At 45.6% G+C, this 255,742-nt stretch overlaps 1 long non-coding RNA gene across 2 annotated transcripts; it reads right to left on the bottom strand.

Moving 5' to 3' along the window:
- Positions 1-20,726: 20,726 nt before the first annotated feature.
- On the bottom strand, positions 20,727-241,794 carry LOC142082334 (uncharacterized). 2 transcript variants are annotated; one of them, XR_012673672.1, is made up of 4 exons: positions 240,967-241,794; positions 240,116-240,256; positions 117,528-117,648; positions 20,727-20,863 (listed from the first exon to the last, which is right to left on the bottom strand). It is a non-coding gene; the product is annotated as an uncharacterized LOC142082334 (long non-coding RNA). The 2 variants fall into 2 exon arrangements; XR_012673673.1 differs by lacking the exons at positions 20,727-20,863; positions 117,528-117,648 and adding an exon at positions 196,548-196,574.
- Between the last annotated feature and the right edge of the window lie 13,948 nt (positions 241,795-255,742).

Below are 255,742 nucleotides of genomic sequence, written 5' to 3'. Positions count from 1 at the left end.
TACGCATACTTAACATCAGCTGGTATTTACGCTAGACAAACTGATCACTTTTCACTGGGATTCCCCAACATCGCCAAGTACTGTACAGCGGTCCTCTCTATTTCTCCAGAGGGACTGGCGGCACTTCTATTTTGCCGCCCTGCTGACATACACGTAGAAGAAATTTTTTCTGCCTAGAGCAGGAACAAGACAGCAGAGTAAAACATTTCACACTACAGAACCTGAAAGACTGCAAGTCTTTTCTCCAGCTTCCCCTTTATAAAGATTTTATCTAACCAATTTCTTCCCTTAAGTAGATTTGGATATCAAAATAAATAAAATAAACGCAGCTCTGCTGTAGGCTTTGAAAGATTCCCTGATAACTGTGGCAACTGACGTACAGTTGGTATTCCTCTTAAGAAAAAAACAAACCATTTTTAATTTCTCCTTACATGATTAGGTCCTGAAGCACAGATACATTCAATCACAATTTTGGAGTACATCGTAAATCTCTGCTCAGTATTAGAGTAATAACAACGGAAAAGAACCTAAAAGGCTTTAGGCAGGATATTCCCATTTGCTGAGATTTGAGTAAGATTTGTCTTCCTACAGAGAGTGTGTTGGTTTACCTGTGGTTGCAGGAACAGCAAAACTGGGCTGTGACTTAGTACCTGTCAGCTACGTTGGATTGGGCGCCCGGGTACCCTGCAACATCCCCCTTCACGGGCTGTCACCTCCGGACTCCTCAGGCACCGCAGGTCTCTCCTCTTCCCCAACTCCTCCAGCTTTCCTTGAGATCCCATGCCCTAAAATCACCTTCAAAATTGAGCTAGTTAAATTGCTGCAAGTTTCTGTGTGGGTGAATGGAAATCAATTCCACTCCAGTTTATGTCAAATATAGCTTAAATCACCAAGGGATCAGATTTAGTTACATCAGTACGAGACAGGTTTAAAATAAGTGTCCAGGAGAGTTTCTCTACTAGTGCAGCAGAATTGATTAAAACAAGTTTCCACCAGCGCTACTTTGTCTGAATCGCACACTGCTGCCACCGATGCTCGTACTCCTTCTGCAAGCTTATGACCAAGAACAAGAACTGGGGAGGAAGCCGAGGGTTTGGCTCCGTTAACCCCACAGAGAGGTAACGGTGCCATGGGCGCTGCCCTGTACCAGAGATCCGCACAGTCCTCTTTCCTCAACCCCGTAGTCCCAGTTGCAAGTTTAGGCCACAATTCCCACTCCTACCCTCCGCCCCGACCCACACAGCCTGTGCTACCAGACCTGTGCAGACAACCGCCCGAAAAGGTGGCCCAAGCCCTAAACACGAGTCATGTCCCCACTGAATTGCTGACCTCTCGGTCTTTGCGGCTCCAGGTTCTTTGTTACAGGACACAAAACTTCGTCCTCTGGGGCTGGGAAGCTCAAAATTTATTCACACTAGAAAATGCCTAAGCAAATACAACCGATGCTTAGGTGAAGCGCTGGAGGCTTACCGCACGCGAAGGACAACATTTGTGCACCACGTGCCCAGCTCGCAGACAAAGACGCAAATGCAGTAGGTGGCGAGTTAGTGAAATACCGTTCTCCCACTTCTTTTAAAATCGAATTATGATCATAGCAGGGGAAATGGTTTTAAACTAAAAGAGGGGAGATTCAGACTAGATCTAAGGAAGAAATTTTTTACAATAAGGGTGGTGAGGCACGGGCACAGGTTGCCCAGGGAGCTGGAAGATGCCCCATCCCTGGGAACATTCAAGGTCAGGTTGGACGGGGCTCTGAGCAACCTGCTCGAGTTGAAGATGTCCCTGCCCACGGCAGGGGGGTGGGGTTGGACTAGATGACCGTTAAAGGTCCCTTCCAACCCAAACTATTTTATGATTCTATGATCACCTGGTAAAAGTACAAATCCAAATTATATATTGCACTGACTAAATAATACCGTGACTGCTCCTTAAGCTCAGCTTAATCCTGTGGTCAGGCAAAGAAATTACACAGCTTTGAAACTGCTCTACAGCTGTAAATGCCAACTCCTGCTTACACGGGCCAATGCTGTACAAAAAGGAGCTACATGCAATAGCTTACTCCAACCAGAAACTACACGGCAAACGTAGCAATGCAAGTGTAAGAAGAAAAGGCTTTAAAGAAAAGGATTTAAGTATAGAATCTTCCCATGTTGAGAGGAGTATAGGGCATTCATCGGACAGTTTTGCAGGTAATGAAAAGGTAAGTGGTTTGGAGGGGCTCTGGGGACCGCGCACTTGGATGGTGGTTTTGAATAGAAGCTGTCGGGTAGGATGCCTGCTGGCCCATGAAAAATTGTTTGACTTGACAGAGGGCCTTCTCCTGAAATGCTTGGGAGGTGTTACATGAAGCAGAAGAAACACTGGGCAAAAATACACCGTGTATTTGTTTGACTCTGAACGTAATTTGCGGTTTGGCCACATTAAAAGATCTTGCACGTTTGCTCATTGTGAAAACGCAGATGTGCAGACTTGCTTAGAGAAAATACTGAATGCTAGCCTTAAATGTTCACCAAAATCAAACTTCCAAATGATAAACGAACATTTAACACTCATAAATTAAGTCAGCAATGGAACCAAGGGATTCATTAAGAACAACAGAAACGCAAACCTTGCCTCAAATAATTATCAACCTAAACATAACTATTTAAAAATTTCTTTATACGATTTGTTGCATTATGATTAAGCACTGTGCTGGAAGCAGCCTTTACTAAGTAGGGCCCATTATCCTCTCTTCTTGTCCATACCCCATGTTTCTTCCACCACAGCTGCCTTGTACCTGTTCCCAACTGAAAATACTCATTTCAAGCAAATTTCGTAACACTGCTGCACAGTGTGTTCTCACAAGATACAGAGAGCAGTGAGGTGCAGCTTTTATGAGGGCAATATAGCACTGGATGCATTCCTGGCTGGTTGGTTTATAAGCTCATTTCTTTTTCTTCCAGGTGACAAGAAGGTGTTTTGAATGGTGCGAACAAAATGTTTTTTCTCCAAATAAACACTTATCTGTTCCCAGCCTCACTTCTATTCCTATGCGTGTATCACCAAGAAAATACATATTTACAATACCGTTATAGCAGAGTGCGCCTGGGGATGGCATTACCCCAGCGCTAAAACCACTTTTTTCTTAGCTCATGACCAAGCTTTTTGCTGTTTCAAGATGAACTTTGACTCTGTGTTTCCTAATACAGTGCCTTTGGGGGAGCTGTGGCGGCAGCAGCAAGTCCCGTTTCTGCTCAGCCGTTCTACCTGGACTCCATTTTTGAAACTGCGCTGCTCACGGAGAAGCAGGCCTCGATGTCCGAGAGTAAGAGCGGCACCAACTGTGAGCGGCTCTGATGCAGGGCTAGCTTGCCAAGCATAAATGGCACACGAGCGCACTAGGAAAACACCCACGGAAAGAAGCCGATCCCAGCGAGCTCAGCGTCTTCTCACGCCCCGCTCCGCACCACTGGTTTTCTCTTGTGTTTTGATGCAGATGCGACTGTGCCTCTTGACAACTCGGGCTCAGCAGATACCGAGACGCACGGGGACCGTGTGACTGACGGCGGGTGAACGTGGATGCGGTATTTACTTTGGTGCGGTTAGAAGCTGAGCCCAAGCCCAGTAAGGGAAACAAGATGTCACTGGAGCTTGTCTGAAGCCTCTGATGGATGAAGTGAAGAAAGCAGTAGCACAGTAACGTGAAGCTAATGAAAACGAAAGAACTGGGGAGAGCGGTCACCTATACAATGTCCAGTCAAAAGACTCTTCAGCACAGACAACTGCCTGGAAAACCCAAGTCCGCTAGGCTATATGATGCTATAAGCAGGCATATCTGCAGGAGAAGGGCCTAACCTCCTGCCAAAATTGCTTTCATGAACCCAAACTGGTTTCCAGTTTCGCACTGCAGCTTTAGCTACGTTGTCATAATAAGGTATCTCATCCTTATGTTTCTCTCTAATCTATTATTGACCAGGCAACTCAGTTTCACACAGTAGTTGCTCTACAGTCATTTAACAATGACACTCTCCCCCTCAAAGACAAGACTAGAAACACTCTACAAAAACCCCTGCAGCACGGGAGAGGGCCATCGGGGAAACAGTGAGGAAAGCTCCTCTTTTATATTCTCTTGGAAGATTCACTATGATAAGCTGCTGCAGAGATTTTATTTTTCACTATTAATTGGACAGTTAAGTGGAACGCCGCATTTTCAAGCTTGCTTTTACACTACGCTACTAACAAGCGCACACTTGCTACAATATGTGCGTAACAGCACAAAGAAAGTAGGTTAAAGGTAGGAGAAGACGATGACAAGAGAGTTATCTAAGTATTTGATTCTTCTCTGCTTTAAGTTCAGGAACAGTCGCAGACGCACAACCGGGTGAAAAAACACCCCAAAACCTCCAGCCAGAAAGTCAATGCTGACCTCTTCTCTATCATACTCCCAGATCACAGCACTTAGCACCCTGCAAAACCCAGTTTAGTGCCCATGAACTACGACGCTCATTTACTTGCAGTTACTGGTAACGTGAGAATGAAGGAATATGCAAAAGAGGAACAGACTGGACAGTAAAAATTGCGCCCTGTGCTTTGAAGCTAGCAAGACCTGAGTTTATACTGATACCCTACAGCAGAGAATTGAGTGGCTGAGAGCTTTCTTGTTGAGCAATCCTGCCCCATTCGGGTTCCTGCTCAACAAGAGGGCTAAGCTTTATCCGTTCGAGACAAGAAGCGGCATTTCCTAAGGTAGCCATGCCTGACCACCACTATTCTGAGATGTCTTCAGCCTTGTGCCTAACACCCAAAATCAGCTGGTGCTGAAAATTAGGTACCTGCCTTTGCTGAATTTGCACAGAAAGCAGGGGAAACTGGCTTCAAGAGCAGCGTCTGCGACGAGGCTGTTTAAGCCCACCCCGCTGATCTGGCTCCCTCTGTGCGACAGCTGAGCTCTGCTGGCCCGTGCATATCACCAATGCATCCACAGAAGCACAAGCACCCCTCGCAGCGCCGTCAGTCACGTCCGAGGTGTGATGAGCAGAAGCGAGAGTCCTGCAGAGAATCACAGGTTTTTCAAGTGGTACTTCACACCCCAACAAATGCAAATGCTTGCAACTTTGGGGCTCAGGAGGTGTACGTGTAGGAGACGGAGTCAGGACACCACGACGACTACATTCGTACTCGCTCCTTATGACTTCTGGAGAGCACGCTGAAACAGGCTGGTGCCCTTGTATCACCAACTGTCCTGTTACCACCCCTGAATGATAAACGTAGCAGGACTGTGACATTGACGGCTCTCCTTTGGCTGCAAGTCCCCTTCAAGGAGGAAGCCGTGTGAAACGGCGGGAGATGCTGACAGCATGGTGTTTGAGCCAGCCAAGACGCCTGGGCTGCGGGAGATGGAGTTGGAAGGAGGGCAGACGAAGGCCCAGGCGCCGCGCACGCATGACCGGTGATCTGTGGGGTTCAGGCTGTCAGCTCCTGAAGGTCCGCGGACTTGGCAGGCACCGCTCCCTGCCCCTTCTGTGCAGACAGTAAGGTAGGTGCCAAAAATGCTCCCCATCCTGGATGCATTTCAGATGGTGAGGGGAAGGTAAGGAGCTGGGCGGCACCACAGCTCACGAGCCACCGTGATTTTCTTCCGAGAATTCGGTCTGATAGCAGCTTACCCTATACGAAGGAACTTGCTTATTAAGGTAGCATCAAGTTTATAACCTCTTTTCAGCCATTTTACTCTGATTGTTTCCACTAGGAGTTAGTAACAGCATAAAATAAGGGGTTTCTAAAGTGCCCTCCTCTTCACTCATTCTCTGGGCAATTGTGAGCTTATGCAAAATCTGTCTTTTGCTTTGTTTGCTGTGGGAAGGGGACCAGGGCAGACGTGTGTGGATTCTGCAGAAGCAGCAGCATTACATTAGGATAGTCATAGTTACAGACTTTTTTCTTCCCCCTTCTTTTAAACTTTTCAAATTTTGAATGTAAAAAAAACCCAAAGAAACCTCCAAGTACCTTAACCAAAAACCGTATTTTCCCGCAACTCAATGTTTTAGTAATGAGAGAGGTAGCTGAGCTTTTCTCCCCCCAAAGACTGCAATTTCCAATTTAGAAGTGATGATGCTTACCCTCTTTTAATGGTTCTCCCTCAATGGGACAGCTCTAAATATAAACAAAAATTATCAACAAGCTAGGCTTTCATTTATAAATATTATTCCAAGACACTTAGGCTTTGGTAGTCTGAGAAGTCATTCGAAGGTCATCTATAATTCCTAAATAAATATAAACAAATAAAAACTTACATGTAATTCCACTTTTTGAAGTGGAGTTCAAAAGGCAAGTATTACCTGTGTACTGATGAAATACACATCCATCCGTTAATTATATATCATCCATCTCATAAGCTTTGTTGACAGGCTTGCAAGTTTGCGTCTTTGGCATTTTTTCACTCACCTCATTCGGTCTAATAAAAGGTTTTATCTCTACACACAGCTTCACAAGGCTTGCATTTGGCTCTGCCCTAACAGTAAGATACATTTTCACATTTTTGACATACCTCTCATAAAAACTATTCTATGTATTTTCCGAAGGTGACAAAACCATTACCTCTGTCTGACAAAAAACAGCCGCAGGGCTCCTCAGTGAATAAATCTAGAATCCAACAGCGTGAGCTACACGGTACATCACTGCATTTCCTACCACCTTCCCCTGCTCTGGCCGGGGAAAGGAGAAGAGCCCTGGGGGTGCACAACCAACCCGCAGGCCAGTACCCTCCCCGCTTCTGAGGATGTGCCAGCGCTCGGGGGACAGGACCAGAAACGGCTGGGATGGGGCCGGTACGATCCACTGCGCGCGTCGGACTAGCCGGTTTCAATTCTAAATATCCACCATTATTTCCACACAGAATGAAAGCCAGCAGTTTCCGTGAAGCTGCAACCTCTGTCCGCGGCTAGGCAATTCCCTTCTATTTGGTGGAGAACAAGCGCAAAGCTCAGCTACGAGCTAAAAAGCTCGTGAAGAGAAACTACTCAAACTTTATACAGACCGGTCCTACACGCCGGACAGAAGCTAGCAGTGAAGAACCAGAAAGGTTTCAGCAGTCTCCTGACTGCCTAAGAGAGGCCTAGAGGAAAGGGCGAGACGAGAGATACCCAGAATCGCAGCCTATAATAAAGTCAAAAAGTAAACAACAACGAGCTACGCAGTCAGGCACAGACAGACTTACATCTCTGAGGTATGTAGGCTAAAAGATGGCAAATGCTAGAAATCAAGACAGGTAAATGGAGAACACTGAATCGTGAGCAAAGAATAAGAAGAATTAATATCTGCTAGAGTGAATAAAGGCAGCAAGACACCGACAAGGAAGAGGTTTGGGAAGCATGGAGAAAACTTCCCCAAGCACGACACAAACAGCACCTCTGCAGCGACGTCAACAAACAAGCGAAGTGCTATAACGAGCTGTTAGTCTAAACCAAAAGACAAGGGGAGTTACGGTTACGCACGGCACACCTCCCTTACTGCTCTCCAGCAATATTAACCGTACTACGAGGCATGGCTAACAGACGTACCTGAGAACAGGAAGGCAGCAGAACTATTACAAGTGTGGTTTATTAGAACTATAGGGCACAACTGTCTTCCTCATCACCCGAAAGCACGGGCGTTTACTTTTTGTACCGTACAGTGTCTTTCACTTTTAATTGTATTTTTTCCTGGCTCTGGCATCACCAACTGCTACTCCATTTGACAGCTTTGCCTAACAATAGGCTGTACACAAATGTGCTAATTTCACGGAGTTTTAAGAAAAAAAATAATCAAATCCCCACTTACTATAAATGTGGTTCTCAGCTCAAACAGACCTGAATCCAGCATCCTTTCCCCCACGGCCATGGCAAACACACTTGGACGTTTCGGCAGTAACCAACCAGTCATATATTTCAGCAATCCTCCTCTCGGAAATTGCAGGAGACACATTGTTCTCCCGAGGGGAATGTAAGGCTCTTAAAGATCCTATATCCTAATTAAGTGGATTGCTAGTATAACGCCCGAGAGGGGACAAGGCACTCTTGTCGCTTCTTGCCAGTTTAAGCAACACACTTCATGACAAAGAGTATTTTTCATTACAAACGTCGAGATCGGGGAAGCTGTCTCCGTCATTAGAAACTCTATTTTAAACCCCTTCGCATGCAGGATGAGGGTCGCTGGCACCGGGAAGCAAGCTGGGCTCCTTAAAACAACATGGATCGCTCAGTGAACGTTATTGCCAATGTTATTGCCGTCCAGATATAAATATGTACATGGACTATCATTTTCTCGTAACAAATGGTAAAAGCTATCCTGGTGACAGTGAGGCAGTGATGGAGAAAGGAGGACTTTATCACCTACGTATGACTATGTTTCCCAAGCAACCTTCTCACCAATCCGGAGCCCTGTGTGATCATTAGTTCCTGCACATGGCAGCAATGAAATTGTCCCTTAAAGTAAATCATTCAAGGATTTTTATAATCCGAAATAAAATTTTCTAATATTTTTTTCCTAAGTTTTCCAGGTTTAAGGTTTTAATCTTTTATTATTTATTGTACAGCAGTTGCGAAGGGCATGATGAGAAGCCCTGCGTAAATAGTTGTCGTCGGAGGATCAGTGCGTGACAATACTGTGTTTAAGAAACTAATGATTTCTTTTCTTTTTCTTATTACTGCCATGTTCTGCCTGAGGATGTTCAAATACAACAACAACAACAAAAAAGAGTAAAACAAAACAAACCAAAGCTGCACTGTGGCTTCTGTGTGTTTTCCTACCTTGTGGCTGAAGCTGCTGATAAATATTCTTTAGAAATGGTACTGAAGGAGGAGAACGGCATATATATTTTCTTTTCTTCCTTCACACTCAGAGCATCAAATTCGGAAGACGACAATTTTCTACAGTTTGAGATGCAGAGCATTCCTCTATTTTGTGCTCTCTAGGATTCATGGCTCTTTTGAAGTACTGGAAACACAATTTAACCTTTGCTATCTTTACCTCTGGTAATTTTTTTTATCCCACCAGAGCCTGAACTACATGCTAATCACAGTAAAATACTGGACATTCTCTTAACTGTGGGCTTAAAAATAATCCCCTTTTCAGTAGAAAAAGACATAAAATATATCATTAGACCAATAGCACTACCAGGCACAATCCATCCTAGAGTATAAAAAAAATTTATGCTACGCATCACTTCTTTCTACCTAAATTCTCTGACACCCGGAACTCAGAGATGGAATATTTTGGTGTGAGTCCATCGCTGAATTGACAGTCACATAGCTCCAGTGCTTACTTTCAGGGCTTCATCCTGCTCAAATCAACAACAAGGCCTGGGTAGGAGTAAGGTCAAAGCTCCATACGGAGGTCTTCTCCTAAGCTACTGAAGCACCTGACTGTTGTATTAAGGCTATGATCAAAACGTACCGAATCAGGCCCTTGATGTCTATGGATCACGTTTTATTCTTCACCTACCCCTACTTGTCCAATGTTTCACATGAGATGCATAAAATCAGTAAGGTATGTGTGGGGATGGATTTCAGCAGAGCCTCCGCAAACCCTTCACTCAGCGTGCGGGACCAGCATCTACCCAGGCAGCCACAGAGCAGAACCCGCCGGGCGAGCGCACGCCGCAGCAGCACCGCATCGCCCGGGGGTCACCAGGCACCGCCCTCTTTCTGACCGCAAACTCGTTTCTCATATTCCACAGCCATCGCTTATGGTCGGTAGGATGAGAAATGCTGGTGTGGAAAGGAAGTGGGAGCAGACTGCCTGCTTTTCGCAAAGAAAACTTAAGGAAGGGAAGCCATGGAAACTACACAGCCATCGACAGGGTAAGCGCTTAGAGATACGGGAGGTTGTGGAGAACAAATCCCAGCCCCACAGATGTTGCTTACTCACCCAACACCGTGGAGGACAGAGGCTCTCCTTATTAGATCTGTCACTCAACGCCATATAGGACGGAGGCTCCCCTTACTAGACCTACTTGTACTTGATTTTAAAAAGCAACTATAATACAATCACGTAAAAAAAATTACATGAGTAACCTGCTTCATAGGAGCAGCTCACAAGACTAAGTACTTGCAGGATCCAGCCCACAGTGGCTTTTAAATCCTTTTGAACAAACCCCCGTCCTCAAACGAAGGCAGCTGAGGCTCCTCCTCACGCTTCTCTGTTCTACGTCCTTCACATCTTTTTTATCTGCTTGACTGTATGTCCTACATCAGGACCAAATCCATACAGTAGTAAGGACATATAATTCATCCCAAATGATCAAGGATAATTATATGCTTAAAGAGCAATATGCAGAGGTTCTCCTACAGATAATTAAGGAGAAAACTCACAGTTCACCCATGTGGGAAGTTAGCCAGGAAGTGCAGACATACTTTGGGAATTCATCCATTATTTATAATCTGCAGTGTCTTGTCAAAAACCCTAAATGAAAAGTTAAAGCTTTAACACATTCTCTAGCATACTGCTGGGCCATCACCTCCCATTAGTTTTTAAGTAACACTCCCATTGGGCCAGATTCATCAGAAGGTTTCCTGGAACCTGCTTAAACTCGCTGGACCTCAGGGCAGTCTCGGCTCAAGGAAGCTCAAAATCGGCCACCGGCACTGCCCCCACCCTGGGATTCTGCCAGACACGTGCGAAGGCGGCTCCGCGTCCCGGCGTGAGCCAGGAGGTCAGCCCCGAGCCAGCACACCTCTGACATCCCAGCGGGGCTTTCCCCACCGGCTATGAGGTGGGCTTACACCAGTCCTCCAGGTCGCACCCGTGCAAGGAGTTTACCCCTGCTGGGCGTGGACGATGTCCGAGGTGGGAGCAGTCGATGGCAAGACAGCTGCTTAGGGGCCAGAACTGACTTGCAGTCTTACGCACCCGTCTGAATGGGCGACTCTCCAACCCATATGCTGCAGGTGACAAAATAATGCCGTGTATTGTTGGTACCGTAACGCTACCATTTGCTTCCTCTTGGAAACAACCTCCCATTCGATTTTCCCTTTGCACTAAAAACGTGAAGTAACAGCAGGGTACCATTTCCACTGTACAAGGATCCTACAGTATTTCAATTAAAATAGCTCATCTCTAGACCCATTTTTTTTCCTGGACACCCCTACACTTCCATTCACAGCTGAGGCACAAAACCCAATTAGTTATTAATTGAGGCACGTTAAAATTCATTAACTCTGCTTGTGAAGCTTAAGCTATAATTAACTGTCTTGCCAGGCTTTTGTTCTTTAATCTCCAGGTAGAAGGTCCCATTGTCAATAAGAAAGATAACGCATAATCCTACCATCTCTCTTGTGGGTAGAGCGCTTAGTCCTGGTGGCGGCAATGTGACTTTAACCCCAGCGGGGACTTCGCACGTTAATGCTGTCCTGTCAGCTATTGACTATCCTGGGCCATGTGTGAATTGGAGCATATTTTGAAAGAATGGGAGCATACAAAAACCTGATGAACATGTTTTGAAAAAGGTCATTTTCAACAAGCTCTATGTCCTGCCACAGGACATGTATAGCAGTCTCATTACTACACGCAGATCTTGCCTTCCAGCTTCGCCTCTGCAAGCATTTTCATTTTAAAGAGCTACTAAAAAAGAAGCTCAAGGCAAATTCTTGTTTCACATATGGAACAGCATGAAGCCAACCTTTATTTTAAGGCAAAATGAACGCAGAAATCAACTTACATGTCAAGTTCCAAGGCTTAACGTGGCAGCGCTCGCTCTGACATTTACATACATTTTTGCTACATCTCTACTCGCTATGTGGATGCCCAGGCTTGTGAAGAAAGCAGCTGCAATCTAACCTACATAAAAACTGGCTCTTCCCAAATGGAGCTGCTTTTGGGGTGGAATTTCAAGAACGGTTCAGTGGAAGCGACTTCCCACTTCTAATATGAACCGCCTTCGGCGGAACAGAAATATTTTGGCTTTAAACCTAGAGATGGTGGATTCTGTATCAATCAGTAACACCAATAAGAAAAGACCATGAGGAAATGGAGGAACCGAAAAGGAAAAGGGGATGTCTTGTGCTCGATGTTTTGTTGAGGCGCTGACCTACGAGTCATGGTATCGAGGTGCTATGAATAAGTAAATAATAAAGTAACGGCAAAGGGGAAAGCAGAAGAGAGAGAAAACAAGCTGCTTTTTGGGGTGGGTATTTTTTCCAACCTCAGCCACCAGTCATTTATTCCATGCGCTCTTTTTGCAGTACTAACTGAGATGCTCTGTGCTTCGGCAGGACAGTTCACACCAGGCGTAACAAGCAGGTAGAGGCAGTGCCTGTACTCAGGGAGAGGTGGGAGGCTCTGCCGCGAGTTTCGGGCCTGTAGCGATTCTCCAGGTCTGTGAGGGCAGCTGTAAATTTATTTTCTAAACGTTTCAAGGTGCAGTTCAGAAAGGCCGTGACTTGCACAGCATCAATGCACTCCCCCTCCCCGGCAACGTCTGCAGTACCTGCTGCGGCAAACTGGGGCGGGGGGAAGACGTGGCGGCAAGGCTGCCCTGAATTTATCAAGTGCTGCACTCCTGTCCCAAGTGCCGCCTGCTCCAGAGCCCCGTGGCTTCCCTGGGGTGAGGAAGGGGACAGCCGTAAGGTCCCCATCCTTCCTCGGAGACTCGTGCTGCCCACTGATGCCGACAGCTGATCTGCCTCACCACGAAGAGAGGTTCCCACGGAGCCAGGGACGGCCAGGGGACGGGGCAGGTCAGAACAGGAGGCGACGGAGCCAGGACTCTGTTTCCACTCCTTCCCCCGCCCCCCCTCATTTCTGCAATGTGCCAGCCTACACATTGGAGCTGGCACGGAGGGAAGGCAGTCGGTGCCAGAAAACAAGTCTGGTGCAGATTATTTCCCTGCTGGAGCAATGAGGAAGCCATAGAGACTCTGGGAGTCGCAATATGGTTGCTAACCCCATTCCTGCTGCAACACAATCACGCGCTGCTGCTGACGGGGGCTGGACTGTCTGTAGGCCCTCATCAGCCCACGGCGCCGAGAGCGGCAAGAGCAGCACCGCTGCAGCGGTACAACTGATTTTGTCAGGCTCTAGCAAAGCTTTTAGGGTGGTGTGAAGATCTGAACGTGCTGCATGAGCCCATCCAGCGGCAAGTGCATTCCAGGTACCCATCTGGAGACTTCTGGGGGAAGAACCCTTTTCTGCTTCCACAGCCAGCAGCAGCAGCAAAGGAAAACGAAACTGGAAATCAGAGAACAGTCGGTGTTTGCAGTACCCTGTGCGTGTGCTATGATTTGGCATACTATTCCGCTTCACAGAACACGTGGACACTGTGTGTCTATCCACACAGACGGGCCTTTAAACAGGTGATCTGCACCTCTACCTTCGTACGGCATCAACCACTGCAAATCTGCATTTGAGGTCTTGCATCTCTAAGTGCGTTAGTCCACGGAGCCAGCTCCGTCAGACATACGGGCTTATCGGCACGCTCCTCCTTTCCTCTCCCTCTGCAGGGCTGACTCGTCTGTGGCGTGGATCTGTGGATCCACGGGAAGACATTTTGCCCAGAGGTTGACTCCGGAGGGCAAAAGCTCCAGCAACAGCCTCAGAGCCCGTGGAAGCGCTGTCTGAAAGCACCGTTTGGGCCGAGACTTATCTGTCAGGCAGGCAGAGCCAGCGTGGTGTGCTGCTTACTCATCTTGCCAACCGACTTAGCAGCAGCACTGATGAATTCATTCCTCTGCGTTGAGGAGACAGGGAAGCAAACAGGGCTTTTGTGAAAGCCCAGGAAAAAAATTGCAGTGACCTTGCACAATTTTTCACATGCCTCCATATCAATCACGCACGTCCTGTCCTCATAAGCTGGAAAAGTAGCTCTAATACCAATATTGATGATGCTGTCAAGCCTTCACAATAGGTGCCTGACAGCACCATGTAAGCCAGAGATACGGATAGTTCAGGCAATCAATAGCTTGGGAAACGTCTCATGTGGAAACCGCCACTCAGTACGAGCACAGAAGAGACTGCGAAAAGCTTCCTCCTTCCCTGTCTAATCTTGTAAGGATTAATGCTTAAGGGAGTCACCTGCCTCACACTCTGCTATAAAGACGCTTATTTTCACAAGAGAAGACCAAAACAATTAAACCCTGTTTCTGCCAAGGAGCACCTGGGGTCGAGAATTCGCAGCGCTCTGTTGTGCGAAGCAGCCGAACAGAGAGCAGAGGACGGTAACAATCGTGTTACGCTTCCACCTTCCAGTATGGGAACACTGTGGTGAATTTGCTTGCCGTGGCTGGGTTTTCCTCGTATGGGTCTGTAACCTGACAGATCATCTCATCAAGAAGCCTGTCTCTGCTCTAAATCCAGGTGGCTTCATTACTCTATCAAAATATTAATAGCCATGTTATAAGATCAACATTTGTTTTGCCAAAAGCAATGAATAATGCAAACAGCACCGCCTAAAATCATTATTATTTTATTTAGATCAGAGGCTGAGAGCCACCCTCTGATCCTGTGCCAAAACTGAGAGAAAATGAAGTGCATTTAGAGCTGGTGAAAGGTAATGGATACAAAGGCACAGAGGACAAACCGCTTCATTTATCAACAAAACACAGGAAGTCAACAGCAGCACCACATTCCCCAAACGACACCTGCCAAATACACCATTTTTATCTTTCATGTCACCTTTGGAGCCTGTGTACCGCAGAAGCTGAAGAATGCTTCTTTCTAGAAGAAAGAAGTTTTCTGGTTTGCTTCTTTCTGAAAGCAGTGACCCAAAAACTCTATCATTAGTAACAATAATTAAAAGGTGCCATAAGAGGGAGTGTATGGATGATTGCCACTAAAAGGAACATTCTCATTAATTTATTACAGATTTTTAACTTGGCTTCATTAGGACATGTCTGTTGAAGGCCATTTAGGACTCTGGGGATATTCCTGTGCTTCAGGCTCCCTCCGTGCCGTCGGGAAGAAGGAAGGCAAGAAAGATCTGTTGGCTAGCATACAGTTTTGCCCGTGTAGCCAGGGAAGTTATCATTTTGTCAGCCTTCCAGCCAAGAAAAAGCACCCTCTTGAAATCAGGGTCCCGACCGACTGTGCAGCCATTCCAGCGAAGTCCTTCTCACACTTCCAGTCTCACAAACACACCAGCACGGCCCCGAAGAGGAGCAACACGTCAGGGCATCTCAATAGCGACCTTCTTCCCGCGGCAGTTGGGCACCTCACTCCTTTAAACGTTTTTGGAGAAACAGGCTTCGCTGGATGTTTTTCATGAAAACACCCAGAGTTGGCTCTTAAACGTAGCTTTTTCACTGGGACACAGAGGAGAGACAGCAGCCCTACGAATAAACGATAACTAATGATGAGCACTTGGGAGAAGTTCCCTTGTTAGACAATACCCATAAAGCAGAGTTAACTAATAATTAACAAACCTAGCAGATACTAAGTATGCAGCCCTCTCTAATGGAGCAGAAGACAGGGAAATATTAAAGAAGTACTAACAGCTGGCTTGTTACTACTCTGAGAGCCAATTTCTTGCCTAAGACACAAATGGGAAGGCAGAATTGTAATTAAAGTCTACGTTAAGATAAACAGAAGAAACCCGTCATGAATCATATCTTTTATTATACATGTATTTTGCAACTATTGGTCTACCCAATTCCCCTGGTTGCCCCCTGCCCTTGCCCAGGACAGATCCAACAGCACACTGAGAAAAGAAACACCCCGGGCATGCTGCTCAGCTCCTGTAACGGTGTTTCAGCCGAATCTCGTATTAAGTTAAGAGGAAAAGGCCCTCAGAAGGCAGCTGTGCACAGGGAAGCTTTTCAACAGCTGGGGGCTCTGGAGTCACCACGCCAAGCAGACCAGGTAACACTCGCGTTCCTCCACCATCTTCACAGAGACCATTAGCTGAGACCATCAACCGCTTGATTCTTCACAGCTACGGCGTAGCTGGAGTGACTTCCAGCCTCCTGCAGTCACCGGAGGAATGGGCTTTAGGAAACGACGTCTTCGTACTTTTTTATTATTTTAGGGTTTTAATCTGATGGACTCACGCCAGTTGCTGCATGAAATACACATTTCTTCAGCAGATACTCCTATACGCAGGGATTTTCTTGAAGGGAGGATTACAGTAATACTGCTAACCCAACTCTAAATTCCGTTAGATGCCCAGTAGGAGGACAAAGACTTCTCAGCCCCACGCACAACGTGGTCAACTAACACATATTTGCGCGTCCATTGTGGCATAACTTTTCTTTGCACGCCTTTCTAAGTATTTTATAATCCTACTACTATCGCGTTAGACAAAATGCTTCCATAAAAGCACAGTTTTCAACTAAGTTGTTCTTACTTACAGTGAATTACTTTCTGGAATGCTTTGAGGCATGTGCCTCGAAGGAAGCAGCCTGTGATTTTCTTTTATTTCACAAAACACATAATCTGTGAATTGCCTCTGCTTTCATTTTTACGAGCAGCAGGCTTTGTTCCTATGTACACTTTTCTTCTAATTGCAGTCAGAAAGAAAAGGCTCAGGTCTTTCATCAGATACCATCCGGAGTGAGTTATCAGGGTTAAATCCACCCTGGATGGTAAAAGCAAATTAATCTAGGCTGATAAAGCGTGAGTCTTCAGTTGCCAGGAATCCGCTAAAGCCCCAATCTGCAGAGATTTATTCCTGCACTTCATTTCAAGAACACAGCCAGCCTGCCTCCCTCCAACCCAGCACAACTTCACTACATGCGTGTATATACTTATTTTCTCAACTGAAACGTAAATAAAGAATTTGCTACCTGCTGCTAACACTTACCATGCACCCCAGAAGTTTATGCAGTAAGGAATCTTTAATTAAAGTAACATCTAATCCATGCATTCGTGTTTCACCAAAGTAAAAGTGAAAGCGCTACCGATCTTTCAAGTGAGTGCAAATCACCAATGTTTTCAAGAGCAAAGCACACAGAGCGAAGAATCACATGTTCTAGATTATTGCATGTCTAGAATATTCTGCTTCACCCAGAAACTATTTTTATTGCATGATTCTTTTCATACCCAAGTATTTTTTCATTATCAGACCAAAAATGTTGGGTTAGTCAGAAAGGTAGGACAAAACTTTGAGGAACGACAGATGATTTCCTCAGCCATGGTTTAACTGAGTGTCCTGTGCACTCACTAGCAGCCGCACGTGGCAAGTCCTTGCTACGTTACTGAAGTGTTTATGGAAGCGCGTTCAGATGAGCTCATTTAAAGCTCTGGGGTGCAATATCTACCTACTCGCAGACCTGATGCTAGCAAAGAACATGGGACCCAGGACATCCGATTTGAAGCACAGGCTAAATATAGTTGTGGAAGTAAGCGCGGTCCCGATATTGTTAGTTTCCGCAGAGAGCAAAGAAAGAAATATCACATCCCTCCTGAAATGCTCATCTCTCCCTTGCTAAAGAAAAGACTTGAAGCAAGAGAAAAAGTTTCGAGAAGCGCCCTATACGCAAACACCGGGATGACAGACATCCTAAGATACGTACATCGGATTGAAGAGCGCTCCTGCTCCCTAAGAAAATATAAGCCTAGTATTTCTGCCTTAGGCAAGGGAAGGTTATCAGCGTCCGGATGAGGATTCCTCAACTCATTCGTGCCTTAAAAGGCTAACCCCCTAATTGACGGCACAACAGTTTTTCCTTCCACCACCACCACCTCTTTGGCACGCCGAACCTCCTTACTGACGTGAGCCCAGCTGCAGGTTGGGTGCGACAGCGGGGATTCGCCAAGGAGCGAGGCAACCCACCGCAGTCCGGCCCTGCCCGAGGCAGCTGCCAGCTGAGGGAGGAAGCCAACGCTGCCGGCCCGGGCTTGCGGCAAACAGCTCTGGCAATTGGACACCTGTAGCTCCAGGACCAGAGAAGGTAATTCATGTTTTATGACTAGGATCTAAAGCAAATTTTATTGGAAGCTTTTATGTTTGTAGCTTTGAGTAGTTTTTATAGAGAGGAGTTCTGAAAACTGCCATAAAATTTTGCCTTGGGGGTTATGATTACATTTGTATCCTTCCCAAACTTATATAAATAAAGACGACAGTTTTTACTGTAGAAGCTTAAAAGGTTAGACTGGTATTTGGTCTGTGATGAACCTTTTATGGATATGATGTTGTAAGAATTGATTCTTAAATATCAGTAAAAAAAATACACCTTTACATTTCTTGATAAAGCAATGGTGATTAGAAAAAGAGCTGTCGAAGGGGTGGTGGCATTGCTCATGGCTTCCCTCCTGCTAAAATAATGCCTTATTACATTTTTGTTCACTGGAAACTATTAACTAATTTCCATTCTATCAGAGGAGAAACATTCTTTCTAAGGACAATGCTTTGTGGTGCCCTAAATAATCGACGCGAGATTCACCTCACACATAATTTTGGTAGTGAGTTGATACAACCCCCCTTCGTGAGGGACTGGCACCTCATACAATTATACCTTTATAATTATGCTTTATGCTTCTGTAGAGAGGAAATGAGAAACGATACCTGGTTTTCATGTAGCACATACCATGCTAAAAACATGGAAGGACTCCATGCCTTTGGCCCCATTACGGTTTTTTAAGAGATCGGTTTACCAAAACCCTCTAAACACCGCCCGTGTCCTCCCAGCCCACCTCCCGGGCCACCCTCCAGCCCAGACCCCTCGCAGCTCCGGGGAGGGCCAGCCCAATCTCCTTTATCGCCCGACCTCCCATTTCATGCTCGAGTATTTCGAACCAGGCTTTCCGCTCAAGAACTGTGGGCCACAAGCTACGCCTTCCCCAAGGCTCTGTACCTGTCCCTTCCCAGCTCCGGCCTCGTTGCTTGCGGAGCACCCACCTCCCAGCAGCAGCAGAGCCAAGGTACAGGCAGGCACCCTGCAGTACCGTGCACCGACACCCAGTGCTGCTCCCAGAGCTCCCAGCAAGGCACCAGAGCTGGAGAGTCAACGCCTTCCCAGGCGCTCTGAGAGGGGCAGCATTTTTGTGCACTGTGCGAAGCCTGCGCCTCTTGGCTCCTCACCTGCTGGGCTGCTTCTCCTTCAGAGAAAATCCCATTTACAGGCACAGCTCTCGCCTCGTTAGCAGAGGGGGAGCAGCAGAGCCCAGGAACCAGGCTCATGTGGAGCCTATCCTGCCCGTAGCACCCGCCCTGCTTTTCCTTTGGAGAACAAAGATACAGCAGCATGCTGACAGGCTGCATCTCCTGCGGAGCGTGGCTGCTGGCGTCGCAGCCTGGCCGGCGCGCCCAGGGGACAGGCATGCCCCGCCAACAGAAGTGACTTTCCTGCGCTCTGCACAGCACAGCTCTGAAGTCTCAGTAGCAAGCGTTGCGGTTGCTCGGGTGCCCGTAGCCCTGGTTTCTTACCGATGCTTTTTAACAGCCTGTCATCAGGTTGCATGTCTGCCCTATGCCTGCCCTTTGCCCAGTGTTGCGTTTAGTTTAAGCCCTCACCTATACAATAACCCTGCGTGACTCAGGTGACCATTTAAGAATTAGCACCTCTGAAACAGCAACAAGTCTTTCCAAAGAGACATTTTAAAAGATTTCTTTTTCTAGACACCGTACGCACACAAAATTTTCAGAAACTGTAACAGCGGATCAGGGTGCGGGCTCCAAGTTTCTCCCGTACCACAAGGACGCTCCGCTCCTCACAGGAGAGGGTAGTCTTTTTGAAAGGGAAGAAGTCAGGAGCTGCAGAGCTTGATGCCTCCCTGGTCCCTCTGAAGAGCCACCAGGCTCTGCGCTCCTGCTGGTTCCTGGCGTATATTGTCCCCCAATCCTCCTCCCTTTCTCTCGTCCCCCTCTCCCCACACATACAAGCACGCCCATAACCAATTCCTCTCCGAAGTTCAGCAGTTCCAGGAGCACTCTGTACTCCTGGGCACTGCATCTGTCTCAGGGGAGCAAGGCAAACTACAGTGGCGGGGCTCTTCACCAGGATTAATACACTTACGTTGCGAAAATGGAACAGATTGTTTGTAAAGTGAACACTTGAACGCTGGAAGTGAGGACTATTGAACGCGCTCTCTTTCCTCGAGCACAACCACTTTAGGATTTTCAATTCCAGTAAAACCCGGTGACAATTTTAGTTGTTGCAAATAGGATGACTAATTAGTGAGGAAAACTCCCTCAAAGCGTTCCGCGTAAGCGGTTCTCAGTCCGAGCGCAGTGTGTGGCACAGCAGGGCTCCGAGCGCTGCACTAGCACAGGCACACCCTACTCATCCGAGCACCGCGTGAGCGTGTTCCAGAGAAAGCATGCCGATTAAACCCTGCTCAAGGCCATTATGAAGTTATGTGGTCTTGACCACGCATCTGAATGAAGCCTTCTGCCCACAAATATGTTAACAAAAAACAAATTGGACACCTTCATTTAAAAATGAAACATATTAAGGCAAGTATTCACAATGAATTAGTGCTCTGCATAATTGGCAATAAACACAAAGTAGAATGAAAATTAGAGTATCCAAAAGGAAACAGAACATCAAAAGCCCATGGTGGGGCAGGAAAAAAAGCCGCTTTTTGTTTGTTTGTTTGTTTTGTTTTAAAAATCTCCCTCTCTCTTACCTTAGTTTCCTCAGTCGAATGCTGCTCACAACAGCATCGCATGCATGTTCCGGCCGTCGGAAAAACACGGATTTCACAGAACGCCATTTAGAATCACAATATTTGCATCTGTTTGCAGTACTTTATTCAGGGTTAATGTGTTTTTTAATAATTACCCTTTCAGCTGACACAAAGTTCCCTGGTAAGAAAGATTTGAGTATCTCTTACCTTACAGTCTTCATCTCCGATCTTGCCTCACGACTGTATACCTGAGCGGTCATTTCACAGCCGTGCTGGTCACTGGAAATGCAGCTGTAGGGCAGCTTCCAACGCAGAGAAGACAGCGGGTCCACGAGGCACTACGATAGCCCTGCAAAATAAATGTGCGAGGTTGAACCAAGCCTCAGTAAAATGCTCAAACATTTCATGATCAGAAATCTGCCTTTCTATGACAAACATAACGGTACTTTAGCCTTTTGTACGAATTAGAATAATAAATTTTGAGCCATTACGGGCAGCATAGAAGCTCTCTTTTCACAATTCCAGCAGCGTCCCTCCTTTTGCCACCACCTCTCCATCCCTTATGCCATGTCTTCTCAGAACGGAAGCCCTTGAAAAGCGAGCCCCTCCACCGCTGTGTATTTGCAGAGTGCCTGCTCTCAGTGGGCCTCCAGGCGCTACGCTAATACAACTAATAAATAACAGGACACGCTATGACCGGTGCCTGGCTTTCAAGTAATTAATTAACATTCACATTCTATAAAACACTTCAACATATGCCCAAGCCCCACTGATACCCAAGTTAAACATTTGCTGAAGCACTTGGTCAAATAATAAAGATTCCCCGAAAGCTTGATTTTAGTTGCATCCATAAGTGGGCTTCATAGAGAAAAATGGTGGACAGGTACCCTTTAAATGCTATCGCACAGCCACCTGAAAATCAGTTACTTGACAGCAATTCAAAATTAAGAGACTTCATAATAGCAAATTCATTATTTTTTTTTCCCCTATTTCCCTCCGCAGGAACCCAGGCCCTGCTAAAGCTGGGACACCCATATGTAGTTAAAATGCTGTTGCCTGGTGCAAGTAAGAAGCTACAGGCACCTGTTACGGCTTTCTCCTTACAGCGGTTTCTTTCCTCTCCTTCCGATGCCAGGATTTACCTCACCCAGAACATTCTTCTTGTTTTTAAACCTTATGTTTATCCAATCAGCAAACAGCCGTACTAGCATGGGCATTTAGGTTGACAATCACCACACACATAGCAAGTGATGCAATGCAAATGTTGGCATCTAAAAGCTCATGAGGAATAATATGACTGAAAATTATTCGCATCAAGTATTAGCTGGGGAGTTAGAGATATATTTTTGTTTAGAACTTCATCTGTCTTCAGTATTTCTGGGTGAAGAAAAAGAAATTTAAATCATCACGTAATTTATTGGTTATGAATTGTCTCTTTAGGTCTTGCTACAGCTATTAATACCTAATTGTTTTAATCTAAATGCTTAAAAACGTCACTGACAATGACAAAGTTTCATCCCAGGTCAAAATAACAAGAAAAAGAAACTTAGTCCTTGCAATTCACGTTTGTTTTGCGGTGGTGTTTTAATCAAGAGTTGGTTGGTATAACTTCGGTTATAAGAAATCCAGTTTTAATGAAGTGTTTGTGGGATCTTCCTGACGAAGAAGGATTTTGTTGGGATTGCCTTTGCAGTCCACTATTGTCTAACCATCTCTAAGGAGAGGCGGGCATTTGGAGAAGACAGGAAGAGAGCGAGCACTTAACTGAAAACCTCAGCCTCTGGATCTGAAAACATTCCTTTCAAAAGAAAGGATGAAATGAAGCATCACTCACGGAAAACCCAGTGGGCGTGATTTCATTTTCCTTCCACAACAAAGCCAAATCAAATCTTGAAAACGGCAAGAAAACACACTTGCTCTCCTCCCATTCAATTCAGACTATTCCAAGCCGGCTCCAAACAAGGGTCTCCGTCTCATCTGCTGCCGTTCCCTTGCGCTCTCTGCGGAGCAGAGGCACGGAGGTGCCTGCAGATGAGGCAGTGGAACAACCTATGCCTCATCTTGGAGTGCTCCTGCTCGGGTGCAATCTCTAACCTGAGCAGCCCCACTGACCAAGCCTTCAGAGATGGTGAATAAAGAGAATTTGGGCCATGGTCCCCGGGGTTGGAAATGGCCACCACGAACTGTGGCGTTTTGCCAAGCAAATGTCGGTGGCAGGAGAAGTCATTTCAGCTCGTCCCCACCCGAGGACTCCTATTCAGTAGTGCAGTCTTCGCCTGTACGACTGGTGGAAATGCTGCCTTGCCCTTGACACCAAAACTCAAGACTCAAGGCTTTACTGAAGGCTGATAATCAGCTATTGCAATAAAGTCCTGTAGGGACCCTAAACAGCATTTTACATATATTGACTGGGCTCAAAGGACTATAGCAGGTAAATATTGCCCAAGGGTAAACAGAGTTTCAGAGACAGTGGAGTATCGCCGGCAGCTGGAGGCTGAAGGCAATATGCACGATCGAAGGAGCTATTGTTACCTTAGGCCATTTTACTGCTGCTGTCTCCAGGGACAGCCACTGTTTGTTTATCGTCCTTAAAGTGTGACTCTGGATGCTGAAGACTTTCTGTGCACAAGGGCTTTGTATATAAACACATCTGCAAGGAAAGTTTTCAACGTGGCAGCCTTTTGGGATGGCACAGCGATGGGCTCCAGTAGCTGCCCTGGGATTTGGTACCAGAACTTCAACCCACGGAGGTCCAGACCACACTGCAAGGCTGAATCGTCTGTCAGAGACCGAGCCACGCCACCCGCCAGGCCACCGAACGAGCAGGGTGCAGCAGGGTGCGCAAGGTTTGTATTCGGGGTCCGGATTAAATCGGTAACACGGCACACCACCGCACAGCGACACGTCTGCGCCTTTACGCCGCTGTTCTGCCCTGGCTGAGGGAAGGGCTTCCGTCCCAGGCCGGGGAGGCGAGGAAGGCAGCTGGCTGGCTCCCCTCGCGAGGGCCGGAGGCAGGGATCCCCGTGGAGGCCGGCTGCCCGGCGTCCTGGCCTGCTGCGAACACGCCTCCGGGGCTCCAGCGACAGAAAGAGCTTTCCAAGGACAGGAATACTGTGGCCGCTGGGCTTTTTTTAAAGCACTCGAGACACCTCCCACTCCCCAAAACAGGACTTTCACAGTGCACACCAGTGCAGTTATTTCATGTCATAATTTCTAACTGATCCCATACAGAATTTTTCCTTATCACATAGGCCAAAAGGTCTTCTAGGAAGGCCGACCAACTCTTCCCAGTTTGGAAGTACGTAGGCCACATACTGCTGAGGCACCGGCCTGTTTCTCTTCCTGCAATGACCACACTGAGAGCAGAGGAACCCACGGAGTCCTAAAAGGGTAAATCGTGATGCTGGCAGGCAAACGTTAATACTGACGGTGTATTCTCTCAGTTTATTGCACATTTTAATAAAGCCTGACCCCTAAACGGTCGGTAACCTTCATAACCCAGCTGTACGTGAAACCCAGCAAGCATTTTCCATTGTGTTGCCTGCAAACACCAAACCTCCACATACGCTCTTAATGGCAGAAAACCGATTCACATTTTGGTGCGGATGCGTTATAGGCACTGCGTCCTCCAGCTAGCAAAAGGGCTGTTTTAGTTAACCTTTAGGTTTTCCTCATTAAACTGAGTAGCTGTCACTTAGTCTTCCCCCCCCCCCCCCCCCCCCCCCGCAATTCCTGCCTTTGAACTGATAGTTTGATGTCGAAGAGCTAAAAGCAGATTTACTACGTGGCACAGAAACCCTAGCCCAAAAAGTGTCAATTTTTACAGGCGCACTTGTTTTTCATTAGGTCAGTCTTGCTCAGCGTTGTCACTTAAAACCATCCAAAATAAGCAGGATAATGACGGAAAGTCACACTCTGTCTCTATCCCAGAGGTCTTCGCAAGTGACACGTAAGAGACAGGCGGACAAACGCCCCTGGAAGAGGCTGACCCACCGCGCGGCTGGCAGCTACCTGCGGTGGCAGCTGGGGAGCCGGAGCAGCGAGGGAGGGAGGACACGGCCTTCCCCAGCTGAGGGCACGTGGGGGAAGAGGAGGCCAAGGGAGTATCATGCTCCCGCTGGGGACGTGCCCAGAAACGAGAATTAGGAAATGCCAAACGAGACAAACGCAGCCGAAACAGAAAGCCTTCAGAACATCTTCACTCAGTTTTGAGTTGTTTCCCTTTTTTTTTTTTTAAAAAAAGAAAAAAAATAAATGCACTGTTTGACCCAGGCTCGCTTAAAATATTTGTCTCGTGCGGCGTGGGCAGCATCCCAAGCCCAAGAAGTCGGCCAGCAGAACGGGGCGAGACGCGCAGGTTTCCAGATCTGCCCTGGGAGAGCACGGGCTCCGCACGGAAGGCCGCGGCCGCGCCCTCAGCGCCGGCCACCTTGAGTGGCCGTTTCCAGGACAGCTTCAGAGGCCCAAAACGGAGACACGCAGTCTCAAGGTACCAACAGAGGCATTTGGAAAACATCAGCCTTGTTTCTGGCTATTCCAGCAGAAGTGTCCGTGCTCCACGTGGGAAGGAGATAAGAGAATGTCCCGGAGGACTTCAGGGGTTCAAGGAGCCCCAAACCCCGTTGCTCCTTACCACCATCCCTGCTTCACGTCAGAGTTATTCTCCTCCTCGTAATCCGGCACTCGAAGCGCGTGCCGAGGGTATAACGTGGCTACGGGGCACAAGCGGGCGGCAGAGACCACTCCGTACGCAGGAAACGGTTAGCATCCCGCCAGTCCGTGCGGGGCCCGCGCAGCCATGCCGGTGCCTCCAGCCATTCTCCTCCAGGCGCGGCTGCTGGACCCTCCTGGTCTCCTGCTCTCACACAGGGCGTTGCAGGCAAGATGATGAGAGCTTCAGGGAGGAATGTTTGCCAGCGTGTATCTTTTTACTATTGTTACAGGTTGGCATCTCCAAAGAGCAAGGAGAGGGTGCCAAGTTTATTACTACCCAAGTTTTATAATTTACAACCTGCACAACTGAAGGCTGAAAACACAGCAATTTTGCAGGGTAATTCTGGGAAGTAACCATCCTGCAGCACCAATTATTAAAACCACTTGCACACATTAAAGCTATAAAGATTAAAAATATAGCACACTTGTCATTAAATATGAATGAAATCATGTAATATGTATTATATGCCAGTGCAACGGCCAGCCGCGTCTGCTTCAGCACAACCCTACGGAAGAACGGCAAACCCCAAGTCCCAAACCAGCGTGCATTTTGTCAAAGCCGAGGAACAAGCTTGTCATGCAAAATAAACACAGATGTTCCAAGCACTGACTGTAGCTTTCGGGCGACGGCTAGGAAAAGAAAGCGCTTTAGGAAAATATGCCTCTCTGTGCAAGTCTACCGGCTCTGCACATACTGTACTTCAGCATCAGCTGAGGCTGGATGAGTCATCTAAAGGACATATCCTGTTGTTGTTTTTAATTTGGTTTGCTGTTCATTGTATTTTTTCCTCAATACTCTGTCTTGAAACATATTCAAATGGCTCCCCGTGCTGATGTGCCTGGCACGCTTTGGTGACACAGGCACTCTTTTGCATGTTGCTTGCTAAATCTGCTTCACGTTTCAGAAAGGCTAGACTTTATTAGCACCTCAGGCCTTGCTTTGCTTTTTTATTGCAATTGTTTTTCCTCTTTTCCCTCATTCTGTTCCCCTGAGAAATGAATCATTTTCTATCGTGCCACACACTGGAACATCTTTCAGTTTCTCTAACTACCACATGCAGTTCCCTGCAACGTTGTTTAGGTACACGTACACCTGTACAAACGTCTGTGCCCGTGCAACATGGGCACACACCCACAGACAATGGTATCTCTCAGCTTTAAGCCCAGTTTTAAGATTTTTCTAGGTAAAAGTCTAGTCAGTGTTTCCTGACGGAGCTAATATTTATCTTGGCCAGGAAAAAAGATCAACTCGAGCTATCAAAAAAAAAAGTTAGGATTCTGCCTTTAAATTGTATTTTTAAAATAAGCCTCCGCAGCTGTTACTAGCAATAAAATTGGCTGACTTAGACTTTGAACATGAAATTATTTATCCTTATCGAAGAAAGGTGGTCAGGCTATGAAAAACTCTAAGCGCAGATCCCGTTTCTCAGCTTGGCCACAGGCTCCTATGGGACTGATCGGCTTCTTTCTTCTCTGCCTTAGTTCCTTAGCATGGCAATAACACTCAAACATGGTGTTTCTGTAACATACTATGAAAACGGGACAGGGGAAATGGAGAGGCTTTTGGACAGTCCAGTAACAAGGACCCTCCTCCCAGCAAGGATTCTTTTGATCTGCTTTCTGTAATCCCACAGAAGAAGCTTTTCAGCTCAATAACCCAGTAAACTACAAATTTCAGTCTTCACAGCATGACTTTGGGCTGCGTCCCTGAGAAGTCATACGGATTTTATGCATTCAAACATGTGACATTGCCATCTCTGTGGCAGCTCAAACGCTGGTACTTAGCTCTTGCATGCCACTTTGTATTGCAGGCCGCCTCTTCCAGCCCACGAAGGGCACCGCTCTACGCGCACCAACAGAACAAAGCTCGAGCGTAACTCCATACACAGTTATCATGGAAACTACCATTGCTCAGAAGCACGTTTAAATTTTTCTGAACCATGAAGTCACTCCGGATTCTCATGCACCAGAAGGTGAAGGCACAGGCACAAGTCCCACCCGCTGGCCATTTCTCCTCCCCGAGCCCAGGGCAGGCTTTTTCCTCCAAAATGCAAAACACACCGAAACCAGTTCAAGGCCAAGGGGTTGATTCTGCTGGAGGATGAAGGAGATGATACTCCTCCACAAAACCTTCCCTTACTGTTTACAGCCCTGCTGAGATCCGTCCCTTGACAAGGAGGAATCGGGTTATGGACTGCATGCCAAGTGCATCTCTATACCTCTTGAAAAGCTCATCAAATACTTTGTGTAGACCAAACACAGCTGCTAAGAGGGAAAACCACAGCTGTTCCCTCCACAGCAGTTCACACCTCTAAGTTTTGCAACGTGCTTTGCTTGTGGCCATTCTGTCCCCTCGGATTCTGCCCTTCGCAAAAATTAACATTCCCCCTCGTCACCGTGTGCAGTACAGCACTTCACTTCATGGCATACATTCTCTCAGAGCCTTTTTTCTTTTCTGTATCAGTACTTGAAATATTGAAGTCAATATTCAGGATACGCCATGCTTAACCCTCTAACCCCTCCTCTCACTAAGAATTCAAGCAGATATTCATTACTACATTATCGTTTTAAACTTGGGAAAGTATCTCCTGAAGACTCTCAGTTATTCACCTCTAACAGCCTAACGCTCTTCCGACCTTTTCCCTCCTTTGACTTCAGTTTAGTGGGGAGTGCTGGGAACCTCACTGACCAAAAGTGTTCTTCAGGGATTAGGATCAAAGCATGAAGTTCAAAAACCAATCGAGAAAACCCACAACCCTACTGAACTCCAAAGAACCTTTCAGCAGCTGCCCAGGCTCCGATGGAATTACAGTCTTCAGTCCTGATAAGGGTCCCGAATCGCTAACGCGTCAGGCAAACGACGAGCTCACGTATATGCTAAGCTCAAGACCTTCATAAACATCCTCATGCTGAAAGGCCCAACAGCACAACTACGGCAGCGAGCAATGCTATTGTCACAGCGTAGCAATGCCTCTGACAGCTCTCGCAGGGCTGCTACGCTGGTCAGGGGCATGTTCCATCAATGTAATTTAATTCAGTTCCCTGCCCTGAATAAGCTTTTCTGGCACATGCCAGGGTATGCTGGTAAAACTGTCTGCACAGGGGCGGTTTTTCCTCCTGTTGAAATTATGCCACAGCTTCAGCCTCGACAAGGACCAACAAGCCTGCAGAAGGGAAACAAACCACCTACCGTAGATCTCACCTGACTAAGCTCAACTAAGCAACAGAGCTTCCATTTCCAGTATACTGAGTAGCCAATTTGCCTGGAAATTTGCATAAAATCAGCCATAGATGAGTGAAGGAGAAACAAAGAAAAGTTCATTGAGTAACTTAACATAAATGGGTGCAGGAAACCTGGGATACTTGCAAAGATTTACTATGAATAGAACAAGAGGTTAAATTTGTCAAGTAAATTACTCGCAGAACATTCTTCTCCCAGCCCTAGTTAGCAGTAGTGAGCCTGAGACAATGGATAATTCATTACCCACGCATCTCTCTCTGAACAGGGCAACACAAGTCATTTGGCGTCTGTAGACCTAATTAGGTGTCATTAAACAGACCGATGCTCGTTTTCCTGCTGCATGACTCAGAAGGCCATTTGTTTGTGTGATGCAGTTGCAAAGGTGGGGGAAGCATTAAAATCTGCTTCAACTTTGCACAATGTGACTGCAGCTGCAACTGCAGCAAACCTGGGGTGGGAGTAAGGGGGGTACAACGTGGGACGGGTCTTTGGCCCCCCTACACCGCTCGTGTGAAGCGTGCAAGCGTGCACAGCTGCCGATGTTCAGTTTGCTACTGAAAGCAGCAGGCCCCACACAAAATACACTGAAGCAGTGGTAATCTGCAGGGGAGGAAGCATAAAATCCCAACATCTGGAAAAAAACCTCTTTAATGAGGTATTTTACACGTTTTTGTGTTTTATGCACTGCTTCTCATTACAAGAGAAGAGCCTAAGCCAGAGCCCACTGAGGTCAAGGTAGCGTTTCCTAGAGCATCATTCAACATAGGTGTTCAGCACCTCTCCGCACAGCCTAGAGGCATCCAGGTGGACCTGGATGCTCCACACCTACCTTTAGGCACATGAATTACTCCCAGAGTGGTTTCAGCGGGCTCCGGCTGTAGCTCCCCATTGCCTCTGCAGTTAATAGAAAGTCTGCTGCCAGAGCAAATTACCTGAGACGCTCGCAACACCTCCTGCTTCTGTTTGCAGGTAACTACTTTTTTTTACCGAACCTTTCAAGTGGAGCCCTAGAGCTGAAACAACCCCGTGTTTTGAAGCTCTGGATTCTGCTCTGTTAAGTATATCCTGCTAAATCCAAGGCCTGTTTGCGGTTTGGGGATGTACCCTAAAAAGCATACAACCAAATATTTTTGCTATATCCGAACCCATATCCTTGGTTTGGTTTTCTTTGCACTTTAAACTGAATATTTACCGGACTATCTGATGCACCAGAATAACTGATGTTGTCTCAAGCAGGTACTGCTTTTTCCGTGGGGTGATGTAAATGTTTTAGATATCATGTAAGGACATTTACCAGGCAGACTCGGTTTTGAATCGGGGTGAAGGAACGTCACGTGAAGATGCTTCGATAAACTGCTAAAGGCAGAGAGCAATTAAAGTCGGCAGAATCACCACTAGCTAAAGCACCGTACCAGATCCACAGATACACTCAGTGATCACACTGAACCTAACCAGGTATGTCTTAGAAAAAGTTCCTCTCCTGTGGCTGAGCTAATGCCCACCCAGGGATTACAGATCGTATCCATACTGTTATTTCATTAAGGTAGCAGCCTCCAAACGCTGTCTTTCAATAACAGGTTTGTGGTGACAGCATTTCTAGTCTGGAAGGCAGCCACGCTTTGTTAAACTGAAGGTAGATACCAGTACAAAAATTGAAAGTTTTATCTACCTCACTCCACAACTAGAGAAGAACCTCAGCCTTGCTCGGCAACTCGTTGGTTGAAGCCAGCCCTGGTGCGTCGTGCTGCAGGGCCTTGCTGTCAATCCATCAAAAATGACAAAACTCGGGTCTCTCCTTAAAGCCTCCCTCCCTGTTCACAGACCAGAGCCGCACTTACTGGGCCAGGTCGGGAGCTAAGCAAAATCACACGCGTCGAGCATTTGGCCCACACCATTTAGACACAGAAATTCAGCCAGGTCATTCACACGGCGAGGAACCCAGCTCACCACAAACTATCTGCAGCGAACTCGGGCAGCTCACCAAGTAGCAAACCAAGTAAGGCCCAGTTTCTTCTCCCAAGTTCTACGAGCTCAAGGGACACTTCTGTCTGGGACTCCAACAGAACCTAAGACAGTTTAAAACCAACAGCGCATTGAAACGCGGTAGGACGTGCATACTTGCGTCCTACAAGCATGCTTTTAATATGCTACTGCAGGCAAAGAGCACTTTCCTCAAGACCGTTCTTGTTTTGCTGCCTTCACCTTACTCCTGAACTACTAAGAGCCTGGGAGAACATGAGAGAGAGCTAGCTACAAAGTCACTTAAGACTTGGAGGAGAAGCCCGAGGAGAGACTACTTGCCGTTTCTCACATCAAGGGAATATAGCAATATTCACTGAAATGATCGGGTGTAAGGTGTAAGCCAGAAAGATGACCTCGACAGAGCAAGTTGGGAATGCCAAAAAGTAAACGGATTCAGAATGCAACTGGGCAAAACCATAGAAGAAAGGTATACGGGGTTAAAAGGACACAGGTGCGACTGCCAGCCCACGGACACCGCAGAGGTCAAAGAAAGCTTAATCACCCACATCAGCTCGGGAAAGCAGGCCGTGACACAGGGAGCGGGTGCTATCACAGTAGCAGAGGAGTCCCATATTTAAGTCCATAAACTTTTAACTCAGCCAAGCTACGACGGTCTTTTCTGAGGATGCTGCCAAGTGAAATATTGTCTGTACTGTTTTGACTGAAGTCAGCAGTGAAATTGTTACTGGTATAGTTTCATTTACCAATAAAAGAAAAAGTAAACCCAAACATTTTCTTACAGAAAACCTAACTGTGTTTATATTTATGTTTTCATCAAGAGACTACTTCAAACATGACCTTGATAGAAATAGTAACCAACAGCCCTTAAAATATACTTAGGGCGAAATCTAAGGGGGTGGAAAGACAAGGAAAGGAATTCAGTTTGCACGTCTGCAAAGGAAACAACATTAACTTCTTACACGAAATCTTTCCTTTTTTAATTTACCTCATTACTGAGCCACATAAAGCGAGATGCCTTCTCTCAGTTCCCTTATCAGACAGGAAGGTACAAAGTATCTTACGGACTGCCTCATCAGTAACGGCAGATATACTTCTACTACGCTTTCTTACAAGCTACAACACTTTTCTCCTGAACCAAAACTGCACCAGATGATGCTACTACGTGAACAGCACGTATAGAGGCTGCAGATGGCATTCGCCCTACCTACCTCCTGGTTACTTGCCCATGTCATGGTGGTGGTGGTGGCGATCATTCCTTAAATATTCATGGGTTCAGGCAAAGCTCTGTAAACGTATTCAAAAAAAGACGGTTCTTGCCATGAAGAACTTTTGGTCTGACGTGAGATACAACCGCTCTGGCTACTCTACACCTGTACTACCCTCCAAACAGTATCACCGCTGCTAGCACAAGCGTCTTTTGCCATTTGCTACTCACGCTGACACCGTTGCCAATATAAACACGGTAAAACCACTAAGCATGTCTCCATTCGTCTGCTTTCTGCCAATATACTACTGGACACAACACCCTCCTTGTATTTTCCTTATGTTCCTGCCTCACCCAGGACTGCAGGACAGAACTGCTCATTGCTTTCCAGTATCTTGTTTCAGACTCTGTGTTTGGTGCATTGCGGCTTCCTTTATTTACTGAACCTTTTCTTAAAGCCTCTCAGGATTTGCAATGTCAAGCTTTCCAAGATGCTCTCTGCGGTCGTGCCTCCCAAACAAAAACACGTCTCACCTACTTCCTCCACCGGAACGGTATGGGTTCTTATTAGGCCCGTTCCTCAAGAGAGGGGGATCTGAAGCAAAGAGCTGTTATAATGAAGAGGCCCATTACTTCTAAGTACCCAATCTGAGATGCCAAAAACTCTCGATGTTTTATACAGCACACCCCAAATTCCGAGCCCAGCTCCCCTTGAATTTAGACAGACTGTAAGCGTTCCGCATTCCTGCGGAGCACACCCAGGGAACGAAGGGTGTGCTAACAACCCCCTGCAGGGAGATGGTCACGACGGCACTTGCACGAACACGGTACCACGCGCAGGAACTGAATCCGGCTCACGGGGAACCCTTCCTTCCCCACGGGACAGTCCCCTGACATACCCCCTCCGCAGCTTTCACTGCCACGGTCCCTCTCACAGATCCCTTCATGCCACTGCCCCGAACAAGCTGCTCCTGTGCACGCACGAGAAGGGTCTGCAGAACAGCATTTTGTCAGCGTGATACGCAAGATCAAATTCCAGCAGTTTGGGCAGCCTCCTTTCTGGTAATTTTTACTTATTTAACTTCGCAGGTAAAACCCTTCCAATATGCAGAGGACCACGACTTACAAAAAATGTGAAATATAGATATATTGTTAAATGATACTCAGTTATCATTGCTGTCTCTCCTTTCTTTATTAGGATTAGTATTATTTAGCTGAGAAGAAAAATCTCCCTATACCAGCATCTTCTAGGCTATTCCAAAGGCTGAAGCAACTCTCACTTTATTAATTAACTAATAATTACAAGGCACTACGTAATACGTGGACTACGAACTACCCCCTCCAGCTCTTCTCAGACACCAGGATGGATCGGGCTTATGCTGTTGTCACAAGGATGCGAGATGGTTTTTGTGAAGTTCTGGCCTTTGTGGTCAGGAAAATCTTGGCTTTCGTCTTTCAGAGCGGGTACTAACTTTTGGGATCACAGAGAAGAGCTGCAAAACCCACCAGAAGTAAGGATAGTTTTTGTTTCGGTCCTGTGAATCTTCGAGCCAAACTCCTGCGGCCGAGGGGGACCGGGGCCAGCTCACCGTTCGGGGCTGGGGGGTAGCAGCGCCGCGACACGCAGTCGCCCGAGTTAAGTACAGACCCGGGGACGGCTGCGTCCTCTCCTCTTGTGCAATTAAGGCTCTGCCATAAAAATCCTGCGGTGTTTGATTATCTACCATTTTCTGCTAAAAGCATGCATTGGTCATGCTCTGCACTTGCTTGCAGAGGCAATAAGCTTTACCAGGCCAGATTCTCAGCTGGGGCGTTCCTCCGTTAATAAACTGAGCTCTGTCGAGCTGTTTTACACCAGCTGCTGATGTGGCTTCTGGGTCTTTCTTTTTAATTGCCAGCTAAACATAATCCTACAGATGTGTACTTTGGACTTGCTTCTACTAATCCCTTGAGCTTTGAAATGGCCAATGAAAGGAGAAAAGGCAAGAGCCAGTTTACGTGTCCTGCCCGTGGACGTACGCCGCTCGTGTCCCACCGACTCACTCGCGGCACAAGGTGAGGCAAAGTGGGGGGACCTCGCCTGCCCCTTGGGAAAGCCAGCCACAAAGTCCAAACAACTGTTACTGATTTCAGGAGGCATAAGACAGCTTCTATTTTCTCCTCGCAGAGAAAATTGCAGCCAGCAGCTTGGTTTTTAGCCAGAACCGTACATATGGATAAAATGGGGTCACCTCCCGTTCTCAGGAATTCAACATTCATGCACAGCTGTTTCAGCTGGACTGGTACCAGTGCACAATGTACCAGCGAGAGTGGTACTGGATCTTTTAAGCTATGGAAGAAACAGAAAGGGTAAAGGGAAAAAAAAGAATGGGATCAGAATAATATTTCTGGTCTTTTGCAGCATTGTCAAGCAGAGAAATTTGGAAGCCACAGCGTTAACACGTATAAGCTGCTTCGACAAGGGAATATATACTGTTAAATCTTGGGAGTTATTTAAAATGCCAGTGAGTATAATAGCAGTGCTCTGAAATAACCATTTCATCTGCCTACATTACTCTAAAATTAATGAATAATGAAGCGATGCCCTTCACATTCTCTTCCCTTTCCATTCCAAGATATATTGATCAGATGACATTTATTTAAGTTTGGGATAATGTATTAATTTCAAGATAATTATTCAATATACTTTTGTCACTGTTGATATGCTTCAATGTCATACAGGGGCCAGGGGATGAATAAACTGTTATCTGACATTGCTGGACAGGGTGCTAGAAATAAATGCAATTTTTCTCCTTGAGAATCACAGTCTTAGTTTTTCCTTTTCTTTTTTCCCCCTTCGGTGGGGAGGGAGCGTTGAGGAAGGCGTTTTGATGGAGCCGAGCCAGGCGAGACGGATAAGGGGGGGTGGAGGGAGGGCTAGTACTGCGGGATGAACCGCTCTTTCCTTGTCACTGGGGTCAGCCTGATGCTTAGCAAAGCTGACAGAGCCCATCCTTAGTGGATGCCACTGCAATATTAACACTCATTTGGAGCAGATGTGGCTAAAAGCATGAAACATTGAACAAACAGCTGCCACAGATCCAGTGCCGCTGCATGAGCACTTATGTTCTATTAATGCAGTGTGTTCCCGAGGCCGGGAGGGCAGCCTTTATTCCCCTCAGTTCTTTGGCAGATGGGTCAAGCGCCGGCATCGCGGTGATGCAGGACTCATCCTTTTGCGGCACGTCAGGCTGCACCGCTCAACGCCCACCTGGCCCCTTCACACCGCACCGCTCCAACCGCTCATTTTACATAGCAACATCATTTTTGCTCCAGATTTATTCGTACAGAGAAATAACTTTTTTTTTTTTTAATCTTCAGGCTTTATGTGGTCCTCACATATCACCACAGGAGACAGACAGCAAAATGGGACAGTAAAGATTCAAAAATTCCGGCTCAGCTTTGGGAGGTGTCCAGTGTAAATCTGGAGTAAATCTGTTGACCCACGCGGACTTATTTCTGGTGTGACTGCGAGCCAAAATCTTAGCTGTCGTGTGTGCGGAGGAGAAGACTAACAATATGAAAACCTGCCTGCACAAGTAACAGGAGAAAGAAGAAACGCGTAGCAAGGAAGGCATAGACGGGGTACTCTGTTACGTTAGATTTTAGCCAAATGCTAAAAATTGACACAGTAAGCCTGCAACCACAGCTCTGGATCCCAAATACAAGTAGACCATTGACAGAGCTCTCAGTCAGTGCAAGTTCTTTGAAGCCAGCAGGCATGCAGGTAAGAATATATTTGCAGGTTATGAAAAAGAGATGTTTCTTAAAAATTCACCTCCTTGACAGTAAAAAGCCCACCAAACGTGCAAAGTCTGTGGCCAAGCGCTGCAAAGTCTGTGGGCAAGCAAGATGCCACTTGGTTCAACTCACACACACACACGGTGAACCCCGCGTTGTAACACCCCTCCGAGCTCACAACTCTGCCAGTGTAGAAATAAACCTTTCTATCCGTTACTCCAGCTCTTTTTCAGAGGACCCTGCAGGGGCTGAGAGTAGCTGGTTCCAGAAGCGGAATCACTGGGAAGATAATCAATTCAGTATCTCTACAGGAGAGAAACAGGACTGTATTTGCCCCCTACCTTGCTAAGCAGTCAGGAATGGGTTGGAGAAAATTTTCTACAGCATTCCTTGTGGCATTGGAGCTGCTCAGGACTTCAGCCTTCACCTCTCTTGGGCCAAGACGCCACACTGCTTGCTAGGAAATCACAGACCATGAGTGCCACCAATTTCACTTCCCAGAGCCAGTGGCTGGTCAGGGGGAGATGCATGATTCCACCCGACAAGGGGAAGGGATGCTGCGTACACTGAGGACGAGGTTGCTTACGCTGGGTCGGACTACAAGGCTCGCAGAAGTGATGTGGGTCCAATGTCGGTTCTCCAGCAGGCTCTGCTGGACTAAAGAACAAGCATGCCTGGTGTCAAAGGAGAACAGCCACAACGCTCCTCTCAAATAGAAGGTCTGGTTATTCCACCCTACAAGTCATGGGAGCGTTAGGAGAGACTTCTGCTACAAACAGTTAACTCTCCTCTGGGCTTAACAGTACAAGGAGAAGAGCCTGCTGGCAGCGCCAGCCCTGCCCTGCTAGCTCTTGCTCTCTCCTCTCCCGGCTCACCTCGAGGCAGTACCGTGGCTCCCTGCAACGCAACCAGCCGTCAGCTGCAGGCTGGGAGGAAGCGTGGCACCTGCTGCACCCTTCAGTGCCCACGTGCAGCTGGGTCCCTGGGAGGGGCGCGCACATCCGCACGCTAACACAGGCCCCAGTGTTACGTACGGGGGCACCAGCGGATAACCACGGGGACTCTGACAGGGGTTTCCTAGGCACGACGACGACGATACGGGTGGTCCCATTTGCTCTGGGACTTCGCTCTGAAACAATTTTGATGCAACCAATCTACTGCTATTTCAGGATCTACCTCATGTGCCACTTCTCAGAAAGAAAATGCTTCAACAGTGGGAGCACAACTCACAGGAAAGCTTAGCTGAAGGACAGCGAGTGGACTCGCTGACTGAGCGGTCTTCTGTTGAACAGTGGCAGGGAGTTACGCTCACAACCAAGAAAAACTGCTGGGGGGAAAAAAAAAGTAGCGCGGCCAACTAAAGGCAATGGGACTATGCCAGCATCCCTGAGGACTGAAGGAGACTACTAACAGCGGCAACTTGAGACTTGTGTATCCGTAACCAGCTCTTATCTAGGTAAATATCTTGTAATCGATGGGACTAGTCCACTTACACAACAGTGAGTCTCTGAAGGACACGTGGGTAAGGGACTTGGACTTCAACTCGGACCTCTGAGCAGCACTGGGCAGCATCCCCAGGGAGCTGAGTGACTTCCCAGGAGAACGCTCCATAGCAGCTGTAGGCATTCACGTCCTGCACCTCCAGAGCTGCAATAGCCCTCTTCCTTCTCTCGGACAGAAGTGAAAAAAAAAATTTAGGGAATAAACATCACTTCGGGATTTGGGGGTTAATACCTTGTGACTTTTACGTTATCAAATCTATGTGACAAATTTCAGGGGGGTGAGCTCACTGCCTTTAATAAAGTTCTACTGGTGACAGATCTGAAGCTGCGAAAATAAGAACCCAAGTATATACAACCTGTCAGGCAAGCCAAGTTGTCTAACATACCGGAATTGGAGAATTTTCTCTGCAGATCTCCAAGGTTGACTTGAACAAGAACTACGCAGGTAAGACGACACGAGTCACTCCTGAGAAACACCCCAGCTCTCGCAACGAGAGATGGGGGGACACTTCTTACCCTGTAATATCCTTTAGCCAGCAAAGAAGCTAGTGCCATTTTTCCCAGAGGCTCCAAGAGGACAGTGAACGCTAACAGCCTCCCCAGCCCTGCTGCTGAAGCCTGTGTGAGGACAGGGGACAACACTGAGTAGGAGTTCACTAGACAGGAGGTGCATCAGGCTCCTCTAGATTACAGCCACCTCCTCACATGTACGCCATTTTAGGATTTGAGGTTTTTCTGAACGATTTTTTTCTGCATTTTAAGATAGCCATCTCTTCACATGTTACTTATGTAAGCCCTCCTACGAAAAAATAACTTCAGGTAGTAAAAAAAAGCTGAGCCTGCTGAGCTAAACATTATTAATTTACCATTAATTACCACGAAGCACCATTAACCAGGAGACCTATTTGAAAAGCAAAAAAAAAAATCTGGTTCTGTTCTATTTAAGAACTAACTCCTGAAGAGGGCCAAAAGCAAAGAGAGCAAAGTGAGCAAAAAGAGAAAGAGGCAGGGGTCAATCTGTAACTTAAATACTATTTCAAATAGAGCATGTCACCAAGAGGGCAGAAAACAAAAGGACGCTGATAGCTAGGACCCTCATCACCTCTTTGTTTCCGTTTCCTCCACCTTGCTCGTGGTCACCAACAAGACATTAACTCTGCCATTGCTGTACAACCGGATCGCGTTTTGATACCTGTGGAAAGGACGTTTCTGGTGCCTGCATATTTCTAGCAGCTTAACTGAGACACATTCGTCATCGTTATTATTTTGCAAGGAAGTCAGCTGTCATATTTCCCCACCCGGAGCCAGGTATTAGCTGTTCAGGTTTTCAAAAGCAAAAGCAGCCCCTGCGACTTGTGAGACAAGCTGCGAAGGGGGACACGACTCGGGTTTCTGACACGGCGTGCTGCGATGCCATGCAAATTCTCCCTTAGGTGCACTAAATCACGCTTGGCTTTGCAGTCTGTGCTGTTTACCAACTGACAGGGAGTCCGATTTTCCTCTCGCTTGCCCTAGTTCATCGAGGGTACTTTCAGTTGTGCCGATCCCTGCCTTTTATTTTTATTACCCTTTGATACCTGCATTTGCATAAGCCAAAGTGGTAGAAGATAAAAACCGGTTAAGAAAGGATCAATAACACAGGGAAGATCTTCTATTCTCGAGCGAAGCGAGATGCCACGGAAGCAGAGACGACACCGTGGCACAGCAGGTTACACTGACACAATAAAAGAACATCTCCTCCCTCCCTCAGCATCAACCACAGGGTACAACAGCAGCATAATGAAGTGTCATTGCCATCATTAGTGACATGACAGACTGTCCTCCATTAATTCACCTGATGGTCAGGTCTGCCCTCTGTTCACCTCCTTCCACCTTTCAAGCGTGCTCCTAATCCTCAGACTTCAAGTAGCACAGCCTATAAATCAAACTGTCAGCAGTTCCTCTTCAAAATGGGCGAAATCGAGTACTTAACTTCCCTTTCCTGTGTCTGTCATCGTTCTGCCTAGTAAATCAGAAGCTGCTATATATTTGTTATCTCCCTGACAGAATGGAGATGAGTCAGCGTCAGCAACTCCCCAAGGATCTGAAATTCTCACCAGTGACCACTCTTGTCTTTTCTGTTGCCTTTTCATTCATTTGCGTAATTCAGAAAGCTGTATTCCCCCACTCCTGTACGTGTTCCTTAGTTCTTACATGTTCAAAGCTGATAAATAACAGCCGGGCAAGGAAGAGGCTAAAAAGTTTCCCAAGGTCTCTCCGACTCTTCATGCTGTACAGTAAGACCTGAACCACCCTAGCACACTACAAAAACAGCATCTCTAAAAGATACTGCTGAATCACATGACAGCTCATAACCAGGCTGAATTTGGAATTAAACGTTGTGTGCCTAACATGAATAAGCCACAACCTATTCCCCGGATGCACATTAGCCTATATTCCTTGCAAGAGATGCTTTGAAATTATTTTGGCAGGTATTTGCAAAAGTCAATGAGAGTCGTATTTTTAATTCACAAAAAGCTTTCGCAAGTGTCACTATACATATATATGGCGAATTTCAAAATATATTGGACTGCCACAGAAATACAGATGTGTTCTACGCCTATGATTCACAAGCCATCCCAAGGAAAAGGCCAGGAAACTTGCATCCAGGTTATGCCACATTTCCATAGGAAACAGACACCTGCTCCTCAAGACTTCTGCCGACATTGCTGCATTTGTTTCTAGTGCCAACGACCCATATCGACACTACAAGGAAGTCAGCAGCCCAAACTAGCCCCTGTGCCAAGCTCTGTGTCCAATAATGCTCCTGCTCTAATCAGGCTTAAGTGAATGCTGTGCCTTTTATTATATGGTGCGAGATATCAAAATTAACACACAAATAGTTAAGCTACCAGGCCCTTTTGGATCTCAAGACACTGGGTCAAGGCTTGAATTGATGGGAAGCATGTAAACATAGCAGTTCCTCTTCACCCCACGCTCCTCTTCCTCTTAAATTAATATACTAATCTCTTTATCCACCCATGCAAGGTAATACAGAGACTGCAGAGCCACACTGATTCGAGTCCTCCCATCCGCACAGAGGAGCTCCATCCCGGCAGCTGCGAGAAGGGGAAGGGCTCCACGGCCCCCCCGGCAGCAGACCGGACGGGTGGGGTGGGACATCCGACCGACAAGGGTGCTCCAAGCTCCCGGCAGAGCCCTGGCTGGGCAAGCCTCAATGCTGCCCTCTCTTCCAGAGCCAGGAGGGGGCCAGGACCACCCCGTGAGACACCTTGCACGAACAGCCCTAGACAACAGCACAACCCAGCTGGCTTCCACTGCACTTACACGAGCCCCCGGGCCCTTTTTAGGTACCTGTTTTCAAACTAACCAAAAATAATGAAAGCGGTTTGGTATCTAGTGATGAAAAACGCAACACCTTAGCAAGACTGTAAGAACGAAGGCCAGGACTGACTTGTCCTGTGCATCTTCCAGAGACACTCTGGAGCACCAAGAAGTATTTTAGTGGCAGATATCCATCTCTTGCCACGAGTTCTAAACCAGAGCCCTCCTTCCTTCCTTTCAAATCCCACAGGGAACCTGTACAAACTCTTTTGCAGTTGGCTTCAGGTTAAACAGATAAGATTCTTTCATGCATTTCCTTTCAGTGTTTCCTTACACAATAGGAAGAAAAAAAAAACACCCCAAAACAATAACACCATAACCAAAGCTTGCAGTCAAGAGCACGGTTTTCATATTCATTTCTTTCAAGGGTTCGTCTTTAGCCTTTGAATAAAGGGAAGAAAATTTGTATGATAAGCAAGGTTATTCTGATTGCATTTGACAGCTTTGAAGTGCACCCCTTTCTCCTCAAGAGACTTTGATCCTCTGGCTAACAGGACTTGCAGTTGCAGAAAATTACCTTGTCATCTGCACCACAGTGTTACGGGCTGGTATTGACAGTGCAAAGTGTCAGTAACCGATGCACAGACCAGCAAGGCTCAATAATTAATAACGCAAACTGGCTCCCCCTTCCCCCTCTCACCAAGCAGATGCAGTCCAAGCTGACTGTGAAGGCAGCTTCCCTGCCTCACCCTGGCTCAGCCGCCTCAACACTGACTGAGAAGACGTACCAGGACAAAACCAAGTCCATCAATAAAGAGCAGAGATCCAAAAAAGGGAGCATGGAAACTCTGCAGAAATTTGCCAGCTACTGTATTCACCGGTGGGGCACAAAAGGAGCGTCTGTACTTCCACTTGGAGCAAAGGCTACATCAAAGAGAATCCCCCAAGTGAAAGGTCAATGTGACTAATCCACTGAGCTGCAGCACAGTGTATCACTTACTCCGCCTTGTAATAACACATGGAGGCCCAGGGGAAAAAAAGACAGAAAATCTATCCCGGTAGAAATAACACCTCTGGCTACTGGCTACGAAAAGTGCATTTCTAAAAGCCATTTCACGATTGAGATGAAGCAGGGAAGGCAGTGAAAAGCTGAACCATCTGAAGGGTGAAGATACTAGGTGAAGTAGACAGGTGAGGGGAAAAGTATCACATTTCTCTACTCCGTTGCTTGCGGCTCTACAGCAATGCCCAACTCCCTTTAACGCCCAATGGAGCGTCTCCACTGAGCGGCTCAGACTCTCCAACTGTTGGAAATGTCTAGCAGGATGGAAAAAGGATGTAGACGAAATGAAACGGCAAATTTTTTAGCAAATGATTTTCCCAGCTTCCCCCCACTCCTTAGAAGTTCTTAGGACTTACAGGCTGGCTGGCTCCTGTCTCTCTGTGTACCATAACTGGAATAAGCAATCTGGTTTGCCTAGTTTGCTCAAATTCACCTGAAATTTTCTGCTCAAGAAATGGCACTGTAAATCCTAGATGACCCTACCGTCTTTTGATTTCCTATTTGTATTACAAAGCATACAGTCTACGCTCACTTCCTTAGGTCAGCGCTGATCAACCCGTGGTCGCGCTTTGCTCCTTCTGCCTTTATCAGAAGTTTATTCTAGTCTATCCTTAGAACAAGCCCTGAACACTCTTAACACATTTCAGATCAAACACAAATATCAAAGCCAAAGCAATTTGCATCTATCAACTGTAATCAAGATCACTGGCAACGCTGCTGTGGCATTCCGGGCTTCACCTGCCCCGCAAGTTCAAAGGCTACAGCAATAACCATTAGCATATTTCCGCAGACAGGGCAAGCAAATGAGTGAATATTTAAACAGTGCCAAAATATCACAACGCTCCTCCTCCGCCTCAGAATTGGATTTGTCAGTTCTTAAATTGTGTGCATTTTCAAGCAACGCAGCTTACTGTCTGAAAAGCCATCATGTAGTCCCCATTTCTATAGCAAATTGCTTCATAAATGTTAAGTTAAAGGATCACGTTACATTTCCCATTGCAATTAGGCAGTGCCTCCTGACAGACAGGAATAATGTGTTCCGTATACAGTTCGTTATTTACCAGGGAGGAAGCTGGAAAGATTTGTGCTTTCACAAGCGATTGGATACAAATAAAATCTGGGGGCCAACTGCAGAATGCGTTCACCTCTTCCATTTACGGGGAAGCTCTTCACTGATACCACATTTCACTGGTAACGAAGTAAGAAGGACCAAGACTATTTTTACTGATCAAGCGAGTACAGGTACATCCTCTACGTGCCCTCTCAGATAAAAAGGAACAGCAGAATGACGACAAGTAAATCAATTCTCTCAGGAGTCACCGACACGTGTCGCACGCGGGAGTCACTTTTGATGCGCTGAGACGTCACGTAGTGAGGGTCGGGGTAACCTGTGCCCATGACGCACCGTTCAGACGGCTCTGGGCTGCCGCATTCTCCAGGAGATAGCAGTTGCTGGTTAAGGAGTAAGACAAGGCTGGAAGCAAGCCAGCCTGGAAGTTTCCTTATAATTGCGGGTTTACCCGAAGTCACTTCTTTAATAAATAGTATGTAAGTAGAAAGCCACGACAAAGTTCTAGCACAACTTTTGGGAGCCCTGCATTCCTGAAACGGGTCATGCTGTGGTACCTGAAGTTGAAGACAACACGGTAAAGATAAGGGAGAACATCATGCTTCTAACTCGGAACATATTAAAGAGCAAGAACACACCCAAGTAGTGAAAAAGACACCACCGAAAGAGTGCTCAGGTTGGTGCCTTCACTTCCACACCTGATCAGCTGTGACAAACTTGAAACTTAGCAAGTTTTGGGGTGCACAGCCAACGAGTTAACGACCAGTACCATCCACCTACCGAGACACACTCACTGAAAGGTTCAAAAATCTTCAGTATTATGGAGAGACTTCAAACAGCTGTAAGTGTCTTACAGATTGTTTCCCCTACACATACCCAGGGAGGTACTCTTCTGAGCCGCGTACCGACAGCTGCGGGCACCCCAGAAAGCAGCCCAGGGTGCCCCGAGAAGAGCTCAGAAACGGATCCAAGGGGTGGCTGGCAGCTGGCGTCGGAGGCCAGAGGACTGGAAGAGAGGGGGACGATAACAGGCTAGGACCATTTGTGAACTGGAAGATGGGGAGGAATTCATTATGCTGTTACACTGGGATATAACTGAAAACTATTTCAAGGAAAAATCTAGGTGATAATAGCTAAGTTCCTGGTCCATGCTGGAAACTCTGTGTTTTGTTTTTTCTTTCACAGAGGTCAGGAAGAGACGGATCACTTACAGTTACAAGATTCCATCCCCAGTTTGCATTATTTTGTCTGGTTTTTAACCTTTTTTTTTTTTAACTTTTCTTGCTCTGTTCTCTTGACAAGGCACCGAAGCACTTAACTCCAGAATAACAAAGTTTTCAACAGAAGAGTTTCCAAGTTTCAGGACTACCTAAACTACCTCTGCCCCCACAGAAAATGTTCCCTCACAACTCATTAGAAAGAAAGTAAGCTTTCAGCTTATTTCAGCCCTGCTTTTAATTGCAAGGACTGGGAAGTAACAGATGGCAGAGCGAAGAAGAAAAGCACCTACCGACCCAGCAGGGCTCAGTCTGCTGCTCAGGGGATCTGACTGCACAGCACGGAGCGTGCGCCGAGGTCGTTCGCAGGACATCAGCAGCCAGGACCGGGTTTTAGGCCTGTTTTTGCAAGGGCTGCAGTTGAGATAGCCAGGTTCAGTTTTCCCACTGGAAAAGATGTCTCCTGTTTCCTCTGTCTGAAGCTTGTTTTTGCTGTTTCCAAGATGATAACGATGAGGGGATTTGCTCCCAGGTTCTCTCAGCTTGGCTCACTGCTAAGGCTCTTACGCTCTGCGTGCTTGGCTTGGAAAACAGCAGGTAGCGTCAGAGGCACTGGCGAGGCCAGACCAACTCCTCCGCCAGCCGGACTGCTTCGCTCCAGACACCTGAAGCCGTCTGACCGTGCTGATCTTCAAGGCCATTACATCCCAGGGCCTGGCCGCCTCAGCCATTTTTCTCAGAGCACGTATGTTTTACACCAGCTGCTGTTCTGTGTTCAGAGAGAAAACTAAGCAAACCAGACACACCTGAGACAGCGTAAGTGACTTCCCACAAAAACAAGCGGACTAACTTCAGCTCTTCTTCCCACCCTCGTTCACCAACTGCCCCTGGTAGACATTAACGTAACATATTCAAGGTGATTCAAAAACCTCATCCTGACCGTTTTCCAATCCAATTCAGGCTTCTAACCTGTTCGTACGTTTTTTTTTCCCCTGAAAAGGTGAAGTGATGACTTCTGCTTTTGCCATTTTAACAGGAATTATTTAGTAGAGACTTTCCAAGACTGATCGTTCAGCCACGGCTTGCATACTGAAGGAACTGACTCTACACTAACTCCAAACAGTAGCAAATATCCCGTCAACCCCATGATACAGGATCATACCCTCATTTACAATTCACCACGAGAAGGGAAGGTACGTAAGCCTTGCACATGCCGACTTCTAAGTTTTTAAGTGAGGTAACCCTGATTAGATCTGACCGAGATCCAACTTCATTTCTCAACCAGGCTGTGATCTTTATTTACCTAGATGCTGTGCTGCTCCTGTCTGGTGGAATAATTCTGCACTGAGCTTTTCCGAGTCATCCAGTAGAGGAATAACTGTAAGGGGAGATCTGGTGAGAGAACTGATAGCCATGAGGAGTAGCTCCATCAATTGGTCTAGCACTAAGCAGGGGCATTTTACCACTGTGCATCCTAGAACTGCATTTGGTTACAGTCTCTATACACAAATTATTGAGGGGTGAAGTAGGTTTCAGATTAGACCAGCACCCTACCCGCAAACTCATTTTGAGGGTCAACAAGAATAACTGACCGAAACATGGGTTCACCTGTGGTGTGCCAGATGCTTGCGTTCACCTCCTGCTCCAGTCAAAAACTCTATCACAGACACGAAGCTCATCATGCAGCGCATGAGGTTTCCCCGCAAAGGGTGGGTCTAACAAGCCATCCTCTCTTCCCACACAGTGTGTTTTCTTTTGAGATGGCAAATCTCCTCAGCCAAGCAATGCACTCGTTCAGTATTTATAGACGGCGCAACTCTGCCATTCAGGATATTACTCAGAACATCAAGCACTGCTACAGCAATAAAAAGTACAAAACGGCAAGTCAGAGGAACGCAAGAAAGGTGTCTTCCACGCTCTCGGTCTAGTTCTGCTTGAGATAGTATTACAAATAATGTAAACCCTCCGGATTATAAAAAGCAACCATAACGATTTTTGTTGGGAAGAGAGATAGGACAAGAGAGGAGGAACTGGAATGTTAGACTTCAAGTTTAGGGACCTTTCTTTTCCTTCTAGCCATTTTTACATATGAAATCGTTTCCCAGCAATATAAACTTGCATTTAGTTCACGAAATAAAACCCACAACTTACTACGTTTATGTAGAAGGAACGACATCCGATGATTTAAAGGAGATCAGGCCTTACTGTAAGGAAGAAGTCAACAAGCTCACTATCTTGACGGCACAGCAAAAAAACGCAAACATACTGCTGAGTATTTAACGGAGTAAGAGCCTTCCACTTAATTTACGGAGGACGGAAAGAGCCAGGTCCCCCAACAACATTAGCCTAGGCGGAACTGCTTGCTCCCTGCCTGGCTACGGAAGCAGCAGATGCCTGTTCTTTCAACAGCAGTACACGTGCCCCAGAGCCACCGATCCTCTGATCACGCCGGCCAACGGTTCAGCACTGCCATCCGCCAGCTGCTGCAACAGGAGACAAAAGGCCAAGAGCAGAAACCCAATCAGAGGGCGAAACTTCGGGAAACGCCACTGTGCGGGAGTCGATGGCACACGGCACTGATGACTGTACTAGCCGAAGGCTCCTATTAGAGTACCCAACAGAAGGTGTCATTGACTGGACCAAGGCAGAGGTGCTCATGACACCGCTACAGCCACAACGCTTGCCTCGGTGACTATGCTGGGACTTCAAGTTCACCATTTAAAACCTCCCCAACCTCCACGGTGACAAAAAGAGGCGCGGTAGAAGCCACAAACGACCGATAGAGCTGCAGGGGGAAGCGCTGAAGGCTGTTAAGCTTGTGCTCAAGGCAGCACTGTTTTTATCCCCAGATCTACTGTTCCAGCTTTGCCAGTTCAAGACGGTATGGGGCAAAGGGAGAGCCGGCCTGGGGCCCGGCACGGTGCCGCCGAGACTCTGGCTCAGTGCTGGGCAAAGCCATCTGGTCACACCTGCCTCTCCAGGGGCAAACGCATGCCCCGCTCAGTGCCCGAGGCCAGGGCAGAGAGGCCGCTGCCCGTGCGGATTCTGGTCAAGACGCACCCCGAGTATGGGGTCTTGGGATACGGTGCTTGACCACCACACTCAGACGTAAAAGCAGTAGTACGTGCTCCAAATGAGCTTCATTCAAAATGAATGATAAACACGCTTGCTTCCCTTCAGCTCTGGGAATGGAGGAGACCCTTCCCCAGCACCTTCAGTTGGAGGAGGGCCCCACATATTGTGTGCTCGGGGGCTGGGCAGACTCCCCGGGGCAGGGCTGTCTCTGCACTGAGCTCTGAGCTGTCTCCTATAACCCCACAACCACCTCCAAAACGACTCCACCGCCCGTTGCCTTACTCCATAAACACTCCCAGTAAGTGTCAGGGGAGCCACTCGCAAGAGGAACGGGCTCCACGGTGCCAGGTCTAGCATTTAAACTCTCCTTTGCATTATGTGCTGCCAGTCGTTGGGCTCCTTTGGATTAAAAAAAACCCAGGAATCTCCACAACAATAGCTAATCCAAACTAGTGGAACTTCCGGACACCCTTTACATCCCTAAATGTCCTATCTGCTATAATAAAAGGCAATTCATCAGAGTTCATTTAAAGCTGAGATGCAGGAATACCTCTAACTGCTCCAAAGGGGGCCAGGGACGAGTATTTTATTCATAAACCAAGGCTGCTGATTTTAATTACCGGAGCATATAGATTATTCAATAAGGTTCACGAAGGACTTCCTTTAGCCGTCCCCATGCCCCAGAAGACAGAGCTGGTAGTTGGGTGAACTGTTCTTCGACAGAAAGAGAAAACGTCACTAACATAACGCAAAATGGGAATGGCTCTGAGGGAGGCTGCTAATGGTTGGGCTTGAAGGACAGGGCAGAAGCTGTCTAGCAGTAGTTTACGTACTGCACCCACACCCCAGCACAGAAATGCCTCTTGAAGCACATCGGCAGAAGCTACCTGGCCTCATTTACGCAAAGGAGCCATGGCAGCCGAGCGTCCGGATCGCTCTGGTCTGTACTAGCACAAGAGTATTTTTCTACATCAACAGTCTCCCTGTTGATACAGTAAGTCATGTGAAAACGCTCCTGAAATCCTAAGTCCCAGCTAAAAACTCCTTGGTACTGCTGCTACTGTTCCCTTTTTCAAAACCCTATGAAACTGGGAAAGAGATGCCCTGGAGGTTTTCCCTGCTGCTCTGTGCATCTTTGTGAAATCTAACACAGCAGCCAAAACCAAGGGAACAGCTTAACTTTGCCACCAGCTCAGAACCTACATTATCAGGACAAAGTCCTCAGCTGGTGCCCACGGATCCAACTTCCGAGACGCTACCGGGGCTGACCTTGCCTGTGCTGGCTGGGGACTGGAGTTCAGACAGTAGATACGGGTGGAAGGAGTCACAGGCTTCCTACAAACACATCTCATTCTGTGTGGTGCAAAGGGCAGAAGGGAGGCACTTGGCAGAAATGCTTGTCAGTGCTGGATTCAGAGGAAATTTAATGAACAAAAGGTCAAGTCACTCTAGCATCCCATCACAGTCAGACACGTGCAAAGGCAGGGAAAATAACGATGGAGACATTCAATTTGGCTGTGCATAAAGGACCGATTCCTATTTTCTTTCCGCATCACATTCTAATCAGGCTAAACATCCCTCCCGTCTGCTTCTGCTAGCCAATTTTTAAGGAAGTGTTCATCTCTTCACGGTTATTTCTGTGGGTTTTTTTCCCCAGAGTTTTTCCTACTTCAAGGGAGAGATCGAGCAAAGTGCGTTAAGAAGTGTTGAAGTGTTGCCTGAACAAAGGTAAAGTCAAAGCAAGAAAGAAAAAGGCCAGGCACTTGCCAAAGTAATTTGCCCAGGTGGCAGAGATGAATTCAATGATCCTTAGCAAGGGCATAAGCGAAACTGAGAGTGCACGGCTTGGTTTTTCTTTCTCCTTTTTTAAGGACCCCCCTTAAAAAACAGAAAAGCAAGACTGTTAGGCCCATCTCCAGCCCCATTAAGCCAGTGCAAAGACCACCTCCAGCTTCCGCGGAAAGAGCATACGCATGCTGAACAGGGCTGGAAGCTTCAGGCGTTTTCACGGGGAAGAGAGAGCTCCGTCCGGACAAGCAGCAGCAAAGGCCCTGTCACCACTGCAAGCACACAGGAAGCCACGTCAGGCCCAGAAGTATACATTCGTCTTCGACTTTACACCGTGCCGCTTAGCGGGATGGATGGGATCTCTTCTCGCATAAGCAGAGCGCATTCAGCCCCTACCCAGATGGACACTGAAAAAGCCATTCTCCCACGTCAGACGAGCGTCCAGGCCGAGGCATCCCCCCTCAGGTACAGTTTTCCATGTCGCAACAGGAGTAATTTCCCAAGCTTGACCGCCCCCGCCTCCCCAGCTTGGGGAAGCTCTGAATGCCTTTGCAGCCACAGGCAGCCCGAGTCTGCTCCTCCTCTGACCCGCCACTCAACCCGAGGAGCTCCGTGCAACAGGGCTTGTTCTCAACACCCTTTCTCTCACACGAGCACGGGTGAAGAGCACGCTGTACACAGAGGAACAGGCCCCCGTTCCCCAGACTGGCATATTCCCTTCTCTGGCCTATTGCCAAGCTTATACAACCACTGTAAAAATTCCTACCAAAAACCAGGGTGCGTGTGTGGCACCTGGACAAAGGAAGCAGAGTGAACGGGAGATGAATCCCCCCACACAGAGCATACCTTTTAGCTGCCCTTTTGCTGTTGTCATTGTGCCCAAAACTCATGGCACGTACAATCCAGTAACGAACAGCAAGGTGGGCCAGAACCTCGCTCAATGACCCTCAGGACTGCTCTACACGTGGACAAATATCCTGTGGGGCTCAAACGCCGCCCTGGCTATTTCCTCCCTCTCCTGACACGCCCTGCTCCACCCCACTACCTCCGAAATCCTCCTTATTTTGGGGAGGCCAAAGGAAAAAAATCTGCTACCTGCCAAGGTACCCTTCTACAGCCAGGAGGTCCTCCTAGGAGCTAAAAGGATCCATCTTGGGGAGACAGGACCAGATGCACCTTTCACAGGGAAGAAGCAAGACTAACTGAGGATTTGATCCCTCGTTCTTCACGGTAACCCAGACGCCAAGATACCTGTGTGGAGCAGAAGACTGGGAACAGGCACATAGGAAACGTCGTCTGGCACCGTGTATCCCATGACCGTCAGCAGCAGATGCCCAAGGAAGACTACAGGAACGGCGCGAACGCAGAGCAATACCCCCTCATGAATATTCCCGCACGCACCGCAAAAAAATGCTCTAACGGGCCCAGTTCACAGAACTGGGGCCCCTGGAGTGCAGCTGCAGACAACCTATTTCCCTAGCTGGGGGTGGCTACAATGATAGCCAGCTGAAAGGCAGTAGCCATGCTTCGTTTTTGTCTTACCCCACCTGGCCGCCTACAGGCCTGCGAGGAGTCGGGCCTCATCATTATGCTGCCCTGTACTATGAAGGTTTTAGAGCCCAACTTCAAAAGGAGGTCTTTTCCCTGGGTGACCCAGGGCGGGTGAGCATGGGCGAGAGCCAGGCAGGCACGTTTTCATGTGATAAATAATCAGTTGCACGCTCAGTGTGTGATTCTTGTTAAAATCCAGCGTTGGAACAGCTCCCGAATCGCACTGCTACAACCTCCACCAATCTCTTTTGCATCTCATTGGCATTTGAGAACGTTAATTGACTCATTATTTCAATTCATATTCAGGGAAGGAAGTTGATTAAGGAAGGCAGATGCAGAATCTCCAGACACATTTGTGGCTGCCTTGTTGTCCCGGCAGTTTACCCGAGTTATTAGAATACTTAGGAGGTAATAGCCAGGAGAACAGGGAACGAGTCCTGGGAAGGGGGGTCCTTGCAGAATTTGTCTTTTAACCCACAACGACACAGCCTTGCCCTTCATCCCTGCCGAAGCTCCACCGGAACAGCGACTCTGCCTGAGCACCCAGGGCTAAACGCACGCTGCCCCAACGCCGAGAGACTCCCAGGAAAGTACTTGTTAGCGCGTTTCTTTGGGTTTGATTCCTCGTGGAGAGCTTTCCACAGATACTCTCGACCAGCATCTCATGAACTAATATCTCATCCACACCCTTTTTTTAAAAGCGCGGGCACGGTTACTTTCAAGACAATAGCTCTGTGTCCATGGAAAACAGGGCACAAAATTGCCTCCTACATTGTTGCAGATGTTGCCAGCAGAACTGCATGAAACGCACAGTGAAGAATAAAGAACAAAGATCTTCTCTGGACGTTGCCAAGTATCTACATATTGTGCAGGCTAGATTATTTCCGGCTGTTGTCCAAAAAACAAACAAAAAAACCCCAACCAACCCCCAAACCCAACAACCCACCACCCAAACCCAGCCAACTCGACGGCTTGCAGGCCTGTTCTCACGGTGCCCCAAACCACGCTCGCCAGGCGGGTGGCTAGAGGCAGTCGTGAGCGACGGCCCGAGGCGGGCAGCGGCCCTCTCCGCAGGCAGGCTGCAGCGCCCGCAGACCCCGGCCAACAGCGCCCTTCCCAGCGCTTCTGCCGTTCAAATCATCGCAGCGTTCCTTATGGATGTGGCCTTTTCGGTCCCGGCCACGACACCCCAAAGGTTTTGTGCGAGTGTTTTACAGCACTTGCTGAACGCCAAGCTGCAGGCCGTGCTTAATCACAGCTGGCTGGAGTGGAATGGCTGGGTTTAAAATGCGTGGGGCTCTTCCTGGTCCCACAAGCAGCTGCACCTACTCACCGTCCATCAAAAAGCTGAAATCATTTTGTCCCTTCTTCCAGAAGGGAGCTGCGCTTTCCTGAAAGGTCTGACCCAGCAAAAGGGGGGGAGGGAGGCGGGGAAAAATACAGCAGCCAGTTTTCATCTGATCTTAATCTACTGAAGTCTTTCAGTAGGGTCTGGTAGTGGCCACATTGGAAGTTATATTGTGCCACCACCACAACCCAAACAATCTCAAACTAAATCAAACAGCAGGACCTGTTTAAAGTAAACTCCTGTTGATACGCAACAGTTTCACACAAGTAAGGACAGGAGGATGAGCCGCTTCCCTCCTCTGCTGTGGTGCGGTATTATTGCTTTTACGAAGAGCCCCGCTTGTCACTACTAGTCTCTTTACCTTCAGATGCACAAACACCAACTTGAAAAAGGGAAATATCCCTTACGGAAGCCTATTAGGAGCGACACGGCAGACAATAACGGCTCCTTCGGAGCTGTTATGATCTGTCATGTAAATACATAATTAAGGACTTGTTAAAATGCAGATTATGTAAATATATATTAAGGGTCTTGTAAAAATGCAGATTATTGACCCACTGGAACCGAATGACTCCTCTGGAGCTGTTCAGAAATACATATTTACATTTCGAAGCACAGATTCCCAACCCAAAAGTCTAGTAGTTTCTCCTTCGCTGACTTTCAAGACTGCCTGTAAAAACGTATCTGGGTGGAGAAGAGACACTTACAGAAAATTTTCTGGACAATTGCCATCTATGTAAAAGAGAGACTCCTCAGCAGAGAGGGTCTTTTTTTAAAATCACAAAAGAGTTGCTCAGTGCCTCTCTGCAGCTGATGGTTCTTCAAGTCAGGAAACTCTGGACACGCAAACACACGCTCTTCCCCCTACCGTACCTGAAAGCAGCAGCTCAGCAGTACGGACTCAGGCCAACCTCTTGTGCTTTAAAAGGTAGCTAGCCGATAAAGTCATGTGATGCTAACAAGGACGAAGACCAAGTAAAATTAAGAACAGTCTCTAAACCAAACCAGCAACAACCAACATCTCTTACCAAGCTCCACACACATTTCTGTATCGGGGATATTTTTGCTGTTTTCACAGAAGCGCATCCTCCGAACCGGAGCGGCTGGAGCTGTAATGTTAAGTCGTTCTACTGCAAGTTCACAATTCACACAGGCATCGCACGTGTATCTCTATGTACGTTAGCCTGTACCAATCAGTACGTCAAACCTCGATCTAGCTACATCAGAGAGCTTGGTGGAAGTAAAGTCAAAACACTGGCCTCAAAGCTCTTCAAAGCAGTCCCGTGTTCCTCAGCTGAGTAGTGGCAGATGTCTGGGGTCATGCAGCAGACCCGACTGCTAACAGAGGAGAAATCAGAAGCATCCAGTTGTTTGGACACACCGACCGGTCCTGGAACAGAGATACCAACCGGTACTAGACAGGGCAATTCCTTCTCCAGGGAACTGTACTCAAAACTAACTCCCTTGCCTCATTGCTCAGCTCGGCTTTGTCCAAGGGATAGCTCACAACTTCCTCCACAACGAAAATACAATGGGCTAACAAAGCTAACAACATCTTACTCCTCTCCAAGTCTTGACATTTGTTCACAACCCGTGAATTTGGAAGAATATGGTAGCTACTGGGTAGAACTATGAAACAAGACACTGGGAACAACCTGTTCCGTTTTTGGTTTTGTTGGTTCCCCGCCTCCCCCCAGGTTCCTGTGAGGAACACAGACCCATCACATAAATAGAGCTACGTCACCTTATACCAGCGGAGGTTCCGGCTTATTGAATACATCAGCAGAAGCATTCTTAGGTATGCATTACTCTATGCTCCAGGCGGATTAGACAAGTCCACCAAGGAGCCTGCTTGCTAAAAAAACTACTCTTCCTTGACTTATAAAGAGAACAGGCTAATTCTATCAAAAGGTAGCATTAAAAAAAAAAAAAATTACAAGCTAACCATTATTCTAAAATCCAGACTGCACGTGGAGCCATTTCAGAACCTGATAGATGCACAGAATTTCCATGGAAACTTAACCACTCGAAATGTAACACACGCTTGTTAAACCAGAAAAAGTCAGAATCTGCCAAGGTAGATTTTGCCCACCAGAAGGGAGTTAAGCACTGAAAGAAACTACTACTTTTTTTTTTCCCCCCTCTATGGTCCAGATAATGCATTAACCCATAGGGTTGGTTGATCTTTTATAGCTCAGTTGCTCTCCCTCAGTCCAATCACGTCCCTAAACGTTCACCAATAATACAAAGGACACAAGCTGGATTTGAACGGATATCACTGTTGAAAGTAGCGTGTGCTAACAACATCCCTTCAGAGAATACACACTCAGAGCTCTGTTTTCAAATAATCACTTCTCAACTGTATTTAACGGAAAGCTTAGATACTTGCGGGGAGCTGGGGAGAGAGACGGGGCAGACAACAAAAGCCAGGATTTGCGCTGAAGAGCTTATACGCTAGATCAGATCTTGATCGCTGCCCTGGCAGAGAATAGCTCTTCTGACATCAAATACGTAGGACCGCTTAACAAGTGTGATCATGCGTGCTTTCGAAAAGGGGACAGGCATCCGGCCTAAAACGGTAAGAAACAAGAAATCTACGTGATTCTGCTCAATATTTTGGAGGTGCTCAACTTGTAATATCTTTCACTGTTTATAGCTTGAGAGCTGTGTCACACCCCGTCTTGTTCCACTACTGGTAACAAACTGTGCGGCTGACTTGCATATTCACACCCGCTTCTCGTATCTCCTCTCTTCTTTTCCCCCCAAATTGTCTGATTGTATAGATCATAAAGAGCTCACAACACTGAGTGTACAAGGCCACAGGGCCCACACATTTCCATTCAGCTTGCTCGGAGTCTCAGTTTGTAAGCCACAACATTTGCTGTTAATACCACCAGGTTTCAAATCCAAAGAGTTAAGGGGATCGTATTACAACACACTTTTAAATAACGTTTTAGATTACTCGGGAAGCAAAACCATCCGTTCTCTGTGCCAAATGAAGCCGGGGAAACATCTCCAGGATGTTCGAACTCTGCCGAGACACTTCAATGTATTTCACAGCTACGCAGATGTGGTTTAAATCAATTCTTTACTGAAGTAATTGGACACCAGGAGACAGAACTATCAGAGTCACCTGCCATTCAGGTTGTTTAAATTACCTCTGCGAACGAGCTCCTGTACCACAATACACTCGGCATTTCACAGTTTGCTTTACCTTCTGTGTTGCAGCACCTGTTCCAAACATCATGTCACAGTGTGAAACTCAGAAACAGTCTTGGATATCCCTGCTCCTATCCGCCCTCGATCCACAGCCCTGTGAAGTCAGTGCCACGCTGTCCCTTTGATCAGTGTCACCAGATTCAGAGCCCACCGTCAGCCTTTGTCAGGAGGTACCACAGAGAGCACTGGAAGGACACAGCCGTATTGGGAGCCAACCTGAATCCACGCCAAATTGGACTAAACGGAACATCATTAACGTTAAGGCAAGATAAACATACGTGACAGATGACACAGCTATAACTGATCCTGCTGTGGCGTGGCGGGTGAACGAGATGACGTCTGGCAACCTCTGACTCCAGCATCCTCAGTGAGAAGGCTGTCGAGTCCGTCATCTTTCCTAGAAGCCTTTTAGGGAGTAAGAAAGGTTGTTAAGGGGAGAAACACTGCGAACTCCAGAAGGGTAATTTTACTCTTGAGAAGAAGCTAGAAATAGAAGAGGAGAGGCAGAGAGTGTTGTAAAAAATATACATAAAAGAGGCAGCAGGGGGGAGAATAAAGTCAAGATGATACTTGGAAGATTCAGATAAATTTCATCTGGTAGATAAACTTTTTTCCCCAAAAAAGCTAGTAACACTACATTAAACAAACAGAGGAACGAGCTACTCTTATGACTAAGAGACACGGTATTTGGTGCTGACCGGTTGAAAAACCTGACCTCGGCTTTTGGGAAAAAGCGGTTTGCAGAAATTATTCAGACCTTCTCAGATTTGCCCAGTGCTATTTCAGGATGTCGGTCTAGCTGGTCAGAAAAATTCTGACGGAACAGTTTCCTGACACCCAGCGACAACTCGTCAAAATTGAAATATTTAGCATGTTTTGACAATATATCACTTTTCAAAACGACAAAGGAACTTCTGAAAAAGTGAATTCACTTCCTTGCGACTTTCATTTTGATTTTCCCTGTTAAAATGAGTTTTTCGTTTGAACGTTTTGTATTTCCGTATGAAAACAGTGCAAAGAGAACACAGCATTTTGATTGACGGGGTTTTTTTTGCAGACAAGAGAACAATAGAGGTTGTAGTAACGGTTTTGGTAGGCCCCATTTCAGAAATGAAAGGTCACGTTTTTCTCTATGATGTTTAGAATACCATCTAGGCTTGATTCCAAATATTAGTTACAGTAGGGGAGACTCTGGAAACCCCATGCTGCTGGTGATCATCTTCTTTAGAGGCGCAGGCGCCTTTTTCAGATGGTCTCTCTTCGACACCAAAGCCTGACTCTTCAGCCTGCCCTACCCAGTACCTCCGCCCCTGCTAGAGGAACGACTGCCGTACGCACAACGCCAAATTCGGACCCCGGACGGGAGGATGTGCCGAGGCACTCACTGGAGCCTGTACTGCTTTTGTCTCACACAACTGCCGCCACAGCGGCACCACTGGCCGCCTCGGGGGTCTCTCCACGGCGGCTGCTCCCTGCCCCGAGCCCCCCGCGCGCGGCCGGAGCTCCCGAGCAGACTCGGCGCGTCCCTGCTGCGGGGTCGGCCCCGACAGCTGCCGCAGCCCCCCCGGCTGGGACAGAGGCGTCCCTCCTCCGGAGCGGAGCGGCTGCTCCCGAGGGGGCTCCGAGGCCTGACCCGGCGGTCAGCGCTCGGTGTTACCTGGCGCCTCGGGCCGGGGCTGGGTCACGCCAGGAGGCTCGCTTCAGGGGGAACAGGCGCCGTGACGGAGAGGCCGGAACAGCACGAGTTAAACAGAAGTAGCTGCCACACCAAGTGCTCCAGGGAGAGTAAAAGCCATCCTAAAAGAAAAGCTGGCTTCCTGACAAACACGTTCCAGCAAATATGATTATCTTTAAGGTCTGCTGCTTTACCAGTAGTAACTAATAATAACAGACCGCCCTGCATGCGATACTGGGTGTCTGAAGAATGAATATTCACTGTAAAAACTCTTATTTACTTGCTCTCTCTAATTGCCAGTTTAATGCATAATTAGTCAAGTGCTGCCATGTGTCTGGTGTCGCATGAATCGGAGGATGGACAGTTCCTTACAGTCTAACGATGGCGTCGTCCTTTGTCATCTGCATCTCGTAGGTGCTACAAGGGGGCAAAAGACTGGCTTCGCGCTGCATATTTTTACACCCCTGTTTGCAACTGAGCGCAGAGGACCAAGCGCCGCCTGCTCCCTGTTCTGCCCAGGACTGATGCGGATGAGCTGGGCAATCGCTTCCTGGGCTCCAGTCCCACGCGCACCGGTCCATCGGAGCCGCGCCAGCCCGGAGCCATCGGCTGCTGCTGCTGAAGGCCAGAGGCAGAGCAGGGAGGGCGCTGCACCGTGGCACTCTTCAGTTCACAGGCAGAACGAAGAAAACAAGTATTTTGCTTCAGACCATGACAAAGACGGATTGCGCAATTCAAAACACGGCAGAACTAAGAAAATGCAGAGAAAAATTCTCCAATTATCTTTTCCCCATTTATTGTCCAGTTACACCGCTATAGAGTCTTCCAAAAAAGGGGACTTCGCAAAACAAAAAACCCACCAAACCCCAACCTTCTCCATCCACGTTTGTCAAAATTACTTGGAACCAAAGGAAGAGCAAGTGCATTATTAAGGAAACAAAGCAAGTCCAGGTCTTCCAAGCATCTTAGTCTCTAGCAGACCATAGCTGTTTCCAAACTGGGGGGACCAAAATGCCTTGCTATTACGTATTGCTGCTGCTACTGTTTCTATCCGTCTAGGCTGATTTGCACTACCTATAATGGTTAATACGTACTTTCACGCAGGTGACTTGCTCTGAGAAAGCCCAACATGTAGTGCCGGCACGGAGGGAAGCAGGCAATGGCACCACCTGTAAATCGGTGCTGGGGTCAAGTCTCCGTGTTCCTGGGGTGAATCTCTTCCTTTCAGTTCGCCAGGATTCCGTCACGGGATCTCGCAGAGCCGACAAGACCCAAAAGGACACGCGCTTCGGTTATTTGCTGCTTATATTGCAGAGTGTCCTCGCAACTGTAGCTGGTTTGTTTATGGGAAACCAACAAGCCGACAGCATTATTTGGACCCACTTCTCTGCTCGTGCTGTGAAAAGACATTTCTTTCAAAGGCTCCTTTTAACGATAAAGTCAGACGTTGGCCGTCGTTACCGCTTTTGATTGCCAGTGTCCAGAGTCTAAGATTCCCTCCCTCTTTTCCATGGAGCTGGTGATATTAGTGTAGGTTTTCCTTCTGTTTTCAATTCTTTGTCCGTGACAGATTTCACAGCAGGAAACAGTTCTGTGGCATATGGCCACTAAATTACAGAAACTTCAGAAACTTCTGTCCATGAGTTAATTTTAAAACTGTAGAAACAGAAAATTGTTTTAAAAAACTAAACTAGACCGCATAAAATCCTTTCCCACTTTGCTTATCCTTAAACATATCTCCATCCTGGTTTGCAGAAACAACTCCACCGTGGCTGTCGGATCACCCTTTTTCCGATCAGAAGGATAGCTAGGACTTCACGTGAAGGATCTCGAAGAGCACCTACCAGCACTAATGCACGACATCAGCCATTGGCAGGCTGGGTAGGCACTGCAACAGATTACGGTGTACAGAAACTATTTCTCAACTTCCTCAGCGGCTGCGCTATTGAACAGTTGACCAGATCCTAGAGCACACGTGGGGAGAAACCCAGCCTCCACTTGGCCCCGAGCAGTTACAAGCTGAGAGGTAAAACGCCGTCACAAAGGCAAAACTGGCTGCGAGGACAACGCGCACAACCAGCGAGCCGTTTTCAACAGGCAAAAGGTGGAATCAAACTTTTGTAGGGGTTTGTAGGTGACAAAATGCTCCGTAAAAGAGCGTGAAGTGTTTATAGATGGCACAAAATTCTGTAGATGCATCAAGACTAGGAAGCAACTGAAAAAACCAACAGAAAAGGAAACTCACAAGAATTTACAATCCAAACCCACCAGAATCTCGTGGAAAACCAGACAAACTAAAACCACACGTGTCTTTTGCGCATCTTCAGTTCTCTCTTTGCGCTGTGCCGGGATAGATTCTCCTCACCTAAGACTGAACGTGCTCCTTCTGGAGTACGTGAAATAACTCCGTGGAAGCACGTGGTACAAGTGAATTGTGTCTTACGGCGCTAGCCAAAAGAGTGTGCAACGATTAGCTGTATTGTATTTTAAAATTTTACAAGGGAAGAATTAGGCATACCTAACGATTAAAAATGAAGGCCTTTATGTACGATTTCTTGTGAGAACGCACAATTATTGTTGCAAAGGCTCCACCGTGCAGGGTACTGGTGAAAGCAGGAAAGCATCTTCGTAAACATACCAGCCAGCACACGGGCAGCGCTGCTGGGAACACGGAGCAATAAAAATGGACTTGAGCACTGAGCCTCTAACAACCACAGCTGAGAGCAGAGAAAGAGAGAACACCAAGCCGACACAAGCTATACAGCCAAGCGAAAAATACATCCACAGCTTTGAAAAATGCACGCCGAGTTAGAATTATCCGGATTTTCAGCGGAGAGGCAAGATGACACCCGTCGCTTTCCTACACTGCGTTCGTGAAAGCAAGCAGCTCCCACCGAAGGCAATGACACGTCAGTCATTTGAGGGAATGTCACTGCACGATACTTTGTGTATCATGGAACCAGGAAACTAAAAATATTTTCCACAAACGCTGCGTCAGCTACATTGCTCAAACTGCGTGTGTTATCAGCCGTGGGAGACCCCCAGAAGCCGACGCTGCCCCACCGCTAACCATCTGACGTGATCAGCCGCGCTCCAGCAGCGGGGCGCCGGCGGAAGAGCAGGCGTTTACCACGTGCGGGCCTGCTGCCGCTCCTTCCGAGCACGGCACCGAGGGGCGGCAGGCCTGCGGCTCGCTCCGTCTTGCTTTGCCGGGGCTCGAGCTGCGCGTTGCGTGTTTGTGTTGCGCGCGTCTGCGGCGCTACACCTTGGCAGGCAGCGGTCACGGGGCGGCCGGCAGCTGCTCCCGTCTGCCTGCCCCTGCAGGGATCTCTGAGGACAAAGCGTACTCTGGAGGTCCTTAGAGCAAGAAATCGCAAAGCGTGACACACCTTCCTTTCCGTCTCGGTTTCGCAAACAATGAAGGCAACGCATTTGCTACAAGCAAATACAAAGCAGCCCTTATGCACTGGTGCACACCTACCAAAGCAGAACTCAGCCTCTCTTTTTATGATGGTATCCCTATAATCTTGGTGAGTTATTATTCTGTAAACCGAGAAGATTAATGCTGCCGTACAAACAGCCTGATTGGATCTGGCACAATCAAGGTTTCTTAGTGAGAAAATGTACAGTTTCCTAATGCGGCTGACAGAAAGCCACACTCAGACCTTTTCAAAGGCTTTCAGGAGTTATTATCACAGATGAACTGTGGCGTGAGCAAAAAGGTTTAAAGTCTTGTTTATAGTTAGCCCGTGGCTCTAAATTAGCAACTTACCTCTTAAATGATCAATTGAGTCATAGGCGTTAATGAGTCAGTTTAGCCAGAAGGGGTGAGGAAGAGGGGAGAAACAACTCAAGCCACTGCTTTGCAAAAAGGCAGTATGAAAATCTCAATAATATCTAAAGTCAAATTGTATTTTAATCAATGCCTCCCAAATAAGATGAAGAAGCCACACTGTGACTTTCCCAGCTGTAAAAAATGGAAGTCTGGTTTCACATTTGCATGATTTTGAAGGTCAAATGCCTGCTATCCAAGTCTTACTGATCCATATGGACTAGAAATGCCACAATATGCAATCATCATGAAGGCAGATTGTCTCCTGTAAATCTGTCCTTTTTGTAACACGTTCAAAATGTACCGTATTGGATGGATTATAAATCCATTCAGGAAATACAAGCAATATTGTACCGAGCGTCTCGGGTTTGTGAAAACCCATGCGTACGGGTGAATATGCACGTATGTGCGTGTGTGTCCGTGTGTGTATCCGTGAGAGAGAAGCAGAGACAGATGGCTCAGTCCTGCCCTCACTGAAGTCAACGGGAGTTTTGCCATCCACTTCACAAGACGGAAGCTTGGATTTGGGCAGAAAGGGACTTTTATTAGCACAATGCTTATTCTATCTGCGTTTAGAAACAAAAACCACTGACTCGTCCTGGAAAGGAAAATGCGCAGGGCTGTTGGGAAACTTTCCCTGAAGGGAGCATGCTGCTGTTTGTCTAGTACCTCCTTCTTCTTGAAATGGTCTGGGCGATGCGAGGGGCTGTGAAGCAGACAACTGCAATGCTTTGTCTCCTGCATTCCTCGGTCCAGGAAAAAACATGGGAACTCTGCTTCACATCAAACCATTATTCATTATTCTCATGTTAGGGACTTTCAAACACACAGGTTTTAAAAATATTTCAGTATTTCTTTTGCGGGAAGGGCTGGAAGGTCACTGCTCTCTATTGCAGCCTAAGAGCCCACAGCGTTTTCATTTCTCAATTTTAACGAATCACTTTACACATTGCCATTTTTTTCTTCCAGCACATGTAATTGAAAAGAGACATATGGAGACCAGCATGCAAACCCTGCAAACATTTCAGCATAGCTTCAAAACTAATGCTAATCAATTTTTTGGAACTTCTTTCCCCCCCTCCCCCCTTCTGTTAAATGAAAAGCAAGTTCTCACGAACCCAAGGTGGTTTTTTTAAGACAGCGAGCATAACAATCCTCAGCGAGTGACACAGTGCCTCCCCCCCAAACCTCCTTCCTCTTGTCTTTTTCTTTCATCACATGCACACACAGGGTCACCCACACTATTCACACAAAAGCCTTTGAGCTGCTGGCTCCGAGAGATCGGATCAAAACATCTGGGAAACCACAGACTGACAACTATGCAGCGGTAGTTGCATCAGACACCAGTTCCCCTCTTTTTTTCCCATGTCCTTGTCAAGGAAAAAACCCCGTAATACAAGCTATCAAAAATCTCCTCCTGCATGACTGTGCTGAACATTACCTGAGAACAAGGAAGGCACAAGATGAACAGACCTTTACAACAGAATGTGCATCTGCCAAGACAAAAATACCCAGCGAGCTTCTGGTGCTGGCACAGTGACAGTATAAGCAAGCTGTCTTTGCAATGATTTTGCAAATGATCCATTTCAAGACTTGAGTATGAATTCTGCAAAGGCCGTAAGGCCCCAAGGGCAACGCATTCTATATACCGCCACCTAAGCATTCACCAGATACACGGGGCTATGGGCGAAAAAGAAATCCTTCCAAGACTTCTCGTACAAATGCTTTGCAACAGACTCGTGAGTTGTTTTTTTCTCTCTCTGCCTCTCTCTCTCTTTTTGTTCAGTTGCCTGGCATTTGCTAACCCACAAGCTGCTGTTTCCCTTTCCAAAGAAGCTCTGATGGGTGGAGGGCCAGGAAAAATTAGCCCAACTGATGAATGCAATCTCGACAGAAAATATGTTTTTTATCAGAGACCACATGTTGCCAACAGCAATTAAAGTAAAACTGGGAGATGTCATCGGATATAAGCCTGCATAAAAAACCCACAGACTCGCTTACCAGGTATCTGTCAGCTCGAGCGGGTTACTCGTGTGCTCTGGAGACGGCCAGCAGCCAGGGAAGGGGCAGCCGCAGAGTCGCAGGAGGTGCCAGAGCCCCTCCAGCAGCGGCGCCGGGGGCCGGGCAGCACGCTCGGTGCGCAGGAGGGCGGCAGGTAAGAGCCCAGCCTCACGGCTTTGCAGGCTGAGCGCGCCGTCTGCTTTGGAAGCGCTGGTTTATTAACGGGCGTGGGCGATCGCACCGAAGACGACAAAGGATATCCCTGGGCCGAAGGGGCAGAAATACTAATAGGCGCGCGCACGCTTGCTGGGACTCTGCTTTCCACCCTAGCAGCGCAAGCGTGAAGCACGTTCACTGGCCTCAGAGGGAAGCTATCTTTGATTCACAGCCGCGATAGACCAGAACCTGGCTTGACATTCAAACGAAGGACCTCGGAGTCGTATTTTTATTTACAGGGCCGTGCCAGGCATTTCGAGTAAAAAGTAAACGTGACCAGACAGAGCACTGAAACTCCAGCTGACAAGAACTCTCCCTCGTTAGTGCTATTGGTGTAATATACGTTCCATTCATGAACTGGCTGAGGCTAGGAACCTTAGCCATTAGGGGAGCTGAATCAATCACGACAATTGGCATTTTAGTACTGAAGAATGACAGAAATTTCCGTAAGGGCTGTGAATCATTTTCCCAGCTATCCATCTTAGGCCAAGAATTTCCCAGGATTATTTTCCCGTAATTGAAAATACCTGGTAAATGTTACTCAACCTTGCCTATTACCCTTGATTTCAAATGACTACAGTACAACGATGTACTTAAAAACTCACGGTGACAGAGAACATGACTTAGCATCCTCTCTCTATTATCCATCAGGTCATCGCAAACTAAATAGAGTAACAACAGTTCCAAGAGCTACGGTATTCATCTAAGTGTACGCAGCGTATGAAGCAGGCAACCCTCCAGAACCTCCTTCGGCTATCCATCTAGAGCGAGGGACTGCATCCTGACGAGTATACTCTGTGCTATCGCAAACCACGCAAAATATAGCTATCCTGCCTGAGGTCTGCTAAGGAAGGCTTCAGCCTTCCATCCAGGTTCACAGTGCCTGATCAAATTCCTACCGAGGCAAAAAAAGCATCGGGTCACCTTACTTAGCAGTACTCACAGGATTTATTCCCAAATTTGTGTCCTTCGGCTTTGCTGAATTGCGCACCATGGACAAAGATTGGGCAAGTTCCTTCATTTTCTTCTTGACTGCCTTCAGAAATGTGAATACACGCGCTGTGAGAAGCTGTGTGGGTAAGAAAACAGGGTATACTCACGGAGGACAGAAGGGCAGCACTGAGAACGGATCCAGAAAGGAGAGGGCAGTGTCGAGAAAAAAGGATACGGGAATGATCGAGCTGGCAAAGGACGAAGTACGGCAGGGAGACTGGGACAACGCAACCCTTTGACAGCTACGAGAAAGCAGCAACACAACAGGAGGCCAGGTCTGACCGCGGTCCTTTGTGCAGATCTCCGTGCACTGCCACTCTGAGGAGCCCACAGTGCCGGGTCCACAATGTAAGCAGTTAGGAAGCGAAAAGCCATTTTCCATCTATCACACATGCTGACTCGTAGAGCGATTGCTTGTGTTAATAAATAAAAAGAGACACTTCTCAAACAAAATAACCCTAACACACTCACAAGTCAAATATTTCCAAAGGTTTAGTAGCTAATGCAGGAACTTTGAAAGGCATGACAGAAGGTAAATGTAATCCTACCGTTAAAAAAACCAACCTCACAGACTTGAATAAATGAACTTCAAACAGAAAGACAGCAAGCGAACACAAACATGTTTTTTTATGAGGAAAAAAAAGCTTGTGGTCCAAGGCCGCACCAGCCAACCCCTCGTGCACCCAAATCAACCTGTGTACCTCTGTACAGCACAGACAGCCCAGCCAAGTCTCCTCCTTTCACACAACCTGTTACTTACAACCCATCCAACAGCGTAATTTATAGGGGAGGGAGGTAGATTTCCCCCCTAAATATATAGTACTAAGCAACATCTACTGTTTACAAAACATTGTTGTCCACAGACTAAGTAGAGGTAAAAGTCCATTCCTTCCCACCCTTCCAAAAATGTTTACTATCTCCAAAACTATTTCCTTGAGGGAAGAGGATTCCATCCCAATTTGCTAACTACTCATAATGAACACAACTTGGAAATTGAAGTGAAGGGCATGCTTCAGACATACAGCACAAACAGCCTTTTTTGTTTTTTTTTTTTTTAAAGCACGTGTGGGGGTTTTTTTAAAAACAAACAAACCCCCCAAACCCCACTGAAGTTCCCAGTACCATTAGACTGAATTTTCAAGTAGTAACATCTCAGAGAGAAGGAAATTGGTAATATGGTTTTTAGGCACCATTCCTTAAGTCAGAGGAGAAAACCAAGCTCCTCACCCAGGCAACTGGGCCACAACATGTCAGCTGTGCTCGATGCCAGAGACTTGCACTAGCAAGTCTGTACTTGGGCTTTGGTTATTATGTCCCATGGGATACAGGCCTCCCAATTAACTCTGTCATGAGCCTGAATTCCCAGGCCAAACGTGTCCTAAAACACAGAGCTACGTTTGGTTTCTCTTCTTAAGTGGAAACCAAGAGAGTTTTTTTTTTGGACTAAGTGAACCAGAGAACAGGTCCTGTGACCTATCTACAAATTATTTTTCAAGCATCTGTAAAAACAATTATCATTAGTACCTAACAACCCATTAAAACTGCATACGTCTGCGTTACACGATCAAACTGAAACAAATACAGAGGTTTAGAGCACATATCCAGCTTTCTATTTCTACAAATCAGGTATTTATTTTAGTCCCGGAACTGAAGATTTTGTAATAACCCAGAGAGAGACAAACCAGGATTCCAGGCCAATATCCTGGGCTACACGGGGAACCACTTTCAACAGTACTAAGATCTCAGCCTAGAAGCCTTTATTGACCGCATTGAGGTTTTACAGCTAACCAGCAGTATCTACGAAAGAAGCTAGAAGAGAGTATTCTTCCAGACTTAAATACGCAGATCATGTTCTTAGAAATTTATGTCACTCTTCACATATATTCATATATGCAGAGATATCTCTACTCATATACACGCAGATATACACAAAACTCAACCAGCTAGGGGCTGCAGCAACCTCAGATGTTTTGGATGCAGACACCATCTGGAAAGGTTTCTACAAAAAGCACATCCACTGGTGCAGTGACAGGTCCTTGTGCAAAGGCACACTGTGTTTACCAGCTCCAAACCTCTGCAAAGCCGCTGTTCCTGAAGATCAGCATCCCTCAGTATCAGCACTGCCTCCATCTCACAGGTTCAGAGCTGCAGCAGCAGCAAGGTAATGCACCGTGAAGCAACTGCTGCCGTAGTTTTTCTTCCTCTACAAATACTCCTCCGTGATGAGCAAGTTGAAGCTGGCATAATTCCACCACCTGCAGCAGCCTGTGCGTTGATGTACACCTTAAAAGCATCGAGCCTGTTTTACTGGAAGGCTCGAGAGTCCTTAGCCAGACCTGCCTAACCTGACGCAGCTGAATGTCAGATAACCCTAGCTGAAACAAAGACAAGGCTCAGCTCAAGTCCCTCGGTCAGCCTGAACTGAAGGAAAGCTGACAGAGAAGATCCTTTAGCAAAAGCTGCTGAAGAAAATGCTGAAAGAGCAACGAGAAATGGGAGAGCCCCTGCCTCTGTGGGGTTAAGAATATTAAGGAGGGTATAGGGAGATATATTTCAATGGTTGTCTTTATATTTTTAAGTCCCTATGTATGCTCAACTTAATAATTCTAAATCGCAGGCTTTGCGAAATCACACACACACTTAAAATAAAATCACGGGTCTGGTTTGCACTTAAGGCTTCCATACCTTCTTGTGCTTGACCTTTCGCTGCAGGGTCCACCTACCCTGCACAGCCAACTTCCTTCTCTCTTGGGCACCTTGACAAGTCTTTTAGTTTTTTGGGTTTTTTTTTTTTCCTCCTTCTTGCCTTTTCCTCTTCTGTGCTTGCCTCCTCTCTTTTCATGCGAGTGTCGGAAGGCGTCTTAATCCTTTCTCTGAGCTCACGCCACACTATTCCAGGTACCAACAACACAGAATTTTTTCAAAGCATAGATCTTTTTCAAGCTCTGTCTTAAGGCCAGTTGGGTTTAGGTTTTGGTGGTGTGTTTGGGTTTTTTTTGTCTTCCCGGCCATTGCCAGAGCCTGAACATTACTGACAGATAATCATCCTCCGTTAATCTCTAGACTAAGTCTATTTGCTGTCATTGGTGCCCCTGTCCCCACCTTCTCTATAGCGGCTGCCTCCGTGTAGGATTTACAAGCAGAAGACACAGGAGCAACGTTATTGCATTTGCTTGTGTTCTCGGGTCTTTCTTTTTCCCATTTGAGAGGAAAACTCAAAACTTGGTTTCCAGTCAACTTAATCACGTTGCTGGAAGAGAAGGGGCTGTTCGTTATTTAGGTTTTTTGTTTTGTTCTGACCAGTGAATTACATAAAGCCTAACAACCCTCACAGAACCAACCCAAAGGCAGACAAACACAAGCTGCTCACAACTGTTACTGCTGCTCTCCTGAACACCAGTAGCTATGCTGATGAAAGGGCACAAGTCTCTATACCACAAATTTGGCCCCGGCTCTGTTCAGAGACTCGGACTCTCGGTCCTGAAAGGCATTCACTCGTCCCAGCAGAAGCACCTATCCACTGACGTGCTCACGGCGAGACAAGACAGAAAAATCTGGAGAGAAGCAAAACTGTCTAACGCTACACGTATTCACCTTTTTACCAACCGAAAATCATATTATGTTGCAAGCTAAGTAAAAGCAATTCCGTTGACTTCACTGGTGTTCTCCTGCTTGTGTCATTTGAACTTTATCTGCTCCCTCATCTAGAAGTATACCGTCTTGATATAACGCACCTTTAGTGGCTCATTCGATAACCTCCAGAAATTGAATATATAAAGTAAATAATTGATGTTAAGCCCTCAAATACAGAAAGAGGGGAGTCAGCCTCTGCAAGGCTTCCAAACCTCCAGCTCTTTGTACTGGATGGGCACATACACTTACTTGTGCATCTGCTGCCCCAGACAGCCATCTACTGCTAAGGAAGACAGCCAGTCGTAGAATACGCTTTTATTTATTACGTGTCATACCCACACGCATAGCTAGCTTCATCAAATTTTGAGTTTTGTATCAATGCTCTACTAGTTCTATGAGCAAAGTAGTTTTGGAAGCTCGCGATAGCTGATTTTCTCATATTGAGGAATAACCTGGCACGAACTGGTCCATGGGATCACTTCCCAAAAGGGCTTACGTGAAAAAGTTGGAGGCATCCTCAAACATCACTGGGATTGAGACTAGGTCACGGAGCAGCGTGACCACACCAAGTCATTTTGCACCGGCCGCGTCGAGTTTACATGACTGGTTCTGGTCTGGGCAGTGGGAAATTGCTCTGGACTCTTCACGCACATCGCTGTTTTCTCCTGTGACTCTTTCAGGCACTTCCCGGCACGGCCCTTCCAAAGCCTGCCACATGGCCTAGCACATACCTGGCTCCAACAGCCGGCTCGGGTACGCAGTGCTTGCTCGGGCAGCTCTCTGCGGTGGCATCAGCCTCCTCTCTATCCAGCTGCTTTCCTTACGTGCAGATGCGTCTGAGCAAGTCAAACGGCCGCTCACCCAAACACAAAATAGCTTTTTCGCGAGGCTTTCTTTCAAGCAATGGGAAAACCCTTAAGCCCAGGACGGGGAATAAAGCACTGAACAGGGCCACCCGGGAAGAGCCAGTTTCCTCTTGTTCTCATTTGTTCTTGTTCCTCTTGTTCTCACTTAGTGGAATATTTATTAAAAAAAAAAAACAATTAAAAAGGTGTTCTACATCAGCAAACCAGCCTTGGTGATTGCAACGCGGTAATTCGAGAGCCAGGCTGGGGCTGCCACCAACCCTGCACAGCTGACAAGAAACTTGCAATGCTCCTACCAACGCAGAGTGCCACCAGTGCTGGGAGTCCCTTAACCTTCGAGAGCACAGTTGGATTTTTACATACAACAAAAAAACCCCCATGTTTCTGTCTCTCAGTCTTGCTGATCCGCGAGCATTTCTGTCGCAAGCAATGATTTCCACCACTGCTAGCAGATTATGCTTTCCAAGGCGCACGGATAAACCTGCGCTATAAGCAAGTAATGCTCTCACAACAGCCCCATTTGTTCCCTTGTAACAATCACTTCAAGTGACATTTGCATTTGGGCCGTAAGCAGAGGACTTCACCTGACGCAGGGTGGCCCAATTAACGCTAAAGACCTTGTCTCTCTGATCCCGAGATGACGCTGGATTCCAATACAGCTCCCATTTAAGAATATCACGGAGGAATCAATCACTTGCCCAAAGGGAGCAGCACACGGAGCTTCGCTGTCGGGAGAGGTTGCTCCTCACAAGCGGCACGTCAGGCTCTGCCCGAGAGACTCGAACTGACAAAGAGCCCGCCTCTGCCGGCCATCAATTACTCCTAGCAAGAACGGCAGAGGGAGCGCCGTGGCGGGCCGCTGGCCGGCGGAGCCGGGAAGGCAGGAAGGGGCCGACGTGCAGCCCGCTGGGCTACGGGCCAGCTGAGTGGGCCGGCGGGGCCGCCACTGCCGACCGCACCGGCAGCGAGCCCTGCTTCCCCAGCAGAACGCGAGGCGCAAGGTGCGTACGGAAAGAAAGACTGCTCCTCCCGCTTGTTCTGCGGCTAACGCCACGCCGCCCTAGCCCGTTCAGATTGCAGGGGCAGAACCGGGGTCACGGAGAGAAAGGGGCAGAAAACGCCACCGTAATTCAGAGGTTCACTTTCACATCCGCTTAGGAAAAAAAAGAAAGAAGAGAACAGGGAACCATCTCCTTTGTCCTCCAGTAACATTAGATTCTGGATAGGAAGTGACTGTTACTTGCAACTAAAGAGGAGCACAACGTTGTCAAGCGTATGGATTATTTTTTCTTTAACACATAAAGGCAACAAGAAGAGGAGTCATAGCGGCACTGGTTTATATAACATTGCTGCCTTGTTTCTTTTAAAACAGCCAAAAACCAGGCGAACGCAGGGCAGAAACAGCACTGGTTTATATTTGTGGAGACAAAAGATAGCAAAAGGGTTAACAAAGAAGATCTCGCTATGGTCAGATCTAATTTAGCATCCTGACTGCTGATCTAGAAGGGCAACTGTAAAGCAAATTAATAGCATTTCTTAAAAAAAAAAAAAAAGGCAACAACAAAAAACCCAAAACAAATATCACCATTTAGGGATCGTCCGTAAGAATGGGAATGGGGTACCAATACTCTGATTGGAAATATCAGAACGATTTTCAACACAGGAAAAAATAAAGCGGCAGAGAGAAAGTATTTAGTAGTTATTATACCATCAATGAATGGAAACCCCAGCTAACGTCAGGCCCACAGTAGTAGGTGCTCCAAGAGAGAGACTACCTGGCCAAGCTCTTACAGCCTACACAGACATGGGGACCGCTGTCTGCTCACCTCACCTGAAAACCAGGACTCAACGGCAGATCAAGGCAGCACGTCGCTGCCTGCACCACCTCCCTCCTCGCATCACCACCGTGGCGCATGCTGCCGCCGGGAAGGGGACCTGCAGCAGGACCAGAGCTGCACGGGCGGCCGCTCAGTTGAGAGCAAGGCGACGGCAGCTACAGCAACGTCTGACTCGTACCAAAGGGAAGCTTTAGGCAGCTTTCTGTCACCAGCAAACGACACTCATTTCTGACACGCTTTTAGACGACATTCACTCAAAAAAGCACAGGGAAGGAAAACAGAGATGAGCACCAAATAGCAGCAGTGGCTTCAACTACTTCCTTTTATTTTAAGAAGTTAGAATTTTGGTCCCGATGAGCATAACATAGCCCTCAGGGACCCAAACATCTGGAAAAAATTTCAGGGGAGACAGTGGCACAACTCCCAATTCCGATGCGGTCAGGATCTCACCGCCTGTGTTCACATTCCCAGGTTTGTGACCCTCAGAGACGCATCCCCTGCGTACACACGCATCCATGAATGCCAGCTGCACAACATTACAGCCGAAGATGGGAACAGGACAGGAGGTCCTGCATTAAGGAGTAACTTGAGGAGTAAGTCCGTCCTCTATGTCAGGAAATAATTTCTTGTAATAGACGGCTCTTTAGTCTAGCAAGCCATAATGCAAGCCAGTGTTTGGAACCAAAAGGTAGACAACTTGAGATTAAATTTCGAGCCCTTATTTTTAAATGCGAGAGAGCGAAACCAATGGAAGACATTGCATAGGGGCAGGGATGTTCTCCCTCCAACTCAGGGTTGGACTCTTCCCTCAAAGTAACAATTTTTTCCCGGAGAGACTTCTCAGGAGTAGGGGGTCCTACATGCCACTCTTTCCGCACCCAGGCATAGAAAGTAACTGCCACCTACCCTGGGTAAGGGATGCACGCACCCCATCACCTCTTCACAGCCCAGGAGGCATAAAATGGCCTGGCTGGCCATCAGGCGGCGTGCGAACTCCTACCGTTTGTTACGCTGCGCAGAGACTGCCACAGGTCTCCTGTGGAAAAAGATTTAGGAATAAGACAAAGTCCCGGGGAACAAAACTCTTCTGGGAGTTAACTTGTGTCTCCAGTGTGAGAATAGAATGCACAGCAGGCTGGATCATTAGCACCGAGATCAATACAGCTAGGTCGATGTATACGTAAATATCATTTGGGCTACATTTTCTGCATGGCCTTAGGACAACTTGTAGTGCAAATATTTTTCCAAGGAAAGAACTAATGTGGAAACAGTCACCATCCACGATGCTTTCTTCCCTAAGAGGAGCGACGCCATTGGACATCAGTCCAAAGAGCGACATCCAAATGCACACAAAGAAACGTTTCTGAATAAATAGATTAGGAATACCCTCGGTCATGTCCTAAAACGCGCTGCTAGACCACAAATACCGTGAACTTTGGTGAGGAAAGACAGCATCTTTCACTAAACCAGTGCAGCTGCTAAGAAGAGAGTAGACAGGTTTTCAGACACATGTGCCCCTCTTATTTACCTGAAAGTTTCCCTTTTCCTCCGGTTAAATCTGTTATTCTCATGAAGTATGTATTTCACATGCTGGAGTACCAGCTTCTGTTGTCATCTGGAGTATCAAGTTTCATTTGATTTTTTTCATTAAGTTTGTCGGTGCTCTGTTCAGTACAGCTTTGAGTTGAGTCCAATTTTAAGCATATGAGATAAAACTAAACATCTTTAAGATGAACTGGGGGTTGCTACGTTACCCTGACAGTAGGTTTGTGTTGTAGCTGGTGATGGTTTGTGCTTGCTCGGATGGTAATTACTGTCAAAATGCAAAGGGTTAGTGAACAGGGCCCATGGGAAAGGGCAGGATGACAGTCTATGCAAGACATCCCGCTAATAGGTCTGAGAGCAATTACTGAATGGTTTATGATCACAATACTTAACCCTCTGCCTCTCAAATAGCCAAATGCCTTTGCTTTCTGCGTTTGTGCCGCACTGGAAACCAGGCTCACTACAGCCCTAGAGGATGGCCGCTGCCTCTGCCAAGCCACAGAGCTCTTCAGTGCAATTCTTCCAAGCCTAAGTCGCCCCTCCTCAGCGCAAAGCTGCGCGCTGCGTCTGCGGACATCCTGCAACGAACACTGGAAATTTTTTAATAGAATTTGTTTAGTTAGCTCTAAAAACTATAATTAACGTGTAATTTATTTTTGAACTATAGAAGCGCTGCCCAAACACAACAGGCACCACCATCTAATGGTCTCATTCCATAACGTCCAGCCATGGGAAATCAGGAAAAAAAAAATCCAGAACCAGCTTATAACAGAATACACCTCGGCTTTCATTGTAATCTCTAATTTGACCATGCCCTGGCTCCACTCCGGCAATACGATGCAGAGCAGGCCAGATCCTCTGTCAGTATGAGGAAAGGGACAGAAATCAAGGGCACTACTTGAGAAATCGGCACGTTCATTAAGTGCGAACCGGTTTTCGGTCCTAGCCAGGTCTCAACTGCTGCAAGGACAAATATCCCTTTGAACTTTCTGTGCACAGACTTTCTTGGGAATTGATACCTGTGCCCCTGAATGTCCACAAAACGGATCTGCTTGCACATATACTCACGAGCATTTCTCTTCAGAGAAATGTGATGTAATTAAAGGTGCCGTGAATACTTGCAAGGCTCCCTCTGCAAGGGTTATGGATACTTTCTGCCTCATTTACACAGCTCCAGTCTAAGGACACAGGTGGGGAAATGCAGGGAAGCTCACAGTGATGCTGCCTGTGATGTACCTGCTCGCTACCTTACCGGGGAGCTATTTTTGGTTAAGCTGTAGGCATTTTATGGGACTTCCAGTCACAGGAGGACACCTGATCCCCGCTCTAGGCCTGTCAATTCAGCATCCTTCCCTACAGAAATAAAATCTGAAATCCAACCCAAAACGTTTACCAATCAGAATTTCTGCCTATCAGAGGAACCTATTTCCCTGATCTGTAACCAGCCTCCTGACTTACAATTCATATCGAATTTGAAAAAACAAATCGACAGCTTGGAATACCGATTTTCTTATTTCCAGTAGTATTTACTTTACAGCTAGACGAATGATTTTTAAACAAAAGCACCTGCAACAGACCCTGCCCTCTTCGGTCCAAAACCTAGCCAAAGGATGAGAGAGCAACCCACCCGCATGGCTTGGCTAGGGCAGGACCACCTAATTCCAGCGGGTCAGTCCATCTGCAAGCGTCCACCACCTTTCTCAAAAGGGTGTCGTTTGCATAGCAAGGCTAAGGTCATCGCATCCCTCTCCTCAGCAGCTGAAAGGGCCACACCAGCACCGCTCTCTGGCCCCGGTGACTCGATGGAAGATCCAAGTGTTCTCGCGTGTTATGGCAACGCTCCGTAGGCAGAGACTGAAGCGCAGGGCCAAGACTGCCCGTCGTCCCTGGGCAGGGCTCTGCCAACCTCTGCCGCGCAGACCCCTTCCCTGCGCAGCACAACTCCAATTACCATCTCATTCCGATTAACCGTGCCTTGATGGCAATTTCATTACTCAAAAAGTAACATTTATTAGTCTATTGTAACGTGTTGTGATTCTAACTCCAATGCTAATAGGAAGAAGTTCAACCTCATTTCATTTCAGTACGCTTAAAAACCTTGTAACAATGTTCATAAATCAGGGTTTCAAATGTCATAAAGGCAAAGTTGCCACTCTACACTATGCGTGTCTTTTTTTTAGTTTTTGTATTTCATATTAATCTCAGATCCGGTCTTTCAGAACTCCACTTAAAATCCACATTTTATTTAGATTATCATTATGATAGCAGAAAAAATCCTCGCCCTGCATATAATTTGCATGATTTAGGTAGATTGTGTTTTCAATTACATTAATAACCTAAAATGAGGCATACTGATTAGAGCCCTTTCCCTCACTTAAAACGAACATTTTCATTAGTGATTTCTTTAGAGATGCCCCTCCTTCCTCCGGCACTCCACACACCTACCGTGATAGATGTTATAAAGAAAATGCTCCCTAACTTTGATCTCAAGGTATCCCGTTCCTACTGGAAGCCACGGACGAAATGAAAAGACCCCACAGAAAACAGTGCAGGTAGACTGGAATTCTTCACCTCATCTCTTGATTTTATGGGCAGATCGTTTTAATTTTTTCCTCAAATATTTTCAGAAACGTTTCTTAGAAAAGAATTGGTTTTGTACTTAAGACATTTTAATGAAAACGCAAGAGCGATGGATCCAGAGTTCCTTCACTGTGCCTTGGGTTCGCTTCTCTCCAGGTAACCCAGAGATTTTAACAATTCCACCTTCCAAAGACAAGAAAGCACATATGCTAATTATGCCACGCGCTTTAGGTTTTATCTGAGACAAGAGGAACCTCAACTTCGGTCTACACAGGAATTCACTTGAAGCGCTAAGGAATTTAGTCCGCTCACTACCGTGCCAGCAGGCCTTACTTTTCAAGACAAACAGCAAAGCCGCTACCGCTGTCACCGCTGTCGCCGCCCAGGCTACAAGATGGATGTTTAAGCTTATCTACCACTGCAGGAATGACAGGTATGAAGTCATGCCAAGAAAAAAAAACAAAAAAAAATAGGGGGATTGCCTCTGAAACCTTTTCAGATTGGTCTTGTCACTGGATCTCAAGATGACAAGATGAACTGGAAGGTAGATAAGCTGGCACACAGTAAACACCTGTTAGTCACAATATTCTTTTTCCCTCTGTTCAAAGCCTATGCAACTCTCCAAGGCAGACACCGAGAAGGGCAGATCCCCGGTCCTTCGCTCCCGAAGTCGCTCCGCTTTCCAGAGCAGCCGGGCTCTGCGTAGTGCCTACTCACAACCTCTGCCGCCCCAGAGGCGAATGCAGCTCCTTCCACCGCGCCAGCCTCGCGCTGCGGTTGAGATCCTCTTCCCTAGAGCGGCTGTGACCAGCCGTTCATCTGTTCAGTACGTGCACTGCCCCTTCCACAAGGTCTCACTTGGGAGGACTCAGTCCTTCCTGCAGGACCTGCTATCTGGAGGAGGAGAACGCTTCTCCTGGACGCGACTAGAGGGGAGAGAAAATGGGCTCGTTTCTCCTAATGAAGCCACCCTGCGGGCTGGAGAATTCAGGCTAGAGGCAGAAATGGATGCTCTTTTTGGAAGGCTTTTCAAAAGCCTTATCTCCTGCGGTCCTCTCATTTCGTAAGGCTTCTCTTCCACACCTGGATAACGAGCGACGGATCTGTCAAAGCCACAGGCGGAAAGCCATGCTCTGGTCTTGGCCTCCCAAGCTGCTGCGTGGCAGCGGTCAGACCCAGAGGCCCCGAGCTGAGCAACTGGTACGCGAGGCCACGGGTCTGGAGAGCCGCGTTCGGTTCCTGGCACCGCCACTGCCCACAAACCCATCATTTCCTTCCCATCCTGTTCAGCGAGGGTGACGCTGCTCTTTAAATATTTTAAGTCTAGGGGGAGCGGAGAGGTACAGCGAAGGCGGCAGAGTGCCTCAGACCTGCAGCCTTGTCAGATGCGGATACTGGCACGCTCTCCCACAAAATGCCTGATGGGTCCAAGCCTGAGGCAAAAATCTATGCCCAGCCCCCACGGCAGCTGTTTATCTACTCCATAGACATTGGAGGATTTCTGTTCCTTCCTACAGAATCCTCTCCTCCATCGCCAAAGGGAGCCTTGACTGGGAATTGCACTCAAAAACGCATGCACCGGAAACCCAACGGCATCTGTCTGTGCTCTGGGAAGAAAGGGATTTAAGAGAGCAGGGACCTCCCAGCCCTCCTGTCCAACTCAGACACCACGTCTCCGTTGCGCGTCCCCTCCCTCCACAGGAAGCGCCCCCGAGGCTCCATCCTGCCTCCGCGATGCACAGGCAGAGGTGTTGCAACAAGGGGATGGAATAACAGAGGTGATTTATGAAGCCAGTTCTGCTTGCTTCCCCCCAGCCCCTGGCCCCTCTTCACGAGATTTCAACTGAGGCAGAGGAAGCATCTGATTTCTAAACAGACTGTCTTTGCTCAGAGTCTAAGGGTTTACCAAACTTCTCGGATCATCTGTTCTACATCCCTTACCAGACCCAGAAGATTACATATACAACGAAAGAGAAGAAACCTCCCTCCCTCCCCCGGCCTAATTTCTCCTCGCAGCTTCAGCTTGATCGGCATTCACTCCTTACCCCTCGCTGTTCTCATCCGAAATCCCCACCCACCTCCAGCAATGTGCATGCCCAACTTGCCCCTCAGCCCCTTCCACCTCCTACGTTACCTCCCAGGGTCCAAGTCCCTCTCCTGTTCATAAAAGTAGTTAAGAACACAGCAAAAAAAAAGACTACTAATAGTTTCTTGCAGCTGGTGTTTTTCCACGTGCAATTACAGCCGGGCCCGGGTCAGTGCTTTCTCAGGACAGACAGCTGCCGAACACCAAGCACAGCCACCGATTTTGCTCTTCACTCACAACCCCTTTCAGAGTCTCACACGAACAACATTTTCCCTTCTTTATATTTGGAAGCTCTGAATCTTTCCCTGTAAAAGTTATGCTGGATGTAGCCTATCGACGAACGGGCGGGCATCAGCGTGAGTGGAGGAGTCCTGCCTGGGAGAACGCCGCAGTGGCAGAGGTGGACCGACTGCAGAACTTGGGAGGCTAAGCTGAGGTACCAACCTGCCTCAGAGGCCCGTCTCGCTGCTGCTGCGTGCGTACCGATTGATAGATACATAGACACTACTGGGTTAGATGTACGCCTGTATAGTATTCATTGTTGGTATCACAGATAGCTCTCTACGGCCCCATTACGTATGACTCCTGCCATGGGAGTCCCAAACGTATATCAAGAAACGGGGTTATGGTCTCAGAGGGAAAAGCAGAACAAGAAGAAACAGATGCAGGGACTGACTTGCATCCAAGGCCAGTCACAGAGTCAGGTTTCTTGAAAACAGCATCTCAGTGCCCCGAAACCGATTATCACTACCTCTCTACGGCACACACCTCAAGAACGCGTTTGCTTGTTTGGTATCTCCAGACAGAAGATTCCGATTAACTGCACTATAAATCAGCTGGCCTGTCACAGCAGCTGCCAGACCTTCAAATGAGTTCCCCTTTTACCTGATCTTGCTGACCATCTTGGGAAATGCAAAGCATTCAAAAGCATTTAATCTCTGTCCTTGCAGGTAACTGTTCCTGAAGCAAGACCTCACAGCTGGACTACCACAGAGCGGTAACACCGGGGGGCAAACACCTACCTCATCCTGCATCGCTGGGTGAACTCTGTGCAGAGATCGATGGTGTGTTTGTACTCGGAAACAGCTGGCAAATCCCCTCTTGTCTAAAATAGTCACCCTTCAAAGCACACAAAAATAAAACGGGGACAGAAACCGCCAGTCTGACTCACTGGCTAGAATAAAAGCTAGTGACCTTCATGTGACCTGATACATTATTGATGAAAAAATGCGCTGTTTGCAAGGAGATGGGCTGTGTGAGTTGGGAGGCGGGGGTAGGAGGGGAGGGATGGGAAAGAAAGACGACCGAAGATTTCACTTGAATTGCTGGTTATTTGGCACACGAGCAGCTTCCCCTACCTTCTTACGGTCAAGCGGACGCTTTGCAGCAGAGAACACAGACCAAGCTGGTAGCTTGCTGAAAAGGAACAACAACTGAGGAGGCCTCGTCTCCTGAAGCTGCAAGGTTGCTACCAATACTCCTGCCTTGGCTGCACTGAAAGAGGTAACGGTTTCTTCGGAAGATTATTTTTCTAGCTGCACAGCCTTTGTGGCCGAGCTGAAGTTCCACTCTAATTATTACCCCTCAAGTTCCAACAAGCGCTGGAGGAAGGTGAGCCTTCTGAAGGAACTGCTTTTTTGGGAAGGAAAAACTGTGACGTGGGTTCTTCTTTATCAGAGGAAATGATGCGCAAGTCTCAAAGATGACATAAAAGCTATGCAAATGCTTTGGGAGCGACTATGTGTACTTGTTCCCTAGGTATCAATACAGCACAAGAAGTTTCCCACACCCGCCATTTTTTTCTTTTCCATTCCCTTGCAACAACGTACAAAGCACCTGCGTAAATGCCAAGCTTTCTCCTTGCAGACAAGTTCAAGTTATACTGCTGCTGTTCGTGGCTCAGGGAAGGCTATGATATTCTTGCAGGCTTTCCTGTACTTGCTAGGTATAGTTATACTTCGTACCCAACTGGAAACTGAGCACAGCTCCAAACACAGGCACTCAGCTCTACTCTAAACCTACATCTGTGTGGTGTTTTTTTAATCCTTACTCACGGGGAACCCTCCCACACCGTAAAGCAATTGCTAGTGCACCAATAGTTCTATCTGTTGAGCACTGAAATAGAGTTTCCATCCTTTAGTTGTGGAAGAGCAGCAATAGCGTCCGTCGTCTCACTGCCCCGTGCGCGAGTGGCAAGAAGCTATAGGTTTTAAAGGCATCGGATGCTGCTTTGTGAGGAATACTGGCGTGAATTGACAATACTGGCGCAAGTCACACGCCTTCTGCTATAAAATAAATCAGTTTCTGGGCAAAGTTATTGTGCATGAGTACCACAAATTATTCAGCTAGACTTGCATAATTTCCCTTTCTCAATGAAGCCTAAGCATAGGCAAAGCTTTTTCCGTCGCTGCCCTGCTGTGGAGGACATGCATTGACTGGCAACTGCGTATGAAAAACGGAATCAGCTGCTCCGTGAGGAGAAAGGTGCAGCAGGGTACTTACAAAGTACTTACAAAGAGAATATATTGTTTCCTGACTACAGTGGGAAGTGGCCGTTCTGGAAAGATGGAAATCTTCTAAACCAGCACAGGAAAAGCGTGGTCCCGACTGAGGGAATCAGCAGAAATCCAACTCTGTTGTCAACAGGCAGTCCGTCTAAATCCTCCTGGGCTTTCACCAGCTGTGACCTGGTTTTGCCTTTCTAGTGAAAGGGTATTTGGAGTCTTGCCTCCAGTCTTTTTCTCAAAGGTTCCCCCCCCCGCACGCTATACCAGCACAGTCCTGCAAAGCCAGTATAAAGCGCAGAGCACAATTCTAGCTATACAGAAGTAAGACACAGTTTTGAAATCTTCTTTGACAGCAGTCACCTCAGACAGATTTGCCAGCAAGTGTTGGTTTTGTCATAATAATGCAAATAAATATTGTGGTGCATGGAAAAAAAACAAGAACTCTGTTCCATATCTGCTGAATAAACATCTTCTCCCACATTAGACAGAGCGGACATGGGAAATGCGTTGAGACATCAGCCTACGTTTATTTTTGAGATGTCAAACACAGAGGTGCTGATTTCTTCCCACAGTGAGCACAACTTCAGAGACACTACACAACCATGAAATTGGCTTACAGAGCTACTCTTACTAAGACACCATAGCTACCTTTCTTCACAGGCACTACGTGTAGAGGGAATTTATCTCAAAATTTTACTTCCCCTTCAGAAACAGAATAAACTTTTCCATCTTCTTCAGGAAGAGCCCTCTAGGAAAGCTAACACAGCTAAAGCCGCTCTTTCCCTCACTGAAAATAGTCCCGCAACATTCTCCCCTCTGTCCTTCCCCTCAATAATCTCATCACGGGAATTCGATTTATTCTGCTCTGAAAGCACCTTCGTCGGAAACGGGCGTAGCGCAAGGCTGGGTTGACTTTTATCATGGACCAGTGTTTCAGCTTAAACTCAGCTTACTGCATTCATCTGTCTATCAGCATTCCTAACAATCTCTCTCTCCTAGACTTTTCGGGGGGAGGGCAGGGAAAAGCAGGAGAAGGCTCCCTGGGGACCGTTCAGACTCTCCGGCGGTGGCGGGGCCGGGGAGCACCCGCACCCGAGGCGCGCCGGCAGCGCGGCACCAGTGCGGGGTCTCAGCAGCAGAGGGCCCCCTCGCCCGCGCCAGCCGTGGCCGTTCCTTCCCCGCCCGCCCCTGCTCACGCACGCTGGCGCTCACCGAAGATCCAGATGCCTGACGCTGTCGCTTCTCGTTGTTCTCAAATCAACCCTAATATCGGATGACACAAAACCACATGGGCTTGGAGGATTTAAACCCACTCAGTAGAAAAATTGGTGTCCAAACGCAGCATGTTTAGGAGTATCGCACACCTAGGACTATCGCAGCTGCCTCGAAGATTTCTCTTCCTTGTACAGCTGTTTTGCACATCTTGGACTTTGTTTACCTTCACCCAAGGCTGCTCTTCATTCACAGTTACATAGTGGCTACTTCTAACTAATACCAGATGTAATGAAAAGCACGAATCAAAGTTCAGCAGACACCTGAACCAGGCCCTAGAAACAGCGACAATTCAGATCAAGGTAAGCAGTAAGCAATAGATCTCCTCGCCACAAACGCACGCCAGCGAGTCTGGTCAGATTCTAATTAAAGACAGAGGGTAAGGGAATGCGGTACAACACTGTTGATGGTAATAAATACACCCCAAAGTAGCTATTGCAGCACCCTGGCATAGCTAAAAGGGTAACGCTATCCTTAACACAGCTCTTAACTGGCCCATTTAAGAGATTCAGCTGAAAATCTGCAAGTACGAGAGCACAATGAGGATCAGGACGCTTCTACCTGTGCGATAAAGCAGGTAAGGTGGGTTACTCCAAGCACACCCAAGAGAGGCCATTCCCACGATCGCGGCCATCGGCCAAACACTTGCATTTACACCAGAAGATGAGCAGTGTCAGCACAGATCCTGCCCCAGGAAACGCTACGTCCCTCTTCGACCCTCATTCAAATCTTCTTCGTTGCATGAGTTCTCTTCCATTCTGCTCATCTCAAGTCAAAAATACTGTTGCTCTTACCTGCTGGCAGCAGACCTAAGCGTGCACCTCGATAAACGCATTCCGCAAGGCGAATGAAGGTCACAGTAGCTCTTTCTCAGCTGCACTCAGCAAGTAGGCTTTGAGAGCTAACGCAATGGAGTCAGGGTAGAAGGACATGCGTTCCTACCTGTATCCGCCTGCTGCAAGGCCCACCCAGATCAACAGAACACCACCACACATTAGCATCACTGAACCAAAATCCAGCGCAGTTCCTTGGCTCTTGCTGTCAAACAACAAGCAAGCGCCCTCATTGGGAAACAGCACTTGTAAAAACTAAAAAAAACGAAGGGTGCCAGTTATTCCTGCTTTTGGATCCGAGATCAGCCCCAGCAAATACCTATACTAACCACCAAAATAAAAGGTAAGTTCATCATTTCCTTTTCAAATACTGACAAACCCGGACACTTTTTTCCTCCATTGCTTCTGGGGCTCTTTCCCCTTCAACCCAGAGGTATTCCGCTGGTTTGCCTTCCTTCCCTACAGGCATCGACAGCTTCAGTTGCTAGCCAGCCATAGCATTATCTCCTTGATAGACTGCCATCAATTACTGCGAGCTAGGCGGAAGAGAAAGCAAACCCAATTTCAAAAAAGACCCTTTAGACATTTCAAATCAGGACACCTACTGCCTGGAATAAGATGGTATAAGGAAGCCCATTGAATCCAAAGTAAAAAAGGGCAAAACAATAAACAGAGTGCTGTCCTTCACCACCTCCAGTCTCATAAATAGATCTTTCTGTCGTAGATAACCATCTATTATCCTCTCAAATAAGGGTAACAAATAGAACATATGCAAAGACTGAGACCCTGTCGTAAGACATTGTTTCTTTCTCCTCGACCAGCCTGCTATAAGATTGACACTGGATGCATTTAATTCTTAAAAAGACAGCTGCTTCCATTGACTGCCAGCAGCACAACCATGTACAAGTTTTATCAGTTCAGATCAAGTTACTTACCTACCACAATTGAAAAGGAAAAAACAAAAAAGTAAAAAAAAAAATCAATCCTCAGCCAGCACAGATCAAAATAGCATGAGGAAAACAGCTTATCAATAGCCGTGATGTTCACCATCAGCTTGGCTTTCCTTTCTAGCCAGAGGTTTTTGGTGCATGTCCTTCCCCACTTATGAAAGGCTACAGTCAAGAAGTTTATGGCTAACATTAAAAGCTCAAGTTTTTAACTCAACTAGTTTCTACGCAATTTATTAGAATTTACTATATTTTCACTGGACTACAGATAGCTACCTCTCCTCAAGCTCTGAATCTGCAAAAAGGATTTACCACCACCCACGCTTTCTCACTACGAGAGATGTCCGGCATTTCAGACCCATTGTCGTCTTACTCCAGATGGGCATGTCTGGGATCTACCCGAGAACTACCGATTCAGAAACAAGATGTCTGAGCAAGATGGTTTTTCTTCAAAAGGAAGATCTCGGGTCTGCCTGAGAACTACCGATTCAGAAACAAGATGTTTGAGCAAGATAGTCTTTCTTTAAAACGAAGATCCTACGCCTGGCCGCTCCCTGCCGAAGTAATGACATCTTTCATTTGGGTAGTCGGCTTGCATTTGAGGCTGTCTTTGGATCACGTGAGGCAACTTAAAGCTAGAGCGTCTGTCCACATTCGACGCAACAGTCTGGCCGGGGCCAGCAAGACCCCCTGCACAATCTGGAAAAGAGTTTGAGTGAGGAAACCCAAGAGGGGCACAAGAGCCTGACATAAGAACAATACTGCTTCAGTCCAAAAGTCCACTTCCCCTAAAAATCTGCTCTCCAACCATAGCTATGGCAGATGCCTCTGCCAAGGGGAAGCCTATGTCACCGTTCCTTCTCGTACACTACCAGAGCCTACCTGATTTTAGCACAGGTGATTTCCCAAGCCTGACCTTGCTTGTCCCTCTAGCAATGTTTCCCTTGCCAATACTTGTCCAGCTCCTGTAGAGAAGAAAGGTATATAAACACTTCCTCTTGTTTGTTTACCGACAGTTTTCAGGGAATGTTATATAAACACCAATAAATATAAAATACAAATATATACAATAGATATACCAATAGATCTACAGCTGCTTCATCGTAACACCATCTTAAAGGCACTTTCTTTGCAGAAATAGCTATCTCTTGGTATTGAAAATCCAAGCGGGACAATACTTCTGGATTTTCCCATGCTTACTTTCCTTTTCTCTTCTTTCTTTTCCTGCTACCTCTGCTGCAAAGGAGAAAGGAAAAAAACTGCAAAACTACTTTTTATGAATACCATTAAGTAGCAGATTTTGAATAAAATGAGGTTTTCACCCATGCCAAACGAAGGGGGAGCAGGCAGAGCGTGTGTTACTGCGTCGGTCAGCGTCACCGTTTCCAACAGTGCTCCAGCGATGGCGAAATCGCCACGCTGGTTAAAAACAGGTCTCTGAAATTATTAACTCGCACATCGTTCTTCTCTCCGCGTTACCGTACAGGACTCAGAAATAGCAAGAACTAGAAGACAAAAAGAAAAATGAAGCCCCTAACTCAGCCCTTGTGATAACCATGTCTTGAACTCCCAAACGAATGAAAACATGCTTTAACCAGCAACTTTCTGGTTTTGCACGAACGTTTCTTTAACCAGCCTCTGCACTGTTAACATGTCCAACGCAACTGGATGTCAGCAAACATCAGAACCCATTAGCTGTTACATGCAGGACACATCTCTCAGCTCTTAATATTATCTGACCTTGTCAACTCACAGAGTCACTGCTGGAAAAAAAAACAAACGTACGCTTTACCCACTGAAAAGGAGAAGCAGTAAAACTTGCCACAGGTCCCCCCGAGTTTCACGCAGACTAAAAAACTTACATGAGGGCTGAAACTCCAGTTGGAAGTTTTCTACTGAAAGCACACAATATTTTAACATACCCATCAGAAGAAAACTGTACACCGCTCTAAAGCAAGAGCGGCTAAGTCCATTCCCATTTCCGAGTAGGACTTCATGTAGGAAGAGAGGAAAGAAGTGAAATCCTGATCTAAAGCATCATGTGAAGTCTCAGGGCATACACGAGTTTAATGAAAACTCCAAACAGGTCCCCATCTGCTGAACAAACTTCTCCCCCTCATCGCTTCTCTAGAGACATGATCCTCACTTTCGAGTGTCAGTTCCTCAGGTCTTCTGGGGAGTTATTCCAGGAGCAGTATTTACAGGCACTACAAATGAGGCACTGCCCTCCGTGTCAGAAAGACTTTAGGAGGAGGACCGGGGAGCGTTACCGAGGCCGGAGGGTAAGCAATCACGAGTTCCACAGGAACCTGAGGGTGAAGTTGCTGAACTGCTCACCGGGAAGATGAAAATCATCTACTGCGCAAAATAGCTGCCGGGTAGCCAATACCCTACCCAGTACTGTAAGTTCAGTAGGGGTAAGGCCAACGAACCTTATCCTAGTGACTGGTAAATCAGGAGGAATTATTAAACTCATTTTCTCGAGCATTCTGACCACTAAGAGAGAGGCTTTGTACAGACACCACTGTTTTCTTTCCCTCATTTCTTTCCGAAGACAAACGATCTCTCTGACTTACTAGGTTTATATGAGGGAAGTCAACAAGTTAGAGCAGGAGAGCAACGAACAAGCAACCAAAGAAAAGATACATCAAACCAATGTCATTAAATTTAACGTGTCTCTTGGAAATCCGTAACTCACTGGTGAGATTAAACTGTATTGATCTTCATTTAGTTACGAGTGTTCAACTTAGTTGCTTGTGTAAATCTCAGGCCTTTGCTTGCTGGAAGCTCCTTAACACAGAGAATGGATTTTTGTAAGATCATAAAATCACAGACAGACTTTTTTTTCCATCAGCCAGAAATCCTTTTTTCCCCCCTTTTTAGAACAAAGACTATGAAAGGGGACTGAAGATATCAACCGATCTTCATAATGTGAAGGCACAAAATACGTTCATCGCATTGCTCAAAGTAGTACTGAACTCCGGGATGTAATCAATCCCTTGAGGACGTTGAAGAAAACTTAACTGTGGTCTCACTGAAATATGCAAAGGGAGTTGCTCAAAATCCTATTAACAGTTTATAATTTTGGCTTTTGAAAACCGCATTGCTCCCCAATGCTTTGTGGTGACCAGGTACAAAGCTGCTTTTCACAAGGCGTCTGACATCAAGAAGAATCTACCCTCAGGAACGCAATTAACAGGCAAAAAGATCTTGGAGGTTTTTGTGTTTTGTGGTGTATGGTTGTTTTTGTTGTTTGTTTGTTTTTTTCCCCTTAAAGTCCTTAAGTGTATCAAAAATAAAGACAGTGAAAAGGTAACCTTGCAAGAAGAAATCAAGATTTTTCTCTTAATGCGCAAGTGACAACACGAATGGGAAGCTGAAGGCAGACGAGACAAGTCAGCCCCAGCAGCTGCTTCTCCTGCAATCCTGAAGGGACCGCACGTCCCCCGGCAGACCTCCACGTGCCATAGGGGAGCTCAGCGCTTCCCAACGTACCATGAGTACCGCACGTGCCACCGAGACTGAGGACGTTGCTGTTGGCAGACAGACTCCCTGCAACTTCCGCGGCCAGCCGCCCCGCTCCTTCACACAGCAGTACTTAGGTGCCCGAATGCTAAAATGTTACTTCGTCAGCGTTCAGAAGGACCAATTTGCTCGCTGAGCCTCACATTCCTGGAATGGAAGAGCACTTTGCTGTGCCTTCTCTTTCTGTTGCCATGTCTTGCACTCTCTTTTACTGAGGCCAGATCCGATACTTACAAAAAGCCGCAAGTAGCAATAAAAAAACGGGGGGTGGGGTGGGGGGGATAACCTTTTCAAGCATCATGTGGCAAGCTGCTCTTTCACCTCAGGCATTCCAGTCTGGACTTGTTTTTACTTCATTTCACCTGGCAGAGATTCTTCACTACCCCGAGGTCAGTCACAGCACAGGCATTTTCCTTCCCGTGGCTGATGACCCGAGGCCTTTCTCGCACCTCGTCATTCAGTAGTGCCTTACGTATCCAAACTCCCTCGGCACCAGAGTAACATTTCCTTTACTTGCCCATGGCTGCAAAGTCGGAGAGGCAACGTTTTTCAGACTTGCCAAGTCACTCTTCATTTTGCTACGAAAGGATGTGACAGCCTGATAGCAAACATGATCTCTGCGTAGGCTGAGAATGTCAGCTCCGGGACACGCTCTGGAGTATCTGGACACCATTCATTTAGCTACTCAGCTGCTTATCGACACCGAAACCTTTCATATGGGAATTAAGAGCTGCTACCACCTACGTTCGACTGCTCCAACCTAAAACTCGGAGAATTCATCAGGCTTTCATCTCACTATCTTAGTTCCGGTTAATTTTTGATGCACGCTGAGTAACTGCTGTACAAAAGGTCATTTTGCAACCCAGTATTTTAAACTGAAGGTAAAAATACCTTTCAGTAGGCTATTACCAAAGAAACAAATCATTTATTAGAACGCAAACTTTTGCTCAAAAACAAAGAAAGGAAAGCGACCCAGCGTAGTTTCTGTGGAGCCCTGCTGGTGCCGACCGTGCAACCGACCGTCCAGCTCTTCTGACAGGCGCCCGTGACTTCAGAGCAGTCCTCAGCCACCCTGCTGACTAGGGGAAACCTCAGGAAGGTGTCAATCCGAGACCAATACCTCGTTACGGAACAGGAACGCAAAACAAGTTGATGTCCACAGAAAATACTGATCTTTGCAAACGAACATAGAGAAGAGTTCAAAAGAAACGAAGCCAGCCTGGTATTTCCGACTGGCTATGAGCCTGGCCCTCTACGTTACTCATCAGGCAAAATAATCTGAAGGTCGCACAAGCTGCATTAGATACAACTCCACGTACGCTGAAGTTTGAGGAAAATCCTTCCACATGAAATGTTAGTCAATAACTACCTGCTTTTTTTTTTTCCAAGTAATAGTAGTACTAAATTCTACAGTGATCACTTCAACTACTTCTGCCTGTCCAGCCGCAGGCTGAAGCCTCATACAGTGACCTATTGGAGAGCGCTGGATCGTTGAGCCTAGCAGAAGGGATAAGGGGAGCAACTGCCTTGACGTTTTCTTCCACTAGCAGGGGAGTCGGCTCCTTGCCACTTGGGCTGCCATCTTTTACAGTGCTGAAATAAAGGCCAGAACCCCACTCGCTATTTTGGGCCAGGTTCTCAAGTGACATCAACTGGTACCAGCTCTTCCGATCCCAAGTGAAGCACACCAGTTTGTATCAGCTCAGGTTCTGGCTCCATCACCTCTTCCACGTCCTGGTTTTTATTTACCTTTCTACTGTCGAGCACTCAATGGAGGCAGCCATATCCCTTATCTCTCCCATCAGACTCCCCCCAAATCCCAGCATTTCCCCACAAGGCTCCAGTCAGGCCTCCGAGGGCTGCAGGACTGGGGCACAACATGTGCATGCAGAAGTAACGAAGCGTCAAAAATTCTGGTACTGTAAAAGAGGTGGTGAAAATACCATCAACTATAATGTGAAGCAGATGAGAAGCACGAAGAACCTGCTCAAAGTATAACCGCTTGACTATTGGTTTTAATTTCATTTTCTCCTTCCTCACAAAGGAGTGCCAGTAAATTCACTACATCTCTTCGACCTTGAAGGCGAACATCAGAAGTGCAGAAATCTTCAAAGAGAAGTTATTCCCCAAGTTCACAGTTAATATTTCTTTCCTATTTGTGGCAGTCTTTGGGGACAGGACTGTACCAAAGGAACCAGGGTAGGAGGAAGTAAAGGTGTGGCCTTCTGCTCCCAATTACCATATTTTGGTCCGGGGCCATGGGAACCAACGGGCTTTGTCCTAATTAAGTAAGTAAGTGTGTCGACTCCAACACAGACAAGCGAACATCAACTAGGGAAGATATAAAGGTCCTCACCATCTTGACACCCACTAAATGGGAGAAACGTAGTTAGCAGCACTAGAGGAATGTTTCCTATTTGATTTTATTAACTGATTGACATGAATTAATGCATTGGGATATTTGATTGTGTCATAAAATGTGTATATGAACATCATGATTCAATTTAATGTACCCATTACTGCTTGATGTGCCATTATATTAGACTAAATTAAAAGAATTTTATGGAAAAAAAATTGCAATTAAAGACTCAAAATTGATTACATTCATAACTTAGAGGATATTCACTTCTATTCATGTTTTGAATAATGACAATAAAAGAACCAGAAAACAACACAGACTATGTAAAGACGGACAAAATAAAGCATGGCAGAGAGAAACAGTACAAACTAAATGAGGGGTCCATAAAACCCCACCTTCCCACAAACCGGGAAACAGCTGAGAAGAAATGATCAACAGAACACCAGCGTCCGCTACAACAGAATTTATTTTTTTAGAGAGCCCCACTGCAGCATAGTTAAAGAAACAGGCAAGGCATTTCTCCTGAGCTGCATATCTATTGGTCTATTGGGGGCATCTTTGTTGGGGGTTTGTGTGTGTGATGGGTTGGGGTTTTTTTAAGTGGTGTCCATCGCGGTTATTTCTACCTCGGGCCATAGCCAAAATTTTTAATCGTATATCACAACTTAGGTTCTAGGTGTCTGTTCAGCTACTGCTTTTGTAAGGGTGAATATTGCTCTGTAACCACCCAAATCAGCACCTGTGGATCTGGGCTGCTGCTCATTCAAAACTTTCTCATGAAAAACCGGTCAGTTAGACTGTGACAATCCATGGCAGGACCTACTGCTGGTTCATACTGCTGGGGAGAGATGGTGCTTGCTCATTTCCATAATTACCAATCTCTGCCATGCAAGCGACGTGTCACAATCAAGTGGGGGAAACCACGTCGGGGGGAAGGGAGAAAGGGGACTGAAACCTGACTATCTTAGCATATACATTAAGCACACCTTAGCATTTTTAGTGGAAAAAAGAGCAAATGGGAGAGCGTGCACAGGCATGCACTTCAAGGTACTTAAAGATCACGCACAACACATCCAAGAGACTACCTCCCCCACCCACCCAAAGACTCCCACGGCCACTTACAAGTTACTTTAGCTTTATCGAGCGCTCAACCATCTTTAGAGTTGAAGTGTTTTCCAATTTTTCACCTGAATCTTTGGTGCCAATTAAACCCTTATATTCTGTATTTCCTTTCTCTAAACTGATCACATTGATGCTGTAAAATGAAAACAGCAAATACTGAGTAGACCTGGGCCCGTTAGAGGCTCCTTTCACCTGCCACCGAAGACACCTACCGACAAGACAGGCCACCAGCGATACGGGACTGCAAGTTTTCAAGAAGTAGTCAGCACGAGCGTATTTCCTAGGCTTCTTACAAGACTTCCTCTTGTCTTTGCATTTTCTAGACAATAGATAATCTTTCACAGACGATTTCATGTCAATATTTGGGAAAACTTCACCATGTTCTACGGACTTGAATACACCTACACGTATACAAAATCTGTAACTTCTCTTCTGTTGTGGCATGCACATTTACTCCTTTCTCATCAATACTTCAATCAATTATCTGTTCATCATCACTACTGTTTGGGAATTTACGAGACCCAAGAGAGCGACGTCATCTTCATCCCTTCTAGTGTCATCTGTTACGCGAGTTTCCTCCCCACAGAAGTACACCTACACTTTCCTTTCTTTCTTCCACATCTGACACATTAACAAATGCAATTTCTTCTTACTTACTCAATGAAGATAACGGTTCAAATAAACAACTATTTTGAGCATGAAAAATCTGTCACCTGGAAAGTAATTAAAATATAGCTAAAACCGAACTACCTCAGCGTGGCTTTTGATACCTATTTTTATGGGCTTACTGACACCTCCATTCCCTAAAAATAATACAAAATATTGCTCCACCGAGTCTGTCATGTGGAGCTGTTCTACAAGAGTGAATCATCCGATTCTCCAAGTGCGGTGAGAAAGCAGCTTTGTTTCCACAAAAGTTGTCTCAGTTAGGTCCTTTTAAGAATACTGGTAACGTGGCCCCTTAACTAGGTTAAGCGTTTTCCTGAAGTTTCTAGGCAACAGCGTCTCATCCTAATGGCTTCATTAGCAAGCAAGATTTGCCAACATAGGCTGCGATGCTTCATCTACGTTCGGATGACTTCAAGTAGCCCTGACTCGGTGAAAGATTTGGTCTCATGTTGAAAGAACTGTTACTTATTTCCTAGAAGCATTTCGTAGACGAGACCATCTTTTGCAGGTATGTCCTTTTGCTTATGTGGTGGTTTTCCTTAAAAATGTTATTTGGTACAAATATCCCACGTGCTCTTTCAAGTTAAGATCCATGGCATCGAGGAGCCTCCTCAACTGTAACTAAAGCGTTATCTTTTAGAGAAAAAAAGGTTTCCTCTGTTCAGTTTAGATCTGAAAGTTTAGTTGCGATCCCTAGATTACAACTTATTTTTCATGTCCTGATAATTAAGTATTTCTCAGCCTCAAGTGTGGTCACGCCCCATACAATTTTGATGTCAGGTTAAAAAAGAGATTTTTCACCAATATTTGCCAGAAACTAAGAACTTGCACCAATGCTACAGAAATGAGAACTGTAAAGGAATCACAGGTCACTAAGTTCCTACCCACGTACCGTGATCCTTACCGCTTTTGGTCTGTTGTTGCCCATCACACCATTGCCCGGTGTCTGCCAGGTAGAACAAGACGTAAGTACACATCACGAATTGGCAAAACCTACCATATTTCCTTGCTAGTAGCTTAGGGCTTTTCTCCGAAAGGATCAAGAGTCTGAACCTTAGCGTAGGAAACACCAATCATCCGTACTAACCTGTTGGGGGATATTCATTCTGAGATCACATCCTGGGTCTCAAAGAAGTCAAACAAGGTGAGAGAAGGCATCACGCTACCCTCTCACAGTTGTTCTCATGTCCAGTCAAGCCGCAGGGTCACCACTAGGTGACTTTACAGGCTAAAAGCAACCCAGTGAAATCACAAAACCCTTTCCGGAGTCAGAACAGGCAGACTCAAGGAGGCACGCCGCTCAACCAGCGGCTCTAAACCTGCGCTGCAAGGAATAGCTCCGAGCCCTGGCACGTTCTCAGCTACCACCTGCTTCTGCCCCTGACGTCTACACGATCTGCTAGGCAGCGCGGTGCCCTTGTTCAAACCCGAGACTGTGACCCAGCTGGGCTAAGGGGGTCACTGAAAGCTGTAAGCTTTCACTGGAACATGCTGATAACCTACTCATCCAGGCAGGAGGCACCTTGGCAGCGCACAGCTCACGTGCTCCCTCTTCTCCTCCATCAGCAGGCCCGGCACCGGCAGCTAGCGGAGCAGAGCAATGCCTTGATCCTGCACAGAAGCGTTCTACCTGCCCTGCCTGCCGCCAAGCCCATTGACCCAGCTCGCACAACCTACTCCGCTTCCATCACAGCGCTAAGCCAGGGTCAAACCTTTCAGTTCAGTAACGGAACACGACCCTGTGGACCTGAAGGAAGCGAAAAAGGGACAGGAATTCCCAAAGGCAGGCCCAGAAAGAAAATCGGGAAGGAAAATATCAAAATGCACTACCAAGTAGGAAGAAGATCCATGAAAAACACAGGTGTAAAAACAAAACAGAAGAGGTAGCAGAAAATGACCATAAAGTCAGCATTTCCAGGACTCTCGGCCCCAAATGTTTCTCCACATCTCAAGGCAGAACCTGGGGCGTGTTGTTAGTCCATCCACATGATCTGGCATGCTATTACCGTCAGAGCACTGCAGACGTCTTGCACACAGTTTTTAGGTACCAAACGAGCCAGCCGAAATTCCAAAACTACTGAATCATAGTAACATCTAAAGGGGTTGGCTTCAGGGGTTAGACTCTAAATCCAGAGTAAAGGACCCTGCTAGAGGACTAATCCCAGCCATGGGTAACACTGGCTGGTTGGTATTATCTAAACTCGACTTTTTTCCTGAGAAATGAACATGTTACTAAGAAATCCTGAAGGATTTTCTCAGCATATACAGATGCAACTCTTGAGTAGGAATTTTGGATACCATCCAAACAAAAATTTCTGATTTAACCAGTATAACCCAAGTGTGGCCTGATACATGCCCCACCTTCTGCAAACAGGGGATAACGAGCAAGAACTAGGCACGTTCCTCCGTAGTAAGAAGGTAAAAAAAACCCAAACAGACGTGCTGCCAAGCAACTTGTGCTTGTCTCCTAAGCACAAATCCCTCTGTCTCCCAAGTGTTAGTCTCTGGCCCAAGCACAGCACTTACAGTTTCTCCCGACGCACTCCAGGTCCCCATTTTCCATCCGACACTCAAGGAAGATGACAAGACTCCTATAAAGAAAATGAGTCTGATTTACGGGTTCTTCCGGTTATTTACGGAGCTGAATATCTTACTCTGCTTACAGGTGTACTTGAGCTTTCTCTCCATCTCTGACATGTAGAAGCTGCTACAGGAACAGAGAAGCAGAGGAGAGAACTTGGCACCTGCTCCTTGACTTCGTTTCATGGAGGGCCTGGTAGCTCTCCTGCCTCACAGGAGAGCAGACCATTAATGCTCTCCACGACATGACCCTGATGTACATAAAACTCAGTACACCCTGGTAGGCAACAGTCTCTCTAAAACACACTGAAAATATCTGACAACATGAACGAAAAGCCTTACATGAACACGGACGGAGGTTATTCACACCACTGTCTGTAGTCAGACTGCATATACCTAACAACACAGGCAACTGGACAATAAAAACAGCGTTTGGAGACTATAAAGACATATACTCCATTGAAAAGGTACAAGAGAAGAGCTGGCACTCTAAAGTCTGTTTTCAGATGGCCGAGAAGAACAAACATAAAGGCATGGTTTTACTCTCTCGCTTCGCAGGCCTGCCTGCGTCTGTTCTGTCTCACCCGAGTGTTTCAGCCGAGATCCGCGATTCGATATCGCAATGAAACAGTTTCCAAAAAGCAATCATCTAATTCTGCTAACATCCAGCTCAGATTCAGTTCAATAGCTGCACTTTGCAGACAGGATTTATGCGCTTACAAGTTAAGGCGTGGCTTTTTTCACCCAATGCAAACAGCATTTCTAAGATGCTGTTACTTCCCATTTTAAATAACACTGTTATTCTTCACAAGGTATTCTTTGTTATTGCACATTTTGGTACACGGGTGAACAGCGAATAGGGTACTGAAGTGACAAACAGTACAAACCCAGACAGGGCTGGGAGCTGAAGTAAGAGCAGGACTCATGAAGGTAGCAATCAAAGTATCTACTCACGAGCCTCACAAGTCACCAATAATTTTGGTACTACCATTTTTAGCGTGCTTTCTTTCTAGGAACCTTTCAAAAGCATCTGATTTTCCAGTAAATCAATACCCAAAAATACCCACAACATAAGCAACAGTTTTAGAACCACGGGTATTTCTCTTCTGGGAAACGAGGGGCCGACCACCAGGATTTGCTAGCCAACCACTTCAGCCGAGGCATCGGAAACGGGCTGATTTCTGAAAGGCAGCAGTTGGGCTTGGCGAGCTATCTGAAGGAGGAAGTGGTAAGGGCCTTGTGGAATACCCCCTTGAAGAGATGCCAACAAGTAAATTGTTGAAGAAAAAAGGTACAATGCATGTCAGATTTTTAATTACATGTCTATTTTCCCAACAAAGAAGTGCAATTAAGGCTAATCATTTCTATTATATTACACAATGCCTCCATTACTAATGGAATCAGGAATGCATGAAGGAAATGCACATTAATACATAAACACTCTTTTCATACAGATGAATATTTTGTACTCCGAACACATTCGAATATAGCACTGCTCAATTATGCATCACCCATTTTAGCACGTCACTACGTCAAATGCCTTTGGGGGGTGGGGGAAGAAGAGAGAGCGAGGCTGACTTACAAACTTCAGCGTCCCTAAAGATGTTCGTTTGCCCACACGTCCTAAAAGCATCCAGGAAAGCATCCCCCAGCTGCCTCTGACAGCTGTCACCCCAGTACACTTATGCACACACCAGCGTGCCTTTCCACCTTCCTCTGAGCCCGAGAGCAGCACCGCACATCAGATCGACAGGACTTCCAGTATGTCGTGCAAATAAGACACAGCCTGAATAACAACGGAAGAGATCCCAGCCTTCTATAGTTTATACAATCCAGAGCAATCTAATGGAATTTGAGGTACACCCAGCTATTAGCGTAAATTTTGCTCTCTGGTGTCAATCCAGCGCAGTGCAATTGAATATGGGGGATTTAAGCCCTATTTACAGCAAATCTAATAAAAGTAACATTTGACTTTTTTTTCAGCAATTACAGATACAATATTTTTATGCTTTAGTCTATTATTATAGATGACTATGGCTCCTGCAATCACTGTCAAATTCTACCGTTACATACACCTGGTACCTAAGACAAGAACTTGCCAGTTCGGACAAAAGAAGTAGCTCTCAAAATCTACAGAGACGAGACTGGTGCCTATCTAGCTTTGTATTTGTAGCAGGGGCTGTTCTTAGGAAGATCCAAGGGCAGCCTCCACATCTGCAACGCGTGACCTCAGCCCATCGAGGCCGAGGGGGGGGGGGGGGTGTGAGCGAGCGGCTGCGTGGTATTTGGCTGCCTGCCAGGTTCAACCACAACACCGGGGCAGACGCAGATGCCTCTGCAGCCGGTGCTATTGCCCATGTCGCACGTTATTTGAGTGAAAAGAATATTGATGGCAGTGCTCAATCACACTGTCAGCTCTACTGCGGAAAACGACACTGAGATTTCACGCGTGCCCTGCTCCTTGGGCTGCACCTCTGAGGATTTCGCCTCCTATCAGATCTTAAAAGCGGAAGAGGTACATAAGCACGAGAAATTTCCATGCCTATTCCAAGTACTTGCTGCTTTAGTTCCTCTCCCACCCACCCCCTAGCCCTCGGTGAGCGAGTGTAGAAGTTCACATGAACATTTGGGGCAAAAGGAAAAATTTATGACAATTGGTAGCACATTTCTCTGCGGTTTCCACGTACTTTTGTAAAAACCCCAACTGAACCAGTTCTGCCAACTTCCATGATTGTCCTCAGACGCTACAGAGCACAGTGTCTGCATTTCTTCTAGCATCAATCCAGCCGCAAGACATAGGCTGAGTTTAAAAATACACTCAGCAAGCAACAAAACGCCCGCAAAACACTGCTGCCACACGATTCACCGAGTCACACGGCTTATCCCAAAGACAACTGAGGCCCAAGACGACTAACGTAGTTGTAATAAAATTACTTATCGAGCCCCAAGAAAGAAAATAATTAAGACATAACAGCACAGTCTTTACAGCCGGCCTAGTGTAAATTCTAATTAAACCATCAGCAGAAATAATAACAACATCAATGCTCTGCGCTTTGGGGAACGTGTGTGTCCATAGCACCACTTGGAAATGGCTGAGTTGCCAACCTAGAGAGAAGTGACACCTGACAGGCACCGAAAAGGAGACAAAGACCTGCTCCGAAGCGTAAGGGACAGGCTGGAATTATTAACGTATTTGCACTCTTGCCTTGCTCGCTAGGGAGTTCAGCTCCACAGTGACATTAGGGCTTACCCTGACCATCAGTAACACTCACGTTCTAAGAGGGATCGCATGCAAACGATCTCCTGCCTTTAATGCCACTAGGTATAAAGAGCTATTAATTTTTACACTTTATATATGGAATCACGAATACACACATCCTCATTTTGCAATACCGATATTAACACCCTCCCCGCCTTAGCCCGTTACCCAGGGACGGGCTATGCCTATGGACAGCCCAGCATCTGTCAGACATCCCCTGTAAGCTGGGACAACCTATAGCGCTGGGTCAGAGAGCCGCACCGTTAGCCACGCAGGCAGCTACCGACAGCTTCCACGCACTGTGGCACTGCTGAAAGGCCCCCGCCGTGAAAACTTCTGGACCCTGGACAGCTCTGCTTTCTTCGGTAGAGGTTCTGAACTACATTCTCCAGTAGGCCACCTGCCTCAGAGCATCCGGAGTCTTCCTACAGCAGCCATACAGCAGTCCAGGACTCCCAAATAATCAGTACACGCAGCCACAAATACAAATTCGTTCTTTCTTCCAGGTACCATACGCTTGAGAAGAAACACTGCCTAAGTAGCAGCAAAGGACTCCTGTTTTTTTTTTTTTTCCCCCCCAATTCTGTTTTCCACTACAGATTTACGTATGACCACAGACAATGATCTAGGTCTAGCTCCCCAGAGATATTTAGGTGCTCAGCTCCTACTGAAGTGAACAGCCCGTGCTCCAGAAAGGGAGCACGCAGCTGAGACAGTTTGTTCTACCTGGAGCGCGGTCTGTTCCTCGACTCGTCCTGAAAACGCAGACAGAAAGGAACCTCTGGACCAGTACTATGGCATGATATAGGTGCTCAGATAGCGAGGACTAAATTAAAAGGGTGGTTTTATAAATATGCACATCATACAAACACAATTTCAAGCAAAGGAAATACACAGTCATTTCGCTTCCATGTGCAATGACGGAGCAGAAACCCGATAAAAGCTAACTCGGCTAACTCTCTGCGTATGAAGCACGTTAAATCAGGCCAAAGGAGTCACACAGAAACCAACGTGTTAAAGGTATAGTTTTGCAAAGCCCAGCAGCTTGCTTCAAAGTTTCTAGCGATTGACTAGTTCAAATAACTTTTCCTAAGTTTTCCCTTTAATTTGACTTTCTGCCAGTACAGACAATTAACAGGAAACTTTATGTCCTGGCTGCATTTTTCTTTAAGGCTGGTAAAACCGGGTACATTCAAATGGAGCACTGACAGCTTTAACTGCTTTTACTGTGGTGATGAACCATCCTGGAAAAAAACCCTGAAGAAGCAAATAATTCGCCGAGAAAATATATTGTTTTAATTTCAGCAAAGCCGACGCAAGCCAATAACCAATGCAGGACATCATTATCGAAGCTGTCTGACCTTAATTTACTCTTCTTTTCGAAATAGCAAATCCTAAAAAAGTACGTTGTACCAAGGCAGAGAGGAGGGGAAGAAGGCATGAACCTGAAATCAGTCATCTTTTTTTGTGAACACTTCCATTAGTAACCGCTGTCCCTCTCGCTCAACCCAAAACATACTTTTAGACTTTTGTGTATTTAATTTTCTAAAATTCAAAGTAAACACAGAACAACTCAAAAAAACCATTCACTTACAACAAAGCTAAACCATTCCAGCCCTTAACTGCTTTCTACATGTTTCCCTCGGCCACTGAAGACCTACCACGGGCTCTTCTCCTCAACAACGTTCAAGCCATCTGTTCTTCTGAGCTCTCTCAAGGCGCTTCCACCAGGCCTGTCTGTTCCCAGGACAGACTCCTTTCTCTCCGCGGCGAGTGACAGTGCATCAACTCAACCATAACCATATCTGGCAACACTGACCTGTTGGCCAAGCATCTGCTAACTTCTCCATGACCCCAATTTTACACCTCTCAGCCTTAAATGACCCTTCAGATGCTCCAACACAATACCACTCCCGTGACGTCTCTGCGGGGCACTGGGCTGGGCTGGCTTCCCCAGCCAAATTCTGCCCAACCCACAACTCCGCTTTCCGTCGTGCTTCACGGTAGGAGTTCGACTGTTGGCTGCTGAGGGATGCCTTTGGTTAACCATTTCTACTTAAAATATCAACTGAAGATCTTGCGTGACAGGCGAGCCTACCCAGAGACAGTCTAATAAACACATCGTCTTTATTAGCAACCAAGGTGAAACGGGCAGATGTTTGGGGGCTGCAAAACCAGTAGCTCAACGGTATGAGAATTTAAGATGGTTAATTTCTTCATTTTAAATAGAGGCTCCATAGCTGGCAGTAAAGAGCATGTACGTGATGGGAAGCGTCTATGTGAAGAAGGATTTGCCAGTAAGGGAGAGGAAATTCAGCAGACAAGCTTGGGAGTGGAGCTGAACGTAAGCACTGGTTATTAGAATCAAATATTCAAACTCTTCAGAAGCCTGCTTCATCATATTAAAATATACACGCTTACGTGAAAACGTAACTTCAAATTCAAGATGCAGAATGCTAAGTGTTACTGAAAAAGAAACGAAGTGTTTTTTGAGATGACTTTCAAAAAATCAGAAGACCATGAAAGAGAAGACATACAACAGGACTTTCCAGTTAGCAACTGTTATCAAAAAGCAGTATTCAAAGAAAAAATAAAAATTTAAACCATCACTTAATGGTTATAGTACGGTCTGTTACATACATTTGGGCTTACTGAAATCAATTATTTTCAGCTACACAACCTGATCTACATATAAAATCCCTCCACAAAGCGCACAGTATCAAGCTAAATTGCTAGCATTAGGCAGATGAGTCGTCTTTTGCATAATTCCACAAGAACATCAATTAGCCTGGGTTTCTGAATAGGCAGATAGTAACTGAAACTAATAGCCAAATTATGTCCCGATTGGTTTAAATTACGTCGGAAAAATAAATGTACAAATCTAAAACCCTCCAGAATCTAAGAACTTCCAATGAATGCAGAAGGGAGCAGCAGTGCACACGATTTTCCTGATGATCTTATCTAACTGGTAAGCTTATTTGCTGAAGACATTACAGAACACCTACCGACGTCTTTCAAGAACACAAAACCCAAGCAGTGGCATTCTCTGGCAGAGACAGTTCTGTTCATTGCAATTGGCGCTTCTGATGTTGCAAGAATATAAAAGCAGATTATTTTGACAATCTTAGCTATAGCTATTTGAAATCCTTCCAAAGACCTCTAGGTATTTGTAAGTGTTTAAATCATCTTGTGTCCTGGTTTCGGCTGGGATAGAGTTAATTTTCTTCCCAGTAGCTGATATAGCGCTGTGTTTTGGATTTAGCGTGAGAATGATGTGATAACAGACTGATGCGTCAGTTGTTGCTAAGCAGTGTTTATACTAAGTCAAGGACTTTTCCGCTTCCCGTGCTCCGCAAGCGAGGAGGTGCACAAGGAGTTGGGTGGGGACGCAGCCGAGACAGCTGACCCCGACTGACCAAAGGGATGTTCCAGACCATATGACGTCACGCTCAGCATATCAAGCTGGGGGAAGAAGGAGGAAGGGGGGAATATTCGGAGTGACGGCGTTTGTCTTCCCAAGTCACCGTTAGGCGTGATGGAGCCCTGCTGTCCTGGAGATGGCTGAACACCGGCCTGCCGACGGGAAGCGGTGAATGAATTCCTTGCTTTGCTTGCGTGCGCGGCTTTTGCTTTCCCTATTAAACTGTCTTTATCTCAACCCGCGAGTCTTCTCACTTATACTCTTCCGATTCTCTCCCCCATCCTCCTGTGGGGGGGCGAGCGAGCGGCTGGGTGGGGCTGAGCTGCCAGCTGGGGTTAAACCACGACATCTTGAAATGACAGTTTGCGTTCAGCGCTAAGTTACACACTGCTCCTAATCCACATAAACCATGATGTTTAGGACTAACATATCTTATTTGCTTCCAGACTGTTAAAATTCAACATACATGAACATTAAACAAACCTTCTTTTAGGTCAGTGTCCAGGCAAAAAGATTTGAGATAAAACCAAAGATAGTAAAAGGATAAACAAGACAACACCAAAGATACTACAGTTTCCCAAAAAAGGATTGATTTTCCTGGTTTACTGAGCCACCTTAAGCAAGATCAACCTGCAAGAAGTTGCCTTTATGGTACAGCACTTACTAGCACTCACTCACAGGGTGAGGGCAGGTGCTTCGGGCTGCATTAGGTCAGAGAGGGATGAGCTAGGGCGAAAACAGCTGAACTCCAATCTTGCCAGAAACAGGAGCTTGGGACTCACCTAAGTATTTACTTGGCTTCTCGGGAGGGGTCATCCGCTCAGGCTGACAGCTCCCTGCTCCCGCCGCTCAACTGCTAGCTGTCTTTGACTCGTCGATTTAAGTTTCTATCAGGTAGGTCTCCAAGAAATGCCATCACCACAGCATAGACACCGCTGTGCCTTCACAGCCTGCTGGAAAACTGTAGGCTCGCTGGAATCAGACACTCTTCTTCTCTCCTCTGTCCTTGCTCAGCTCAATTTAGCTGTTGTTTAAATTCATTTGTTTTCTAACTGCCTCTGGGCTTTTAATTACGATTACTGCAAACGCAACCCTGACAATGTTTATGGGTCTGAAGTAATGATTCACCAAGAATTATTTGTTTCCAGTGTAGGTGTATAGCACGCTGCTTTCTCACAGCCAGTGGAGAAAGAGGCACAGCTCCAAAAAGCTGCGCCACTGGACTGCTGGCCACAGAACGACGCCCTGCTTGAAGCGTGCCTTGCACTATCAGCAGCTGAAGCCACAAGGATGAACTTCCCAGCCCAGACTGTGATACTAGTTCAAGTCCTCCAACGCTTACAGCTATTTAAGACTTACGAAAACAGTAAGCGGCAGTTTCACCAGATGACAGTATGGGTGCTCTTCTCCCGTTGCCATGCTCCCATGCCAGGCCTGAAGGTTTGAGTCTTCTTTGAAGGCAGTCAATGTACATGACCCATATGGAAATGAGGTATTGGACTCTTAATCCAGCAGAGCTCTATCCTGCTGCCTTCGGTGTTCCTTCTCTTCCCGCCACCGACACAGAGCCACAAGGATTTTGCCAGCAGCTGCAGAAACGCTGCCTTTAATTCGGCTGCCATCATTACACCAGCAGTGAATGCACAACTCTGGCCCACGAGCTGCCCCAGCTGCTTACGCTTAGGATGCTTTTAGTCTGGGAAAATTGTCCCCTTGGCCATCCTCCCTCTGCCAGTTCAGCTGCTGTTCAGTCTCCCCATTCTCCTCTCTCAAACACTTCATAATACTTAAAAAATCCCAGGCAAGAGAAGAGGGCAACCAGCCTTCTGAGCAGTCTTAATGGCATTTTAGTGTCCTGGATTTATTAGCCCCAGCCCTCCCCACTGCTGCAAATGCAAAACCTTTGACGTTTTCAATGTGGAAAGCACAACGCCCCTCAGTTCTCTTTGCCAGCTTGCCTTGTTACACTGAGAGAGGAAGAAATACTGTTAACAACTTCATGCCAATAGTTGGATGACTTCAGTGCTACACCTCACAGACAATACAGAAAATAAAGTGATTTATAATTCACCATTTGCCACATGTAATTAAGGTCAAGGCTTCAACTGATACCATCAGAAACAACAACTTGTAAAGGATGGACAGCTGCTCTCAAAGGAGGAAAACGAAACCTTGCTGGAAGCATAAGCCCCACGGCCACCCTTTCGTCTCCGTGCCACTGGTCCTGCCCTAGGAAACTCCGAGGGGCATGCCCGACTGCCCAAACAGAAAGGGCTACAAGTGACCCCTCTCGCCAGCCGCGCCCTCAGAGCGGTCAAGGATGAGGTTAGGCTGTCGGGACGGCACCACACGGCTTACAGCCACCCAGTTCCAGACTGCAGGGAGCTCTCTTCGTGTCCTTCCTCCCACTGGTTCCCTAGTCAATTTATTACAGATTCATCAATAAGCAGCAAAAGCTTCTTGCCAATAAGTACATATTTAAGGAATTAATATAGCTTCACTTAGGAAGGTCTTGTAGGACCCAACACAATGGAGCAGCTAAACAGCCCCCCCCCAAAATACTAAACCGTAACATGCGTGCCGAAAGCCTAACAGGCGGCTCTGTAAAACCTTCAGTGAGCTGGACCCGTCAGCTTGTTTGTAAGAAGACCAGGGGAGGCCCGTTATGTGAAGAAATCGATCTGACCTTTCCTTCCACTTGGTTGTCCCACAAGTTTCACGTCTTCCATTATACTCTTGTGGCTACTTTTAATAATATTTGTGAAAGTATTTTCACAAATAAGGAAACAAACCTTTTCCTCCCCTACTTTGAGTTTGATATAAGCTGAGCTATCAAACAGCATGTGTTGTAGACAAAAAAAATCTTCAGAAAACTTAAGGAACTTCCATGTGGGCTCCTACGATATCCTGAGATAAGTTCAGGCTCACTAGACTTAAGTTCCTGAGTATACGATAATCTTTTTCTCAGCAGACTCACAAAAGCAACAGAAACTGTGGTCAACCAGAAGTGAAAGCAGTGACACGAACATAAAGAGCTGTTCAAAGCTTACTGAGCGGAATGACAGAATAGAAGAAAATATTTAAAACACTCAACAAAATAAAAAGAAGTTTTTAAACTGTGCTTTTTTATGTTTTGGGGTTATTTGCTGGAAACGAAGAGTTGAAGAAGAGACTAGGTGTTTGCCAGCCACTGAAAAGTTGTAGAATTTCAGAACATGTATCTTATTAGTTTCTTTAAAATCCTCTCTGAAGTTAAACAAACAAAAAACCCCCAAAATCAAAACAAACTGTTTTGCAGGTGAGTTTAAAACTAGTAATATAACAGGGCTGGGGGAAGGGGGGGGGGGGGGGGTTGTAAAAAAATCACAAACCACCCAAGCACGTGTTTTGAAGTGTAAAAGGTACGCAGCATTTCAGACAACACAGAAATCATGGACCATGGTCCAGAACACATGACGTCCAACCTACGAAGTGAAGAAGAGAGATTTCTGAAAAGTAAAAAGAACAATTGTGAAAAGGAAATGAGACTAAAAGGGAGTCCTGGACACGTGTAAATTGAGGATAAGGCAGCGATAGAAAGTCCCTGTCCAATGCCCCTGCCTTCTGTCAGATTCTCTACCATTCACCCAACCAACTGCCAAGCTACCCATCCTAACATTTATTGAAGTCCTGGCAATTTTTACTATTAATTGGCAATAACTGGGTACCTAATAGCTTTCCTACCCAATATCGTTCGTGTTTTTTTCTCCAAATTCCTTAAGTACACCAGATGTAAGTAGGTGGGCCTTCAAAGCCAAGTGAAGGTACTAACTCATCTCGTAGAGCCGTCGCACCTGGGGTGCCCAACCTCTGAACGCTTCAGAATCCTACCGCATCACAACCAAAAGCGGCTACGAAACACTGGTTGTGTCGTTATTTACATAAGCAGATTACAACATCACGGTCTCATCAGTTCAGCTATTGTGTCTTGTTAGCTTAACTAAATTTCAAACTCCATGAGGAGCGGCATTTCCCCCTGAAGTTATTAAAGGGTAGATTTCTTTTAATTAAACTAATTTACATGACTAAATTAGATTTAATTACTCCCATTCATTTCACTAATACCTCTCTTTGATTGGAGAAAGGCAACTTTTCTAATTGCTTAAAACAGGACTCAGTGGGTCTTTCCTAGTACAAGCCGGCGAGAGGAAACAACAGCTCTACCACTGAAGGAAGAGAGACTAGTGCAGATTTTTGGGTGTTAAACATGCTGGACAACTTCTTGCTACCAGCCTTGTGTTGTGCACGGTGCAAACTGAGAGCCCAACAGATAAGCAGAATTATTTTCTTTATATCCGTGAGATCTAACATGTATAGCACGATTTAAAGCAAGTGAAAATTCACTACAAATGCTTTTCAAGTACCTCATACCCGATCAAGAGACACACTAGGAGACAAATGGCAATTAAACTTGCTTCCCTTGTTTTTACTTTTGAAGTTTGGACCGCAAACTTTGAAATTGAAGGCTCAATACATTTTTACCGAAGAACAGTTCTTCAACCTCTTAGCCTGTCAGCCAGAAAGCTCACTGCTTTAATTCTGATTTTTCATAATTGTAACTTTTGACATTTTTTCATTTTCAATATTTCAAACTTAGAAGTTTTCAGGGGCCTGGTGTGCCTTTGTTCCCCACTTTTTTTGCCAAACCTGAGTGGGATCCAACCCAGCCTCCACACTGACCCGCCCCTGTACCACCAAGAAAACTAAGAGCAGACGCGTGAAGACTTCCCTTTCAAGTTCTCTACAGAAATGGCAAATACGACAAATGCTAGTAGGAAAAGGACACACTGGAGTCTCTTGATACAACAGCCGTTGCCCAACGACACGAGCGTGCCACGCGCTGCCCCAGCGACGCGAATACTCCCAGCCCTTCTCAGGGCATCCTACCTCCCAGGAAGTACAGCGAGCAAGTGGCTTCGCCAGCCGCTCCTCTCAGGCAGCCTTCGGCACAGCCATTCACGTTTTCCGTGACTGCTGTCGGTCACTGAAAGAATACCCGGCACGCTGCCACAGAAGCACAGGGACATTTGTAGGTCTCAAGAAAAGGGGCACCATTGCCTATACCACAAAACTTTAAGCCACAGAGCTACTACCACCCCTAAAAATCCCCGAACTGGAGTTGCAGAGTTATTCAAAAAAAAAAAAAAAAAGTAAGAAAAAAAAGGCCATTGTTTGCTTTTTGATCCAGTACCCCATTTTTTCATGGCCTTTCTGACAATCACGTAAGTACAAGCAAAGGGAGAAAAGGCTGAAATTTCTATTGACATATTTAATAAAAGCAGTATTGCACAAGTTATCATGTTGGGAGTGCTAGCTATTCAAAGCATAAAGGGGAAACCCACCGCAATAAGCTGCAGACAAATATTTAAGCGAAGACAACGCCCATCCATAACATACCAAGTTACCTCAGGACGAAGTTTTGCTGTTTCCAACACTGAACAGAAAAATACGGTGCAGAGCGTGGAAGTGAGACCAGCCTTCTAGGGTCTCGCACACACCGTCTCACACATAATACTTGCATCCTTTTAAACCAGATATCAACTCGCTATCTGAATTATCCACGGAGCCGAAGGGTCAAAGACAAAGTTCCCACTAGGCTAAAATAAGTTATCATGTTAAACTCAGGGGAGCGTTTGGCACAAACCCCCCCCCCAGTTTCATTCCACTAGTCATTACTTTGTGTTGTTCTATCTCCGTAACACGCAAGCAGAAGAAATAACAGGCAGAATTCACAATACAGGGAATTTCTAGACAACTCCACACACGGCATCAGTGATTTCACTCATGATAATTGGAATTTTGCCATCGGTGTCACTGGGAACCGGGCTGGACATAACTTTCTGAATGCAAAAAAAAAAAAACCCACCCCAAAACCATATAGGTCATGGCAGGGACAACGCCATGGCATGGCCATGTTTTCTCCCATGTTCCTCTTCGTTCCTACTAAAAATTTCCCATATTTACTCACAGCAAAAATTGATACGTATAGCTGATTTGCGCTTTCTGTCCTCTAGTGCTCCATGCACTTAAAAATACTATTTATGGCCAATTCAGTAAACTATACCTTGCTGAAATAACACAGCCTACAGAAGACATCAGCAGGAAATTTTAGGCAAATTTCTACGGCTTGAAATGTAACAAGTACTCTAATTCCAGGCCATGCCAACGCTGTTGCGTATTAGCTCAGTAGATCAAACACAACCCCCCTAACGTGCTTACTTTTTTTTTTTTTTTAAATTAACCAAAACCTCAATTCACCATAGTGGCATTATGCCAATATTTGCCTGACTTGAACCCACCGCTAAGAACAGCATACGTGATCTTTGTACAAAATACAGAAATTTAACAGCTCTATGTAAAGACTAGTAAAGGTACTGGTTGCAAAACACAGTCTTTGTGCTTCACAGAGTAGAGATAATGACATATGTGCAAATTCAAGAATCACCTTGATCTTTTTTCAGATCTACGCGGATGCAGAATGCAACCGTGCTTCTAGGAGCGCATTTTGAGATATCCTAGTTCAGCTGAGGTGAATGAATTTGATTGCTGTAAGACAAACACAAATCTCTACTACTTGGCACCCGTTCCTTTCATTAGATACAATTCTTCTGCCCCCTTTCTCAATATGTAAATAGTATTTATCCAACCACACATGATATGTGGCCTAATTATCACTCTAATATTTTTCAGGAAAAAAAAAATCAGTATAATTAACAAGGAAATAAGAAACAAGGCCCCCTGCCCTGCTTTTTTTTTTTAAAAAAAAAAATCAGGTTCAGTAGTAATCACAGTGGTTGGAATAAAATGTGGTATTTTGATTCTTTGCCAGCACTTAATCTTAATAGATTTTGAAATCCATGAAATCTTTCAAAATAAAAACCTGACCACTTTTCTGGTTACTTTTTCTCCTCACCCCCCAAGTAATCTTCGAATCTTCACAGTTTCTTCATCAAAGAAGATTTTGAGTAAACAATGTCATCAAAAATCAAGCCAAAAATATATACGTTTCATAGGATAAATTATCTAAAATAAGCACATGGCAAATCTAATCCAGGCCCATGGAAAATGGAATTTTTGATGGGCACAGAAGATGAAGCAGACCTTCGGGGATGCTCAGCTAGAAAGAAAGGCAGCAGAAGGCAGTGAAGAGACAGGCTAGCTTCGGGAGATTAAGGATCAATCCAAGAGCATACATTACTATTGTACGCGTACACACTCCGCGGGCTTGAAGCTACGCGTACTCCTTAGGGTGCATTTCCCAACATCCGTGCAAAACAACTTCTTCCCATTCATATGCATTTCTAGTCAATGATTTCACTTTCCGTTTCAGGTTAAATGATTTCCAAGTTGAATTGTAACTGCAGTAGCAATAAATTATGAGCTTCTCCTGAAGATAATGCATCGCAAGCAGACCGAATGACTGAAGTTACAGACTTTGCCAGTTCTGCTCAAAATTGGCTCCAGGTTTGTCCATTGTTCTTTAGTCCATTTTTTCTCCAGTTTTGCGTTTATTGCAAAATCTGTAAACTGTTGTGGATTGAGATTCCATTGCAACCGATCTTCATTGCACAAGTTTCCATCTGCTCAGGACTTCAGTTCGGTCTATCACGTGTTCGTTTGCACAACAAACAGCACACAACCAGAGGAGGAAGAACATGCTTTTTCATGTCTACAATTACGCAGATTCAAAGCCAAAAATTACCACCATGACTCCTACTTCTGTTAGCTTTTGCCCTGTTCCAGTAGCTCCTTTATCAAATTTTAAGATTTGAGGAGATATTTCAATGGCAAGAGATTTGTCCTCAGCACTACAGAAACCCTCAGCGTTTTCAACTGGGCAAAACTTACGCTGTTTTTGAGCTGGTACGCCTGGATTCCTGTCTCAAAGGTGGTCCGTGAACCTAACCGAGCTCCCAGGTCTAGTGCACACCTCCCCACCCCCGCCGCAAGCTTATTCAGCATTTTGTAATTAATTTTTAAGCACCAGTCCTCTTTTGTACCCTTCCTTCCCTCCAGTACAAAACCACAGCACCGACAGCATCTGGGCGAGAGCCTCCTACTGCTCATCGATTACTAGGCAACATTCTTCATTTGCATTTCGTAGCCCCGTTGTGGCATTCATCAGTGGAAAGAACGGACGTCGGACATCGTGTTGACCGCTTCCGACAGGTTTTTGAAATGGTAAAGGGCTGCCTGGCCCACCCCGAGTATCACCGTTTCTTCGACACGTGACGTTCATTGTTATGCTCGCAGTAATGCCCGATACAATTCAGGAACATTAATATATAGGGAAGGAAAAGAAGTCTGGAGTAAAAAAAGCCGTAACTCCTGCCATTAACAACCATTCACCTGTTACAAGGAATAGTAGCCGACCGCTCCCTCCCTTTGGGGCCACTGGGGATTTGCTAAGTATTTCTGAAGCCATTTCCTTCCTTTCATCAGATACCACCACTCAACTCTGATTTCAGGGGTTTCCGGACAAGAATAAGGCTGTAATTATATGCTTATGCAAGTTTCGCTGTCACATTTAGGAAATCACTTGAGAACACGGTTAATTTCAGGAATACCGTGCCATTATTATTCAAATCCTACGTGGGAGAAACAGCTTGCTTGGTTCTGTCTTCATATGAAAAATTTTGCACGTCCATCTCACAACCAGGTTTCCCCTGTTTTTACAAGGATAAAGGTTGGTTGCGTTCATCCGTCTGAAGGTCTGAGTCTATGCTCACTTCAACCAATCTACCGTAATTCCCCCAAACTTAACTGAAAATTCGAGTAAGCATCAGAGCGCTGAATCACCAGAAAAAAAAGTTTGGGGGGTGGGGGTCTTAACATCAAGGACATGTCTCAGCATCACTTGTCAAGAAATACCTGAATGACTTAGGGTCATTTGTGTCGTACACTACATAGGCAAGCTTTGTCTTTCGCAACAGGGAGAAGGTTTGGAAAACGTAGATGTCTGTATGAGATGGGAGTATGTCTTGAAAACTTTGATCTAATCATGCCCCCTAACAAATGCTTTTGCTGTCGAGCAAGGAAAAAAGAAAAAAGTGCTGTTTAGAATGTTTGATAATCTGACAAGGCCATAAGGCTTAATGGAATCAATGATTACACACAGATGGATGATTAACTCTCGAGGTTTAATGTTAAAAAAAGAGTGCTGGATTGCTACTTAATGGAATTACACTGCCCATATGGAAAAGAACTATACCCTGACTATACCCAGAATTATGGAACAGGTGGTAGATCTGGGCAGGACTGCTTGGAATGCACAAAAGCATTCTGAACTTGTAAGTGCCAGAAAAAAAGAAAAAAGAAGTCTTCCAAACTGTGTTAACTTTTCACGTCTGAGAATTGTAAATAGCAAAAATTAACAAAACGATCCTTAAAGTCCCTTGTTTCGAGAAACAATCGTGGCAGTCATATTTGCCTGCATGCTGCAGCCTCGCAAATGTTAAAAATACCCACGTGTGATTAAGCAATGTTGTTGAACTTGCACGTGACAGCAGGTCTCCATTTACAATTTCACAGGAATGCTGTAATCTGCTATATCGAGCCTATACGTACACTAGCTCCACCGCTTCCCTGAAGACCTCCAAAAAGCTAACCAGCTCCCCGGCAGAGGATCCCAAAAGGACAGTCTTTTGCCGTTTGAGCACATCCTACTCTCCCCCGCCACGTCTTGCTTAAAAATAAAGAATCCCAAGGCCACTGCTATAGGACAGCACGCTTGGTTTTACTGTGGTGTCGCATTAAGGAATTGCCTCTTTTTCTGCCCAGAATGCTATCCGATTCCATTCTCACTAACAGCTGTGACCCCTCGTTCACCATCCTGAATGTAATTTGCAGCAAACTATCTCATAGCCTTTGCTTCTTTTGTCTGATGGCTCGTAAGCTTGCCAAACACCTTACTGCAGCACCTCTAAGGAAACCCATTTTAGACAATACATCAAGCACTCAAAAACTGTTCGTGGGATACAGTCATGGGCAATGTTAAAGCAAGCCTCTAACACATGCCGCACCTCAAATCACCATCCGTGAAAACACGATCTGTATCCCAGCCTCCACAGCAAGTCATGTACATACAGTCACCCTTCCTTTCGTTTTCTTGCCTGCAAGCACCGACCAGTTCTTTTGTCTTCTATTGTTTTCCCTGTACAAACTAGTCCACTGGGATGTTAATCTGGTGGCTCATCTACAGACCTTCCAGAGTCTCTCTGATAGTTCTTCTGCGACCGATGTGGGAAACTGGCACTTTGAAGACCTTTCTTCCATTCCTGGCTTTGCCACAGACCCACCGTAAACTCTCTTCTCTGTACCTTGGATGAAAGCGTTTTGTACAAGCAAAGTAGTATCGCCAAAAGCTTCTGTCCGCAAGACTCGGAAGGCAATCCAGCTAGAAATCAGGCCTGGCTTTGTAGTGGAATAGCTGCAGTAGCCTTTAAAATGGAGACAGGACTGGGGATTGCGAGAAGACACGGGTAACAGATTGTAAGACCCATTTCAAAAGCAAATTTGGTACCTAGACATCCATAATTTTGCTGGATTGAATGAGCATCACTGGTACATTTATATAATAAACACACACAATTAAAATGGCATATCCAGAAGGATCTGCTTATTCTACACTAAGAATAGCTTCCTTGTTTCCTTCAAACCATTTCCAGAATGACATCAACTAGATTGGAAAGGAAATATTTTTGAGTAAAAATACAGTAGTCCACAAAATAATGTTCCTAAAGAGGAGGAACTTTAAATTCACACCTCATACTGGTAAAACAGCTCCATATGGAAATACCCAAAGTCACACTTAGGCTTTGCAAGCCCAGTTAGTAGAAAATCAGGCTCCGCAGATTTCTACATGAGGCTTCAGACCTAAACGCATTTACATTTTGAGACTGTCATAAGCAGGGGGTCAGCTTAACGCATAGCTGAGGTGTGACGGGGGACCCCACAACCGCTCTTCCCTTCCCCGAGCCCTGTGCCAGCAGCAGGCGTCCGTTATCAGTCACCACACAGCTCCAGCACAGCCCCAGCCCGAACGCTGAACTTGCCCTGAGTCTGGCCACCATTTCTGGCTGCCATGGGCTTTCAAGCCTTTTACACAGGTGATAGGGGCCCTTTTCAGAGAAGATGAGCTCTTCATCATTCCTCCCAGTGTAAGCACTTAAAGGACCAGTTGTCACAAATGACCACTTGGAAAATACTGAGGGCTTTTTTTTTTCCCCCATATAATTTATTCATCTTCTTCTGTAACCAAGGAAACAGAAGTGATTTTACTCTCTCATCCAACGTTTGCTCTTAAGGGTTGGTTTTTTTCATCCGTAGGGTCTAATAGTCGTTGAAAACTGAACACCAAAGGCGGCAGCATTTTAGACACAGAATCAGGACCCAAGTCTCATTGCTTTCATTACCTCTATCCCTAGGGCTCCCAGCGGCTGTGACTGCCCTCTCCTATCTTTCCTATCTGGAGTATTTGAAAAAACAAGCTTTTCCAGCAAGGACTGTCTTTCATTACCTGTCGGTCCCAAGCATAACAGAGCACCTGTCTCAAACGATAAGAAAACTGTTGGAGTCACTCAGGATAACCTGAACATGGAATTGCTCGTGCACTTCCATTAACGAGATATCTGGTAGTCATCGACTTGGATACTGCCCTGCATCAAGTCAAGAGAAGAGCTCTCTCCCTTTAAATGCATTTCTACAAGGCAGTAACAACGGGCTTACAGCAAATCCAGAGAGAATAGCAAAGGAGTCCTGCTACATTGTCTCAGCCTGGCTTTTCTCTTCATGCCAAGCAATTTAACTTGACTGACCTATAACACCACCTATGCCATTTCTTCACGGTGCCCTTCTCTTTTTTAGCACTCTCCAAGTCCTAGATGGGGCCGATCTCCTGGACAGTAACTCTTCCTCTCCTTCCCTCCCTCTCCTGTTCTCCGGGACCTTCGCTAACTTGACGTGACACTTCATACACCATCATCACTTCTGGTGTGAAGAACAACCCGTCTGCAGTTCCCGTCATGCACCAAACTTCCTAGTTCTGCCTCAGACAGCATGCTACCTCCTTTCTTGTCTTCTTGAAGACCATATCACGTTATCATGTCATCACATCCATCTCACTTTCTCGAAACCCCCTTCCTTTATCTCGCCGTAAAGCAATTCAGAGTCTGCAATATCTAACCCCACTGTTGGTATTTCAGGCAATGAGCCCATGGACTCGAGAGGCCTCATGGGCGGCATGCCGTACACAGACAAAGCCTCCCGGCCCAGAAAAACAAGGCAGAGGCGTGACGGAGGGGAGGGAGTGCTCTGTTACAGAGGGGGAAAACTGAGCAGTCCATGGGGACCAAGGCTGGGAGCTGAAGCAACCCTAATAAAAAGACACGGCATTCTCTCATTCGTACAGCTAACGGGATGGCTTTTTCAGTGCAAGGTAATTCAACAGAGCGAGTCTTTCGCTGGGCAGGTAAGATTGACCTGCTTCTGTAACTCACCGGGCAGCCAGGAACACCCAGTACTGGCTCCCATTCATTAGCCCCGCCTCACGCTGGAACAAAATGAAAATAATTGCGCATTCCGTTCCCCTAAGTGCTAAGCAGCACCACTTTACCACGATCTGAGGCCACGTGTGCTCCGTAGAAGCCCCGAGAGAGGCTGTGACTGTCCAAGAGGTCTCCTGCTGCAAGTCTTCGCTCATGAATGAAAAACACGTAACACCCATATCTCTATGGCCAGCCACTTCCACCTCCTGCAGCAGAGCGGGAAATAATCATAGCTCTGGCTAGTCTTCCTACTTCTGCACCTTGGCTCCCGGGACTGAGTCTTTTTGTAAGACGAGGAACCCAACAGAGGCAGCCCCAGCGATAGAACTGAAAGTCTTCATTCTCTCGTCTCTAATATTCAGCCTCACAGTATCTAGCGCAACACAACCCCAGCAGCCAGCGCCCTGTCTGACGGCTTCTACCGACTTACACATCCGCTGAACTATTTGCGAGGCTTGCTTACTCTACCACCACGAGAAACGAAGTTAAAAAACAACACGGCTTCAGAGACATGCCAGGGGAGAGGCAAGAAGTCATAAGCAGAAATTAAACTTAAAATACCAGGGAGCTGTAAATGTGCAAAATAGAGACCATTCGAGGCAGTAACTCATGTGGTTCTTACTATTCAGCAATTCTGACGGCAGTAACTGGCAGTAGAATTACTGCACAATGTCATCCTTACAGAACATAGGGTACTCTCAAATTAAATTGGTACTACTTCTGTGCTGCCATTAAGATGACTTATTTGTTTCTGATTAATTACGTTTCAGCTTCTTTCTTTTTGGCATTACATTTTCCTCCTGTTCAGTCTATCTGGACAGTCTAGGCCTGTGTTGGCACAAATCAGTCACTGTAATTCTGGATCAGAAATCTGTGGCTTTGATGAACCTGGCTTCTGGTTCCCGTCAATCTCTTCCGCGGAGTATCACGAGACACACAGACATACAGACTCACACGCACGCAGACAATGCGAAATCTCTGCAAAGGGAAAAAAAAACAAACCGAGGCAGCCGTGACAAGGTTGGCTTTTTTGGAACCACAGATAGGTGCCAACTAAAGGTCCTAGCAGCTTGTCTGCCAAAGCTTAAAAAGCTACGACAAACACTTGTCTCCTTGCTCATTTGAAGGCCTCGTCATCCCTGGAGTGCTGGATCGCTGCAGGAAAAGGCTGGGAGGGAGGACAGAGCTTCACCGGCGTAAACTGTTGCTACACCTCTGAAGCCAGTGCAGCTACAGCAGTCAAGGATCCAGCCATCGGTATTTTTGGCAGACAAACTCAGCTGAGCTTGCATTGCTGCTAACTTGTCAGTCTGACACTGCTTTTACACAGCAGGAAGCAGCCATGAATGAGGAATTAAAACTAACGTAGTCGTAACAATTTCAGGGAGAGAAGAAGCTGAGGTATTTCACGTCGTTCCATGTGAAATTATGTACCGCTTGGTAATTGTGCTTTTTTTGGCAAACAATATACGGGGTCTCCAACGCGCAGATGGAAGAGCAGCTTATATTTAATAAACTAAAATTTGACATTCATGGCACGTTATCATATACAGTCATAGATTATGTACGATATAGACTTGGTATAGTTTACACACAGTCTAAACGTTTATCCTACAGATGGACAGGGAATTAGAGGGATAATAGTCTACGTTATAGAAACGTTCCAAATGTGCACATTTCCAAACACAAGTCAGTGGAGAACCAGTGAGAAGTAGAGGCCAAACCGTAGCATTTTTGCAACTTCCATTTTCCTGCGCTCCCACCACCCTTTCGAAATGATCCCAGCAAATTAAGGTACTTGTAGACAAAATCTAAGTCACGAACTTTTCAAGTTTTGGGAGGACAAAAGGGATCTACTTGCAAATAGTCTTTTCCACCAACCCTCTTGCTTTTTACTCATCTTGGTAAACAAACAAGAGAAGCCAGTCACCACTGACTGTTGTTCATTGCAAATTTCATAAGCAAGCATACACAGCAGCTAAGACCTAACTGCACACTGCTCCAAGCTACTGCCGGCATCGTAAATACCACTGCCCGCTTCAACCCTCGTGCATATTTTCAAAGAGTTCCTCCTGAAGAGTGCGAAGAATACGTACCTGAAATGCCTGTTAGTCATTGGCCAGGAAAGCTAAGCAGTACCACACGCTGCCCAAATACAAAGGTAAGTTATTCATTCCCCATAATAGTTTTTAACAAAAAACCCAAAGCATTTTGAAATACAAGTTCTACTGTTAAAGATACCTTAATTGAGTCAAGGCAGAAACACGCATCAATGCACAGAAGCAGAACACACCAGATTCTCTGGTTCCTTAAGCCACACATGTCTGCCTGTAGCACTGTTGAGAATGTTAAAAACGAAAAATATACCTACGAATTCTTTTAATGAAGCTGCCTATCTTAAACTTTTACAGATACTAATTAGTATGTCTACACAAGCTTTTTTTTTTTTAACAATGTACACGTTCATCCTAAAATGCCACCTATTGCGCAGAACTTCATCCAAATGTCGCGTGAAGTAAAGCTTTCCATCCAAGTTCTACTTAAAAACTTGCCCTGTGTTTTTCAGTAGAAAACACGGTCACGTTTTTAAATGCTTAAGCAAGTCACAGCATCAACTGCGTGATACCAGGGCTTTCTGTCAATCTCTCTTTTCCCACTGCCTGAACTTTGTCCAGTAGTCCTGTGTCAAAGCATTGAACCGAGTTAAGCGTCATGTAGTTAAATACGTCCTCCTCGTGGACTCAGACTCGCTGCCCCATCTTTTCATTAAATGCAACCTATGACTTTTGTTTCCCATCTTTTCCCTTGTGCCGTACTTTCCCCTCTGCTGTGCACAACAGCCCCTTAGAACTCATTTCCCCACTGCTAAGATACTTACAAACTAAACCCACGTCACTTCCCCCCCGACGCTGTAGAACAAAACGGACGGATTGGAGTTCCAAGTCTCTCCATCTCTGGCCTCTCGTCAGTTCTCCAACTCCTGCCTGAATTTTCTGCAGTTGGGGATAAAGCCCTTCTCACACACACAGCCTTATTTCAGGTTCACTTTGCACACCAGCAAAGTGCTTAGAGGGACGCAAGTGCTAAGTCCACCGGTCCCAGTGTAGCTATGTCACAGTACCCCATGTTTCTTATGTCAATAGCGTCCCTTAAATCCCAGTCCCAAGACTGCTAAAATGAACTCCGTAATAAAAGAGACATAGTTCCAGCATATTACTAGTCTTTAACAGCAATATTCAAGGTAATAGCTCTCTCCATAAGCATTTGTCATGCAATTTTAGACTCAAAGCTCAAAATTAATTACAAACACGAAACAAATCATGCTGTTAAAACATATATTATAAACAAATTATGCTCTCAAAATAGGTAACTTACAGCCTGGAAAAGTAATTGATAAACCTAAAGTGCTCACAAATAATTGCAAAAATGACAGTTCAAGTGATCACTGACTGACCAACGTATAAGACTAACCAGCACAAGACATAAAACATATAAACTGGGCCTGCCACTCAGTTTATCGCAAACTGTAAATAAACCATATGGGCTCTTTTTTTTTTTTTTTAAGTTTCAATATTGATGTTCCTGGACAGAATTTCTAAACCAGACTCTTTTATGTGTTAAAAGGCATTCTCAACCTTCAGTACGATCCAGTCACTCTGACATAGGATTAACGTTTTTGTTCAGTAACCGCTTAAAAAAAAAAAAAAAAAAAAAATCAAGGCTGTAACAAGATCCTGCTTCATTCCAGTCCCAAATTTTGTCATCAAGCCTGTGTACGACCAGTTATCTTGAGAGCTTAAAACGCCGTAGCCTCCCGCGCCTTCCAGAATAGGCTACACGCAACTACGTCACATCGGCAATCGCATCACAGCATTCTATCTACCTTCCAAAGCTCCAGGTACCTATCGCAAAGTTACTGGCTTTCTGAGGTATCATCTGCTTCCCTGTGGACATGCAGACCTCAGATAGCTATCGCACTCGTTTCAGGGGACACCTAGTTGTCCTACTGGCCTGTTCGGAACAGTCCGCTATCAGCTGATGGCCAGCTTAGCTCACAGCCACTCTGGCTGAAGGACAACAGCATTCTCCAGCTGTCTGTTACTGACAACCCTCTAGAAAGTCCGGCCGCCTCCCCACGGCTCTGTTGGTAAAAGGGTTGGTAAGAGCGCTTCCTCATCCGCTTCAGGCTAAGTCAACAATCACTGCAGCCATGCTGGTGCATCCCTCCTCGGATGATCAAGAGAAAGCACTAAGAACAACCATATCTTCAGACACGAGAAGATCACAGCCTAAATCCAGAAGAGGACATCTCTTCCCACGGGGATTGCACATTCTAAGTCACTCCCCGCACTCCTGAGGAGCAGTGGTGTTTTTCCTGAATTTCAACACCATTTTCAAAGCCAATTAGTCAAGAACGTAACAGTATCTAATAGCTATTGTTGTCCACTGTCTACCATTTGGCCAAATATCATCTAACAGATACCATGCCAGAAAAATGCTCACTTATTCAAGCAAGCACAGCAGCCTTCTTCAACGACACCAAATAGGCACTTACATACCCTTAGCCCTGTCAAGGTAACAAGTGTCTTGCATTCCACGTCAGCCGATACCGAGAGACTTGCATAGCACAGCTTACATTGTACCTGATGTTAACGCCACAGTACTTAATAAAACCCAAGAGAAATAATGCAATTGAAACCAGACAGAGTAAGACAATAATACTGTGCATTTTAATCAAAGTGAGAGATATAATTATTATCTCTATGTAACCAGAAAAGCTGAAAGATTCTAATGGGAAAAAATAAAACCATCTGTTTACTCTAAATCATTAAATGAGTGCTTTAGGACAATGTCATCCCCCCTAAAGCCTATAACAATTTGGGTCTTAAGCAGACATGCAGATTGATTAAATCCAGGCATATTTTGCCACAAACGGCTAAATCAAAATATCGTTGAACAAACAGTGACTTCTGCCACGCATCATAAAGACAAGCGGAAGATCTTTTCCAATTCCTGAATTTGCAGACAGAAACACGATTACTGGCTTTCTTCTAATCCAGGTTTAAAAAACCTACTCTATTCTTTATTTTAGAAATTCCCAACCCCAGCTCATGTACCTACATCCCAATTTGGGAAAATGAGGCCGAGCATCCCTTGTCTGCACTCTTACAGTGCTAAGGAAGCCCAGTTCTCCGTGCCTTGCAGCTCTGCTCACCATGCCTTTAACAGTTGTTAACACTCCCTCGGAGCAGACAATTCACCAGGTGCTTTAACGTGGCTATTAAAACAGTGCCTTCGAGATTTTTTTTTAAAACAGTGCCTTTGCCTTCAAGATTATATTTCAGTCGCCTGACATCACTAGCACTGACCCGAACTATTCTGCCTCTTCTTCCTCCCTTGCAATGTTTTTCCCAGCAGTATATGCTTAAGCCCTAGGTCAACAAGGGAGTTCAGTTCTTGACACAACTGCAGTCGCCAGACAGGATCTGCCTAAACTTCCTGACAAGAAGCTAGGAGGAGAACGGTACTGGTTATGATTTGCTTTCCTCAGGGATTTAGATATTGACTCCAGGCAGCCCAGCTTTGAATACCCTTCTGTAGATTAAGCTTACCTTTCCAAATTTATAAAAGAGTTTTTTTTGTTTAAATATACCTTGAGGCAAAGAAAATACTGCTCGCCTCCCCCAAACACGCATACATCCAGCGCATCACTCGCTTCAACACTCTCCAAATGAGGACTCGGAAACAATACCCTACTCCCGTGGGTGACAGGGTAAAACACAAGCCCTAGTTCACAGGCAGTTGTTGGCCTACCCATCTCCCATGTGAAAACAGGTTTTCTCCAGTTGTGTTTTCTACGGGTTTAGAGATAGCCAATGCACTGATAGCCAGTGCAGCTCTGGAACATACAGACGCCGAGGCTCAGCACGTAGGGGTTCAGTATACGTGCCTACAGTGATAGGTACAAGGGATGCGTCGACAAGCACCCGAACGTTACCATCTTACCGACGGTAATATCGGGGTACCTGCATCGTCTCATTTAAGTCTAGGCTTGGTTCTCTCTACACGAGAAGTGTTTTTTCATACCGTATTAGTACTTCTGTTGAACTTGAAAGAGGAAGTTCACCTCACCCAACAAAGACCCGCTGGAACACAGCATGGATATAAGCAGCTTCAAAGAGACATACCAAGTTTCTTTGCTAACAGAAACGATGTAGATTTCCCATTTAAGTGATACGCCGTGAAGACACTAATCAAGACACAGCCTTGTAATTACGGTACAGGACTTCAGTTTCATTGCCAATCAGCCCTTTGTCACCAAATTCCCCTGTGTCTCATTTCCTCACCTGTATAAAACAGGCTAAGACTTACCTCCTTACCCGGTTTGCCCATCTTGTCCAGGTTAAAAAGCATGGATTTCAGGTGGGGTTTTTTTTATACAGTTTCAGCAGAGACAAGCCCTTACTGATGTTTTGCCTTCACAGGTTATTAAGTGTGTAAACAGAGATACCTATACTGAAAAGCTTTTAAACTACAGGAGCATGACCTATGAAGAGGTGGAAAGGAATCTGACCAAAACCGAAGTGACTCACCTTAGAGCAGACAGCAGGCCAGCTAGGAATGCAGTGCAGATCCCGCGGTGTTAGGTCAAGCGCTACGTCTAACATTCCACAACTGCCTTTTTGAGGAACTTCTTGGACTACTGGTGTTTTTCTGAAACGATTAACAATAATCCAAAAGTTAACACAGGTTTTTAAATTTCCAAGCGCTCCCTCCTAGCATTCCTCACGAGTAGTACTCAAAACCTTAAACAACATAGCACGTGAGTTGTAGTGACCGAAACATACAAACCTCTTTTTCTCCATAGCTAGCACGGCTGGATTTTCCTCTCCATCTCCTAACTAATAGCTACGCGCAGCTATTTTATTAACATTCGACATATACTTCGTGTACCATTCGTTACGAACCAAACGCTTTAATAGGTTTGTCTTTACTCTGAAGGGCTTACAGCTGAAAGACAGACAGCAGGAGAGGCAACGCTGTGAGGAAATCCGGAGAGAAATATATATGATACACCCAGATCAAGTTGCTACCACCATATCATGTTAGCAATTACGTCAAGCATAACACACAGCTGGGTCCAGCTGCAGAACACAGCCCTGTTGTTCACGTACTGGGCCTACACGGACCGCTCGCGTGAACGGCGGCTCCAACAGCTGAGCGTAACCCTAGCGAGCAACCCTACTCACGTAGGTCGTGTTACATTGCTCCAATGAACACCCCTTGAAGGGCATCGGGAAGGCAAAGCAGGGAAGCAGGAACACGGCTGGAAGCAGAGAGGCACTCCGACTGGCCCACGATGGGCTTCCTCATACAAAATAGCGGAATTCCACCAATTCCAGCAGTATTATGCCATTTCATAGTAGCAACGGATCCGAACCAGTATCTATCATGTGATATCAGGTTCAGATGTCTTTTACACCTGAAGGCTTTGCCATGACCTAAATGACCTCAGGGAAATAAAGCGTCCCGTTCAGATGCCGCTGTTAGCCCTCAGGCATTACTCCTCCTCAAGGCAGGAGAGGATCAGACCCCCCGACAGAACAGCCCTTAAGCCCAGTCATTCGAACTGCTTTTCCCTGGCTGCCAGAAGCCACCAAGGCTGTGCAGCAGGACTTCTTCTTCCGTCCCCCTTCTGAACAGTAAGGCTCCTGACTTACAGGAGGTCAGACCTTACTCCTCAGTCTTTTCCCACCTCGTTCACCTGACAACCTCCTCCACAACAGACATCTTATCAGACGTGACTGATTGCTGTAATCTGTACTCTGGGCAGCCATTAAGCAAATTACCTGAATCATTGCAAGGATTAGTCTCATTAACACATGATTAGCATCAAATTAAAATAATGAGTGTTTAACTTCTGATGTCTTCCAGTTGTTTGAACAGCTTGATCAGCCACACCAGGCTGGCAGGGAGGTGGTGGGTGTCAAAGAGTCAGTGAGAAAAAAAAATAAAAATAAATAAAAAGGTAGGCTGTACCACACAAGACCGACGGCAGCTGACTGGCAGAACAAAGCAGTCGCTCCCAGAGCAAGCTCTGTGCAAAGTTCACCGCCAGCGAAGAGCAGAGGGAACGGGCCAACCCCAAACCTACGCCCTGCTTAACACCGAACGCTGCCTCCGCTCCCGGGGAGCAAGGTTTCACACGCCAGCAGCGGCACCGCCGGCCTTCTCCACGCATGGCTGCCACTTCCTCGAGGCAGTTACAGTGACAGCTAGACATACTCAACAGCCGGGGAGCCGACGCCTCCGATTTCACCGCAGGCACTAAAAATGACAGGCTGAGGCCAGTCGATACCTTCATTCTCGCTTGCCTCCTGGCTGCTAATGCCTGCTGTCTTTTCAAACTGAAACCAAAGCGGGCCCTAAGTTCAGCCAGGCTTGCAGCTGGAGCAGCCTTCGCGCTTGCCGACAGCTACAGCCTTTTTCCTAGGCACGCTCCAAGCTCCCCTCCGATCCGCCTCGGTAGCAGCAGCTCGCCACGCGGGGCCCTTCGGCGGGAGCGGCCAAGACGGACTGCTCTCGGCGCACGCCGCGGATGCCACCAGGCAGCCTCAGGCTCTCACCCGGCTTCAGTTTAACGGCGGTAGCCACCTGCTGCTGTCCTGTGCCCCCAACCCAGGGGCAAGGCGCCTCTCCAAAGCTCAGGTCCCCTCTTTGGGGACCAGGGTGTGCTTTGACAGCACCGACCGGTGTCCCTCGGAGCAGTGCTGAGAAGCCTCTGAACGCACCTCCTCCCTGGCAGCTCATTTTCCCTTTTTCCTGCCTTGCAAAGCCTTGGTACAAGTGGGTACGGTCCCTCACACCACAGAGCTTTATCTGTGTCTCAGCCTCAAGCAGCTGCAAATGTTCACAACCGGGGGGTGAAAAAAAAAGCTTCATCTCCATTAGAGCTCTAGTGCAAAATAAAAACGTTTTCAAGTAAATTTTGCAGCGTCACCGCTTGCTGCACATTGGTTCAATTCGCAGAGCGGTTTTGGTACAGACTAACTAGCAACATTTTGGAGGGAACTAACCCAAAAATTCTGTTCTATGCGTGCACTAAATATGCAATCCAGCTTGTACAAGGGGAAAAAAAAATTAAAGAGGAGGAGCTTGGACCGGTGGCTGGTTTTTCAGGCGCAACGCGAGGCAACACGAGGCGAGAACTCTCCGTCCAAGGGCCCCGACTAAGGGAAGCCAGAAGCAGGACCCAGCCAGCGCAGTGTCCATGTAGAGGCCTCTGCACCAGCTGCTCTCACCTGCCCCCACCTGCACCACATCACTTGCTAATGGAGGGAGAATGGAGTTAAACAGCCCCTTGCTTAATCGCAGCCTGATTACATTATGGTCCTTTCTTCTGTGTTTAAAAATGGACTTGGGGGGGGGAGGGAAATCAAACCTGTCTCAAATGCAGCAAAGACCTATTACGGTCACTGTTTCTACCTACGGAGGCTGAACAGCCATTTGCTGCTGTTGGTTCCTTCTCTTCAGTTGCCCAAGCCCCCCCGCCTGGACGCCGCATGAGTTGCCCAGCGGCCCGCCGCCACCGCCCGGAGCCCCACCCTCGCAGAGCCACCGGCAGGGTGCAACCAGCAGCACGCAACTTCACAAACCACTCCTCTTCCCTACCCATCCAGATGAGCTCTGAAAATCATGTTTCACTGCTCGATATTTTCAAGGTGACGTGCAAGCTTGCCCAGGAAGCGCCATTCTTCCTGTACGAGCTTTACGTAAGTAAATGTTTTGACGAAGTTGAACGCTTGCCTTAAGCGTTCAGTGCTTAGCATACCAGTACTCAATGCCCCGATTCAGGTTATTTTACCCACACTAAATCTCGAGCCCCTAAGTTCGACGTCAGCGCTATCACTGGAAAGGTCCTCCCTCCTGCAAGCCCATCAAGTCCCCAAGTCCTTCCCTTCTCAATGCGCGGAAACAATTCTCCATACCCCACGGTGACACAGGAGGCATCTGATGGCTGTTCCTCTTCATCCCATGCAGGCAGCCCTCAGCATTCAACAGAAAACAACCTGTCTACGGATAGTGGTGTTGAGGCTTGTCCCCAGAAGGTGCTAACAAGATTCTGAACAGCAATTAGTTACCGTGGATTAGCTACCACGTTATGAACAAGGAGTATGCAACTTTTTTTCTTCCTTCTCTGGACGATGAAAACGGTGGCACAAACTTGTCCGCGTTATACCCGCGATGAAAACCTTTTTTCCAGAATACCTACGTTGGTCAGAATTTGCTAAAGTGGCAGAAGTCTTGGTATAGAAATACCTTAAGTCCAGCTGCTCTCCTACCTCACAAGAAAGCCTCTGGTCATCTACTCTTTCTCAAGTCTGCTCTACAGTCTAAGAAGAAAGTGAAGCACTTCCATTTAATTGCTTGTTTTGACAGCGCTTTTCCAAACTTCCCGATTTTCACCAATGCCAGCTCACAACTGCCAGGCAAAGTTCACCAGTGCAATCCATCCATGAATATACTGGCAAGGAAGGATTTACTCAGTCAAGTTCTGTCTATAAGTGAAAACTGCACCACCGAGCCTTATGATGACTTCACAATTCGAGTGAGTACTGGCTGTTCCACAAGCACAGAATTCACTGGATTCCTCTTGGTCAATGTTCACATTCTACAGGTTTATAGCTACTGATGCCAAACTCGATATCAAGACCTGTTTGCCATTTGACAGTGGGACTTGGCTTTTGAGGTTGAGTGACTAAGTTTGAATGAGGCCCACTGATTAAGCACATTGGGGGTTTTTTTGTTTGGTTGGGTTTTTTTGTTTGGGGTTTTTGGGGGGGTTTTGTTTGTTCGTTTGTTTGTTTTTAACACAAGGCTTTTGCTGTTACTTTTACTGAGAAGAAGAACAAGAGGCTGTTGGATATTTTCAGGAAGCTTACGTTGCATTTCAGTTACATCTTGCACGTAAAATTTGGCGGTTCAAAAGGTTAAGTGATTTATGAAAAGCTCAAAATCATATTAAGGTATGCTCTGACCGTTTTAAAACAACAGATTCACTGTTTTAAGTATTTTCTTCAGGCTTCTATCTCCATTTTTGAGTCACCTCCAATGCTAAAGAAGGCAAAGCCAAAATCACATCACCGTGAATAATCCTGGAAGCATTTTGCTTCAAAACCTCTCCTTTTTGAGCCGGTAACTTGTTAACAGATCAGCTCTTCGATTTTTTTACTCACAAATCAACTACTTTCTCTTCTCCCTGCAGCTGCTGTGTCGTTGGGACTGAAGCAAAGTCCCTCCGAAGTCTCAATTCTTTCTAACCTGCTGCGGCTTATTTGCTTTTATACGCGTATGAATTTAACTAGTTTCCTGCTGTCTCTGATTCTCCTGCAAGTCTGCAGAGCTGAAATCAAAGCCTTGCTTCTCCTTGCCTTACAAAACTACGGTTGACTTCTTCAGAGACTTCCTGGGCTGCTTCCAGTTCAGTTCATTCACCATGTCAATGACAGGCATCTTCCCCTACCTCGGAAGGTGGCGTGCGATCTGAATATGAAGGATCTTGTGGATCTGGACCTAAACCCACACTGTAAGAAACATTTCTCTCCCAACGAACGAATTGACAGCACATGTGCAGCAGCCAATGTTTAAGCCTCAACATCTTGGTTATTTATTCTTTGAAATGCCACAAACCATAAGTACGTATTATAGACAAATCACTTGTCAAAGCTCTTTCTTAATTTAATTAAAGCCATTTTTTATTCATAGAAGTGCAAAGAAGCAACTTAAACAGATAACATTTTTCACACTTGCATAAAATGAAAATAGCCAAACTAAATTTTGGCAAAGTATGTAGCAACAAAAGATCCAAGCTACGACTATATATGTGCCAACTTTCATCTCTGCTAAGACGTTATGCATTGAGTTACACGCACAAAGCCTCCTACTTAAATTTCTTGCGGACTCCTGACCCTTCACGCGCTACGAACACACCGGTGATTCTTACGCTGTGGCCCGACAGTCTCCTCCGACAGCCACGCCGTTGGGCAGCTGGTCCGTGTTCCTCCACATTAGCGTGACTTCCTGCGAGTCACTAACAGAACAGGCAGCAAAATGCTGCTCCAGTTAAAATACTGTACCCCAGAAGCACCCTCCTCTTTTCCAGTGTGAAGCTGAATAGCATATTGGCAATAGCATACGTCGAGTGTCTATAAGCACCACGAGGAACGTGCTGCCCTCCCAGTGTTAGTAGGCAGACTGTGTACAAGTTTTTGCTGCAGACCCTGATGATTAATTTGGGAGGGAACCCCGATACAGCCACTAAAGCACCACTCGGCACAAATCAGAACCAGAATCACTAGTTCAAGGAAGATAAACCATACCATCTTACAGTTAAGGTGCCCGGTGCTAATTCAGAACAGCTTTTCCTTTTGCAGCGTAAATACATTTGTGACTTCTATGTGCCTTAGCAAATCTGTAGTCAAGGCTGACAAATAATAATAAAGGCCTAGATCCGACAGCTTACTAACTTGTTAGGTATCCTGAAAACGTCTTGGGAACGTTTTTTCACTATGGCCTTAGTCAAAGACTCTTAAAAGACACACTCAAGTTGGCCTTTTTTAGAAATACTGTGTTCTGTGCTCCCAGACTCCGTAGCCTGTAATATTGAACAACACTCCAACAGTAAGCTTATGGAGTAGTCATTTGCATATACGCAGGTTACAGCCAGTCTCCAGAATCCTACCTCCCAGCCATGCCCCGTAAGGACAAAAGAACCATGCAAACCCAGGTGACGCCGCAGGCCAGTCCTGAAAACAAGCACCTTCAAGCTGAGCAAAGCTCATTTGGGATCAATAATACCAAGGCACAGGGTTTTGCTCTAACGGAAGTTGACAAAAATTGACTGGGAGATAAAGGGACAGAAGAACTCCCTTCCATCCAAATATATCTACAAACGCCACTTTTGTCCATTAAAAAAACCACAACAACTCGCGTCTAGAGGCAGCGTAAGGAATTCTGCAGACCGGGTCACGCGCACCAGCCAACTAGACTGTTTTTTCACATCAGCGTTTCCCAACATGAGCGATTTCATTCTCATTAGTAGCCATCACTACTGTCCAGAGTAAAGATAACCTCCTAATTCCACTGGTTTTGTTCACACCTGCTATACGAAATAGAAAATCATTGATCACTTTACCTTCAAAGTTGAAGTTTGCTGTTGTGCAATCCCTTACAGCGTTCAGAAATTTCATGATTCAAGCGATACATTCAGACTCCATCTGCTGCATATTATTGACCGTATTATGTAAACTACGTTTTCGCAATTCACACTCGCTTGAGTCTGCAGTACCTGTGGGTGCCAAACATATGTTTCCTAGGCTACTTGCCTCTCCTGGGCCATATGCAATCCACTCAAACCATCAGCTTTCTTCTACACGCAACTTGCTGCTTGGTAGGCTTTTTTAACATATAAATCGTATCAACCATGCCAAACACGGTAATTGTAAACCAATTTGTGCAGAAGACTTTGTGGTATTCAAAAAGCTTTTCTGAGTTCACGAGCATGGATGACAAGAGGTACAGGCGCCGGGCAGCAAAGCGGGTTACTGCTTGCAAAGCACCCCCCTTTACAGCAGGGCTCAAGTCACTGGAGGGCCATCTTCCCCGAGGCACTGGGGGACAGCTGGCGGGTCCGACGGCTCAGAAGGCAGCACGAGCCGTCGCCCCGTACCTGGGGCGACCTTCTGGGCTGCCCTGCCTCCCTTCGCCCCGTTCAGTACAGAAGCCAAACTGGAAAGTCAGCATGCCAGAACAACAGGACCTGAAGAATCTGGTTTTCAGAAACGAGGTATTGCTCTGTTGCTAGGCAAAACGTAAGCGTTTTTTTCCTCATCTTTTCGGAGAAGCCTCCGCTCTCTTCTTGAGGGGCAGAGCTGAATTTCATATTGTCACTAATGCAAAATTAAAATGACAGCGTACAGACCTGCTTCTTATTCCAAGGCATGTCTCCAGCCTGTTCCCTTTTGGAAATAACATCATGTACTCACTAAGTATTTCACAAGGAAAAAAAAAAAAAAATCACCCCACTGCTGCAGTAGGATGATGTCAGGGGCTCTGCATTTGTTTTTTACAGTTTGCACTGGAGGAAGGAACAAAAAGATGGAAACTTCAGCAGATTCCATGAACAAAACAAACAGCTTTAGGCGAACAAAAAAATGGGCCCAGTCCATTCACAGAAGAAGGGAACGGCTGTCTAGAAGCCCATCAGTTTGTTGGTCTTCCACTCGTATATCTGTCACTTTTAAGAGCGTTGAACATACACTGGGATATGTTGCTCTTTTGTTCAAAACTCTCGACTGATATATTTTATAGCAAAGGAGGGAGTTCAAGCACTTGAATGCATCAACAGGAATTTCCCAATAGTGCCAAAGCTTCAAATAACACATATCTGTCACTAGTCTGCAAAAGAGGGCACAGCGTGGCCATTTACCACAGAATATATCAAATGTCTTGTACACAGTGATTTCAAATTGGCATCACCCTCCAAAATAAACCTCCTACATCTGCGGTAGGAGTTAAGTCATTTGCTTTGCTCCTACTGCTGTCAACCCATGTAATGCTGCTGCTTCAGTTACAAAGCACAGTAGGGGCTACGTGTCCATCTTAAACCTAGAGATGAGCGAGCCATCTGCCACGTCACTGAAAAGCTGGTGTTCTCAACTGTCTTGTTTGTTTACAGGAGAGAACTACAGGGGAGGACTTGCAGTTGGTTTCCACTCCCGTTTATGAACCCTGGATTCTGACAAAACTCCTCTCCCAACCATAAACACCAGGCCTGCACCTTCTCACCATCTCGCCAGGCCATTTCTCTACATAGGAGCTGCCCGTCCCAAAACCCCAAGCCTAGAGCCATCGTTTGCGCACTTCTTGCGGGAACAAACGAACGGCAGAATGATTACACTCAGCACATCCTCCTTTCCTTGCCACAAGTTCTCCATCTTTCCCCTCCATCTTTTCTTGAAAAGGACAACAACAGCATTTGTGAACAGGCACCTGGGTTACTCCCTGGGAATACCCGTCCCACTCGTTGCTTTCCACTCGCAGAGCAAGGAACCGATGCTTGAAGACAGTCAAAAGGGTGACGCTACACCAAGGAATGGCGTTCCTCAGGTCCTAAGCGCTGTAGGAACAACATTTGTCAAGACTGACGTTCTGGCAAAACCAGAGGGATATTAAAAAGCTGCCCCATTGGCCTGCTCGACGAGCTCATCACCTTCAGAGGAGTGCGGTACTTGCCCGAAGGCTGCCACACGCTAACGTCTGGATTAGCTAAGAAACCTGCGCCGCACGACAGGTTACAATCCAAAAGCACTCTTCTCAATCACCCTTCTATCCAGTTGCTTCCACTTGCTTCGAAGCAGCGGCACTGTATTGCTGGCTGATACTAAGCGAATTACGACATCCCAGACGTCTGGCGCATCTGTGCTAGCTGACGTATCAATAGAGATAGGAACACTGGCTTCCCAGTAAGAATAATTTCCCCCCTATTTCTGTTCACCTGGCTTAAGGTGCAGGGAATCAAATAAGAAGAAAGGGTGGGTTTACTGCACAGCTCTAGTTACAATCTCAGTAATTAAACAGATAACTCAGTCTAAGTATTTGCAATTTCCTAAAACAGCATTTGTTAGTGATGCATCTGGATCTCCATAACTATTACCTTCTGCTACCTACAGGTAGAGATAATTATCCACGAGTAAACGATTACCTATGCTATAAATTACCTACAAAAATTTGGGCTGGGTTTTTGCCAATCACCATTCCAATTAATTAACCAAAATTGACTAGCTGGCTTTAGACCAAATATTTCCTCATCAGTATTCAATGCCAGTGCCTACACGATGAAGGAAATAAACCAGAGAGGAGAGACAGAGAGAAATCCTACAAAGGTTAGAAAGAGCTTAAAGCAACAGAGAGACAAGAAGAAATGGTTTCTAAGCGTTTGCGGAGAACGCTTTCTTTTTTTGCAGCGAGGCTGCCCACGGGCAGGGCTGCGCGTGGTCTGCGGGCAGATCACTACCAGCAGCGCACACACAGCCATCTCCGTCAAGGAAGGCAGTCACGGCCATCGCGGGCACCGGAAGGCTCAGAGTCCGACTCTTCCTCCGGATCGGGGCTGCCGGCAGATTTCCAAGGGCTGTTACAGCGAGCAGGGGACACAGTCGCACTTGGATTATAACGGCTGGGGGAGGAATAATCACCACGCTTGAGCAATATGTTTCCGAAGGAAGTCCTGGTTTCTCAGCTCCTCCATTTTGAAGGAGCTACTCAGACCCTCACAGAACATTTTGTTTGCTATAGTCAAGGTGACAGAAAAATTTCATCCGAATGCGAACGAGGCTTTAAACATGCAGCATTACAGATCTGCAGAATGGCCATTTAGACAACATGCGCTCAATTTTTGTGACTCTACGCACTGAATATTAAACAAATTCCTGTCATTCCCAGCTGAATGACCACTGCATGCCGCCACATGCAGAGACTTTTTAGATGTCCGCGTGCTCCACCAACATTCATAACAGCATTAGTAACCATTACGAATGGTGAAGTTAACTCTTTGAACAGGCACCACCTCCAGCTCAGCACCGCAGGGATACCTAATAACCGCTTCCGACAGAACGCCGCACAGGCAAAGCAGCCATCAGCCCAAAGCACGCTACAATTAATAGCAAGCTTCCCACTCAATACGAGTTTTGTATCAGCACTCATTAAACCCACTCTAATGTACAACTGGTTCCGTAAATATAGAAGCAAGCATACACTGTAGCGCAAATAAACATTTAAGACCGATCTTAACATTTAAGCCAAGCTAAGCTGGATCAAGTGCATCTCTCCACACAACCGGTTATTCGTTCTGTACCTTTTCTGAGGGATACGGCTCATGACATAAATTTGAGAACAAACAAACCAGTACCCTGGACCTAGCTCACCACACTTGGCCTACCAACACTTACTCAGCTTCCTAGAGAAGCCAGAGAACCAGTAGATGTGACTCAGTGCTGCCCACCCGGACCGAAGTTAGCGCACGGCAGGGAGGGAAGGCCGCCAGCCGCTGAAGGAGAACCGCGTGGACGCGGGGTTTCCGAACCGCTATGCTCTGGGGTTCTTCGTTTTACCGTTCCGGGGGCTGCCATTGCAGCCTTACAGCTACAGGCATTTTGAGAGCGCCTTGGTTTTTGTGCAGAGTATCAACTGTTCACTAATACAAGACTCAAACGTGTATTTTGTACGACATCTCTTAAACGCTATCAAAGGCTACGTGCACAGGAGTGCCGGCACCCCGGTAACGCTGTCCAGAGAAAGAACGCTTTAAGAGTGCAGAATCGAAGTCAGAAATCCAAGCTATTTCTTCTCAATTCAGAACAACTCTCCTCCTCTGTCATAAATAGAAGCGTGCAGTGAGTTGAAATGGGACTAGAATATTTATTTGGTAGTGATTTTTAGTACTAGTTCTTGAAAAAGTAAGGCACCTCATGCACTGTAAGACAGATATAAAGCTGTACATGCTGACAAAAACAGTGATTAGCAGTCATTCTAGACTGTTCTAGAGAACTCGTCAGGAAACTTGTTTCAAACCAAACAATCTGCAAAGAAAATCACTCATAAGGATAATCGAGTGCCCTCCACACCACCTCAAAATTCGTTTTCAAGACACTTCTCTCATGTCACCTCCCGTTATTGATTTATTAAAAAGCAACAAGATACTCACTGCATAAACTAAGATTTTCATTTTTTTATGCAGGCCTGTCAGTGTCGACAAAATACTGTGGGTGCTAGATACTATTTGCACTTCATATAATTAAGGGAAAGGCCAGACCTTTGTGGAAGTGCTCTACAGCATTCTCATCCCGACCAGGCAGAAGGGGTGAAGGGAGAGACGGAGAGGTGCTCCCGAGGGCAGCAGAGCCCTGTCCCCCTGCTACTGCCCGGGAACGCCCCCCATGGCTCCCCAAAGCTTCGTGGTATTTCAGGTCAGGGTCGATCTCCGGGGTGCCAGACAAAAGACGCAAGGGGAAAAACCTACCACCAACCAACAGCTCGCCAAGGTCAGAGAAAAAAAGCCAAAACTAACAAAAAAACAACCAACACAAAGGGCATCAGAGAGAAAGTCAGACGTTCCACTAAACTCACCAAGCTACTAATAGGGCTTCAAACCAAGCGATGCACGTGCAAAACATTTCCCAACCGGCTGTACACGTTGCGTAGCGCTACATCAAAGCGGAAGGTACTAGCGTCTGGAAAAAAAAAAAATCTCCGTTTTGAACTATATTTATGTACCTGTTACAATGAAGTCATCATTCCTGCTTCTCCTGGGTTATTCTCATTTAAAGTTCATTCAAACATTTGTTAATGAACAGTAAATCTTTCTAAGTAGATTTAGAAATCTAAGTAGTGCGTAGAATTGCTCTGTTTAATAAACTGTGTGCATTTCATCAACATTATTCAAAACTCAAACTCATTTACGAAAAAAACCACATCAGTCTGACAGAAAAATGTATTCTACTCCTATGAAGATCTCGGCAGCAAAACACAGGTTCAGACTGACTGAAACATTTAGGACCGTAAGCAGAGGCAGAGAGTCAAGAGCTTCATTTTAGAACCTTAAAATGTAACACATGGATTTCTGAAAGCACTCTATACTAAAACGGTAATGAGGGCACTTTAGGCGCCTGAAGTGCTAGAGGGATGCTAGATACCAAGCACTTCTGAGGTGCATCGAAGTGCCATGAGGTGTTCGGAGGTAGAAGACCGAGGGCAGCTTCAGCTCGCGCAGATGTTACTCAGGAATGACTCCAGACAACATGATTTTCCACAGGATTGTAGCATGCGTGCGCCACAAGTCCCTCTTTACCACTTAAAGACTTGATCTTTCTCTGCTCGTGCTTCACGCTGTCGCTTCTGCTTGTGTAACGGTATGTGGAATTTCACATCCGGGCCACGTTTCAGACTCACTGGGCTGCAGAAGTGTTCCTGGCTAGCTACAGTACTGAGCCAAGTCAGGGACTCTCTGAAGACGAGAGTAGATGACAGGCCAGATGAAATAAGATAAGTAAATAAATAAAATAATAATCAGGGAATAACTATATCGATCTGGCAGGTTTTGGAATAACTGAGAAAAAGCATGGAAGACATCTGTTGAGCACAGACCATCACATGGCAATTCCAAGAGGGTCACACAGACCTCTGGGTACCATCCTCTGATGTTGCTGAGGTTAGCCCGTGTTGCTAATGCCACACTTGCCTCTTGCCAATGATACAGAGAATTCTTTTTGATAAGCAGAGTGCAGATTAATCCCAATTAAAAAGCCTAGCAGATTTAAGAAAATGAAGCAGAAAAAAAGCATTCTTCTTAAGGTCAGAGCACTCTAGCAGTCCATTTTAAACTGGTAGTCTGGATTTTGCACTTCAAAACGATCTCTTTTCTAACAATAAAGCCAAAATAAAGGTAAAGCGCTTTCATTAGTTGGATTTTATTTTTTATTTCCCCAAAACTGTGATAACAGGTGCTTCGGAAACTACAGCTTTGGTCTATTTTAGAATAACAGAAACTTGATCGAATCCCCCTTTTGATCCGTCACGTTCCCAGTGCAGCCTGGTTCCCGCTCCATAGCCTCACATCCCAGCGCCCGCTGTGACAGGGCTCAGGATTTCTGAGTGCTACAATCCTTACACAGTGCTTGGACCCCCTCCAAAAAAAAAACCAAACCAAACACCAAAACATGAAGGAAAAGCTGCAGCTGAGGGCCCTGCCTTGCTGTAAGAGTCTCCACGCTACCAGACCGGCTGGGCGGAGCCCAACCCAAGTCACACGGGGACGTGCCCAGGTGCCGTCTCAGCACGTGTACCCCGCTGCCTCGCTGGGACCCACCTCAGCGTTTTGCTAACTTCATTCTTCCTTTATTCTCAAGGTCACTTCTTGTTTATTTAATCATCCATGGTGCTTGCAGTCTGATGGGTCTCTTAGTCCCCGGGCTGGTTTCTTAACTTTAAATTAGTTTCCAGTAAAGCAGGGCTTGTACCTCACAGGAGAAAAAGCTTTGTTTTTAACACACTTGTAACTAACGCTGCCGGTCCTTGGGGAGGTTCGAAGGACCTCAAAGGCAATAGTTCTCTGCCCAGGAGCAAAGAAGCCATTACAGCTTGTACTAGAAGATTTAATAGGTGTCATAATTTATCATGTAAACCGAAAAGTGTTTCTTAATTAAGTGCGTACGTTAATGAATTTTTTAATTTGATCCCTGTAAGTACCTTGCTATACTAATTGCAATATTCTACACATTAGTCATCCGCTGTTGCCCTTGGCTATTTTCTACCCTGAGAGGGAGAGATAGAGCTTTTCAGTTAAAGTTCATTTAACTCTTTCCACCCAACAAATTAAAATTTCCTGTTATTCACACTGTAGAGCGACAGCTGCATTTCAGTCCTCGAGCACTTGAAGGATAGCGTTTTGCATACACATCAGCTTGGGTCTCGGCACGGTCTCCCACGTAGAAGGGACGAGAGAGGAACGCGGGAGGTCACACAATGGATCCACAGAGGAAAAACATCACCTCGCATCGCAGACGACTAGGAGTTTGCTCCTGGCACTGGGAATAGACGCAGTACAGGAAGATTATGAGCGATGGACACTTCCTAGCGTGGTTTCAAATGCAGTGATTGGGGTTCATTTCATTACCTTGATTATACACAGCACTAAGAGAACTCTTCCAACCCTCAGATGGTTCCAGGTTTCAACGTGTGCTTGAGTGAGGTGTCAGCTTTTCTGATTCTTTCCACACACCCCCAAAATTCAAGAGCAAGAGGGTGGGAAACTTGCCCCTGAACATCCGGGGAGCGGAAGGAAAGACGCAGCAGCTGAAGGTATGGCACACGGCTGATCCGCTTCACCCACCACTACAGGAATTTGTTCTCTGGTTGGTAGAGACGAACGGTCGAGACATGAAGTAATACTGAGGTAGCTGACAAAGCTGACAAGCGTCTCTGACGATTTTATGCTGGAGCTAATTTCTGGTACCTGAATAGCTTAGAGGGGGGCTTCGAAAGCCTCTTAAACATCACAGACTACAAACCCATTTTTCTTTCTGCAGGGATAATACTCTCGTGGCTGTGTATGTCAATTAGAAGAGCCACTACAAATTGAGAACTGCTCACCTCCAGTAAGGATACTTTGCAAACACAGTAACTAAAGTAGTCGGACCCCTCCAGGCTCAATACTAAGACAAGACAAAGCAGAAGGGTTATACCCACGACCAGCCAAGAAGTTGGTGCAACTGAAGACATACAACTTCCTTCTTAGCCATATCCTTCACATTTTAATTTGTTTCTGCTTCTGGAGCGTACACAAAGGAATTCAGAATTTCAACTCAACAATGACTCCATAAGGGAGAATTGTAAATTTTCAAAGAAAACCTTCGCTGCTCTTTGGGAATTAAAAACCAACAAAAAAACCCCAACCAACCAACCAAACGAATAAACCAAAAAAACCCAACCCAAACCAACCAAACAAAATCAATCTTACTTTCCATCCTGTCTGCCAACACAAAGGTGTACTACGTGGGTAATACAAAACCTCCCATTCCCAGTGTTTCTAGGTGAAACAATTAATAGTAGCAGGTCATCATCTGCTGAAGCACGTTAGTCCTCACGAACTGCATCTCCAAGGTGATTAAAAGGAACGCAAGGCTTCCCCCTGAACACTTCTTAGCTTGCATGCCAGGTAGGTATTTACAACGAAGCCTTTGTCGTGTATAAACTGATGCTCTCCAGAACGGAGGGAGATGAACTCTGCCAGGTTCTGGACTAGAAACGAGCAAGCGCGGCACTTACAACTTCCCTTCTATGTTACACGAGCGTTTCCTTCCTGCTTTGGATGTCATCGTGCATTCCCAAGCGTGACCCAAATTACATACCGGTCCAACGAACTCTAATAAGGTACAGGAAAAACATTCTATATCTATCATACCTGAACTTTCCTCTACCCATTTTCTTAATTTAGCCTGTGCCACACAATATTAGCCCATCGTGCATCTGAATAAGAATTCTTTACAAGTAATTGAAAAAAACAATTTCAACTTTGTAAAAGCTGGTGTCGGCGGTCAATTCGCAGATTCATCTTTTGAACGTAACTGTTCAAATGCCCTGCTGTATTTAACGTGGGCAAACACAGTATTCTAAAAGAAAGGGCTTCTCAAAGCCCAGCGAAATCTAATGTGAATTAGGAGCTGAGCTTCGTTAGGCTTCTCAGAGTCCCGGCGACAGTCCTTTCTGAAGCCTGTTGAGTAACAGTCGCTACGCTTAGCCCGCAAGAGAAGGGCTGACATACCACAGAGCATCTGCCCCATTCCACACGGTTTTGTGAACAGATGTGCGATCATCCTGCTAAGATATCGACCGGGAGGCAATGCCTGTGCACATGATTTACGTAAGGCGCAGTTCTTGACAGGATCAGGACCTAAGCAGTACTACTAATTTCGCCTGTGCTTTACATCCCTCTCAGAGTTACAAATAAAAAACCCAAACAAAGAAGAAATCAGTTGCATGCCTGATGATCTCTAAATCTGAATTACTTCAGTGCCTAACTGCAAAACCCATCGCTCTGCTACCTTCTCCATCGAAACCCCGATCTCTGCAGCGAAGCGCGGTAAGCAGCGTGTCCATACTGGCTCCTGCTCACGTGTTTTCCCCCACCCACCAGACACACAAACGATTCCGAATTCAGGTAGCACCGAGCAGGACCTGTCCCAAGCGTGGACAGTTGCGACGCGAGTTCCCTCAGCGGAACCCCGACCAGATCCAGCAGCGAGGCTGTCAAGCCTGTGTTATCTCAGGCATTACGCTACCCTCCAGCTCATCATCCCAGCTGAAAGCTTTCTGCTACACCTGCTGTCAGCCTTACACAGTAGCCACACCTGACTCGTTCTACATTAAGCTCCTGCAGCAACTGCTCTAATTATTGACTTGGAATTAAATCTGCCTCTGAACTCGGCAAGACAGTAACGCGCTATAGTAATTCAGCATTCGGTTTGCTTCCCCCCACCACTTCTGAGCGCATTATGGGTTTGCTTCTGCTGGAAGTTCTCCTGACAAGCTTACAGGTACAATTAAGTGGATTGCACGGAGCATGTTTAAACAGCCTAGGAACTTCTGAAGCCAAGGCAGCTTTGTATAGCAGTACTGCATCGCTCATTCACTTCCCCGCTTGCAAGCAGAGCTTGTGAAATTAATAGCAGCAACACAGCGTAACACACTTCAGGGAAGTGAGACTCTTGACATGGGTGGCTGTCACCTGCTTTTCAACAAATTTCAAACAGTATTGCCTACAGCATCCTGTTGTATTAGATAAAATGCATCCTGACACCTTTCTTACTGTATTACACTCGACTGCTAAAATACTGAGATGCAAGCCTCCCTTTTAATTTAAAAAAAAAAAAAAAAGAAACCGCTGTCCAGTAATTGCCAAAGGTTACATATTGTTGGTTGATAGCAAACCCTGTCTGCACAGTCCTACGCGTGCCCAAGGTTGCTGATCACAACCAGTTCTCAAAAGCCCTTCTCAGGCGTCTTGACAACTAATGCAGTTATTTCTGATGAGTTGAGGAGGTGCTGCCTGCTATCGACTATTTTAAAGTCAGTTCTCTGGCTACTGTACACCCACACAGCTCCACGTGAGCTATGCTGGCATCAGTCAACCTGGCCCTTATCGTCAAATGACATCTTCTAAACTTCCAGCCCAACATTGAAGTTGTCATGATCAAATTAAGTCAAAAGTGCTTTTCCCTGATTGTAATGAATCCTATCCTCAGCTGACCAGTATTCATCTAGTTCCAACCACCTCAGCAGAACTATCACAAGGAATTTCATCAGGGGAGGACTGGGCTAACCACAGGTATATTGCTAATGACAAAATCATCTCATCCCTCTAGTTCCGCAATCTGAATAAGGCAAGAGTTAGAGAAACGGTATTTATCTTTTAGAGAGTTCTGAAGAGAGTAAAAGCAAGTATTTTTCGATGACTTTCAACAAGGCACTACTGAAGCACACCGCAGGTAGACCTGTCAAAAACTTACCTTCGTCACTACACTTACCATATGTTGATGAAGACAGAAGTTACAGAAATTTTATCCTAGCGTGGGATCTGATGCAACAGTGTCAAACAAAGCTCACTAATTATGTCCCTCACGCAATCGCATTCTCTTGATATTGATACTTAACCACTCCTGCTAATGCTATTTTCATTACAAATTACCTTCTCCTTTTGTAAGGAAGATGCTTTCACTGTAATTATCCAAAGATAGACAGATAAATAATACACAAAACTGTGAACTCATGCTTCAACTCAAACACCCCAGGAATCTATTTTTCCACTGCGCGGCTACCTCTGGGCAAAAGAGATGGGCTTCTCTCTCAAGTGCCTTGCACTTTTTTTGTGTACGTACATCTGTATGAATCCCCATTATGATCTCGTACCAAATTTTCACAGGTGTGAAATCATTACATAAAGCGCAACGCAAGAGAAGGCACCAGGCTCACGATACTTCTCTCTCATGAAGACCATCTGGACCGTATTTTCCACCGACGTAAACTAGCCTAACACCACTGACATCAGTGGCAAGATGCCAGATTTACACCAGTTAAGAACTTGGCCCTCTTTTTGCTCGCACGATCCACTGTGCTTGCTGTCGTACCACAGCGCCGACTGAACACGCGAGACTTGATGCGAGTGAGGCTATTTTCCAGTTACCTTTCCCTTTGGAAAGGAAAATTGGGTACTCGTTTTCTCAGTTTTCTGAGCAAGCTTTGGGAAAGCTTAAGGCCGCTCCAGTACAACAACAGTACAAGTACAGCTGCCCAGATTTTGACCAATTTCTGCAGGGCATCTCCTGCCTCCAGCTGGCCGTCGTCCTTCCAGGCCTCCTCCATTCTGCCGTGGCTGCCCCCGTCTGCAGCGATCCCGAAAGCGCTTCTACAAAAAGTGGGAATAGTGGCTCTAGGTTAAGCAAGCACTACGTATCTGTCTGCAGTTGTTCTCCTCATCATCCTTCTGATAAAATAATCCGTGTGCTATTCTATATAAATTGTTCCTGTGTCAAAATAAAATACCTACCGATCCTTTGTAGAGCTACAGGCAGATACCCAGGGCTCACATGTGCTTTCTTAAGGCCACATGCCAGCCTAACTGCAATCCCTAAGAATTACCTAAATGAAAATCAATCACCTAAAAGACGAGCCGAGAAACACCTTTCTCACTTGCGCATTTATTTTTGCCGATTCTCTTGACATTTTTCACTGGTAACAGTGAAAAAATACTGCAGGGAGAAACGGTTACTAAAAATCATAAAGGTGAGTAAAAAACAAAAAATTGAACCGCATGCTTTTCTGTAACATCAACGCAAATCAAACGCCAATACACATTAATCCCACAAACACCCTGATTTCTCTCTAAGTCATTGGTGCCCATTTTATTTATCGTTTGTTCAAGGCTAACCCTCCTCATTTATCAGTCCCTTGGATACTCATTACGACACAGGGACTACAGTTTTAGGGACCTAAGTCCAGCCCTGAATCTTGTAGCCTCCTGACGCGGCTGCTTCTTGACTTCTGGATACGTGTAAAGAAGAGGCAGAGGCCCACCAGCACAGGTAACACCGTACCCTGAGGCCCCCTGGTAGGTTTTGTCTCTTAGACAAAAGCTGTTCCCTGGGAATTCCCCGTCGCCCGGCAGAAGACAAAAACTTGAAGCTCACTGACATCTGGTCAACGCCCTAGAAATGCCCTTTCACGGAACAAAAAATCAAACTCAGTGTCTGAAGTAAATCCGGGGAAGTTTTTATATGCAGTCGTTAATTGTATACCCAGCATCCCCATAGGGCAGATGACAGGTGCCCTAGACGCTTCTTGGTCTTGCTGAATGGCCTTTAATGCAAAAGACATCTGATCTGCACGGAAAGCAGCATTAAGTGGTTTGATCAGAAATGACATCTGAGCCAAATGAGCTAATTAGTTTACAGGATTTCCCCTTCCTCCCCCCAACGACGGCAAAAGTCGATCTGTGTTTTCCCCTCAGCTTCAGGTCTCACTATAGGGTGCCATCCTATTGTTGAAACTATAGCCCGACATTTATAAAAAAGATCAAACGCGTGTGGTGGCAATTCCGTCAAAGCAGGCACATCTGCTGCTGATAAACACTGTCAGTTCTTTGTCAGGAGAAACACGGTATCCCCGATTTAAAAAATAGTAATAATAAATAAAAAACCCAAGCAGCATCCACCCAGGTAGGAAACTAGCACCAGCAAACGGGGACAGGGCAGGTCTGAGGCTTTGAAACTACCAGGTTCATTAACAAGGTCTGAGGGCTTCCTTGAATTCATGTCTATTTACATTGCGCTGGTGACTGGAAGCTCCAATGTAACCAGGGATGTCATATTCACCGTGTGAAGTAAACGCACCACATCCAACCTCAAAGCCACCTCGGATGCCTGGAGGGAATCCCCACATAAGCACAGCAAAGAGAAAACATCCACTCTCCTCCCAGTTCTTCAGGCCACGGACCTGAGAGGAGACGCAGCTGGACAACAGGCGCCCTCCCTTCAGGCTGCCGACAGCTGGGAGAGCGGCCGGAGAGGCGAGGCTGGCAGCGGGCACGCGCTTCTCGCCTCCCATCGCTTGTCGGCTGTAGGTCTTAGAGGCACAACGCTGGTTCGGCCTAACGGCTCAAACGCGTCCTCAGCTATACCCTGTGCCGCTTTTAGAGCCGCCACCTCACCCCTGCTTAAGTGCAGCATGGAGACAAGTGAGAAGTAAAATGGGAGCGGTGAACGAAGGGTGCCTGTGTCACCCTCACCGGCTCCAACTCGGTTCGCAGGGAGAGCGGCAGCGGCGTGCCATGGGTCCATTGCTTCGGCCAGCCCTTTGAACGCTGAACACCACTCTTACTGCTATTTCTTCCAGTCTACAGGAAAACACAAATCTTGTGGTGCAGCAGTGACACCATCGGCAAAATAAAAGAAGTGCAGTGGCTGCTAGTTTCAGAGAGATTATGATATTTATACTCGCAAAACCAAGGTGGGACAGTTTCAGTGAAAGACCGGTGAACTACGAAGCAGCAGTGAAGCACTCTGTGGCTTGACGACTGAATGGTGCAACTATTTCCATATCACAGGTAACGGTTCCAGACACGTCGAGCCAGCGAAGCCACTCATGCCAGTCTTTGCCAGAACCTACGTCACATAGACACGCCATTAATTTTAAGCCAAGTTGGAGACCGGACTGTAAATAATTCTCCTGAACACAGTATCAAAGCTGCAGTTGGCTTAACACCGATTTATGAGAGGTTTATGCTGAAGCCGGACAGAAATACTCCTTACCCTACTCTGTAACACCACAGCGGCCTGAAGTACCGGCCCCGAGTCAGCCCAGCAACAGCTCTTTCCAACTCACTCACCAAGCAGAAGATTCAGTCCCCTGTGGTACGAGGCAGTGGTGCCACTTGTGCACCGTGACTCCACACCATCACACGCAGCAAGATGAGAAGGCCAAGATGTGACAGCCGCAAGAACAACCCTAAATTCTATTACTGACTTTGTTTAACATCAGAGAGCTACATTTTGTCATACACACGCTGTCCAGCCGTTGGGACGCTCTGGAGCGTTTTCCATGCCGAGTTCGGTTTGCTTTTTCCAGCAGACCCATCGGCACATCAGCTGAGCTGTTTGAAAGCATTCAGGCAGGCTCTACAATGACTTTTAAGGACTGCTGCACTATAGTGGCTTTGAGGGGCAGATCTTCATTACAGCAACAGTTTTAACTAATTAGAACTGGTTTATGCAATTTTAATACCAAATATTAAACCACTTACTATGTGATTTATCTAAGTACAAGTTTTAATAGGTCTTAAAAGAGCCGTTAACCTGAACAGGACAAAAGAGAGTTATGCACCCTTTCCAACAAAATAAGAGCAGACTTGCGTCTGACTTGCTGATGCCACATTAAAACTTTTAAAAATCAAGAGCAGAACAGCATGTGGACATAGCTGGATCATGACAGTAAAGCTACTTGGGGATGCGTACGAATATAAAAAACAAGTTATCTCGCGCTGCAAACAGCTTATCAAAAGGTTCGTGTGGTCTTTTCACACAAGTTAACTGTCAGAATTTCTCACGGCCTCTCCCCCGCTATTTTACATGTAGCGGAGAAGGGGGGGAACAGGCCAATACCCTGCGTTTGGGCTCTGAGCACGTGAGGTTCAGCTCTCGGCCGCACTATCGGTACGTCAGGCGGCTTTGAATGATTCTCTGCATACCCTGTGCCTCCGTTTGCTGCATAAAATGGCTATCGTGATATTTGTATCCCCTGTAAAATACTTCAGGAGCATTGATGAAAACATTTATATGACAGCAAGGACTATTAATAGGTATTACTAGTTTTAACACTAATATTAGAGTGAGCAGCACTTGAGAATAAGGTGCGTCTTGTGGAGAAACTAATTTACTACAGCACACCAAAAGCAGGAAAAAGCAAGCCACAAAATTCTACCGTTTTTAACTGGCTGAAGCAAGGGAACACGCACCGTTCCTCAGTTTCAATATCACAGTCATTTTCCACAGGTCTTGATGGGAAGGGCTCCTGAAGTCATCTTGCTCGCCGACATGGTTCTCACTGCCGCACGCCTGTCAATAACACACCCGCCTGTGTCAGCAGAGATGATTTCCTGACACTGGGCATCTCCTCCAGCCTCCCGCTCCTAAACAGGGCACTGTTCCCCTCTATTACTATCACCACATTAGGCTGCTCTGACTTAAAAGGATATGCAGCGTGGGGCCTACTTCTTGCCCAAACTTTTCCATCTCCTTCACAGGTTCCGTACATAAGACTGAGCGGAGCACTCTGCGTATGGAAGCATTTTGTCCGCAGCAGTCAACTGCTTCTCTGTGACTGCGCGCAATATGAAATACGTCCTCCTTTATGAAAGGGAGGGTGAATTTACACATGCAAAGTAATCACTGAAGCAGGAGCAATCCAATGAAAAAGGTCACCTTTTCGTCTGCAGGAAAGACACATCTTCATTAAAATTAGAGGTAGGAAGGAACATTAGAGCTCCTCTCGGCAGGCTCTACCTGTTCTACCCTCGTACCCTGGGGTGACCAGGGCAGAGATTCAGAACAGTGGCACAGACAGCTTTCTTTAAGCAGCTGCTACCTGCTCGCCACTAACCTGCTTTTAAGTTCACTTCGCTTCTAACCTCACTTTCCATAAGCATCCAGGCTGCGATGCCCTTACTTTTTTCAGTTGCGATGTTTTTGGCGGAAGACCGAGACAGCCCAGCGAGACGGATGGTGACAAGGTACGTTTTGCAATGGCTTCACATCCACCCAGTCCATTAGTGTAAGCACAAAGGCTGGAAGGCGGAAGGAGGTTCAGACTGGTTGCTTTCCGTCTAAAACACAGGTAAGGCTGAGGAGATTTTGTGTCTCATTATCCCCAAGAGGAAGGGGGGGAACCAGGCATACAAGAGACAGAAGGGATCCCAATGTACCCTTAATCTATAAATATTTAAGTAGTCCCTCCTCCCTCTCTCCTCAACAACATATGCCAGTGTCTCCTTCAGCTCATAAAAGCCAATTCCCTCCTGCTGTTTCTGAGCACCAGAAGTCTCAGAGTGGTGATTAGTGGATTACGTGCATCACAGGGACAGACTCCAATCACTTTCCCCTTGCAAATTGCTCAACTTCAATGCAGCAGCACAGAGCAGAGTGGGCTTTGTCACTGGGGCCTGGTCCTCATTATGACCAGGAGACTTCCAGAGTTTGTTTACATGGCTGGAACACCATCCTCCTGGGCAGCTAATCAGCCTTTCCCCAGGGTTTCTGCTCTTTGAATACTTACGAGTAACCGCCACCAGCTACCTACACCAAGAGTAGCATCTAAGCAATTTCGCCAAGTCAACTGACAACAGCTTGAGGCAATATTAGGCCTCCTTATATGAAGACAAGTGCTCTCCACACAAGGATGCTGGAGCTTAGCACCACTCAATAAATCAGAGCAACATCCTGGAAAGCTTGCCATTAGTTCTGAGCCATTAATTTTTGCTGGGTCTTTGACACAACTGTTTGAGAGCACTATAACCTGCTCTCTGAAAGTTAAATGATCAAGAGCAACTTCCCTGAAGGTGCTAGTCTACTAACCCATTTAAGTCCTTGGCTAAACACCTAAAATAAATCACCGGAGAGCTGCAAGGCAGAAGGTTTCCTACCGTGCAATATGTGACAATAAGCCATTCCCTCTCAAAACAAACCCCAGCTGGGAAACCTTTGGCCCTAAGCAATACCTTTACAAGATATTCCACATAGTACCGTACCGGCCAACCGCAACGAGACATTTTACCATATGTAGTTCCACATAACATCTTCCTTTAAAGACCTTTCCCGTACGTTTTCTTTCCAATGTTTAAATGCTAAAGAGATTAAAAAATACTGGAAAGCAAGTAAGCCCAAAAATTTCCTGTCCTGGTCCCACTGCACACCGGAAGACAAAATAACTGTGTTCTTCGAGGGTCCCTGTAAGCCTGCGCTTATTAAAAAAGTTTCCATCACAACCTAAAAAAAAAAAAAAAAAAAGAAAAAAAGAAAAAAAGAAATAGAAGAGTTGTTTTCCTATCAGGAGGAAAACTACTTTAACATCCATCATTTTTCAAAGCAACCGCGAGGTCAGTTGGCAGGCCTATGGAGGAGCCTGCCAACCCCGGAGTGATACTCATCAGAAGGAACCAGTTCTCTCACCGAAGTAAATCAGTACCACTGTGTTATTTGACCCCTGCCTGACGATGCCCAGACCTTTGCTTTGTTATTGCAAGAATAATCGAAAAGGGGAGAGAAAAAATATCAGGGAAAGGCAACATGTCACTTCTGCCTCAAGTTCCTCTATAAATACGGCTGCTAGTAGAACTGAATCCACGGCCATATTCTTACGGCCATGCTATTCCCTGCCAGAGATACCTATCGACTGGGGATGTATTGGTTTAGTTTTTTTTCCATGGTAGCCCCATCCTGTCCCACTTTATGGCAAAACAAGCCCCCATCAAGCAATGGACTCAAACCGCAGACATTTAGCTGAAGGTCCAGGATGAGAAACTACAGCTGTGAAGGGCGCAAGTCTCCTGTCACTCTGGAAGATCGACTCGAGAGCATTTGCAGTACACCAGCTTTCTGTGCGCACGGCCGGACCCATCTACCCACCGCACAGCGCCGTAACACTGCTCAGTGTTCTCAGCACTCTGTGCTTCTGGATGAGGCTGTAATGGGAAATCCTAATTAAAGGCACAGAAGGAAAAAGGCCTTCCAGACAGTTAATAATCAACCTAGCGTTAGGTTAAAACCGTGTTTTAATTGGACTGTAATGAGGCAACAACGCATCTCTGATTCCATTCAAAACTGAAAAGCCTGCTTCAGGTAAATGAAACCAGTGTGTTCACGAAGACGGGTAGTTATCGCCCTTGTTCCACAGGGCACCATGAATTATAAAGAGCAGGTAATGAAGCAGTGCCAAAAAGTAAATACTTCACAACACCTATTTCCTTACGTCTCTCAGTGGGGGCACAGTCTCACTGCAATGACCATGAAAGTACACCAAAACAAACCGTTGAGACCACCAACCCTTTACCAACATACAGAAAATAGGAGTTACGGGTTTGGTTTTTTCCTTCCCTAGGGAAATCCTTGCAAGGATTTTTCTGTTCTGCATGAGAATAGAATAACTGACTTCCTATCTGTGGGAAAGCTGTCCTACCGGGCCGAGTCTCCACCAACCTATTTCTGCCCACAGGCTCGCCCTCTTGAGCGTGCTTGAACTGCAGTCCTGCTACGAATGGGCCAACAGATCCCAAGGAAGCCCCGAAACGGGAACAAAAAGCTACACGACAACGGCAATTCCAGTGTTTTTCTTGGAGACTTCTACTACCCTGGGTGAAAGAGGAGGCAGTGAAATAGCTGGAAACCAAGCCGAGACTGTACAAGCACTCCTGATGTGTCACAGGGATCCAAGCACCATCAAAAGTTGCGTCAAATAGTACCAGTGACAGATGACGTCGTCTCTTTAGCACCTCTGAAAAAACCTGTCCCTGAAGGTAGCACCACTTCTAACAAATCCAGCCACGTCTTTTCACTTCTGTTCCTCGCCCCCCTCCCAACTCCCTACCTCGCCTAATGCAGACTTCCAGAACAAAACTCCAGTTATACCGAAGACACTCACCAGCCTTCCAAACCAAACCAGTTTCAACACACAGCTCCTGTTCCTTTTTTTTCCCCCTCTCCAGAAAGGTCAAAGTGCAAAGACCACCCTTTCCGAGGCTGCACTTATACTCACGACCATCACCAAGGAGAAAAGAACGACTATGTATTCCTACATTTTTATTTTTCCAAAGGCCCTCCTTTTCTGCAAACAAGTCTGTTTTTCAAAATCATTAACCTCAGCCAAGCGAAAGCACTATCTCCAATAATAATCCACCAAATTATATTCATGCACTAATACAGAGTGAAAAATCATTTCTTGAACAACAGAAACTGCAACCATCACCTTAGCAGGTCAAACGTACCGATATGCACGCCTCCATCTTTTCCAACAGAAAAAGCGTCTTATTCATCACCTTCTCTGTCTCATCTTACATTTCCTGTGGCCTAACTGCTCCATCAGCATGTTTACAGCTACAGTCAGTTTTCCAACTGTAAATAAGGCCTCTAATTTCATTAGTCAATTAATAATGTAAGAAAGCATAGCATCTTTTGTACTGATCGCATTCTCATTACCACTTAACGCTGTCCACGCTGAGCCGTCACACCGTTTACGCCAGTGAAATGAATGACGGTCTGCAGAACAAGCGGGACACAACACATGCGGCATAGGAACAGATCAAGTTGCTACTCTTGCTCCCTGTCTGAAAGCATTTGTCAGAGGTGAACTTTCAAGAGCACCACTTCAAAAGATCTATAGGCTTACACCTCAGATATTGGTAGGGACTAACTCGGTCTAAGTCCCTATCTGGGGCACAAGAGTTCTCTCTGCGGATGGGACACAAAAAGAGATATTCAAACATGACAACCAGCTCCCTGCTGACAACTCAAGTCGTCCTTGATCTCTCACCTTAATATATCAATGACGCAATACGATGTTTCATTTTAGACACCAGGGTAAAGAACACAAACCGTCAGCACAAACCTCGCTTAGAAAATCTACTCAGCAGCTGCGCGTTCAGCAGTAAGAGTCTCCTTCCTCCTATTTGGGACGGGGTATGCACTCCTGCTTTCGGTACACAAACAGCAGGTAGATCAGGAAAGAAAGAGCACAGGCTGAGCCTCAGAAAGAAAAGGACTCAATAACTCAGCTCAGAAAGCTCCTCTACTGTAAGACATGAATATATGTGAGACTGTTTTTATTACTATTATTATTTGCAGGCTTAACTAAATTGTCATTTAAATAACATATTGAAAGGTAAGCTGCCACCTGCTCCTGCCAGATGTTCTGCAAATCTTTAGTACCACTTCAAGCATGCTACAGTACTGAAGGAAGCGTAAGACTGGACCTCAAAAGGTATTTATCTCCCCAGCCTCCTACTGGGCTGTAAGGAGATTTCTATTATGCAGACCCATCATCAAAACTGTAAGGACCATCCTCCAATTAGTTAGGTAAATGAGAGCACACAATAGCACTCTCCTCTTACTATTCCAAGGATCTGAATGTGTATAAACATCCTGGGATACGTATGGCAATGCTCCCTTGTAACTCTATTTCCATGCAATCAGAGCATGTGTCTCGTAAGGGCCGAGTTTCTGCTCTCACAATATTTTTGAAAAGAAATTGAAACGTTCTCTTCCTTTAAAATACGCACAACTCCTGTAATTATAAATAAGGGAGTGTTCTGATATTCTCATCCATTTGAGCAAGTCCCCATGCTGCAACGTCCCCACTGAAGCACTGGCATGACACGGCCTCACTCGACATCTTCCACGTCAGGATGTGCTGGGGAAGAGTTTTGTTGCATCTAGATACACAAACCATTGGCTATCAGGCTGTCAGGTCTCTACTTATGCTTAAAATTCTGCGGTGAAGTTGTCCAAAACAGCTACAAATGAGCATCAGCAGGTGGAATGAACCCGCCTGTTTCGCCACAAAAACAGTCCTGCAAGTGCATGCAATTCCTCAAGGCTAACGAACACTGGATTGATGGATAGGAAAAAAGCACCCAACACTTAATACTTTTCAGACGAACAAGTGTCTCGCATCGCCACCACGCACCCTACCACTGCCTTGTTTCGTCCCATCCGACTGTGGCCAGACTAAGCTGTCGGGAGGAGATCTACGTTCTCCTTTGGTGCAGCACCCTGCGAAGCCGCGTGGCCCCGGAGAGCCGGCTGGAAACCTCCGGCAGCGGCACAACGCAAACAGTACACGGCCATTATACGTGCAAAAACTTGCCAAGCCGTAACGTCTTGCAAACCTTTTTTGCAAGCAACAGCAATTTCTTTAAGCACTTCCAAGCAACAAATAACCTGATCCCTGCACCCAGCTGCCAACGGAACTTGCAGCTTATCTTCATTAAGAGAGTCACAAGTCACTTCTTTTCTAAGATGCCATCAGCTGGAAGGAGCTAACTCCCTGCCTGCTGGTAAGCAGATGGGACCTCTACACCCCCTTGCAGGCAGAAGGATGTCTGTAAATCAAAAAAAGATAAAGACAAGTAGGGAAAGATGACAAGCAAGCCAGGGAAGAGAAGACTGGAATCCATCATGCAGCACATTTGTCCACGGTCATACAGCCAACCTTCTCCTATTCCCTCTACCCAAGGTAAAATGCCACTAACGCCTTACAGGAGACTCTCCCCTCTCTCCCTGTGAAACCGGGCATTGCCCATGCGCTTCAATCCCGGCCACCCGTTAAGATCCTCCTGGAGCTCCCGCAGCACTGTCAGTCTCTGTGGGTCCCTTAACTGCTGTGATGAAAGGCAGAACGTTCAGGGTACTCGGGAGTTCTGAAGTCGCCTTCCTCCTGCCCCCTCAGGCTGACTGCGGAGCCCATCTGCCTCGGATTTCCACAGTCACACAGAGGTCCGTCATGTACGAAATTAAGTAGCTAATAAACTAGAAAGGCCTGTCAGAACAGAAAAAGGCTGTCAATACATACAGCTTTTTCCCCACGAGTGACATTTTACTTGCAAAATTAACTGTTAGCAGGCAAACATTCTGTTATTTCCATGATTTCACTTCACTCCAAGCAACTCACCTTTGCAACAAGCAAAGGTTTTCTGCTCATGGGCTTTACAGAGCAAGAATGGCCTTAAAAATATGGCCACAGCATGGATAATTGATTAAAACAAGGGTATTCAAAAATCTAGTTTCCAGGTATTATTTCCTTTTCCTTACTGAAAACATCCCTCGGTTACTTTTGCTACCAAGGTCTCAAGCCATGAAAAATCGAGCCTACCTTTTACTGTGAAAACTTGCACCTGCAAGCGTAAAATCGTTTCAAATTCAGCTTGCAAACACAGTCTCTTACTACACAGTCGTCTTATCGCAGGTTGTCCCGGTTTCGGCTGGGATAGGGTTAAATTTCTTCCTAGCGCTGTGTTTTGGATTTAGTATGAGGAGAATGTTGATAACACACTGACCTTTTCAGTTGTTGCTAAGTGCCCTCCTAGTCCAAGGACAGCTCCCGTGCCTACTGACTGAGCTAGGTACACGAGCTGGGAGGGAACATAATCAGGACAGCCAGCCCAGCTGGCCAACGGGGTATTCCATACCATGTGACGTCATGCTCAGTATACGAAGGGTAGGCGTGATCCAGGAAGTACCGATCGCTACTTGGTTATCGGCCAGCGCGGGTGGTGAGCAATTGCATTGTGCATCACTCATTTTGTATATTTTATCATTATCATTATTATTTCCCCTTTTTTTCCCTGTTCTATTAAACTGTCTTTATCTCAACCCACGAGTTTTTCCTCACTCTTACCCTTCCGATTCTCTCCCCGTCCCGCTGGGGGTGGGGGGAGCGAGTGAGCGGCTGCGCGGTGTTTGGCTGCCTGCCGGGTTAAACCACGACACAGGTTTATGTCTCTTGACTGAAGAGCTTTTTCGTACCCAAGTCCCAATGCCCCTGCCTGCTGTTCCAACCACTCCTCAGCTTTCTCCCTCCTTTATTTCAATAGAGTGAGTGTGCAACTTTCCCAGAAGAGACGTCATTCAATTTTTTGGTCTTTTTCACACTTTTCTTCAAGTTCTCTGAAGTTTCACAGGATTACTAGTGTAGCTAGCCCCAGAACCACGCATGTGCTTTAAAAAAAGCAGTCGCAAGCCTTTTGGGGCACAGAAATACTTAAATCCTGTAGCTGTTAATTCCTTCGCGCCTTTCAAGAACTCTACTAGCATCTTTAGCTAGAGCATTGCTCACCTGTAGCTGTTTAGTCACTGTGACCCCCAATTCATTTTCCAAGTCACTGCTTTCCAGAAAGACTCTCCCATGCTACGTGCAGGGCCTGCAGTCCTTGCCCTCAGACGCACGGCTTTGTGTTTTGCCACATGAAGGCGGCAATTGTTTCCGCCCATGATGAAATCCATGTGGCTCCGCATCAGCGAGCGGCCCCTTCTGCTGCTGAACATTGCAGACGTCTTCATGCCATCGCTAAGAGTTGCAGTGTATTTTCTTCTATGTCAGTAATAGAAAATAATGAGGTATAACAGTGCAGGATTAAAAAGCTGTTTCTGCAGGATATCGTTAGAATCACACCTGCTCAACACTGATAACCTGGTTGCAGTTGCATTTTAAGACTTCACAGTTCGCAATTTTTTAATCCATTTAATAACGCGTCGTGTGATAATTTTGCATCATTTCAGTTTCTTAGTCAAAATATCATTCAGTACCAAGAGAAGTCTATCAGCCAGACTCATAATCTCATCAAAAAAGATATCAAGTTCATTTGACAAGATCTATTTTCCATAAGGCCAGGTTGATTGACATTAATTATATTCAATACTTGTTTCTGCCCCAGACCGCCTGCGTGTGGGTGTTGCTTGCTCTTTCCAGGCTTCAATCTTCATCTTTTTAAATGAGCATATCACTATGTCCTACTTCATGGGAGGTTGTGAGGACGCATCTATTAGCGCTTACAAATCCCTCGAATGCTACGACGACCCTTGCAGAAAGCAAAGCAGCAAGCCTTCTGACAACGCTACCAGGGCGCAGAGCAGGGAAAACAGGCTGCAGCAAGTGCTGCCCAGCTAACCCACTGCCCCGCCTCAAAGGGCCAGGCAAACCAAGTGACCCAAAACCAGTCGGAATAAGCTTGACACCAGGCAGCTAGGAGGACATCACATTCTTAGTAGTTAGAGCCTTGCCACCTGCAGACCTATAGTCTTTCCAAAACGTAAGTTTTCATTAAACAGCTCTGGATATTCCTGATCAAGTAGTTCTTGCCTCCGTTAAGCTTAAGTGCTCTGGATCGCACGCACACGTGCACACCTGCTGCCAAAGACACCGCAGACTTTTTTTTAAGAGCTACTAACCATCTCCACTGCAATATGAAGCACCCTGGGCAAGTGAGAAGACAACGCTGCACCGCCAAGATGCTAAGTCATCAATTGCTGGGTACGCTGTTGGGTGAAGCCTTGATTAGGTGGACAGGCAATGACAGAGTCAACTTTCTCATCTTGCGGAGTAAGCCATTTTTTGTCACAAAAACCTCTGGCCGGAGATAGCGAGCAAGAATGAGAAGTCTCCTAAAGACGCGTATAACCCATTGCTCCAATTCTGTTTCAGGTACTTAGGACATTTTTATCATTTCACGATCTATCGTGGAAAACCGTTTTCTTCACTTTTGTATAAAATACCGTTATTGACTGAGAGACTTGGCTATAACATGGTCCCGTGTTGAGTCATCTGCAGAATTAGGCAGCTACACAGGTAAAGAGTGACAGACAACTCATCTCCTATGTAGACAAGAAATGAGATAGCGAAACGAATTGACTTCTGTCTCTGTTTTTTCACTAGTGACAATAAAGCCATGTGAGGAGGACTACCACTCTGAGGGGAAGAAAGCTTTACAAACTTCTGAGATGAACCTCTGTCTCCTCTCTGAGATGCTCCCATTGAGTTAAGACGACTTCTCCAAGCTATTAAAAAAAAAAAATCCCACCAGCTTCTGTAACGTTCATCCAGGTAAAAAAATCTCATTAAGTAGTTAAACAACAGATACCTGCAATGTATGACCCACTGCAGTTCTCTCTCCTTCAACTATACACTGCTAGGCTATTATTGCTAACTCTTTTGATAACTGTCTAAGATTTCCATTCTCATTCCAGTCTGAAAAGTAAGTAACACAGGTTGGAGGGGGCACAATTAAAATCCTCTTTTATTAAGATCCGTGTACAGGAAAGGAGGAACCAGCTTCGTCCTCAGAGACTGAGTTTTTGCAGAGACGACTAATAAAGTAAATCTTGCCACGTGATTTATCTGAGGCTCAAACACGTTACAGACAGCAATTTGAGGTACACTGTACGCAGAGTAGAACGACACTATTTAAGTCCATTTTTACCAAAGGTGTTTCTTAAGAGTAAGAAAAGGACACCCTTGTTATGTCTTGTTTCAGCTTTTCTGCTGCCTTGGCCTAAATCAGCACTACCCGCCTCAAGTCGTTTTGTCAGAAAACCATCAATGGGACAGTTGGTTCTTAGTTTAGCACACAGCCCTCACAGACACTAAAGCTCGGCACGGCCAGTCTGCAGACCGCCGTACACAGAAGAGGGAAAAGAGGTTAAAAGATTTCCTGACCTGACGGGCGATTTCGCAGGCTACGTGCATCTCTAATGGAAGAGATAATACATGCAGCTGCAACAAAAGGAGGGAATGAGCTCCCATCAAAAACTCCTTCGATACGACAAGTCTATTCCAATGCCAATTCAAGCAAAAGAAAAGCTTCCCAAGGACTTCGGTAGACATTAGAGCAGACCTTCAGCACTCACTTGCAAACACACCTCATCCAAGACTCCTCCTTTTTTTTTTTTTTACGCTTCTCATTCCCTTCTTGCATGGGATTTCCAGTTCCTCTTTTTTCAACCATTTAGTGTGCTTGCCTGGCAGTCGGGAAACAAGGATGGATACAAGCACAGCAGATGAAAGGGCAAAGGCAGAAGAGGGACTCTGAAAAGCCATTCGCGCTCCCAGCAGAGGAGACGCCTATCTGCTCACACAGGCAGTGACAAATGGCGGGGTTCGGACTTCCACACAAAAAAAAGGATATATCTCAATAAGAGGATGTGAGGAAGCACATCTTCCACACAATACTTTTTCGAAGGAAGCATCCAGTGCAGCTTGCCGTGATAACTAAATTTATTATTAACTGTGTATTTCATGATGTTAGTGACAATATGTTAATGTGATTTTTCACGTCCTCCTGCAGTGAACAGATGGCTCCTTTTACTTTACTTTCCACATCAAGTGTGATTATTTCTTGGTGCCAAAAGCCACCTGCCGCTCCCTGGTCTCCAGTCTAATTTTTTATGTTGGTAAAACACAGCAGGACTTGTTATCAGTTGGATGGCATCTTAATAAAAGGAGACATGCCAACATATTGACATCATGTTCAAGGGGAAATTTTAGCCCCATCCTGGCCCCTCCCCTAGTTCATGAAAAATAATAAAATGAAACTAAAAAAAAAGCCAGCAAGCCCCCCTCCCCTCCCCAGACTCCACCAGTTTCAAGATGCTCAGTCACAATTTTTGGGCCCCGTGCCAAGATGTAGAGTTGGCCTCCTTTTGTTCACATACCAAGCACCTCAGTCAGGGCTCTGATCTCTCGTCCTGTGTAATGATAATTAGCCATAACATATTCAGAAGTCAAATGTAAGCAGGAATACATTAACATTGAGATCAGTGCCGGGGTAATTTTCATTGGGAAAATGACAAAGAAGGACACAAAAATTAAAATCCGGGATGCCGAGATTCTCAGTATCACTTTCAAATAGATGAAGGGTAAACTCATTTGTTTGTCAGTCACGAGCCGGCACTCAACAGACAGCTGTGGTTTACAATAAATAAACAATACGAGTCTGATAAGCTATTGTAGCCCATCTCCATTTCTCTGCACACTGCTGGAAACAAAGCAGCATGCAGTTCAGATGAAGATATTCAAAAGTGAAAGCAGAAAATTTAGTAAGCCCATGTTTAGACAGCTGTACAAATGGCCCATTTTTCCAATACATATCTTGCCTTGACTCCTTTAGGAACAACAAAGTACTGGACACCGGGCAGTTCAGAACAATCATTTCAACAACCGATGACACTTACGGCAGGTCTTTCTGAAAACATCCGTCTTGAGTCACTCAACATTTCATGGCAAGGACAAACAAGACTACCTTGAGGCAGCCCTGGCACAAAACGGTAGGAACGGCCTGCCTAAGAAACATCGCTAGCGTATTCCCTTCAATTTTTACGTGCTGTGTCGCACAGGAGCAAAAAACACGAGAAATTCTATAGAGTACATCATTATTTCCAACTTAATCAAAAACTTGGGATCCGCATCCAAAAGTTGTTACAGGTTTGAAGCAGTTCAAACAAACTCTAATGACAAAACCGCTTGGACATCTTGATGAAAACTATGTTAAAACAATAGTCGCTGAGGACTTCACTAGAGCTTGCAAACACTTGTCCATTCTGCTTAACATCTGCATACTCGTAACTGCAGATCGCAGCTTTAACTACTCTATCAATACCCAGGCATCCTTTATTCAGTAGTTCTTAAAACAAAAAAAACCACTTTTTCCTCTTACCCGTTTACCTCCAAAAATAGATAAACTGTATTTTGCAATAGACCGGTTCTATCTTCCATCAACCTGTACGTTATTATTCATGAGTAATTTACTATTACACAATCAGCAGTGCGCAACTATTGCGCAATCAGCACGACAAATTTGAAACAATTCAACCAGTACAGTCCCTGTATTGCTCAAAGCCAAAGCTGGGTAAAAACTGAGGAAAGAAATTATTCTGTGGAATGAGACAGAGAGAAAAAACATTTCACTCAGTGCTAAAAAAAGCAGCCATGAAACTTAGGGTAAAAAATGCCTTTGCCATTACATAGTGAAATGCAAGCATTTCTATAAGTCTGTATTTCATTACATGTTCATTCATTCAACCACTGAATTGGAAGGAAGTTAGTTTTGGTTTTAGGGTTTGGTTCTGCTGTGTTTTGTTGTTGGGCTTGGGGTGGCTTTTTTGGTTTGTTTTGGTTTGGTGGTTGGTTGTTTTTTGTTTGGTTTTCTGTTTGTTTGGTTTTTACACAGAAAACGTTCATCATCTTCAACATTAGGAAGGGGTACCATTGAAACTAAGCCAACAGGACAAAAGAAACATCAACCCCTACTAGTAACATCTCTGGTGGGACCTTCATTCCTCGACTGGGTGATTTGTGTAACCTACAGTCTTTTTTACCCCCTAATGAACTCCCATGAGAGATATGTACCTTTCATAATCATACCGCTTAATCTAGGTATCTCCCTCTTCATTCGGTTCACAGCAAGAGTGGTCTATTATTCAGAGTGTCTTCATGCTCCAGTATCACGTCTGCTTATTGGTTCCAACAACTGAGCATCACTAAGACACCCTGTATGCCCAATACGAATCTCTTACAAAAAACCCCAAAACTCTGATAATGTTTTGGTCTCAATTTTGAAAATACGTGGCCGTTTACGCGCTCCTTATATTTTACCTTCTTTCTGGCGTACTAACATATCACCTGTCTTGAAAGCAGCTTTCATTCAGTCAGGACAAAACAAAAATCCTTTGTGAAATCCCCTCGATCCTTACTCCCTCGCCAGCCATAGCTAGGAGCGGGCATCATTGCGTGACTGGATCAACATGCGAAGCGGTAAGAGAACATCAGCGTTCCGTAACGGAATACTGGGAGGAAACACCCAGGAAGGAAGACGCAACAGGAAATAATTTTCTCTCTGGGTATTTAAAAAGTAAATCAGACATCTCACCTTGCCCTGATGAACTATCTGAAAACCACAATCCTTTAATTTATATCCCCACATTGCTTTCAAAGCCGCATCCTCCTCTTTTGCCTAATGTCGCCATTGACTCAGTGAGATCTTTCGACAAATCAATCCGGTTTGGTTTCATTCTGATGTAGTGCTTCTTCCTAAGACACTGACGCAATTAATCCTTTAGAAATACAAGCACAAGGATAAAGCTCTTCAATTTGTCAGCTTCTGACTGTTCATTTACCTTACTGGGAGAGGATCAAAGCAGCACCCTAGAAACCATCTTGCTGTCCCCTCCACAGCTCCTCTGGGTCTCTCTCACATGAATTCAAACAAAGGGACTCGAGCCTTTTGCAGTGTTCCACGCAAGATATTCATCCCACCTCTCAAAGTCTCTAGCTTAGGTGCTTTTCTTTCTGCCCTTGCATGCATCTCACCACACAACTTAAGGAACTCCATAGGGAGCTTTACTCAGGGAATTTTGGTCCTCTTGACTCGCAACAGTTTGCAATTTATAATGTGTGAAATCCAACACAAAAGATGAGAAAATAATTTCATTAAGTTCTCAAAATGCTCATTTGAATTCAACTGCCTGCAGCTTTTCTAGTTGCTTTCTAAGATGAAGAGACTTGAAGACACGCTGGAGTACTACATTCACTTTATTTGAACGTGAGCAGCACAGACAATGCGATTACACCTTGTGACTGCTGAAAGAGAAGCAAGAATTTGTAGTAGGAAGGGAGCATGTGTTGGAGAGCAATATCTGGTCACACTTGGACGAGTCCACGGGATGAAGAATACACTCTGGCCTTCATTAACCAAATGGCACACAACCATACCCAACCAAGCAAAAAAAAAACGAGCTTCTGAACCCACAACCCCTTCTCCATTCCATCATACGGATAAGTAGAGCCATTAGGTTTTCCTATGAAAAAGATGCAAAGTAACACAACTAAAAGCACGTCTCAAATACATCCCAAATGAAACTATGACTCCAGACGGCACACTAGCGTTCTCTTTCTAGCGGCATTACTGTATGTGCGTTGCCCTTGCAAGAGGGGGTTAATACCATCTTGTTCAATTATGACAAAGTTTTCGTTTCGAAATCCCTCACAGCTATTGGAACTAATATAACGCAGCAGTGAATTACCACTGATCTATGAAAACAAGAGCACTCGCTTTCTTTTCTTTGATGGCACCCATACAGCAAGATAACCAAGCACACACTGAAGGACAGGAGGGGTTCCTCAGCGCTCAAGCCAGGGCTGCAGCTAGTCCTTCCGACATGGCCCAAGCAGGAGTCCTGCCCCTGCCTTTTACAGATGTGGCATCAGGCTCTTAAAGCAGGTCAAGCTAGCAAGCAAATTATGCAGCTATTAAAATACTCCTTGGAAGGAGGCAACTCCTTGGAAATAAACTGTAACTGCATTCACTTCATCTGTGGCTGAACATGGTGTACAGCTATATCCTCACATGGTCTGATACTCAAAGTTAAAAAAGGACGGGTGGACAGGAGTTGGGGTTTGCAGGTTTGTTGTGTGTTTTTTTTTTTTCTACTTGCGTTTTATCCTTGCGCACAGTAGCCGATTCTCAGCACTGCATGGCACTCTGTGCATCTGTGTCTGATAGAAGGATTAAGCTTGTCATTAGGAATCATTTTGGTGGCTGAAAATGCAGTCTCTCTCCTGATAATGTGTAGTATCATTTAAAACAAATTAATTTCTCATTTCTTGCTGCTGGTCATAATTCTCAGCATGGGATACATCACAAATGACCTTAAGGATGGACATACAATAACCATTAGCAAACCAGAAAAAACAGCAACTAAAAAAAAACAACCCAAAGCCATTACAGCCATATTTTTCCCTCTCCATTCCTGCGGTTTTTGAAGCTCATTTTCATAATATAATTCATCTGATACCAGCAAATTACAGCCCTCTCTTCCTCCTTTTGGCAACTACATCGCCTCTGTATATTCTATAATAAAATTGGTTAATTAATAATTTCTCTATATTGCCACTAAGCAGAACTACATGGTTAAATTATGATGATGGTGCCTCGTTACACGCACATTCTGAGACACCAAGTCATCATTTCACGTCAGTGTGCGTTGTCTGCATGCGCACTGATTGCTAGGCAGGACCACGCTTTTCCCCTGCCACGCTTCCCCGGGCTGGTCTTTCAATTTTTAAGTAGTCTAACTTAGCGGATGGAGAAAGAAAGGTCGCGAGGGGTAGGGGGGAAAGAAGGCGAGCGCTAACTGAAATACGGGTTAGGCATGCGAACGCAGCCAGAGCCCGCAGCTTGTTAGTTGAACTGAAGGACAAGGTGTACTGTGCAAATCTCATTAGGGATTTCTGCAGGAGCCTAGCTCGAGTCTTTGGTTTCACCTAGAGGCACAGGGAATACCACAGCTGTTACAGCCTCTCTTTTCTGTCAAGAAGTAGAAGTTACAGCGAGATCAACCAAATAAATCAGCTCCTATGAGGACCAGGTTGCTTTGAATCCTCCAGCTCTCTGTTTGAGCATGGCTCTGATGCTCGTGTTATTTTGATATTAATGCCCATAATCCCCTGAGAGTAAGCAATTGTTTGTCTGAGTAAGCCCATGCGTAAGACTAAACATTAAATTAAACTATCGTCCATCTAGATGCAACATTATGCAGCCACTATATGTGTTCGATACTGAAAATTTGTTGCTGCTGCTATTTTTTTTTTTAATCATGCAGCCTAATAAGATCCCCATGAGTAATCTCTCCACTGAGGTCTAAAGTAAATACGATCACAACTCGGTCAGTCACCTACTTTAACCTCCTGTTGAAATTACAGCCACACAATCTTTTCTGATTGTTTCAATCAAAACAAAATGAATAAACTTAACCCAGGGAATATTTAAATATGCACTTCAGTTTCTAGTAAAACCTTTGTCGTGTGATTTATATGAGCACCGGAGAAATTGCCTGCAGTGCTTGGCCTCTGTGTTTAGCATACATTATAGTTCATTACCATCCTAGCAGCTCCGGATGCTGTTTTTTATCTTTCACACACACACACATATATATATATTTTATTTTGCGTTTGACACTAGCGGGTTGGTAAGCATATCTTACTATTGGGTTGGCGAGGGCTAATACTGATCAGGAAGTGTGTCTGGACACCTGAACATCTTCCTAACTCGTTGGAGACAAACGGAGAGGGTAACTCTTACAGCCCCTTCAAGCGTGGTGTGCCTTAAACAAAGCAGCTCAGCAGGTCACACGTCACCAGCCTCAGCTCCTACTTCAACTCCACCAATGCAATGAGAAAAATATTCTGTTATTCTGGTATTTCCCACTCCTGCATCTCTTCTCTCCTTGCCTACACAGCAGTGTACAGAAAGCTGCGTCCCCTCCTCACACCCCTAAATCAACTCTTCCTAGAGTGGTACACCTGCGGGCAGCAGTAGGAGAAATGGCAGGGCCCAGATGTGACTCTGCAATCAAAATATATCAAATAGAGAGCATCAGTCTGGTTCCAAGTCTAAGTTCCTGTTAATACACACAGTTAACCAGCACACAAACCATACCGAAACCTCTTCTTTGGCAAATTTCAAGCCACCAGGGCTGCCAATCTTTCTGAAAGCAACTCTACCTTAAGCATTAACTGCACATCAGGATGAAGTGAAGTCCAAGTACACAAATCATCCTCAAATGTCTACTGCACAATTAAAGTCACCTCAATGAGTTGAATGACTAAAAACTAGCTCCTGTGCTTCAAAAAAAGGACCAGCAGTACTATGCCACATACCTATAGCATCACCTGGCGTCTCTTGCTATAAAACCGTATGTATATAACAAACATCAGTGCAGTTTCACCCTTCTAGTTCTACCATGTTGCAACGAAGTTTTCAGTACATGATCTCCCTGAAGTCTTTCCCCCAGTTTCCTGTGGTCTTAACACTTCGGTCTCGATGGCAAGACAGCCCCTTACTCCCGTGCAGAGATGTCCTCCTTCACAGTGGCATGTCACCGACTCGCGCGCTGAGCCCCACATCGTCCAGCCCCGACAGAGGGCTGTTCTTCAGTAGCGTTGCAGGAGGTTCAAAATAGCATTCCAGACTTCACAACCCCGTCCGAGCTTTCCTGTAGCCCAAGGATCAGCTTTTCATAATGCGATAACCGCGTTAATTAGGTGATCCATTATTCCTCCACAGGTGATTGTTATCTTTCCATCATCATCAGACATTTCCTTTCACTGACATTAATCTTCTTCTCAATGATTACCGCAAGCCGTAGAAATACTTTTCCTTTGGTACTAGTTGATGACAAGTGCCACCTTAGACCCTCACACGCACACTGCAGGATCCGAGAGACGCAAACTCTAAGTACAGGGGGTATATTTTATTTAAGGTTGCCTTTAAAACGTCCTCTGTCATTAGCATATTGCATGACACAAAATTCGGACTTCTATTACTAGCAGTACTGTACAGATACGCTAATAAAACTGTACGCACGTGTGCACACATACATTCCGGTCTGCAATTACATCCTGTGTGACTGTCTCCTAGTCCAAAACAACGATTCTGAGCGATGAAAATACAGTAGTTGTTTTCAGCTGCAAACATATACCAAACTAGAAATGCGGATTAAGATCACTGAGCATTGACTTGCGTTTCATCCATCCTTGCAGCGTGCTCCGACAGCACTCCGCTGTCTGGATTTCCTCTGGCACTATGTGCTCCTGGACCACCACCTTTACAAACCACAACGCTCAGGACCCCCAAGTTTGCAACGAGTGAGGTTAATCCCGTTCACAGAGAAAAACTGGCGGGCTCTCAATGCACTGGAAACTCGTCTGCAGGAGGAAAAACATCTAATGACTTTGGTGCCTCAGATGACTCTACACACACACACAAACAAGTTGGCCTATCCTCCGTATAGCCACGTGAGGTAGAAGTGGGACATGTGCTGTGTTTAATTGCATCTAACTACAGAAAAAGCTGGATACCTCATGACTACTCAGATGAGCAGTAAAAAATGTATCCTCAGATGTCTCAAATTTGCAGAGCTCCAAAGGAGACAATGCAACAATTTTGAGAGACTCCATCTCACCCGTAACAGGAAAGGTGTGAAAAGCCAAAGGAGACTTCAAATAGCACGTTTCCAAAAGCTTTTCCGATCTATATCTTAACAATCATTGCTCCCTAGTCCATTAGTGTCAGTAGTAGAATTAGGCAAAAAGCAAGTAGTTACACAGTCAATAGTTAAATACTTAAAATAGTCCCTGCTGTCTTCCTATCTTGCGGTAGCACTCCACCAACATCCCACTGGTTGCTTTGTCCGACAGACTTTCAGGGAAACAAGCCTTCTCACTTGAGGGCTAGGCACTATTTACAGAATTTTTTTTTTAAATTCGTAATCACAGTTTCTTGTTTCTTCTGAAAACCCGATTGAAATAATCACGGTCATCTGAACCATGAACTGAAGTCTATCACCTGATTTATAAGCCCAGTAAAATTGACACATCTCACAATAAACCAGACTGCAAATACTTACAGTGAAGGTTCACACAGACAATAACGCAGCATTTTTCTGGCCAAACACTTGAAAGTTTTTGCTTTAAATACTAGTTCAAGTTGCATCAATTATGGAGAATATCTTGGATCTCCACCTCTGCCAGACTCCTAGGAATTATTTGGGATTAAATACCCTCTTTTCCTTTTTCTCCTTACTTGTTTAAGACTGTAAGCTCTCTCAGGCAGAAGCAGTTTTCATTGCGCACATAAAAACTGTGAGGCCTTGATCTCAACTGTGGTTTTAGGTCAGACTATTATCATAATCTAGTCCAAAAAAACCCCCAATAAACCATGCCTCGTCATAGAGCAATATCCTCAAAGGAAAGAAAATGAGCCGAGCAGTGACATCCTTATGGGGAGTATTTAACTTCTAAGAGAGAAGAGCAGCCACCATTCTGCACAGCGGCTCAAGTTCACGAGTCCATGCTGAGCTGCAATTTGTTTCTTGCGCGCTAGCCTGTCAGTTCACATACAGGGAGCGTGAAGTCTCCGAAAGAACGTGTACAGCAGAAGAGTAAGATACATTTGTAGTGGTCAGCCATGTCACATCAGGTAACTGTGACAAGTCACCGGGATGCCAGGTTAGCGCGTAGCCTCAGCTTTCAGCTCAGATGAGTGTAAGCTGGTAACTCAACAGTAGCTCGGTGCCCCAGTTGCCTGGAGAAATTCCAATAAAATTAACATGAGCCCACCCTAGGGCAATTCAGGGTTCTCTCTGCATTCACATGTAACCTCGAAACCCAAGGCACGCTTACACGAGGGCCTTTTAAAGGAAAAATGACTGCACAGAGAGAGTGTACCGAGACTTAAAGCCACAGGAGGGGACTTGGTGTTTAACCAGGGATGTCAGCTCGCTGTGGACTTGTCGACAGCTCAGGCCAGAGCGTACGGTAGCAACGCCTGAACCACCTCAGGTATCAGAAGCCATTGGCAGGGAAAGTTAGTACACGTGAATCCGTGCTGCTAAAACCGTTCAGTGCCCAACATACTTCAAATGGCCAAAATATTGCCTATAATTACTATTACAATCATAAATCAAGTATAATTATCCTTCATATTGGCATACCGCCCAATTGTAGACAAGACCCCGCTATAGTAAACCCAACACAAACTGAAAACAAAAAGAAAAGAGCCAACAGCGAGAAACAATCAAGGACAGTGAATAAATTGGTTTCCTATTCAGTGACCTAGTACAAGTAGACATTAAGGTCAGAATATATTTATCAACATAACACTCAGTCAAAACTGGCGTGCAGAATTCACCGCAGATAGAAACTCCAAGATTTTTTCAGCTCATCGTATTCAAGGATGCCGAAACCAACATGAGCCAGTCATTTCCACTAATATCAAGTGATAGAAACTGAAGAAAAACAAGGCGTGGGTCATCAGAACAACCCCTTACGGCTAACGCTGCTCAGAGCTTGGAGGATGTTCTGACAGTTCCTTAATGCACAAAGCCTAAGTGGAAATATACTGGGCAAAACCTGAGGTAACTCTATTCAAAAATACCTCAACAGTACTTCATTTCAACTGGAATTTGACTGCTCTACACTCCCAACCACCTCCATAAGGTCAAAAACCTGGCTGAAGAACATCTCCAAGTAACACCACCTGCCCTATTATACTGAAGCAAGCAGCGCATCATGGAAAAACACTGTCATGCCTGGATCCCAGCTGAAAACAGCACACAGATATAAACTAACCTGCCCCAATCGAAATATTTTATTTTCAGAGGAAATTGGAGGCACGGGAGGTGGCTGAACTCTAAAACACGTCTATTTTCCATAGACTGGGGGGGGGGGGGGGGGGGGGGGGGAAGAACCAACCCCACATTGAATATTCAATGGAAGGGGGAGCCTTTTTATGAAACTGTTTCAGTCAGGAAACATTTTTCCATAAAAATGCCTATCAGATTTTTTTTTTTTTTAATTAGACTCACTTCTAGATTATGCTTTGCCACCGTATATTCTATTACCCAGTAAGCACGTGAGACAGGAAACTACTCTTGAGCTAGGGACCTATTTCTGAGCTTTCAGACCGTTTCAGTGACAGCCGCAAGGTTATCAAGACTGAAAAACAGCTACTGGGGCAACCAAGTCTCACCCACATCCCAGCTCCCGGTAGCAAAGCTCAAACGTCTATTCTGCGTGACTGCACTGGGACGAACCCCCTTTAGCATATCTGTCTGCAGAAACGGAGTATCTGAAGACACTGCTTCATGCTGCAGAAGTGAACCACTCGGGAAAGTCGCACCTCTCCAAAAGATGGAAATTAATTACTTGCTGAACATGAAGATCCAGCCACCTTTATTTCTTAAACAGTGTAAAGTTTACTGGATAATGCTGCTTCTTACCTAGATTTTTTTCATTATTTGTAATTTGATTAGTCTCTTTTCTCAGATCACATTTACTTTAGCAGGGCCTTCTGCTTTTTTGGAAGGCCAGGAAGAAGCCACAGGTTAAATTAAACCTTCAGTTAGACCTGCCGCTTCATTCACGGTACCAGACAGTTTTTGCACTTACCCCCTGCTTTGTCTCCTTATCGTCCGCTTGCCAACAAGTCCTAGCACACAGGTAAGCCCTGTTGCTTATCCTCCTGCTACAAGCTATTACTCAGTACGACAACTGAAAGTATTACTTAGCACGAATAAATAACAACTTCTTTCCCTGCTGTCCTTCTTTAAGAGACCTGTCAAATGAAACCATGCAGATTACATTATTTTTCTAAGCCTACCTACAAGTCTCCTTGAGGCCTGTACAGAAAATTGACTGTACAGTATAATAATGGAAAGACATTTTCCAATTTCATCTTTAGAAACATCTTTGGGGCTTGCAAACTCTACACCCTTTTATCTACTAATTGCCACACAAGTGACACGCTGACACCTCGGTACTACACACTACACATACTACGCTAAAACTCACAGAAACCGTATTGCTTGCGCTGCGGCTCCTAGAGCAGGTACGCATTACAAGCAGAGCAGTCTAAAAAAAACTAAGTGAATATAGAAGCTGTTTTTCATCATGTCAGGCACAGGCTTATCACTGACACAGGGTAAAAACAGAGACAGACCGGGTTTCTCCCTATCAGAGAGCATCAAGGCAGGTAAGCCACAGGGCGCTTAAGCACAGGTTTTTTCATTTCCGTTTTTCAGCGTTGTTTTTGTTTCGCCTTTATCAAAGGGTTTCCAATTCAGTTTTTCCACTGCCTGAACAACTTTGAGACAGCCTTCAGGAACTTCTCCTCGTGTGTGTTTTGAGTTCTGCTTTGAGGGAAGATTCCCCACTAAGAACGTAACAGCTAGTCAATCCTCCAATAGGAATACACTTGACTAGCTCTTGCTCCATGAAGACAGTAAACATCGGGCTGAGCATGGCCCTCCTTACTCAGGCAAAAACGGCTTTGCAATTCTTTGGTGTTTTCACCTTCCAACTCTCCGATATAATTCAAACAGTTACAGAAGCACTAAAAGCCATTGTGGGGACCCTTCAGTCAAATTGCTGCTCGTGTAACTTCTTCCCGCCCCACAAGATACCCATCGAGTTATCCAAAACAAAGGTCAGCGGACAAACCTCGACTGCTCTGCACTGGGCCCGAGTTGGCTTTAACCACCAACAGGGCCGATGACAAATGAGAAGCCAGGCTTCCAGCTGAATTTCAGTTTAGTTATTTTTGTTTTAATGTATGTGTGAATCAATTAATCCTGTCATAGAAGGGCATCGTAAACTGTGTGCCAGAGTTAATGAGTCAGACATTATCACATCATTACACCAGCTGGCATAATGTAGCATGTGTTGTTTGTCATAATATACACTGCCATGCTTAACAACCATTAATTGTTTACACGAGCAGTCATATTTTTCTTCAAAGAACCTTCAGCGACTGGTTAATATTTTGAAAGCTTCTTAAGCAAGTAATTCTTACTAGCGAAAGATAATAAAAATAACCCCCTCTGTCATGAAGCTAAACAGAACGGATTTACACATAAAGACAATTAAAGCTCCGTCTCCTTCATTAAAAAACTGAAACCCAAAAAGCATTCTGATTCCAGCCAGTTCCACGAATTCAATCCCCACTGGTCAACGCTGCCATAAATATTAAATAGACTAGATGCCAAAGTCCCCCTCTGTTTAGCAGAGATCGAGTGCTTTCTTCATCTGCTGGTGCAAAGTCCTAAGCACAAAGTTTGAGCCGCTTCTCCCTCTGCTCCGGAAGATACCAGAAGAAAGAGGACAGCAGTTAAAAGCCTCGCTGGCTTTAATACCGATAGAATGCTAGAACTGCTCTTTGGAGCTATCAGCCTGTAGTGCTTGAAAGACACGCTGGTGGCTTTCTGTCACTCCTTGCATTCGTCACCTGTGTTTGTCAGGTGAAAACACAGCAATCAGTCTTACTTTTTCATCACAGTTTGGCAGCTAATATTTTCTTGGCTGGCTAGAGACAACATTTGGACTCTCTCAGCAACGAATCCAGGTTTCCCAGCTTTCTGCGAATTGGATTCAGTCTGCTTCTGGCCAGATTTGTTGGCCATATGGCTTTCCAAAGCCAAAGGCTAATAACATGTTTAAGGCTGAATTTACTACCGAAGCCAGGAACACTGAATTTGACCTGCAGGTGCTGCTTGTGTCCACTCACACGCAGAGACGCAAACTTTTGTTACATCCGCGTTCTGCTTTTAAAGCAACATGCGTTTGACACAGGCAAGGGAGTAAGAAAAAAAAACATTATTAAGTCACCGCTACGGAAAAGAACACAGTAGCTATTATGGAAGTCTGAAAAACGAAAGATAAGGTCCTTTTTAAAAAAAAGAAAGATGGAAATATGGAGTATTAATACCTCAAACAACCTTAACGTACCGCTAGTTTGATTGAAGACACTCATGATTCCGGGAAGTGCTAAAAACAACAGATGCTGCTCTTTTGATGGTAAACCTACAATCCTGTTCATTCACCTTACGGAATTAATTGTCACCATCCACAGCTATTCTGTGTGAAGGGAAGATCAGTACCGCAGATGTGGATAAGAAGACATCGTGCAGCAGCAAGGTCTCTCTGATATTTTAAACCCTATGTGCCAGTCAGCTCATGCTTACGGCTACAGAGAAACGACTCTGAACCCTCCATCGTCTCGGATTCGCACCTTCGTAAGACCCGATTCCACAAAGCAGTCGGGCATATGCTAATCTTTACGCGTCTGAGTAATCCGCTGAAGTCATAAGCTTACAAGGAGAAGTGCACGTTAGCTTCTGCTTGCCTCTTTATAACCTGAAGCTAACACGCAGTAACGGAGTTCACGATTTATTCGTCTCTACCATCTTTCCGTGGCTTCAACCCTAACAGTAAGTCTAATCAGATTTTACATGAGCGTATTTCCTTTTTGACAAGCAGAAAATCAATACCCTGCTATACAGATACAAACACCAACTGACCTAGGTAAAACCAGTTATTTCTGGTTTGGCATCAGTATTTAATACCCTGTTCTTTCAACTTCGGCCTACTAGGCCATACTCTCACCTTTCCAGGTCTTTTCACTCAGACAGGAACACGTCAAGCTCTGCAGAAGCCCCCACTCATCTGAGCAGCTCCTAGCGCTGAGAAGTTTTGCAGCAGCCGCTACCGTGGAATGTGCCGAAAGACCGATTTACTGCAACGCTGCAGGATGGCAAAGTCGCCCCAAAGATACGGCAACTTCTCCCTCCTCGAACATCTTCTCAGCAAGTGAGTGCCACCAGCTATCGGCTAGAATTTCAAGATCACGAAGCTCCTACGCCATTCCTTGTTTTCAATCCCGTTTCTCCAAGCCCCGCATCTCAGCCCTGATTACTGGGCTTTGCATCAAATTCAGGCCAAAGTGTAGCTTGCCCACTTGGCATCAAAACACGGATCCCAATTATCTCATATGCAATAGAAGAAAATTAACCTATTGACTGACACTCCAGGTCCTAAAGGGTTACCCATTCTCAGTTCTGTTATGGACGCAACATGTGCCATTCTTCAAGAAACTCATGTTGGTAAGCACAGCGGAATGGGTCCTTCTCAAGCCATTTTTAGTTCTTTTAAGGAATACACAAGCCATCAAAACCAGCCAACAACAATCAAGATAAGCGTGTGCCGAAAGAACCGAGCACAGGCCTGGTTCATACTACGTGCGAAGCACTTGCTTCGCACAAATCCTGAAAGAAAAAAACTTCAAGTCCGTAAGAAAATTTTCTTTTCCCAAGTATTATCCCCAAATTTTTCAGCTCATTCTCCCAAGAAAACAGAGCTATCTTCCTGAAAAACATTACTGAGCTGTCCAACAGAAAGACCCTTGACAAACATCCATCTGGAGACGCGCACCCATTCCTCCGTCACTTTGTTTGCAATTATTCACAAGTCCCACGCTGTTCTTTCTAAAAGGAGGCAACGATGGGCCTGGAGATCTGTCCAACAACATTCTCTGTGTGTTCTCACATCGCACTACCCAATATGAACTGTCACTAGCAAACACTCACACTGAATGTGGGATATCCCCGTGTGCGCCGGTACCGCTGTCACATTTGCCTATGTTCGGGCACCCAACAGTTGAGCACGTGTGTTACTTGAAGCCCTTTTTTCAAGTATTTTTTAAACATCTTGTCGTGGTTTAACCCCAGCCAGCAAAAATAAACGCCACGCAGCCGCTCGATCACCCCCCCTCCCCGTTGGGATGGGGGAGAGAATTGGGAGGGCACAAAAGTAGGAAAGCTCCCGGGTTGAGATAAAAACAGTTTAATAATTGAAATAAAACGAAGTAGAACAGTAATAATAACAATGAGAACAACAACAATAACAGAATACACAAAGCAGGCAATGCACAACACAACCGCTCACCGACCACCGACCACGTGTCACTAACAGGGGACAAGCCCCCCCACACACCTGGTTTTTATACTGAGCATGATGTCACATGGTATAGAATACCCCATTGGCCAGCTGGGTCCACCACCCCGGCTGTGCTCCCCCTCCCGGTGCAAGCATCACCCAGCAACAGCCAAAGCATCAATGGGCCATCAACGCTCCTTTCACACCGAACCCAAAACACAGCACACCCCCCAAGCTACTGGGAAGAAAGTTAACCCTGTCCCAGCTGGAACCAGGACACATCTCTTTCCATAGCCGTGGTGTCTGTGCAGAGCCGTCGGAAGCAATCTGTCCAACGTCTGTGTATCTGTGCTTTGTTAAGCGAGTATAATCAGTACGTGGGCCTTATTCCTCTTTCATCATGACCCTTGAAATTACCTCGGGTTTTTGTACTCTTGACACCTTCTTGAGGGCTTCCTCCTCTATTAGGTTAAATCTCGTGCTAGGTCACACAACAAGTGTTTGCCACCTAGCTACTGAAATTAAAATAAAAAAAAAAGAAAAAGAAAAAACCCACCAACCCATTTTCTGTAAAACAATCATTTCCGTTTATAAAGGAAATTCAGGAACATTTTCAAGATCAAGCAAGACTATAAATTGTGATAGGAAGCAGCTCTTAGGTTCAGTTTTCTTTTGCAAAGTGTCACATAATACCATTATGTATTTCTCACCCTACATTGATAAGTAGTTACAAGTTCTCCGTCCCAGTTCCACTGGCCTTGTGGTTCCAGAAGCACCTGCTCTGCTATCAAAACTTTTTAACACAGAGCAATATGTTGTTCACAGACAATTTGCTCTCACGTATTCTAACACGCAGACATCCTCCTTCAACTTGTCTGTAATATTTCCCGTGCCTTATAAAGCTTTTAGCAAGTGACCCTCTTTCCCAGCATTCGCTAAGTCGTTCAAGAAAATCTTTTGTAGTCTCGTCGTTTCTGCTCCACGCACACAGTGATCCTGGATCCTAGATCATCCGAAATCGACGTTCCCCTTATTTTACAAGGGTAGCCACTCAACTCGCTCAACAGCCCTACTGTTTTACCCCAAGGAAGGTAATACATGCACCAAGGTCTTAGAGAACTTGACGCCTTCGTTCCTACTTAGCAGCACCTTAACGAATCAAGAGGCACGCTGGCATCAGCAGAGCCAGTCAGAGCTGGACGTAAGCTTTCCAGTGAATTTTCGTCCCCTTCAGAAAAGTCATTCTGGTAGCATCACATACGCTTTGACGAAAGTTGACTTTGGAAAGAGAATGGAGCAAAAGTATATTTTGTCATGTGACTGAAGCACCTTGACTGCAGAACTTCCCAATTAATTATTAAAGAATATTAGTTCTGGAGGTCTTCTGTGGTTTGTTTGTTGTTTTCTTTTTTGTTTTACTGTAAATGTAAAAACCTGCTAAAACATTAGGTGAAAATCAAAACAAAAAGCATGCATCACCCAGAACACTTTCCCATAGTGTTTCTTCATTTTTTTTTTTCATTCTGTGTTGTAACTAAGCTGAATCCAAAGCGTCAGGGTTTCCGGCAGAATAAAACTGCATGGAATGTGTCCACAGAATCCTGCAGAAATCAAGCAAGCATAGGCCTAAGGAATATTGATCCGTGTATCTTTAAGAGATGTAGGGAAGGAGGATACAAGCATGTATCGCACCTGATATGCCATATGTCTGAGGGTCTCTCAAATCCAGATGAAAATGAAGAAAGATTCTTATTTTCCTAATGAAATTGAAGCCTAGGGAAAGTCATATCAGATCAGTATCCTCTCCTATCTTCCATCTTGAGGAAATGATTTTACCTCTTAGTTGGACTTACCGTAATTGTATAAAGACTTCCAATCTCTGAAATCTGTAATGAAATCTGTAATCCTGACCTGCTGGATATGAGCTATACAATTACTCTGAGTATATTTAGACCAAATAATCCACTCCCGCAAAGCTCCAAATATTCATAGCTTCTGATGCACGACACGGTGTCCAAGGGTCTGGATTATAATTACTTCTGTAACAAGGTGGAAGACCGCATCTGACTTCTGCTAAGCCCTTTAAGGGAGCTCATCCTCTCCTTTTGACAGTGTTTGAGACATAGCAAGTCTTTGGTTGAATCACTATCTATTGTGTGGGAGCAAAAAACGGTGAGATTAAAAAAAACATCCAAAACAGTCCACTCGTTATGAACCAACGCTGAATAACCCATAACCGACACTGAGCAGAAAGGAAAATCCACCAGTATTGTTTACTTCTGTTAATATTGTTTACTTCTGTTACCTAAACAAGCAGATAAAGGGTTCATTGGATATGCTGGTGAAAACTGTTACAATCACAGCAAGTTAGTTTAATAGGGTGAAGGCTACTGTTTGCTTCTCCTTGGTTCTCCACACTTCGGTGCGGAGTCAAATTCTCATAGAGCCACACACAGCCCTTAACAACCCTTTCATTACAAAGCTAGCATAGAGGTTCAGTGAGACAGAGGCACTCAAAGCACAAAGGGCCCCACTGCAAGTTAACACAAAGCCTCCCACAGACTTCCACGGTCCTAAGAGCGGGCCCATATCCGTCTGCTTGACTTAAATATATGCTTAACCTGCACTGAAACAGAAAAAAAGACTTAGCTTGCACATAAAGTTACACAGGCTCTGAAGTTGCTTACTTAACTAGGGGTTAAAAAGAAAGCGAGCTTTACTCAAGCGTATTTCACTGTATAGGCAGTGTGATATTCAAATGTGTCTATGGGCTTACCCTCGGCAAAAAGACTTGAGTATGAGTCAGACATGTCTCCAAACCACCTTAGGAAACTGAGCACATCTTTACCTGAGTAAGTTTCCAAACTTCTAGACTTCAAAATAACCTCTTTACAGTGCATTAATGATATCCCTAATAGCCTGCCAGTGACATCAGCTCGTGACCTTCCTAACCCTTTTCCCACCTCTCTTCACCAGCCCCTCTAATTGTACTGACACCAAGTCGGCAAAACATTCAGCCGTTAAAACCTGCAAAACTCCCCAGCTGATTCTATTCCCTTCTCCATTACGAGAAGTCATTTTTAACCTCTGTCATCACACTGAGCCATTCTCCATCCAGTGGAATTGCAGGGGAGATTTGGGAACAGGGAGAGAAGGGGTATACAAACATCTTAAACTGCTTTCACCGTCTCAACTGAGGGTTCAACTGCACTGTGAAAAACTGGTTGTGCAAAATTACAGATCCCTAAAACGTATCCTCTTGCCCCCAAGTGCTCAAGTCACAGCATCGCTAATGACAGGACAAGGTCAGAATTCTTGAACTCAACAGTACAGCTTAAGAGAGTTATTGAAAGCAGTATTAAAAACATAAATTAGTGTTTCCATGAAGAAGGAAATAGCACTATGCCCAACTATACGGCAGCAGTGTGCAAGGGCCGGACCGACACTCAATAGGACAAGATACCGCAGACCAGCGCTCATGAGAGAATCCTCCCGCAGTATCGCTGCTCAGCCCTTCACAGACACCAGCCTCCGTACCCTGCAGTCCTTACGGCTTCTCCCCATCTCACGCATCCAGTCCAACCGTAACCTAGCTAACGTGAGACCTTTGCTGTGCAAACCACACTGTTTCACGAGATAGATCGATAACCAAACCCCCTTCTTCCTCTGCATACAAAGTGCAGCTGCTAAAGGAGCCTACCCAAATCATCCTTCTCAACAGATGAATTACTATCTGAGCATTTCCACATCTTCGCCAATACTGCTAAGCAGTTATTCACACAGGTGACACCTCCCTGTTTTGTGCCTTATCACATTAGCCTTCTAGTCATCCAAAGGATAACTTCAGCTATTTTCTATTTCATTTTGGGGGTTTTTTAATTATTTATTATTTCTCTCTTCTGGGTATTATTGCCTTTGTGTTTCCTTCTGCCTTAAACTCAAAGCACAGAATAAGCATGAAGAATTGTCCTATGGAATGACTTTGCCTTCCAAGCCTCTTCCTATGGTTTTTTTCTGCTGCAGCACCTCCAAAGCTGCTAACTGCTGGCACGTGCATACACGCAGCTATCACTTCTTTTTGTGAGTTGTCAACAATCTCACCCACTATTCAGACAAGCAAATACAAATAGCTGCAATGTTGTGGTAGTACCGCACGGGTTTTAAATCCGCCCAATGACTGAAATCAACGAGTTTATTGTTGTTTTTCAAGACTGAGTCCTAACCCACTTACTCAGACAATCACGCCGTGATGCAAGCCCTCACAGCCCCAAAGCTTTTCAAGTCTTCAGTGAGCAAGTCTTCTGCTTAATGTTAGGCATTTAAGTACTCCTTCACTTGAGGTTCAACTTAATCGGGGCCTCACTTTACTTGCTGGATCAGGTCCAGCGTTTTCAGCCTGTTGAAAGATCAAGTCCTCCTATCGAGATTCAAATGACTGGTTTTCCAAAGCCTTGCAGAGAGGAGAACTTCCTCAGACAGTAAATCCGCAACAGCAGTTTAGAACAGGGAGCGAAGACTCGGGCTACTCAAGTTGTACAAACCCCCAGAAAGTTCCTGTGCTTGAAAGATGGTAACAGATTGTCAAAAAGGGTTAAAGCAGCTGTCCACATGGCTCTCCTCAGCTCTCTGGAGTGTGGCAAAGCGTATTGTTTGGCGTAATCATGACACAGACCTGCATGTGTATGTCTTCAATAATTCATGTTGCAGCTTGTCTCACTGTGGGGACAGATGTCAGTGAAATCAGTGACAGCCGATCGTGCTGATCCCTCACATAATCACGTGAGAGCTGATCCCGCGGCGACACTGAGCCGTGGGAACACGCCCATCGATGCCGACGCGAGGATGACAAGAAAGGCAGGTACAGGTACGTACGTGCAATACACACATGCAGGAAAACACACCGGTGCACATGCGGCACCACTGCGCATTTGCACGGGTATCAGAGAACGTAACTTAGGTCAAGTCAGAGCAGCCATCGTGGTTTGCAGACGCAACCGAGGGGGCCAATTTTAGAGACACCCAACGCGAAGGATGAGTAGAAGTCACAATCCAACAGCTTACGTGAACGCTGCGCAAGTTCGCACGCGCTTCAAAACGAACGAGTGGTTTCCTCTGATTTGCCTGCTTCTTTGAATGCTTTGATTCAAAACTGATACAACACCTCCTTTTACATCTTTACCATTTGGCATTATATTAGTCTTCTCAAATATTGCAACAGATGACAAGAGAAGGCAAAGTACAGTTATACCCACTGCAAAGCTCGCACATAATCTCTCAGAGAAAGTGACTTAGCGATAATTGGAATGGATCCTTTTATCTAGTTTGAAAAAAAAAAAAAATCTATTCTTGTTGGACAAAGAAACCCACATTAGTCTCAGCATTAAATGGGTTCCTGTTCTTTTTTTAAATCCTATGTCTAGTCTGAAAGGTTCTATGTCCTCTGTTTTGATACTTGAACGAACCATCTGATTCATTGTTTATGGTGGGTTTTTTTTTCAAATACCCAAATATTTAGCTCAGTTTGGTTAACTTTCTAACTAAGCATACTCATCTTTGCTCACTTGACCTCTGTATCCGTCTTTGAGGCAGCAATTGAGAAAATCTACGGCTAACTTGACTGGGCGTGTTACACCTTCTACCACTGGCAGAACTTGAGACGCATTAAGTTATGCAAGAAAAACAGGAATTAAACGGAGGGATAACTTTTTCACTTTTATGGAAGCATTTTCAAAGTGAAATCTTTGCCTTACAGTCATATATCAGCTTATGACACCTATCTACACATACTCGTGTGCATATGGGATTTCTGTCAAGCGACGCAGACAGCACACCAGGATCAAAAACTTACACGCGCAGGGAAATCCCATAGGCAAGGACTTGGTAAGAGACGCCTACTTCGAGAGAGGGCCACAGCAGTAAGACAACCACTGGGAAGCTCCGGCAAAGCTGGATTTATACAGAGGCAGCTTCTCCCCCGAGGGACTTGAGTAATAGCCAACAGTCAATTTGAATTCTTTCGTAAGCATTCACGAAACCTAGCAATTAAAAACACGACGGGTGGAACGCGTGCCCCGAGCCCAGTCCACATCAGCTTATAATAATGCACTACAGCGAGATAGGCCACGCCTCTAAGACCAGGTATTTCCAATTCACAAACCGGTACGTTCTGCAGTTTTGCCTTTCAATCGCTTTCTTTCCTCTTTTTTATTAGAGTCCGCAGAGTACTTTCCCCAGCGATGCCAGCCCCAGCAGAAACCTCATTTAAGATCAGTTAAATCATTTAAAAAAGGACATTAATTTCTCATTATACTGGGATCAGATTGTTTTCAAGGCAACATCCTGACTGAGTCAAAGTATCTCATTAGAGCTGCCATGCATACTGTTGTTTAACATCATGTGCCATTTTTCTTTGGAAGGTGCATTTACATAAACATTTCTAATCACGGCCCTGTGAAGAGACACGGTATAATAATTTATGACTTTTAGGTAATATGTCATATGAATCTTAACATATGGCATTACACTGTATGATGGCAATCTTGGCTCTTTTAAGGGAACCTGGACAACATCCAGTGGGATGTGAATGAGCCAAATGCAATAGAAAACCGTATCGACGCTAATCCAGGTTTACACCTTTCATTCAGCACTCCAAGCTTTCCACCAGATGGTTTTGCACAGAAGCATTAATGCCAGAAATAATTGCGTAGACTCCCCCGGTTTTCAGACACGCTATTTCTGAAGCCTCAAACATGAAAATAATCCTAGTAAATGGCACCAACAATTCACAGGTGCAAGAAATGGTTTGAAGCCTTTGGAAAAAGGTGCCGAAAGGTGACTTAAGAGCTTCGCCATTCTGCGTCACAGCCACTTTCTTGTTTCGCAAGGGCAATTCAGGGTAGCTTCCTTATCTATTTTACAGAAGCCCTTTGCCAACAAAAAACATCGTCAGTTCACAGGAAACGCACAAAATGCAGAACTACTTGGCACAGCACACTACTAACTGCTGCCAAGAAACTTTATGTCGGACACCATTTTTTGTCACCACCCAAACGAGTGGCCACAGACTACCGGCGGTCAGGGAGAACTCTGCTGTGTACGTGAGTTCACACACGGCCAGACACAGCACAGTTGGTCTTGCTGTGCCATTACTTCAATACAAGGAGAAGTACATATCAATTCCGGAATCACGTTTTCAAGCTCAAGCGTCCCAGGGTCCACAAGAGCCTGCTTAAATCAGCGTTTAGAACTGTGCTTCCTTAGATGCCCACAAGAAATTTCATGCCAAGTCTGTGACGATACAGTACGCAGCAAAATACTCGTGTCAATGCATCAGAGTATCACGCTCAGAAGAGAAATATAACTTAAGATATCAGAGACCAGTAAGGAGCTGAGGCCAAAACAAAATCATGTAACTACAAAAATGGGGCCCAGAACACCTTCTTGTACCATCTTATCCAAGCCTAGGCATTGAGTCAGTCACCATACGTAGAGATAACAGCTAAGGACATATTTGCTCAGGCACGCACACGACTGTACTCATTTTACCCTGCATGGGTAAAGGGGGGGGTTGTGCTTACATACAAAATTAATTCAGAAAGTAACTTAAGTAGTTAACACCTAGCATACAGAAATTTAACTCGAGTTTAACACTAGTAGTGCAATAGACAGTATAGAAACATGGAACAGAGATGCAACTCTATCGGGGAAATTACTGGCCTGCAATTGCTACTTAGCTTGGGAGTCCTGTCCCGTTCTTGACTTGTTCTCTGCTGGGAACTGCAACCCAAGTTTATTTCTTGATCTGGATGTCGATCCTTCTTCACAGCCAGTCACCATTTTGTTGGAGGTATCACTGCTAGGCATGAACCTATTCGAAGAGGTCTGTCATAGCCCATCTCCCATCATAACGCTAACTGCCATTTCTCGGTCCAGCAATGACCTTGACAAACATAGCGGAGATACATTTAGAAAAAGGAAGATACGGCTGCAAATAATTTCCTTCTTGGAGAAAACCGCTCTCCAGGCGCTACAAGTACTGTTCTGTAGCAGCTACCAAGTTTAAAAACCTTGCCAGGCTCACCAGCCCGTCCACGTTACAGGCCTTTCTCTGTACCTTACCCACACAGCTGGTTTCATCCCTCATCTCAAGATCCACTAGCACAAACAGTAAGCTGAACTGCTCATGTACTTTTAAAACTCTGGAGGTTTAGAAGTCACTGCCTGCCCCCAGCTCCAACCCTAGTATCCCGCAAAAGAGCTATCATTGCATTTGCATTCACCTGATGATACGTCAAAATTTTATCAGCTGTCAGAAATCCAGCAGACGTTATTTGATGTATTATCACTTCTGCTGTGTATTTTACTTTCCCTATATATGAAATGGTCCCTGGAGGCTTGATTTGATTGTTTGGCTTAAATAAACATCCACAATGAAGTGTTTTGTCTCAGGTCACCTGCAAGGCCTATACCTGAATCGAAAGACAGCATCCGGCACATCCTCCATCTCTACCAACTATTAAGAATTGTAGAAATAAAGATGTCAAAGCCATTATCGTCAGGGGATGATTCAAGTCCCTGCAGTGGCTACCACAGGGAGCCTACAGACTGGCCAAAACACCCCTGTATTACCGTTGTGTGTTTTTTTTTTGTCAGGGGTGCTAGTGTTTGTGTTGGGTTTTGGTTTTTTGGTTGGTTGGTTGGTTTGTTTAAACACATCTAATCAGAAACAGTGGACTGCATCAGGCGCTGCCTTGGGAATTAATAAAACAGCTCGCAACACTGCCGAGAGGTAAATCAAGGCTTTGATACAAACACCACGATCGAGTCTCCCCGAATCTTACCTTCCAGACTATATAAAGCTGTGAGACTTTCACCCAATACCCGAGGCATGGCAAGGGGAATCTATAGGAGCCCCTTCCATGCCAGGAAAGCACTTTTTAACCACTGCTGTTCTTCAACACATACAGCCCCATTCACGCCTCCGCATTCTTACTTGCTTGATACCGTATCACGTGCTTAGCTTCACAGAAGGCTCTCTTTGTCTGAGGTATCTAAAAATGGCGGCTCCTTGGCCCTAGATGCTGCCAGCCATAGGGGACGTGCCCCCTATGTGACACATAGGAAGAGCACATATGTCAGCTTTTTATTTCCTAAAAAACCAAATGCCCACTTTTTCTTCCACAGCAGCGTATGCGTGATGAGCCAGCTGTCAAGGAAATGCAATTGTAAGCTTCCTGCCTCGAATGTACATTTTCAGAGCAGTTGAACAAAACAGCATATTGCCGACATTGTTCCAGAAGCGTAAGGAAGACGAAAGGAAAGATTTAACTTTTGCTGTTAGATCCCTGTTCTTTTGTAGTAGACGTGGCTCCGTCAGACACAATGGCTTTGTTACAGCACATTTTATTCAGGGCTAGAGCTTTGAATATTCAGCAGGGCTCCAGGCTAGTGATTCTGTTGCAGCAAGGTTTCTTGTCTTCCAGGAAGCCCTTGACAAAGGTCACAAACAATTTGCTCGTTCCTCTTATTAAAATAAAGATGGAAAGCATTGATGATAGCTCTGCCCAGCAGCTAACTTCATCATCTGTGGCGGTTCCAACATATGCTTGTGAGATAATGAAAAATATAGCATTAAATACAGTGGCAGATTGAATCTTGTTTCAGGGTAAATATAGTAAGTCATTTTTTTTTCCTCCTCATTTCCTCAGAACCTGTTTAGCATTAGACTGTTAATATCATCACTGATACATGACAAAATCATTGCATAATATACTACATTCGAAGCCAGCCCCCCCATAAAAGTGAGCAATGACAAAGTATGAACATTATTCAGGCATTCATAATAATGAAGCGCTCCGAGCCAGCCCTCTTCCGGCATGTTTCCATTTGCAGACCTTCAAAGAACTTGGCTTTAGATTGGGCCACGCGCCTCAGTCCCTCATCTTCTAAGTCACGTTCAAGACGCAGAGTCGCTTCAGACTTCTTTTCAGGTCCCGCAACATCGCACACGTCCTTGGCCCTTGCAGTTGCCACTGTTGCATCGCTTACCGTCAAAGCGTACCTCAAATTGTGTTCTTGTCAACATATAATGCAGCTGGTTTATTTTCTCCAAAGAATTTTAATTAGAAGCCTAGACAGTATTTTTCCCAGCTTTCCAGTGTTTCCCTGTGTAAGATATACGTATATTTTCAATAGACCAAGTACAGGTGGGGTTCTCAATCCTCACGTCCTGCTTCACGACGGTATGTAACACCAGTGATGACCAACAAATCTGCGTATCGTGTCAAATCGCTGCACTATGTGTTTCCGCATACTCCGCCAACAGAGATCAAATCGAACCATTTGCATCAGAACAAACTTCATTTTTTTTTTATTGTTTTCAAGTATCTTTCTAGATATTTCCCAGGCTCTTCGTGAAACCAAACGTACAAAATCTCCTGGAATTTGGCAGGTTTCAAAGACGTACGCTTTGGGAATATGGCTGTAGCACAACTAAAGTCTCTCGGCTAGCTGCAAAAAGGTTCAGGCAGAAATTGTCCCCAATGTCACCGGTTATTTTGATCGCATGCTTAACCGTAAGCTATTTGCAGCACCTGCCTCATTTCTGTGCTAAATTCTGTAGAAAAAACCATGGAGTTGCATACGATTCAATATACGCACTGACCAACTGCTTTCTTCATACAAAAAGGAGTGGCTGGTAGTGCTGTTGACTGCCCCATATTGCTTACTGAAAAAGCCTCTCACTTTCCCTGTACTACCCACATACGGAGCTCTTGCCACCTGGTAGCATCAGATGTTATGCTGCAAGTTGCATCACTGCAGTAGAGAAAGAAAATTTATTCCTGACCACAGAAGCCAATAAATCCTTTTGATACACCAAAGTCGCCAGCGCAGCCTGAAGTCTATTTCAAGATACTGTTACACTATAAGGGCAAAGGCTGTAAAAGGTTTCTCAATGGACTAGGCAATAATATCTCCTATGATGCACCTGCTTTTTGATGCGAGGCCGGTATAAGCATTTGATATCCGAATTCTCCATCTATCAGATAATTATAAATAAGCCATTACAGTACTGCAAAAGCATTATGACCACATCAGCTGAATACTTGCGCTGTTGGTGCTCTGCAGAAGCAGCAAAGTCCTCATCTCGCTCTGCCTGGACTTAAATTCCATAAATTACACGTTCGGAGAAAAAGAACACTCTGGTCACGTGTTATCACCAGGGATGTGTACGCTACGGACCCTTCAAGGTATTTCACACTCAGAAATACCTGCAGCACAGCAAGAGGTGAACCGACAAAATATTTTGTCAATTGTACCACATTATCAGCAAGCCTCAAAGAGCATCGCTGCAGCACTGAGTCACTAGGACTGCAGCAGAGCCCTAAGAGCTGCAGAAGAGAACGCAGCCCGCAGGATTCTGACTGGGCCGTTGCCCTAAGCATTTTTGCCAATGACTCGTTACCCAGATGTGTAACGATCGATGCCAAGTATTTATTTGACAGTGCTTTTGAGCAAAACGGTCAGGAAAAGGTGGTAAAGACTGTGACATTCTGTAGCCATGAAAACGCACGACCCAATTATTGCTAAATAACACATTCACCGGCTTAATTCAATCAGGTCAGGAGCACAGCGTTACTTTACAACAGCCAACGCGCTGGCCCCATGCTTTCTGTATGCAAAGTCTGCATGAATCGCTGAAGCACCAGGTTAACCCTGTTCTCTGTTGGCGCCCTACGAGAACTTAGCACGTAACGAGTGGATAGTACTGTCTTGTAGCTGCTTGACATTTTCTTTCTCCACTTACACACGTTGGGGTAATTTCCACACATGCATACAGAGATACAGAGATATAAGGTTTCTTAAAAGGTGCAACCTTTAAAGTAAAGCTGCCCACGTGTCTCCTGCTGGTACTTCAGATATCCTTCCCTTGGTTCCCTGGGGCTTCAGGAAGGCTCTGGCCTTGATATTATGACCTCGGATAAATTTTGCAGGCTGAAGCAGTCAGCCACAGGTGATGTATGCAACCAATGCTCCTTTTTTCTAGTAGTATGCACATACATTATATTGATCCTTCTCACTGACAGAATAGAAACCACGGTGAATTAAGTTAGCAGCAAGACAGAAGGCCTATGAAGCAGCTGCTGTAACCTTTACAGCTAACAGCAGCAGCGTTTGTGTGAAGCTCAAGAGAAGTTCAAGAGAAGTAGGGCGACGGACAATCAAGTTTTGAGCAGTCATGACTCAGTTAAACCCCACCCAAGCTGCTCTTACAACTGCTTAATAACTGAACGCGTACGGAAAATCCTGCAGATGCATTCCCACTGCAAGAGCATTTATCTTGAAGACAGCAAACTCTATCCCTGCTACCTTATTGAAGAGGGGTGCTACAGCTCTCGGTGCCCTGACAGGAAGAGTACGAGAAGCAGGCAATACACAGTTAATCAAGCAGCTACGGGGAAAGCCATGGCTGTTCAGGCCCAAGTGTGACATAACCGCAAGCGTCATTGCAGCGCAGCACAGGTACGAGCAATCGGCATCTCTAGGAGAACAGGTCAGGCAAACTCTCTGGATACTCCCCCGCTCCCCTGTGATACCTCTCTACGGGCACACTTCCTGACCCGGGGCCCGTCTTAACAGTCCAAGGCCTTTTGTCTGGAGAAATTCCTTCAGCGTATCCTCACGCCTCTCATTACAGCGAACAACTCTCAAAAAAATCTCCAGACAGTGCACAGTGGCTCCCTTCTCACCTTAATTAGGAGTGGCAGTTCCACTACATTAGCCAAGTGAGGCAGGCGACGAGTGACCAACATGTCATCTTTCTTCCCATCGCTGGATGTTTTGCATTTCCCATTCGTGTTGTGTTGCTGAGGGTGAAGCTGAGAGACAGCGTGCAAACCCAAGAGAGACGTAACCCGCCAAAAAGCTGAGGAAGGCCAATATTAAAATAAGCGTCATTTTTTACTGGTTTGCAAGTGGCAAAGTGCTATTTGTGAACTGCTTTCCCAAACGAGACACCCCGCCTACATTTATGATGTTGAACTGCTTTGCATAACGAGTTCCTGCATCATGAACAGGGAAAGTCACCTCTCAAAATGCTTTGGCAAACTGCAACAGAATCGAGCTATGAAAGCCTTCCCTTGAAGAGTTACACTCGGGGAAAAAGAAAAAAAAAGAAAGAAAAAAAAAATTGCTAACTGCTTCAACACCTTGGATTTTCAGCAGGCATTAACTCCACTATTCAAATGCAATCCTTCGGCCAGAACAGAGGCTGCTCGAGGCAACGATATCTATTACAGGCAGCCATACTACAAAGAAAAAAGGCAGTGTGTCATTGGACAGAACAGAAGCACATACTTAAACTCACATCCGTGGCTGGCACCGACAGCCATTTAATAAGGTACAGTGCTCCTCTCGGGCAAACAGCCCTCGGGGTTCTCAGAACAGACATGCAGACCACCGAAATGGCAGTTTCGCTTGAGCGGCTTAATTAAAAGCCTGACTCTGAAGCTACTGCTCATTTTCCCCAGGAACTCTTCCATGTTAGGTTCCACTCATGATATAAAAAGCAGGAAACAGGGAACCAACCTCACATCTCATTTTCTGTCTGCCTTTAAAGCCTTTAGCCTGGGAAGACGGCACCACCACATCACATCCCGCAGACTTACTCCGCAGCGCTCATTTGCCATTCACGGAGCACTCCCACTTACACCTTGGACCCGGAATTTTCCTCCATTTAGCTTTAAGTCGGCATCTTATGTCTTGATACTTGACCTTTCTTGCCCATTTCCTCACAATCTAATAGATGCCAGTTCTGGGGTTTGAAGAAGCCAAAAAACCCATTCCTTACAGCATGATCTCTGTGAACTCAACCCACAACCAGCCATGTTTAATGAAACATTAGGGTTTAAAATAGCAACCAGTTTATTGGTATTTGCTAAAGACTTTTTCAAATACTTTAAGCTGTGCATTTATATTTCTCTAGGGATGTTACAGCAAAAAAAAAAAAAAATTTCTGAATTGCTTGAATATGTTTTAGCCGAGAAGCCAGTGAATTACAGATATGTATAGATCCCTGTGTGCAATTATTGTTGTAATACGAATTACCATAGATATTACTAGCGTCACACGTAGGTGTTCTGCTGTCCATTCAGATCACAAGAACGTTATAAAATCAATTAGCCCATACTGCAGCTGGGAAAACTGAGACTCAGCAAATAAAGCTGCCTGGTTACCCATGTTGGAATAGCTATTAGAAGCACTTAAGCACAGGCAGACATCAGCCAGGACAGGGATGCACAGTCATTACAGCTAGCGGTTCTTCAGTTTGAAGGTCATGATCCAGATTTGCTTGGAGAGAGGTAAAAACAAGGCAGCAGGAGGAAGGTGGAAATAACACACAAGAAAGGAGACAAGCACATTTTCCAATGCTATGTGCAGACTGCGCTATTCGGTATTTTCAGCTGAGAAATTGATCTTAATGATTAAAATAGCTTTCCTGGATGAGAGAGGTGTCCAAATATTCAACTGATGCGGTTCAGCTGAACAACGCAGCCGGGTCAGTTAAAAGTTACCACACCAAAAAACTGCCGATTTGCCCGAGACCGGGAACACGCAGCCAGTGGAGCTAACAGCAATGCCACCGCTGCCCAGCACGGCCACGCACCCAGCCAGGTGCGCTGCCAGAGCTAGCTCACGCTTCCCCTGCTCTTGGAGTCGTCCTTTGAACTCCCAAGTTGCTAAATGCTCACGTGAGCACTCACTGAAATAGACTGCTCTTAATTTCACCAGACAACTAATTATGAGGCAAATGACGTAATGAAATACGCAACTAAGTTATAAACTGACAACTTGGTTAAGTTCCAGCTATAACCTTAACCCAGATATGCCAGAAACTATACGTTTCAAACACAATTGCAGTTATTTTAGCACTGCTGGGGGGATGAGTGCGTAGGATTTTGGAATACTCACTGGTGAGGCCGTATTTACGGAACCAGGAACAACTGTCCAATCTTGCCTTTTTTCCCCCCTGAAGAGGTCCTCCAGAGCACAGCATTACTAGCCATCCTGTTCAAAGAGTGAACCTAAGAGGAAAAACTTTTTAGGCAACTTAATACACTGAAAAAGGATATAAAGACGCCTCCTGTATCACACCCAAGGTTATCAGAGGCCTAACTCAACTTTGCTAACCCAGCACGTAACCTCTTCAATGATTTAGATGCTAGTTACCTTTTTCATCCTTACGTCTCCTACAGGCAGATTGTTTTAATACTTGATACCTCTTAACATGAGAGCCCATCTTCCGATTTCCAGTGAATTTATTTATGGTCAGTTTACATGTATTTCTTGGTGTGCCCGTTTCACCTCTCAGCTTAAACAGCTTATATCCCTGACGTATCCCTAGACAGACGACATCACACAAGTCTAACCAACCCAGTCTTTCCAGCCTTGTCTCTTAAGATGTGCATTCCTGCCCCTAATGGTACTCATGCCCTCTTTCCTCATGTCCTCGTTTGCCACCTTCTTTACTGTGCCTTGCACAATGCTTCCCTGCCTCTATGAGAAATAAACCAAAAAAAACTAAGGGAACTTGATAGGAAGAACTATAGCTGAATTGCAGCACTTCTGTGAACCTTTTAAATGGTATTTATACTAAAACAAGCAATAGCTTAGGAGTTATTTGGTACAAAAAGACCGCGTGAAGGGAGCAAGAGCTGTGGACTGGCCACACAAAAATAGCCCTGTCAGTTGCAAGTGTCAGCATCTTCTCTCCTGCTACTTTTTCAGCCCATTATGAGGTAAATACTAGCACCAACGGAAGCCAATTACAGAAAATACCAGAAGCCCCACTAATACTCGGGCATCTATGGACAAGCATTTTCTAGCAAAGCTTTCCAAGCAGGTTATATACCCGACTCGCTCTTGCTTAATAGCAAGTAGGCGCGTAATCTGCTTTGACGCTATCAGCCCTACCTGACCTGAGAAGCAAGCAAAATTTTTTGAGAGCCAGGGTCCACGCAAAACACTCACAAGCATTCAAGTGATTTGGACATTGCAGAGGCACAAAAAGATCGTGCGCCTGACACATCAAGCCCATGGGAAAACTCAGACCGATAATCCAAGTCTCCCACTCTTTTTTGGATCTTTCCTTTTGGATTAGCCACCTCCACTTGTTCTTACCACACCCAGCGTATCCTTTGCCTTTCATCATGTCCCAAATCTACGCAGTTCACTTCAGTGAAGACTCCTTCGGCATCTTAGCCCAAGTCAGAGCAACCTCACTTACACCAAACCATCTCTGCGCTCCTTCCGCCCTTCTCAAGGAGCCTCAAGGAAAAGGGCTAATGCAAGCAGGGGGTGACGAACTGGCCCAGCAAGAGTTACTGTAAAATCATAGCATCGTCATTAAGGTGACAATCTATCTCCAACTGCTGCTCAAACATCCCTCCTATCGACATCTGGCCACTGATCCTACACGACTTCAGAAATTATTTTTTCAAGCATCTATTTTTGACATTTCTATCCCTTTAAGCCACTCCTGCTAGTAACCGAGTATGTAATTTGCTATTTCCACCTGCTATGTACATTGATTAATCGCACGCAAACATAAGGCTGATTCTCAAGCTGAGCAGGAAGGAAATCTGTATCGACTAAAGTTTTTAACACTTATATTTCATAAAGCTTCCGCCAATGCTAAACCCTCCAGCCTGTGCTCCAGCTCAAAACTTAATCTTTCTTCTGGCCAAAAGGGAACACCTTTTCTGAAAGCTTTTAAACTTACTGGGAATCTCAGCACAAGAAACACCAAGATTATTTTCTTTATTTCAACCTAACACAACAAATATTCCATCAGGCACGCAGGACTATACAGATGGTTACTGAAGTGAACGGACCATCTTTTAAGGGCCAGTTGCAAAGTGACACCATCACTTTGTCACTCCAGCTTCCCACTTAAGGCAGAGTTGGAAATTGTTCATAAAGAAGCATTCTGCAGATGGCAACATTTACACATGACGTATATCACCTTTAGGGAACCTGAGAGGTTATACAGCGTTCAGGAAGTCCCTGGCACTGTCAACCGTCACATTATCGTCGTGAGAAAGTTAAAAAGTAACCCTCCTTTTGAGCTCTCTGTACTTTGCTAAGAGATACAGTACACTATCTGCTCCGCTCTCTGAGCCAAGGGATCGTCAGGACAACCCCCAAAATCAACAGCAGAGTCCTCCGCACCTCAAACGGAATGAATTCACCATTGCCTTGCCGAGTGTTAATTCTCACCACTATAGACTACTCACCTACTTCCCACAGAACCCACCTTGGAAAAAGGCAGGCACATCCCTCATTTGATGACCCCTCTACTGATCCTTCCACCAACATAACCTGAGAAGCCGAGTAAGTGCTGTTTCCTGACTCCAAGAACTGTGTGCAACTGTCAGACACCCACAGGAAATCCTCAACCTGTGGGGTGCTTGGGGGGCAACTGCCCCTCAGTCCAGGACCTCTGGGTGAGAAAAGCAAGCTGGAGTTTCCAAACAAGGCAGCAAAGGAGATCTCAGGGTACTGTGGCTCAGCGGCAAGATAAAACAAGAAAGAAAAAGAGGTGATTTCTTGATGGGGTTGGTGCTGTAACAAATCATAGAATCATAGAACAGCTTGGGTTGGAAGGGACCTTTAAGGGTCATCTAGTCCAACCCCCCTGCAATAAGCAGGGACATCTTCAACGAGATCAGGTTGCTCAGAGCCCCATCCAACCTGACCTTGAATGTTCCCAGGGATGGGGCATCTACCGCCTCTCCGGGCAAGCTGCGCCAGCGCCTCACCACCCTCATCGTAAAAAATGTCTTCCTTAGATCTAGTCCAAACCTACCCTCTTTCAGTTTAAAACCATTCCCCTTGTCCTGTCGCAACAGGCCCTGCTAAAAAGTTTGCCACCATCCTTCTTATAAGCCCCCTTTAACTACTGATGGGCCTCACACTGTAGCACTGCAAGGAGGTACTAATGAATCCCTAGGGCTAAATGCAACCATGTAGCGTTAGAAATAAGAGATGTCAGAAGAAGGGATTAGATTGAAGAAAACCTAGAGGTGGGGAATAAAGAAGAAAATATAAACTACACTAATATGTAATGAAGGTGATAAAAGAATCAAGTAAGAAAAAGAAGAAGAGTCCATAAATGAACATGAACAGAAAAGAGAAGTTAACTGGACACAGAGCATGATTAAGCAGGACTGCAGCAAACAGAGGTTGATTTTCAGGGCCTAACTTCAGAGGGGAAGTCACATATCGATTCAGCCATTACTGGAAATTTACTTTCCCCTTTTCCACATTTCATACAGATACGAGTGCATTTCTACCTCTGAGCGATTCCACGTGCTGAGGCCGCTGAAGTAACTGTTAGACCAGAGCCAAGGGTAACAAATATCACTACAAATGTTCCAGTGAACTTCCCCCCTCCGCAACCCGCCCCGAGTCGCCATAGCAGTACAAACCAGGGGTCTGGCTGCCCATCTCCTACCCCATACCATTGCATCCATGCCCAAGAAGTTTTCTCTGCCCGTGCCAAAGGCTGTCAGACTGGTTTTTTTTCCCTGACAAGTCCCATTTTTAGAGGTGCCCTTTGAAGTGGAATCACTGGGTAACTGCCGTGCGGGCACCCTGAACGAAGCTGTACCACTCCAGAATCGCACGGGAGCTCTTGATCAGTGCAGCTACCCGACCCGTGATGGCGACCTGCGGAGTCATGAAGCTCCGCTAGCAGCATCCTCCTTCAGCACCAAAACTGCCAGGTACTGGAAGTTTTGACAGAGATAGGAGCCAGCGAGGGGCTCACACAACCTTAGAGAAAGAAGCTGAGACTTCTCTTCCTCCCTAGGCGCTGAGTACCCAAGCTCTTGATATCCAATTCTTTTGAAGCATTTCTGGTGAAAACCTCCAATTGATTATCCTCCTCCCCTGCCCCCAGCCCCACAACCTGCAAAGGAATGCAAAATACCTCTACAAGCCAATTACCATTTGATGGCCCAGCAGATCAGTTGAAATGCTTACGGCTGCTGCTAAATAGCTTGTATGGATAAGACACAGCTTGCTTGAAAGATGACTCTTAGAGGCTTATTGCCACTCGAGGGTCAGCATTACAGCAAGGCTCAGGGATAGCTACTGAAAAGCAGCATAAGGCCATGGTTAATTTAACCGAAGTGAAACTACTCCGAAGGAGAAAGTTGGCAGTGCATGTCGCACACCACAGCAGCAATAAGCAAGTCAAAAGACACACCTGAAAGATACCTACATGCAAACATCACCCAATTAGAACCACAAACTACCTGTAGCATGGAAAAGGTCTTCCAGACAGCGGGCCTCCTGTTCATTTATGCCCCTTCAAGTCAAGCAATACCTATCTCCTATGTCTGACTAGTTCAGAAGTAAAGCTTCACAATTAAAGAACAAAATACAGTCTGCCATAAGCAGCGGCACAGCTGGTACGTATAAGAACGGACACAGGTTAAAAAATCTGGCTAAGCTCGCTTTACTCCCTTACTCCCATAAAGCTGCTTATCCTAAAGCAGCAGGATTTACCCCCTCAGTCTGCCTTCAGGTAATAACAACTCCTCATTTTGTGTTCTACAACATCCTCTTCTTCCAGCTCCTTGATCTCCCTTCCCTCCTCCCACTCAGTCCATGCAGTTAAAAAAAACACCTTTCCGTCCCTACTGCAAGCATGTGTTTATCTCTTTATTTTTAAATGTTACAGCTTCCCAACATCTGTCTCTGTGTGGTATAATCTTACTGATGAAATACTTCATGTCTTCCTTGAGCCCTCATCAATATGTCTCTGTGTTATCAGCTTAGCAGATGGAGACACAGAAGGAATAACCTCAGCTTACCTGGGTGATTTCTTCTTAAGTACGTACTTGCTGCACTCCAGGACAAGAATCGTAGTGATTTTAGCAATGCAACGTGATATCTCTCTGTAGCAAACTAAATTGTCTCCTCTTATGTCACACATGCCTACCTTACTGCAGTTTTCCCCTTGGATTCTCCAAGTTCCTCTCACTGAACGCTAGTATTTCCAATCTCATTTCATACACACTGAAAAAACTCAGGGAAGACACCAAGGCCCCCAGCACAGCCAGGAATTGAACCTCATTTTCCCATACTAAACCGCACTCGTACTGTCGATCTACATAGCCCTTAGCCAGATGACCACTCTTTCTTTAAGCGCCTAAAGAAAGGCCACTGAAAAGCCTCGAAAAAATTCCAACCTGTCATGAAGCTGTACAGTGCACACTGCCACGCGTTTAAACTCACCTGAACGATCCTAGCACCGGTGACATCAGTAGGTGCTTTGTCACCGACTTTTATCTAACCAGGACTTCCCGTTTTGTGTGCTAACTGTGCAGAAACACGTTAAAAAAAAAAAAACGCTGCGCTCAGGGAAAGAGCCTTGGTTACTTGGAGCTCTACAGATTACCTGAGAAGCAAAATGAAGTACAATAAGCTCCTCCTTAGCCTCGTAAAGGATGCCTACAGTGCTTGGTTATTTAAGCAGGCTTGCATGTCTAAGTCCCTTGCATGCTTCTGAAAAATCTCCGCTTAAACATTCAGGCAACTCAGTGCAAGCCATACTAAGACTTCTTGAATTGTTACTTGGAAGCAACTTGACAGACTCAGAGCCAGATCCTCTCCAAGACAAAAATCACCCTTTATTCTGTCAAAAAACCAAGCGTGTCAATTAAAAAAAAAAACCACCACCAAATCAACACTTTTCCCACTTGCACTTGGTATTTTGGAGGTTCCTCTCTCCTCCAGGTAAAGTAAACGTTCCAGTGAAGAGCAAGGAGGTTTCCTTAAGACTTTCTCACCACTACTGAATTCAGTCTCCCAAAGCCTTCCTTCCTTTTCGGCACAGTCGGATTTTGTGTTAGCCCTCCAATGTAATCCAAGAGACTTGACCATGACATTACACAGCAACAGCTCCCCGTATTTAACTAATAAAAGAAGGCAGGTAAAGGTCTCCTTTCTTTACCACTTCCCCTTTGTACAGCACAGACACACTGCTCCGCACATAGAAAAAGCAAGCAAGCAATGATCTGAGAAACCATTTTGACCGTTATTTACTGACCGCGAAGGCAGTTAACAGCCCCAGGCAGAGCCCGTGGCCATTAAGGTTCCGGCAAAAAAAGCCATTCATTGTATTCAGCTGAATAGAGTTTTTGGCCAAGTCACCAGAAACACATCAGGTGATTCTAATTCTTTGTCTTTGAGTTGCACTCAGCATAGAAATAAAATGTAAGTACTACAAAGCCAAGCAGAGGAGGCACACCCAGCAGGAGCAGCCTACCAACACGTGCCAGCCTGCCTGTCTGCAACCTCTGTTGACATTTATACCGTGTCCTCTTTACGCCGTGCCTGCAAGCACGGGGGATCAAAGCACGAGCAAATGCCAACAGGAGGGTGGCCGTACCGCTGTCCGGGAAACACACTCCTTTGTCCAAGGGCTCTCGGGCAGTGCTGCTGTGGTGTAACAGCAACTGTAGAGTAAGCAAGAATCGAGCCCAGCGTACTGAACAGCTCAGCCTAACACATTAGAGAATGATTACTGAAGCGAAGGTTATTTGTTGTACGTTCGGGTATGTTAGGGCAGGGGGAAGGTTTTTTATTTATTTGGTTTATAATCCTATCTGAATAAAGGTAAACACATAGGGATTATAAATGAAATAAATCTGAAGCAGAATAGAATGAGGGTGATAGGAAAAAAAAAAATCTCAAGAGGGTCAGGAGATAATGAAGATTATACCTCAATATTGGGATTATGATGTTAGTTCCTTATTTCAATAAAACTAGATAGAGATCTTCTATATCAGGGACAGAGCTTAGCTGTGAGGACAAAGTAATCTTCTGGGAATTACGCATACAGGCCCGACATCATTTTTATTGGATGGCTGATGAACTGGAAAACTCCAGGATAGCCTGGTTTTAATTTGTAATCTTAATTTTCATATAAATCGGTACAGTTGGACGAAGGGGGGCAGATGTAGAGGGACTCTGATGCTGTGCTAATATTGCAGCATTAAGACAGCACACGCATTAAGGCTACAACTGTAACTCATCTAGTATCTGATCCTGTCTTTTTGTCTATCCATCTGTCTCCCGTCTTCACATCTATCTGTCATTTCCCCACCAAAAAAAACCTCAACAATGACCCAAGAGCAGAAGAAACAAAGTTAGTGTAACATTTCATCCACCAAGAACCATCTACAATGCATCTACAAATGCCTAGTGGCTCACCGGTGTGAAGGAAGCAGATTCAGACAAGTCCCATGTTTTGGGATCAGCTCCATCCTGACCCTCCGGTCTGACGTAAACCGCCAACAAACAAGGAGAGAGAACATTCTACTTGTGTTTTTAAGTATAAGGTCACCTCAACATGGGTCCTAAGCCCTACGGGCAGCGCAGTCCTGACCGTCAGATGGGCAGCGCAGTCCGCAACATTTTTTCTCTGCTTTTTGTTCTGCGGAGTTTCTTTCAGTTGTTTCCCTTACTTCCATCACCACCTCCGTCAGGATCAGGAGAGGACATCTGGAACACAACACAAGCGAGACAGGAACTCAAACAGACCAGTTGTGGTGCCTTAACCCAAGAAAAGCGCGCTGGTCTTCTCAACAGTTCTGTCACACGGGGTTCATACGCACAGAGAGTAAGCATTTACCTAACTAACAGTCGCGAGCTGCACAACCGTCAGGAATGAGTAACTGCCCTGGAGTTGATTTATTTCAGCAGTAATACTCAGCTGAATAAGCAATGGATTGAAGTAGCCAGGCTATGCCCTCAATCACCTGTATTCCTCTACCTTCTTGATAAGTAACAAAACCCACAGCATTGACACAACAGCTGCTTTCATAAGGGCAGCAATAACCAAAGAAGCTCCCAGAAATCTGTAGCGCTTGAGCATCAAAACAAGATTTCCAGGGGGAAAATTGAAATGCCAAAAAGATTTATATTTACTTATGCAGATATCCTGCAATCCTAGGCTTTAAAACATGGCCTATTATATTGGTGCTGAGGGAGAGAAGAAAGAAGAACCAAAACTTATCATTCCATTTCCCAAATATACAGCTACTGTAAAAAGCAGAGAATGGGCAAAGCTATTATTTAAAACCTGCCTGATACGGAAATGGTAAGAGTGAATGACAGAAGAGAATCTGATCTACTCGGATGTCATCTTAAAGTGTAAATTTCTTTATTTTATCACTGTTGGGAATGCCTTAAATCACTTGCCACTTCTGCTTTTGTTTCCGAGACGTCATCGTGACATGCTGACAGAAATACTGCGCAAGCAACCTGAAGAAAGGGCTCATTTCCCTTTCCCTATTCCTCCTCTTCCCCTGCCACATACATCTCTCCTAAAGTTCTTTCCTCCACCTCAATCCTCCACTCCCTGAGAGCCAACAAGTCACTCAAAGGAGCGAGCATGACCATCGGTAGCAGCCACAGCAGCGCAATGAACCGTCAAGGAGCCTGGGGCAGAGGGTGGAAAATCATGCCAGATAATGGCATTTCATCAAAACAGAAGATCAAGACTTATGTGATGACATCTTATTTTGGACTTCCAAAAAGCCTCCAAGTGCCCCATAAGACCTTCAAGGAGAATTAAGCAGTTGTGCACAGACAGACATTTTGGCTGCAAGTTAGACAAAGGGATGAAGGGAGGGGCAGGGGAGAGATTAGGATCAAATGGTCAATTAATATAATGGCTGAAGATTAACAAGGAGGTGCCCCAAGACACTAAGACCAGAGTTATTTACAGTCGTTAGTCATGATTTAGAAAAGAGGCTGAGAAATGAGGTGATGACCTATGCAGATAACACCAAATCATTTGGATTAGTCAAATCTAGAGAAGACTGCAAGGAACACAGAGGAGGGAAAAGACAGGACAATTGCAGCAGTGATAAAGAAAGGTAATGAGCATTGGAACAAATAACGGGAACGTTCCTGTGCCAAATTCTAGGCAGAGACTATTGCAAATCCGGCAAAAGCCGGCCAGGCTTTTTTGGACAGCTGGACAAGTCACTTGTCTCTTGTAGCGGTGCAAATAAAGGAGAACAGAGAAGCGTACCGGAAGTATCTAGGTATGGAAGCCATACTATAACATGGCTCCAGATACAAGTACTGCAAACGACTGCAGGTTTCCCCGTAAAGGGCTGGCATCTGGTTTTCTCCTTGAATTACACACAATCATTTCAGAAAGTGATAGACAAAAACCAAAGCCGGGAAATTTTTACAAACCAATGTTTGTACGAAGAGAAGATTACACTCAGTAAGACCCAAAGGCAGCCACAATAAAATTCAAGGTCAAAATCCTTGTCCGTATTTTTGCTGTTTATCCTTCGAACTCGTTGTACCCAACTTCGTTACTTTTTTACAATAAAGCTATACGCATTTTTTCTATATCAAACAGTTGCCGCAAGTAAGGCTTCCTATTTAGGTTTTAAAATAGCCATCTATACCATCAGGTATCAAACATTCACACTTGTTTTTCCTACTCATCCTCTGTCATTTTGCAACTGCCCATTCTGCAATGATTTCTTTCCTTTTTAATTTTCCCTTGGCATATTTGGTCTGCTCATCATCAGCAAGAAGATACAGGATTGCCGTATCATTCAGTGTAGTGTTCTTAGGTTTCTGCTGCATTACTTCCTGACAGCAGGAGTATACAGAACGTATGAGACTTACAAGATACTAATTTTATCACCTGGCTACATCCAGGTGTCCAAGGATCACTGGTGATGTTAAATTAACAAGTTAAAAAAACATGTCTAAACTGAAAAGCAAAGAGTGCAATTCAGGTGGAGAGACAGAATTCCTCCCAAAAGGACTATTGGTCTCTATCACCCGGAAGACAGAAGTGAAATCTACGTAGTGGTGGGAAATCAGTTTTCTATTAGTTTTATGCAGTGTTTTACAGCCTCCCTGTGTTCCTGTTGCTTCCAAGAGTTTTTTAACTCCTCACCAAGCTAAGAAAAGATACATCTGAGAATTATCTCCTGGCTACTCTGATGCACTTCTCATTGGCCCAACGCACCGTTTGTCAGCTGTGACCAGGACCTGAAATAGATCCTTCGTGACATCCCCGAGCCAAAGAGACCCAGCACATCCTTCAGCAAGGCAACAAAGCAAATACTGGCACAAAGCCTGGGAGCGTGCCCTGGGGACAGAGGGGACGCTGGGTTGCCGGAGCAGAATACAGACTTCTCCGGGTCACCTGAACTCCTCTTGCAGCCCAGCTGGGAAGTTTGTCTTTGCCTCACGAGACTCTTCAGAAAGAGAAAATTCAGGGAGAAACAACAGACCTTCCATTTGCACAGTTCTGCAAACAGACTGCAGATAAACGGACGCCCCAATACATCTCCTCCCTGATGTACAATGAAGAAGTCCATGGCCACTCCTCGCTACGTCGGCTACTGCGACCTGCACCGTTCCCTCCCGAACGGCAAGCTTTCACAGCACGTATGCACAGTACCCTGCAAAAATGCGAGTCTTCGCCATCACTAATTCTGCCAGAGGTTCCAGCCATTCAGGGAACACAAGAACCAAGAGGGCTCAAAGCCACCCCAATAAGCCACCTAGACAGCCACGGCAGCTGAAAGCAAGCAGGGGAGCCATGGTTACAGCTCACAAACCCCAGTAACAACCGCTTATTCTGTCCGCTTCAGCAATGCTCAGCAAGTTTCCACACGAGGAGAAGACACTGCTGTAGAGTTACACGCTCAAACCACTTAACAACCGCATGCAGAAAGCCAAGTACAGCCAGGTCCTCTTATAAATGTCACATAAAACATCTTTTAGTTACTGCAAGGAACCCCTTCTCGTATGTTTCGCTATGTCCGCTTTCAATTTGACCCCAAATAATGGAGAAAGCAGTCCCATCCAAACTGAAAAAATACACCTAATACACTAACTTTCCAGAAATGATAAAAAACCAAGCCAGCTCTCACTCCTCACAAACTATTTCTCCTTCTCATTCGTTAGCTCCCCAACTGCATTGTTTGTGACTATCTGAAAATACCAAACTCTCATTTGAGCTGAAATACTATTTTTCACAGGCATTATCAAGACTCCTTCCCCATACATCCTTGCAAGCAAGCTATCCTCGTAAACAGAAAACAAAATGGAGTATGAACATGGGTGAACTCAGGCTGTGCTAGGGAACTACCTTAATGGGTGTCACAGAGCAGCTCCTAACTATCTACGTGCATATATACCTCTATATAAAGGACAGATTTTCTGACAAATTCCAACTCAAAGGAGACACACAGGAGCTTAACTGTCTGTCTTAAAAAGACCCCCAGCGCAACACTCGCCAATTCTTGGGATCCCCAAAAATTCCTGTTCTAAAACAGGAATAACATGCTTTTTACATCTCTCTCAACTCATCCTTATGCTTATACTGTCTTTCCTTTTGTGCTTGCACAGAGTCCTGCTCGCTGTACAGAGCCTTCTCCAGTTTTGGTTAGATCCAGGCAACGTTTCGATTCAATCAACAATGACGAAGACGGTATTAATGAACGTTTCTCTTGCTAAATCTGCGGTACGGGTTGTACGATTTGGTACCCACAGTTACCAGCATGGCACAGGTTTGGTTTCATCTTTCTCTTCTAACCACGAGAGCCTTCTGCCGTGCGGCTTAGTATGCCACATAATCTCAGTTACAAAAGCAGTCAGAATTACGGTGCACTGCTAGCTGTCTCTTCCCGGTATTATTTCCTGTTAAGTTCCCATCAATGGCAAGTAGAAGCACCTAAAAGCTCCTTTGGGTTCCAGCTGTCATCTTCCCTCCTTATGCCATCTCTTCTTGCAATTTCAGGCTTGTTCATTCCAAATGCGCTCAGTTAAAAGCTTTTCTTTCGGCTCTCGGGGCAAAGACTTGAGTACTAAGTAGCTTTCCCACTGTTCCTGTCTAATCTTCCTATTTATCAACCTGGAGATTCCTCAGCTTTGCTAATCTTCCCTGAGAGTACATAATCCTGATCGTGATTTCCTAAGCAAGGGAGTTAAACAAACTGCTTCATAATTGCCATTTGGAACTTCTGGTCTTATTTTGCACATTATGCTCCAGCTCAGCCAGGACTATATCATTTGATACCACACGTAACTGCAGCAGCTTTTAATTCCCATCCTCTCCCCAAATATTCAATGGGACCGTATCTTTCTTTTACCCAGCATGGATAATAGCAATTCCTTGCTATTCCCCTTGTCTTCAGCGTCCACAACAGGACCCCTTTATCTGTGGTTGGCAGCACTATCTAGACAACAGCTTTGAGAAAAAAAAGGTGTTTTTCATGGGAAAACTACCCACCACACCCCTTTTCTCAACAAGCTGATCACCAGGTAGAGCAACTTTTCTTACTGCTGCGCTAAGCAGGGGCTTGATCTTGAAGGCAGGACTGCCCTTTGTTCTCTTTACAAACCTACAAAAAAATTCTCCCTCTAAAATGCTAGTTAGTCTCCGCTAAAAAGGAAGAGTGAGCAAGAACAAAATCCAGCCCTCACACAGTCCATGATGTCCACCATACTACCACCTAGCCAAAATTCCTGCATTAGTCTTAAGCAAAGCAGGTCTGTACTATTCCTTCTCCCCCCTACTCAAGGAGGGGATGGCAGCAGAAACAGAGACTTTTAGACAGATTTAAACTCAAAAAGAGCAAACTATGTGGATTTATTCTTTATTTTTAAGTAAAGTAACATACATACGGTAGCCCAAAAACTTCTGTACTAGGTTGAAGGCAACGCTACGTACAATATAGACATTTTTAATATATATGTATACAAAATAAACATATGCGTATAAATAAAGCATGTACATTATTAGTATTGTGCAGCACATGAGTCTTCTGGAAGTACTCCTTCTATCCACATGCATTCCAAGTCACATCTTCAATCACCCCGCTATGGGAGGCAGGCATCCTTACACCCTACCTTCAGTGGCATTTTATCTTGTCCCATATGGCATCTTTCCTGCACCTACGGTTTCAGAACTGCTTTTCCTGCCATTTTGCACCAAGGTGGAAAAATATGGCTTGCAAAACCCTGGCTTTTTGATATTACTTGCTGAACCCGATTCGTATTAGCCTTAATGAGGGGCTTTCAATTAAATATTGGAGTCACTAAGAGCAGGCTGATCCCAGCCTCAGTAGAGCTACATACGTCAAGTCAACACAGACACAGATTCAGCACTGCTGTCTTCCAATATTCAAGGACACAGTAAACAAAGGCCTGGTTGCTGCCAACCGTTCAGATGGATTACAAGGCAATTCAGAAGCGTTTAAGTAAAAAAAAAAAAACCCACTACCTTCCGTATTTCCAAATTTCTTTGCTCTGTTAGCTCACTGCCTGGGAAATCGCTTCATTTTTGCTTTCTTCCAAGCAAGAAGAGACACACAGCTAGGCAAGAATTTAAACGTGTCATCCCCCCCCCCCGCCCCGTCTCTGTACAGTATCTTTTTAATCAAGAATCACAGGTTAATCCTAGCTTTTAAAATACAATAATCATAGAACATTTTATATACTACAGTCATTCCAGAACTGGACATGAAAATACCTAATCCTGTAAAACTACACAGATTTCTGATCAAAGTATAGCAGGTAAATCAAACCTGAAATGAAAGGATTAGAAAAGGTTACTATAATTCTTTCTGTTAAGTAACACAGAAGCAGATTTCACTGAATCTTGCTCTGTAATTCCCATCTGGAAAAGCAGCACTGGAGGAATGAACAGGTTTGAAGAATGCCCTTTTATGACATCTGTAAGGTAAAACACAGCAATTGGAGCCCATCATAATCTTTCATCCAGCAGCAGGTACTTTGCATAAACTCGCAGTAGCACTGATCAAAACCCAGTACTTGGGATAGCCACACTGATTCAAGCAAGTTACTCTCTTCCCCCAGCATTGCCCCCCAGCTTTCCCACTTCTCTAACCCAGCTGAGAGCCAGCTGCATAGTTAGAGAAAGGTTTGCTCCTCCTCACACGCTTCTCTCTCTGGCACCCACCCGCTCTAGCCATTATTAACACGCATCATGGCACAGCAACATCGTGGCCTGTGGCGCTCCATAGGCTAACAGAAGAACATGAACAGGTTGCTGCTCAGAGATGCTTACCCAAAGGACCAACTCCACCTGCTCCACTCCCATGAACACTTATTTACAAAACGAAGACACCTCAAACTGTCAGTGTGCTAGCTCCCGCTGGAGCCTAAAGGTACCGTTGGGAACATGGCCTGGAGAGGAGCTATGCGCCCCCCCAGCTCAGAGGCACCAAAGGACGACAAAACCTCAAGATTTCCCTCCTCTTCACAGGTGATCCAATACTCCCCAAAAGCCAAGAGACCACCCTTTTATGAAGCATCCCCACGTGGTCAGCTCAGCACTGCAAAACATCACACAGCAGCCAAGGGAATTTCACCCTGCCACGTGTGAAGACACAACATGCAGAAGTTACTTCTCCTGGTTTGCCTCGACCCCAAAAAGCATAATGGACAGATTACTTCCCCACACCGCTGCTTTCCCCTGGGAGCCTCAAATAAATCATTCACAACAATGAGCTGCAGGTCTGTAATTGCCCTGAACGAGGCCTCCTACACTCTAACTGCCTTCAACAGAACTGCTTTTCAAACAAATACGAGCTACAAGAAAAGTCCAACTAAACAAGTTCCCGGCCCCTTCCTGTTAAAGCATAGTCAAAGAATTATTGCAGCGTACTTTTAAAACAAGGGAACCATCCTTGTTCATCTTCCCATTTACTCCTTACAGCTTTGCTGCAGTTTTCTCCCTGTTGCACTTTGGGAAGGAGGACAACAATTGCTCATGTTCTAGCTAGAATTTAGACTGCTTGCCTGTATAAACCTCTTCTATAATAATTTGTGAGTGTGGCCTTTCAAATACTTCTGAGCGCTTAGGAAATAACCACCTCGGCAGCAACCTCAGGAGGAGAGGCGAGGCACGTACAGAAAAGCAACTGCTGTATCAGTCAGGCCTAGCTAGCAGCACCAAGGTAACTGCACGCTCCAGCAACATTTATACGCGCGTTCCTGCAACCATCCACCCCAAACAAAGTGGACATAAAAACCCAGCTACTGCTTCTGCCTTTTGGTAGTATCACATGTTTCAGCACCATTCTCTCCCTTATAAAGCCACAAAATGCTTCTGACTTTAAGATATCTCTTTTTTTCTTCTTACAAAAGATTAATTATTGTTCTGGCACCCTGGCCTTCTCATGAAACCAGCTGAGCATGAAATGCTTCTGCACAGAACAGGATTTCTTATTTTCTGTCTTACGTGTTAATTACTCCGCTGCTTTTCTTCATTTTTTGTGAGGAGGGGGAAGAAAAGCAAGAATTAACCCACAGAGCCTGTGAGAACGAACTAATAGGGCAAGAAAAGGAAAAATAGCCTACTGTACTCCTCTGTTGACCATTTCAAAAACTTTCATCCATGCTAATACTTCTTCTCAACTTCTAAACTACAATTTAACAGCTAATCGGATTGATTCCGTTCCAAAAGCAGCCTGTAATTTATGAGCCAGAGATGCTACAGCTAGGAAATACATCATTTATTTGTTTGTTTTAAAACCATGTGGAAATTACACAATGGTGCACTCCTGTGACAGTGAAAGAAAACAAATTAAGATGTATACAGCCCTTGTTTAAGAAGAGACTATAATGCTATGCCATGCCTTCATTCACATGACAGGAAAAATTTAGTTGCTGTTTTTTGACTAAACAAGTTCTGTGAGGCAGAGAGATGCACGGTACTCTGACTCCGGAAAATCTCGTCTTGTTAAGAATAGCTGAGAAGGGCTGTCAAGAAGTACAAGGTACCTTTGCAGTAAACAAATGGTTAAGTGGAGTAAAATGCTGTCTGATTTACCCTTTTTTTTTGTTTTATTTTTAAATAATGGAGACAAAACAAACAGTGAGATACAAGTAGAAAAAACATCCGTATCACAGACTAAACGCTGCCAACTTACCCAGCTCCGGCAGTCACTTTTCATCACGAATACTTTATGAGTATTGCTTATGATCCTTCCTACTGAAAAGAGTTTTTACTCTGAAAAGATATTGTATCAATAGAGATTCTGGAGCATTTTTGGCTTCTTATTTTTTCCAGAGCCAATGAAAAACTGAATAAAAATTACATATGAAAAAATTGAAAGCTAAGGATTTTATATTAAATTATCCCTACTTTTTGTTTTGTTAAATACTCCTTATTTAGCCCCAATTGGGAAAATCGAGTGTGACATTTTGTGATTCAGCCACATGAAACCGTAATGAGTTTTCTGTAATTTACATCGACGAATAAAGACAACCTGAAAGACTCCAACCCCAGTTTACTTGAACAATACACCTCAGAGGTCACCAAAGAGCCAAAAAAGCTTCCCTGCACAAAATACTTGACTGCCGTTAGTTACTGTTTGTTGCTAGGGTCTTCTGAGAATCAGGCACTTCTCTAAGAAGCCCTTACCAGCCACTGCCAGATCCTGAGCTCTTTTGCTTCTCTCATCAAGTGCCTCCAAACCAACCACCTCATCCCAGCTGTCGGCAAGCCCCCGAAATCTAGCCGTACGCGCCTGGCTGAGGCAACAATGATACGTGCAGTTTCATCAAAGCACGGCGGAATGGTACCTCGGTACGGCGTTCCACTGTGACTTGATCTTGACTTACAGCTCCAGAAGCCGTGACACTTCACGGCTCCCGAAGATCAAGTTACCTCAAGACTGACAGAGAAGTACTAAGCACCTTGCTTCTCTCTGCATAACCAAAACAGCAACTTCCCTCTGCTCCTTCTGAGAGGCGAACCAAACAGCAAGCAAGCACAGGTAGAGGCTCATTCTGTTGAGCTTCACCTCTTGTTCTTCACAGCTCAGTACTAATCAGCAGTCCATAATGCAGTGTAGAATTGCCAGCCCCATCCTGACCGTGTAGTTATTTCCAATTGGCACTTGGGAGCAGTGAAGATGGGAGGCATTACTCATCGCCAAGAGTACAGATGTTTCTAATTGCTTTCCATTACCAAGAATAACAGCTGTTTACATCTATCAGCAAATAATTCACAAGAGCTCCAGACTATTAAGATAACACACCCCACCTGGTCACCATCACAAGTTGTCAAGGCCAAGGTAGTGGCTGCCAGAATCCCCTTCTGCATCTCTGTTCATCAAATGACAGCATGTGTCACCTTCAGATATCCTTATGCTACCCCACAAGCCCTGGCTTCTTGGTGGCCTGACAGATCAAATGGACATATGGATTCTTCATGGCTTTGCAGTAAACGTTTTATGGTTATACTGCAGCCAAGGGCAAATACAGAGGAGCAAGGGACTTGCAAATAACCCAGTGAAAGAAATATCCACACTTTTAATAAATTGGTTAGCAAAAAAAGTGTGCCTGCTTCGCTCTGCAGCTGTGCGCAGAACAGTCTTTAAAAAAACAAAGTAGCTGATGAAATGATTAATTCCTCAGCGCTTTCGTGCGCTGCACAGGGATCAGGTAACAAGCCTGCAGAAAACGGTCAGCAAGGGAACTCCGTTGTTCGCTTAACCGAATCAAGTTATCGTTTCTAAGGCTAGTGCCGGCGGACGTCGGTGTAAACAGCCCTTGACTCTCACTTTCGTCACGCCAGCCAGTCCAGATTGTTAGCTCCGCGGCAGGCAGGACTGTCCTTTTTACAGCACTTCACAGTTTGAGGTCCGGGTCTGTGGCACTGGCTCCCCACCACTTATGCAGTACAAATAGATAAGCAGCCAATTAAAATTAATAATTAGCAAACAGGCAGCATAACACCCTACAAGTGACTGACATCTAATGAGTTCATCAGTATTAACCATTTCCTGATAATTAAAGCCGCATTTTCATTTGCCATACAGAGCTCTGTACGTTCACGTCTGTAAACAAAAAACCTGACCGCACAAATTAAAGCGGATTACTACCACAGATTCTGAGCCAACTGGACTGACTTCATGAGTAACCAAGGAGAGGGAGAAAGAAAAGCAAGGTCTCCATCAATTGTTTTGGTCCATGCGTAAACCCTTCCTCCAGCCATTCTCTGGGAAACTCTTTCTTTCTTCCCGTATAAATCGCTTGCAGAACATACTAGCTGTCTCTGCTAACAGTACTGGTATATCAGGATCTTCCCTTAATAGTATTTGACCTGTTATACTAAACTGTTTCCGCTAAGGATAGCTTTCTTGATTTTTACTGTAGACCCAAATACCTATATCCTTAAAATACCAAACTTAAGACTGGACCCTACCTCATTTTGGTCCATGCTAAGCAGCTTGTACTGCTTTAATTAGGTTCGCATAAATGTGGCACAAAACCTTCAAAGCATTAGCGTGCAGTTCCTATGAATTCAATATACCAAAGAAGAGTATTTTGACAAAGTACGTAATTTGGAAGCTGCTCCTATTTCACATGTGTCAACTGTGCTCCGCCCGACTCCTACCCCTCCCCCTGCCCTTTATGCCTTAAAAACAATTTCCAAAAGGCTCTTTCCTGAAATTACAGAGGTAATACAGGTACATCTCTCCAGTCTACTTCTGAAAACTTAATTTAGCCCCTCATGCACAGGAATGCATCTCTTCTGTTAGTCCATTGCTTTTTTTTTTTTCTCTTTTGCCTTGGGAACATCAAGACACACGGTTAGCATCTCCTTTGCAGGTTCCTCTAAACAGAGCGATCCCAGAAAGGGAATTACTCAAATTTCTCCATAATTTTTTCGTCTCCCAAACTTGTCTAGCTATTGTTGTTCTCATTATTTCTGCTATTTCAGGGCAGTGTCCCCTGCCCAGGGACCCCTGCCAACAAGAGCAGAATGCCATTACGAGAAGAGGCTGCTGTGAGCTGCCACCATCACAGGGAATTTATCACTGCAAGCCATGATCATAATGGACTCCTTCACCAAATGACTTTGGATGCACAGGGCTTTGGCATCAAGTCTGCCATCCACACGCAATTATTAAACTGAAAACGCATGTAATAGGAGCAGGGGACAGGGACATCACATCAGAGCAGGCAGCCATCTCTCAGAAGCTCTGCACACAGAAGCAGAGGAATTCACTCCAAGAGTCCAGACTGCCTGACAGGCGGACAGGAGGGGGGGGGGGGAAGGAACTCCAGAGCTTTGCTAAATCCAGCAACCCGGGAGGGATGTTAATATTGAATGCTTTTGGCTGGGAGAATGAGCTTGGCCAGAAAAATCGAGATGCAGAAGCCACAGCTTTATTTGCAAAGCTTTGATGCCCCAACTTATCCTTCTTCTCTACCCTGTTCTGGATTATGTATCAGTACATTAATTCTATTAAGCACACGGGGACCCTCCCCAATATTCACTTTCCAATCAAGCAATTATTTAAGCAGTTGATTTTCCAAAGCATTCAGCACCTCAAAACTCTCACAGTACTCAAAGAACAAGCTTTTTCCCCATGTGTGGCCTTGTGATCCTTCTAGGCCAGGATGGACAATAAAGCCTTATACTTGTGAATGCACAAAGACAGTTGGATATACAAAACGGAACAGCAGAGCAGAGCTAGAGAACTCTCTGAATAGTGCCATCTCACGTGCACGCAAGCCATACGCTTTCACAGTCTGGCTGGAAGCCCCAGTTCTTCCGAAATAGTTACTACCATCTCTTACGATTATGTCGCTTCTCTCTCGAGCACATCTCCCTCAGGCTGCCTCACTTATAACTCATCTAGATCTCTTCATTTTCTTTAGGCCTACATGGAATTTCACTGTCTTTAACAACCAACCACGCACCTGCCAAAGAGACAGGCGCAGAGCAGAACAAGCAATACATCACTAAAACCACAACAAGGTCTTCTGCTGTCTCCCCCCTTCCCCCTCCCATCCTCAAGTACCTGTAAGTTCTCCTATAGCTGTTCTTCAGTCCCTGTGAAAGACTGGATTCCTAAAACATTTAACCAGGAGCAACCGGTGCTGCTAAAACTAGCTTCAGCCCCCACTCACGCCATTCTGGCCCCTGTGTATTTTCCTAGAGCTCTACCAGCTTGTTAGCTTCTCATACATTCAACAAAGGAGGAGCTAAGATCTCGATTTAGGATTCCTGGCTTGTCACATTATTTCTGTTGCTGAAGCTCTAAGCAATCCCAGATCAGCCATTGAATCAGAGCCGCCACGATGCAAACCACAGGTCAGGCGTTGAAGCCCAAGTCCTCTCATCACGCATTTCCCATTTCAAGTCCCTCTTATCTTCCCCACTGTTTTCACCTTCCTGCTTTGCTTTCTTTTTCTTCCTCTTTCTTCCTCTTTATCCTGCCTCTGCCAGCCACTGGCCCTTGCTACCGGTTATCACCTCTCCGAATTCCCTGCCGGTACAAAAACGTACAGCCAAGGTAGACAAGGCACTGCAAGTCTGCGGATACGCACACCGCAGCAAGGCTCCTCCTCTGCTCCAATGCACGGCACTCAACAAGATAGCAAGCTGCGTTTCCAACCGTCCGTGCCTCGGAACAGCCGTGCGTAAGATTCAGAGTTCCCAGTCAGCTTCCCCCCATTCCACAGGCCAGTATCCCACGAAGGGGGACATATACATAAGCAAACACAACCAGCAAGCCTGTCCGTGCAAATTTTTTGACAGCTAATCAATTACTAAGGTATACCTAGGACCACAAGGGATATGGAACACCATGCATTGTCACTTCCTTAATCTCTTCACTCACCTGGGAATCGCCACTGGTTGGCGACCAGATTAGCTTTTTCACTGGCTATTATCCATGCTGTGTGTTCCATGTGCCTTACCCTCAGCCTTCTCTCTCCCTTGTCATGTCTTTCTGTATAAAATATATTCCTTGAAGGCACTGGTTCCTTTTGCTCTCCATCTTTCACTGTTTACAGTGTACCTCACCACCCTATTCCAACCCATACGGCAATTCTGCATCTACAGATTTCTTGCTGGAAGAAACTAGCAGAGTTCTCAGTGCTTTTAGTCTCTCTCTCCACTCCTCAGTGGAGACTCATGAGTTTCATACCATTTACAACTCTGCTGTATGCATCGGCTTCTAGAATCACAAGATGGTAAAAGAGTTCCCAACATCATTTAAAAAAAACAAAACAAAACAAAACCAAACCTCAAGTTGCTCATTCTCTTGGTGACAGCTTCTTAAAAAGCTTAAAAAACCCTGAACATTTAAAAACCTCAAGAAACAAATGCTGGTTTAGGCCTTTTTTTTTTTTCCTCCTTACTATCATGATTTGAAAGCTAGCCTCAGGATTTCTACAGCACTAGGCTCCTAGTTTTGCATGCTTGAGGCTGCCACCTGCTGTGAGTGTTGGGAAAGCAGAAAGCTGAGAGTATGGAGATTTAAAAAAAAAACAACAACAACCCACCAATAGCCAGGAACGTAGCACAGGAGCGTCTATCAAAGACTAACTCTCCTGTGGGCTCCTTGGCCTTCTGTGTTGAAAACCACAACGTCCTGGTAACAGGAGCTGCAGAAGACAGTGAAAGCCTCCATCTATCTGTTAGGAAGTGTTTAATTTACCCTTATGTTTTTTGACTTGAGCGTACAATGCTATGGTTGATGTGCGGAAGATGGATAAATAAACCTAAAATGTTGAATCCTGAAAGATGCCGGCACAATCTGAAACAATTAATCTTCCTGAAGTCAATGTGCTCTAAGAGGGTGCCCAGGCATACGCCATTCATCAAACCACATGTATCCATCATGCTGCACCAGATACAGAGCTTGGCAGGGCTGCCACGACTGCTGGATGACAGAGCACCTCTGAATCTGTGTAAGGTAGTTTCTCTAGGTAATTATTTACATTTGTCCTGAAAGAGCCAAAACATCTTACAACCACTATTTATTTCTTATGAAGACATCAAAAGAAAAAAATTCTTCTTTGACACAACTTCCCTATTTTGACAAAAATGAGAAGCTCATTTGCACTAAGTTTTAAAATCCATTCTTCTTTTTGAGGATGGGGTGCCCCAAATAGATGCCACCGGGACTATAAATGACTGTACTTTCAAACTGTATATAAACAGCAATTATTATGCCACCCTGATCTGTGTTCCTACATCTGATGGGAAACAAGCTCCTGTCGCTTTTTTTATTTGCTCTTACAGCACTCAACACGGCGAGCGGAATGTAAGAGATCCTGATAAAAGACACAGGTACCAATATACATAGCTAAGAGAGGAAGGGGTGGAGGGAGGAAACAAGACACTGTTCATGCCTATCAAAACAGCCCTCCATAAAGAGAAAGGCAAATGCTGTCCTCCAAGAGAGATTTTCATAGAACACAGTGGATCACATATCCAAGAGATTAACATGGCTCATTGCAAGTGTAACAGCAATAATGTATCATAATACATCTCATTTGGCTATGACTTCTTACAGAGCTCTAAGCACCACAGCTACTGCTGTACGTTCCAGTAGGAGCTGGTGGGAGCTCCATGTACAGAGGTAAACACAAGAACAGTTACCGGGGCGTTCATCGCAACCATTACAACGCGCACCAGACGGCGCGGGTCACGTCCCGCTTAAATAGACAACACCCTCTGGGCTCACGACCGATGGAGAAGCACAATCTTTGATCTGAAAATGACTACATGATGCCGAGGCCATACTGGACTTAGTAACAAGAAATCATCCTGTATCACACAGAGAATCACTGCAGTGGCACTAACTGCAGTGACTTAAGTCGCATTTCATGTTCCTCCTGGTTGTCTTGTCCTCTACAATATATCGGAAAAGCTTTTTAATTTTATACAGCTTTACCTTCTTGACATTTTTCCAAAAATCTTGCTGTAGCCAGGGCACTCATCGACCTGTTTCAGTCCAAAGATTGACCTGAATTCTGGCTAAGTATTCAAAACTTGGGTTTTGAGATGCCCGTTAAATTTTACACACACCGCAGGCCCAACACAGCTGCATGGACTGACTCAAGGAGACTTTCACTTCCAGCAGCAACATCCGTAAGATCTTAGGGTAATTCCCATCAGAAGTGACAGCAGGAGGTCACTAGGTCCAAGCTCTTGCTCAAAACAGGGCCAGCTGTGAGGTCAGGCCAGGCTGCTCAGGACTGCATCCAGTCAAGTCTTAAACTTTTATCTCCAAAGATGGAGGCTGCTCAACTTCTCTGAGCTACTCATTCCACTGACCAACTGTCCTCATCGTAACAAGGTTTCTCCTTATACCCAAACTGAACGTCTGGTTTCAGTTGCCTGCTCTCTCCCAACCTCCCGCCATGTCTCTCTGAAAACCCGTACTCTGGTCTTCTTGAAGACCTCGTTATAGACACTGGGGTGCTGCTGTTCGGTCCCCTTGCGCCGAACCTGTCCGGGCTGCACAAGCCCAGCTCCTTCAGCCTCTCCTCACAGGCAAGTGCTCCAACCTCCGTATCTTGGTGGCTCTCCGCTGAACTCACTCCAGTTCATTCATGCCTTTTCCTGCATTGTGGGGCCCAAAACCAGGCATACCGCTCTGGATGTGGTCTACGGAGCGCCGAGTAGAGGGAAAGAACCCCTTCTCTCCGAGACTGGCTGTGCTCCCGTTAATACAGACCCGTAGGCTGTGTTCCTGCCAGGGCACAGCGCAGGCTCACGTTCAGCCTGCTGTCTTACCAAGGCCCTCACGTCCTTTTCAGCAGAGCTGCTCCCCACTGCATCTTTAATGCGTCAAACTGCAGAGCAGCACCTTTTCAAGTCTTAATTCCTCATCCAGAACACCGCTGCCTAGCATATGAAAAATCTGGGGCTGATTCCAGCCGAGCACACCTTTCCGCACAGTACAGTATCATGAACAACCCACATCAAAACAAAGCACTTATCATCCTTTCCAGCAAGGCCTTTACGAATTCTTTTATCCTCCCCAAGTCCACTTTTATAGACTTTCTGACCTTTTTAAATCATAAGAAAGTTATATCAAAGTAACATGTCTATTGTATAAAGGAACCGCATACTTCCCTGTTTTACACTCTGCTTAAACTAAAAGAAAATAAGCATCACAAAACTTAAGGCTACTGGGGATGGCTGAAACTAACTAAGACAGAAAAGATTCTTTATTAGGAAAGACTAAGTGTTTATTCGTGCTTTAATCAGAAAGAAGGAAATAAAGTGACCCAGTAGAGAACTTCAGAAAGATGAACAAGTTATTCTTAGCTGTTTCATATACGCTGGAACAACCAAATTAAAAAAAATTAACTACTAACTAAAACTAACTTCACATAACGCTGGGTAGTCACGTGCAGAATCACGGCTCTTCTTACCCTTCACCCTCATACAAGATATTTTTTGGTTTTTTACGACACTTGAGTGCTACGTGCAACAAAAACAGCTTCCCAAAAAACATGCAGAATTTTCACGCCAACACAACACAAACTATAGCTCTGATGTCTTCTTTTAACTGACGAAGGGAATTTAATCAGATAGAAAATTATTTTACTGCATGGAACAGGCCTCCCTCACTAAGGTTACAGCAGCCAACTCGGCAATAACTTCCCCTTGAGCAGGCTATTAAAAACTGAAATAGTCCTTATACCTTCTCATTAATTACCTGGCACCGACCCTTGCCAGAACAAACAGGGCCATAGAGTACCTTCTTGAAGAAAAAAGAATAACAAGCCCAGACAGCATTAGGTCCACCTCAAGTTTTAAATGGAGTTGGACTCTCTTCTTCTTGGTTAACAATTACCAAATCATGCCTTTTCATTACACCGTTTCCTCAGGCTCACAGGACGTGTCTCGTTTCAGGCAGAGAAGGACATACCGTCCCCACGTTCTGAGCCATGGAAAAGAGGGTCTGCTACAGAAATGTCCGTCTGAACTCTTCTTAACTGTGGCTGTGCAGAGCTTCCATGCCGCTGCACTGAGTCTGACAGCTTTCCCACATGCTCTTCCGCCTAACCCTAACAGTCAGTTTGCAAATTTTTACAAGGTGGCTTAAAAGGGGTCATATTCCCTGGTGCATTCCCAAGCAGAGACTCCAACAATCCATCCACGTCCCGGTGACTACCATTCTTTGTTCACAGCTATGTGAAAACGCAGTCTAGCTAATGGGAGCACAATATGCAAGATGCCAGAGCATCTCTGTGATTTACAGTATGTCTAATGAGCAAATCCAATGAAGAGGTTTGTTGTCTACCATAAAACCAGATGGATGTAAGCAGTGATTAGAAGCAATTAACTCCATGCAGCACTAAATAACTTACCATCATTAATGTACTTCTTTTCCACCCCATTAGAGGTACACAGGCAAATATATGAAATAAGGCACACTCCATCTGAATTCCATACATTCATATGCTTGAGTCAGGTGGAGGATAAGGGGGAGGCGAGCAAAAGCAAGAGGATGGAACAAGTTCACGGTTCAAAAAAAACATATCCATGTCACTAAGTAACCTGGCACCCCAAAGCCATCTCGGCCACATAGAGCAGTCTTCAGGTGACACAAGCCTTTTCTTTTACTCATCCTGATGTCACAACCGCCACGTAAACACTGCAGCAAAAAAACCACTGCTTACAGTAACCTTAGACACATCATTTTAGTCATCAGCAAAACAGCCATAAGGCCCTAACAACAGTGATGAAATACTTGAATACTTTCAGTGAAAATGACATGAGGACTTTAGCCCAGGGCATTTAGGTTCTGTGTGCTCAGAGAAGATTACCTAGTCATTAGAACACAGTGCTTCTAACTACCACCGCACAGCTTTCAAGCCCTTACTTTAGTATCAGCAACCTAGATGCATCCATAGGGTCTTTTTTACTGCACATGGACAAGCAGTAGAATCCCCGTCTATAAGGCCCTGCAGATTCCACAAGCTGGCAGCGGTTCAAAAAGCCATTGGCCATATATAAGACAATTCCATGTAGCCAGGGCTATTAACAAGTAACATCACCACTGCCTCAACAAGTCCTCATGTAGCAGACTGCCAAAACTGGGAGTAACATACCTGAAGGACCAGAATCTTTTCCATTTTTATCGTATTAACAAGGACAGGAAGCCTCACTAGGGGCATCTTCGGTATTCCCTAGTGCCATCAATCATTCCAGTCTGGCTTATTGAAGAGATTCAGAAAGAGAAAAGCAGTTAATAAGCTAGTGCTACTGGTAAATTTTTAAGGACGAGAGCTCCCAAGTATAAACTCTGCTTAGGAGCCCATAAGCACTTGAAGCATCATCATGAGGAGTACGGATTGTGCATCACCCTCGGGCTTCAGCAGAAATTAGGCTTACGTTAAGGAGCACCATCAGCCCTATAGTCATTAAGGACTTGACAGAATGGTAAGGACCTCAGAGAAATATGCCCACAAACCAGCAAAGAAATTAACTTCCCTATTTGTTGTCTTTCCCACAGTACACTGGTCCAGTACAAGAATCACCGAGCAAGATCAGAGCTACATTCCAGCTGGAAGAGAATCCTATCTGCAACAGCAATCCATACCAGATAGTTCAGAAGTCAGTGAGCGACATTCCGCAACGAGCAGTAACAAACTACAGAGCTTTTGGAAGCTGTTTTTCCCCAACTCCAAGCTGCAGGTATAGTTGGTTTGTATTGAAAGCACTGACATGTGGGATTCGGGGTGTTTGTAACAGAGTAATTTTCAAAGGCATTCTGCACTGGCATCTATCTGTTTGTGTCCAATTAACTAACAGTAACATTTACCCAAAAGAATTATCTTCAGCTACACCAACTGTAATAAAAATGTTGTGTTTCTACAATAATTGCATGATCATTTAGCTGTCCTTTCACTGAAGCTCATACAAAAGAAGTGTTTTGTACACATTTAAGGCTGGCTAGTCATTACTTCCAGTGGAGATGGCAAGGATTGACATTATCACTTCCCCTATTCCTCTCCATCGCTTTGCAACAAGCAAAGCTTTCAGACTCTGCAGGTATTCAGTAACCGTCCACAGCCAAATAGCTACTGTTCCCGTCTTAATTCGCAGGTGCAACAAGTTTCACATGCCTATTTGACAAAGTCAAGTGGTAGAGCAAACCCCTCACTGCCGCTGCTAGAAGGGGTCTAGTAAATACGTAGCCTCTGCTACCCCGATGTTGAATAAGCAGGCATCTGCTTTATGGAGGACCTAAGTTCTGCCTGCACAGCATTATGTAAAATGAACCTCCGCTCAACATACCGTTGAGTTTCGCTTGGATGGAACAAAAACCTCTTCAAAAACCAGTTCCCCACGCAACACAGAAATCGGACCCTCAAACGACTTGGACCCAATCACTTAGGCTACAGGCACAAAAAAATTCTGCACTGAATCAGAGCGCTACTCCCAGCAATAACGGCATAACCAGTCCATCGCACACCTGGAGCTCCCTGCAAGTAAGGGATGGGTTGGTCAGGCTGTCAAAACAAGCAGTAGCTGGTGAAGTAAAAACACATGTCCTTTTTAGATGAGGTATTATTCATTTAAGTTTTGACCACGTCAAGGAACGGAGATCCCAGCACCGCTCTAGGCCCCTGTTGGAATGCCTGACCACCCTCCCAGGGAATTAATTTTTCCCTTACATCTTGTTGGGACTTGCTGTGTTCCATCTTGTCCCTCTCGCCTGCCACCGTTCACCTCCCAGGAGAGTCCGGCTCTGCCTTCGCTACGCTCTCCCATCAGGCAGCTGTAGACAGCAGCAAGATCTCCCCTACTCAACGTCTCGATAAGGTCTTAAGTTACCTTAAGGGTACCCATACCCTACCTTAAGAGGTTCCGTTCTCAGACTGAAATGTTTCAGTTGCCTCAGTCTCTCTTCCTACCCTATGCTTTCAAACACCCATCTAATACAAGTAATAGTACACCGAATAAAAGCTTTTGGTAGAGAAATGCGGCCGACTGCCTGTCTGCTCCAGTTGCCTCGTCCGTAAAGATGACTTAGAGAGCTAGCAGAAAGACTACCTGGAGAGCGTAGGCTTTTTGAAGCACTGCTCACTACATGGATTTCTGCAGAGTCCCAGGATTCCCTGCCTTTTCCCTCCTTCCCCTCAGAAAATCAAGCCACAGAGAAAAGGCAAGGCGGGGAGGGAGCAAAAAGCTGGCATGTGGTGGTTTGAAATGAGCAAGATGTTAACTAATTTTACTTTTAATCTTCCCTTTTGCTGCAAAGTGAGCCATTCAGGCATCACATCTTCTGCATTTTCCTTGCCTCTTTCAGAGAAGCATATTGGGGCAGAACTTGCCAGCTGTCTGCCTCCTTCGCCTTCTGCTACCATTATCCTGAGGTACCACCCCACCTTCTGGCCCTCCAGCTTGTGGGGGGGTGGGGAAAGGAAAAGGACGAGGGAGGGAGAGAGAGGGAGGGAGGATGGGGAGCACACACTTATTCTTACAACACATCACGGGGGGGGGGCGGGACGACCAGAATGAACCTAGATAAATGTTCTGACAGGACACAGCATAGATGGAGAGCTACAATTTTTCCAAATCGAGTTTACACCTGCCTTCATCTACAAGCACACACCCACGCATGCATGGCAAGAGCCCCGTACTGCAGCTTTTACTGTAGCTTGCCTTGCAACTTAATAAAATCTTCACCGTTAAGCCCTCCATTCCGAAATGGAGAGGGAAACAGAGAGCAGCTACCCCTTCCCCCCACGCCTTGGTAGTATTTCCTAATGCTAACGCCCAGCCAAATCAGTTGAATCAGGTTTGGAATGACTGCAGTTTCACGGCTTGCAGGCTCCAAGTACATACAGCATCCTGAAAATCAAAGCCCTAATGCCTCATACTGTCTGTGTGTAGGTGTAGCTGTTTGCAAAATATGCAGCATATAGAACCCATGTGTGGCAACAGCTCTACATTTACAGATGGATTCAAGTGATGTGGAGCATGAGCGCATCATAGAAACGTATAATTTTTTCTATACTTATCTACTATACACAGAAGCGTGAAAAAGAGCAAACAAAAGAGCATTTCTATTTATCTACTTGCTCAAATATTCCCCTCTGGTTTGTAACAGCAGTTTTGACGCTTTTTTTTTTAATAACCAAACTACTGCAAACCTAGTGTTTCACCTCAAAGCGTTTTAACCCCTCAGGAACTACAAAGAAACTGCATTTGTACCAACAGCACAACATGCAGTTTCCCACTGATGTAAACCACTGGTGTAAACGGGCAGGCTTTTTTGTTTAGTAGAAGTGTAACACCATCAAATCAGACTATCTGAAAGATCAGGCTGTTTTGGTTACCAACACAGAAACCTGGGTTGCTTCATGAACAAGTTCGACGTTTAGAGACAGGATTTGTGTAGCTTCCCCCAATTTCATTTGCTCACCTGCTCTCTCTTGTCAGGTATCAGTACTCATTCATAACTGACACAGTAAATGGAGGTTTCTCCACTGACTTCACTTAGTTAAAGAAGACATGTAGGCTTTTATCTTTTGACGCTGCTAATCTTCATACAACCCCTTCCGCCTACATGTTCTTTGCCTAACACAAAATGCATTATTCCACCCAACCCAGCTTCCCGATCGCAATATGTTTTCCTCAGCCGGACACATTCTAAGGCCATGAACAGTCCCACCCGACTCAACAAGCTACTCACACTTTTAACTACACCACATTACTTAAGCGCTCCGCAAGTTACAGAATTGAGCTGTAGTTACTTCTGTCCTAACTTGCCTACTCGATCTAGTTTAAATCTGGTCTAAAACTTACAGAAAAAAAATCATTCACAAGATCAGACAGCTGATGAGAACATAGAGCGTGGTGTAGGTAAACAAAGTAAAATTCTCATCTAAACTACAAAGGTCCTCACACACTGGTATAATCGTATGCCTTCGGGAGGAAATCGAGGTTTGGATTTCAAGACCTGAAGACTTTTTGGATAAACAAGCAACCTCTACGACACTTCCTTTGGGACAAAGAATGCTCAAAATAGATTGATCTGTCTCAGGAATTACAGCTGGAAGAAGCTCAAGAGGCCTTTGAGCCCACCCTCCTCCTTCAAAGCAGACAGGTTCTTCCAACGCTTCTCAAAAGCTGCACCTGCTAAACGTCTTGTCTGAAACTGCAAATCCTGAGTTTTGTGGTCAAAATATTATTTCATTTTCCTTTGGACAATTACGAATCTGCTCCCAAAATAATCACCAGCAGGGCTTGCCATCTACTACTACATCTACTACTTTGTTCGTACACAGAAAGCTATACACATGCCTACAGCACTGAATCAAAGTAACCGCAGCGTAATGGCAAGGCGGCTAGGAACAGGCCAAAGTAGAAGGTTCACATAGCGCATGCCCCTGGGCCACACACACATCCTGAGAGGGAAGGTACAACCCTTGGGCCCTACAGAAGCAGAATCTCAAGGTAATAATGACATTAGACAGGACCCACATGATTTTTTGTTTCCTTCGAGCTGGCAGTCGAGATCAGCTTTTTCCCCAGCTTTTGTATCTAAAGGAACGGAGATGTTAGCTACACGCGGTCCGACGCTCACAGCGCTGGTATGGTGCTAAAACGCAGTTCTCGGGGATGGGGCGTGCAGGAAAATACCTCCGCTCAGATGATACAAACAGAGCGCAGAATCTTAAAAGTCTTAAGCTGCTGCGTCAGGTAAAGCCGCTTGAGTCAGACTTGCAGATGTGAGGAAGCCAGACTTCACTGTCTGCTAAGGCCACGGCTGGTCAGTTTGCAGTAAAAGCATTTCTAACTGATATAAAAGCTGAAGCACCAGGATTAAGTGCTGCATGCAAAGTAGCCCCTCGCAGATTCCACATCTGAAACCGGATTAGAACACTGCCTCTGGAGTCACGTACAGCAATGACGGGAGAACTTAAATCCAGTGACAGCAACCTGAAATTAAGGATTGCAGGAAAAAGGTTTAAACGGTTCCACTGAATCAACGTGGAGGGATACCAACTGCCCTTCCACCTAACTGGCAGACAGAGCCCTCACCCTTTTCCTTTGCACTGCTCTCCGATTGAAAAATCGGCTCTTGAAAGAATCTGTAACTGCAAACAAGTTGTGTAGGATAAATAAGCTATTATTCTCACGAGCAGAACTCTTAGAGTTTTCACATTGCTTTGCTTTAAGCTAAATGGCAGACTTGTTTCTTGCCTGTTGAGTATCTTGTAACTCACTTGTGCTTTTAGATATTTTTTGAGCTATTTAGCCATCTGACCAACCAAATACACATCAGCCTCAAGTCGAAGTTTTACTTAAACATCACTAGGTAACAGCAACACAGAATTACATGCAACTGATAGGAACATTTTGTTTTTGAACATGCCTCCAAGACACTTTCTCTGCTTGCTTTAATGGATGATATGCCACTGAAATCCATGAGGTGGCATCCATTTATACCAACAGATAGTTTGAATAATTACTCAGTATTGGTTTCAGAAGCTGCAGAACATGCTCTTGTTTTTTCCTGTGTAAGTATTTCAGGTATAAATAGGGCACAAGTGGCCCACCCTCCTTGCAATTTTTTCCTCGCTTCAGCATTTCTAAGCAGCCCAAGCATTAGACTGCAGACGCACAGGTTACGGTGGTTCAGCTGATAGACGCACCTTCTCAGTAACATGCCAGCTTGCGGCAAACACAACATAACCCAAGTCGGGCATCCGACACCTGCGCGGAGACAGATGATCTTTCCCCACACCTGGCCGACTAGCTCACCCTTCTCTCACAAGTCTCTGCTCCAGTTGCAGATACAGCTCCGCTCTTCACAAAACAGCTGCTGTACTACCTAAGTTTCTAGCCCAGACTAAGACACATCCTAACCTGCCGAGCCTGCAGCTAGGCTGCCCTTCTGCAAGAGAGGGCAAGGAAGTACAACCGCTGCAGCCATCCCGTACTCGCAGCAGTGATAGTAATATTAGTAGAAATAGCAACAGCAACCTGTATTTTCTGTGTTATGCCAGTGAAAATTAACACAACAAAACAGTCATCCCTCCTCCTTGAGCCTCTTTTCTACTCTTCCGTGTGCCTTCTGCCCTTTGTATTTTTCTGTTTTTCAATTCTCTCTTTCTACAAGCCTTTGATAACAGAAATTCTGTGAACGCTTCGCTTACGAGGCCCTTTTATTCTTAACTGCTATTAAGCAAAGCAACCCAGGAGACATTTCATGCACACAGCTGAGTTCTGCAAATAAGAAATGAAGGTTTAGAAATGGCCTGGCTGTGAGGAAAGCGCTCCGAAAGCTTTAGCAGTGCTGATGCTAAGGGGGAGTGACAACTGTTAGTGTTCCTTTCCAGTTAGTCTGATGACTTACCCTTAGAGCAGACAACATGAAATCTTTTTTACACTGTTAACATTAGGCTCCCAACGATGAGAAAAATTAAAAATCCTTTATTTATTCCCATTGCAGTGAAAAACTTCTATTTTAAGTGCCTGCAAAAGATTTCCCAGTTTAAAAACCTGCCTTGTATTTTTCACAGCAAAAAAATCTATTCATGCAGCAACAAAACTTCCACTGTTCCCTCTTCTCAGTATGATATACTGTCCCCAACTAAATGCAGTCCTGGTCTTCTTACAACTCCAATTTTGTTTTTGAACTAACAGAGCTGTCCGTTTGCAACTGCACTAGCACTCACTAGAGGTGTTTGTACAAGTCAATAAATCTCATCGGCCTTAGACACCTAATTTGCACATGGAAACACCAGGGTTGAAGGCAATTCCTGGAAATACGTCCAAAATGGCAGAAGCATTTTCTTTTGTGCTTACGAACAGATTTTCTTAAGTGACTACTTATTTCAGGCGCTTTAGTTTCTCCCGTTTATTCTTTCTGGGTAAGTATTGAAGAAGCTTGATTTCAAGGCACTCTACGTCGCTTAAAATTAGTTCTCCTCATGATGGAATTGCAGCACTTGGCACTTCTGGAAAATCTTGACTATCAAATACAAAGAGACTCAATTCTGTATGAATTAACCATGCCGTAGAGAAAAATAACTAATCGTCAAGACTTGAAGCAGGTTTAGCCTACCCGGTTCACATGCCAGAAAACATCTGGTGCAAGCTGCATAACTAACTCTAGGACTTCATATTGCAAGGCAATAAGCTGATCTTTCTAAAAGGCCACCTTCATAATGCGCACAAAGGAAAAGAACATAGGTATGCAGCCTGTGACACACCACAGTCCATGCCTTCGCCATTGCTCATAAAAACTCCACCCATTTTACACCTAAGGCATTGCCCGGCTGAACATTAAAAAGTTACGGTGATGGAATAGTACAAAACAGACTTTTCTAAATGCTGCCATCTCCTAATTTCTTATTTGTCTTCAACAAAATGATGTGTTGCATGGCTCCCCTTTAATGTCTGTGCACTGAGTTATTAAATCAATGACTGTGTGCAACGGCAGTGGCCCATGACACGCAGCTATTTCATACTCACAATGCAAATTCAGCTGGATGGATGAAGCTGTCACGCTGCATCCTCAGTAGGATATTTGTTAGCCTCATTTTGCTGCTGTCACTGGCTATATATGTTACTCTGGCCTACTCTCATGCCAAGCAAGAGTTCGGAAGTCACTGCTGGAAAAACTAAGCGTGGAAAGCAGCACAGAAAATTCTGTTTCTCAATACGGCTTCCAGAAGAAAACGGAAAGAGAAGTTTTATTACAAAGTAGAGAAAATACAGATTTAGGAACACTCAAATATGTTCAAGAAGCACAAACGTCTCACGCTAGATTTTGAGGCTTCAAAATTTGAGGAATTTCAAAATGCTTTTGCGTTTCCATGACGGAGTTGTGAACATCACCTGCTCTGGTCCATCTCCGATAGGTACTGAGAGTGGATGTAATTAGCACATGAAGGTTACAGGGAATTAATAATTACCCTCTAACTGACATCAGGAATGGAAGATGAGCGTAGCCAAAGAGAGGCTAACGTGACTGAGCACCTCCATGACACCACCGCCAAACAGGCCTCTGCTCTAGCACCGAGCAGTACAGAGAACCATCTGCTCCTCACGTTCCGTCAAACGCTGGGCTCTCCGTCAGTACTATTAATCGCAGCAGTGATTTTTGAGGCAGGTACTTGCATAGTCTCAACAGTTGCGACACAACCAAAGCCACTTGAAGAATGCTACCGGAAGTTGGCAGCTTTCAGAGAGGATAACTACATGGATAGGACCTGAGCGTCTCTTAGAGAAGCCAGGATTAGTCATCGTGTTTCTCCTGGTAATTCAATCCTCACAAGGTAACTGTTTTTACGCATTCAACTTCCCACAGTCTTACCCAGTAAGCACCGCCCTGATGATCTACATGCAGACACACACAACCACACCACCACGTACACACATACACACATGCATATACAGATTATAAAAGCCAAAATAACTTTGGCACAACACAATGAGGTGGTTGTCAACAAAAACAGATGGTCAAAGAATTGGGCAAACACTCAGAGTTCCAGAAATGAAGCTTTTGCTTTCATTCTAAATGCCACACTTTCTTAACCAGCTCCAGACAAGAGGATACATGAAGCCAGTCAAAAGCTAGCTTCCTGCCAGGCTTCTCTGTTTTCATGACAAAATTAAGAGTCCACAGATGGAATAACTCAAAGCTAATTTTTTACACAGGTTGGTTTCCCCTCTCTCCCTCCTCCCCATGATTCCAAACAACAAGAATAACATATTGTAGGAAATTAAAGCAACAACTATAAGGGGGGGGGGGGAGTAAAATTGCAGTGCGAGGTCATTTTGTTGCTATGACTTCAGTACGAAAAGAGCTCTATTTAATTCAAGATATTAATTCTTTCGCACTGTGACCCAGGAAGCCTGTTTTAGTTAAAAGCCTGACAATACTAGGTCCCACCATTCCAAGTTCTTGTTGTTATTGCCTCCCACAGACTGAAGGCAACTATCTTACTCTCGCTCTGGCCTGTGATCCAACTCCCACCAACTGAAAATAGTCCAAGCTTTCTCCCAGTCCTCTTACTCTCACTGTTCCTTCCCTTCTCACTGTTCCTTCCCCTCTTCCACGGACTCCCACCCTTCTGTTGAATCAAACAGAGCCCAGCAGAAAGCAGACAAGGTAAAATCCTATCAACCCGGAGATGCCTAGCTTGCAGCACAGTAAATCACAAGTACTTGACTTAAAAGCGCTGGACAGCCCTCTGAAATTGTTGAAACAGGGAGCTAAGTTCACAGAAGGAAAACAAATACAGTATTAAGAAGCAACAACAGTCAGCAAAGAATGTGTTCATCTTCACATCTTAAAAAAGTAAAGCTGAGAAAGATCCAAGCAGCATATTGAATTATTTTTCATTTGCCTTCAAATGAGCATTCCCCCGTACTTGTCCAAGAACAGAGACGTTCAAATATGCGGACTGGCTTAAGAGTTAACATCGGAAAGAGCTGTCATTTGCCAACCATCACTGCCCCATCGTGTTTTACTTAAAACAGAAGAAAAGAAATAGGGTAGAGTGGATTTAAAAACTTTTGTAGAACAAGGTGAAAACACGGTTTTGTTGGGACATAGAAAAAAAGAAATAGGGTAGAGTGGATTTAAAAACTTTTGTAGAACGAGGTAAAAACATGGTTTTGTTGGGACATAGAAAAAAAGAAATATTTTTAAAGGATGCTTTGAGCAGAAACAGAAGGTCATCGCCAGTTTAATATTATCAGTTTCCTAAAGGTGAATTTGGTATAAATCCACCATCGTTTATGGAAGCTCTGCCTAAAAGTCTGTTTTCAGATAGCGTAGTAATACTACAGTCCAGTACTAACACTGAAATAAACCCGCTTACAGGACCAGCAACTGCCATTAACTTTGGCACAAGTAATAAGGTATTTGTAACTGATTAATAGCAACATTTAAGGCAACTCAAGAATACCAGTCTAACAGGAGACTTCGCCACCTTCCCTCCAGCCTTTTGTCAACATCAAGTATGTAGTATGGGATGCAGCGAAAGATTTCTACCTGCCTTTTATAAGGAACTGCCGCCATGCTACAATTTAAATCAACCATCCTGTTACACAAGGCTCTGTGTGTTTAACAAGCCTAAGCAGAAGCACTAAGCAAGAATTTTTGCCTTGGGGAAGGCAGGAAATTTCTTTATCAAGATCCTCCTGACTCTTAACATTGGATTCACGCCCTTCTTTTGTTCATCTTCTTTTCAGAAGCAGAATTCCAACTAGCATATCCAAACCTGCAATTTTTTTTTTTATTTTTTAAATCACACATCTTTCCTGCATACAGTTGCTAATCGAGCCTTAAACAGTATTACGCTATTGCAATAAACAGTTTATTTTTACTTTTTTAAACATATGTGAAAAGTAGCAAGCTATTTTGAGCATCACCTACTGGCTAGATATTCCTAAAATGATGAAATAAACTGTGTTTTACATCACTACATCTTACATTAGTACACTACGGAGGACAAGCACTCATGTTCCCATGAGTATTAGGGTCTATATAATTCTTTGGACTTCTTATTTAAAAAGCAGTATTCCCAATTTAACTTACACAGGTTTTTACAGTGGTCTACAGACCCCTCTCTTCTGCAGTCTCTCTGAAAGCCACCACATGGAAGAGCGAAATAAGCAGGAGTAAACCCTTGCAAAACTACAACTGAAGCACACAACTTGCAGACTCTAAGTCCTGATACACTGATTTTACCTGACGTGAAATGGAACTGTCAAGAAATAGCGCTACTACTCCGTGACACCTAGAAAAACTGAACCCAGATGCCTAGATTTCTTCAACCTCAGACCACTAGTTCAAAAAGCAAGATCGCCATTCCTCTCAAAGGACTCAAATGATCAAGTCTCTCCTCCGGTTTTTTTTCCCCATTAGAATATACAAATCTTCCGATTATTCACTTCCTAGGGCAGAACAGCAGTTCTGTTTTTCTGGTATGTTACAGAGAGTTTTCATACCCCACCTCCCTAGTGCACATGTATAGGGCAAAGCTAACTTCACCACATACGCACATTAACTACACAACCGCATCCGGATTTTCTCTGCATAAAGAACCCATTATGTAAACCAGCTAAGTGCTCATTAGCCACAGTGAACACTACAAATGGCCCAAGTTAGCCGACTGAAAGACTGACCTTTCTGAATATCATGCCTCCAAAATAAACTGCACCATCTACAGTGTTTGATGTTCTGGTTAATTGGAACCTCTTTTTCCTACATTTCGTCAAATCCAGTAAATGTCACTGCAAATTTTAAGTGACAAGAACTTGGAAGACACATTTAATTTCCCAGTGGCATGCAACAAACTAAACCGCTGTTTGCACTACGCTTGTTAGAGCTGATCTCAAAGGTCCAAGACATAACAAGAATTTGAGAAATGTTCATTTACACATGGACCTCCTGTCCTTTGACCTCGGCGGTAGTTTAATTTATCATGATGCATAATGGGGTGATCGCAAAGTTAGCTGCATAGAGTATAAAGACAAACGCAGTGTTGGAAACTCATGACCAACAGCAGACTCTGCTCCAATCTGGCTGCTTTCCCTCACCAATGAGCCCACGTGAAATCTCAGGACGGGCCAGGTCAAAACCTTCAGGCCAATGTCAATTTGCATCTCCCTGTGAGATGTACGGAAACGCACGGGTACGCAGGCTTGGGCATATTCGGGTACAGCTCATAGTTTTGACCCTCACCTTTTCTTCCCAATCTAAGTAACTTTCAGATATAGAAGGGTTGAATACCCTCCTACAGAAAAATAACTTCAGATCTTGACATGGATCAGCATCTTAATTCCTACGCTGAATCTCACATTTTGGGCCTCTACAAAATACTAGAGCTTCTGAAATATTTTTCCATATTAAAAACCTCTTGTACTAAAAATTCTCTTTTCTATCTTGGACTAAGAGTTCATCTCCTTCCATACACACTATACTTTCCACAGTCCAGTAAACTGAAATAGTAATTAAAAAATATCCAAAGGAAAATCCATCTCAACACAGATGATGATATTTAAGTAACCAATTTTTCGCTTCTTCATCAGTTATTTTTCACACTGTTACTTCCGTACAATTTTGGTCAGTTTCCTCTTTAAGCTTTCCACAATTTAATACACATCCTCACTTTTAACGTATATAGTTATTTACATAAGCATACACTCACTTAAATGCCAAAAATTAAGTTTTAGCATTAGCTGATTGCTCTTCATGTCCTCAACCCCAGTGTACCTTTCTAACATAGAGATCTTCAGCTGAAAAAAAAATCCAAATGTCCTTCGGAAGACTAAACGTATTGTAAGAAAGCTTCATCACGAGCACCTTTTCACAGTCTCAGATGACAGAAAATGTGACTCCACATCCATGATGAATGTCACCTTCTTATTGGATTTAATGCCTGTCATTTAAGATACTATCTTCCGTTCTGTTGGCTGCACGATACAAAATCATCACACGCTGTTTTGCTGTTTTGACACGGTGGGGTGCACACAACGTTTCACAGACAAGAGAGAGATCAAGTCCTAACCCAGGTATAAAACAGTCTCACACAGACGTTAAGTAAAACGATGAAAACTAACTATGGCAGCTGTATCTAGATCCACCCAGGACTACCCATTGCCTTTTCATCTTTCCCCACAGCCAGTGATTAAAGCAGCCTTCTCCTCAGAGATTTCAAGGGTCCATCAGACTGGACAAATAAGCATTCAGGCAAAAAGGTAAAGGCAAAGCCACAGCCATTACACCCATATAATCCACGCAAGAACTCCATTATGTATGTTACAGAGCAGGACTCTGTGGACATACCTGTCCACACCTACCCCTCTGCAGTCAGCAGGGCTACAGGTACTCTACTCTAGGAAAAACGAAAAGGCACCTCATATGAGAGTAAAAACGGGCTTCTAGTTTTGCTTTATCATTTCCACAATAAAAAATAAAAATAGAGATTGACAGTGAAGCAGCAACATTCTTTTCTTACACCTGAGTCAACTCTCCTTTCTCTACTGATCACAGAGCTCATTTTGCCACCTATATTCCTGATCTGAGCACTTTGCAGTCCGTGCTATGAAGCCGCAGGCTGTCATTAACAATGCATTAGAATTTCACGACTTCAGAAGAAGCCTTATGATAGACCGATTATGTGATGAAAAGCCCCCTTTCATTTTTCCTCCCCCGTATGACCACAACACCCTCTACTGCCTTTTTCCCTGCCACACGAGGCCTGAACAGCGCGCTCATGCTGTACATCGCTTTTGAAGCTATATCCCTTGCTGTATACTCAGGCTTATTTCGATTCAAGATTGCATATAATTAATGTGATAATCTACATACAATGTGATAATCTACACCACAACTGTTGCTTCAGCAAGTACTAGATGCTGAGCAACGGCAGCGTTCTACTGACTTGAAGGTCACCCACACCTTTGCCTCTTTTGCAAAAAACCACCACTGTCAAGCCAAGTATAGCAGGACCCAATCCTCAGCAAGGAGGAGAGACAGTTTAAGAAGGCTAGAGACAGTTTAAGAAAGACTTTGCAGACCCACACACGAGAGTCACAAAACAGCCATTATGAACCAACAGTTACAGATCTCAGGGAACAAGCCACAGTACCATTGTCGTAACTCTTCCAGCAGGAAGGTGAGCCATGTCAGATCACTGCAAAGCTGGGGACAAAACCATAACCAGAACGTAAGAACGAAGTCTTGAATCAAGCCTGCCCGAGTCATTTAGGTAATCGGAACATGACATTTCATTCACCATTACCTCCGATATCTTTATTAACTTTTGCATACTCAAGGCGTCATCCACTAACTCAAATATCCCACTCTGTCTTGCAGAGGCTACCCCGATTTACCACTGCCACTGGCCCAGGACCCTTAAGGGTCAGGGCAATAAACTCATCTGCCCCCCTTCTCCACAACCCCCACAGACCATAGCTTTCTCTGCTTTCTTTCAACAACCAGTAAGTCAGTAAAATTGAGCTACGTCAGTAAGAAGCCACGGATGTATTCCGTAAGCATTCAGAGCTCTCTTTGTCTTACATCGGTTCTGCAGTATTTTTTTATTCAGAAGAACATCTGCTGTGGCTCACACCAAAGAACCATCTAGCCCAGCATGCTGTGACAGAGGCCAGAAGCGGACACCTTGCGAAGGGTACAAGAACAAAGCAGGCACACCGGGACGCTCATTCAGAACACGCTCGCGGTCCCTAACAACTTGCAGCTCTGGGACTTCTTGAGCTCAGGATGGCTTTTCCGTGTTTAACAACTCCCAATGGGTTCCCATTCCAGGCACTTGTCCAGACTCCCCTCGTGTCTGACAAGCCATCACTCACTCAGTCAAACCTGTCTGCAAGCCTGCGCTTTGCTCCCCGGAGACCTCAACAGCTACCTCTCGCCGCTCAGCCACACCTTCCATCTCTAGCACATAAAGTCATCTGGATATATCGACGCAGACAGCTTGCCTAAGAATCCTCTGCCACCAAAACAAAGGTCCCTGTCCCCTCAATACACTGAAGACAGACAGCAGACATGTGACAGAGAAACCCTCATTCTCAGGCACAGTTCTGTCGTACATTTGGAATCCCCCGTGGCGTGGGAAGATTCTGACAAAACATTAGTAAGACAACTACCCCGCGCCGTTCCCAGCTGCACTTTCTCACAGTAATCCTGAGCTCCTCACCTAGGCTTCTGCCATCCTCACAGTGTTTAAGTTACATGGTGTGATCAAAGGCATCGCTGAGATTCTTTCTGATAAGGCCTCCAGTCCTGTGCTCACAAAGGACACCAAATCGCACTTAGTCTGGCAAGGATTCAGCTTGTGCCTCGAAAAAGCTAGAAATAAGTCTCCCCGTTTGCTGATGGCCTACAGGTCACGAATTATTTAATTCGTTTTCTATAACTCTTCTGTTAACCTCTTCTGCAGAGCCTCAGGTCCCTCAACTGGCAGCATCCCACATGGAACCACGGTAGTAGACCTGAGTCTAGGCCAAAGTAGACACAACATGATCAAGAGTAACAGAAGAGCGCTAGCCCTTTCGTTGCTGCATTCATAGCTCCACATAGAACACAGAGAAACCCCAGTTCCAGTCCCATTCCTGCTACCTGCTGTGAAGTGGGGAAAGCCCCTCCCCAATCCGAGGGAACCTGCAGCCCTCCTTGACGGTGTAACAGGTATAGTGTTTAGTTCTTCATTTTTTTTCCGTGCAACGTGGGCATCTCTAAGCTGAGGCCAATTCTTAATGCATACAGCTCCCAGCACAATGGGTTCAAGCATTCTGACACATCGCTCTGATGCTGTACGCCGTTTACCGAAACGACAAGCTTCTCCTTATTCAGGAGACTATCCCTTCCTCCTATCCGGCTTGGATCAGTCCTAAAACTACTCCCGACAAACCTCCTTCCCATTCCTGTCCTCGTAACTCCCTCCATGTCTCTTGATAGAGCAATGCTGTGTCTTTTAAGAATTCAATTCCTATAGGAGCTCTCTGGAGTCGAGCACTTTGATCGCTCTGCGAGAAGATAAAAAGCAAAAAGCAAAGAAAAAGGAGAGAGAGAAGGTACTTAAAAATCCTCGCTGCAAGGTCAGCCGCTAATACACTATGAAACTGTTAACAAAGAAACTTAAATTTAACACGTCCCTTGGGTGAGATCAGGTACATACCCTTACAGTTCGCCTCCTTTCCCCATCTGTCCCTTTGCCTCTGCACAGGACAGACCTACTGAGACGTGTCTGACAAAGCCTGACGAGCTAGGAATGCCATACGGGAATTTGGCCAACATCCGACTAAACACCCAATAGACCCTCCCCCTTTCTCCTTTGCTCCATCTCCATTTGATTTGCATTCCATCTCCACCCTACTGTAAGTGACCTGCGTTCATTGGATCCCTCCTCCGGGCAGCTTCTTAAATAATTCTAGGCGCCTGGTAGCTGGTACGTTTCCTCTCCCACAGAAAATGAGGACCCCGCCACGTGAGCACTATGACCCTGCCTCCAGTTCTAGAGACTGCTCAGCTTGCAGCAAGCCTTGGCACCCCAGCACCAGGATCAACGCATTTCCACTACCAGCAGCTGCTAACTCCAATTCTCTTTCAGCACAGGTTAGCCCTCCGCAACCAAATTATCCAAAAGCTGCAGGAGGCAACCACAGAGCTTGAAACCTCTGCTCTTACACTTCACTTGGGATGGAGACTGGCTTTCAGAAACATCAGGTGAACACGTTACCTTGCAGTTCTGGTCCTTCCACACCTTCACCCCATAAGCACACACCATTCACACCCACCTACAAGCCACCATCCCCCAAAGCAAGCTCGTCAGCGCCACCTTTGGCATTGCTCTTTTTCCTAGCGCACGTAATACAACATTACAGCACCTGGATTCTTAACATGTCTGTTTTTACTGAGCAATTGAAATTGCCTCCTGCACAGCTAGCTATTTAATGCCACCAAACAAACAACATTTGAAAGGCTTCAGTGAGAATAAGTACCCACCTTACCCATGACAAACCATCTTATATGGGGAGCAGCCTGAGAAGAAGTTATGAAGGTTACTCTTGAAGGTTTCCACCTTTGACTTGTCATTAAGACTACTGCCTCTCCCCCAAAACAGAAGCCACCCTGTTCCCATGTGATTTACTCAAGCAACTCATCACAAGAGGAAGAAACCGTTCCTATATCTTGAAAGAGCAAGTGCTCCATTTTATCCTCACACAACTTCTTCCCCAAGACACCGACAATTAATATTGTCAGCTGTAGTGATGTTACTCAGAACTTATCACTTGGAATCATTTCACTTGCGTACACATTCCAACTTCTAGGCCCACAGACTGTCCATTACGCAAAAAATGATATTGAAATTCAGAGTCTACCAAACAAACTGACTAGGTTACATTGCTCCAGAGGTTCAAGGGCCTCAAATACTACAGATGAATTAGCTATCTCCTAAAGAAGAATTTTTTTTCCATGCTCCCTTTTCAGGTAAACACTAGCTTTTCCACACCGCTCTTCAACTGAGGCCTATGTAATAGCTGAACAGGATAGCTGTTCTTAGCTCTGCCAGTGATGCCCCTCTGCCTCCCCTTACATCTTTTTCCCCAGCATTTACCTGCTTCCTCCATTCAGACTGCAGGCTCTGCAACACAGCTTGCCTTGCACTCTCATTTCCTCCAACACCTGCTACCACAGGGCCTGGACTCTGACTGCTATACATGCAAGCAGTAACAACAACAGACAGAAAAATATCAATTCATTCCGTACAGACTCCCACTTTCACCTAGAAGTTTGCAACAACCTCTTCAGTCACTGTATATACCAGCAGTTTGCTGCTGTAACAAGGGAACTCTTTAGTCTCAGAGCAGCAGCCTTACAGAACAAAACCCTGTTCATCTCTAGCCATCGCATTTACTCGGACATCATTTATTTCAAGTCTGCTCTGCTCTCTCTTCATTCTGCCTCAGGCCTAGATCAGGTCAAGCAGACCAACCCTAAGCAGAAGCAAGAGCTCTCTAAAGCCTCTATTAGCCACGTTCGGGCTTTTGTACGACTGCAAGGAAGTCTCTCTAATGAGAGCTTTCCTTCCAGCTCTTTGATTAAGCACAGTGGCCAGAACAGCAAAAGTGACAGAAATGTTCACCGTGGGTCTTCAATTTAGCCTGTGTAGCCAGCCAAAACAACTGCAGCTGATCAAATATGTGAACACGCACTACATGATGTGAATCAGAGAGAAAACTCAGAATAGGCAGGCATAGCTCTGCACCATGGTGCTGCCGATTTTTTACAGCGGTCACCCCTGAAAAAGCTACACGTACGTACAATCTACTGAGCACTGTGGCCAGAGCTTCTGGCTTCCAGGTCTCTATGTCACAGATGGTTTATCTGAAGAAAAACGGTAGCAGGATAGAACTGCATAGATTTCCTTTGTTAACAGGAGCAAAGGAAGGGAAAAGACGTACACAGAGGAACGAAAGTGTCACGGCAATGGTAAAAATTCCAAATAAAATACAACTCTCGGTGAAAGCTGAGATCGTGACCGTGTAATTTACTTCAAGGGTTTTCAGGAGTCAATATAAAGGGCAGCAGGGGAAGGGTTCATACTGTGTGGTTTCCGAGATCAGCAAGTGGGACATTCCTTTATACGAAGACAAATCACAGCAGTGCTCTTCTGGAAGAGAGCAGTAGTAGATGCCTGGGATTCTCTGTAACTCTTGGAATTCCCCTTCTACATCCTAGTGCCATGGCACTCCTTTTGAGCCAAGACAGTCAGCGGTATATACCTGATACCTAGTTGCCTCTTCTTAAAACAGCCATGATCTTACATTCGCAATAGCAGTATTTTGCACGTGCCAGGAGAATATTCCCTCCAACTAGCACACCTGGAAATGAATGCACGATGGACAGTGGGGACTCCTCCCCACTCCTGCACACGCACACAAAATCATTTAGAAGCAAGCTCGCCGTTTCCTTTATTGACCCCAAGCATAGAAGGCTTTTCAGTAGTGTTAGCTTTCCCTAAAGGAGTTGTATCCTTTGTAGCAGGCCATGGGTTTGAGCCTTCTACAGAATTTCGACGGATTCTGTAGTTCACTAAGAACTTTGCCAAGTAACAGCAGCATTGTTCAAACAAAATGGTACCTTTGGATGTGGGAAGACTCAGCTCTCAAGTCTGTCACTGACTTGTGTGTCCCTGCTGAAACATAGCCCAGTCACATTCAGTTTTTCGCATTTAGCACAGCTCAGAGCTCAGTCTGTGTCCGTGCTCCCGTGGAAGCAGTTCTTCTCCTGGACTGCACTGCGGAACAATGCACACTACTGTATGCCAACCGCCACGCTGAAACTATGTACACTCTGCACCTTTAAAAATGGACTTGAAAATAAGATTTTGCTGCCTTTGTGCTGTCAGCTAGGATAATTTTTTAAGTCATCCACTGCTGTATGTTACAGATAATTGAAAAAATTATTTCGGATAGACATTACTATGCTCCAGTGACATTTCTTTCACTTGACCAGCATTATCTGTAACAGCATCCATCTTCCTCAAGACTTGGCGCTACCCAAACAAGTTTCCCGTACCCAAACAAGGTTCCACAGTGGTAGACAATTTGTTTTGCCATTATCTTCTCCATCAAACATACCTCAGGGAAGTATATCTCCCCTCCACGCGACGCTCTTCAGTCTTTCCTACAGTTAGTTTATGTATGTGAAAAGATGTATCAGCTATTTCTTCCACTGAGAGAACAGCCACCTCGTGTTTTCCTGAAATTATCATACAGATTGCTTACAGAGTGACTAATATGATTTTCCTTATTTAGAAGTCAACAGATGTTTAATATTGCATGTTCTGTTTAGCCTGATTTGTGTCATGCTTGAGGTGTCAAAGCTGAGAGGCTAGCCACAGAAACAGCTGATGCTGTTGAGCCTGGCCCAGGACTGCTGTATTTGTACTGCAGGACACCGGATAGCCAGACCAGAAAGTAGTTAAGACATTAACAACTAGGCATATACTCATTTTCAGCTAGGAGCTCTTGTGGGAACCGAGGCAACCTAGCAGGACGGAAATCCAAAGCTTCGCTTCACTTGTAAGCGCTAGCTAGCTTGTCTTCAGGAGAACCTAGGCAAGGCCAGCAAACTGAAAAGCAACCCAACAAGAAGAACAACGTTGCAAAAACATCAAGGAGCCCCTGCAGTTTGTTCCAGGGCTGGCTGGAATCCCGGTAAACTGGCACCTTCCCACGTGTCTAAACCAAGGCTGGAGAACGGGCTTCAGTCAAACATCAGTCCTTGAGCGCAGCGCAAGGCTAAGGAGATGAGCTGAGTGACCTGCATTATTACACATGAAATCAAACTCCGCTTTCCCCGGCGTAAACATTTATGACTGAAGATACAAAGTAAAGTTATTAGCCAAGAGTTATCAGAGACGTTTAACCCAAGTCAAAGCCCTAGGGAGAAGACTCCCTGACATGCAGCTACCAGACCAGTTTGGAGCAATCCCGAAATCTTGGTGGGTCCGTAAGGCTAAGAGCAGCATCTAGGATTGGAAAATAAAGGAGAAGGATACCTTTCGGGAACATCGATTCTCCACGTTGTCTAATGCGGTAACTGTCTAACACCATATCTCCCAAACAAGAGTGCTGTTCCATCGCCTTTCATTTTCAATCTACCTCTCTGCTCAAGTACCACATTTACACAGACATCAGTCAGAAAAATGCCCCTCTGTACCATCATGATCTATCCTGGCCTGAAGCACTTAAGAACGCAGTTAATCACCTGCTCAGAATTAGGCCCCTGCCAGCGTCCCTCCTCTCACCACAACTGTGTTTTCCTTCCTCCCGTCACATTTTCCAGAGCAGCTCAATGAACGCGATGAGTCACAGAAAGACGGGATCCACACGCTCTACAACCTCGCAGGCTGAATTCCTGGCACGCTGCAAGTTCAAGGCTCCTCTGTATTCCTATCTCTTAAAGCCTAATAAAAATTATTTACAGCCTCTCTGGGCTATCTGGTTTAAGCCTCTGCAGCTCAAGTATGACACTTGCTGGGACACTATTAGGTTTCTTACAGCACTCTGACTAGCAATCACATCTGCACCTGCCTGCCAGGGGACACCCTTAGCTGAGCCGGCCACCTTGGTCTGCTGCTGAGAGCTCTCCAATTTCTCAATTGAAACATTTGAAAGTTAATGAACCCTTCTAATACAAAGCTCCCACAGCTCAAGAGTTCTTTTATGAGCCCGACACATGGCGGATGCATAGGAAAACCTCACTTCAGGCAGGCCTCTCTTCAAAATATGCTAAGGCAGAAGGCCGCACTCTCAGACACCGCAAACGGCTGACGGTCAAGAGCAAAAGGCGTGACCCGCAGAAGGCCCGGACAGCTCCGCCGTATTACACTATACTCAAGGCCACAGCAAGTGCTTGTAGCTTTGCTACAGGTAAAGCTATTGCTTTAACGCGTGAATTATAACAATCAAGAAAAAAAAAAATCTCATTGAAGAACAAGTACGTTACTAGAAAACAGGCCAAGCTAAGCACCTTTGAAGGGACTTGTACACAGGCTCAGATTTACGAGAAAACTGTAAGCATACGAGAAAGCACGCCTAAGATTTCGCCCTTTCATTGTAATGAAAACCCCCAACGGCCCCTGCGGTGGGGTGTTTTTTTCCCCCGCTTCTCACGGAGAGAAATGCAGTATTTTAAATAGCGCTGGCATTAAAACACAGGCAGTCACTGGATGAATACACGGCTATTACAAATGGTAAATCACTCATAACTCTCTGAAAACAGCCATCAAGTCACAGCCATTGTCCAAACGCAAAACAAATATAACAAAAACAACCTCTGGAGTCAGCTACAAAGTAATGCCGTGGGGAAAAAAGCTTTTCAAAGCAACAATTTACTTCGGTAGATTTTCATTTGAACTTTGGTTCACGTTTCAGGGATGTCTTTGTCTTGCAGAAGTGGCACCTTCAATAGTGGGATCTAGAAATGGAGCCTGGCTACTGTACTCTCTCCGCAGTTCTACCCCGACGTGCCACACGACTGCGAACTGTTTGCCTGTTTCTAGACATTTTTACAGACATTTAACAAGTTCTTCAGCAGAAGGCAAGAGCAGAAGACAGCACAAAGGAAACCCAATGCCTCCGTCCCAGAAGCGCAACCTTCTTGCACGTTCTGCTCATTTCGGTTAACCCCTCCCCTCTCCAGTACCGCACACCTTGCCCGCGTGACACTGCTAGGCCCAGGGATACCACTGCACTTAACCGAGAGCACTGAAACGGGATCGCATTGGTACATCCCCACGCACACCAAGCGCAGGGCAGACTGGGCTATCATTGCAGTGGAAGAGGAAGGGACTGGCTTTTGTCTTTTGGTTTGAGAGTTATCTTTTTTCCCCTCTTTTTAATTCCTAAGCCTGCAATTGGGGTTGAGAATGGGGAGGGGGAAGGGAAGAGAATCTGGTGAACAGCTGGGGCCCATCACTTTTCATTGCAGGTCTTGGAGAGATGTGGTTGACAGAGTGATGCACAGAGGCTGTCCCAGTTAATGACTTCACCATTCTCCATCATTATCCCCATCATTAGGAAATTAGGAGGACAGAAGGTATTTACTGTAAACCTGCCACCTCCCAAGGAGAGATAAATAGAAACTGATAAATGGGATCTTCTGGTGCTATTCGTCTATTAACCTTCTGCTTCCCAGTTTAGGCATATGCACGCTATCCTGCCATTAATATCCAGTAATTGGCATAGCAGTGGGCAACACAATCCTACCTCTAGCATACAAACATCTCCCGTGCTGCACGCAAGTGCACAAGTGCACTTACATCAAAGCTCTGCTAAGCAGGCCAGTGAAGAGCTCCCGTGCAATTGCTTACACTTGAGCTCTGAGGTCAGAATTACCCATCAGACCTGGCGGGTCTTAAGATGACGCACCAATTTGGTCACAGGAGGCTTAGGAGAAGGAGATGGGGAGAGAGGACATTGTGTGCATGACCTCCCCTCCACAGAAGCAACAAAACTGCAACTAGATACATTTGCACCTCGAGCTGAGCTGCTGTGGGCTCTGTCAGCCTACCTCTAAATATAGCTCACAAACACCTCCAGGGAAGAGAGTTCCACTTCACTGCCATCTCTGAACACCGAGGAAAGAAGGATTTTCCTCACCAGCTTGAAACCAACTGTTCTGCAAACTGTTTAAAAAAAAAAAAAAAAAAAGGCAAGCTTCCGAGGGCTCAGAGTTTACAAACTTACTTTCCTAGTCAAGAAGTAGCCAACATATCAGCAACTTCTTTGATTAACACCCCTGCGGTGCTCCCTCACAGCACATTAGGAGCTCTTTGCACGCACTGACTTGCTTTACCCCCACAAGACCAAACCTCTCAGAAAGGACTAAGTCACCAGAGAGATAAACTGAGCCGCCACCTCTCTCCTCAGCAGTCAAGCCCTGTGAGGCTGCAGCAAGGCCATATTCAGAGAGATCAGGAGTACACCTGAACCAGCCCCCCTGCCCCACAACCACACAGAGAAAGCAGGCCCGCTTGCAAGCAAGTCAAAAAACTCTCTCAATACGTTTCTTCCACCTGGAACGTGACACCTCCATTTAGGAAAAGCTCACCCCTCTGCTACTTTCCTCTGTGTATTACTTGACATCATTAATTGCTTTTACTTAGCCTACCTCTACGCATTTTCCTTTCAATCAGCATTACAGTTTCCAATTCACATCATGTGCAGGTAACGACAACTCGGAGACACCAGCTAAGATCCCAGCTGCATTTCTAACGACACACAAGTTAAGCCACAAGCTTCCATCAACTCTGGCACAAGTGTTAAGACTCCCACGTTATTACGGTAATTTTTAACAACATCTAACCTTTTACAGAAGGTCAGGAAAAACGGAGGGCCTGTTCTCGCTTGCGCTAGCCTAGCAAGCAGGTCATCTGCTCTACGTTGGACGGACGGCTCCGGTATCTTGGAATGCAAGTATTTCTCTCTTCTAAGCTCTGGTAACATCTGCAGCTGCACATTCACATCCAGATAACATTTCTCAGGGTCTTAAGGTCAATAAGCCTTCTTAACTGGAATAGGAAAAATGGAGCATTTGAAAACACTGAAGTTCTGGGGCTTGAAAGTTAAACAGCGTGCTTCTTCAGATAACTCAGCAGAGACATTGTTAAGTCAGGACATGAAAGCAGGAAGTAAAATCAGATGGTCTCCTGAATAAAATGCCATGGAACTCAAGGGGTGCACAGGCCTAACACAAACAGCAGCTGTATTGCAACAGCTATCATGCTCGATACAAAAAAACTGAGGTCGCAATCCCAGCTCAAAGAGCCTGGCGTACTTTCAGTTTTCTGTATGGTACCACTGAAACAATTCAAAAGCCAAGTAACTTTTTTTCTTATTTGCTTGTAACCTGGGCAAAAATTGACAGGTCTAGTCTCAGTTCATCGAAGAATAGAAAAAGAAATACTTTCTCATTTCTACTATTTAATGGACATACAAAAAAAAAAAAAAAAAAAAAGAACCAAAAACTCCATTGCTGCTTCCTGACACAGGCTTCAGGACTCAAGGAATCTCTGCTTACAAGGTCAAAAAATTAGAGCGCCTTGAAATTTTGTGGAAATAGAAGGCCAGGTGAAAAACAGAGAAATCGCTACCCTTATTGAAGAATACTGTTCAGAAACAGCCTGTACATGAAAGCCACCTCAAGTACTGCCACTGCAGGGAAGCTTCCTTTATTCAGAGTTCATACCTCCCAGCCTTAAGACATACGGGACCATACTTTGTTTATTTGGTGTCAGAAAGCGTTTATTTTTTTTTTCCCCAGCACACATGCCTTCAATGCCAACAGGCACGACAATTCCGTCTTGTTCCAGTCTTTCCCCTTTCATGCAAGGCAGAGTGAAGTTTTGGCATCAGCGGGAAAACGCATGCTACTGCTACACATTTTAAGACTTCCCACATCCATCAGATTTAAGACAAAACTACTAGAAAACTACTCCGGTCTGAACCCAATTCGTGTGGGGGACCATTGAGCAGAGTTATCTCCTCCCCACATCCACACCGCCCCTCCCAAAGCCAGCCTAGTGACTGGAATAAATCAAACACCTTAGAAAGCACTTGCACAGCTTTCGGGCGGCTCAACCCATTGCGTCCCCAGGAACGCAGAGCTAACGACTCTTTCTTAACCCAGTCTCACCATCTTTTACCACGGCCTAGAGATGCACGACCCTGCACAGGTATGCAACGAGCGCAGCGCCGCTGGCTGGTCTGCAGGTAGAGGTGGCGTTTGCTCCTTCTATACACGCTACCTTGTACACATTAATTCAGTGCAGGAGACTAATGAAAACGTGACTGTGATAGTGAGTTCTAACGGCAACACAAGTATTAATTTCCATCTGTCTCAGCAACTGGCAGTGTCCATCAATTAAGGCGATAGCCAACTAACAGTTGCAGCTGCAAAATAAAAAAAAGCAGAATTAACATTTCAAGTTACTGTCATTCACCTGAATTTTTTACAGTTGTAATTAGCAAGCTGCAGAAGCTGTCAACAATCAACATCAGCCAATCTGTCTGCACCAGGAACCCGACTGCCTGCCAGAAATTGTCTTCGACAGGTTTTTTTTTCTCCCCTTGCTTCCCCCCATTAAAATTTTTCCTTCAGACTCCCTAACACTCTCATCTTCTTTACCACCAGTCACTAGAATTGAATGTGTCAAAACAGAGGGAGACAGAATGACTGACACTTAACTGATAGAGTCATAATTATTTCCTCTCTTCAAATCTCAGTACAGAAATGTGCTGCTGCCTCTTTCCCCATGACTCTGCTTCCCTGTCAGTACAGGAACAATACTGCAGCTGCTTCACAAAATTTGACCTTTACCTAACCCTAAACATTTCTCACAAGGAGATACTAAGAAACTAAAAGAAACATTCCTGAAGGCCCACTCTTTGATGAGCACGTGCAACTGTTCCCCATTGTTTAGCTCAAGAACTTGTTACGCTCCCTACGATATCCACCTGTTTCCTTTACTCTGGGCAGCAGAACCCCCAGGAAAGCTCTATCTCACAAACACCCAAACACCCAGTGCTTTAATTTCTTTTTTCTGTTGCACTACACAACCCAAAGAGGAAACACAACAAAAACAACAAAAACCCCCACCAAAACCAAAACAAACAAATATTTGCTCCTTTCAGCGTTAGCCGGAAACCACTACTTTTTAAACACCTGTAAGTATGCAAAGCTTGCTCTCTCAGAAAGAAACACTGCCAGATAAAATAAACACCTTGAACCAGTGCTGCTCTATTTTCACTGTAAAGTTTTGTCGTTTGTTGGGGTTTTTTGTTGGTTTGGGGTTTTTTTTTGTGTGTGTTTTTTTAAATAAACCCCCTACATTTTTGAAGCTATTCGTCCTCCCTGAGACCAAGTTGTGGCACAGACAAGATATACTTCCCTATCAATTAAAAGTTTATTTTTAACCCTTGCATTTGGAGTAGCAGACATCACATTACACGTACTGTAACTAGACATGGACAGTTGTAAATGACTTGGGATAAACTTGCTCTCACAGAAACACCACCTTGTATCATTAACTATTAATTGAAGTCATTTTACATGGATGAGCTCTCCTTACCTACTGGAGCAGCGCTGAGGTCATACGAAACATGATGACCAAAGAGATCTCCGACTGCAGCACAGCAGCGGGTAACATTTAAAACAAAATACTGCTTTGAAAGCAAGCTACAACAGTCCACACACATACGTTGCTATCTGACCTCTATTTAATTAAATAAATTAAACTGCCAGTTGAGCAACCAGAAGAAAAGGATACAGTCACAGTAGAAAAATAAAAAGTCTCGACAGTTTTTATGTCCACCAACGTAACAAGCCATGAACAAGTGCCAATTCCTTTTCTTAAGGAACCACCGTAGAACAGATTTCATACACAGCTTTTATGTAGAGATTTACAAACCTGGTAGAGTTAATGCAGGATTTATGAATTACTACATGCCACATCAGAGTCATAACAGACAACTGACATTGGAACAGCATGTAGGGCAGTGCTGAAAACGCTTCCCTGGTGCTCTTCTACAGATAGTATTTATAAACTGGAAAATGATAACAGAAAATTCCAGTTATTGAAATTAAATATCTGAAGAGCAGGTTTAGAGAGAAAATTCCTTAGCGCAAACCTTCCTCACCTACCCAAAAGCACAGCAGGTAAGTACAAATGAAAAAAAAAGCTCCTACTGCAGAAAAAGAGACTTAAGGTGTCTGAGCATAGGCAGAGCCACTGCACAATATTGGGCAGAGTTCACCTGTTTTGCAAAGACACAACACACAACCTAAACCCTTTCTTTATTAGCCAGACTGTAAGACACAGACATGCCTCCAGCCTCTTACGGTGAGACACAGCCTGCTCCCCTTTCAGTGCCCTTTGTTTCCAAAGAGAGCCGGTCACAGCTTCCCAACAGGGCTAAAAATCCGCTTTTCCTCAAACGCAGCCTATAAACCTCTGCTCCCAAAAGTAAGAGGAAAAACACAGGACCATCACACTTACTTGGGAATAAGAAGCTGAGGCCAGGACTTAATCTCCCAGGGCGCCCACACCTACCCGCTGCGGCAAGGCACCCCACCTGGCCCCACCACACGCCCTAACGTGCCGAGAAGCGCTCACTTCCCGAACAGCTGCAGCTTTCTTACCGAGGAAGTCTAGTCGGGCTCCTCGGGACGCCCGCGAACAGGGCTCCCGTCTGCCCTCCCCTCAGACCGCTTCCAGAACGTTCCGCGCCGCTGCGGCAGGCGGGCGGGCGCTCGCCTCGCTGCCAGCAGCGGCCAGCGCTCCGGGCTGGGGGCACCGCCACCGCCTCTCGCCCCACGGCGAAGCTAACATCCCCCCGCTTCGCGGAAAGCGCGGGGACGGAACGACCCCCCGCTTATGTTACCCACCGGCTCCCCCCGCCGGGCCGGGCCCCGCCCGCAGCCGCCCCCGCAGGCAGCGCCGCCCGCCGCCCACCTGAAAGGCATCAGCACCGCCCGCCGCGCGCCAACGGCCGCCTCAGGTCAAACGAGGCAGGCCCGGGAGGAGCCACGAGCTCCGCGCCCCGCCTGCCCGCCTCAGGCACGAGCGTGGGAGGCGCGCCCCCTGCAGGCGCGCCCCCTAGCGGTCGCCGAGGGGCCCGTGAAGGGCGCCATTGGTAACGCCCGCGCCTGGCGCCCCGCGGCAGGGGCGAGAAGCCTCAGGGCCGGGGCGCGCGTGGTCCTGGCAGAAGGCCGCCGCCGCCGAGGCGCAGCGCCCTTTCTCCTGCTGACCACAGGCTGTGCGGAGCGCGCTCCTGCCCCGGCGCGGCAAGGCCTTGGCGTCCGGCTGTCCCCGCGGAAAGAGCCCGCAGCTGCGCGCGGCGGAGGACCGGTCTCGGCCAGGAGCGCCAGCCAAAGGCGACTCAGGCGGGAGGAAAAGGACTGAACAGGAGAAAAACGCACTAACGGCTTCCAAAACAAAGGTCGCCTCCAACAGGCGTGCACGGACGAGGCCACAGCAGCGGGCGGTTCCGCACACGAGGAGGTGTTCGCAGAGCAGCAAAGGGGCGCGCGGGCCCTTCGCGCAGCCGGGCCGGCTGTCGGGGGGGAAGAGGCGGCCACGCCGCCGTTTCCTGGCCGGCAGCTCCTGGAGCTGCGCGGGGGCTCTGGGGCAGAAAGCTATCAGGAGCGAGTGCGGATCCAAAACTTTTCGGATGAGCAGATGAAGGAGGTCACAACGCGACCCGGCTGGCCAGGCTCTCCCGTGCAAGCCAAGCTGTCCGATTGACTGCAGGGCGACCGAGCCATCTTGTCTTTCTGGCAGGCAGGAGGCATTGCCACGTCTGATGGAAAGCGCAGAGACACAAGTGCGCGTGCCGAGGCGGGGGGGGCGGGGGCTGATGGCGGGCATGAAGGGGAAGGGAAGGATAAGGGAACACCGGCTGTGGTGCAGGGGCTTTTTTGAGGAATGGTACCCGCTCCATCAGTTACTTCCCGTTCTGACCCCCTGTTCCGAAATGGACAACAAGGGTGCAAGTTGTGCCGTTCTGTTTTTCAGCTTTCTAATTGCTGCCTGTTCCTGTCAGAGCATCTTAGCTTTTTGGTGCTTTCAACTGCTTTCTCTCTGGAAAGCCTAGCTGACTAAATGCAGACTAGCCAGGAGGAAAGAGCAGCACAGCGAGCGTCAACCCCACGCAGGAGGGAGTCTGAGTATCTGAGCACATTCCCAAAATCTGCTCAGGCAGGATATGCTCTCCCGATCGAGGACGCGAAGCAGAGACAAGACCTTAACAAAAGTGGCCTTTTACGAGTAGAAGTACTGGGAGAAGACCTTTCTCTTTCCTCTGAAACAAGAAATGCCAAATTTTGTGTACAGTGTAAAAGCACGCTCACAACCACAGCCAAGGTGGTTTTCCTTAGCCTTACCCCTGTCTCGCAGGCGGACAGGAAAGTTTCAAATTCCATAGCTCGGATCATATCTTAACTACAGCAAATGCAGATTACATTTCCTTTGGGTCCAGTGGGAAATGCAGGGAAGAAACAAACAAACAAAAAAAAGATGTTCAAATATATGGGTTTTTTTTCCTTTTCTCCTGCTTGTGAGTCCTTTCAATTGCTTTTACACACGAGCGCTGTACGCTGTCACAGCCGTGACATTGCTGCAAGCACACTGGTACCTTGGGTATGGGAACACACCATTTGTATCTGAATTACAGTACTCCAGCCTGTTCGAGGACGCGGTAATAACTTAAATAAAAAAATAACTCGTGGAAATACCGCTCAAAATTTAACAGATCACATGAAATTTAACTCAAAACACTTAACAGTACCCTTTAAACACAAAAAGAACATTTTTACTCCAAACTACTGTGGTAGGTTTTTGAGTTCTGTTTTGTTGTTGTTGAATTCCCATATGCTCTTCATTCTTCGTAGTATTTTGTAAAGGAAGAAGTTTGGAGGTAAGTTAAATTTCAGTAGGGGATTTTGGGGGTTTTCTCACCTTTAAAATTATCCAGGACTTCTCTGAAATGACAGAAGCGAGATCGTGAATTCCATCTCTTAAAATGAGCAGAATTAGGATCGAGACTTGAGCACCAAGACCATACGATGTGGTTTCATCTGGGCAGTCAAGACATTCAAATGCCCGCTGCCTCATCCTTTCCAAATATGAGAAAAAATAATCAAGATGTCAATTTTACATGGATTAAAATTTAACTTGAATAACAATTTTGTTCTTTAACAGTACAATTAAATAGATATTCAATAATATCTATATAGGTATTATAGATATAGATATCTATATAGATAGATATTCAATAGAGCTTCTGACTCTGCCCTACATCAATACAGGGCTATGCTGAAACAGTCACAAGATAGAAAATTGCATTAACGTAAAAAGGCACGGAGGAGACCACTCAGTTCGCTTTCTTTTTGCTAGCTGATAATAAGGCTTACAGCTAGACTTCGATTTTTATTGTAGTGAAGGGGAGTCCCACCAAACTAAATAGCAAAACTGCTGTTGCCTTTGCTGAGACCAGTGTTTTGTCCTGAAAATACCCGAAACGTGTTTTCATTGGCACGACGCTAACTGGATCTGCCCCGGCTGAGAGGATTCCTAACGGAGCTTCTGAAATCCTCAGCACCTCCTCCCACATGCTCAACGGAGACCTGGTATGGAGGCATAACTTGCAGCTTGCGTGTTCACACACAGCTAGAATAAGGGACGTCTTTAAGGCTTCTCTGACAGCATGTTTCCTCAGAAGACAAAAAGCTGAACGAGGAGAATGAGACCCAGCTGGGACCAAACAGGTTCACCCCACAGGTTTTTCCACAGAAACACCTCTTCCATGAACAGACCCTGAAACAGAAATACAAGGCTGTTACCAAGGCACCCACACTATTTACATGTTACTCCACAATAAACATGACAATGAACTGAGGAGTCTGTTCTCCTGGTGGTGTTTACAGTTACATCTGCTAGAAGAGAGACTGCTCTTTGTCGTCAGTACAGCAGCTGGAACGACACCCAAGAAAGCCTGAATCAGCAAAACAATGTTCAGGTCCAAGAAAGAGATGTAACAAAAATACACCAGCCTCACGGGACGCTTGGATCCCCGAGTCCTCCTAGTTGGCAGCCAGAGACACGAGGGTGATCGAGACGGCGAAGCAGCAGTTCCCAAGTGTCCCCTGGGGTAGGAAAAGGATAGCTTGGGAAAAAAAATACTTCCCGGGGGGGCCTCCTACCAGGGACAATTATAGCTTTTTCTTTCTGTTCTGACTGAATTTATTTATTTATTTACAAAGGGCATTTACGCTGAGCCCCAGTCCTGTTCTCTGTCCGATTACAAAAAGCAGATTACGTTCTGCAGCAGTCTGTAAGTAGCAGCAAGCTGGCTCCCTGGTACCATTTTGTCATAAACACACCATTCGGCAGTCCCAGCCCCTTGCTCGCTCACACCAGTTTCGCCCTCGCTCGGCTCGGGCGCCGCCAGAAAAGCTCGGTGTTTATCTAAGTGAGAGGCCCCCTCTCAGGGACTCTTCCCAGCTGTAAGCCCTTTTTCTCTTCAGCTTGCACTGTACAGGGAACTCTCGTTTAAGGGCATCTCCCACTGTGTTTGGGCTTTGCTGCCCAGGGTAAGGGCAAGTAGGAGCGAACGTAGACAAAGTATGTCCCCTGAGACAACCAAGGCTGGCTGGAGTTTGTGGAGAAGATAGTACGCTGAAAGGAAGGCGATCTGATCGCTATGGGGTACAAAAGACTGCAAAGCTGCAGAGAAGGACGACAGAAATCATTGCTTTTGCCCAAACTGCGATCTTCCCAGACTAAAAACTACGAAAATGCGGTTCCAGAGCAAAAAGCCCAAGTTGTGGGAATCAGCGGCCTCGTTACTCCTGGTAATCCCACGAGTGTCCGAGATGCATCTTGAGGCACTGAAATTTGTTAACATCTGGCCACAAGCAGAAAGGAACTCCTCAGCTCAAACCTAATCGCTCCGCACAAACACAGGCTCCAGGATGAGCTTGGACAGACAACTTAATTGAACCTCTGCGAAAACACGAACAGCACCTGTTGTGAAGTCAAATCCGGGAGAGGGATCAGATAATACAAGATGACCCGAGTGTCTGCTTCTGTACATACTAAGAATAGCAGGTGGATAACAAGCACGGCTGCTGCTTTCCCTAAAAGCATTTCCCAGAACTGTGTCTGGGAAACCATAAGGATTCTTAGATTTTTCCATCCCCAAGTGAAATAGTAGATGTTTGTCTTTTTCTTCAGTGTAATTAAATTCTTGCCAGGCAAGTAAGACACAAGAGCAATCTATAAAAGAACAATCCTTGGAAAGAGGATCTGACTCATACTCGCTCTCTCCTGCATAGCAGCTGGGTTTTAATGGGTTTACTGGGAAGTGAGCATATAAACTCGAGAGAGATCAGATTTCTGATCAAGCGTTCAAAATTAATGTAAATAAGACAATAATAAATATTTCATATGAAGCATAAACTGGTGCCAAGCCATTTTAAGGAAAAAAAAAAAAGATGGAAACCGAGCAAACAAGAAAACATTGCTACATACTGCTCTCCTGTCTCAAATACAGTTTGAAGGGACGCTGCACATTTTAGTTCCTGACCTCCCAACAGATGTGTTGTCCTTTGCTTTTACTGTTGAATATTATTTCTATCGGGCATGAGAGATTATTAAACTCAAGCGATGGAAAGAATTATTTATGACCCAGCACGGTATTGCCTGAAAGCGTCCCGCCTAAAGAGCATGTTTTGTGTCTAGCTTTTGCGTCCGGGCTTCGGCAGATCCAGACGTATGCTTCTCACCAAGGGCCTCCCGGATGTCAAGACAGAAAATGGTCCTTGGACGTAACACAATCGGCCATCTAGTGGGAAAGAGGGCAAACTGCTAGACCGTCTGAGGCATTTTCCCCTTTTTAAACTCCCGACTGAAGTCCAGTTAAGGGAAACCACAGACAAAATTTTCTTAAACTCTGTGAAGTCTGAAAAATTGTTTTAACCTCTTCTAATCTGACCAACAGCCAAACAAGGTCTAAGCTGTTCGAGATATACCAGAAACTACACAAGAGTCATGATTTATTTAAAAAAAAAAATCAAGTTGTGTTTAAAATTTTATTGTGACTCTGGAGCGTCTGGAGAGGCTCGAGTGTGCTGAACGCTACAGGAACATTGCAGACTCTTTCCTCCACAGAAAATTATCAAAATAGAGAAGGCAAGTAGGAGCAGGGGTCATTTGCCCAAGGTTGGTCCCCTCACCGGTTTCCTTTTCCGAGACGAAAATACGCAAGTCCCTTTACAGGGTTTCAGCCTGTCCTACAGCCTACTGATCGCAAGTTAGAGCATGCACCCCAACCTCAAGAGCCTCCTTACCATGTTACAAAACAGGACCAAATGTACTAACCGAAAATCCATTTTCCACTGTTGTGACTTCTTCAACACCACAGAAGGAGCCAGAGGAAAAGGCCAAGTTCAGCTATTACCAAATCATCTTGGAACGTTTTACGATCCAAAGGGACCAGAAAGGAAAGCAAACGGGCACTGTTATTGCCAGTCACGTTTACCGGTGCTAAGCCTCACCGACGACAAGGTCCATGTGTCATCGAGGACATGGCTATATGGGAAAAATTACGTTACTTGCTTGACAACATTTGCAATGGCACCTCTGGTCTAAGCTGATTTAAACACCTCTCACAGGAACATTCGGCAACAGAGCCATATGAAACTACGTTTGCAAAATCGACATTACCAGCAAACAACGGTGCCCGGAGCTTGTGCTGCTTAGTACAGAGACAAAGTCCTGTCAACATTTGTTGTGTTTCCTGTGCAGTAACCGCAGTGCTCAACTGCATAGTGATGCCAACAACCGGCCATAACAGAATTTGCAGTATTCGCCTCCGTTCATTTCCAGTGTTTCTGTGCTTACCAGGCCAAGGCGATGCAGGTACTAGGTAGGCGGCCAACTTACGGAGTAGAGAATGTTCCAGGGAAGTGCCTGCGTTCAAACGCCTGTGAACTGGTGTCCTAATTGCCAATATTTATAACGCTTTGCCCCAAGCTGGCACCCAGGTGCGCTATTCTGCTACACCACTGCTTGCAGAGAATGGCACTGCAAAGCCTCAAGATGCTTTCCACCTCGTTTGACAAGGAAAAATGAGGCAACGTGCATTTTGTAGCAGTAAAAGGAGTTATTAGTCAGAAATGGAGACCGTAGCCTGAAAAGGGAACATTAGGCACAGCATCCTGTCTGTGCTACCTGCCGCTGCAGCAATCGCCCTCAGGGTGAGTGGAATCCAGTCACTTACCCACTTAAGCTCCATCAGCTGTTGTTCAAGCTGCGAGGAAGTGTTCCAAAGATGGTAGTAGTTTTGGTCAAGAGGACTGCAGTCACTGAAAACCCACCATTTTCTTCACTTTTCCTTTCCAGTTCCACTGCTTATTAAGATCTAAAAAGAAAGAAGAGGAAAAAAAACCCAAACCCAAAATAATTTCAACATCCAAGACCCAGCTCTAAGCTATTGAGATCCCCAACACAACTCGCACACTACACAATTTTAAGAATCGGGGCCTACAGCCCTAGCAATGTGTCGGGGAGTTCTCTGAACACCCTTCTTGTCTCTCACGATAAACGACGAGTTCTTAAGTACTAGATGTCCAATGGACCGCTGGTCCAGATGACTATGGTGTTTGCCTTCACCTTTTGTATCACGTGTAACTCGAGCAGAAGAAAGGACAGCGTTCATTTCAGGACAACTCACTAAGAATATTTTGCCTAATTAAATACACTTAATTCCCCATAGAACAGCAGATCTCTCGACACTAGAGAAATCGTATCATTTCTTTTCAGTGAGGCGGTCGTGCTTTTCCAAAAACGTAAATTATTCTTGCAGGGAAGAAGAGAGAGTGGCCTGGCAAAAAGAGCGATATTTGGCATGATTAGCTCTCCTTGCTGTCTCACATTCATTTTCTGCAAAAAATCTGATGTGGCAGCTTGTTTAAAACTTGTTTATTGGGAAGAGGTCATCAGCTGAGCACTGTTCAGAATAGGTCAGGCATCTGATTAAAAGTTGAATAAACTGAAATGCTCCACATGAATCTCTGAGACAGAAGCTTGATGAGGAGAGAGAGCTTGTCTTATAAAAACGTTGCCACCTACCTAACATCGCAGGCAGCCAGCAGACTGCAGTACTGGTTAAGGGAGCAGGAAGATTAAATAATTCTGCTTGTCGGCATTAACAAATATTCAGTATTATTTTTCTGTACTTCAGGACAAGCTCTTGCTGGAAGAAAGCCCCTCGGTAAAAGGAACATAATAAGAAATCACGCCAGCCTTGAAGAACTAATAGTCAAAACAGACGGGAGAAAAAAGAACATCTTGAAAGGATCTGCAAAACAAAGGAGAAGAAAAAAAAATCCGCTGCTTATCCCAGGTCTTGTACCACCCCGCTGCGAAAGGAGAGAGCCGAATTCACATCTTCCGACACCCAGCCCAGTGTCTGTTCCCCCAAAGGCCTTCCTTCCGTCTTTTGTGCTTTTCGCAGTATGTGGGGAAAATGAAAAGAAACTGGGGGGGTTCTACGTTATACGTTGTTGCTGTCGCTATTACACATTCCTGTCAGATCTGGTGTGATAATTTGAGTTGTGCTTTCCAAAACTCTGGAGACTGCAAGCTAAAGTCTGGTGAAGGTAACGGGCTGACTTCATTATCGTGGAACCGGAGCTGTAATGCACTTCAAAGGTACAAGACAAACAGCAATATGCTTCCTTTCCTCCTCCTCTCCGCTCTCCACTTCTCCCTCCAACTTTATCATGAAACGTTTTCAGAGAGCATCCTAAAAAGGAGAAATTTCCTGTTTCTTGCGGCGCCAGTGTAACGCAGATTTCCTCCTGCCGTCCCCATGTAGTCTCCTGGTCAAGACCTGTAGCGTCCCGCCAGGCGGAATCAGACAGTTACTCGCACCAGGGATGAAACAACCACAATCAATTCACAGCTTCGGAAATAGAGCGGGGAGACATAAAATAAAATGTGAGAAGTCCAAGTTTTCTGATGAGCGGGAAACTCCACTAAAAAAAGAAAATGGGAAAATGGGAATGATTTCCTGATCAACAGCTGTATAGAGAAGGAATGGCCAAATTTATCAAGGGCGAGCGCTTGGTCCTTGCTACATGTCAAACCCTGGAGTTCTGCCGCACTGCACAAGATCTTCAGCTCTCGAGCATTCTGGGTCTCCTCGTGAAGCCCTCCCTCCGCAACAGCTGACCTCAGCACTGTACACCGCGCTGCAACGCCGGGGTAATTATTGAATCGGCAAAGATCTTACAGGAGCTCTGACCCTTAATTTCTCAAGCCTCTCTCATTCTTCAGAGCACTAAGTCCCTCTAACCCATGGAGTGCCAAATAAATCTCTCAAATGGTTAATTCCAGGCAGGCTTTTGCGAGGAGTTCCCTGAAGCATAAGGTGCCTACCTTCCTCAGATAGTACAGAAGCCTCAAGTGTGCCATAACCCGACCATTCGTCTGGTGAGAGTCCAGAACTGCCCACAGGGACTTCTCAAGTCCTTCTCCTGCCCTGCACGGATGACTGGAACAAACCACCAAACCTTTTGTGCTCTGGTTTGTCCAGTTATACAACATGAGCTGGACAGATACCATTTATGCCACTTAAACTACAGTTGTCGAGCGTTACTGGGCCTGGCTTCCCGCGTGCGAAGCACTGGAAAGCACAGTGAATTTTTAGCAGATGCTTAAAATTCCTCAGGTGGAGCATTTATTATTAAGAAGCCAGAACGTCATGAGAAGCCCAAGTAAGGCAGTAAGGACGCTTCTGACACGTGGCGAATGTTTTGCCCACAGCCTTCGATACGGTGGTTCTGAAAAAAAGAGACAACAACCGTATCAGCACACCGCACAGCTCCTCACCTCTTACAATACTAAACATAGTCCGTTTTCCTCAAGGCGAATACAGTTCTGGCCTGAGAAGCACCCCAAACTTATCCATTTTAAAGACGATCCAGCATGAGCAGTTTTTTTGCAGAATAACAGAACAGAGTGGGCTGCAGAAACGTAAAAGGTCCGAAAGCAGAATCACCTTTTAAAGAAACAAAAAAAGGGTTCTACTATAAAAGAGCGCAAAGCACTGGGAAAATGAGGACGACGCAGAAGAACTGCACTTCCCCAGGCCTTTTCCCTTCTGTTCTTTAGACACAGCTGTAGGATTTTCGCCTCCCCCGCCCCGGTGAGGACATCTCTCTCTCATATACTCTCGCGCTCTCTCCACCTCTTCAGCGTAGTCTCCGGCAAAATGTCAGAGGAAGGGAAAAGTGACAAGCTTATAAGAAAATGAATATCTCATTCCGTTTGAATATTACATTAACCCCCAAGCTCTGCTGCTTCATTTGTCAGCTTTTTCAGAGCTCTCCGTCTCTCCAGCACCCCTGACCTGGTTGGTCTGATTAGGAATGATCAATGTGCACATTTGCGGTGGAGCTCTTTGCACACTGCTAGACCCTCGGCCTTCAGTCACTCATGCAGATAATAACGGCAGTTCGAGCCACTTGCCCGTAACTCCAAGCTTCATTAAACAGGGGGGATGTCACCGAAAGTCCCTTTAACTGTCTTTGCGCTTCTCCGCAAGGGAAGAAACTGACAGTGCTGAGAAGTGGGATTTGGGATATAAATAAAATCCCGATTTGGGGATTGCACTGAATGCCTGCGGTTGGCCCGTGCCGGCGGGCAGAAGTCCCCTCGTTCAGCGAGGGTGGGAGGAGAGGCAGGCTGGGCCGCGCGCCGCCTGACAGGGACTTTGCACAGGAACACGCCCGCCGTCAGGAACAGCTTCAAAAGGAATGGTTTCCCCCGAACGGAGCCGGCGTTCGACAGAGAGCCCTGTCAATCACCACCTCTGCTGCCGGCCGTCGCACTTCCGTACCGGAGGTTTGTTTTCTGGGTACGAGATTGCATCTGCTTGCAAGCCATGCTGCGCGTTACACAGCACAGTCATCTTCGCGGAGAAAAAATCCCTGCTCTGAAGGACGTGGGTCTTCTGAGAGACTTAATCTACTCTTCACAGGCAGAAATTGTTACTTGCTAAAACTGGCGATCCAGGCGGTGGCTGAACAGAAGCTCCCAAGGCAGTCAACAGGGAGGTGACAGCACAGGAGCAGGCTGAGCCCTGCGCCCCAGCTGGCTACTGCTGACAGCGGCCACGCGTTCAGGACTCTTCTGATGGCAGACATTTATCCTGCAGGCCGTTCCCTGCCCTCCATCTGCACGTATCGCCCACTTGACGTGTCTTCATGCCCTTCAGCCACCTCCCTGGTGCCACAGGTAGGAAACACCAAGGCCCTGGTTCGCTGAGCTTCTGCTGCGGGCTGTCAAGGGCCCCTGCAGGAAAACCTCTCATCAGGAGTCAGCTCTGGGCCCCCTGTCACCAGAAAACGTCAGCATGAGCTCTGAGAAGAATCGGAAAGGTGCTGAAGCAGCTGGAGGGTTTGAGTCGGTGTGTTTTAAAGCGGGAGGGGAAACACACACACACAGGAAAATGTTACTTTAGAAAGGGAAGAAGAAATCTAGACAGGTACACAGCACCGCAGAACTGGCTACAGGGCAAAACCTTATTTTCTCTCCCCATTCTAATGTCCAAAGCCAGAAGATGCAATCAAAAAGAGGTTAAGTGCACCAGTGGAAACTGCAGGGACAGAAATTACACTCGAGCCTCCTGGATTTCGGCCCAGGGCTTTCCCCGGCCCATGTTACAACATGGCTAGCCCACGGGTGAAGGAGAATATTTTAACAGACTAAAAGTGCCTGTAGGGGGTTGACCCCATCAGGAAGAGGAACTACTGAAGATAACGAGTAGTCTGAACTGCGTGCATAGAATATTGCATAGCTAAAGGGTCATCCAAGCCTTTCGTGGGCTAGCGCAGGCCTCCCTAGAGCCCCACCTGTGCCTTTCATAATCAAGAAGTTTCTCCCTCTTCCATTTCGGATGGAGGTAGATATGGGAATGAGCCCCCAGTCTTCAAGATCTTCCCTCGATCTGAAGAAGGTGGACCTTAAGGTCCCTTTTTAAAACGTAGGTAAACTCCCAGACTGTGAGCCCAAGAAACACCAGGACGTTTACCATGAAACCCCGAGGTAAAAGATTGTCTTGCACAGATCCGCTGCTGTCCAGCGGGTTCTCGGTCCGAGAACAGGTTACATAAACACCTGTTGGAAAGAGAAGGATCTGCTAAGGTAAGGACCTAAGTCATGACAGTACACACAGCCCCAGGCAGCCGTCCGGGAAACTCGCTGTCTGACCTAACACTTAAGCTAAGTCAAGTTATGACACAGAAAAGATGTTATTAGCAGAGGCATGCGAGACTCGACAAGAATTGAGCTCTGTGCTCCTGAGATCCAGCCCATGTTTGCTCCTAGCTCTTCACAGCTTTCTAGGGTTAGATTTCAAGCATTCCAAACGTTTAGGCACATTTGGATTTCAGTTTTCGATCAAACTCCATCTTCAGCTTAAACGAAATACCACCATTGCACTAGAATAAAGACCATTGTCTTCACCCAGAGAAAAGGTTCAAACACTTACAAAGATTTAGGGTGCCACATTTTTTTTTAAAAGCTGCTTTCTTTTTCATTGCAGTTAAACCTTCCATAGGAAATGGACTGTTTTCACAGATGAACAGCCTATGGTATTTCCCATCTAGCCTAAAAATGAAATAAAAGTTTGATGAAGCATCAAGAGAAAAAACAAGCCTTTCACTAGATATTTTCCCATAGGAATGAAACCCCAAACCCACAACCACCCCAAAACAATCCTTTGCATTCCCGAGCCATGCCAGGTACTTCCCTGACGACTTGTTCACAGAGGTTTGAACCTTCATAATCCTAAGTGACTACTTCTTATCTGAACCCCGAGCAGCACACTTCCTATGGAGCACTGTACAAACCATCTCTCCACTCATTCAGCGGGTGTGAGCTGGGCAACGCTTTCCAGCGGAGCCTTAGGACAAGCTCTGCGTCCTTTTCCTCCCCTGTAAATTTCTCCGAGTAGATCCTTCTGTGCACTTCAGCCAAGTGTTGTGCTGGTCCCATTAAGGCATATTCCACGTACACGGACAGGCGCCCGCTGATTTCAATGGACTTCAGAACAGGCTCATGTACTGTCACCTCTGCTAAGAGGAGTTAGATATTCAGTGCAAACAGAAGCCGCTTCCTTTGGGAGACTCCTGACCCCAGACAGACTTTCCCGTGCCTCCGTACCGCAGCCTGCAGAATGAGCCACTGTCTTTAAAACAAACACTCAAATGCTGTGCTTCTCATTAGCCCCAAACTTTTGTCCCCTTATTCATGGGAAGGAGTACCTTGGCCATCAAGCAATCATTTCAGTGGCGCCTCACTGAATAGTGCCTTATTTATAAGTGCGGTGCCTGCCTGGCCGGCGGCTCTGGCTGAACCGCGGCAAACTGGAAGAATTGTTCTAGCTGAAACAAGACACAGAGAGCATCAGGATCAGGCCACAAAGACTTAAATAAAGGCAACAAGCACATAATAAAGCCACGTGACAACTGATCATTACACAAGGCTGTCCCCTACCATCAGAGAGTGATGCATTGCAGGAGTTTTCATCACGGTTCTCCCCGCTTGATCCAAATCCAGTCATCCCTCAAGTTCAGATGATTTCTGTGTTTTGCCGTCATTTTCTCCCTCTCTGCAGTATTGACCGCAGGACAAGGAGCAGACTGATGGCGAGTCCAGTCGCGGCGCCCAGCAGCCTCAGCAGGAACGCTTCTCTACGAAACCTGCCTCTCCTCGTCCTGCTTTAAAGTCAGCGAACATCACAGGTAGACACCGACATTCACAGTATCAAATACTGTGGTAACAGCTCAAAGATCACAAGCACGTTAAACCCCTCGATTAGGCCAATCATTTTATCCTCTTTCTTTTAAGGAGAACCCCAGTCTCAGGTGGGAACCGCAGCACTGCACAGCAGCTGAGACCCGACCCCCCCCCACGTAACCATATCCCAGACAAGTTCCCAATTTCGTAAGAGCTATCGGGCTGCCCCCAGAGGAGCAACGGCAGGTAACCCAGAGAGGAAAGGCGAGAGAGGGGGGTCCAGCGTCTATACCATTGAATTAAAAGAGAAGAAATCCATATCCAGCAAAAAAGGTTAGTTCTGAGAAGACAGCTGCATTTATACTAACGTGGTCAGATACTTTATGCAGGCTCGGCATCATTTAACTCACCCTGAGCCAAAAAACAGCCCTGCTGTCCAACAAGTCACGGTCCTCACTCCGATACCGGTCAGGCTGTGTCCCCAGAGATTTTTATAAAAGAACGTATTACAGTTCGGCAATCTAAATCCCACCGCGTGATTTATGAAAAGGGAGTATTGTCCAAGTTGCCCCAAGGCCAGTGAACTTTTACAGAAACGAGGGGCGAAGGGGAGGAAAGGAATGCTGGACACAAAAAAAAAAAAAAAAAAAAAAGGAAAAAAGAAAAAAAAGGCAATAAATATGACATGCTTGTGCTGTTTAAGGGAAGGCAGCCTGAATATGCAACGGAAGTGCAGCCTGAACCCCAACACCTGCTGGATGTAATGGACTCTGAAGTGTTGTTTCAGAATTAATCAAGTCATTTAAAATCATAGCTGTAGTCTCCATTCACTACTCCTGTGCATAAACGCGCTGATCCCGATACTAATCCATGTCGGGTGACTTGAGCAATATATCACCATAATTGCCATTTTAGGGCTGCAAATTGGAGCTAAAATAACCAGATGCAAAAGAGATGGCCATATCACACTCTCAAGATGGATCTTCAAAGTTCAAGGAGAGTTCAAGCATGGAAGAGGCAATAGAGAGGGGTCAAGTGTAAGGAGATTGTTCATGTTCAAGAGGAATTAACTTTACAAATATATTGTTTCTGAGGTGGTAATTGTACCATCTTACAGCTATTCATACCTCATTTAATCTTTGCATTCTTCTCAGCCATTAGAGTGATTGTTCCTCATTGAAATAAATTTGATTTTGACAAAATATTCTGTTTTAAAACTGCAACTAATTTCCCCCAGATTTTTTGCTTTAAAATAATTCTCCCTGAAACCACACAGCCCAGAACCAGCTAGGAGATCTTCAAACTACAGGCTCGGGGTCCATGCGCAAGGCAAAAGCACTGAGCCTGCCGGCTGATTTTATTGTCAGGCAAACAGGAAGTCAGGCTGCCTTACGACGACTTACACACACAGAGCTTGAGATCTCATCAGAGAGCGTTAAGAGAGCTGTTCTCACTCAAAATAATGCGGTGTGCCAGCGGGCCTGGTCTGCAAGCTTCAAAGCACTCAAGCACTTCAGCTACCGGGGATTTTAAGGTTACCGACACGGCCTTTTGGGATGCAAGGATATTACTTCCCATGTAACCTGACAATTGAAAGTTCACATAAACAGAACAGTCAGTTGTGCTCTGAAGAAATCAAGCCACAGACGTGGAGCATTCAAGGACGGGACTGTAACAACAGTAACAAATTGTACTGCTTCGTTTTGCTGCGGCTTTCAGTAAGTGTAAGTGAGTCTTCCATAGTAAAATAAGCATGCCTGCCATCAGAAAACAGCAGTCCTAACACACCTCTGCAGTCCTGTAAAATCAAAACAAAAGGCATTTTAATAAGCTGTAGGGCAAGCGCATACGGAAGTTTTAAGTCGCCCATCAGCACTAGTTTAAAAAACGTACTTAGCTGATAGGCTTCTCTTTTTAAGAAGTCGGATGAGCCCATTAATTATGTGTTCCTTTTCCCAGCTTCAAACTGGCCCATTAAAGTACGATTTCAGCTTATTGTTGAACTACCACCAGACCTAAGAGTTACCGTTGGCATCTAATAAGTCATCTGCACAGCCGAGAAAGAAAACACATATACCATTGTTTCTACAAGGCTGGGTCGTAAGCGTCTCTCCCGGTCTCTACTGCAAAGCTGCGATTTAAACTGGCTCCTGCTATAACTCCGGCAAAGGGACAGCTCTTCAGGCAATGTAAATCAGCACAGCACCGTAGTACTTGGCCGAGCTATGCTAATTCATCCTGGCTAGGATCTGGTGACCGGAGCACATCCAGACAATGGCATTACAGAAAGCTAATGTGCTATGGGTTACTTGATAATTTCTGCAGCATAATTGGCCAACACAGAAATGCTAGAAATGATTGAAGTTCGTAACTAATTGCAACCATTACCGAGACAGCACCATTTATGATTAACTGCACGTAGTAGGCCTGATTCTGATTTCACTCACATCTCATTCCAGTCAGTTTTTTGACAGGTAGCTCGTGACGCTTCCCGTGGGCCCAGCTTCTGGAAGAGGCCAGCCCTCAAGGCCACAGCTCTGTTTTCGCCGTATCAAGTTCTACGTCATACTGAGAACATCAGGAAAGTCAGGTCTTCGGTGCTTGACCTCTAGGCTGCGTGGCAAAAAGTCTGCGTTGAACTTGTTCTTTGTTTTCCCCGTCGGCAGAACTCTACTAGCCCACCCGCCGGGTCACTGCCCGCCCCTGGTGCTTCAGGCAGCCTGGTGACTCATCTGTCTCCCGACTCCCATATTTACGTGGCTCTCAGGTAGGGTGGGAGTACTGCAGCCTCATTTGACAGGTTCAGCATTGGCAGTACCCGTGTTTCGAAAACTCATGTGCTGCTTTGTATGCAACTGGAACAGAGCAGACAGATTTCCTCAAAAAGCTTACATCGCAAAATAAATGGCTTGAATTTCCAATTTTCTTCCGTGGGTCTGACCATTGAGCGTTGATGGGAGCTTTTGGGAGCCAGCGTCTCTTGGAAGTCTGCTTTCAACTACGGGTGCTCAGCTTAGAAACCTGGCTGGTGGGAAGATGACTCATGGCAGCATTACTCAAGTAACTTTGGAACTTGCTAAACAGAGAGAAAAATCAGTGCGAATTCAACCGCTATTCCCCCGAACACAGACAAACACACACACAAAAAATATAATAAATGTATGAAAATCAAGTCTCCCAAAAAGTCTCCTGGTTGGACATACTCATTATGTTTGACGCAGCCAAGTCAGAGCCTGAGATCTCTTGCGCAGAATGAACGGTTCCATATCTTCATTTCCCTGAGAGCCTTTGTCTAAAAACAATCATCTGCAAATTGTAATTTTTCTCCACCTTTCATAAACATCAGCAATAGTGCAGCCCTCTCTCCCCCTCTCTTTTTCTTATTCAGGATATCAGGCAGATAAGAGTTATCAGTAAAGGTCATCCTCAATTTCTGTACAGAAATGATCTGTCTCCGGTATGTAATAAACATTTATCCATGCCTTTATTAGCTATATTGGATCTGACAGTTCTGTTAAACCATTTTCTTTCATTTTGCTAGGTCATGACGGTTAATGCTGCTAAAAAATCTCATCACTGCTTTTGATCACTGTATTGTCTTCTCGGTATTATCAGGATTTTGTAAAGGTAAGCACTGGCTGGAATGACCTATTAAAGTTACAGCCCGTTGAGCTCCTGGCTTTTTTCTCACCACAATAAAAAAGAGAAGGAGTGCAAAGCATAAATTCTACTTTCGGGGTTATATTTAGTTGTGCAGTTGACATTTAGTACAGCAGTCACTTTAAGCCCACTTTGCATTGGTTTTGCTCCATCTTTTTCACATCCTTGAGTTTCTGAAATGGTGCTGGAAACCACACCATGGCAAATGAGCCCAATTAGCGGGACCAGGAGGTGAAGTCCCAGTTAACCCCTACCACACCAGCAGCGCGTTAGGCATCTGCTCAGGATTTTTAAACAGTTCCCATGATTGATGAAGCAGGCTCCGTCTGCAGATTGAAAAGCGTTTAAAGCATTTTCACTCACTCTCACGTGCTCGTGGCAGAGCAGCACGTGTTCCAATCCCCAGCAATACTCAGCGAAGCACTGGAAGATATTCGCACTTAGGCACCGATGTCAGATTTGTTGCAATTCTCGTCTCCCTCCAACCAGGTCTCTGTTTCAACCGCTAGGACAGACTTTCTTTCAGCTTAACACGAGTCAGCTGCGTCTAAGCCCAGGGTGCCTTTCTTCATCCTCTGCCCCTTGTTCTCCGTTGACGCTTACACCAAATTCATCGCTGTAGTGTCTCGAGCACATGAAATATTTTTCAAACTCGCTCTTGTCCAGCATCGCTTCAGGGGAGGCGGGGGATAAATCAAACAGCATGCCTTCTTGGGCTCCTCTTGCCGTGCGTCGTAGGGCCACCACTCTGCAGTGAGATCAACCATCATAATTTTTACCGCTACGGGATCAAAGCATTGGTCCCCTGACCCAACAGACCAACTTGTTTCCCGATTTGCATCCTGCAATTGGTACAAAGTACTGATTTAACACGGTCTCACGCCCTGTGTCAGTCAGTATACAGCCGCTGCAGCTCAGAGGTGCAGTGGGTAATGTACCATCAGGCCATGACAACGTGCTGCTATTTGAAGCGGACCCACGCTTCCCTTCCATTGGAGCAAGACGTACGTATCGCCCGGGCCTTGAACCAGAGGCCCGTTACCCCAAAGGCCAACCCTGGGGCAAATCCAACCCACGGACCAAATCCAACCTCTGTCCATCTGGCAAGTTTTCCCCTCAGAAGCCCGGAAAGGCTGCTCGCACAGCAAACACGAGAGCACTTTCCCCAGCCCGTTCTCGGTGAGCTCCAGGGAGTGAGCAGAGGCAAGGTCCCTTCAGCAGCAAACCGGCTCCCTGCGGTGGATCTGACGGCCACGCTACAGGGCAAGTAACTAAACTACCTCCTCTAGCCGAGGGGAGGCTGGTGGCATGTTGCTGTCGGGGAGGAGAGCAACAATGACCCTCTCAGTCTCCGCTGCTGAGACTGCTTCGATTCCGAGCTGGGAAATAACTTCTCTGTAACAAACAAACAAAAATGCGTTCACGTCCCTGCAGATGGGCTGCTCTGTCAACGCCTCCCACTGATTCCCCGGGCTCTCCAGGAGCCCTACAGCCCTCTGCTAATGCTTCCTCTTTTCAAGGTAAAGGTAGTATTTCCGCACTCCGTGGTTCTCCCTAGCCAACGTGGTTACTGGCAACGCCAGTACACACTGAGTTAAAGACAGCGCTTGGGCCCAGCGTTATCCTTCCAAGCGATCCACAGGTCTTGGGCCATGGATCCTCAGACAAGTTATGAAAATGAGCCAAAACCAGAGTGAGGAGCCAGTATAACTCCCTCGGAAGTGGAGAAACATACGCATTATCTCAGTTTTAATTAAGACATCACAGCAGCCATTTGCGGAAGTTGGCATCTTAAAGGTATCCCAAGACACCGGTGCTCTTGGAGATGCCTATATCCTTAAAGTTAAAAAGGAAGGCACTAGCAACTCTGTGAGTATTCGCGTAAGACATCCTATAAGGACCTACGCCCTTTTAGAGAGACCATTTTGCCAATGGTACTTAGGTGTCCCTTGCAATGGGTATTCACTGAACGTGAGGTCTTCCTGTTCTCACGCGTGACTTCCAACACCGGCCCAGAGAAAGCACTGGCTCAGCGTAACAGGGCACATCAAAGAGCACGCCCTGTTCCCAGCTGCTGAGCCTTCACAGACCTAGGATGTGCAAAGGCAGTAATGGGAATGCAACTACCCTCCCACATTCCTGGGCGAGTCTCATTTTCAATGCAACTCTGACACTCTCCGTGGGAAGTCTAATGTAAGGTTAACCTGCTGTTCCATGCTATGAGGATTTGGGAATTGGCGAGCTGGCACTGAGCGGGGGTCCTTTCGGCCTGCTGCCCTGCAAACCGCAGCAGTCAGAAACAACAGGTTCAGAAAGTACAGGTATCCCTTGCGATGGTTTGCAACGGAAACCTGTCCCTAGAAGGAACGCCTTCCTTATCCCCATTGAGTTGTGAACAGCTTACACACAGTAAATAAAAAAAAAAAAAAGCACACTCTACTGACTGCAGAAGTGGGCGATATGGGGATACTGCAGACAGCGACTTCACTGCAGCTGCGTTAAATATTCATAGCCGAAAACCTACTTCCTGCCTGAAGCCCCATTTTCAGCTACAGGCTGTAACAAGGGCCTTGAGGTCAGCAGTATAGAAGGGCATAATATCTCCTTCTGTAAGCAATATCTTGCTTTTCAGTTTCCTCAAGCATCCCCTTATTCGGCAGCAACAACCCACGCTCTTCTCTTCTTCTCTCCAGTTGTACCCAGCTGTAGCTTAACTGACTTCCAAAGGCAAATGGGGATGGACGAATGCAGCAGCTCACAAGAACAACAAGGAAAATGTTTTCCTAGTCTCCACGACAACAGGCATATCAAAAAGACAAATATCTCCGAGCGCTCCTCCATCTGGTCTCCATCTCCCTGTGTCCTGCAAGTCCGCGTTCACCACGGTCTGTGCGACATACACCTGAAGCAGGAGAAGAGGTTCTACCTTCTCGATGAACGTGAACGACAACCTTGTATACACAGAGGCTTGCGTCTCTGCTGCCAGGACGCTGGTAAGCCCCAGGGAAATGCAGGAATTCCCTACCCTGGCTTTCTGTGTGCCAAAAATCCCACAACTTTCAACAAAGGAAGATCAAGGGTGTTAACCCCGATGCCCCAGCTAACTTAACCCAAACCTTGTTCCCGGTACCCACGTTTGGAGAAAGAGGCCTCTCTTCCTTGTCTCTCAATGGCCACCCAGCGTAAGTATCTCCCCATAATAATTCATGAACAGGCTTCAAACGGTGCAGGCTTGGAAGTGGAGGTTGGCTCAGACATGATTATCCTTTTCACCAGCCTAAGTTAGAAGTGCAGACAATAGACACACAGACCAATAGATGCTCTCTGACCTTGATGTTTCAGACCACCAGGCTGTTAAACAAGAGGCAGGACCCCTGTGGTCATGGGAATCTCCAGCATGTGTTTAAAACTGTAACACTATATTTATTGGTGAACTTTGCCTAAGCTATCCTTAACGTTTTTCAGGTGCGTATCTACTTGCAAAATTTTATGCACTCTGTATACGCACAGACACACACACAAGCGTAAGGTGAGGAAGGGAAAGAGATAGCTCCTCAGAACAGCTTTTAAATGACCGGTTAGCGGCAGCTACTGCCTGCAATTTTTCACGTGTCGCCCCTGCTCCTTTGGTTCGGTTGAGAAATAAAAATTTGCTACTGAGCCTTCTCATACTACAAACATGTAAATCTATGCCCTATTGAAGACAACGGTTTTGGCCCAGGGCTCCGTTTCCTAGGTATTCCGCTTAAAAACAGCAAAGCGGTTTCTGATGGCTGGGAGCGACCGGATTGTTGATTCACGCGCTACAGAGAATTCATCTTAAGCAGCCAGCTTTGCCAGGCTTAGCTGGCTCTCTGTACGGTTCTTCCTCTACACATCGGAACAGGACTCAAAGTGGCTATGGGACAAATTGGTTTTGAAGGGCCAGTCTTCCAGGAAGACGGAAGTCCCGATATCTGACTTGTATATGAGCTAGCAGATTTGTGCAAAGAAGCGAGAACATCCATTAAGATCACTAATTGACCAATTTGCCAAGTTATTTGTCTTTAAAATGAGACATTTAACATGTCCTGCTATATGCTGATGAATTTCAGTAGTGGAGAATAAACACAGTCCTAAAAAATAAAATCCATATCCAGACAATGCAGCTGGTAGTTAATGATTACAATATGTGACACTTCAAATACACCGAGTCGATGACATTTAGCTGATTTGCCTTCCCTATTTTTTGCTAAGCAGGTTGGCAAAAGAAGAAAAACGCTTGATCTACTAACAAGTTTAACGCAGCCTTGAAATAAATTACATGCAAAAGCTAGAAGCCTGACTCAGTTTAATAGTTAAATCATTTATTCCTAGGCTAAAAAAAAAAAAAAAAAAAAATCCTGCCCTGAAGTCATTATCAGCATGATCCTCTATTTGAAGTCTTGCAAAATTTTCAAGGAACGGCCCTTGTGATTTGGCCAAAAGGAAACAACGCACTCAGTGCCTCTATGCAGGCCAAAGGAAATGAAGACTCCCCGTATGAGAATATTAAATTATTATGGCTTTTGCAACAGGGGGCACAATTGTTAGCGGCCCCCTTCCTCTGATGGCCAAGCTATGTTCCTCCCTGCCGCGAATATTCATTGTCATAGCTAATATTTGCATGCTTTGATAATAATAAGATTGTCAAGATAATAGCAGGGAAGTTTCAGTAGAAACTCAATTTTCAAAAGCCAGCTGTGCACAGCCCCAGTCACTTTGTCCAAGAAGATGCCTTCAAAAAGCAAAATTAAGCCTTGCTCATGAGCAAAAAAGAAATTATTCCCCTCCCCAAAAAAAGAAGAAGAAGAAGAAGAAGAAGAAGAAGAAGAAGAAGAAGAAGAAGGAGAAGAAAGGAAAGAAGGGTTACTGGACAAAAGAAGGATGAAAACCACTTCCTGGAGAAATTATTTTTACATGAGTTTAAACTTCCTTTTGTTCCCAAATGCATTTTGGTCAGTGCAAGCAAATAATACCGCAAACAGAAGAGCAGGTCTTAAATCAGAGAATAATTACCTTTGTGAGCTTTATTGATTGCACTGATCTAGCTGAAAGAGTTTGGGGGCTTTTCTCTCTCATCCACCTTTTCGCATGACATAACCATTCAACAGCTCAAATGAGGTGGGACATAATGTGATTTTTGGAAAGAATGGTACTATTGTTGAAGTCCAAAAAATCTGTATTTCTTAGGGTTTTGGCAAACTTGCTCCTTTGTCCACACAAAATAATGGCTTAAAAAAAGAAAGGAAAAAGAAAAAAATCTGCTCCCTCTCCCCTTTTGCCCTTTATCCCTGTTTCAAACTATCTCATCCTGAGTTATCAAGGCTGAGGGACTTTTAAACACTCGTGAAAAAGCCCTGCAAGGGTAAACGTCGTGGGCCGAGCCCTCGTCGGACAAGAATCCAAACCTCTTTCCTGT

This window comes from Calonectris borealis, chromosome 4 (genome assembly GCF_964195595.1).
Source record: "Calonectris borealis chromosome 4, bCalBor7.hap1.2, whole genome shotgun sequence".
NCBI classification, from domain to species: domain Eukaryota; kingdom Metazoa; phylum Chordata; class Aves; order Procellariiformes; family Procellariidae; genus Calonectris; species Calonectris borealis.
Note: the sequence above shows the minus strand (reverse complement) of the source record. Positions and strands in the feature narration are given on the sequence as shown.